Source organism: Phalacrocorax aristotelis, chromosome 10, assembly GCF_949628215.1.
Source record: "Phalacrocorax aristotelis chromosome 10, bGulAri2.1, whole genome shotgun sequence".
Taxonomy (NCBI): domain Eukaryota; kingdom Metazoa; phylum Chordata; class Aves; order Suliformes; family Phalacrocoracidae; genus Phalacrocorax; species Phalacrocorax aristotelis.
The window spans coordinates 8,064,517-8,296,923 of NC_134285.1; the positions used below are offsets into that span (position 1 = coordinate 8,064,517).

The 232,407-nt window shown below is 39.2% G+C and overlaps 2 protein-coding genes, 2 long non-coding RNA genes and 1 other non-coding gene across 11 annotated transcripts; 2 read left to right on the forward strand and 3 right to left on the reverse strand.

The window, feature by feature from the left end:
- Positions 1–28,368: 28,368 nt before the first annotated feature.
- TRRAP (transformation/transcription domain associated protein) lies at positions 28,369–130,176 on the reverse strand. 7 transcript variants are annotated; one of them, XM_075105013.1, is made up of 73 exons: positions 129,960–130,120; positions 129,732–129,820; positions 129,318–129,553; positions 128,992–129,142; positions 128,598–128,647; positions 123,228–123,338; positions 122,530–122,634; positions 121,767–121,850; positions 120,988–121,044; positions 120,313–120,438; positions 119,906–119,983; positions 119,589–119,677; positions 118,578–118,674; positions 118,071–118,209; positions 114,392–114,470; positions 113,182–113,416; positions 111,059–111,386; positions 110,839–110,936; positions 110,011–110,205; positions 109,325–109,516; positions 107,473–107,638; positions 105,981–106,237; positions 104,915–105,115; positions 102,358–102,536; positions 101,082–101,281; positions 100,089–100,306; positions 99,758–99,955; positions 98,822–99,082; positions 97,680–97,841; positions 96,350–96,446; positions 95,778–95,899; positions 94,190–94,360; positions 93,365–93,433; positions 89,475–89,594; positions 89,042–89,161; positions 88,530–88,694; positions 88,014–88,195; positions 87,538–87,736; positions 87,007–87,135; positions 86,109–86,375; positions 85,319–85,525; positions 84,281–84,439; positions 84,062–84,196; positions 83,763–83,873; positions 82,333–82,479; positions 80,058–80,271; positions 79,250–79,375; positions 77,223–77,369; positions 75,946–76,148; positions 75,151–75,272; positions 74,010–74,223; positions 73,045–73,224; positions 72,539–72,685; positions 71,723–71,842; positions 71,134–71,421; positions 69,615–69,752; positions 69,117–69,229; positions 68,484–68,619; positions 62,415–62,606; positions 57,986–58,214; positions 57,500–57,765; positions 56,666–56,766; positions 53,705–53,906; positions 52,372–52,536; positions 49,772–49,862; positions 47,986–48,185; positions 46,927–47,188; positions 39,185–39,410; positions 38,545–38,762; positions 34,991–35,175; positions 33,092–33,295; positions 31,972–32,166; positions 28,369–29,779 (listed from the first exon to the last, which is right to left on the reverse strand). In XM_075105013.1, exons 4-73 carry the CDS (start codon positions 129,089–129,091, stop codon positions 29,495–29,497), a joined length of 11,574 nt encoding a protein of 3,857 aa, XP_074961114.1. In that variant the 5' UTR covers positions 129,092–129,142; positions 129,318–129,553; positions 129,732–129,820; positions 129,960–130,120; the 3' UTR covers positions 28,369–29,494. The 7 variants fall into 7 exon arrangements, with proteins under 7 accessions (XP_074961114.1, XP_074961113.1, XP_074961119.1 ...); XM_075105012.1 differs by having other exon boundaries at positions 129,487–129,553; positions 129,960–130,099; XM_075105018.1 differs by lacking the exon at positions 129,318–129,553 and having other exon boundaries at positions 58,019–58,214; positions 102,385–102,536; positions 129,960–130,176.
- Positions 128,725–128,867, reverse strand: LOC142062980 (small nucleolar RNA ZL1). Its single transcript, XR_012662601.1, has one exon. It is a non-coding gene; the product is annotated as a small nucleolar RNA ZL1 (small nucleolar RNA).
- A 420-nt stretch (positions 130,177–130,596) lies between the features above and the next one.
- TMEM130 (transmembrane protein 130) lies at positions 130,597–144,023 on the forward strand. Its single transcript, XM_075105020.1, has 8 exons — positions 130,597–131,184; positions 134,182–134,472; positions 136,274–136,442; positions 137,632–137,801; positions 138,454–138,538; positions 140,493–140,695; positions 142,568–142,680; positions 143,432–144,023. The coding sequence occupies exons 1-8, from the start codon at positions 131,103–131,105 to the stop codon at positions 143,606–143,608; spliced, it is 1,290 nt and encodes a 429-aa protein (XP_074961121.1). The 5' UTR covers positions 130,597–131,102; the 3' UTR covers positions 143,609–144,023.
- A 30,369-nt stretch (positions 144,024–174,392) lies between these two features.
- Positions 174,393–179,604, reverse strand: LOC142062967 (uncharacterized). The gene is made up of 4 exons (XR_012662596.1): positions 179,514–179,604; positions 178,594–178,694; positions 175,488–175,552; positions 174,393–174,851 (listed from the first exon to the last, which is right to left on the reverse strand). It is a non-coding gene; the product is annotated as an uncharacterized LOC142062967 (long non-coding RNA).
- A 37,962-nt stretch (positions 179,605–217,566) lies between these two features.
- On the forward strand, positions 217,567–224,247 carry LOC142062517 (uncharacterized). The gene is made up of 2 exons (XR_012662468.1): positions 217,567–217,876; positions 218,296–224,247. It is a non-coding gene; the product is annotated as an uncharacterized LOC142062517 (long non-coding RNA).
- The last annotated feature ends 8,160 nt before the right edge of the window (positions 224,248–232,407 follow it).

Genomic DNA, 232,407 nt, shown 5'->3' on the forward strand with positions numbered 1-232,407 from the left:
AGGCGCTATATCATAAGGATAATTCTTTAATAAGGTTCAGTAAAAACTTTTAGTTGAAGGAGACAGATCAGCTTTGTTTCTACATGTGCATGTAGGACTGGGTGCAATAAACGCAGCTGGGTGGGCTGCAAAGTTCCTACTGTGTCACAAGAGCAAGAATTAATGTGGTGGTTAGAGCCTTTCTGCTGGGCTTGTTTGCAAATTCATGTGATCTAGCTACACGCTTCCACAGTGGTAAAGCAGAGATCTGTGCAAATGAAAGATCAGCTTCCAACAAAAGCCTGAGCAGAGCTAATGAGGGCTTTGATCCTACAATTGGATCCATGTGAACGTGCTCCATCCATGCCCAGAGGTCTGTTACGCACAAAAGCAGTTGAACTTTCACCACAGGCAACCACTACAAGAGCTTGGGCTTCATCCAAATGGCCATCAGGAATCTCTATGGGTGTATGCTAGGGAAACAGTGTTTCTCATCTTAATTGATACATTTAGGTTAGTTTTTCAAACTGGGCAGACCAGGCAGGAATCAAAAAAACAAATTTTCCAATCCCAGTAAAGAAGGGAATGTGTGCTACTGAAACCAACCTGGACAGAACTGGACCAAGGATGGAGACTCATTTTTTGTTGATTTCTCATAACTTTCTCTTATTTAGCTAAACCAATATTAAGTGTTGTACAGTTGCTATCCATTCCCTTCAAATTTGAAATTCAAATATTACAAGTAGTCAGGGCTCAAGAGATTTCAGAGGATCCTATTGGACATGGACATGTCAAATCGAAACAATTTAGAAAATAACTTTATCTGAACCCGCGCATCTTTGAATGTGAAGACTAAATTTCAAAAAACTTAAATCACAGGACAGAACTTTCTGGGACTATATGCAACTCAATCAAACACATGACAGCAGTAGAAATGGATGCAAAAAATACTGATGGGGCAAGGAAAATTACTTAAGCATCATTGTGGAATAATCGCTGGAGGTGACTTAGAAATTAAAGTTACATTTTTAGAAAAGGTACAGCAATGAAGAAGCTGTCAGGGTGAAGTGCAGCTGCTATGTGAGAAATCCATTCCACGGAAGTTCCCTAGTAACCATAGATGTCAGCAATTCCAGGAGAACTTGGCGTACTGACTCTAAGAGGAGCTGTCCAGAGGGTGGAGCGGTGTGGAGGCATCGCGGCTGGGCTCTGTCATAAATGGGAACTCGAGGTACCATGGAGCTGGTACGCTGCACATTTGCTACCCTGGGCCAACAGTCTGTCATGCTTTTGACAAAGTGCTGTCCTTTTGGTGAACTTTGCTCATTATATCATCATTATAATACCAGAACACACCTCCATCCCAAAAGTTACCTGCCTCTAAGGTGTGACCACCCCTCACTGGGCATGCGCTTTCAATTTCTTCTAGTCTATGCTTTTAAAAGCAAAGTGAGGAAATTTTACACCAATAATAATAAAGGTATGTAGGACTAGAGTCACTCAAGCTCCACCTGAAAGATTAAAAAAATAGTACAAAATGTGTGAAGAGAAAGAGGGTGTTGGGGAAGATACCACCATGTACCACTCTGACTTCTGGGACCAGTCAACGGGCTGAGCCTCTCTTCTCCCTCACTGGGATGCCTTTGGGTAAGATTGGAAAACTCTAGAGAGTCACTTTAAATCTCTAACATATTAGAGTTGCTTTGGTTCATATTAGAGTCACTTCATATTTGTTTAGCATACTTGTAACCTAGCAGTGTACTCATACCTTTGGTATTTATGTGTGTCTTGTAACCAGCAGTCTTATCACGGGTAATCCAAAGAACCTGTGTATCTGTTGCTTTAATAAATTGCACTATTTGTTAATCTAGCCGTGATCGTTCTCATTGAACGCGACCGGCCTGGGCATCTGCCAGAGTAGTTACTAACAACAAATACCCTGATTAGCGGTTACTTCTACAACCCTTAGAAAATAAACCGTTGACCAATTCTGAGACTAAGACTGGACTTAGCCACACCTAGACTCCTCTCGGAGAAGGAGTTTAGAAAGCGAGGGGGTCCTCTCTGAACCTCATGACTCAACGGCAGGGTCTCTCTCTAGCCACTCCTCAGACTCCTGCCATTAGCGCAACAACCATGTTTAAATTTCAGGAGCATCAATGGTATTATACCTATAAATAACATAATTGGGTTTCTTTAATGCTACTTTAGACCTGTCTGCAGTGTCTCTGGAACGTGAATGACACGATATAGTCAAAGCAAAACACTCAAATTTGTTCCCTGGTTAGTTGCTTTAGAAAACTCAGACCATAATGTATTTACCAGCAAAATGGACAGAGTAAACAGCTTAGTCTCATTTATCTTTTAATTAATTCTAGGAAAAAAGTAATTGTTTGCTGGTTTTCGTTTCAGTTATTAAGATTTTTGTTACTGTCAAAAAGTCCTTCTATACATATGCAAATATACCTGACCATTTTATCTAGTATATTGTTATAATACTCAGATAAGTAATAAAGTAAACATTACAATAAAAGCAAGATAACTTAGTACCTGGAAAACCTTATGCTTTGGTTTTGATAGAGTTAAACCAATGATGACAATTCATATTGTTTCTAATTTGCCTGACAATATTTCATATATTATCAAAGACCTAAAACAAGCCTTAGGAAAGGGAAGGAAAAACATGACCTGAATAGACCCTGCATTTAAAAATGCAGATAAACAACTGAAAACTTGAAGATATTTTTCTGAAGTAACAGACAAACTAAAACCCAGTTGTGCAAAGCAGAACATTGTTTATATTAAAAACAAACAAAACCCCAAAGCAACACCAAAAAAACCCCAATCAGAACCAAATAACAGAAAAATCAGCCCTGTTTCAAAGAGACTGGCTACAGCTTACAGTTTGATATCCAACACTTAAGTTTTTTAATCTCTACATTTACGAAATAATGGCAAAATAATTTTGATGATCAAGTCCATAAGACTAGCAAAGAGACATGGAGGTTTTCTCTGACCAAATCCCAGAAAGCAACAAATAACAAATGGACACTTTCAAAGGTCTATATAGAAATATCTATAAAATGAGTTAGCAGTTTTATTCCTGTTCCCCATTTAGAATTCTCTACATCATCAGTCATCCACTGTTACTGCATTAATTGGCACCTGTTTCAACAGAGGAGATGAGGATTGAAGAGTTCCAAGACCGAACAGTCCTCACTGTCCTTTTGAGTCGATTTTATTGTTTCTGAGCCAAGGCACATTGACAGCATCGCCAGCACCATTACCTGCTGTACCACATTCTGTGATTAAATAGAAAATACTAACATTTTCTTTATAACTCCTAGCTACAGAAAAGAAGGGAGAGCAAATGCAAGAAAGAGATTTTTCAAACTGGGTGACTCCGGGAATCTTGGTAGAAGGCTTACTAACAACCTGTGTCTCTGTGCTCAGTATCTCAACACTGCATGCTTTTTTTCCCCTCTGAAGGTCCTGCAGCAGCAATTAGCTCTCAAGCATTTCTGAGCCATACCAGCACCACTGCTAAAAAATGGAGAAACAAAAGATTGGACAGAAAAAGCTATGTATATTTTAAGTTCAACTAGATATCTGAGGAAGGTGTTTACCAAAAAACAAGAAGTACTCGGGGAAACATTTAATTTTAGGTGTATCAAAAGCATTTTATCAGCTAAGGGGAAGCTAGAAGTACATTCTAGCAACATCGTATAGATGCAGGACTTCACAGAGCTCTGTTTACTGAACACACTCTCTTATATAAGTACCCGACACAGTCTGAGACTGCTACATGATAAAAGCCTCTTATGCAAGATGCTGATGGTCTAAATAAATTATCCAGGTTAGAAGCTAAACTTTAGAATCCAGCGAGGTATCTCATGAGCTACTGGTTCCCTTGGTGACTGGGACACCAATGGGGAAAAAAGAACAAGAAGTCAGGAACCTAAGAGAAACCAGTACAAACCAGGAGTGAAAAGCCAAGAAAATACTTACAGAACCCTGAAACCACCTCTCCCTCACTAAAAGAACCATTTCTCATGGATACCTTGTAACAGCCATAATACAGTTGGAGGTTATTGGCACCACAGTAATAACTCTCTACCTACAGCTGTTATCTTCATTCCCAATGACTTAAAGCAGCTTCATTTATTACAGAATTTTCACAGAAATAAGAATAGATCCAAGCCCGCTGGAATCAATGGAAATACTTCCAAGTGCACAAGAGGGCTTTGAATCAGGCTCATATTTCACAGCAAGTACAGGCCTTTGCTTTATCGGAGTCACGAATACAGTTTCTGACTGACTCATAAAACATTCCTCTCGAGCAAACTGAAACTCACCTAAATTAAAAGACAATGAAACCTCAGCAAATAAAAAGAAGCTGTTCTGCTACAGCGTGCCATTTAGCCAGGGAAACACCACCGCAGGCACTGTACCTATGCTCCCAGGGAGAGGCTGCGCAGGGGCCCAGCACTGGCAGCCCGGCTGCCGCCCGCGGGCCGCTGCGGCAGCGCCGAGGCTGGCGCGGGCCGGAGGCTGGCGCAGGCGGGAGGCTGGCGCGGGCGGGAGGCTGGCGCAAGGTACCTCCCTGCCGCCACACGTCACGCACTCCAAAGGGCGCTGCCATGCTGACAGCTGCACTTGCAGTCTCATGAGCCGGGGTGCAAAAGCCTGGTGTTGGGACCTCCCTTGGCCATACAGACACGGCCACTGAGGTAAGAATTTATATTAAAGACTTAAAGTGTGCATATTACTATTTAAAAAACCTTTTATGGTTCTAGATAGGAGAAAAAAAATGGGGTTTGTTCACTGGAAAGAATCACTTACCAAACTCTAGAATAAGGATTGAGCACTTAGACATGTAAAAGAATTTTCCCCAGAATTTATTCGTACAGGATAACCACAAATCTGTTTCTTCCATATCCCATTGCCACACCAGATAATGCTCACTACAGAGTAACCTCCTGCTTTGCTTACAGCTCAAAAGGGAAGTAAAAACAAACAAACAAAAACCATCAACACACAAGAACAACAGGCTTCTTTTGGTACACTGCAAACACAAACCTGTGCTTGGGAAACAGCAGTTCTCATCCTTCTAAGTTTGCACAGCTGTATTTGTTTTCACTGTTTTTCTCTATGAAATGGAATTTTTTTCTTTTTACAACAATAAAACACACTAGCCTTCCAACCCAAGAAACACAAGAATGAACACAACTCTTGTTTCCAAAGACAGGAGGTTACCAAAGTCAGCATCCTGGTTGTCATTTTGGGTGCTATCTTTTGCATTTCATAATTATGCAGCAAACAAACTTCTGTTGAACTTAAATGACCTGTTTTAAATCACTCCAATATGTAGGACTAAAGAGCATAATCTCCTATTAGTATGCAGACATGTCTGATGCTTTTAAGAGGAAGATCCCTCTCAAACTGAATTACAGAAAAATGTTTACCCAAAACAAGCACGTGGTATAATTCAGATACCAATATCCCTGTACTTACTTAAGAAAAACAATCCTTTACAACATCAGTAATAAGCTCAGTGGCTCACTGGGCAGTGACCTTATTTCTTCCTAGTCAATACAATCAACATAAAATTCTGTGTGCAAGAATAATGCAAGGCGGACAAGCATTTGAGCTCCAAAGTTGTACGTTGTAGCAGCAATCCTACAGTTTGTTGGAAGAAGTTCTGTGTACAACCATATTTTCTTTCTTATTACCCAAAAGCTATTATGGCACTTTCTTACACACCCTATATGTATCAATACACAGCACAGGCAGAGTGATTGACCTTGCCAAAGTGCAGAAAAAGCTACAGGAAAAGAAAAAAAATATGCTGTGATCTGCAGAAAGTCTTTTCATAGCCCCAGTGCCAAACTTAGCTAGTAACTATTACCAACAGACTCTTCTGGAGGAGTGTATTCTTCCCTTTCCCTTGCATTACAGGAGAAATATTTCTCTGATGGCATTAGTGATAATGAAATGCCAGCCTGATGCTTCATACTGGGTGAGAAGAATAGGCCAGCTTTTGTGGGGGCTGACACAATATTGCCGAATGTTCTGGGGCAACTTCGAAGACTGGCCAGTTGGGGCTAACTTAAATGTATTCAGAAAACAAAACTTTATTATCAGTTTGTATCCTTTTGTCTCGAATGTCTTCATTCAATGCTTGGCTTCAAACACCAGCAGTGCAGGGCAGGACTGCATGAAGAAGGAATTTATAAACCAAAACTTATTAGAAGTGATAACCAAGGGGTACAACTTTATGCTGCACAGGGCTGTGCAAATTGTATTATAAAGGACTTCTTTAAGAGGTTAGAGACAAGTCTTGGCTCTCCTTCTCTTACTGCCTGGGCGGATGGTATCTGGAGACCACCAAGGACTTTTAGATCTCTCTGGTTTATACAAACAACCTTTTTTTTTTTTTTTTTAAATAACCTTTAATATTTCTGAAAGCAAATTAGCTTTTTCCAACAGACTGAAATGCCTTGTGCCTTCTAGGATCTGGAAGCACAGTGAAGAGCAAAGAGCTAGATGGAAACAGCAGGCAGCTGAAGAAACTAAGGGATCTCACCCTTTCTGCACTCCAGAAATAAGTTCTATTGTGCACAGCTCTTCCTAGTTCCCTGCTGCTCTGTGTGTTGTCTCCCTCCAAGAATGACAACCTTACAACCACATGAGCAGCAGACAGATGGCTTGTCCAGTTAGGTTCTCATCTCCACTCACAAGAATTCCCCCAACACAGACTAAGGGTTATGTTCAACATTCATTCGCATCAGTGAAACTCCATTTATTTTGGGTGAGTGGAGAAATTTGTTCATGTAACAACCACACACCCAAGATCAAGACAACTATAAATAGACTGCCTTGGTATCTGATTAATGGTAGGCACCATCTGATCTTAATTAAGAGTCAATCTGTTAACTCTGTGTATTGAGAAGCTCACCTCCTTCCCTGGGCTTGACATATGCACCATATGGTTCATTTTCCAACTGGGAAGCCTGCTCTATAAACCAATAGCACTTCTCCCAGGTGAAATACTGTTTACAGTTCTATGACATAACACAGCTAAATTACTTACATGATCGAACACTGAATATGGAGAAAGCTTTCCATCTATTTTTCAGGTATGCAAAGCCTATTTTATCAATTTCACATTATCTTTTTCAGCAGGCATTTGAAACTGTTAACCTGCGCACCAATGTTGATCAACAGAGACAGAGTAAGAAGTTTCCCCATCCCCCTCCTTTCTAAATACTAAAACATAGGTAAACAAGCTCAGGATTGAATTAAGTCTTGAAACTCATTGTATTGCAAAGTTCTCATTGCTGCTTAGATGAAAGCAGGTGGTTTAAAAAACGTCCCCATCATTTTTCTTGCTGAATACAAAGCACTGTCTCATTTTAGGCATCCATATTTGGTGTGTCTCTGTCAGCACAGAAGACAGGTTGTTTCCTCTAAAGGATAGCGTGGAACTAATCTCTATCCATTCACTTTACAGTACTGAAATTAAATGGCTGAAGTCAGATCACTACCTGAGTCACTCCTCCTCTTGCTTACCAAATAAATTATATATGTGTGAACACTCTGTATGTTTCTTTAATAACTGAGCTTATTTAAAAGAACAATTTTTTTCCAAAGGTATAAAAATTGCTGAAGTAGCTGTTCAGTGATCTAAAATGTCAGTGCCACCCCAAACAGGAATCCAGCCTGGCTTTTTGGTTAGAGCTGCTCAATGTTTGAAATCCAAAATGTCAACACAATTTCTGAACTTCAAAAAGTTTACAAAATGACAAAAGTCCCTTACTGTCCCCTCATTAAAAACTGTGTATTTGTTATACCTATATGAAAGAATGAGCATTTTTTAACATATTTCAGCACTATGAATCCTACACACTGAAAGGAGAAACGGAAACATTGCTTTCAGACCAATGCACTTGTTTGTCTTTCTGATCACTGCTACCACGACTCCTACACTAGAAATATCCATTCTGGCTAGGACAGAAATAAGTTCCGTCTTCATCTCTACACTAATACTGTTACCAAGACTTAATTAGTGAATAATTTGCAATATGGGTGTTTCTCTCCAGAGACTGCATGGAAACAATAAAACATTTAACTCAAGCTAATGAGCACTTGTCAGAGTACAATGATGTTGGCTACTTACAGAATTATTACTACTTAGTGTAAGGAAAAGCAGCGGCATCTCTCTCTAAAGCATCCACCCCTTCACATAGACTAAAATGTTAAACCTCAAAGTGAATTTGTCAAGCGGGCTGGAAGGGGTTAGAACTGGCATTCCTGAATACCATACAGATATTTAGTATGTTTAAGGACCTCCTATCTCACATGACAGAGACAAATTATCAGCACACCCCTCTCCCCGTCTAGCACGGAGGCAGAGAGACTGCAGCCAGCATTTGCCAGATGAACTGTGTTATTTTACATTACTGAGGGGTTTTGTGTTCAAATGATAAACTGTGCTCAGTGACATCTTCTGTCATGGTCTTTGCACTACACTGAGCTCTGAAGAAATCAGCTCAGCAGTAGCAGTTGGAAGAGAGTAAGTTGCACAAAGAATGAAGACACAAATTGCAGCTAAAAAGCTTTTATCTGTAAGTACCCATCTACATCTGCGAAGCTGCAGAAAAGTTGACCAAGAGCAGCAAGAACTCTTTCAACAGCTGCCTCAAAAGAGGAGGTACCAGCATGTCTTACCTATAAACTACAGTATTATGGGGGGGCGTAAATAAGGGAGTACTGAGAGAGGAGAAAAAAGTATTTTCAAAGTTCTGCCTTTAGTACAAGCTCCCTGCACTACCTGTAGGTTTATCACGTGTGTTTTTCTAACCAACTTTCAGTGATATTCCTTAATTACACAGCGCAGTAATGAAATACACTCAAAATCAGTTGGAAATCTGCAAAGCAAATAGACTCTGTACAGCACATGGGGAGAAGGGAATCGGCTCAGCTCACACTATTCAAACAAAAACCCATGCATTTCCAAGAGTTCTACCACTGCCAGGCTGCAGCATGGCAAGGTTTTCAAGCTAAATCATTGCATAATACGATGGTAATGAGTTTCTCAGCAATCATTATGTCTCTGTCAGATGGTAATAAAATGGAGTATTTGTCTCTGTTCTTGGTGTGCTCAGAGAATATGCAGATATGCCAGTCCTCATTACTTCTTGAAAGAAACAAAACCCATTAGTACAGGTGCTATACGTTTTAATGAGGGAGACATGTAGAAGCTAATCCAGGTCACTTATAATGAAATGGTTACACCTAGCTGAAACTGATAAAAATCTAATTATGTCCATATCAATGGACTGTTTCATAGATGCATGGTGTTGATCTGCTCACAGTGGGAGTGTATAATGGTCTTTCAACTAAATGACTCTAGGTAACTGGTAGGTAAGGAATGATGTTTGTATGGTAGGTGCTGTTTTCCAAGTGTGTATCAATACATAATAGAAAATTAATCCACTGGGGAAAAAATATTTTTAAACTCTTTTGTTTCTTACAGTCAAAAAGGAGAGGCTTCCAAGAAAAAGCCAGATCTTATTCTGTTGATAATGGAAACAGTTCGCAGCTTTATATGTGTCATTGATCCTTAAAGGCAAAAGTCATAACCGAAATCATAATTACAATTTTCAGGACTAGATCAGAAAAACCTAGAGATACACAGACATCAACGTATTCACTTTTCCCAACTGTATTATAAATAATTTAGCAAGTGGCCATATTTGGCCTATTGTTTCGGACTACCCTGCCACATCAAGCATACCCAGGGCTTGTCTATCCCAAGCCACATTTGGGACAGAGTGGAGGGTGGTTAGCTGTTAAATACAAGATACAGAAAAGCGTGCTCACCCCAGGCAGGGAGGATACAGGACAACATGTTCCTAAACTAGCATCAAGCCATTCATGGCATTCACCATGTGGTCAGGAACCCCAAATTTAAACTTTCAAGAGATTCAGCCTGCCCTCAGTAGACATCACTGTCATTAGCATGAGGCTTGCCTGGCTGTATTTTCATAGCTCTTCTTTAGCAAGCCCTGCAATCTGCTGAAGTCATCATCTGCCTAAGACTACAAGGCTGGGAGGAAAAATGTCTCCAGGCTAAGCAATGGTCTGCTTGATGTTAGCCTCCATGAGCAGTAATCAGAATATGTTTTGTCTTGAATAGGCCATGTGAAGGGGTGAAATGGCTGCCTATTTTTTTCCTTTTTTACAACTTACATCCTGAAAGGAAATACAAGCTCTGCTATGAGACTGCTCCAAATGAACTCCAGATGAAACCTCCAACTGGCCCAAATTCCTACTGACTTCAGTGGATGCTTTGAACAGGCACAAAGAATGAGAGCCTGATAGCTCTAAGCTTGAAAACGTATTTACATATGGCTGCCCCATTTGTTCCTAACTCACTGAAAGCAATGGAATTGCTTCCATGTTATACATGTGTGTAAGCATTTTTCCAGATCACAGCCATAAAGCACTAGATAAAAATAGTTGTAGAGCCTCATATCTTTGACAGTTGTCTGTACTAGATGATTCACAGAACTACTTTCCCTCAGCCATCCATTTATGAACTTCCTTTACCTGCTTCAATCCTTCTTTGCTTCCTCTTGCCTGAAGTTGCTTTAAGTCTGCATTTTCAGCTTTTACCTGCTATGCTTCAGAGATATACAATGTTAAAAAAATATTTACTCTTTCCATTTATCCTACAAACCTATGCCTGATACCAAATGGCACCAGATTTATTTTTGCCATTTGTATAGCATCTAAATATACCCCCTTTCCTTCTGTGGCATACCTGGCAGTTTACTAAGAGGGTCTTCAGGTTTCTCCAGGCACACAATGTACTATTTCCTTAAAGTATAATGACAGGGAAAAGAATTGCAACCAAGTTTAGCTATTTCTTTGGAATTGGGTTACTTCAAATTCAAATTCATGTTAAATAATAATAACTGTTGAAGTAATAAAAATTCTCTTTTGCATAAGGGAATGTTGTAGTTTAACTCCAGCTAGCAACTAAGCAATACCCAGCCACTCGCTCACTCCTCCCCAGGGGGATGGGGAAATGAATCGGAAGAGTAAAAGTGAGGTAACTCGTGGGTTGAGATAAAGACAGTTTAATAAGTAAAGCAAAAGCCACACACGCAAGCAAAGCAAAGCAAGGAATTAATTCACTACTTCCCACAGGCAGGCAGGTGTTCAGCCGTCTCCAGGAAAGCAGGGCTCCATCAAGCATAATGGTTACTTGGGAAGACAAATGGCATCACTCTGAACGTCCCCCCCCTTCCTCCTTCTTTCCGCAGCTCTATACACTGAGCATGATGTTGTATGGTGTGGGATATCTCTTGGGTCAGTTGGGGTCAGCTGTTCCGGCTGTGCCCCCTCCCAAATTCTTGTGCACCTGGCAGAGCATGAGTAGCTGAGAAGTTCTTGACTTAGTGTAAGCACTACTTAGCAACAACTAAAACATCTCTGTATTAGTAACACTGTTTTCAGCACAAATCCAAAACAGAGGCTCATTCTAGCTTTTCTGAATAAACTTAACACTCTCCCAGCCAAAATCAGCACAGGAAATTTGCTGCACAGGGATTTAAAACTCATTTTTCAATGTGGCTACAAATAAGAGTTTCAGGGAAATGTGTGTATTTTCTCATGTACTAGGATTCTTGTTTTCTCACACTGAAATCTTACAGCTTGTTTTTTGAAAACCTGTCTTTATCTCAGAAGACCTGTCCTCTTTTTGCCCAGCAGGTGTGCTCACAACTTAGTGTGGGACCAACCTAAAGGTACCCAAAGTGGCTCTATGTCTGCTGCGCAGCCAAACAGAGCAGTGAGCCAGAAGTATCACATCCAGAATAGGAAGCAGCCTGGGCACATCATGTTTAACCCTTTCCATCATTATGACTGCAAGTCTCACTTCAGACGGCTATGCTGTTCTGAAGCCTAATTCATTCAGCACTAACACGTCATCCTGTATGTGCTTTACTTCATGTTCAAGAAGACAAAGTTATTGGGAAGGATATGGAGGCTTTAGCTGCACGCATTTCACAGTCCCCTGGTACATTCCCAGCAATTTGCAGATTCTCAGCAGTCAAGTTGGCCTCAGTGCATCAAATGCTCAGGGGAGCTGAGCTGCTGCAGCAGGGAATCTACCCTGAGCCTTTTCGCATGATGCAACAAGAGACCAAGAACAGTAGAGTAGAAAGATTGAGGGGAATAACCATAGGGATGCAGATATGTCCTACACTACCGAGTGATTCAATAGCAGAGCCAGCATGTAAATGGTTGCTCTATTTGCAACCAAAGACAAAGTTCAGGCGTTCCCCAGACCACAGGGAGTTCTAATCCCACTCTCATAGAAACCAACTGTTTGACCAAGAACTTGCCATATAGCATCTCTGACCCAGATTCTTCTTACTTTCAAGTGCTACACAGGGGCAACAGAGCAATTCAATCTTAGTTGTGCTGAACATGAACATGTTGTCATTTGGGTGTCCATCGACCAACGTCATATGTCAGCAGAAAATGATGAAAATCACAATATACGTTAGACAAATTCCTCTCTCTCCTCTGAAATACTAACCTTCATTTGCTCAGTAGTAATCACAGTAGTAACAATCCTCTTTCAGTGTCTTTGTCTTTCAAGCTCCTAACGCTGCCAGAAAAAGACAAAAGCAGGCTTTTTGCATCAGTTGAAAGGGTAGCCAAATTCCTGCCATAAATATGAATATGAAAAAAATTGTTGTGTAAGACTTTTTGTTGTGAACAGCAGAGAGTGCTACTGGTGAGACAAAAATGAAGCCATGCTTGCTGCTTATTATGTATCTTCTGTTTGCCACTTGTATATTCTCTCAAATTAACAAGAGATAATCTGCAGATGGTCTACTGTCAATTATATTGGTTTGCAATTTAAAATCAGATCTAGGGCTTTGCATGTCACTGACTGAGATTAGATCACGTCATTACATTATACCTGATAGCCTTTGTAGAGCTGGATCTGTAGTGGCAAGCTTAGCACATCACTGATAAATAAATCATTTCTAGATTTCAACAATCAGTAAATAGCCTTACAGATTTACTGAATGCCTTGTTTTCTCCAGTCCAGTCAACCTATATATAAATTACGAGAGGCTCTTGTCTTTCTCACTATTATTATTTATTTTAAAAGAGCTTATTTAGAAGTTATCAAGAATCCATACACACTTATTCACCAGTGTAATTGCCTGGAAACTTTTCAGCCTTTCTGGTGTGACATTTCTCACCTTGAAAGGGACATTTGCATTGAGAGTTGAAAACAATTTTAAAACTCAAGGCTGAGAACACCTAGGATTGCTATTACTCATCTTTACCAAGTACTGACAGTTTTAAACCTCACGAGTACTGAGATAGCAATGTAATTTCCTGAGGGAGTCAACTATTGTGCGACACCATTGTTTTCACGTGATAGCACTTTCAAACCATTAGTCCACAGAATTCTATACATGTCTGTAAACAGGTATGATTTATAGCTTGTAGAATGGAAAATCACGCTTAAAATATTACACTTTAACAAAAAAAAAAACATTGTACGAAAGAGCCCCTCTGGATTTGTGAGGAAAAGGCATCATCACTTTACTATTTACATTGCGATAACACAGAGGAGGGATGAGTAAAAACCCCACTGTGGAAGGCAGTATATAAATACAGAAAATGACAGTTCTTTCACAAAGAGCTTAAGCTCTACACTTAAAAATATATCTGAGATATCACAAGGGACTGATAATGCAAAAATCAAAGTATAATGAATTATTATATAAAAATAAAATTGGATCCACCACCTTTCCTTTATTTTCTTTAAAGAAAATAAATTGAAATAATCTGCTCTACTACATTTCAAGAAAAAGGATGTTACAAACTTAGAATTTAAATAATCTCCCTATAGCTGAGGCCGGATCCACGTGTGATTTGGGATAATATTTTCCAAACTTCGGAAAAGGATGACAGGTTTGGGGTGCAAAACCAAGAAAGAAAGAAATCAGGCACAGGCTTTAAACAATAAAAATAGTTTTAAGGGGCCCAATAGCCTTTCTAATAAAGTAGGCTAAAACAAATCAAGAATAAATACGAGACTTCAGAACTGCATCTGTGTAATTAATCAGGTGTAACTAACAAACAGAAGTTCTCAACGAGCCACACTGCAAGCATAAAACAGAGATGCCAAGAGGTAATTATGAAGGACAAACTAAGCTCAACACCCCCTAAATCCTGCCAATATTTACTCAGGAGATATTCAAAGGCCTGCCCCATTTAGATCTTAATTAATTTCACTAGATTATTATAATCCATCCTGCTTAAATTCTCCTTCACTTTTAAACCATCAGTTTTATCCCCAGAGTTTTCAAAGGCCCAATCCTGCACGGCACCCAGTGGAAGGCAGCTCTGCCATAGGAAGTCCAGGTAGAGTTACCATTGGTAATCAATAGCAAGTACTAAGAAGCTTAGAATGAAGCATCACAGCTCTCCTCATCTTTTTATAGACGTACCCCACAAATATCTGCATCACGTACAAATACAACTAACTTAGTTAATGCTACTTTGTCTACTTAACACTGCACTCAGTATGTGTAAGGATTCATCATTTTTGGATTAATCTTTTCAAATTCTATCTGCCCTTGCTAAATGCATCTCAGTCTGAAAATACCTTTTTATCTACAGCAAATCCGTACTCTTCAGAATAACTATCTTTAATCACAGTGATCTCTTACCCCATCGTTGTAGCAGAATCACAATTATTTTAATTGGGTAGCCCCAAGGCAATGCAACCTCAAAGCATAATGTAGCCCAGTGGCATGCAGTAACAACCTGAGGTTCCTTAAAATATCAGCTGCACATCAGCTTCAAATATAAAGCAACAATAGCACAGTTATGAAAAAGCTTTTCTATTTGCTTGCCATTTTTAAAAATAAAAATATATAGTTTGGTATTAAGTTGACGTGAAATGAAATGCCTCTATAGTTGAGAGCTTCTCAACTGCACCCCACCAAAAAAGCTGGAATTGACTTTGTTTCTGGTTGAACTAAAAAAAATAAAAATAAAATTAATTTTTACTATTTTTAAAGTTTGAAAATAAAAATAATTAATTCTAAAACATGAAATGCATTTAATTTCAAAACAACAGCCATTATATTGTTTTCTGAAAACAAAACAATTTCATAAAATTTGAATGAAATATCCCCAAATATTTTAACATGTACCATAAATACATGGAATGGGTGAACTCTGACTTCATACAGGATACGGTGGTGGTGTGATACCACACCTGAAGCCTGACTGAGCCAAGTACTGAAATGTACAGGATCAGGACCTTGCAGTTATCAAGTGGACTTTCACAGACCACTTTAAAGAGCAGAGCTTCCGAAAAATACTACATCATGCCATATCAATAACACAACTCTTGTGGAAGATTACTTATCATACTCCAGAGATTGGTGATAAGAAACTGCGCCATGGCATGTCCTGCTAATAACAGTGCCCTTATCCAAAGATTAGCTTGTCTAAAGGACAGGAAGAAAGTACATCCATAAGGCTTAATCTGTCAAACCTCCATCAGCCTTCTTCCTATTTATCCTGCATAACGCAGCAGAAAAAAAAAATTATTCCCCTCTGCTGGTGTAATCAAAGTGATTGTGCTTCACATCAAAAACATTTATTTACTTCATGGATTAAAGGATTAAATTGTATAGGAGTACTTTGTCCCACATTTTGTGCTTGGGCTAGAATTCAGCTACCCTTTATCTCCAGGCCATTGACACAGTATATTGATAAAATGGTTTTCCTGTTATGGCTTGTTAGTGATGTATACAGAATTAAAGTAATCAAAATAAGATTCTTAGGTTGTTTTCTCCAATTAGGTTAACGCCTCAGCCAGCTTTATTAACGTGCCATGTATCTTCTGCCCAAGAACTGCTCCTTCCTTGCAGAGAAGAAAATGGGAAGGCATTCCTATTGAATGTGTATGTTTGTACGACACCTAAAGGTGGTCATATAAAAGAGAGGAACAAGGGCTATGCCTGTTCCCACCTGTGGTACAGTGAAGTGAAACAAAGCCATTAATGACTTGACCAGCAATCTATAGCTAAATCAACTCTCTGTGTGTTTCTTCTCTGCCATTTTGAGACGTTCAGCGAGACCGAGGGGTGTTTGTAGGGCACGGTGGAAACCCTCGCGCACTAGCTGCAATCACACGCCACAGGGAAGCCATAGCTGTGTTAATGCACCCACATATCTCAGAGCAGGGCCACGTGGCGATACCAGCTTATGTTCTGAAAGCATTACGGCCAAATCACCCTGTTGCTTTGCCTCAGCTGATAAGCTCTACCCTTCGTCAGGTTGAATTATGCTGGGCAGATCATCCAGTTGAAAATGTTACACTGCTTCTGAGTCTGGAGGTGGCTCAGGGATCTCATACTGTGTTGTTCAGGGCAAAACAGATGTGCTGTAGTTTCTAGGCAGCAAGATGGTTCATCTAGGTATGAATGGCAGTTATCTAGAAGCCTAGCGTAAAAGGTGTGAACCATCAAAATCACTGATTAAAGAGCAAAAAGCCACCAGGAAACAAACTGTGCCGCAACAAAACCCAAAATGTCTCCTTACCTAGGCCAGTGGCCACAGACCAAGATATACTGCTTCTAACCTCCTGCAAGAGACTCACTTTTCTGCCACACCTATGGACACACTAAAGCTCTGCACTCTCACAACTAAACATCTATTCTGCTTTCTGTATTTGGCTTCAAGGCAGGCTAATTCTTAGAAATGTACCTAAAAAGGAAAAAGATTAGAGATATCCACTCATAGGCAAGAAGAATTAATTTAATTTCCATTGTTCACTGACTACAAAATAAATCCTCCTTTCAGGTTGTTCAGGAATCCATTTCTGAATGGAGCTTGAGTGAAACGCATCTACACTGGGAGTCAGTAAACTACGTCCAGAGTACTAATACTGATCAACAAGCCTACTGTGACAATTTCCATGAGATCATGACACTTTCTAAGCTAAATGACCAGATGTTCTCTGTGCAATGGGATCCAGGCACATCCCATGCAATGACCTATTATTCCTGCAGCCCATCCTATATTAAAAATAAAGGCAACTATAACTAAATATATTTTATTCTCTGTTAGTGAAAGTACTGCTCCTTTGTTGGAAAAAGCTTGTGCATAGCCATGACAGGTTTTAGAAGAGCGTTTCAAAATTTAAGCTGAGCTGAGCTGCCCTTGGGGAAGGCACAAGACTCCACCATTGTGTGGAACTTCCTTGTTTCCCATCTCTCATAATAAGCCCTGGGACATATCCCACTTGTGGGAAATGCAAACACAGTTTCAGTATTATCAACCCTCCATTATCACTACGCTCATTACCCCCAACACACATCCATGCATCTCTGTTCACAACAAAATCTACAGCCTGGATAAACTGTCCAAGGATGACAAGAATCGACTGCATGACTCCTGCTGTTCTTTCATAAACAGGGTCACAGTTCACAATGCTGATACCTTAAAAAACAAAAATCCATGACTGACCTTCGTGTAAGCAACCATTTACAGAAGATGAAGCACTTTTTACCTCAGATCTATTGTTTCAGGCTTTCTGCAAATTCAGGCAGACATCACTGCATCGGGTTATGTCTATCGCACAGTGACAGCTGCCCTAAGAAACTACAGATAAAATTCCCTCCCTTTTTCTCCTCTAATAAGAGAAGGTACATCCACATATCTCCTTATGCCAATAACTTTCCAGTTCTCTCCAGTTTTTGTTGACTTAGTGGAGGCAAATATGGTAAGCTAATTTAGAATTATTGCCTAATGATCATGAAAGATGAAAATAAAGAAGTGTCCCAATCACTCTTTTAATCTTTTTATATTTTACAGGGCACAGGTTGGTGTGTTGCTGCTCTTGTTTAGGATTATGATGCCTTTAAGATTTATTTCATATCTTCAGGCTTCTGCTCTTTTATGATTAAATGCATAAAAGCAAGTGGAATAATAATTATGTAATTCATGTTCATACACTTCCTCCCACTGGCATGCTGCTTCTTGACTGAAATTGTATTTGATTCATGAACAGCTACCTATTAAAGATGGCGGGGACAGATACTGCAAATCCCTAAGAGCAATCATGAAACAATATTTCAGCTACACCGCTGATGTCAGGTCCATTTGCACATTTTTATCACTGATTCATGTTCTGTAATCTACCGCTTCAACTGACAGCATTTATTCCTGCTACTTTTGAATAATATTAAAAGCATGTAGAGGTGAATTATACAACTCAGCGTGCAGACCTTACCATTGATTCAGGCAAATAGGGATATAATTGTTAACCAAATCTACAAATACAGAGAGGAAGATTTTGCAACTAAGGCAACTAACTTGCGTATTTGTGTTGTCTTCCACTCTAGGAAAAGGGTAATACCTCAAAAATGCTAAACTAACATGTATAAATCAAATGGGAAGACTTCTGCTACAGGTAAAAGGGGCAACATTTCTTTTCCATGTCTGCATAGGTGAATAGCAACATACTATTTAATACAGCAAGGACACTGAAAGACAGGGTCCTGCATTGGGCCTCTCATTGTGCCAGGCACTGTTCAAGCTTTTTCCTTTATGAAAAAGGCAAAAGAGTGACAGGGAAATCAAAAGCAGACAGGAGTGAAACAACTTGACCAACATAACAGAGCGAGTCAATGGCAGAATAAGAAACAGAAAACAGATCTTGACATTTTCCAGCCTGTGCCCTAGCTAGCGGACATCAGAGTTTCTCTTGAGCCCTCAGATGTGGGCATCGTAAACTAAGTTACAACTCATTCAGCTGCATTCCTCTAGGAATGACCTGCAGTCGATGGGTAACACCAACTCTTCATCTACACTTCATAGAATTATAGAATGTCCTGAGTTGGAAAGGACCTGCAAGGATCACTTAGTCAACTCCTGTCCCTGCACAGGACAACCCCAAATTCACACCGTATCTCTCTGAGGGCGTTGTCCAAGTGCTTCTGGAATATCACCAAGCTTGGCGCCGTGGTACCTCCCTGGGGAGCCTGTTCCAGGGCTCCACCGCCCTCTGGGGGAAGAACCTTTTCCTAATATCCAGCCTAACCCTCCCCTGGCACATCTCCCTGCCATTCCCTTGGGTCCCATCGTTGGTCACCAGAGAGAACAGATCAGACCCTGACCCTCCTCCTCCCCTTGTGAGGAAGCTGCAGACCATGATGAGGGCTGCCCTCAGCCTCCCCTTCTCCAGGGTGAACAAACCAAGGGGCTTTAGCCACTCCTCATATGGCTTTGCCTCTAAACCCTTCATCAACTTTGTGGCCCTCCTCCACGTAATACTGCATAAATAAAAGGGAGATTTTTAAGGCTGCAATTTGACAAAGCGACTTTGTTCTTTAGCAAATTCATGACCATTCTTTGACTAAATGATATTTAAATGGGGGAGAAACACTGAGAAGTTGAAAGTAATATTTCTCATTGCAAAGGAAATATATTAGTGGAATCTGGAAATCCGGAATGAAGGGTTTTGTCATTAAGTTGTGTGTGAGTTGCTCTTAAAACCCCTGAAATCTGTAGTTCTCTTATTTTACAAAGACAGGACCGAAAATTGGTGAAGATCCTCTTCTCTAGTATTGCTTCTCATGCTGCAATAAATGCCAAGAGCTACACAAACACAACCTAGCCCAGTATCTAGTCTTATTCAGCAACAGCTTAAAAAGTTACAGAAAGTTTTCTAGAATAAAACTTTTAGTTTAAAAGTGGGGTTTTAGACACTAAATTGAGTTAAACCGACATTAAATCAGCCCCACTAAAGAACAACTACTCATCAATCTATGAACATATTTCATAAAGAAGGCACATCCGGGGTTAAAAACACACTTACCAAAGCTGAGATCTCGTTCTGGGTGGATTTGCAAAAGAGTGCAACAAAGGAAGCTGAGTGCCCTCATATGTAACTATTACTACAGCAAAGCACCATTTTAAGGACATCATTCAGGTCACAGAAAAGAAATTATGAACCACATAGTACACGTAATTCCTATAAAATATGTCCAAATGAAAGCTAAACTGGACTTACTAGATAACTTCCCCTGCATGAGGAATAGCCTGTTCTGAGAGCTGAACACAGAATTCGTATCTGGACTGAACCATCCCACAGCTCTACATCATCACATCTGTCACAAAAAGATTGAAACAAGCATTTTTGTGTTTGCAATAGTTACTTCATTCATAACATACCATCTTGGTGAAACAGCCAAAGCAGAGACAAGCAAGCCATCATTTCACCCCAAACTAACGTTTATCTTCTTGCAAAGCTGTGAAAGGCTCAGGGAGATTGAGTCTTTCTTTTTCCAAAATACCAGATCAAAACCAGGTAGCAGATGATCAGAGGTAGGGTCCCCACTATTCCAGTACCCTCGTGTCTCTGTTCAGTAAGTCTTTGGTTTTAGATCCATTTCCAGAATACAAGAGATCACAATGCATATTTTGACAGGCCTATTAAGATGTTTCACTGAAAGAACAGAACTGTCAGAGCTGTGGAAGACTGGACTGGCTGCATGACAATTCTTGTGCTATACTCAGCTATGCAGCTATAATTCACAGGTTAAGGAATAAATTATTGCCCCACTGCAGTCGGTTAAGTACCTCTCACAAGCACTACATAATGTCCTGAAGGTTTTCCATTTAGTATCTATAGCTACACTTCACAATTGCAGTTGGGTGGGTTTAACTATTGTCAGATTGGCTCCTCTAGAACTTGTCCAGTTCACCTGAATACCACGTAATTCTGAAGCAGGGCTGTGGGATTCTGTGTGTGAGTGAAGCTCTATGCCAACTGACACCCTAAAATTAGCTAGCTTGAATTGAAAGTGCCACCACAAGAGGAAGATGTGGTCCCTTAGAGGAGAATATTGATTCTGGGTGACATTCAAATTCAAGTTGAGAGCACTACAGATGAGATATTTGCATAAAGAAACAGGTAAATCCTTTACTAAGGTATCATTCATACCTTTCTCCATGCATTCCTGCCTACAGAGAAAACCACTGCAGCTACAAACCACACCCATATGTATTAACTGCTTTCTAGAAAGTCAGAATCCCATACACCCACCCAACGCTCCCACCAAGAGTTTATATGGAGATACTAAAAAATTACTATCTTCTCTCCAGAAACTTCCAAAGCCTAAAGCAAGAGCAAGGCATCTCACACAGGATGCATCTAGCCACACATCTGGAAACCAGATACAGCCTGCAAGGCAAATTCATCTGACCCCACTTACTTTTTTTAGTGGATCTTGCCATCTCCTATGTATCTGCATGTCCATACATCTGCTATCTGTTGCCAACCATGTGGGGTAAAAGGGGCTACGGGAGATAACAGACTTTTAGACACTGTCCCACAAAAGTGTCTCAAAACTCATTTAACCCAGCAAAATTGAGTTTGGACCACCCAGATTGCAGTACCTTAACAAGGGAGATAAGATGATTATTTTAACTGAAAGCAGCATTTTTCACCTATGGACTACAAAGCAAATATGTTTTACATCTTGTCCCCCCAAGAGTATCAAAAGTATCAAATCTCCCCTCCCACATACTTCATGCTGGAGAGTACGGATCACTCGCAGAGTTAGACAAGGAATCCTGAAGTCCTGACCCCCATCCTCTACAGAATCTCACAACGCCGATGCCAGAGAGTAGTCCCTTCATATGCTCAAGCTAAAAAAAAAAAAAACCAACACAAAAAAAGAAAAAAGAAAATTAAGAATAGCATAGAGTTTATTGCATGAGATGTTAAAAAACAGCATTTACAATACTGCATGCACTTAATTTACAGAATTTTAATATGGCATCTTTCTCTACCTGATAATTGCTATTTTTTATTACAGAAAGGAATGGGGACGGCTTTTACACAATGAAACATCTCAGTGACACCACCAGACCTCAATTAAAGTTCTGTGCCACTTGTATTGCTTCAAGGGATGGTTAAGCAATACTGACCCACTGTAAATGGTTTATGAATTGCTACTGATGAGAACTCTTGCTGAATAAGCAGAATAGATTCTTTAATGCCAATTTCTTACAAACAGCAGCAAGGAGTGGAGAGAGACAATAATTAATGTGTTAGTACCAAAAGAAAAAAAGAGCCTGCAAAGGTCTCTGTCCTTTCCCAGATAACAGACTGAGAAAGCTTCTTTAATATAGCTGGTACTGTAACAGTTCATGGAGTCTAGACTAAGGGTAAGCAGTGGTTGATTGATTAAGGTACAATTCTGACAGTATCTTAGAGCCTGGATGAATACCCTTCCCTATAAAAATTAAAGTTAGGCTGCAGGCAGCAAGTAACACCTACTATTTGGGTGTAGGGCACAGGAATTTTAAATGTGAAATCTAGCATCACTTCTAAATATAACAAATGTCCATACCATATTCAGGAACACAAGAATAAGGTGGATTGAAAAAGGGCTTTTATCAACGCTTCATTATGACAGCTGATTTCTGGGACAGTTAAGAGTTCTTTTCTGAGAAATCCAACCAGCACCGATTAAATGGCAAGATACACATTCATACAAAGTGCTGAAGAGGTTTGCATTGTTGAACACAGCAAGAAATAAACAGCTTCTGCCCTTGTAAATCCAAAAGACTACACTGCCAAAATACTGTACAAGGGAAAAAGCACCACACCAGGTATTGCTTCTCCCTTGGAAACACAGACATAGTAGAACGTCACGAAGCACCCGAAACTTTGCCATGACTGCAGGGTTTGTGCTTCATTTCTTACGAGAAGCAGGATGCAATCTTTCAGGACTAGTCAAGGTCAGGACAACTTTTATAGCTCACTCAACAAAGATTTTCTAAGAGCATATTAACCACATGTAGTGCTTCAGTGGGGTCAGAGAGAAAAGAATCACCTAATGGAGGGGAGGGAGAAAAAAAAAAAGTAACTGCTGCTTGTAGCACCAAGATCTCCCTTAACAGGCTACTATGACAATGTCTTCAAAGTCCTGGCTGTACAAGATCCAGCCATCAGAAGAGGTTACCACAGCTGAAAACATTTGCCAGGCTGCTTACTATCATCAGCGGAACAGTCTGGACGGGGGGAATGTCACTCAATTTAATTTATTGCCAATTAACATAAAACTTTAATTACTGACTCAGTTACTGAGGGGTGGGGAAGACACAAAGCATTAGGGAATCACCTGTCTTCCCATTTCACCAGGCTCAGCTTCAGTCCGCCACCTCTCCTCCCTGCTTCCTAGCCTCAGGTTCCCTCGCTTCCGCAGCGGGTTCCGCTCCCAATCCCTTGGGCAAGGGCATGGGCAGCACGTAATGGTGCTTCTCAGCCACTTCTTGCTTCTTTCTCGTCTCCACAAGGTCTTCACTTCTTTCTGCTCCTGTGCTCTGCATGGATCACCCGTAGCTGGGGTCCCTCGCGCTGCTGCTTTCCCTCAGGCAGAGGAGCTGTGGCCCCACGTGCTCCTTGAGCAGCCGAAGCTCCCACCGGTTTCCCAAACCGGCTGGAACCGGCGCAGGGCAGTTCAGAGCTTCCTCCCCACAGGACGCTGCTCCGGCACCCGCTACCCAGACCCTGGCATTTACAACCAGTCCAGTCAACATATGTGGTGTTTTCTGTGGGGTAACTGAAAGGAATAAAAGATTTCTTAAAGTAAAACATTAGATTGTAGCAGCAAAGGGAGAAGTTTGAAAGCAGAAAGGGGGCGCAACATGGCTGACACACAAATAGCATCTCTGCTCTTTTTTGAAACTCTCATGGAAAGCCAATGCTAATTTAGAGTAAATGAAAAGGCCACAGTCAAGATATGAAATTTTAAGGTAACCATTTCACAGACTTTTTTTTTTCCCCTGCATTTCAGCACCTTGAGTCCTCCTTTAAAAGAAATCCCATGTAGCACTACGATTTGACTAACGCCCTAGAGTGATCCGAGAGTGCCTGTGCATGTGGACGCCAAGGACCCCAACACATCCAATGAACGACGATAAATCTCATGTGAGACAGCAGTTGTTTCACACGTGCTCTCTTGAACCTCTTAAATGTAAAACGCACCCACACTGAGCTGATTAAAAGCTCCTCTGAGTTTGAATTCTTCTCCCTGAATAGGTTTCTACACCACAAAAGAACGTTTCATACATCATATTTGAAACAGATCGGAGCCTTAAAAGCAACTTTATTCTACTGCCATTACAAAACAGAGCTTTCATTGTCTGCTGCTGAAATGCTTTGAGTCATCTTCTTCCAGTAATAACTAATCTCTTGCTCGCTGTCTTTTTATCTGACAGTTCATGGACAGCCCAATTACAGGAGAGGAAAGCAGCACACCAGTTTCAGAGGGTGGACTCAAACACCCAAGTAATGTTAAATGATTTTGTCTTGGAGTATAATTCACTTAAGCAAATGAACTCCGATAATCTACTTTCAGAGCAGACTATAATAATAAATGGTCAAATTGCAGCAGCATCGTCTAATAAAGATAGAGCCAAACATCATTACAAAAATCAGGCGACTGAAATAATACAGTATCATTTGAGAAACTGACAACTATTTATTCTCCATGTAACATCCACAGCTCACATTGTTGACTACAGTTTTTCATGCCAAATCTGCTTTAGTAACTAGTATTTCTGTCATTCAAGCAACCTACCATAAAGCCCACTGTACACTAACACAGTATGGATGCAGAAGTCTACCAACATGTGTATCACTATGCATTTCATACAGACTTAAAATATGGCTGGCACAGCTTTGGTGTCACGGACTTGTCACTAGTTACCCTCATGAACACCCAGTCAAACCTGCCCAGGACTCTACAGGGGAAAAAAAACCCAAAAGACAACATGAGGAATTTCAAGAATGGCATAATGCCCATGCACGCAATTTCAGAGACAATTTAAAATTTGGTCTCTCTCAATTCTCAAGTGTTTGATTGTACAGAATAATAATATCAGCTTTTTTGTGTAATATCTAATCTGAGGGAAGAAACCTTAAAGGGAACACTTAGAGTGAATTGACAATTAATGTATTTCACTTTCAAGTATCTGCTCAGCAAGATGCGTATTGAGCATATCTCTGAAATAATGAGACAGAGGGAACCCTTATCTACGATCATAAAAAATTAAATGCAGCTAAGATACATGCCATGTGCTCTTGAAGATAATCAGGAACTTCATATACCATATTATGTCAAACCACTTACCTGCTAACAGACAGTTGCTGATCATACAAGATATGTCGGACCATTTCCTCAGGTATAACTAAAAGCTTTCAGGATTTACCTCCTTGGAGCCCGTGGTAAAACTCTGCATTAAGGCTGTGCAAACCATCTCAGAAAATAAGGTAAATCCACAGCATATATTCATGAAAGAAAAGAACCAAGTATTAAACATTTGTACATTAACACCATCAGGAACCTCACTGAAACAACTGTCTTTTCCCTATTAGCACTGCTCCCTCACACCCCAAGTTTTCTTTTAGGCATATATTTGAATAAACAAGAGACATGTCACAAATCTAAAACCAACAGTTTGTCTCTTTTAACTTTCATTCTCATTTTCCATTGGCTTCTATCGTGAACAGAAAAGTGGCTGAATTATCTGATTATTTCCTTTTGAGGAGTGCTGTCATCTCTCAGAGTTGGACATACTTATGACACGCAAAAGATGAAGGGAAAAATACCGCAACTCCTCTGATGCAACATGTGCTGTATCCCACAGCTACAAATGTTAGTCTTCAATAAAAGGAAGCCAGCAATTCCCTCCAAGTCATGAAAGCACTAAGCTTAGTTGTGAGTGACTGCACACAGAGTATGTTGTGACACATGCAGGAGGTGTTATGGTTTGTAAGAAGAAAGTTCACATTCTTCTTGCCAACATGATTTTGATAAGGAAGCAAGCCTTTGCCAAAAAAAAAAAAAAAGATATGTTTGTTTTCCAAGTCCTTCTATAGTCCTCACCACGCATGTATCTGAGCTTCCAGTTGTATACACTGGCATCCAGCATGGCTCAACATATCATCCTCTCATCGATATTTAAGGACCACACAAACTAAGTGGGGGAATAAAGGAGCCATGCTTTATTCATCATACAAGGAAACAGAACCACAGCCTAGAACTAAAAGTATCTGGAGAGGAGTAATAAAACTCTTCCAGCCAAATCTGGCAGCAAATCCTTTGATCCGTGTAAGAACTATGTTAAGCAGAAAGGCTTGATCTCCTTGCTCTAAATGCCTGCATCAAGTCCACAGCCAGACCTGCCTTACCTGTCATCACGTGGCTATGGCTGAGGGGCAACCAGTTGGCTACCATCCTTTTTTAAACTTTGGTGGGCTGAAAGCTTACCATCTGTTTCTGCTGGACCTTATCTGCTGCTGACTCTTCTGGACCCAGGGAAGAAGTAGGCAGGCACCTAGGAAAGTCACGACTTGCTTGATGAGAGTCCCTTTGCTCTTGCTAAGGTTCTCAAACCAACTAATGTGAAAGGCAGTAGTGATTCCACTGGGAAAAGCTCTGGGCCATCCCACCTAAGAAAGAATTGAAAAGAAACTTGCACAGGAAATCCTCTAAGCGAAATCATTTCAGAGAAACGTACAATTCAGTACTGCAATTGCAGTTTAAGATAGTGAACAAGTATTTCCAATTCACTTTTTATTCCAAAACTTCTAGGATTAGATTATTACAACTCCTACACAGAATAAGCTACATTTATATCCTTAATGTTGTGTTGTATTTTACAATGAAAATGGAACGTTCATTTATTTTCCAGGCTTTTTTCCTAAAAATAAGACATTTTTCTATAAATTCATTATTGTACATTTACTTTTCATTTACAAGAGCTAAGGGTAAAGCCTTCCTCTTCACATACGAGTCAATAGTATCTTAATTTCCATTTTCTAAATTGTATTTTATTTTTCCTGCTCTATTACAGTTATATCCCAATGGGACAAAAATGCACTTAAGTTGGAGTGCAAGGTATCTTCCTTTCTAATACTAGATGAGTTTGTTACTAGTCAAAAAGTAAAGAACAGGTGCAAATTCATAAATTAACCTAGCAAAACTATACATTATCCTATATATTATGCTTAGTTGGCACATACTGTAACATTTGTGGATAACTAACATAGACCAGAATATTCTGTACTGGCCACCAAAGGCTTCATGCCCAGTACACCACCAGAATAGCCCACCTGAAAGGTAACAAAGACTGAGCAAATAATTGATACCTGAGGCCTGTCTGACATGACAAAGTGATGCCTCCCAGCCAAACATACAGCAAAAACCTATTTAACGCTTAGCCTTCAAACAGGTTTAAATTCATCAACCTAACAATTGAGTTCATATTAGTCATGGATGCAAACTCTTGTCTGTGTGTGTATTTATATATACACTTGTGTACACGTAGCACTTTCTGTCCATCAGCCTCGCTTCTCTCTGCACAGGTTCAGTGCAGCTCATGGTGAGCAGAACTGTTGTAGAAGATGAACAGCAGAAAGGGACATGTACCCCTGCATAATGCTGACACTCAAGTCCGTATCAACTGACTGGTCCTGCTAATGGCTGCAAAGATGAAAGGAACAGGTCTTTCTGCAACTCTGAAAGAGACCCATAGAAAGTACATTGCTTTGTTTTTAAATAACAGCTTGGACTACAGCCATACCTACCGCAAGCCTTGACCTGCGGGTAACCAACCAGTTAGATGATGTTCATCTGTTAACTTGCAGGTGAGCTCACCCACCCAGGTCAGATTGGCTTTTAGAAATCCCCCTTGTCTCACAGACAGTACACTACTGAATGGTGGTGATTCATTTCAGTTATGCGTCTCATGTTATTCTGAAATCCCTAGAGAACCTGTTGACTGCTTATTTTAAAAAAACTAAACCAAAAAAAAAAACCAAACCCAGACCCATCCTTTGCTATAGAAATCAAGATCATCTTTGTTTCTGTGGGAATAGGAAAAAATTCCCTACCAGATTTCATCCGCAGATAGAATTTTGACCTCTGAACTTAAAAGCTTAATTTCTTGTAGACACGAAATAGACTCTTCTGTTTAAAGAAAGATGGTTAACACATTAATTGACTGGCCAGGAAGAGAGACCGTACACTGAATGAATTTGTTTACAGAAGAGCTGCAAATGGAGAGTACGTATATGACAAGAATTTCTTCAACACCATACATGAGAACATCACATCCACATCTCATTAATACAGCCATCACCCTTCAACAAACAGCCTGTTTTCATTTATTAAAACTGCTTTTGGGTCTTTTCTATGTAGCCCATAGTATACTATTAAAAATATTCTAAATAAAATTAATACCATAGAGAGTTTTACAAAATATTTATTTGGAAAAAATCAAGTCTGTACAAAGTTAACGTTCTCAACACCGAAGTTCGTAAAAATGCTAACACAAGAGAGAGACAAGTAATACATTAAACTGATCTTTTCTTAAATTACAAAGAAGTGGATCCATTCTAAAGAAGCTAATGTAACTCTAAACATTAAACAAAAGGGAGAACTTTGAAAGATTTTACTCTTTCATCTATTACAGCCAAATACTTGTAACAAAGGATGACTTTTTCCATCCTTTTCATAAATTCCCCCCGCAAACACTGTCCACAACTAAACTAAATACTCTAAATGGTTTACACTTTTACTGTACATAGCTTGTGCTCCAAGAAAAGCTAGCACAATTGGATCATCGTTTTCTCAGTGACTAACAAAAAGTCTCCTCTATACATTTGGTAAAAAACTGCACACAAAATTCTCTGTACAAACCAACTCTGCTCATGTAAATTTGAGGCAAACTTAAAGGAAAAGTACTTACTTGTGCCTTCAATTTGGCATAATGTAGGGACAGTGATAACACAGGGACAGCAATTAAGTAAAATTTCACAAAGAAAAATTCAGTAACTGGGAATACTGTCTTTTTTATATATAATTACTATTACTGTAGTAATTTTAGTGATTTTTTTTAAATTTTCGTGGTAATTTTAATAGTAATTTTTACTTGCAGTAGTTTTTCGTTTACTTACAGTAATTTTTAATTAATTTTATAGTCATTTTTATTATTACTGTAATAAAAAGATTTATATACTGGATGTTATTAGGAATGGCACACCCTAAATCTAACAGTGCTAGTTTTATAGTCCTCATCATAAAATAAGATTTTTCTGTACATTACTTAAGTTTCCTCTCTTCGTTTTAAGCTATTTGTGAAAGCTGTCGCTGCATATTAAACAACTTTTCTTAAACAGGAGGAAACGTCCCCTCGTGAAAATAAAAACAGTAAAATTTTCGTATTACTGTAAACACAATTAAAATGAAGACTGACAAAATGCAGTGTGACAGGTAAGCCATAGTCTGGAAAGCTTTTTTTCACATTTTCTTAACACAATATATGGCTCACACCACACACAGCAGCAAAAAAAGCAATTGAAAATTTCAAGTTACAGCCAGGGGTGCCAGGCAGGATCCATACGACAGAGATTATCCAAGCTATTTGCAGCTGCTACCAGAGTGTTGACTTTGCTTTCTCCTCCTTCAAACTGAGCAAGATTATGAAGCCGAGTCATGATAGCCGTAACAGCTTTCTGAACTAGTGAAACCAGCTGCTGGCTGTCCATATTTTCGGGTTGCCCAGCTGCTGAGAGTGGGGAGGAAGTATCCTCTTGTGTTTTTTTGTGCCATGCAATTATCTCATCCCGCAGGACAGTTTTTAGGATGCCATCAACCTATATGAAGGAGAAAAATCAGACTATTATATTTAATCCGAAGAACCATCAGGGATTATAGAATTATAACTTAGATTTTAGCGGCATTTTGACACTTTTGGTCCTGCATTACAATCTCAGTCTTCTCAAGATGAGTGTGGCTTCCAACTGTCTTTACTGTTTCCTCTCAAGGTGTTTCTTTTCATAAAAAGCTATCATTATGAAAACACAACACAATGACTCCTACAGAAATGAAAAAAACAATCACACAAACTGTAACATATATTAAGATCTTCATACACAAATAGAGTCATCTATATTCTATTTTTAAACGACCCCACTAAATTTACAACTTTTCCCACACACAAGCACACATACGCAGAAGTCTTCTGCAAAGATTAAGAGTACTTTGCAAAGCTGGGGTTTTTTGCACAATGATTACACTCTGAGGCAATATCGTTTTCTGCCAAACAGGGAAAGAATGCTGACTGCAATGTACATTGATATGTATATACATATATATTATATACCTAGCTATATACAGGCCGGTTCCATCCTTGGATGAAAAAGAAATGCCTGCAACAAACGGTTTCCTTTTTTCCTCATCACTGAGTTGAGTTACTGACATTAATCTGTCAACTCCAACAGTTCTGAGCTTCTAAAAGAAACTTTCAGGTATCCAGCCTGAGTCAAATTCACTGCTTGCATATAACAAATAAAACATTTCATAACCAATATAGGTATTAGGCCAGCATATACAAACACATATTAAACATATTTCATGGACATTTGTAAAAAAGATAAGATGCAGAAAATGTTAAAAGCATTCCTCTTAAATCCAAAAGATAGATAATCTAAAGCAATAATCACCACACGCCTGAACTGAGCTGGGCACCTGTTCTCTGATCTGCAAGAAATCAAAGAATATCTCAAATTGGAAGGGATCCATAAGGATCATCGAGCCCAACTCCCTGCTCCTCATAGGACAACCTACAACTAAACCATATGACTAAGTACCATCCAGATGCTCCTCGAACCCTGATAGGCTTGCTGCCATGACCACTTCCCTAGGGAGCCTGTTCCAGTGACCGACCACCTGCTCAGTGAAGAGCCTTTTCATAATGTCCAATCCGAACTTCCCCTGATGCAGCTTTACTCTGTTTCCTCATGTCCTGTACGCTGGTCACCAGAGAGAGGAGATCAGCACCTCTGCCTCCACTGCCCCCCTTAAAGAAGTTGTGGACTGTGATGCGGGCACCCCTCAGCCATCTCTTCTACCAGCTGGACAAACCAAGTGACCTCAGCCACTCCTCATAAGTCTTGCACTCGAGACCTTTCACCATCTTGGTCGCCCTCCTCTGCACACACTGTCATAGTTTGACATCCTCCTTATATTGAGGCACCCAAAACTGCACACAGTACTTGTGGCGGGGCTGCACCAAATTGATACGGCAAGTCTAATTGGGCGTACATCATTCACATGTTGAAATTACAGGCTGTCTGAAAATTCATTTGCATGGATAGACATGGCTTTGTAAGGTAAGACGATGAATTATTTAAAAAATATTCTAACACAGATATCTGTATTATAGATAAAGAAAAAAAATCACTTTAGGACATTTTCCATCTTTTAAAAAGTAACTAGCTCCCACCATAGCTACAGCACATTATGTTCAGTGTCTTTCTGGTGCAAATTGCTTGCCTAAGTGCAAGATGCCTCGTTTTTTGGAAAGCATTAGAATTTAAAAGGAAGTTCAACAATTTCTTTAGAAAACTACACCCTGCTAAGAGCTAAAATCCATCAAAGTAACAGTATACCTTTAGCATTCTATTCCACTAACAAAGGGCCAAGACACATTTCTATTCACAGCTTATTATGAAGATTCTAAATGGTGTTGCATTTGTCATTTTGCTATTTACCGCTGCCAGAATTTGTAAGGATTCATGAGGCTAAAGCACTGAAACAATCAGCCTGAATTAACATGTTTGGACAAAAAAATTAAATTAAGGGTAGAATTACAACTATCTTCCTCCTATTCCTTCCAAAAAGGCAAACTGCAAACATTTCAGCTGGCCTTTGTAATGACCTTAGGGTAAGATTTAAAAACAAATACGGACCATTCAGTTTCTACCTTAACCAAGAAAGTGCTGTTTAGTTTATAAATTGCCAAATATAACATGCCCACAGACAACCTTTCAAAAGGTATACAAACCTTAAAGTTTGGCTGTGCAAAGCAGCGAGCTACTGCAATCATAGATGCAGTCAGTGGACCAGATACCCCAATGGTGGTAAGAAATTCAGAAATGTTTGGTGTAAGCCGGAATGGAACTGGACGATTGGCATCCAAATCTCCAGTAGCATCATTAATGTCAAAGCGAAAGTAAGCTACATTTAGCTTGCCAGTGTCCTGGATTTAAAAGCAAGATACACAAAAGTAATTAAAGGAACAGATTTTCATTAATGAAACTAGAAGAAGTTGGATTTTTGTTTACTGTTAATAGAGTACAAATTCTACTCCAATACTTTTCACTCTTTCAGTCAAACAGTTTTTGAGCAAAAAAGTTAATATTAAAGGCATGCACAAAGTCAGGTATGTATTTATCTCAAAACATATGTCCAAAACCCCTTACTAAACACACGTTGTTGTAACGTCAAACTTAAGGAATAGATTCTTCTGTAGCATGGTCTATAAGGAGTCACGCAGATAGACAGATCCCTCTTCTCTATGCATTGTTCATTCTGGGTAAGCATCTGAATGCTTATCTAGAGGGATTAAAGAATATTAATTGCTATACAGAGTATAGCCCTCCATGCATTAAAATGGCATTAAGACTTTAATATATACCACCTTTGCCCTGCTAAGTTGGCAAGCCTCATTTTAAACGTTGGCTTAAAACAGAAAAATCACTATTAATATGAGTTGTAGTTTGCCATGATGGCAATGCTGAAATGGTATTCCCCTTTAAGAAAATGAAGCTCTAAATTTTGGGGTTTTTAAAATCTGTTTGACAGAGAGATATATTCAAAGCAATATATTTGAAGGAGGACTAAAAAGAGAGACTCATCAGTCATTTACAGGAACGGTTCCAATATCTAAGAACTATTTTACGAAGATCTACATTCTCACCACAGAAGGTAGAGTTGATGTCCACAGGGACCACAGTTTAAATTACTACCTACATGATGAGCAATCACATATAAATGAAAAGCCTACCAAAATGCACCGTTAATTATATATGTCGAATTACTGTTTTGACTCATTTCAAAAGTATAGTCCAAATTTCCATTTGATCAAAGATGACAGCATGCATCCAGAACAAACTAAAGCATACCTGGGCAATCTGCAGCATTTCAGGGTTGAGTCTATTTAAATGGAAGATGAATTCTGCAAAGCCAATTAGGGCTAACTGAATAGTGAACATCTTTCGAAAGGTCCAGTAATCCGTAGCATTGGGGAATGTATGCAAAGCCCACTCCTTAAGCATACTGCGTGGCACCATGTTACTCTGCACTTCTTTAAGTATATCTCTGAGAACCTACATATGAAAAATATTAATTGAAAGAGATAATTTTTAATACACTTCTTAGCAACAGGCAAATATGCCAGGAGCATCTACCAAACTGCTTCTCTCAACCGCTGGCTGTATCCCATTTTAGGAAAAACATCCCACATTGGGACGCTTTCAATCCAACACTGTTTCCTGACTTCTTTGTCAGAACACGAGTATTTTGTTAGCCCATCCTCTGCACAGCTAGAAAATATTCTTTATCTGAAAAGACTAGATTTTTAATAAAACCCTATAAGCATGCCAACTGCAAACAGGCACGTCAGAAAAGCTAAGACTGGAAAGTTATATAACCTGATTTGTACTATCTCCTGTTCAAGACTTTCAAGAAAATCAGAAGTGAGCTAAAGAGACTACACTCACAATGCTGCACTTCCTTATGGGAAACTAACAGAACATACTCCGCTCTCTTCTAGCTTCAGCGCAAGCTGGTTATGCATTTTGCAACAATAAAATAAAATCCTTTAAGCATAATGGCAAGATCTGAAATTATACATGGGACCTACAAAGCAGGCACTCTAAAGATGCCTCTCTGCATGGGTTCTTCATACACGGGGTAAAAGGTGAAAGGGTTTTTATTACACAAGATAAAGAAAGATACTGGGTAAAGTAATTTGTAACATATTATTACAGCAAAATTACCCCCAAAATAGAAAAAGATAAAAGCTGAAAGCTGTATTCAGCTGTTTCTCTAAGTGAACACAGTGCCACAGTTTTTTCCCTAGATGTAAATGCTTGCAATCTACCAAAATATTTAATTACTGTAGCATATACTAGCCTAATTAATTAGAAAAATAAATAAAGTCAGGATCTGTTCTATTACACCAGAAAGCATGATAGTTATACTGACTTCAATTAAATGGTTGTTAAAGAGTTTCATAACCTGAAGGAAAAATTCTCAAAATAGAAACAGATGTTACGTAACACTTATTTTATTTTGTAATAAAGAAAGCCTGAAAAGATAGCTTCTCTAAATGTATACCGCGGATTTTCTAACAGCTATATTTGAAATGGGACTGGCATTTTATGTAAGAAGTTGCATTAACCTTAAGATAAAAAAACATAAAATAACCTTATTAGTCACAACTAGATTTTGTTGGAGGTTACAGAGAGGGAGAGTATTGCTCTTCCTGAGTACTATCATTTATCAGGGTGAGACTACTCAACTGCTTCTGTTCGACTTAGATGAATCCACTGGCAATTTCAGGAGTTTCAAATTCAAATTCAGGAATTTCAATTTAGAAGAACATGGGGAAGCCTGCATCACATAGCTTGCTGCAACTGCTTACGTAAACTAGGAATGCTCTTTCCCATGTTATCCATTAATTATTTTCAAAGCACTAATGAAAGGGCCAAAAAGCAAGCAACACCTTGTCTATTTGCAGTTGCAGTTACCCAAAACAACCTAGAGCAAAACAAATACAGCTTTTTTTAAAGCTTTCCAAGATCATCTAAAATATTAAAGAGATGTAAGTGTTCCCAAGAATACATTAAGCAAAACCAAATTAAATCCCAAAAAATCAAAACACCACCTCTGCAAAAATATATCTGACTCACATCTAATGAGAGGTGAGGAGTCAGGACAGGGTGGGTGGGGTGGGGTCGGACATAGTATAGAGTCCGCAATAAAAGCCCTTGATTAAAATTCATTATATATTCTAATACCTGATGGCTAGCTTGAGTCCCCCGTGCTTGGACCGTTGCCAGTCTGTCATAGTAGCGAGAAATAGGGTTGTCGTGCTCAATGCCTTTCTTGGCACAGCGTTGCTTATAGATCTCCACCAGGGAAAGAGAAGAGGGATTGTCTTCAACCAAACGCATCTGCGGAGAAACTGCTACAACACGGGGGACTAGGAGTAAATTAAGAAGGGGGAGTGTGGGGGGTGGGGAGGGCAGGGAGAGCAAAAGAAAACAAAACGAAACAATTAATATATAACCCAAATACTAAGAGAAGAATTAGCATTCAAGTATCAGCCCCTAAAACACAACTGGATAATCAACTGAAGTGTATCAAAAGAAAATTTTTATTACTACACTCATAACTAATTCAGAAACTGTTAAAAAGAAAGTATGATAGCAGATTTTTTTTTATCTTAACATAAACATCAACTATATTAGCAAAAATAAATAGAGCACTCATTAGTCTTCCTACTCTTCTTTACCTGCAGAAAAGAGTGTTATATCTTGTTTAGGGGCAAAGGGGTTCGTAACATCTGATTACACAACACTTATGTTAATAAAAATTACTCTGAAGAACAAAACTACTAAACTCAATAGGGTATGTAAAGTGATCCAGAAAAACTGGAGGAAACATAGTTGAGGATTAGAAGTTTAAATGACACCATTTGGAAATAACATAGGGAAGGCACAGCAAAACATTCAATAATAAGAAAACTTAGGCCGCTGAGCTTTTCCTTGATGAACAGTAAATTTGCAAAAACCTATTTGCAGTTTCATGGTGCTCAACAGACGTATCATCCTACTGAGTCTTACGTGCACCCCCACCCACATCAAGACAGACGAGGCCTCTTCTGTAGCTAGCTTTTCCAGCAACTTTGTACTGTTTGACAGCGACCTCCAGATCGCTGTAATAATTAACCTCAGAAATATAGGGAAAAGTTGTTTAAATGCATTTAAATTGTTTGATGTAATTTCTTCAATCTTAAAGAAGAAAATGCATTCTGCAGAAGGGGTGTTAATGATCTATTTCTTCTGGCCTGCTCCCATTAACCTCTGGCAGCAGAGAAATGAATGTTCTTTAGGTTCTTTTGAATAGTATCAAACCACAAGGTGCAGGAGTATTTCCGAAACACTGTAGTTTAAACAGGAGCTCTTTGATGGAAAACATGTTACTTTACTAATCATGTTATATAGAGGATATATTTCTGTATCAGTGGCCTTGTTTATCATATCTTTCAAGGCTTTATCTACTGCATTTCTGGTATTCTGGCCTCTGAGTGATGTAAAATTGTCTTCACATACGTAGAGATACTATATTTACCTTTTGTTATAACAAATCCTTTGGCCTGTACATTGTGGTTTTTTTAAAGTCAGAACACAAATACGCATTTCTACCTCTGTAAAGTGCAACTTGCAACATCTGGCCACCTAAGCTCTTGACAGTAACTTCATATCAATAGATACTATTAGCCAAATAGGAGGACTGATAAAACTACACTTTTTTAAAATCAGATCTCAGCACTTCTTAAAAGGACAATAGCAAAGTAGCTGCTTTGTCATAGTATCTTTGATTAAAGTTTCCCTTATCCATAATATATTTTTGGCTCACCAACCAATGATTATTAGAATTGACTAACGTAATGTACAGAACTCATTTGTATAAAGTTAGTAAGTGATTCATTGACCTTCTGAAATAAAAAGTGTTTATACATTTATATGAAGTAGCTACGCAGCTGTAAGCTGGAGCCTGACAACAGCCTTAGTATCTGGAAAACACAAGAATTTAACTATTTTAAGGCACTTACATTAGTATTTGAATCATAAGCAGATGAAGTATGTTGCCAGGTAAGACCTTGATCCTCTGTTTCTCATTTCATGAATGAATTATATTTATAATCAACACATTGAAAAACCAAGATACAGAAGGAAAGAGAAAGAATTAAGACTGTGTGTTCAGCTTTCATTCACTGTTTCTGTTTTGAAATGCCTCATTATGTGACCTTTTTATTATGTGACTATTTTGGCAATTTATACACATAAATCATATTGGAACCCTCCCTAGCTCCCCCCCTTGAGGCCTCCCTACCATTATGTTTGTTAATTCTGTAACGTTTAAGCATTGCCAGGTGATGCTGTTGTCAAAGTGCACTCTCCAAACCACATAACCTTTTACAGGATCATAGAGGTACGCTCGACAAAAGTCCTGCATCCAACATCTAGATTATGAACGGATTTTATTTGGCAACAACTAACCAGTCAGTATATGTTCCTGAAAGTAAACATCACCATGGATACATGAAGTTACTTCAAAAATTACAAAGACAGGTTCTCATATCAGAGAATTCAGAAACTCCGTACCAAATGCAAAGCTCTACAAAAAAAGTCTTTCTTCTTCTGTGGAAGAGGTGGAAGAAATTCAATATCCATATATTGCAACTCGGGGAGAAAAAGTTTTGTTCTGTTCCTCCCCAATTGCCTCTAAATGCTTGTTCTAAAGTACATGGCAGCGTCGGTCAGCGGATGGTGAGTGGTTGTATCGTTCGTGTTTGTGCTTTTTTTTTTTGCCTTGTTTTTCTTTCCCTTCCTTTTCCATTTTATTATATTAACATTATTGTCATTATTATCACAATTGGAGTGGATACTGTCCTGGTTTCAGCTGGGATAGAGTTAAATTTCTTTTCAGTAGCCAGTATGAGGCTATGTTTTGGAGTTTTGCTGGAAACAGTGGTGATAATGTGGAGATGTTTTAGTTGTTGCTAAGTAGCGCTTACACTGGTCAAGGCCTTCTTCAGCTCCCTGTGCTCTGCCGGGTGCACAAGAAGCTGGGAGGGGGCACAGTTGGGACAGCTGACCCAAATTGACCAAAGGGATATTCCATCCCATATGACATCATGCTCAGTATATAAAGCTGGGGAAGAAGAAGGAAGGGGGGACATTGGGAGTAATGGTGTTTGTCTTCCCAAGTAACCATTAGGCGTGATGGAGCCCTGCTTTCCTGGGGATGGCTGAGCACCTGCCTGCCCGTGGGAAGTGGTGAATGAATTCCTTGTTTTGCTTTGCTTCTGCGCGCAGTTTTTGCTTTACTTATTAAACTGTCTTTACCTCAACCCATGAGTTGCCCCACTTTTACTCTTCCGATTCTCTCCCCCATCCCACCAAGGGGGAGTGAGCGAGTGGCTGCGTGGTGCTTGGTTGCTGACTGGGGCTAAACCACGACACTATTTCCATAGCAACAGACTCAATGGGCATGCCTCTGCCTTACGTATGTTATTCACAACTGAACTTTATACCGTAAATGCTGTGTGTACGCCCTTCTAAGAACACCCTAGATCACACGCAATCAACCTCACTTCTTCAGAGGGGAGCTACAATGCCAGCAAAGACTAAACACCTAGATGGATGTGCATTTACCTTCTGAATATTCAGAAACTTCAGTATCAGTGATTAGTAGCTGTCAAAACCTTTAGCAATTCTAATCTTTGAGTATAACATATATTTAAACATATTTAAAAAGAACATAAAATCTCTGTTTTCTGTACCTGTAAAAAACAAATGCCTTTTTGTGGTTTCCTTCCTTTTCTCTAAGCAGGGGTTCAAAAGGCGAAGAAGTTGTAACACCCGCTCCTCTCTACGAGACTCTGTCAAGCAAGCATCATTCATTACCAGATATGGGTAAATCTTTCCATTATGGCCTCGGATATAAAGTCTTCTAGCTGCAGTATTGTGTTTCTGAACTATCTCCACTCTGGGCATAAACCTATCAGGAAGAAAGGGATATTAAATCAGCTGAGCTGATCTCCTCCGATATTAAATCATGATGTAGAAAAGAGAGAGAAGAAAAAAAAAAAATCAAACCCACACAGCAACAAAAAAAAAAAACCACCACAAAACCAAACAAAGTCAAAAAAAACCCAATAAAAATCCCCGCCAAATAAGTAAGGCAGTACAACTGTATTACAGGGTATAATTACATTATGCAGCTAGCCCATGGTTTCTGTTTTGTAGTCTGTTTGATTCCATTTATTTGTTTTTAGGAAAACAAAGTTCTTGAGCAAAATTACTCTTTAGATCAGACCTTTATCACTACTTTGAAGCATACTACCTCTATTGACTACAACAGAAGAATTAATCTCAACTTATATCTTTCAGAACTACAACTAAAGGGTATTTTTAGGTTACCTTGCTATTTTGATGTAGTAATGTGTTGGCTTTGGCATAAGGAATTCTCCAGGTATCTCTACTTCTGCAGTTTGAGCTGAAAAATTACTTAGAAAGCGACACTTTTCCTCTATGAGGAAAAACTTTGGAAGCTGTTTAGTTTTTGCCTCCAGAATTTTGATCCATTTCTTCAGTTTAGAGATAAGATTGTGAAGTTTCATTGACCCCGGCACACTGAAGTCAAAGTCTAAAAGGAAAAAAAATACATATATATATACACACACGCATCCTCAGTATTACAGCTTCTATATAGGGTATTTAATGTCTGAGGTTTGCATTTTCCAAAAGGTTCTTTCAGCCACATACCCTCAAACAAAATACTTTAAGGAGTCCCACATACTGCACACATACCTGTTATGTAGAAAAGCATCACACTGGTCTTGAATACTATAGTGAAATGTAAAGCTGCTACAATTAGCAACTCACACAAAAAAAGGAAAGCATACTACCAAGCAAGACCAGCAGAGAAACATGGGTACCTATAAACCCTAAACAAAAAGGAAAACTAGAGGGTTCAGGCAAATACAGAAGAGACATAAGAATCATTAAGGAAGAGTCAGAGCATAATTGGTATATGATCATACCACAGCAGGGACACAACAACAGTAGATGCCAGGGGAGAACAAATCAGACAATTCAATAATGCAAGCTGAACACACGCCTAGAGCTGTACAGCCTGTAAAAGGCAGGCTCTGCTCAATACTTCATCTCTACTGAAATCTTTTAGTAAAGTCCTGAAATTATATGCAACTTAAACCTGTCAGAATCTGTTACCTCTTTTCTATACACAGCTGTAAAATATTCTCTATTTAGTAAATAACGAACTTCCCAAGATTTTCCTGTTTTAGTCATGCAAACATTAGAAAAACATACTGTAAAAACTGTAAATACTATTACTGTATTTAACTGTCTATATACTGCAGACTGCATAGAAAGAAAGCAGTCATAAACCAATCGATTAGATTAGATTATATCAGATCATTTAGTGAAAGAGGAACAGTACTCTTATTTTACAGTCTAGCACTATAATTTTCTGCCTGTTTCATTAAAAGTGATTTATTTATTTAAAATCAATGGAGGCTTTTTACTTTTAAAAGGGATGAAAGAATCTCAACTGAGGATACAATGTAGAATCTGTGAGCAACTGCAGGACAAGTAGTAAAATTGCTATTACTGTTATTCTCCTATTCTGTGCTGCAAGAAAATTCTCTCTATTCTTTCCCGGCTTAGATAACAATTGCATGCCACCACAGGAAGAACAGATATGACAGCCTAAGCAAAAATGACAATATTATGCAAACAGCCTGCTCTTTCCTTTGCAACATAACAGTATTGCAGTGTCGAACTCTCTCCTCTAGCCCACATACAAGTAAAGTAAGAACTTCCTCAAGGTCAATACATGGTCTTCAATATGCCACGCAGATAATTCTGTAACAGAAATCACGGCAATATCAACCATTGTCCAGGCCAACACCAATGCCATCTTCTCAACACTGCTCTTACTACAGTTTCAGAACAGAACGATAGATAGATAGATAGATAGATAGATAGATAGATAGATAGATAGATAGATAGATAGAGTGAGTGAGTGAGTGAGTGAGTGAGTGAGTGAGTGAGTGAGTGAGTGAGTGAGTTTGAATTTCCCAAGAGAGAAAATGAATAAACCACATACACAAATGAAATTTTGGTCAAGCGCTTCAGTACAACAACAACAAGAGATTAAACACAATTGGATAAGAAGATAAACTGCTCTCTGTAAACCTCATTAGTTATGGCATCCCAAATTGTGCAAGTTAAGTAACAGACTTGAATTCTTAAAAAGCTTTTCTGTAACAGAGTCTAAAAGATGCCATTTTAAATTCCACAGGTTACAAGTGAAAAAGCAACAGCAAGAAAGAAGCAGAGGATGTCAATTCAGTATTTCTAAGATTTACAGCTAAAGCAGAACAAACAGAATCTTCATTATGGTTCAATACAAGAGAATTAGTTTGAACTTTATTGCAGAATCTATGTTTCAGTATGTTATCTACAAGCAATATTTTCCTAAGCTGATGAAAAACAAAACCGAAAATAAAACAATCATGAGTGCGGCTCAGAGGACAACTTAATTTGACCACATAAATGTTCTGCAAGCATCTACCTGCAAGTATGCTAATAGTAAATTAAGTATATGTGCACAGCATATAAAAGTTATTCTCAACCACAATTAAAACCACCAAAACCTCTGATTATCCACAAAACTTACTCCTACAAACAAGGTTAGAATATTTGTTTTTTAGCCAGAAGAGTTCACATAATTCAATACATACACTCTTGTTCTCAAAGTTCTCTTCTTTACATGTGCAGAATACTATTACCAAACAAAATAATGCAACCTCGGATTCCTGTCATTTTGCTATTCTGTTACTTAAACAAAATATCAGAGAACACATAACTCAACATACCGTGTTGTGTATCCACAGTATACTGATATGCTAAAAGCTTTCAGTGAAAGTCTTAAGTCTACTGGCCCAAAACAGAGCAAAAAAACAGTACATACAAAATCCTTTCCACTTCTACAAGAAAAGTCTATAATGAAAAATACAGTTTAATATTTATGGATGTTATAAATTAGTATAACTCTGTAATATTCCCTTTTCTTTTTCTACCTGGTATGGTCAGTGCATCTATTGCAATATCACTGTAAGACACTCTTATTATAATTCCAAGCCTACCCTCTAGTGAGCAGTGGGAGAAAATCATTTCATGAAAAATGACAAAAAATTATTGAATCATTTGTCTCCTGAATCCCTGACATACAGGAAAGTATCCCCAAATTGCAACTAGGTTTTGTGCTAATGTGAAGCACTAAAGTAGTAAAAATATGCATCAATATATATGCCTTACAAAAAAAAAAAGTCATTCAGTTCACCACAAGAATATCTCTAGTTTGTTGAAATGTCTATTTTAGGATTTTTCTTGCTTTGTTTCCCAGCAGCAGATGGGAAAAACAATTCAATTAGTCTTTTTGCTCATGTCACAGAGAGCCCAACTGAGAAGAAAAATCACTTCAGCTGGAAGAAAGGGAAATACAAGACCAGATATTATTTGTGTACAAAGTCCCTCTGTTTCACAGACATCTTAATCTATATAGATAGTAATTTTGTTTCAAACAAATCCACTTTTGCAGTACTTACTCCTGGAGAACATCTTTCTCAAGCTAACACATGCTGGTCTAAAATACCTTACTACTTACACCATCTTCTCCTAAACGGAATAGGTTTATCCCCTCATCTTCAATGTAGATATTCACAGAATACCATGATAGAGTGCAACTGAAGAAGCTTACTCTCTGTTTTCAATGCTGCTAAAGATTTTACAGTGCGATATATGTATTTCAAGCAAATAAGTTTATTGAAAGTCTTGAATGCCTCAAAAATTGCTACCTGAATCCATCCAACCCAGCATAACTGGCAAGTTCTTCCCACTCTCAATAAAAGGACAAACAGAGAGCACAATCTTCCTGCCAGTGAGAGAGACCTAAAAAATTCTGATGGTTCTCAACACTACTGGACAAAGCTTAATACTTTTTGAATGAGGGCTGTACCATCACTTCTCATGAAGCAACACACACAAAAAATGTGCTGGAGTTAACAAAATTAGAGTCCCAAATCCCCTGTACACCCAAACCCCTTGACCTACAGAATATTAACACAGCATTAAAAAAAAAAAAACAACAAAGAAAACACCTGGAAACTAAGATCTAACAACTAAAGAAAATCCCTTCTGCTACACTGGCAGAAAAGAGTTCTAATCAGTTAAAAATAACAGACAATTAATGCTTTTAGAGCAAGTAATAGTTCATTTGCCCATTTTAAAAGATTATTCTGACCACAGTCAAAGCCTCATCACACTTGAAGTCATGACCCAAGGATCTTCAACTAAACAGCCAGGACACCCATCATGTAAGATGCCACTTAGGACTGAAGCGTAAGCTTAGTTTCACAGAGCAGTTCAGATCCTTCACACATATGGTACTGAAGAAGATCCAACTGTTCTCTGAGAGAAAAGAGCTGTCTTGCTTCTGAAGTTATTGTTCATACATCCATATACTCTGTATTTTCCCAAAGGTTCTTTTTAAACTCACAAGAACTTTTGGAAAGCACCAACATGAAAAATCTTAGTGACAGGTAAGCAGAAATACGTAGCAGGACTTCTGGTTTATCACTCAGCTCCAGAAAACCAAAACTTCAAAGACGAGACCAAGGTCAAATATGATGCTAACTCCTATCTCTTGGTCTGGACTTTCTGGATAACATCCTGTTATCTAAAACTTCGAATGGACATAAAGACAGAGCTACCCAAGTAATACTATGCTCAGTCTTGAGACAAGGGGAAAAAAAAAATCATCCTTAAAAAAAGCTGAAAATTAATAACAGAGCTCTTCCCCCTGCCCTCTCCCCACACTTCAGAGGAAGAGTAGGACTTCAAGGAGCTTCCTTCTGATTACAGTTTCCATTTGCAGTAGAGAATTAATTGTGCTGGATGCCAAAACTCTCAAGAAAATTATCTTGCCCTTTAAGGGTATATTTTGGAATTTTCCATTCGTATTCAGCTTCAGTGGAGAGATGGTTGCAGAACGAAGCAGGATCCAAACTCTAAACTATCATCTGCGCACAAAAGAACAATTGAGGCAGTTTTTCTCCTCCTTTCACTGCTGAGGGAGCTCTCAAAGGGAGCATTTCTCAGCATTCGCCTGTTCTTTGATGTCAAAGGTTTAGCAAAAAAGCAGAGAGGGAACAAAGAACAGATGGTCAAAGAACTATGCATTTGAAGTTCCAGGGGAAAAAAAAATTCAAAGAAAAACTTGGTTTTAAAATATTATACGTTAGGTCATCTTTTTCCATCCTATCAAAGCTCCAATGGTCCAGACAACTGCAGACAAAGTATTTAGAATGTAAGAAACTGTGAGACAGTCACCAATGGCTCCAAACAGGAATCAAGATGCAACTCAGACATTGGTGGAAGAGATTATGCAACCAAACATAGTTGAAAGTGTCTATAAAATACAGCTGTCAACATTAATCTGGAAATAACTGAAGAAAACTGTTTACTCCAAGACAGCTCCCCGGGTTGGATACTTCTGAAATGGAACACAACCACTGTAATTATCTGTCCATCATCTAAATGCAACTGGTACTAAGAATCAGAAAAACAAACAAACATTCTAGTGTGACAAAAGGACACAGCAGGCACGACTTACAAATGGTTTCACATAACGCTAGAACAGCCTTTGCTATCTTCAGTACAGTAATCACAATCCTATTAATTTATTTATATACATTCTATTGTTTTTGCAAAATTCATTAAAAAACCCTTATTTTCATTTTCTGCATAATGAATTAGATTACAAAAATATGTAATTATATCAGTTTAATTTCTTCTGCTTTTCCCACACTTCATCTGTGAATTAAAAGTGAATACATTAGATTAAAATAAAATCTAGTACTAAGAAAAATAGTTATTTCAATCCTGTAGATATTCATGTCTAACCATACTTGAAAAATAAAACAAACTCTTCAACAAAAAAAAAAAAAACAGAAAGTAATTACTTCTTATTAAACTGAAGTTTACTATGAAACACTGCATTGTATGACTTTACGTGATTTTTATGTCCAGGCCTATGTTGCTGTCCTTTGTTTCATATATGATACGATATAATTAGATAGCAAGCCTGAAAACCTTAAATGCCATTTATATGTCATAAAGACATGCAAATAATACACAATGGCATATAAAAACTGAACACCCTCTCAATTTTTTATTTTAACTAAAAACTGTAACTGAAATGTAATTAAACTTTCTTAATTTTTTCTCTAGAAATTTGCTGAAACAGTAGTTCAGATTTTGTAGACTTGAGCCTGGTGTTGTATTTAGTTTTCAGTTACTCCTTTTGAAACCCCAGCACTCTCTAACACTCAAAGGAAACAAACTAAGAGGTACTATGACTGTCCAAAAATAACCCAAAACGAATAAAAACTCAGCATATCAACACTTATAGCAATAAAAAAGGTGAATATAGTACTATCCAAACGCAAAGACATATAAACCATCATTAAAAATTAAAAACAAGTCTAAACTTTTATTAACTGTATATTTTCCTCTCTAAGCTTCCATCAAAGACACATAAAATGTTTCTACTTCTATTTCCCTCCCTAGTACCCCATATCTATTAAAAATTTAATCATATGTTTCAGGACTTTCATTGCCTGCTGTCATGCAACTGTTGTGCCCCAAAATCGCCGTCATGCAATACATAGCATGCACAAGATATATAGGCCATATCTACAACTGAGTTACTTGCACAAGATTACCATCAGTTCACTTATCAGTTACTTGCCCAGGATTCCTATCAGTTCAATCATTTTCACAACATTATCTGTAAAGTGCTTGAAAAAACAGCACAAGTCTACTTGTCAAGCTCTGTAAATGCTCAGTAGCTGTGTTGACCTCAAACAATTTTAAGTTAAGGTAACTTTACATATCTTAGAATTCTAAAAAGAGTAACTCTTCAATGCAAGATTCGCTTTTGCAGAGGAACCAGCCTGATATGGAAAGGGGGTGGTTTTTAAGTCTTTATCAAATCTAAGACAATAGAGTTTTAACTCATATCAGAATCAGAAGTCAGAGTGCCAGGAGGGTAAAGAGAAAAGTAGATTCAGAAAAAGATGAAAACCCAGGTCTTCACAAAAACTCTCTTTCCAGTTTTGAACAGCTAGTAAGTTTGAATTGGTTTTAAAAAAAAACAAAACAAAACAAAAAACACCCCCCAAACCCACTACCTATACTTAACTACTCATTTTCATCTAATTCTACAGTTATCTTTAAGGAAAAGATGATGTAGTTTAGATAGGAATTTACGCAAACTCAAAATCCTGGCAATCCAATCCAAAACACTAATGCCAATCAATGTCACCTTCTGTCATATATAGCTTCATGCCCTTAATACTTTTCACCAAATATATCAAAACCACATCCTAATGTACACAAGCTTTTCTTAGAATTTTGAATCAACATCACATACTCAAACATGTAACTCCTCTGATAAAGAGAAAACGAATGAAGCAAAAAAGCTACTTCCCTGAAGTACCTTTTTTATTAGATCTGATTAAAATTATTGATTCAATTTACCCAACAATAATGTAAATTTGTGTAATAGGATTTTTATAATCTAGTTATCCAAAACACTAAAGTAATCTTATTCATCAGAAGTAGGCTGTTTTGAAAGACTTCACACAATATTGCCTGTTCGGAGTTCTAGGGTGAAAATTTCATTAAATTCTGGCATCACTGTAAAATAGAGATCGTTATTGTCCCTCATCTATAGCAGGCAGTTCTATGCAAACTGCAAAAATATTACAGTGAAGTAACCTAATTTAACTTTAAACACATATATGATTTCACCACAGTTTTGGTAACAAAAACACAACAATATTCTCTATGTTAACTTCTGTTTTTAACTTGAATTATTTTTATTACTCCACAGAAGACTGGAACAAACTATTTCAGTTTTTTTGAATGATAGAACATGCTGTTTTCCGTATTTTCTCTCAGGAAATATACTTGAATAATAAAAAAAGCAAAATGCCTTCACAATTCAACTTGGGGGAGGGACCTCCCTGGGGATTAGAAGTAACATTTAAAAAAACATTTTCAATATTTACCTGTTGTAAATTGCCCTTTTAACTTCTGGAACACAGGATCTTGGGCTGTTGCCTGTGCTCTCCTAGCTAGTGACTCTGAGGCTGCACTAGAAAACATGGTGGACACGTTAGAGACGTTCTCAAGTCCTACTCCAAAAGTGCTGACTAACTTCTTGACAAAATTTAGTGTATGAGGAGTGATTTTGGCATCTGAAACGGCTCCACTTTTCTCAAAGGCAACTGAATAACATTTCGCCAAGCCCTGCTGCAGTTGTCTAAGAACCTAAGGATTAAAAAAAAAAAAAAAAAGACACACACACACACACAAAATAGTCAGGAAGATTAGGCCTTCTGATTTGACACCAAGTATTTATTTCCACACTGCATTATATATAGTAAAGTTATTCTCTTAAACCTTTATTTAAACTAATTTTTAAACTATTTAAATTCTATTTTTAAATTGCATCAGAGGGTCAATCTGAACAACAGCACTGATTCTTATTAGCACTGCAAAGGAACAAACTGAGCAGTGGAAATGTGGCATCACAAAGTACACCTTGCTCTTTCAAGAACAGCTAAGTTTTGGATTTCATATTTTGCAATATATTAGAAAATCATGTGATACGAAGAATCCTTCTTCAAACACACACTGTGCTAGGTAGTCAGAATAGAACTGCCTGTCACTTTGAGAGGCAAATGAAAATGGAGTGGCATGTCCATCTGCTCTCCGTTATAATTCAAACTTAGGACAATTATCACCACCACAGAACACCAGATCAAGAAGGAAACTGGTATCTGTGAAACTTAATGTAAGAATATAAATTTTCAGTTAGTACAAGCAACAGCTTAAATCCTAGAGGGATTCATCAAGTTAATAATTTTGGGAAACCTCTGCACTGCTTCCAGAAATAACCAAACTCCTTAAAACTCTGATCAGAACAATCACTTCTACAAATATATCAGTTTACTAATCAAAAGAAACAGGGTTTATTAATGTTTAAAAATAATTGTAGATAAATATTTGCAGCTAACTTTTCCTTAGATGCTACATACATATGAAAGTGTATTAAAGCCAAATACCTCTTCGTGCCAATTCTCTCTGAACCAGACCATCTGATCTACAATGCCTTCCAGAGAAGACAAAAGTGTTGGATGTAATTCTCGCTGCATGTGCATAATTCTGCTGCATCGCCACATTGGTGCAGTGGCTCTGATTGGCCCAGGATCTGAGGCAGAGTGGGACTGATTCCCAACTGAGCTTGGCTGCTGCTGCCCAGAATCTGCAAAGTGGAAAATTAAAAAAAAATAATAATTTACTTTTCATAAACTTGATACAAACCTGCATGAAATAAATTGTTCCAAGAATATACTTTAGATTTGCATTAAGTATTGATCTTGTATTACCTACTGCACTTCAGAAAATTTTAGTTTTAGAAATAATTTTTTTTTTTTTTAAGAAAGAGAACTCTGCTCCAAATGCTGTTCAGTGGTACAAACTTCCCAAACCCAGAGCGATATAAACACTCTTCAAAAACACACAGGAGGTGTAGCCTTAGCTACCAAACCATGGTCTTGAAATAACTGACATTGTTTCATATAGAATCAAATTATTTAAATTATGTGGGTTTTGCTCCCCTCCCTTTTGGGGAGATCTCTCACACTTAACTGAAGAATAAACATGCTGGTGTCAACTACATACAAATTGTCATAGAGTGTATCTTTTAGTACAACTGATCTCTTGCACTATAACTATATCAGAAAGCGATTAAAGAGAGAGTGTTGCTTTATCAGATGACCCCCTACTCTTCCACACTACCCACTAACAGAGCAGTTGTTTGTGGCATAACCTATAGAAAAATATTGTACTGGTTATCACTGAATAAGCACGTGGCAATACAAAGAATTTGGCACAGAAACCTCTGTCACTGGATATGAATATAGTGAAGAGTTATGGTAGGTGGGCACCTCCTCCTCCAATGGAGCACCCAAAAAAAAAGAAGAAAAAAGATGACACTATTTAATCAGCGCCCTTCAAAGTTTTATGCAGAAATTTAGTGAACCGATTCCCAAGTGAAAAAATCAATTAAATAAACAATGCACTTTGTAACAAAGAATACAGAACAGAAGGAAGGGTTCTTCAAGCATGAGACAAAAGAATAATTAAATTACATGGAGTCGTTTGACGTAACAAGTCTAAATAGGATTTACTCTTAAAAAAAAAAAAGTGTAGTGCAAGTTGCTTCATGTTTTCCCCACCTCCCAAACAGTCTTCAAAGCTAAAATTGATTTTGGGTAAACTTAGATGCTCATTTTACTTGGAAGTTCACAAGAAGTTATTATGGAGATGTTGAAGTACAGATTATTCAATGAAAGCAGTTTACCTCACTTGAGTTACATGAATTGATATTTTGTTAAATTATTTTTAAAAGTTTGACTCATTTGAAGAGAAACTGAATGTTGCGTGGTTCATGCTTCCAAACAAAATTAGGCTAGAACATCTCAGAAAATCATGACGCACTTATCTATTTGTAATCCAAGAATTTTCTACCTCTCCACCCATTTTTAAAGATAAAAATCCAGCAAAGAACATACAATTCTCAATAATTAAGGTGACATGAGAATGAAGGAGATTTCACCAAGAAGGGTTTATATTTTAGTCAAGAAAATTCAAGACAGCTCAGGCCATCTGTAGATTTAACTTCACAGAAACAAATGAACAAAGGCAAAGTTATCAAGAATTTCCTTCCTTAGCCTTGATAAATTGGTATGTTTTCTAGAGAATCTATTTTCCCAGTAAAATCAGGTGAAACTCAAAGTAATAGCTAGGTTACAAAGAGACAAAACAATTCGATCATTTCAAGCTCACCGCTTTTGTAGCGCTCTCGTTGTTCGATCTTCAAGGTCAAATACAGGGTCCTGATAGGGAAGTAGACAGCTTGGGGATATACTCTTCCCACCTATTTGGAGATACAAATATACATATTTCTGACAATAGGACATAATACATACAGATTCTCTTTGTAAATTAGTGCAATTCAGTAATAATCAGCTCCTTGTTTTAAATAACAGCTTATGGAAAACTACGAAATTAAAGATTCTTTCAGTAACAGACACCCTAAGAGGATGAAACAGTAACTCCCTACACACACTGTTAAGGAAGGTATTACCTAATTAGGGCTTCCAGATCATATTCCATAGGAAACCTGAAAACAGCATAATGCCAGAGTATCAGCCGGGCCAGTTCAAAGATCTTACTCACGTACATAACAGAAGAAAATTAGACATAATGACAGCGGTTAGTCTTTAAATTAGGCCACAACTCCCAGTGAGCCACATGATACTTGATAAGAAGGCCCATTAGAGAGTAACTTTACTCAACCTAATTGTGGCACTTAATGTAAGGGGACACCAATTTCACCCAAAAATAAAGAACATTTTATGGCTTCCATTAAAAAAAAAAAAAAACCACAACACACCAAAAAAAACCACCTGAAGAGCTATTAACATTCAGCATCCCCTTTAAAATCTGTAAATCTCAGTACTTATTAAAGGAAAGAACTGATGTGTCTAAGTACTACCCACAACAGAGCACATCTTAAGACATGATTAGAGGCTTCTCCAGTCACAATTTTACTAAATCATGGATTTTTCCTCTATCCAAATGGGTATGGCAAGTGGTAGAAAATTTGCAACGGTATTTAACTGTTCAGCAATGTTTATGGCAGATTACTAACTTGACACACACATGCTTCATGCTGTAATTCAAGAGTAAATTATTTTAAGAGAATTGTGAAGTTTCTGCACACTTCTGCAAACCTAGAGTTTTAAATTATCAACACAGAAAAATTGGTATTTTTTATTTTGTATTCCTTCTATGAAGTTTAAAGGCAAGATAAACAAAAATATTTGTGATATTTATGAGCCTAAGCTCCAGCTACATTAGGACTTCCAAGTAGGCAGTCACTTCTAAAAATTTTATAAGATCTTAACAAATAAAACACATCTACAACTCCTTGAATTAAGTTTTTTCTGTCTTCCTTCAGAAGACAGCTGAGCACGCTGGTGTTGCAAGACAATACCAGCTTTCTTAAGCTGTTTTGGTGCATGGTGTCTTCAAAGTTTCATTTTAATTTTATGGAGAGAGAAGAAACAAAACATAAGCATACATACACACACACCCCTAGATTTATGTACACAAGTATCAGTGCACATGCAAACACACATGGACATATTTTCTCGCTATAAAAATACACATTTTCAGAGCTTTGAGAGAGCAAAGATAAGGGATAGTATAAAAGTAGCTGGATATCATAAAATCATAGAATATCCTGAGTTGGAAAGGACCCACACAGATCATCAAGTCCATATCTCAAAAATCAAGAGTGGAGGGAAGGAAAGAAAAAGAATACTCTGAGGAACTCAGCATATCGGCTGTCCTTCGCCAGTTTTCAGCAAACAGTGGAGCACTGCAGAGAGAAGTGGCCTGGGGTATAGGCTAACGCGAGAGCTTCATAAATTCACCGATACATTAATAGGACTTCACAACTGTTTTACATTAACCTGAATGAACAAACACCAAAATGCTTCCAAGATTGTGTGCATGCTAAAGAGCTGGAGTTAGACCATGCACAGTTAACATCTCTGAAAACACGATGTTTGAACGTTGTTTGCACTAAGCCATAACAAAACAGTATCTAAAAACACATTAACAGAAAGAAGGCAGCACTTATTCTCCCTTAGTCTACCAACTTGCTTAAACTAATATTTTTACTACTAAAACCACTTTATACTAAGACACAGTATACATGTTCTGTTCTTAGACTCTACTCCAGAGCAGACAGCAATAGGATGTAAAATCTTAAAATCCCAAAGCAAGATTAATCAAAACTCATATCTAGAGGTACAAATCCAAGAAGCCAGTTTTTCCATCTAACTCCCTAAACCTTATCCTTATTTGTCTCATGATTTGTCATGCTAAACTTCAAGTGAAAATTTACACGGCCCTGGAAAAGACTTCTGATGGTGACAGACAGAGCCTTGGTTTTTTAAAATTAAGTCTAATAAAAAACAAAGCACTAATGAAATAGTTTGTCTTTTAGTCACTAAAGCTAACACTTCTTCATCCCTACTCCTACATTACAAGCATTTAACTATATATTTCTAAATGTGTTCTATAATGGCCACAAAAATGTAATAAATAGAATCCCAGAGGGAACGCTATAATGCCTTATGCACATATGGCACACAATTTCACCGGATTTAATCTCATTAAGTAACACTCGCTTTGAAATCTAAAATATTCTACTTAAAGAGAGAAATAAGCATTCTTTAATTCATCAAAAGTTGCAAACAATAAAATTTTTAAAGCGTAGCATTTTCTTAATTGGCTTTGAAAAATATTTGTACCACACCTTGAATACAAGGATTACAGACAATAAAGAAATAGTGATCATCATCTGTGCCTACCTGACTAATGAGGTTCAGAAGGAGTTTGCCCTCTGAGCCAACCAGGCATGTCAACAGCTGTGGAATCCAGGCCAACCACTGAATGGGTGGGACACCGATACAGTACTTGTCTACAGCATCTGCTAAAGTGTTCTTATCATCATCAAAACTCAGCAGCCAAAGAACCTAGAAGAGAATGTCAAGAGGACATCTCAGGGCTTAAATTCAAGACTTGTCAATCATATGATGCAGAAAAAACACCCACAGATATTTTACTAATATGATAGTGGAGTCCTTGTAAGTGTCAAAGCCTCCTTGGACACAAGAACTTACATTCATTATGCCTGCCCAATGTAATTTTTTCCCCTAGAAATAAGATTTAAAGGATGTAAAAAATAAATATAAGTGTACTACTTGCTATGAAACAAGACAGAAAAAATCCAATGAACGTGACAGCATTCCACAAATTCTTTGGGTTTTTGGTTGGAGTGGGTGGAAAATGAGGCATGTTTATAGAACCTAAAATACGCTATTCAGATAAATTAACTTTGAAGCAAGAGCTTAAGTATTTCTTTGGGTGTTTTTCATTACTTTAACTGTCCACCCCTAATGATACTTTTTCTACAATTTAATTTAAATGCAAATATATTAAGCACTGACTAAAAAAAATCACTAGCAGTTATGCAATCAGACAGGGAGAATAAACTCCAGAGTGCTATGGAGACCATCTTCAATCTAAAAAACCAAAATATTTTCTGTGTTTGTTTCATGTTCAAAATATATTGCCCTTCACACTCTGCTACCATTTTTGAAATTTTCTTCAAAAGAGAGACTAAAGCAAATATCCCCAAAACTGATAAATACGTAAGGCAAAGAACTTTGGCTGAAATTGTTGTATTAGAGTAAAAATTTAAAGAAAAAGCCATCTGGAATAAAATGCAATACTGAGGTAAAAGTTAATATGAACCATCCATAGTAATGATAAACGGACATTAAATTATGTTACTTTTTAAAGCATCGAAGAATGCCTTTCTGCAGATATTTCACTGCATTATAGATTAGAAATGCTGAATATGATTTGTCCCCTTTCTCTGACACAGAGGTTCCACACCTTTAAAAAAAAAAAAAACAATCCCACAAACCAACAACCCCAATATCCCAATGAAGTAAAAAAAAACAAAGGTGAGTTACACGCAATGACCTAACAGCAACCATATGTAGACTTTCCGTGTAAATTAAAGCTTTCCATCAGTAACCGATATTTCTCTAATTGGACAATCTGGGCATTGAACATTATCCCAGCCTTTTCTGAAGGGGTGGAGCTCCAATTCTTTTTTAAACATCTAGATCTTACCTTTGCTAAGTATTTTCTTGATTTGCTCTCATTCTGATGACGACATGCATGCAGATAGCAAGTAATAGCAGACACACCCAGGTGAAGCTGACGTTCTTTCACAAAGATATTCTCCAGGTAATCACCCCACATTGCCCATGCTTTTACTAGCACGTCATGCATTTGCACAGCTGCAGAAAAAGCTTTGTTTGCTTCTTCAGACCTGCATTGTGACAAGTAATAATATTAGTTTTATATTAACAAAATGTTACTAAATTATGTAAGAGTCAGATTTCTGATAGGGTACTCAATTACTTTCTTCATTGGAAAATAGCATTGAGTATTAAGTTCTCTAGTAAGGTCTTAGCTTTCCTTAAAGTTCAGCACCTATGAAAGTAAATGCTTCATAATGGAAACAATTATCTAGGTGTCCAAGATCTCCAGATACTCCCTGAAAAAAAAAAAAACAAACTTGCAGTGCACTGCAATTGCAACCCAAGCAATGATACTGGGAGAAAGAAGAACGAACGATAACACAAGAGCAGAAGCAAACACATTAGAAAGGGATTCTCTGCTGAGCAAAAAAGGGAGTACGGAAAAGCAATATTGAGAGGATGTTAAAATCGGTATCTTTTGGAGGACTATGTCTTACTTAACTGTTCTCCCACCCAAGTCATAAAAAAAAAATTTATAATCAACGTTATCTGAAAAAAAAAAATCAGTTCCTCATCCCCAAGGCTTTAAAAGTCTATTTTTCAACAGGAAAAGTGAAGGAGTATGAAGGTTAATCACACAGTTCTTGGTAACCAGAAGACTATTTGTTTGATACTTCTGAAGTCTTCTCCAGGTTTCCTCACGTGTTCCTAGTTAAAGATTCAGCATGATTCATCCCAATACATATATACCCATTGCATCTATGTAACTTTTCAGGCATAAAAATAAAGGATGAGAAAACCCACATACACATTACTGAAATAAAGAAACTTTGAATGCGTTCCAAGATTCCTTATTAGCAGAAAGTGCTCCACTTCTCCCTTGCAGAATAAGTATTGAAATAAACAGCAAAAAAGTAACATAATGCTTTTACAACTAGTATTTTAAAATTAACTGTGAAGCATTTTTATATAAAAATATTAGCTTGGAGGATTACAGTGATAAATTAAAATTACTAGCTATTGAGGCAAACAGATACAAAAAAAAGCGACTTTGTCTTTCAAAATATACATTAGTTTCTATGTTACACGAATATGTTACTTGCTTTCAGAGGCTTTCTGCACCCTACCTCGAGGTTTCAAAGCAAACTACCACAGCAGCAACCTGATAGATGACACTGAATCACTACTTCCCCTTTCTAAAAAGGAGACTTTTCAGTCAGTTTTCTTTTCTCCCTCTCTACAATCCATCACTCTTGACACCTGAGATGACTTTTAAAAAATGGTTTCTATCACCTTGCTCAGCAAATGGGGAGCACAGGGAGATGCAAGAGCAGAGGTGACCTTTAACATCCAGTTTAGTTGACACACAGGTAATCAGTAGCCACACGTTCTCAGGTTCAACACTCCCACTGTTTCTAACTGTAACCTTCCTAAATTCCCGACCTCAGCTGCAGTACTAAAAAAAAATGCCTTTATGTTTTCTGGCAAAATTAAGAAATTGTAAGTATATCAGAACCATGTTTACACAGAAACCTTTATCCATTCTCTCCTGGAAGAATGAATAGAGACAGTTTAGCTGCCTTTTACTTTATCTGCACAAGTTTTTAAAAAAATGTAAAATAGAAATTGAAAAAAATCCAATAGGGGAGGGACACTTCTCTTTACACCTCAAGTGAAACTAAGCTCACTTTGGCCATAAAAGAAGCCCATTGCGCTTTCCATCCAAGTAATTACATTCTCCTTATCTAATATTCTCTCCTGCATCCACAGAAGAAGATATTAATCATTTCCTGTCTTAAATCACTATGTGAGGTTGCAGTCTACAGCTTAAAACTTGATGGATTTCATTCCATAAGTGCCCACAATGTAGCAATAAAGGAATTATTCCACCCATATGTAACACGGTATTTAATGGCAGCATTGCTAATAAAAGCTGTTGGAAAATGAAGGGGTTTTTTGGCATCACCGAACAAAATTTGACTGCTGAGATATTTGTTTACTGAATTAAAGAAAGATCTTCCTCAAAATAGTAAGACACCTGTCAGCATAAATCAAAAATATTGCAAAAGTAGTTGCGTGAAGGCAACGTTTGCACCTAGGTGTTTAATTGCTACAATGCAAGATGTCTCCAACGCACACCATATTAGTCTTTTCAATTCAATTATCTGAAATGAACGTTACATTTCCACATTGCATGGCACACCAGACTTGTCTAGGCGCTCTGAACTATGATCCACACATTTTCTTATGCCTTGACCATTTGCAGCTATTAATGGGACATATACAACGAACAATGAAAAGAAAAGAGAGGAAAAAAAAGAGGTAGGCTAATTTTGTTTAAGTAGCTGTAAGCTTGTAGACTAGGCTATTTTTTTTCCCTTGGTTTTATTTGCAATATTTACATTGAGAACATAATTAAAGCAATCTCCTTTTGTCAACTACACTGAGCCATCAGTTTGTCTAAGTACTCAGGGAACTGGGGGCAGGGTGAAAAAAGGTTATCTTAAGCTGCAAAGCTTTGGCCAAACCTATTTTCCCTGCCTCTTCCCATCTCATCCCTTGAAATATAAAACTTTTTAAAAAAGTACTGGTACAATGCTTGTTTTAACTAGTTCTTTCATACGATACTTAGGAATATGACCAACCATTACATCTTCAAACTGCAAAGGTACTCTGATGTATTCTTTTACTTTCTTATACTGTAGTGACAAATCTTAGGCTGGTATAAACATATGGAACAACTTCCCTGCTCAAATACTGTGTTGAAATACTTCAGCTGCATTGTTCTCAGATGTGTGCTAGTGCCTCTTCCAGCCAGCATACTTACTTGTTTATCTGCGCCAAGAACATTCCCTTCAATGCATAAAACTCAGCAGTCATCTCCTTGGTGAAGTACTTCAGATTGGTTGATTCAATGACTTCAAGACCCTGTTAAATAAGCCTTAGTGAGAAAAGCCTTCTAAAATGGAAGGTTTTATTAAAATGAAAGTGCCATTAAAAAAACAGCCAAAATAGTCTCTTAAAATGTAAATGGCATCAGTTTCTAGATTTTAATTCACATTTTAAAAAGTCTGTACTAACAATTTTAAGCTTCCACTAACCTACACAAATCTATTAGATGCCATAGATGGCATTAATCAGGTGATGGGTTATCTTTTCCACCTTTTTCATGTTATTATTATTTATATTTTAATATTATTATAAGGTCCCAGTTTGCTGACCTTATAATCATGTCAGTGGGTTTTGCCTACAATCACGTTTTATCCTTTCCTTTTAACACATACAATTTCACCTCAGTATGCCAGCATCCATCATTCATAAGTCAGACAGAGCTTCAGTTAGTCTTGCAATAGTGTTGTTTCTTCCTACGGTAAATAGTATAATTTTCATAGCCCCTTCCATTTATCTATCTTGTAAGATTTTTTTAAAAAAGTTATCTCCACTTTTTTTTTTTTGCGCGCTAATTTTTAATATATTCACAGAATTCAGTTCAAAGAGGACAATGTCTGCTTTTGACTAACAGCATTACTTAAAACAACACCCTATGCATGGTATAACATGGCCAACAAAACTCAGACCCTGTTCTGTATACAGACAGTTTATTTAAATCCATGTATCTGATGGCCCTTGTAATTCAACAACAACTTTAAAGCTACCGTACCTGCATACATTCATTTTTGCCCATGACTCCAGCCAGCTGAAGATAACATTTAACTTGCTGGCGAATCTTCTGAAAGCAGTCCACAATGGGCACAGTTGGAATTGTATGAATGCGACTCAGTATATCCAGAGCTACGTTGACCAGCCCTTGTTTTCGAGCTATCTTTCCATACTGGATAATTGCTGATGCAGAAGCATGAACTCCCAACATAGCATTATTGGAACTAGGATCATGCTGAGAACTATTTTCATATGCAGTTACAATGGCTAGAAACAAAAAATGAAAAGTTTGTCACCACAAATTTAATTATATACATACAGCAATACACATGAAATGATGACTTAAGATATTGAAACAAATGGAAACTGAATAAAACACACACTTGACAAAATCAACAACAGTCTTGTATGTTTAAATTAAAAAAAAAAAAGAAAAGAAAGAAGAAGAAATAGCTTATTTCAAACAATGTGTTGTCTGGAAAATTACATGATGAATGCATGCTGGACCAGGCAGTTTTACCCTGGTAATGATGTTGTCTCCACATGAAAATGCTGCTCCAGTGGGATAAATCATCTGACACAATAGGTAACCTGTTCCTCCAAGTCTTTACAACAGTCTTCATATCATGTAAGCTGTTGTTCCTCCCCAGGTTAGTTGGTTGCAATCCTGCATTTATTTGGGCTGCTTCTTGAAGTTCAATTATTTGCTGTGCTGCCTGGAAAGCGTTAACAACATAAAGTATTGTAAAGGATAGTACAATAAGCTGGCCAACTTCCCTGTTGGAAAAAAATCTCTATGAATGATTAAATTAAATTTAAATTTAATTTACATTTAATTATTCAATTCTAGCATACTGGTTTGGACTTACTACACCAACCCTAAGTGTAGACAAGCAAAAGTAAATATATGTATATACAGTGTGCTAAATACAATAACGAAGTAAAAATACTGATCTGAAACAAAACTTTTAACAGAACTTATCAGTATAAATTCCCTGGTCATGATGTGACTTCTTAATAGAAACTTGAACATACAGAAACACTAGCCACGCGCTCCTGAAGGTGTTACTTTAAGATGTTCTGCAAAGACCTTAGCTTTAAAAAGTTACTGAAGTTAAGGATGGTTTTTCCCTGCCATCTACTATCCTCAAATTAATGAGAGGAACAAACAGAAGATGGCAGTCGTCTCCAACCTACTAAAGGCAGCAGACATTTTGTTAAAACTTCAACAACCTGAAGAAAAGGCCCAGAAACTTTAATGGAATTTAATTACCTGAGTACAATAAAACCAATGTAGTATTCTCTAAGCTACCTCTTGGCAGATAACAGTTGTATTCATTGTTAATCAGCCAAATAAAATAACTATTAAAAAGAGGCAGTCCAAATTTACAGCCTGAAAACTCTTGAAACAAAATAAATTAAACAAAGTAATATTTTCCTACAATCATCTCAGTATCAGCTCTCACAATAGCTTAACCTTCATCCTACACCTATTCATCATGTAAATTTAATTTTCTCACAGGTATTTAATCACATACTATCTGATATTAAAAAAAAAGTAATTACTGCAGTGCAAATTCACGGCTGCATTTTACCTCTGTCAGTCATTGATTAATTTATCACTTCTTCATGAGGAATATATATACATATTAGATTATTTTAAAAGCTTGTTTTAACTGATATCTGAAAGCATTTAAATACTTTATTTAGCAATACTAATCCTTTCATGCTGCAGATATTGCCAGTCTTAGTGGAGGAAAAACCTGAAATATCAGTGAAAACTTAGCAGGAAGGAATTAATTTCATCAAGAAGCCTTCTAGTTGTATTGTATCAGCTCAAACAAACGAAACGTACCTATTTACTTGACAACTTCCTCCCAATATGGAGAAGAATTCCATATTTATTCACTTTATCTGATGCATTGACTCATATTAAAGTACGGAGGTATGGGCTGCTGTGCAAGCTCTACCCACATATACACACATTTTAGTAGAGGTACCTTAGACCACGCAGATTTAGCTGCGCATGCATCACAACAGCCATGACACGCAGGGTGAAACTACAGGTCTTAAACAGAATTACAGAAGCCTCTATATCAAACAGAACTCACAAAGTGAGATCCTCTGCATTTCTACAGGTAAGGTTCATTCATAGTTCTCCTAGCCCTGGTCCATCAAGAAACGCATCCCTGTTATGAAAGTTCAGATTGTGTTACACAGATATATTCCAGAATTCCTCCCCTGGAGATGTAAGGCTCCCTCGACAGTAACAAGAGCTAATCTTCCTCAGGTGCGTGTTTATCAGGACACCTGAACAGGGACACAGTCAGCCTAAATGACAGATGAATGGCATGTTTTGTCCAGACCACATACTGTGTATATGTTGACATTTCATACATGTCAAAAGGAAACAGGAGTCCATTTTTGTTATGGTGAAATATGTGTAAAAGTTGCAAATGACACGAGCCATGCATTTTTCACCCTGCAATAGGTGTTATTTCTTCTCATGTAATAATTAAACTGCATATTCTATATTATCAGAGTTGTGCCATCTGCTTCACAAAATATATTTCTTGAGGTCTGAAAAAAAATGGTCCTAAGTTCTTACAAGCTTCGTACAAGTTCTTACAAGAAACAAGTACTTTTCCCTCATTTTCTAAGTGGGCCATTTGTGAGTAATACGTATGCCAAAGAGAAAGACTAAAAGCACAGTATTTAAACACATCTTGTCTTGAAATTGAATTGTCAATGTTGCATGAACAAAATAAAATATTTTGCAGAAGCAAAAATAAAGATGTACCTCGGTACAACATCTTAAAACCCATTTACGTTTAAATAAATTCTGGAAAAGAGTACATTCTTTGCCTTGTAATATTTTTTAATTATTTGAGGGCTACAATACAGTATACTTAAATAAGCATTAAGAAACTGCTTAGCAAGTATGAAAGAGTAATCTTTTACTTTCCTTATCCCAAGCACGCTTCTTTAGAGAAAGAGAAAATAGTGCACCCCCATTTGAGAGCAAAATGCTTTTATGACTCAGAAGCCAGCGAGCTCTACCTTATCCTACAAATGCATAACAGAGTTAAGAAAAAAGTAAATAAGTAGGAAAACAGCACAAAAAATTTTAGCTTTCCCCATCCTCTCTGTACACAGTTGGACAACCCAGTGCTCATCATTTGGAAGTCAAGGATTCAAGCACACATGAAAGAGTTTATTTGAACATCAGTGCTGTTAAAAGTTATCAGCAATATACTGCAGATTTTTTACAGGACCGTATGAAATTCAAGACTTCTTCCCCTGTTTTAAATATTCTTGACAAAGAATTAAGCTACTTAAGATTAGATAATACTCAACTTTTGGCAAGGTTTTTTAATTTGCTTTTTTGGGGGAGGTGTTGGGGTTTTTGTTTATTTGTTTGTTTTTAAAGCTCTTTTAACGCCAAATTCATTAGCTGTCCCTCTATTCTCTCTGGACAGGACAGCTCACTGCTTCATTGCCAGAATTCTGCCCCTACTTTAGAAGCAAGCTTCTCGCAAAACTTCATGCTTGCTTTGTCCATTTTTGTCCAGAAAGCATATAGATCTCTTTCAGACAACAAACTAGCAAGGCCACAGGGCTCCATCTACTTCTGAATCCAGCAGTCCTTTCCTTCTCAGTTCAGCAAAAGGCCCCTGACAGAAGTTACCACTCACTCAAAAATCTTCCAGCTGACCTACTCACATGAGTGCTCCAAACCAGACTGGAATTAAAATGAACCAATTAGTTGGCAGCAGTAACCTATTAAATCAGCACAACTAAATTTGGACGATGTGTACCCACATGTAGACAAGGAGCATTTCTGAAACATGGCCTTCCACCCAGACCAAAGAAATTTTCTTTCCTGTAGCTGGCAGCCTATGAAGCAATGTGATTCAACATGGACATTCTTTTTACAACATTACTACAAGATTTTAATGCAATGTTGAACAGAACCTGCCAAATGAGCTAGCTGGACAACTAATGAAGCTGAAGACCAATGCATGAAGCTTTGAGGTACACTCATCAGTTTATCTAATAGAATCCACTCTCCTTTTCAGTAGAACTTGTATTGGAACTCCCTGTCCAATGAGAAATATCATATACTTAAAAGACTAGACTCCTTCCTACTTCCTTCCCCTGATGCAAATCAGAACATTTAGTAATTTCATATAGAACTGACAAAGAAAAGGTAAAGCTCACACTGGCCAGAACCTACAGTAGTTTTCCTGAAGGTAGTAGCATTCACCTGAAAAGTCCCGCACTAAAAACAGACTTCTATAGGTTTTGGTTCTTTGATATTAATGCTTAAGCCATGGGGATGTCCAGAATTTGCTCAGCCTGTTCAGAACACTACTCCTCAAAGAAACACCAGCATTTCTAAATACACTTTTCCCGTACAGAGCATTAACAGTTAGGTCAGATTTTAAAAAAAAAAAAAAAAATTAAAATGAAAAAATACGGGATTATATTACAGTTGACAAAATTCCATACCACATTTAACTGAAAAGAACACTTAGGAGACTATTTCAACACTTCTGCAAATAACTTAATGCAATAATATACCCACTGAAAAAGGTCCTCACTTTAAAATCCACTGAATGTTAAAGATCTCCAAGTACTGCAGTGCAATATGCATTAGCCCACAAAAAAAACTAAGCCACCTGATCAATTTTTAAATAGCTACCTCTGTATGCCACAAACAGAACGGATTCAGGTAAACTATAAAAACTTTAAAAGAAATTCAAACCAAAATGCACTTTCTGCAACTTTTAACAAAAAAATACCATTACAAAAATCAGTCAGTACTATACAGTAAAATATTTTATGCTCACAATTACTAGAAGTCCTGAAACCTACTGCAAAGTAACTGGCAATAAAAAACTTTTCATTCTTACCTGGAGAAGGGGAGTATGAACATGCGAGACAACGTGAGGAAGCCTTCGCCATTCTCGAATAGCTAAACTACTCGCCATCTCTACCAGACGCTCAATGAAGTTAAGCTGTTGCTCTTCCGGATGGCAGATTGCTAAGTATCCTCTGTACATATTCACTTTCCATGCCATCTCCTTTGGACAACTCAACTCCACCTGATAATGGAATGGAAAAAAGTGTAGTAAAGATTACTCTCCCTCAAATGTAGACTTCTAGAAATTTTATTTTTTAAAAGCTTTCTTAAACAGTTTTATTTTTTATAAAAGTTAGCTCGATTCCTAAAAGTATCAGACTGAAGTATCAACATTTCTGTCATTAAAGGAGTTTCAGCTCTTAAAGTTATTGGCAAGGGCAGGCTAGCACATAAATTGCAAATTCAGCACAAGAGCAAAAGTGTCTGCGTACAACCTGCTGTTAGGGTATTTTTGTACTGACAACTGTAGTGTAGCTGCGAGACAGCTGAGCAAGCTGAAAGCAGTCTTGCAACAGGAGCATGAAGCTTACTGCAAACCAAGTCACCCTGTATAAAGAAAAAAATACGCCTCTCAGCAGATAACGCGTAATACCTCTGAAATGCTTCAGGTGCTCCAGAACAAGTAATGTCAACTTCTCACTTAAAAGGATCCCGTCCCTGTACTTCAGCACATTATGCCAGCATTATACTTCCTAACTGCCTGCTCTAGGACATTACTAAGTTTATGAGAATAAACGGTTAATAATTTAAGTCATCTACAACTAATCTTCCCATTTATATCAAAGTAAGTTCTGAGTACAGATGCAAAGTCAGGTCATAGTGCTAAATAGTTTTAAAACTTTTTCTTAAAATCCTGGAACAGTAGAAATATGGCAACAAAACACAACAAAGTACTTGAATTGTCTAGCAACTAAATTCTGTGAATATTTTACAGTAAACTTGCACTTAACCAGTGCTCACTAGCTGACACTGCGGGCCTTAAATCTACAACTTTTCACTCCTCTCTATTCCGCTTTACATCAAACCTTTTACGGATTGATATGCAACAGAGAAATCCCTCTGCATTATCCTCCTGTTGAAATACTGTACCTTAACCATTACAATTGTTATTTCTGTTATCCTCAACTGACTTTTACGCCTGAGCCAGCAAGGAAAAACTGCCAGGTAGCAACCTTACACTTACACACTGAAAATAATCTCTTTCTTTATTACATTATCTACTGGATCATTAAACACAATGGCAATGTGAGCAAATGGAAATGAGTCTTGGGTCCTATCAAAGGCTACTTGCTATTTTAATAGCTCAACTTTAACAGGTAGATCATTATAAGTGTTTCACAAAGATTTACGAAAACTGATACATATTTGCCATCTTTCCTGACTCCTCTCCTGAATCTACCACGGAACCTGGTAACAAACAGCCACACTAGAGAACATAAATAAAACTGGAGTAGTGAGTATAGCAGCAAAGAATCAATTACTCTTTCATATCCTAATATTTATGCAAACATGTGCTGACACTTTTATGAGAATCTGAGCCACAAAAGCTCCACCTATGGCTTCAGCAGCACCTTCTCTTTAGTCGTTTAGTAAATGTCTCATTACTGAAAATATTTAATATAACTGCAGCTAAAGCATATCAGCATTTACTCGTGTCACTTCCACTGAACTTGCAAATCTCCAAAACCAGAACCTGTCAGACATGATCTATTTCATTCTGTTGAAATTCAAGGTTTATAATATACTGTAGAATATGGTTCTTATATTAGGCTTTAAAGGTTTCTCAAATAATATTATTTCTATAATGAGCCAATGAAATCACATACTTAAATAGGACGCAAAATACCAATTGTTATAAGAATAAAAGTTAATTAAAATGTAAATATAACCTATAAGATCATTTTTGTAGCATATGCAGGTTGCTACTTACAGATTTGGCTTCACATGGGCTGCTAAATGATAAAATCCATCTTTAGAGACACCTATTTAGTTTGAACCATCAATACTGCAGATACTGAAAAATTCCATTTCAAAAATTGCAACGGTTGGACACCTTTAATTTAGGTTCCATCAAAAGACAACACCACCTTTAATTAATTAAACAACTTTTACCATTTTCATAATTAAGCCTTTAAAGCAAAACATACTGATTGTATCCACCTCTTTTCCCTTCTGACAAAAGAAAGCATTACAGAACAATAAACATACTACATTTAAAAATGTACTAGTCAGTCTGATTTTGACGAAAGTAAGAGAGACATACAACTCAGCATATTCATCACGCGAGACTAGGTTGTCACAATAAAGCACGCTGTTAGAGTATTTTGTATACAGGAACTTAATCCCACAAGATATTGGAATTCAAGGATGCTCAGCATTTTTCATAATCATGTTTCATCTTTTGCAAATATTACTAAACTAGACAGTCCACTGCCAATTTGGCATGTAATACTTCTAATCAGTAGGTATTGGTTCGAAACTTAAACAGCACTGATGAACTAGAAACCCCAGTTAACTGAGAGACTAATTCTTCTGGCTCTCTCACTGCAATATGAAAACACACTGCCTAAGGCTCTGCTCAGAGCTTTGTCAGTGAAATCATATTTTAAATATGCGATTCACCCCCTTATTCCAAACTCTGACATCTTTGGCAGAGTAATTCCAGTGTGACAGTAATGCCACACTATATAGGAACAGTGCAGTGAAGATCAGCAAGCTCCTTTCCACTTGTGATTCAATACAGTATTCTCACCTTTCAGACTTCAGTTCTACATCTATTTTATGTTTCCACACTAACTAATCACAGATGAACAACTCTACAAAGAAAAGAGGATATATTTCCTTCAAACAAGAAAAAAAAAGAACAACCCGCCCCCAGAAACAACCACCTTAAAAAAACCTTACATAGAACAGTGATACTACATAGAGTTAAAAAAAAAAAAAAAAAAACAACCCAGAAAAATCTACTGATTACTCCAATACAGAAGTCTGTCATTTGTCCCATGACGGCTGAGATGGCTGTATAACATGACATTCTATAACAACCTCAAGAACAATAACCACTAGCTTATTCACATGAGATGGTTCCTAAAAGAGTTGGGAAGAAGATGCCTAAGAGAGGATAAGGAGGAAGTTATCTAAATATGGCCTTTTATTTTTTTTTGCATGTGGAAGAATTCCTCAAGATTTGCTCTCAGATAAAAACACCTACCTATGTATTTTCTGTTGCACCTTTTCAGAAAATGAAGGGTCATTTTCAGCATGTTTCCCTAACCATTTAAACTTCATTCACACACACAAAAAGTGTATGAACACTTGGAAAGACAAAAAAACTCTTCCAGATTTAATCTTTAGAAATGTTATTTTCTGTATCTACTGTGCCCCCTGCCTTCAGACTGTTTGTAACAGCCAAAACTTTACAGAGCATTCATTCATCAAGCACATGGATAGCACAGAATACAGTCTCATGAGTGAAGCCCAGGAAAGGGCAAAGAGAAGGTTAAATGTTTTACAAGTGCATGTTGTTCAGCAAACTGAATTACAAGCAGAACACAATAATGAACTCCATAATGAATCAGGAAGGTCAACAGCAGGGAAGTACAAAAAATACATATTATCATTTTCATTTGGTAACGGATAATCTCCTCACTTGCCATACACAAGTTCCTTAGTTTCGAAAAAAGCAGCTAAGTACTGTGCACAACATATAGCATGCAGGTCACATCTACACTACTTCAGTTGAAGAATATGCCCAGAAAGGCTGTGGTATCTCAAATTCTTAAGAGATACTAAAACTCTACTAAACAAATCAACCTAATCTACTTGGGCCCTGCTCTGAATGGAGCATTGGACCAGATGACCTCCAGAAGTCCCTTCCATCTCAAAACTATTTTATGGTTCCGTAAACTTTACATTACGTTATAAAAATATAGTCATCAATGCATTAAGCTTCTGAGGAAGCCTTGGAACATTGGAAAACTCCAAACTCAAGTCCATAGAATATCAAATAAGGACCTTAAAGGAAACAAACACTACTAGCAGTGCAACTTCCGCTAGCAGTGCTATCTCGAAGCCTCAGCACTCTGTCGTGAGCATATGTACCTAGAAGTCTGTACAATCATTATATTTAATTGTAGCACAAAACTTATCACAAATTGTCACAATTTGAGACGAGAAAAAAACACTTTTTAGCTTTATTTCCTTTCTTCAATACAGACTGTAGATTTAAACAATGTCACTTCACAAAAGCCTACTCTTAAGTGGTCTCGGTATTTTTACTCGTATGCTTTCTAGTAGAAAAATTATACACAGAAAAAATTGTTTGGGGACACATTTGAAAGTCAGTCATCTAAAAGCTAAGTGTGCTCTTGTGCTTATACATTATGATTCTATTTATTTTATAAACCTACTTTTGCAGAATCGAAGTTTTTTTCCTCCCCCAAAGTAACCTATCCCTTACTGTAATCGCAGTGACCTTGTTCAAGTCCAATATCCATCTCTCTCCCTGTCAATTCAAACCCTGTCTCCTGAACCCAGTCTCATTGGTTCACCCTGCAACATTTAGTTCAATGCCTCTTCCCTCTCTACTAGCTTTACAAAAGTCCTTTATACTTTCTCAAAGGAAATCACATTCTTCAACTTCTTGCTTCAGTCTATTTATCCAGTTAACCCTGCCGCTCCTAGTCAAATTTGTACTCCTCCATTCTTCTCATTGCTTCCCAGTCTCAGGCTCATTGCCTGAGGTTCGTTACCTGGTCTTCCTGTTCCTCATCTCTCATTAGAACTCCACTTTCCAGTCTTGACTACACTGGCTCCAACTTCTGGTGCTCCCAAGGTATTTTAAAATTATATGTAATGGATACATTGCAAAAATCAAATGAACCTCACATTTAATGGAACTAAAGTAGACTCAAAGTGAGAATAAAGTTAGAAATCTAGCAGTTAATTTGCAGCAATAATGAAGTATTTGAGTACTTAAGAAGAAAGCAAAAGAGGACAGATACAGGAAGCAATCCACAGACAGACAGTACAGAAGAACATTGCTACTGAAAGAACAACAAACCTTCTGTCATGCTTCTGCTAAGCATGGGTATAAAATCCAAGAAACAAGAAAACCAGCATGTGCCAAGTAAGTAATCCCAATACATTTCCCACCACATAAAAACAACATCAAATTTGTGACTGTCTTCATTAAAACGTTAACTACTGGTATAATCTCCAGTGTACACCAGCCTCACCAACCAATCAACATTGAAACTGAGATTTCATGTATTGCTTTTTCAGGGTTTTTTTTAACAAGGATCCTGAAACACAGCCTTACATATATTCCTCGGACACACTAAGGTATTGAATGGAAACCAAATTTCCTGACCCTCACATTTGTATGCATGTCTTAATCCCCCTTCATGTGCTGCAGAGATGAACAGAATCAATTGCGTTTAGCAGTTATAAATTTGGACAGTAGAAGTTGAGAATGCTTTGGCTCTGCCTTTCAGGTGCTAGACCAAACAAAACCAGAGGCAATGGCCTTTTGCCCTTTTACATCTGGAAGCATAGTTACATTGCCCACAGACAGGGAGGTGATAATAGATGTATTTTCATAGTTTATTCCCTTTCACAAAATGAACATTTGCTCCTATAAAGGTGTAAAATACAAAAAAATGTTCCTCCTCAACACTGCATTATTTTAAATAATACCATATACTTGCAAAGGTCCAATTTTAAGTTTCTCCACATATCCCTGCTGGCGCACACTTCTGTGGCAAGCATTTGTTGCTTTTTAAATGATTCATTAGTATGCACCCTATCTTTCCCCTGCCATGGCTAAATTTCTTACACGGTACAGCTTTATAAACAGATATAAAAGAGAACTAAGTTCAACTGTTGAAATGACATGCTTCAATTGCCAAAATACCCAGCTGTGTGCCCAGACATCAAAGAAAACTTCCAAAGAACAGTTCACTGTGTCTGTGAAACCAACTGTAATGCTGACTTGTTAGAAATGTAATCAGGAAAATGAACAAAGAACCTAAACATAAGCATATAAGCCCTCACTCACCTGCACCAGAGCCTCCTTCATAGCAGTCCAGTTCGAGACCCTCCACGCACATTCCAGTACTAGGTAAGGATTTATATGACCTTTTGACTGGCCATATTCTGTCAAAGGTTCCCACTGGTTCAATTCTTTTGAGCAACTGAAAAAATCAAAATCATTGCTGATGCGGTTACAGAAAAAAATTAATTTTGTTTATTATAATAAAAGCAACTATAAATGTTGTGTATCAGATTATCTGCGTATTTGTCTATTAACAGCTTTGCAAGCCTGCAGAAGTTGCATCCAGATGGGAATATTATTATTTATTGCCAGTTATAATACAGAAATCTGAACTGGGAAGAGCTGCATTTTGTGTCTCCCAGAACCACCATTTTAAATAGGAAAAACAAATTTTCGTTTCAGCCTGTTTCCACCAACAGCAAATTACATTTTTACAACAGTTCAGGCATAACACTTCTGAGGGTTTGTTAAGGGAGTAAAAAATAGCTTTTTTTAAAAATTCTCTTAAGTTTCCCTTGTATCTGAGCTAAGTCCTGAGCTAAGTTTACTCTCATAACTAAGGCTTTCGACCAGCAGGGTATTTTACTTCTGCTGCAGGGTAAAAATACTTGTTCTACATCAGCTTGAAAGTCTTACCGAATCCAATGGTCTTCCCAGAGCTGATACTCAGGAAAGATTGAAGGGGAAGCATTGTTCCGTTCATGCTCTTTTTTAGCCTTTTCCATTGCTTTTTCATAAGTTTCTTGTGCCTAAATAAAATTCAAACATTTTATTTCTCCACCTGCTATATACACATTAACTCAACATTCTTTTCTTTTAGGGAAAAAAGTAATAAGAAAGCTTTTATAAATTCTAAATTTAAAAAAAGTGAAGCATGTGTTAACTCATTCCTGAATACAGTCACTATTTGGCAGCTTTACTAATGTCATGAAAAACTGAGGGATGTGCTCAAAAATCTCACTCTATCTAGGTATTACATAGCCTTAAACTACTACTTTTGCCAGTAGAGACGCTGTGGCACTTTATCTTTTAGAAGACTGTAGTGGTTTATTAACATTCAAAATATTTGCTTGCTGATCAGAATATTCATCCTGACAGCAGCACTACTCAAATAATTTCTAATATCAAGTGTACCTGTTCAAAAAAACCATGTTGTTCATAAGCAATAGCTGTTGCTGTCTCTGGGAATTTACAGCGTTTCTGCCACAGTCCAGCCCACATATCCTCTTCTTGTAACAAAGAGTAAAGCTCAGCAAGGGAATCCAGTATTTCCTAGAACATTAAGCACACACATTTCTTCACAGTCAAGCTGTCATTATAAAGCATAGTAGGTAGTAAAACCACATATTCTACGCTGAGGCAAATTCAGAAAGACATGGAAATAGAGAAGTGTTTATATAAACTCTTCTAAAACTCTAGAAGGCAAGTGATTAGTAACAACCAAGTACTGAGAAGAACAACACTGCATTACACGACAAAAAAAAACCCTATGGCTTGTACATTGATTCTTGCTTGTCCTGCCCAATATATCAGATCGATCATAGAAAAAAAAAATTGTTTAACAAACCAACAACTCAGTCTTTAATGTAAAAAGAATCTGTAATATTTCACTTCCTCAGCTGATCACAAACATGCCAAGGTAAAACATAACTACATGAAAAACTACTAAACACAACAGCACCTGTTTACAGGGAACGCAGTTTTGTTTAGCTAATCATTCTTTATGGGCATATACTAACAGGCTTGATTAGGAAAAGCATACTCCCTTTAAGGGAGACAGAGACAATACAGACTTCTACTCAAGATTTAAAATTAGGGGCAGAAATAGTTTTATCTCATTCCACAGTGCTGCAAAGAACTAGTGTCAAAAGCGGATAGAAAAGAATGAGAAACAGGGAGAAGTATGAAAATACCAATAACAGATGAAAGACAAGGATCAGAATTAGGTAAGACACAAAGTAGTCAGTGTTGTGTGTTTGTGAATTCAGACACTTGCAAGGACAGGAATTTCTTTGCTGAATTAAAAAAACCCCACAACACTACTTTAACAAGTTTCAAAATACAAAGATTTAGAAGTGATTGTCCCTTTGCATTCAGCACTGGTGAGGCCGTACCTCAAATACTGTGTTCAGTTTTGGGCGCCTCACCACAAGACAAACAAAAAAGGTGAAGGGTCTGGAGAACAAGTCTTACGAGGAAAAGTTGAGGGAACTGGGATTGTTTAGCCTGGAGAAGAGGAGGCTGAGGGGAGACCTTACCGCTCTCTACAACTACCTGAAAGGAGGTTGTAGTGAGGTGAGGGTTGGTCCCTCTTCCCAGGTAATGAGTGATAGGATGAGAGGGCACGACTTCATGGGGAGATTTAGATCATATACTAGGAAAAATTTCATCATAGAAAGGGTTGTCAGGCATTGGAACAGGCTGCCCAGGGAAGCGGTTGCATCGCCATCCCTGGAGGTATTTAAAAGTCGTGTAGATGTGCCACTTAGCAACATGGTTTAGTGGTAGACTTGGCAGTGTTAGGTTTACGGTTGGACTCAATGATCTTAAGGGTCTTTTTCAACCTAAATGATTCTATGATACTGTTGTACTGCACTGTCACTGTGTTTTTCTCTTCACATTTCATAAGGTATTTCAATTAATATAGCACTACCTGCTGAGGAGGAGTTATGCTCTCCTGCTCATAAAATTCTGTTGTCTGTTTAGGCTTTATTTGTAGACTCAGTCCTTTTTCAAAGGCTTGATGTTCCAGCATCAGTGTAGAACGAAACCAGAGATTGTGAGTTTTACCCAAGTATTTCAGGACACAAGGTCTGATGGGAATGGGAGGAACACACTGTGACATTGCTTCCACAAAGCAATTCAGTGCACTCGGCTGGCAATCTCGCTGTACTTGATGGCTACCACTGCACAAGAAAGGGCTTATTTCACCTGCCAGAGCCTAGAAGAAAAACATATAAAGGATAGTTATCTATTCATTCAGATTCTTCAATCAGAGAATTTAAATTAAAAATCTTGTTAATACAGGGAACCGTCATTCAATAAGTGTATTTCTCTCTTTAAATTGAAGGGCCCTGTTTATTTCAAAAGATGTACTGATAGAGGTAGACAGCATTCACTAGTCACAAAGAATGGCAAACTTCTCAGAGCAAGTGAGCAAGTCATTTATCACACAAATACATTTTCCTGAAACACCAGCCATTTACAAAGAGGAATTTGTAAGTGAGGAAAGAGATTCTCACATGTTGCTGTCTGTCAGACAAGATTTTCCAAAGTCGTGAAAAAAGCTGTATCCAAGTCTTCTCTGCTAATGGTATAGAAATATGACATAACTGAACAAAGGCACTCAGCAACACTCCAGTCTAGAAACAAAAAGGAGAAGATTTATATAAATGGGAAAAAAATTACAATTAATACTATGAAAAAGAGTTCACAGTTACACAGTTGCTTAAGCAGTAATGCAAATGCCTTTTCCAGCCAACATATCAAAAATGTTTCCTTTTGCAATACAGACTACTGTAACAGTAATTTCATCGCATTTTCCTGTTGATTGAGACTGATCCATTACTGAAACCATTTAAGAAGAAAAAAAAATTGAAGGAAAAAGGAAAGAAGTTGGTGACTTTGGTAACAGGAATGATCCAGTTAATTGGATAAAGCTGTTACTACAGCGAGAATTATTTCAACATTGCTTTCAGCTAAAATTAACTGCTTAGAAATAATTTAAACATAAGATGCCAACACACTTATTGATCCTATACCCTGATTTTGCCATCACTATTTGCTTAACTGAACAGTTAAAATACAGTTACAGGTAGAGGAGGATGAAATTTGTAGGAAAGAGATAAAGTAACAACTAGCAATTAAAGTGAAGGCTTAAGAGCTTTTTACCTTATGCAAATAAGAAATTACATCAGATTATAAAAGATGTCTACAAAAAAACATCAGCTAAAAAATCAGAAGTGTGAGATTAAAAATAAAAGAAACAAGTGTGTCAGGTCAGTTTGAAGATTTCAGTATTAAAATTGTTTGTCAGGAAACCAACAACCTGCACCAACCTTCACTTCTCGAAGAGAGTCAAGAAATTTGTCATGCCGGTTGGTCAACATGTGCAGCTGATTGCCAATGTCCTTCTCAGAAAGTTCCTTCGTTTTAGGTGTGCTGGTCTGATCTCCTGGAGCTAATTCAATGTCTATTTCAACATCCTATACAGAGGTAAACAGCAAAAAGTATGCAAATATTTTCTAAGTACTTTTGCTTTTTTTCCAAACAAATACAAAATACCCTTCCAATCAACTTCTTTCAGGTCTCTCAATTTTCTGCTAGTTCAAGTTCAGATATAGAATTGCTAGAGTGCTATAGCAAAGAAACGGCTAAATGAAGGATGGCAAGTTCAGAAAAACCCATTCATGGTTAAACTACAATGTATTAAACACAAGATACACTGAATAATTGGTACACAACATCTTCAAGACATATTCTCCAAACTTATTTCTTGAGAAACTAGGAAGAGCTATATTCCATCAGAAAGATTTCTTTTTCTACAGTATTTTTGGTAAGTTACCTCATCTTTGGATTCACTGTTTTCCCTTTCACGAGGCTCTTGTTTGACGTGGGTTACCATAGCAAATGCCGCTCTATCATGACTATCAGCAAGGTTGATAACGTTGGTGATAGAGGGCAGCATAGCACCCTGACAGCTTGTCCCAATTGTAGTATTTCTCTCACACACTGCCAACAGGAGCTAAGACATTAAAAAGCAAGGACAGATTTTTAAATATATATTTACTGTAGTATTTCAAGGGAAACATCACTATGGCTTAATATTTATCAACAAGCTAAAAGTTGCAATAATATGTTTAAAGCCTTTTTACCACCTTTATTCAATAAATACACTAATTCATTCTCATCTTAACCTGATCACATTTTGTCACGATTTTGAAGTTCATGACTATACTTTCAAGATTGTTTTTCAAGCCTCTCCCCATTAAAATGAAAGTCCTCGCAAAAACGATGTGGGAAAAAAAACCCACAATGCTGTTTTTTACATCTCTGGAAGGAGTTCTAATTCATCTTGTTCTGAATAAATCAGCCAAAAATGCAATTTCATTTCCATGCAATCCCGCCTAACAGTTGTCATACCACCAGAGCAGGCGCTCTAGCCTTAAGAGTTTTTCTTGCAGACAATTCTATTATTTCTATTATTTTTATAATCATCATTTACAAGAGATGGATTTTAAGAATAATTAACCTGATCATTAAGCATTTCACAGAGAAAATAGATTTTAAACGTTGATATTAAAGCTACTTCCCAAGCATCAGCATCTCAAGATTTAGACACTGAAATTATTTTTAAGCACCACTGCAAGTATCTGAGGCAGCAGACTTGCTATTTTTAGCCTTGATACAGATAATACATAATACAAGACACACATTGCATAAAGCTTTTACACACAGCCAAGAAAAAGGGGGAATAGAAACATGTTTCTCAAACTATAATTGTATTTCTGACACAAATAATTTCCCTACCTCAATGCACTGTTTTATCCAAAAGTGATTTCCCATGGCTTCCCAGTTTTGAGAACAGGTCACATAAAGTAGGCGCTCATAAACACGACGTTTCATAGAATTGTCGAAGACCTCAAAAAATTTGGCTCGTATGAGCGGCTGGGCACAACGCAAACCCGAAAGAAATGCTGGCTCAAGTTTAGCAGTAAGTTCACTACCAGAAAGATTCTCATCCCTAAAATGAATAAAGATAAAATGGCAGAGACATTAGAAAGAGAAGCCTTCTAGGTTTTGTATATAAAATACTAAAAAGCAAAAGAGGTGACATTCTGTAGAAGCCCACATGGTGTAGCATGCATCCAGGTGCAGCATTTTGAAAGAAACAGCAAAGAAAATATTGGTGCTTGTTAGAAAACTGCCCCAGAACTATCGTAAAGACTCTTCCAGGATAAAATCATATCATAATTGTGAGACAGTTTCAGCTATATCTGCATCTTGTTTGAAATGCCAAACAATATTAATTGATAGAAGACTTCTGACCACCATATCCACACCAGGGCTTTGCACAGTTAACCAGAAAACAGGACAGCACCAAAAAGTGACTCAAAATAATGTGAATCAACAGCACAAAATTAAATACCCAGCATTTTTGATAAGGTAAGTTTTTTTAATTACTTCATACGTTATAAAACCTGCCAGTTTAGCTAACAAAGTAAGTCTCCTGAAAGTGTAATTTACAATAAATTTCCAAGGGGTGGGGGTGGGGGGCAGGAAATCCTTATACCCTACAGATGTGAAAAGACAAGAGAGATTTGGGCCGTCACAACAGTGTTTAGAATACAACCAGCTACAAGGTATTTTGGGACAGGAAAAGGCTGGGGAAATGGAGATATTCTAGCGGAGCCGAAAAGAAAATTCTTTCTAAGGAACTTCTGTTTTCAAATTGTTTTCCATTAATATGTATTGTGGTCTCAGCAAAATGAATTTACTTTGCATTTCAGAAAAAAAACCAACACCAAAACACACAAAAAAACCGAAACAAAACAAAAGAGACGAAAAATCACTTCAGTCCTAAAAAAGATTGATGGCATGTTATAAAGGTCATATATGGTACAAATTATGAACCAATAATCTGCAATAAATGATTAATTGCTATAATTACCTATATACATAGTTAACAAGGTCTAAGAACTGGGCATTTAATTCAAGGTCTTCTGGAAAACGTTTTTCAATGTAAGTCATCATTTTCACTAGTAAAATGGACTTCTCCCGGAGAGTAGGTGTCTGTGTTAAAAAAAGACATGATTAATTTTGTCAATTCATCTTAAAACATGCAGAGAACTGGCGCATTCAAAGTACACCTCAGCCATCCTTTATATCACTCTCACTTCTAAACTACTGAAAAATTGCTTGGTAGAAGGTCATAGTTCTTAAAAAGAAAAATAACTCAAGCATTTATCCTTCTAATATATGCTAGAGAATTTTAAAATCATGACTAACAACAGTTTTAAGTTGTTCAATGATTACAAAAATCTAACGTATATTTTTTAAAGTGTAGGTCCTTTTATACAGCACTAGATTGTCAAGTACTCAGCTCTAACAGAAAATATGGCAAAGTGAGGAAGCCACAAATTATTACAGGAAGAACACAACTTAAACTGGCATTAGTCATCCTCCTCCTGAACAGCCTCTCTATCCAAGTTAATGTGAAACATATTTTAAAACTCTTACTTCACAACAAATCCTCAGCAAAACAGTATTTGAGATCAAGCACCTAGAAAATGCTAAGCATCTTTAACTCCAGCTACTTTCACAGGGGATGCAAAATACTCCAAGGGCATCTAAACATATATAACAGATCCTCACAAACCTCACTGTCAAAAACTAGTGAATTATAACGGTGGCTTAGAGTTATTTACTATTTGAGAGCAATACTGATCTTATCTTCTCAATTTACCTGATTAGCTGCCATTGGGGAATTGTTTTTCACCCACTCTTCCACTATTTTTACCACTGCACGAAGAATTTTGGCATCAGTAGATTTTTCAATGAGAGATGTTAGAATAGCTTGTATAAAATTTTTCCGCATTTCCATGCTCATCACAGCCAGGCGAGTTTTTACAAGATCCAGGCTTAGCATGACCAGTTCACTTGTACCTGCTACGGATGCAAAAAAAGGATTAGAGTTGCGTATGCACCTATAACATGCCTAGTAAAGAAATTTTCAAGATAAGCTACTGTAATTTTAAAAACCAGCAACAACAATATCTGTTACCTGGGAATATATCCCTAGAAATAATGTTTTCAAAATTACTACCTTCCATTCCTAAACAACTGAGACAGACTCCTTCCAAAAAAACTCAAATCCATTCAAAATCCTAAAGGCAAGCCTGGGTGGTTTCATTTCAGTAAATCTTTGGTAAAAAGTATTACAGAAGCCCAGTACTGAAAAACTGCAATTAAACTTGTGAAAGAAATACTATATGATGCAGCACATCTAGTCTGTTAATTTCCTGATTTGCTTATCTGTTAAGCTTAATAATTTTCCAGTTGTTTCTCAGCGTTAATAAAATTTGCACGGTTCTCATTTACCTAATTAAAAAAGGGATGGGAATCTAACAGCAGCAATTCTTTCTAAGTATTTTCTTCAGTAGCTTATTTATTAATAAATTATTGCTGTTCCCTAGTACTGAGTTTTCTTCTACAAGAACATCTGATTTTTTTCAGTGACTCATGACCTAATTCATTTGATGACAGAATTGTACAGACTGAAATAGATGCTATTTTAAGATAAAAACAAAAGCATCAGCTCCAACAAGTTAATTTTACAAACAGTTGTTCCAATATTATCAAATAGGAAGGAGTTAACAAAAAAAAGCGAAAGCACAGAACAATCAAAAAAAGATTCAGCCCCGCTCCCCTCACCACTAAAAACTCTTGAAGAATTTCAGTACTTCTATATAAGCTGTAGCTCAACAAATATTCACTAACCATTCACTGAAATGTTTGGGTTAATACTGATATCAATGTATCAAGCAGGTAACAGGAACTCCAAGTGTATTTTTATCCTTCAAGACTTCAAAAATATTTCTCACTAACGCTGAAGTATTTTTCAACATGTAATAATGGTACAGAAAACTCTACAAAATCATTTGAATCCCTTCAGGATGAAGATATTTGAATACTTTACAACACTTGTAATCATTAACATCCTTAAACTATATCATGTAATACCTGTATTTGCTTCTGCAGTTCCTGCTGTAGCCTGTGGGTTTAAGTGTTCCCTGACCATCTTCTGCAGAGATCGCATAAAAACTGAAATCAATCTGTCAATATAGCTGGGATTGTTACTGCATGCAGACTTCAGAATCATTAAAGTACCTATAGATAAAAACAATACTTAAGGAAATAAAACTTGTATTTAGCATGACCTGAGTGAGATACAGGTTTTCAATGTGGATGTTCTCGTTCTATGAAAGAACACAGGAAAATGTTCTAGCTGTATTTTGTCCTGCCATGAAAGAAGCATGGGACTACAAGTTACAAACACTAGAAATCTGGATAGATCTGAAGAAAAGTTTCAGTCTCAACTTCAGTCTTTAGTCTAAGACCAAAAAGTTACTTTTGCATTAATCAAAATATTTGAAAGTTCTGTATCTAAGTGTGTGACGGAGGGCAAGGGGGCAGAAAGGGTGGATAGAAAGAGAGGGGTGAAGTGCAGATACTTCTCCAAGTCCTTTGGGGGAAAAAAAAAATTATAGATATAGTCAACCACGCAAAAGGAAACTACTCCTGATGTTGCACATTTGTTTTGGTAGCAAAACATAGCAAAACTTTTACATGAATAGGCCTGGGTTTAGTAATTCAAAATAAAATTTTTTTTTAAATTATAGCTTAGTTTTCTAATCTAGAAACTTTATCAAGTTTCATAAATCAGTTACTATAGATTGAAAAGTCAAAAGCATTGAAACAGGTAATTTTGGCAGTTTATGAATGCACTATCCCTACAAGACCACAGTCCCTTCACATGCAAACCAATCCGTTCTAGAAATAGCTATGCTTTAAAATACTTAACACTTTAAAAAGTACACACATCCTGTCAAACCATACTCTCTAAGAAACCTACAGCTATCCCTTTCCTTACTGCAACTTCATAATTCAAGAAAAGCCTACAACAATATTTATAGAAGTGTGCTTTGTTCATTGAATGGGTGCTTCAAAAGTTTTTATTTCTTTTCCTGCTCAGATGGGGACAAGATTTGGCAAAGTTCAGCCTCTTAAACACAGAATTAATAAGATCTGCACCACCTGACAGTTAGACTGTAGTGCTGCTTGTGAGCGAGCTCTGGACACAGTGTAAGTTAGCTTGCTGGAGAGCATATCCCAACATCAACAAACAGGCAATTCCCAAAGCAGTATTACAACTATCTACGCAGATCACAGAGTAGCATAGAGAGGGACGTTTGCCATTTAAATCAGCAAGTTTTCCAAAATTGTGCAGTTTCAGGTCTGTATTGCCAACACAACCAGTTCTGGGCCAAACTAACTGTATTATTTCAATATATATTTGTAGTTGTAATATGTAGCTGAGCTCTCTACCAGTTAAGTAAGTAGAAAGAACACAAAAAGAAGAACATTTCAGCTCTTCAGAATGGTATATGCTAAAAATTCAGATTTGCTCACTCAAGAATATAATACTTTTGTAATTTCTTACTGAGAATCCAAGATCTATAAATACCTAAGTCTTCCTACACTATTTAAATCATGTGACAAATGAGGCTTTAAAAACAACTGAAAAAGAAAGTATAAGGCAGTAACATGTAAGAATGTTTACACAGATTCTCTGAAATATTCTATTGTACCTCAGAGTAGTACCCACAGGATTTTGGTTTTTCCATGGAACAAGTTTCCAGTTACTTTTACTTTGTATTTTGTTTAATCTGAATGCTGCGTTCTTTTTCCTGTGCACTTTGAATACAGAAGGTTTCTGTCTAGCACAGCTGCAGCTCCCCACTTTCAGTAATTGCTCCCAAGTCAGCTACCAGGAGCAGACAGAATGCAACGAACCCCCTAGTCCCTTTCTTCATGGATGACAGACATCCCAAGCTTGTCTCTCAAGTCAGCTCCAAACACTTCCCACAGCTTCCTCTGCATGATATCAGATTCCAATTTCCTTATGGAAAATAAAAGCCTGGGACAAAGATCATACTCATTAAGAAGAGGCACTCTACATACATCTACTAGAGATGTGGGAAACTTACCGAAGAGCTGAGAAGGATTAGCATTAGTGGCCTTTTCATAATTAGTAAGTCCTTCATAAATAACCTTTCCAACTGCAGCATAAAGGCACTCCAGCTCTTCATACTTTGAAGCTACACTTGAGGTACCTGCAGAATTTAGAGTTGTGTTTACTTTTGGTAATATCAGCCACAGAACAAGCAAGGAACAGTTACACTGCGAACATACAGTCATCCATACCATCATGGGAACTTTATAATAACTAAGGTAACAAGCAGATCCCTCATCTATATAAACCTTTTTATTATACAACTAATGTCTCTTCTATAACAGTGTACCACTACTTCTAAATAACTCATTTTGATGAGAAGCCTTAGATTACTGATTTTTTTTTTTTAAAGAAAAGATTATCTAAATTAGTTTATATTAAGACACGGCATATTACCTATCATCTTTCTTTTTTACACTCTATCTCCTTCCTTGTCTTGGCAAAACAGCAAAGCTTAACTAAAAAAATTGCACTTCTGAAGCTGAAAAATTATAACCGCACGAATACATTAAATTTATAGCATGCATTTCTGGAACCAAAGTTATGACAGCCACAGGTTATTAAGTTTTTATGTCAATGGATAATGATGTATTCCACATGATTACTTATTTCAGCTTCTCTTTTTTTAAACAGAGGTTGAAAGTGCAAGCTAAAATGGACCATTAAATGCAGGAATCATAAAACAGAATATTAGCACATTCCAAAGAGAGTCTTCACCCTGCCCTTAATTATTTAAGTCATGCAGCAATAAAGGATAAAAGGAGGAAGAAAATACAACATACTTGGTTCTGTAGGGAAAATACCCATCAAGCGAGAAAGCAAACTGTGCACTGCTCTCAAAACCTTGGTGTTTCCACAAGTCATACAAGCTGCTACGCCTCGTTGCAGAGGTTTGAAGCTGCTAAGGATAGCAGGGGGCTGCAGTACAGTTAACAGGAAACTTAAGACCTCCAAGCCAGTGCAAATGTTGGCAAAGTTGGCCTGATTGGGTTGTTCCTAAAGAGAATACATATGACAATGCAGTAAGCGAGGGAAATCGCACGGGTATGGCATAGATTAGTAAATCCAGATCAAATCTGTTGAAAACCTGTAATAAGTTGAGGTTTCTACACCAGCAATGTTTCATGTCAATCTTTTTGATAAGTCAAGCAATATAAAAGTGTAAAATACAAGGCACTATAAAATCTTTAACCATAAAAATGTTACTTAAGCATTTACAGTATGTTCCTTCTGATGTTTCTTGTGATTGTCAGTTTTGAAAGTTGCCTGCAACCTTTCTGGCTAGAAATGCTTTCAACAGAGGATAACGTTTTATCTTTTTGTCAACATCTTTCAGACCTACAACGGTATATTCTATGACAAGTTACAGCTTAAAGGTTAGTTCCGATTATCCGCTTTTCTAAAGAAAAATATAATAAAAATAAAATATTCTTAGACATATCCTTATAAGCCTACAAAATGATGATGAAGGTAGTAAATTAGTCTGCTACAGAAGCTTTATTATTTTTTCTGAACCTCCTGAATAACTGATGCCTCATAGCACAAAATTAAGATTTAAAATTCCTGTACCAGAAGGCTTATATCTCTGTATTAAGTAAACATCAACCACATTCACCCTCCTCAGGTCTGAGGGGTTGTATAGTGCGTTTATTTTGAGGTGGGGGAAGGAAAAGTGAAGTGGGCTGTTTCGATTTTGGCTCACTCTTAGATGCAGTGCACTTCATCCACCTTTCCCAGATTCATGAAAGGTTTGTCTGAAAGGCAGGGAAAAAAGAGACCAGCTCACGATCTGGAAGCATGTGAACTCTCTGAATTGCACTAAGTTAATTTTACACCTCCACCATCTTCCCGTTCCAGAAAGGGAGGACAATGATGGTCTGTACATAACAAGCAGCTCTTCTTCAGCAGTAAGCATGTAGATAGTCACAACTTGCTCTGTCTTCATCGCAGAGGAATCACTTGAAGTCATGACTTTTCAGAAGTCATACTGCTGTTACTGCACAGTCTCCATCACTTGGCAATTAAAGAGCTTTGCAGTTGTGCATTGTGTAAGCGAGGAAGATGAGTAGGAGGCAATCTTTGTGCTACAATGGTTGGAATTGACTGCAGTTCTTCCTGTTGCAGGCTACCAAATGCCAGCAACAGGAAAAAAATTATTAGTTTTAATGGCAATTTTCACTCACTCACTTGGGAAAAGATGCATAAAGCAACAAATATTAGCTCCCTGGAGCACTATCAATGCTTGTAAACCCAAAACAAATGGAGCCACATCAAAAATTCTTCCAACAGAAGGAGAGGAGGATGAAAACAGATACTTGCCCTTTCAAGGACTATCTCCATAAAGACAACAGCATCATGAAAGTATAGCAAGTACATTTAGATCAACATTTGGTAAAAATGGGTCACAGTGAATTTTCGTGTAATCTTAGGCATTTTAGAAGTTTCCAGAAGTAGGATATATTACTCCTTTATTCCAAGAAACAGAAAACTATCATCAAGAGAGCTCCTAAAAAGTTAACAGGGTAAGAGTTGCTAGTCTATTAAACAGTATAATAAAAATTACAATAGATGTAGAAAAAATTATTACATGGCAAAAAGCATACAAATAGCATACAGACGATAAACAAAATATGTTGTATCATCAAATATAGGAAGCTAGCCTTCAGTGAACTCCATATTATGATAATGTAGTCAGAAAACTAGAAACCAATACAATCAATTTGTAAACATTCATACTAGCAAAAAACCCAAACAAACAAAAAACCAACAACAACAACAAAAGACCCCAACCAGTAGGCCATGCAAACAAGCAAACTAGAACCTATTTCAAAATCAAATACAGGAAGTTAGTCCACCTGCTCCTAAGTCTATTTTAATATTTGTAAGTACTGCAGCTATACAAATTATAACCATCAATGCAATGCACATACTTAATATTTTATGTATTTCACTACAGAGAAGAAAAGACTGTAAAAATCAGTATCCACGTATTGTTAGTATTCAATCAAATACGTGCTAACGAAACCTAAAGACCTACAGGATTAGAATGTTACCTACCACAGTCATTAACAGCTTATCAAACCACTGCAACTTCAGTTCTGATTTTGGCCACATGTCTGGTCGTAAAGCTGTTTTCAGAAGGTTAACACAGCGTCGGGACAGCAATTCCCCAGGAGATCCAGCAGTGTTTGAGTTGTCATTTACCTAGCAATTAATCAGAGTTAAGAAAATGACACCCTTTTGTAACCAACTCATTAATTTACTACGCACTCCAAGCAAGCATATAATTTCTTATTTCTGAAATGGATGAGCTTAAGTAGTTTTATAGTACAGTCACAGAGTATTTAACTGCATAAAAAGCTGACAACTAATAGTAAACATCAGAACTGGTATATAAACTGCTAGCTAATTACCCCATATCACCCATCAAAGGTATATTAAAAAATGTAATCCCATACGTTATTACTACAACTCTGAACACACTCAAGATGGTAATCTTTTCTGTTTGCAAGGTATCCATAAACATACACAGCTCTTTACTCAGTTCATCTGTATACTTCAAGAGGACATTTATTCTGTGCAATGGGCTGTGGTGTATAAAATCCCATGTTATTTACCAGCTGAGTCTGCTGCAGAAGCTGAAGCCATAAAATTTGTCACCTCTGAACTACACCCACCCGACTGATTTTTCCCACTCCAGAGAAGCTAATTCTTAACAAAATTTGGTGAAAAGCTGTAGTTCTACATGCTGCATGGAAAGAATTCCATGTATCTGATCTTGAAAATACAATTACAATCATTATCCTTAAATATATAACTAACATAGTCTTTCCCAATTAAAAGCCTAGATATTCTTCAGTTTTGGGGTAAAACATTGTCGCCATTAAATCTAGGCAATAGAACAAGCATACTTTGCAGCATCAGGCAAATATATAAATGAATTTAAAAAAAAAAAAAGCACTTAAAGGAACTTTAAGTCTTTGCCTGACTCCAGACAAATTCTACTAGTCACATTTATTTCAGTCCTGTCACTTCTGATATAGTACTTGATTGAAAAGAGAAAGTAAAGAACAAACAAAATGCTAGAAGAAGGGATCAACAGCACAGTAGAGACTCTTTCAATTTCAGAATCTGGATTGGAACCATTCACATTTAAAGTTTGAATTTCAAAGTGCACACTCCCTGCATCAAGCTAGGAACGTACAACGCCAACAAGAAGCTAAAGCGTATCTCTCACGCATAATATCCATCATTTGTGAAACAAAAACATGCAGAAACTGGTTATCAAATTCAATTTCTTTCCTCCTTAAAATAAAAGCAGTTTACTTGTTGTACAATTTCACATTAAAGTTTCTAAACTTTCAGCAGAAGAACTTATACAAACACTAGAATAATCCAGCCATAAAAGGGCTCTTATGAAAAGATGGTTGTATGGTTTTAGCTACTAATGTCATATTGGTATTTGAGATTCAGAATAAACATACTACCTGGCAAGCAATTCTAATCAAGAAATTCACGACTGTATCTGTATGCTGCTTGTCAATTGGCTTGGAAAGAAGCGCATCAGCTCCCGGTAAGGACTGGCTACGTCCAAATACCTGCGTGTATACAAAACGCAAAAGCTGTAAGCAACACTAAAGAAGGATAACAACAAGCAGAACAGATTTAAAATATTTTCTAAAAGTATAATCTTCAATTCAGGGAGTTTTGAGTTATGTGGAAACAAGCAAACTAAATTGCAGGTTATAATTTCAGAGTCTCTGAACAAAATTTGAATTTTTCTTACAGCACTTATTGCTCCTGTAGCTGTCCTGAACCGTTTTACTTCTTGGCCAGAATCAACAGACAGTCCTCTTTTCACAGCAGATGAGGCAGAACTTGCTCCTTCTCCACTTGCACCTGAATCCATATCTGAATCTGGCTGAAATATCAGCAATGTGCATGTTAAAAAACCCACTTAATTGGATAACGGTTCAATCTTTAGCAGTTTATTTAGACTTCCTACCTGCTGGTCTTTAATTCTTTGCAATTCCCACTTAATAACTACTTCAGCGAGATCCACAGCTAATTTTCTTTGCTCTATCGTAACACTGGGAGTGAAGCCCAGTCTCTGCATGGCACTAACCATATGCTGAACCAAGTGATGTCTCACTGGATAATAAACCTGAAAAGATGGTTTCACAGTCATGTTAGCCATTAACCAATAAAATTCCACAAAAAAACTACAGAGCTGAGATAAAGCAAACTTTTCTATTAAAGGCTATTTTATGTTTGCTAAATCTGTACTATTCTCAAATTTTGCAATCCAGAAAAGTAACTGGTGCTTTGAAAATAAATTTGGCTACAATTTCCAGTAGTGACCACTGATATCATGTACCCAAATTAAGACGCTCTTCCGAAGATCAATGATTTTTCTCAAGGACCAACCATTCCAATTTTTGGCTGATCCTTTTAGAGAGCTACAACTCACATTTGAACATGCTCAGGTATTTTTTCAAAAAAGCATTGAGGCATCAATTCCTGAAAAGCGACTTAAGTGCATATTCACTAGCCGTCAATTGGGATCATATTTTAGTACGCGTTTTCAAAAATGCTCCTATATTGACATCCTGCAGCATTCCCCCATTTGTTTCATGTTTTCCAACATAGATCAGCTGGAGATAAAAAGTTACCTAGTTAACCCCACAGAACATATACAGTCAAACAAGGATTACTGGAGGATGGAAAGCAAAATGGTTCTGCACTTTTTAAATAGCTTTTAAAGAATCTTCACAGCTCTGATGAAGAGCACTGCTAATGCACATGCAATGAAATAACCTGGCAGACTTTCACCTAAGATTTTGAGTTCTAACTTCAATCATGATAAAGCTTAATAAGTGGCTTGCTCTTTAATTTTAATAGCTGTTTTCAGCTTCTTTGCAGACAGCTGATGCCTTTTGAAGCTAAGCCATATAAATCAGATTACATTATTTTCTAATCAAACTGCAGTTTACCTCCTTGATATCTGAGATAACTACCAGAATAACTGATACATGGTAAGTACCTTGAAATGTTGTACTATCAAGTGCAAAATATGTACTAGTTGGGGAACTGTATGACCCTCTTCCACAATGATTTTTCGTGTCCAGTGAGTCAGCATCTGATGTCCATCCTCCATTCGAGCGGGCACAGCTGGAGTCAGAATAGCCATCGCCTGCCTGACAATAGCTCGGGCCTCCATCGCGTGAGCTTTGAGAAGACTGTGAAAAACCTAAACAGCAAAGTTTATTTTTGTAAATACTGATAATATTAATGTTGATCAGAAAGTATTTATAACAGAAGAGAAATGACAACATATGTTGTCTAAACACATGATTTTTTCCTAAAGGCCCATAACTTGGTAGATGCATGATGATACTTCATCGCCAGAAGTATGAAGCATATACTTCTGTCTCTCCCTTAGGTTCCCTTTTTCTTCCTCCCTCTCCACGGTCCAATTTTAAATTTTGCTTTGGTCCCCACATTCTGTCTCAATGGAAATGCTTGTCCCTTCATTTAAGGGACACCAATTTGGTTAATTCAACCAAAAGGACTTTTCATTGTCCCATTTGCCCTCTCTGTTTTCACTTATCTTCAAGCTTCTTTCTATACTGTCCTAGCCCCAAATAATTTTATATTAATATTTGGCTTGCTGCTTCTGTATTTGTTTGTTGCATATGAATTTAACAGCTACTTATATACTAAGCATCCAAAACTCTGTGCACCATCTACTCTGCATTTTAAAATCAAAGAAAGCACTCTACAGAACTTACCAACATCCCTTAAATGTATGAATACAAGCCCATAGTCAATACCTGCAGAACTATCTTCTTATGTATGGCAAATTTTGCAATGATGTGTGCCAAAAGCAAATGTCCGCTGTATTTGCACGCTGGGTCCACACACGCCTTGGACAAGAGGCAAGGCCAAGCAAATGTCATTAGGCGTCGTAGTTTGCTGTTCCGGTTTTTGTTATTGTCATGAATGTGATGTGGAGCATGCTCAACCAGAAGTGTGGCAAATTGCAAGAGATATATCCTGAGAGAATCCAGCATATCAGCCTGTTTTTCCGGATCAAGTACCTAGTCCCAGGGATGATCAAAGAGGAGATGAGGAACGTGAGAAAAAACAAAACACAATATGAACCCCAACTTTATTATCTATAAAAGTGAAGTCCTAGTTTTTTGGTTTTCGAGTGGTTTTAAGAAGACTAATAACTACATTTTTTATTCAGTTTAATACCCACAACAAATCTTCCTGAGGTGAGAACTTTTAAATAATGAGCACATCTTGGAACTTCCAAAGTGCTAACCTGTTAAAAAAAAAAAACAAAAACACCCCAACCCTCATCTTCAACACCACCTATTCTATAACTGTCAACTGGTTCAATGATACCAAAGTGAATTACAAAGATACCAATATTAGTGTCATGGTAAGCTTTGCTTATGAAAAAGACTAGAAATGGGCTTTATATGGCTCTAATGCCAAAGACAGGCATTCAAGTCAAAGAGAGATCAAACTGAAAATTGTAGTCCAACCCTACTGATGACTGATGGATCTCACAACAGTTCAAAGTTATTATGTGATTCGATATAACTGATCATAACATTTAGAAATAGCACAACTACTTCAAATCAGGACTGAAAAGCCAAATGGGAGGAACAGTCTTCTGGTTTAATTTTTCAACACTTTAAAGTAAACAAGGATTGCTACCTTTGTTATAAAAACACTAGTGATGCTTTCTGGATTATCTCCTTCTGGGTTTGGGGGTCCCAACAGCTGTTCACCTTCTCCCTTTTCAAAACTGTACAAGAAAGCAGGATTCAGGATATGCTGCAGCACCTACAGAATATAAACAAAGTTATACGCAACTAGTGGAATCCTCTAATGACAGTCAGCTTTCAAGTAATTTCAAATGCAAGCCAGCATGTTAGACACACTTACTGCATTACAAAAGGAAGCTATAAATAAAGCCTTAAGAAACAGATACACACAGATTTCCCCACCCCCACCCAAGGGCAAAGATTCTTAGAAAGCACAAACTGAAGTAGTCAGCACTGAAAGCAAGATGAATTGCTGTCTCTGTTTATTATCGCTCTTCTTCAGGTATGATATTTTCACCTAAATGGCTCTGCCAATTATCAAACTCGTTGACATTTAAGTAAGCAAGTTTTGTTGCCCTAGTTTCTAAGAAGAAAATTAAACCTAAATACCAGGTTTCTTTGATTTAATTGCTTTAGTTACCTTGGCTTTAAGCTCATCTCCAAAGTTTGGGTCATTGAAGTCTACAAACCGGAAGAACAAAGCCCGTTTTTGGGGAATACTGTAGTTTTTGGGGATCTCTTCTTCCATATATTCCTTTAAGAAAGTCATATTGCAGAGAAATCGACCCGTAAAAGCCCGAAGCAACTGGAAGAGCAGCTCTATATCACCATAATTCCTTCTGTAAAAGCACATAACGTAAAAAGCTTCTGTGAAAGAGTACCCAACCAAACTACTATGCTGATGACTTGAAGAAACTCATCTGGGTTTTAAATGAGCAGAGAGGCAAGAGCAGGCAGTACCAGAGGCATGGTTTTAGAGCTAATGGCAGTATTATGAAATATATTAGACTTTCTCTTCAATAACTGCAAACCCCTTTCAGTACCCCCATATACCTTTACAACATTTTCAAAATTTAAAAAAGTACACAAGCATAGGAAATAAATGTTTTTACGTACTTGCAGTAATTCAGTAAGCAATATGCTAATAGCTTCGGTTCTTTCCAATTTGTTGCAGCCATATTCTCCTTACGGTGTCTCTCCTGAAAAGCTTCACTCACCCATACACGTTTCAGCTGATTCACCAAGGGATGTTGATTTGCTAACCAACATTCATCATTCTTAACAATAATACTTATGATCTGTCAAAAATAAAACAAGACAAATGCAGTCAACATGCAACTGATGTGTCAGTATAAACAATGGCATAAAAGCACTTCTTTAAGGCCAATTAAGGATTCTAAAATATTTTTAAATAAAATAAAAACTAGTTTAGATCAATTTTTAAAGGAATTCTGGTTTTTTTCTTAAAAAAAGTTTCTGTTGCCATGTTTTCCTCAAAACTTCACATTTCTATAAGCGTTTTTCTACAAGCTCTAATGCATACACACACACTTCGAAGCCTGTATGTAATAGGCCTGCAGCTAAAGAGGTTTTAACTATCTAGTGAAGAGACAAAAAAGAATGAGTTAATACCTTGATAGCCTGAAACTGAAGATCAAGACGCATTGTGGTAGTGCTTGGAGAACCAGGTCTAACAGCTGCTTGAGTACCAACAGGTAACAGCAGAGTGATAAATCGGTTAGGATTAACTGCCAGTACATCTCGTAGAGGTTTGGCATCTTTATGCTTTAAGAAACTCTGAAGAAGGGGAAGAAATAACTTTAATAACCTTTAAAAGCAAAAACACCAAAAGGCTATATCATCCTGTAGCTTTTATATTCCTCACTAAAGTTGCAGAGGTTGTGATATAAACATAGCCTCTACAACTTCAGTAATAATTCTACATGATCTGGAAAGGTATAAAATCAACATCTCAGGACAAACAAATACAAAACGGAGAACAGCTACCCTACAGTCAGAGTAAGACCACAAATAAGGACTATAAGGTCATGCAGGGAAAAAAAAGATGGAAAAAGATAAACTTTTCATTCATCAGCTTTGTGAAGGTGAGGGCTTCTTCCTGCTCCCCTCCCAACACAGCTTACCATAAACATTCTGCTCCACTGTGGATCATTTAAAGTGGCTTCCATCATGAACAGCTCCACAGTCTGTGATGGATGACGTGTCAAAAATTTTATCAGTGGTTCCCTGAATGGACTGCCAGCCTGAAAGATTCATAAAGCTTAAATTAAAAATGCAGAGTACAAACTATTTTACTAACTAGCACTCAGAAAAATATATTTGACTTAGCATTTATGCAGATACAAGATGTTCAGAACTTCTATGATGAGAATTTATTGACAATTTCAAAACTTCACTTCTAAGAGTCTAAGACAAATGTTAACACCTCCTAAAAGGCTTCAAAAGCATATTTATTTATTACATCAAATGCTCCCACATCATGTTTAAAATATTATGGTTATTATATACTGATGTTTAAAAATACTATAAAGCAAAAATGTCAACTTCCACTTTTACCTCAATTAACATTGCTCGTTCTGTTTTCATAACAACTTCCAGCAGAGGTTTAACCAAAGTCTGAGGGGCAGCTGGGATCAGATGGAATAAATTTATAATTGCTGAACAAATCTTCATTTCCTACAGGTTAAAAAAAATTATTAAATTAATATTACCAGCTAAATATATAAAAACATCCTACCTTTTTTTCTTCTCTCTATCAGCAACCAAATGCTAAGGGTTCACATATATACATCATCTACTTACCATGATATATGGAGAAAATTGCTCTTGTTTAAGTCTGCCCTCCTCCCCTTGTAATATGTTTAATTTTATTTTCTTTGTAAGTATATTAGTATTTTACAGGTCAGAGCTAAACATTGTGTAATGATAATGGTGATGGGGGAGTGTACTACATCAAATGGCTCATGCATCGAGATGCCAGACCTTCCTTTCTAAACAGTTTCTCATATACACCCCACAACCCCAGACTAGACATGAAGAAAAAGACAGACAGATTTCTCACAGCACTGTTCAGTATATCTTGCAAACAGCTGGTTACTTCAAAGAAAAGTCAGCTCTGTTCTCCCACTAGATATTAAATTCTTCTGAAGTCCAAAATAATTTTGTGGTTTTATTTCACTGTGTACTTCAAATGGGGACTATATTTCAGCTAACTAGAATGTGGATTTCCTTCAGTAAGAAAAGGGAAAGGGAAAAACAAACATCCACCCTTCACCATCCCTCTGGAACCAATTTCTAGTATGCAGTATACAAAAGAATATTATCAAGTGCATTGCATCTCCTCAACTGAATTGCAATACAAAGTATTAGGCCCCACTCCTTTAACATAATCTGCCTAGACAGACCCTCATAAGACTACTCTCATGGATTGAAGTGCAGGACCGAGAACACGTATAAAATCTTTTGAAAGTACTTATGCCTTCACAGAAGCTAAAAATCCTCCTCTTCCTAGTACAAACATGCTTAACATCCTTAACAGCAAGGTTATCAAAACAACTCTGCCACAGACAAACAGAAGACAATTCACAGCACTGCACTCAAAGGCACAATGCACTCTGCCCAAAACACAACAATAAAACTAACAAACCACAATTTGAAAGAAATAAAAAAAAAGTAAGAACAAACAAAAAAACACAACAACAAAGAACTTCCTGGTGCCTCCACTGAGTTTCTCACCTCTACCCCTTCCACGGCAGGCTGAACCAAAACAGAAGTCACAGCATGAAAAGAAAAAGCCCACAAAAATATCAAATAAATGAACAAATCAGTATATGCTATTCTTCAGGTTGCAGTCAGAAACTGACTTCAGTAGGGTTATTTTCTCATCTCAGACTGAAAGAATGGAGACAATGAGTCTCTCCCATACTCTGAATTGCTCTCCTAAGAATTCAGATGAAAAGCATCCTTTTCTTCTACTTGTACATCATTTAGACATGGCTTCTCAAATATTTGTACTGAACAAAAAGATATTAAAGATTATTACATCAGAGGAAACAATATTCTGGCATTTTCAAAGACAAATTTGTCCAGCATCAATTATGAAACCACTTTCAATACTTGAAGCTATAAAGTCCTGCAAATAGGCTGTAATGCAGAATTTCCACTGCGGTGCCTCTGTTCACAAGAGGGACAGTCGGAGGCAACCATCTGTTCAAAACTTGTTTTTTTCTGTTATCAGACATGACCTAAAAACCCATCCCTTTCCTTGGGGAGGCAGGGAGGATAGAAAGAAAGGATTTAAATCAAAGATTTCACTCATTGGGCCAATGAATTAGATCTTCATTGCTACTTAAAATGTTACGTTTTAATTTGTTCATTTATCTAAACAGCCAGGTCACAGTTCAGGAACACAGTAAGACTGTCATAAAATTATGTAGGTGAACAAAGGGCTTAGTGATTCTAGCATCAATGTGGATCTTTACAGTAGTTGCTTATTATTATGCAGCAATTTTAACTGAGATGTCTGAAGTTTTTAGTTTGTCTGGAATTGCCATTTACATATGAAAAGTCATTCCACAGACTTTTGGACTGTTTCATTAAGAAGCCTTGCTGACTATTTGCACTATCTGCACTATGCTGGAGAACTGCATGACAACACCAGCATCACCATTAAATGGCACCTTCATAAAGTGCTGCTGGAAAAAGATGAAAAACTCCTTAAGTCAAAAAAGTTACTGTAGCAGTGCTCTGTACCATTTCCACTAGCAACCATGAGGCTTTCCTGACCAAGTCCATCCTCCACCGCGTGTTTACCATCTCCTAGATCTAACCACTCAGTCTGCATGACGCAACCCACTTCAATAACACTCCCCAACATTGTTTTAAAGTTAATATCTCAGATTTTAGAATCTCACTATGGTCAAGAAGAAAATCAGAGTAAGAGAAAGGCCAGCTACAGTAACTCTGACCACCAGTTTCACCATCCTAATTTTTCCACATTTAGAAGATATAATTACAGCAACAGCACACTGTACATACGGACATTTGAAGACAGACTGTCATAGCAAGTGTATAAAGACCACACTGGCTGTGACCTCCTTCAGTTTCCTAGAGTTTTGATTTTTAAGGAAACTTTAAAGCAACAACTGGGTGGGAAAACAGGAGTATTTCAATCAGCTTTGCAGCCACACAATTCTATTTGAAAATGTTTCCAAGACTTCTCGCCTCCCTCAAGATGTGACAGTAGATTGCTTCTCAAGTGTCTGGTGTGCACCTCTCCCTCAACATACGTAGGTTTTAAACCAACACTAAAAAGAAAAGTTACAGGTTTAGGAGACTAAATACACAACTACATAGAGACATCAACAGAAGACATCAAAAGTAGAAGAATTCACATTTAAAGGTGACTGAGGGACAACTAAAAACTGTGCTAGAGGTGCCATGTTGTGGTTTGAAACACTAGGGCTACAAAAAGATCTGCAAGGTATCCGTAACCATCACATATGATGAAAAGTGAAGCCCAAAAGAAGAATATAATGGCCTTAGAACTACTCTGACCTGAATAAAATGTGTTTAACTGAAAAACCCACAGGTTTTAAGTTAAAACATAAAAACCTGAATTCTACTCCATTAGAAAACATCTAGGTCAAATACAAAGCAATGACTAAATTTAGATTTAAAAGCTCTCTTTGCAATGACAGGAAGAAGTAATGAAAAGCCATTAAGCCATTTCCATGTCTTGAGAGAAATCAAAAGCCAATCTATTTTCATTCTAATTTGAAAAACAAAGAAATTAATAAAATCCCCCAAATTTTTTCCTAGTTGACTAAATCTCAACATTTAATGTAAGTTATTAATGAAATCTTAATAGAACTATGGGACTTCTGGTAATCTACATGAAACAACACTGAAACAGGAATTCCCTTCAGTGCGGTATTGCTAAGAGCACACTGTTAGTCTGGATGGGAGAGAAATTTTAATGTGATTTCAACTGGTAGATATTGAACTTGTTTTTCATAAGTTATATTTGAAATTTACTAGGATTTCATTATCATTCTGTACAATTTTCAAAAGACTATGTTATGGACATCAAACATGTTAATGAAAAAAAGAGAGATTAGGCTGCTGAGTTCATCAGCCATTCCAATGATGAACAGATTTCTAAGCAGAAAATCATGCATAATAAAAAAAAAACAAAAAACCGTGAGCTGTTCCCACCCCAACCTGTAGAGAATACGCTTTAAAGTAACCACTGTCAGCAGATAAGAAGCTCCTCTGACTAAGATTTGCAACAAATATTCAATATACACATAAGTTCATTAGCTTGTAACAAAACATCAGTGTGTAATCAGTTATGGCAACATTTACAACTGAATGAGTTCTGTAATTCTGAAACATTAATACTATTTACTTCTTGTCTTCCCACATAAAAGCATTCATTAACTTACATTTCCATCACTCCGTTGTCCACCTTTGTGTGTAATAACTACAACTTCCATCCATTTGCGCAGGTGTTGCTATAAAGAGAGGATAATTAGCATTATTCTTCCAATTATACTGTTCCATTTTAGCAAGTGACAGCACATGCTACAAGAAAAGAAGTAGTAGAGGCAGAAATGATTGTCTGAAGGAAACAAAGGGAAAAATTATTAGTCATTTTTATTCCCTCAGATTGAAGAGTTTACTGTGGCAAAGAGTCCTCTCCATGTTCAAGAAAGCAGGGATTACAAGAGCACATACATTAAAAGGGACAAAAATCTGAAGTCGGATAGGCTTACACTTGTTTAATGATTTGCTTGCTATCTATGTATTTAAATATTTAAATATCCAGGGCAAAAGGATAAAGAATTCACATACACAGCTTGAAAACTGCAAATAAACAGGGCAATATCTTCCACCATTTTATAAAATGAAGAAAACACCAAAACAGACTTAGTCCACTGGGAAGTAAAACATATTTTTCAAGGGTTTCCTTAGTATATTATGCTGCTGGCACCTTGCTTAAAGATAAATTTGTCCAAGCAGACCTTAGCATAACTAGGTATGTCTTCACTGGAAAAGAATGCCTCTTAACCTTCTGGTTTAGTAGCTCTTTAGAAATTAACGCAAAATATTTCAAGATTTTTTTTTTCTATTAATTGTGATACAAAAGTCTTTTACTTCCAATATATACGTTGACTCACTACTGAATTTTCTTTGACTTTTCAACAATACGAATGTTAGCTAAAAGAAAATTTCTTCTGGAATGCTAAAGAAAACTTGAATTGCCTTACCATCATCTGATCACAGAATTTATCGTTAAAAGAGTTTGGAAAAAGTCTAGTGACAGATGTCAGACGATTCACAACATTCAGTGTCAGACTTCGATAGTCTCCCAACATCATAAGCAATGGTCTCATGTGTGTATGAATTTGATCAACTTCTATGGTAGCTCCTTCCAAGAACTGCAAGAGAGTACAGGATTAAGATACAGATGGAGAGGGGAGCAACTCTTGTGCAAGCATCTTTCTTAAAATAAATTCTGCTGACTTGATTTTTCTTCTTTTGTTTTGCACTTCCAGATACAATAGCTTAAACAGTATTTATTGCTGAAAGTATATATAGTGACAAGATGGATTTGGGAAGCACTTAAGTATTTCCAACACACCGTAGGATATCCCATAAAATAATCAAGTATGAGATCTTAATTACAGATGGATTGAAAAACTGCCACAGCTATAAATTAAATATACAGCTATGGACAAACTACTTAGACACTGCTCTGTTAAGAGCTGCCTGTGAATCTGGCCAAAGGCAATAGAGCAAATCTCTGTGTTACAATCTGCATGCATTCTGAGTAACATAAAAGGTCAAGAGAATCTGGCTACAAGCAGCCAGGGAGAATATTTCCTGTCAAACCAAACATCCTGTGGGCATGGATTTATCACAGGAAAAAAAACAATCAGAAAAATCTTATACCGAATGCGTAGGTCAGAACAACCCTTATTTGCTCCCCCTTACTTCTCAACACAACTGAATTGTCAGCTAGCCATAAATAGTAAGTACATTCCCTTTCATGACCAGAGTGACGCATAAAGACGATGTCTTACCTCTAATCAGTCAATGTATAGTATTACTATAGTTATATTTTCTGTTACATGCCAGCCAACCTATACATCATTACAAAGACACTACAAGTATTTTTATTATCATTTTCTAGATTTAGAACAACAGTATTAAAATATTGCTGAATCAGAATTAGGCATATCCACTGGGCAACAAATCATGGCATGAGAATATCGTTTTTCCCATCCTTCCAGTTTTTTTACACTACAACCTAGCATCCACAGTACAGACAGTGTAGTGTAGCACCACGTCAGGATTCTAATTCTGACCTTAAACAGTACAGCCACAGTCCTGTTCCATAACGTAACTGCCATACTCTGACACAGACTAATTCTGCTGTATTGCCTACTTTTCCAAAACCAACTACAGGGCCTCTACCACTTCTTTTCAGGACAAAGCAGAAACATGGGAAAAGCTTTTACAATAAAGCCAGATACATACATTTGCAAAATGGCTGGGAAGGACTTACGCTGTTTATTTAGAAAAGAAGATACATTTACAAAGACCAGACAAACAGAAAGACCAGACAGACAGACTGAAATACTTACCATGGTCCTTGTCAAACAGTTTATAATGCTAAGTTCAAACCCCAAAAAAACACATCTGACAGAAACACAATTATATTGGTAACACTAACAAGAACTTAACAAAGCAGCCATTATTTCCTGTAGGGAACTTTCCCAAGAAGCTTTGTAACAAGGAAGTAAAGCAGAGAAAACAATGGCCTTAAAAGCAACATTGTTTTAATACACTAACCTTTCTCATGCATGCTTCTCCTGCCTCCTGCAGTTCATTATTTGTCGAATTAAGTGCCTTGAAAAGTGCAGCAATGATTTTCTCTCTCGACTGAGGCAAGTAATTGCAGGCAGCTAGAGCATCTGCAAATATCAAAGTAAATTTGTTCTTTTTGTTAACTCAATTTCAAAATGCGGGGGGGGGGGGAACCCAAATTCTACATTTCTTCTCTTCAAGGTCCTTTTATTTAATCTTAAATTACAGACAGCTAAAGCATAGCATGCTTTGCCAAAAGCAACAGGCATCATAAAATAGTAAAAGAATGGATATTATATTAAGAGTGTTCTGAAGTTTTCCTAATGCTATATAACATAACTAGTCTAAAAATAACTTTGGGTATATTTCAGAGACTAAATGCTTGTCATTAAGAAAGCAGCAATACTTTCCCATTTTTCTCCAATAAACTGTGACCTCTAAAGAGCAGTCATCAGTCTTCAAGCACCCCAGTTTTCTGCTGATCTTGGGAAGAAGACTGCTCGTTGCTCACAACGATACTTATCTACATCAAATTTTGTTTAGGAAGTTTTACTTACTTAAGGCTGCAATCCGAAGAGGTACAAGCGATGGAAGACTTTTGTAACATGGTAGTTTCATTAAGGCAGCATCTTCAGCCTCACACAAATTCAGTAACTAGGAAAAAAAATAAGCAATCGTTTTAGCACAGCATTCTGAATCATGTTTGAAACAGTATTATCAGCTACCTTTTCAGCCTTGCTTCCTCAAAAGAGGCAAGGTTATGCAAACACACTAACCAACCTCCAGATCTCACCAACAGGCAAAAATTCTACTCAAAATTAGGGTATAAGCTGCCATGAAAACTTGTACTTAGCCAGAGGCAAGTGAGCCCATTAACACTGCCTCCAGAGAAAAGTCAGGCAGAAGTTAGCCATTTTGCATTTTGTTGGCCAAAACCTAGCCGGTCAATTTGCAAACAGGCTGCTCATATGACAAAAGAAACAGAAAAGCTTGCCTCCTGAATGGCAGTAATAGTATTGAAAATACTGAGGAAAGGGGTAAGAGAACTAGGAGATTAAGAAGGAAAAAGTGCTGAGAACATCTTCAGTAATTCCAATGGTCAAGCGTCACTCCCCAGAAGGACAATTCCTTCCTACAGAGCTCTCCTCTTTGCAGGTGAGTGTTTTCAATATACATATGTGGGTTTTGTTATAAAACACTAAGTGGGTTGAAGCTAAGTTATGCAGGTTATCAATGTCCAGGTTGCACCTAAATCCAAGAACACTGTTAAGATTCAGACCTTCACAATACCAATATATCACTCACCTTTACAGATGTTTTTTGCTCTACAGCAGTTTGGTTTTGTCTTAAGGAAAAAACAGAGGATCCTCTGCATGGGCAACTATACCCCATACCTGCCTTGCTAACTGCAATTGCTGTTGGTATCAAAGACCTTCAGAACTTATGTTTGGACAAGACAGCTAGGAAACTAAGGAACTAGAAAGTTTCTCTAAGTTAAATCTACACAGTAGTTTTATATCTGATTTTATTCAAACTGTTAGGCACTCAAAAACCTTAACAAACAATATCCGTGTTTTGATGGTACAACAATTTAATAGATATACTAGGCATAAAATAAGACCTAAACATGAAAGTTAGCGTTACTAGACTAGAAGTATAACACCAAAGTTCATTTAGTATATTTCACACACATCAGAATACTCTGCTTAGCCCAGGGATATTGTAGGTAAAAGGCAGACCTCAGTTCACGTTTCAAAAGATAAATTCTTTGATTTCGGTGAAAGTTTGAAATGCACACAGAAAATACATATTTTTAACAATGAAAGTTCTAATATCATCACTACTGAAGTATCTACGTTCAAATATGAGAACTTAAAGAGAAAGTACCTCTGTGTAGAAAACCTTGTGTTCCACAACATTTAGATCCATTGTAAACAGACGGGGTTGCAAGGTTGTGCAAAATGTATTTCCCTCCATCAGGCCAATCTGGGCATTCGCAGGTTGATGCCTAAGTAAATGCTTTTTAGGAGGAACCATGTCTTGGAGAACCTACACAGGATAATACAGAATACTGAATTAACAGCCTATTCAAGTAACCCCACAGATTTAGCTACTAAGGAGATATCGTTAGTAACGGCACTGTGTTTCTATCCATTTGCTACTGTGGCTCCAGATGTACCTCTTTAGAAATCACTAAGCAGGAAGAAAAGTATTTCTCTGAACTAATTTAATTCAGATAGCAAAACAACTCAGTACCTGTAATTATTACATATTCTCTGTGAACAGATCAATTATATTTTGTAACTTCACATAACATTATGAACAAAAGAAATTCAGAGATTTAAGCATTTCTAATGTTCAAGTCAAGAAACAAGAGTATTTTAAGCTAAAACATCAGAAAAACAAATACATTTACATAAATGCTTTCCATTACACCAACTTGTCACTCTCCTCCACAAATACAGTTAGCAAAGATATCAATTAGGGGGCTTCTCTGTCTCTTTTCAAAGGACAATAACGACTCCACAATTTCATATGTCGTAGTGGCCCTTAGGGCTTATGTTTCTTGTCTTTCAAGAGAATGAATGCTATTAGCTAATTAGCTAGTAGCAAAAAGTTATTTCAACCAGCTTTAATCTTTATAGTCTCTTTCTGGATAGGGAACGGCATAGCAATATGCCTCATATTTAGAGAATAACACAAAATTGAGGTTCAAAATGCAGTATCTACCTTCCCTAGCCTATGTCTGATTGGCAGTAGGACAAGCAGCCCATAATTTCAGGAAGTAAATCAACCTGAAGACACTATAAATACTGGCTAAGTAGTCAGGCACAGCTTGTATGAATCTCCATAGCACTCCAGCCACAGCATATTTTAGAACGGTGAAACTTAGCAAAAGACAAACATATGCTAACAAAAGCCCTATGAACTTAAGTCGCTAATGTGGGAAAATGTGCACAGAAAAGCATTCTTCAAATCCAAACTGCTAAACAACTTTAAACTCACTTTCAGTAAGTATTTCTGTTTACCTCTTTATGTGGCTCCATGATCACTGTGACACTCTTTCCAGTGACCTGTGCAAGTACCTGCAATGAATGCATGGCCTGTTTTCTCACAGTAGAGTTTGGAGAGGTTACTTCTCGAACAAGGTCATGTGTTACATGATGGAAAGACTTTTCCTGTGCTGCTAAGATTTCTTCTGTTTTTTCTTCATCTTTTAATGGAGTTGCACATCTAATCAAAAGCTGTTCTAATGTGGTCTTTGCCATAGCAACTGCTCCATTGGAAACCTAAAGTATCATAGATCACTTTTATTAAATAAGTACAGAACAAAGATCACAAATCTACACACTACTCATCAACGAGCTTCATATTTGATTTTGACAAATCCTTTGCAAATGGCTAACAACATATAAAGCTTAAACAGAACACACATTCAAATAGTCTTCCCACCACTCATTCCAAAACTGTGAGTTTCAATGCAACGCAATTTTATAAACCGACTCAAGCGCTGGAACCCTTAGCAATGTTGTCACCATATGATTCACAATGGAGAAAAGGCCAAGCGGCCAATTCTCTAGGTATCTATAACTATATACAGCTTTTTGATAAGATTAATACCTTTCAAACTAAACATAGAAAGAAATTAAAAAACCAGTGTTTTTCTCACTTGTGTGAATCTAGTTTTCTTTCACCCACCTGAATGCAACCTGTACGTTTCTACTCTGAAAGCAGCAAGTGTAATTCCAACAACTTTGACAAAGTTATGTGGAAAAAAACAGACCTCATTCCTAACTTCAGGTCTTGGTTTAAGTTAAAATGACTAAATTCACTCTTAACTATTGCAGATACAATACATTCTGGAGTTAAGTAAAATCAAGATTAGCAAGAGTTCAATCTGTGTGAATTTAAGAACAAAAGCTTGTTTCCTCCATGCTGCTTGATACCATTCATTCATTAAATACCTCTCCAGTTAGGTCCATCATAACAAAGAGAAGTGCCTTCAGGAACGTCTGCTGGTTCTGGAGAAGCCAAATTAGTGGCTGTCGTTCCATAAGAAATTTAATTGACACAACACCTCCTAGTTTAGCATACCAAGCTTGTTCGTAACAGCAAGCACATAAACGTTCCACAATGTATGAAACCAAGGGAAGCTGACAAGCCTGGAAACAAACAAACAAAAAAATATCAGTTTGCTTTATCAGCTCACTGGCAGCCTCCAAAATTTTACAAGCAAAATTGCATTGGCTGAAGCTAAATCATTTAAATATATTTTTAAAAGAATATATATATTACCCTTTCCTTTGAACCCAGGATAATGCTCGCAACATCAAATATCACTGCTAGAGCCACCTCTCCTATTTTGCAGAGTTCCTTCTCCTCATATGCCATGCAGATTGCTATGGCATCAATAAGCACCAAGGGATCCATGCCTTTTGACCCATTTTCTTCACTATGAAACATGGCTGTGCTTGGCTGGCTTCCAACCTGATAGCACTGCAGCAAAAAAGGACCTGAAATACGTACAGGGGAAGAAAAGAGAGAGAGAAAAAAAAGATAAAACAATGGGTATTTCAATATGAATAGTCTTTCAATTAGATTTTACTACTCCTCTGACTAGCTGATGGCAAAACCAGTAAGCACTGTGTCTATTTGCATATAAATGGATTGTAAGGCATTCTTCACTCTTAGAAGAAAAAAAGATTACATCTACTTGAATATTTTCTTCTACGCACTAGACTATGCACTGCAAGAAGTTTTAATTAAAATGAAGAATCATAAAAATTCAAGTTACATTAATGTGACAATGAAGAGTGATATGCCTATAGTAGGTCTTTTCCCAAATTACTTGTCATACAGTCCAACTCCAAACAAAAAAGTTTTCTTCATAGATACAAGACACTGCAGTGCTCTAACATTTACTTAGTTCCTCTGACAGTCCTTCAAAACCACAAATGGAAACAACACAAAGATCATCCATAAACACACCTGTGTATACCAAGTTACCCAAATGCCCTGGAAGATAAACTGTTCCAAACTGTAATTATTTCATTGGCTGTAGCATTTTTAAAGAATTACTAGGTGATTGTTTTTTAAAACTTGCTTAGTTAGTAATTTTTCACTGCTCAAAAGAATTAAAACATAATTCAGCCATCAAAAAAACCCAACATCTCTATGCAGAAGCTACTTCAATACCTTGACTTCCTTAAACCAAATTACTATTAGAAGTAGTATAAACTCCTCCACCCCTCATGACAGTCCACACGATCTCTATTCCACTTTACTTACCACATTGCTGAGCAACTGCCACCATTGTGTAATGGCGGATTAAGCTGGCCACGAAAGGCAGAGCACTAGGCCTCAGATCTTTGATGACTGCTGACATGAATGCCCCTGTCAATGCCTGTTCAAACGTTTTACGAGCTGGAGTATCCTGAGCTTTGTACCGATGAGAAATAATCACACTGGGTATGGACTTCTCAGTAAAGCTGAAAGACAAAGTTACGTTCATTATAATCCTAAACTGCAGTACCGCTGGCTCAATCATGAGCCCTGTCAAGTACTTGACTTAAAGTTTGCTCTCAGTGTCTAACTCCTCCTCCACCTCCCGCTGTCCCCTCATTTTGATAGAGCTAGACCAGTTCACACAGTCCGTATTAATTTTGTCAACAACGGGTCTCAAACATGATGGATAGCTCAATTTCAACAGAACATTTAAAGCCAGTGGTTCAGAAGAAGGCACGTATATTACAAATAATAGCTATACAGGCATCACACTGTAACTCAATTACAGAATGTCATTTTCAATATTTTGATGTTTTTTCCCTTTTTTAAAATGACATTTGATTTTAACCTTGAAAGATTGAAACATTATTTATCAAATCATTGCCCAGCAAAACCTATTCATTGCAAAGCTACATTTATGTCAAGTCTAACAAATGCAAATTATAAAAGCTACTATACTCTTCAGTTACATCTACTACACTGCAAAAGCCAAAGTCAGCACACGCTTTGTGGGCAAAGATGTCAAAGTTCTCTAAAAGCAATAAACTCATTAAGTATCAATGACTAAAATTTTAAAAGATGTAAAAAAAAAATTCAACAATAGCCCCCACACTAAAGCAAACATAGGTTACATGTGTGACTATGCTCTGGTTTGGCCACTAAATGAAACTGACTTTTGTATCTCTTTCACTTCATTAAAGAGTTAGATGTACACAACAACGTCACAATCTAAGTGAATCTTTAAAATGCAATTAAGCACCGGAATATTCCAATTATTTAAATATATTAAGCTAAAATTAATTTTTAAAAAGTCTCATCATATATAACAGATTATACATTGGACTGTGATTAGGGGAAGAAAATTAAAATATGAAACATTAACACATGTCACTGGCATTAAATAATATGCTGACAAAATTCCTCTTACTGGAAAGTCCTGCATTGATTTAAAAGGAAGCAGGATAAACCAGTAGGTAAAAATCCCACAAAGAATACTCTGCCTAGACTACCCATTGTCTCCAAATTAGGTTGTTCTAAAGACACTATAAATTTTACATACACATTTATGTTTAAAGAATTGTCATACTTGGGATGTGCAAGAAGTTGGTATAATGCATGTTTATTATCATCCAGGCTCATCATAGCTACTAAAAAACACTTGATTACTTCCCACGCTTGCCTCCGATAATACGGTTCTGTGTTAGCACTCTTCAAACAGTCTAGAGCAGTCTCAATTGCCTATAATGAAAGGAGATACATAGTAACAAAACACTTCTTGTTCTCAATATTTACAATAAGGTGATTAATTGAGGGAACGGTCCCTTTAATATATATTAAAAGTAACTTTAAAAGTATATACAATTTGGACGGCCTAAACTAAGAATTGCAGAGAATGCCTGAGACAGAGGAGTTGAAACTATTATGGCATTTGCTGTGCTTTTATAAATGCAAAGTTTCATGGCAGATACATTTATTTCCACAGTCAGAAAGCATCTGAAGTCATCAGTGAAGTACACCTTCACTCTCTCTCTCTCCACCCTCAATAAAATTTTGCTCACCTTCCCTTCAGCAATAACTGCTGTTCCTAATCCCTATATACCATAGGTATACAATGCATTTATACACGTATATAAATGGTACCACAAAATGTTCTATCTTACAAATTACTTTGTCATATTTTCCATGCAAATCAAGAACTACATCATACATGATGAAATGTCCCTGTAAGCAACTTCTAAATACCGTTTACTTAATGGAAATATTAAATTTTCTTGCAAAGGAAAAGTATTATATTTGAGAATAATTGAAATAATCTCTTAGAACATGAAAGTGTTGAAAAGGAGGGTACATTCTTTCTGGAAAATTTCTATTTTGCATATATATATAAACACAGCCAGATACTTTCTGTCCTTCCCCAAAAAATGAAAGGAAGAAATTAAAATCAAATGAGACAGGCATTAAGTAAGAAAAGCACATAAAAATTGTTTTGGAGTGGACGAAATATGGAATTTTGATACCTGATCAATTGTAAATAAAATCTAACCATCCACGCTTAAACAGGATTATGCAGAAAAAGGCTCTGCTACAAAGCAGCAGACATTTTCCTTCTTTGAAAGGAAAACCATCTTTCCACTTACTGACTTAACTAGCTGTCATCCCATCTCTGTTTGAATAACCTTATCAGCGTCTCAATGAAAAGAACAATGAGTTTTGCACAGTCCAGGGAACACTACCAAAGCGCTAAAACAAAACACATATTTCTCATTTTCAACGTATTCCACTTCTTCCTTTTAATATGACATTTCCTTTCAAAGGTACAAAGTACTCAGCAGATAACATTGTTTCCTGGTCAACACCAAGAAGCTGAAGATCATTCCATCTCAGGAACCAACATGTTAGATGCATAAATACTCTGGAAAACGTAGTTTGGATTAAACCTAGCAGGATAGGAAAATGTCAGCAATTACAGTATTTATATGCGTTCAACTCATCAGTTTCAGTACAGAAGAGAAACCAGTAAAGCTATCATTTTTCCAAGCTATTTTTAAGCCTGTTGCCTGTATGGAGCCAAAGAGTCAGCTGCCTGTGAAGAAAATTATTACATTCAGATCATACCTACTCATGAAAGTGTAATTGAAAAGGTAAGTACTGAAACTCTACAGGCCAAATTAACTCAGAACCCAGCTTCGCTCTCAGATCCCTAGACAGACACTGATTATATTGCTGTAGGTAGTGAGAACTACACATTTGTGATACATGGAGACTGTCGGATGAAAACCAGTACAAGTATAAAGTGGTTTTGCAGCTGTAAGAAGTACTATACCCAACCTAGAGACAACAAACAAAACCAAATCACTGGAGTAATCGTCACTGATTAATTTTGACAGTAAGTTTTTGGTACACTTCAAAAAGAAAATAGGAAGGTTCTGGAGCAGATTCCTGCTCGTAATCTAACCAGTACACCAAAAGTTAGGAAGGGGGGAAAAAAAGTGCCCAGAAAACATTAGTTATGCCAGTTTAGCTCCCTACCCTATCACTTTGTAAAAGCAGAACAGCATGTTTAAGTCTTATATGTCACCTCCAAAATAATAAACAGATTAAAGGGAAAAATAAAGAACAGGTTGGCAATCTTCTGCTAATTTTGCATGTCAAAAAGAAGCAAGAAGTCAGTGTAGGTCTACCTGCCTTATATGGAGACTCTCAAATGATCACTACATAGTAAAAAAGCAAAAAGCTCTTTCCAGTGTTTTCTGAAACAATGTTTTGTCCTTTACCTGCCAAGTCTGGCAACTCAAAAATGACTTGAAAGAAGAAAAAAGCCCAGAGAAACTCTAAGTGGGTTTAGATTCTATTTCTTCATTACAACATACATTAATTAGAAATCTCTTCGTTGAAGTGGAGGGATATTAAAATAAAAATCAGGTATGCAAGAGATCCCAAAACCTATTTTTAATTATGTAAATATTATCACGTTAGATATTTATTAATTTCTATCTGGAACTAGCAGACATACCACATATTTTATCAAGGTTTTACAAGCAAACTTCCAAAAATCTGTAATAAAGGAAAATCGAGTAAGACTGTTTCTCAGCACACAAAATACCTTAAGCCCTTACCTTTTCCATTGGAAGCTGAATGGATGCTTTACAGTCTGAAAATTCAATTGTAATACTGGGTCCTTGGATTTCTGTGACTACATATTGTAGTTTCTGTGATTCCTTTAACATCTTCCTGTTACTTCCACCAAATTTACCAAGTACGCGATAAGCCACATGAGAAATGCTGTCTGCAGGATTGCGCAGTGTACGCCACAAAGCCTGTAAAGTATTTCAAATGTTACATCGTCAGACCAGTCTCACTTCAAGATTTTTCAAGTTGTAACGTAAAAAAAAAAGGTGCCAAGGAAAACGCTTATACTTGTATCTGGGTAATTGATCCTGCATAACTTCCAGAAAATGCTTATCTAAATTGAATAAAAGCAGTCTCAGTTCACAGCAGTTCAAGTGCTTTGTAACAAGGCTGTCCTAAATGCAGTTTTAGATTAGATGACTGTGATCAGCTACAAAATCTTTGCCACGCTGAAATGTAATTTCATGTTTATGACTGACATTAGATAAACAACATTATGAATGTATATATAAAAAAAGCAGGCCAGTTAAAGCTGAAGTGAATTAACCTCAAAGAGCTAGTTTTGAAATATAAAAACCAAATAAAGTAAATATGATATTAAAAGGATAAAGTATACGCAAGCACGGTATTAGGGGAAATAGCCACATTAGAAACATTGTTCTGAATCTCACCCACATCATCTTCACAAGACTTTATATAGCTGTCAATCACTATATGCTGAAGGTAATTAGCTTTTATCGTTTTTTGAAGAACTAACAAATTTTAATCATTTTCTGTACAAATTCATCTTAAACATAGTAATAATCTTGCTATTTAGTCCCAGGGTTTAACTTTAACCTCTTAAGAAGGGATACAGAAGAAATTATTAATTCACTTTTACATTTTTCAGGGTTTCGAGTTTAGCAGCACAACAACTGGTCTTTTACATAGCAATCATACTGGTATGGTTCTCATGACAGATTCTTCAAGTTTTTATAACCAAAGGTTCACAACATTTTCTTATATTTAGCGAATCAATGACCTCTTGTGGTCTAACAGGAAATGGCATGTTACCTGCATTAGCTCAGCTCGAACTGGCTGAATGTGATCATACAGGAAGTCTGGCTGCAAGTTATCCACACACAATTCAAGAGTCCTTAAGCCTTGGCTAACCAGGGTCTGAGATCCATTGAGAGCTGACACCAAGGGATCCATCAACATTGGCAGATAAGGCAGTAATGAGCTCAAACGAACCGGCACAGTGAGGCAGAGCTCTACAAACAAGTCTTTCATGTGTTGTTTATGAAGGCCACTTTGCAACATATTAAGTCCTGAAAATCATTGATAAGTTATACACTCAAAGGAAAAAGACAGTCCACAGTTTATTGTTAAAAACTGGTATTTCTTAGATTCAGAATAACCTGACATTTTTTCATTCTGTAAGGCTTATAGCTCTGTAAATAACATGTTTACAAAATATTATACCATTCATAATCATAGCTTTCATCTAAGAATTTTATGCAGTAATGTTTTTGTAGGTACAGGCATATACAAACAAAACAATATCTATGCATATTCTAAAATTTAATATTAGACTCGTTAAATTTGCATTTGAATACAGTGGATGAAAACCAGAAAAAGATAATTTGACTCAAACCCTCAGCCTTGTATCAACAAAAAAAACCAAATCCACACAGAACAAAGTTTTAAAAATACCTGGACTCCTGAAAAGAAACATTAAATGAATTCAAGTACATGCACTATCCCACACAGACTAAACACATTCCCCAAATTATTTTTCTCCCCATCAAGATTTCACATATTCCATAAACCTAGCTAGCGCTTCTATACTGACATGTATTTTACATAATGATTTATAGACAACATATATATTTGCTAACTACAATAAAAATTGCCCCTACAGCTGTAGACGGGAACCACAGGATTTTACATTGCTGGAATTGTTCAGATTAGCTTGTCCTTTAAAAGTTTAATTAGTTCTCCACATCTCCTTGTTCATCCTCAGTATCTCTGGAACACAGCCCTCGCAACCACAAATGCTCAGTTAATCAAACTAATTGTTATTTCCATTTCTTTTTGCAAACTGACCCTACTTACATTTACATTTATCATGCAGGTGCACCCACCCACATGCCCTCAACTGCAAAAGAACGAGAGCTTCTCTGTTACATTCTTCCCACAAGACCAGGCAACATTTCTTCTCCTACTACTCTTATCCCTCAATGCTTTATACTAACAAAGTTATCCATAGCAAAAAAAGGAATGAAAGAAACAAGAAAACCCCAACAGCCCCAAAATGGAAAGCAGAAAAACAAGCGGCAGAAATTGTGAAGCAGCCAAAACTATGGAGCCTGAAGCAGCTGATAGTAAATGAAAATAAGCCACATTCAAGATATTTAATCAACTGCTAAGCTCAAAATCAGAAGCTACATAGCAGGGTTAGGGCTTTAGTTTTGTTTTTTTTTAATTACGTAACATAACTTTATTACTACTATTTACATAAAAAGATCAGAAACTGGGGTGGGGAAAGAAGGTATTGTTCTACCTTGCAGTAAGTTTGGTAACAGCGGCAAGAATTCTTGATATAACAGATCATGACTGCCTCCTCCAATAGATCTGAACAGTGCTCTGAGCAGCAGGAAATAGTTATAGGGCTCTTTGGCAGTCTGTGCAAGTTCCATAGAGCTGTTCACAATCTTGTGCAAATGTGGCTATAAAAAAATAAAGCTTGAAGATTAATAATTATCCATTTTATCATCATTGTACTGTACAAGAGTTTAACATGAGACAAGTTTTTCAGATCAAAAACCTTCAGCTATTCCAAATACCATGCTAACTTTATACCACTGTTGAAGAACTGTTAAAAAGCAAATCTGTATTTGAACAGCATCAAGAACTCAGAGCATTCTTTAATTAGTTAAACCCTGCTCTCATACTAGCCAAACAATCAAGTCTGCTTGCTACTCCAAGCAGTAACTGTATTAAAACAAAAAAACCTTCTGCAAATCTGACACAATGCAAAATTTTTGCTCCACAGAACCTAAGGATGTGCAGCAGAAATCAGAAGTGTCAGAATAACAAGACAAGACATTTCACAACACCAGTTTACTCCTGATCTAACTCATCACTAATTGTTAATTTTTGTGAATGCTAAAATTGCACTTTGAAAGCAAACTTTTACAAGTTAAAAAAAATGGTTATGGAACTGGTAGCCTTTCTAGAGCAGAGGACATTAACAGTTTGCAGGAATCATTAAGAAGAGTTGATAAATACAAGGATTCACAGAGATCAGGGACAATGGTGATTTTATTAACATCTAAAAGCTTTCTACATTGCTATGCAAATGCTGCAAATAGCCTTCATCATTCAATTAAATTGTCTACCCAAGGCCCATGTCATCAATCCTGCTGAAACAAAAAAAAAACCCACCACCTAACAGAAGCGTGAAACTGTGAAGGTAGTAAATCACACTCTTTAAATTGGATCTCCAACTTATAAAATCCAAATGACCTTGATTCTGATGACAAATGAGAAGAATTTAAGTATGATTATATGGATATTGCTGCATATTACTTTTATCTTTCAAAGAATCTGGAAAATTAGTCCCTAGTCTATTTTACCCCGAAAACTGAACTAATCCGGCTGCAACAAATCATTAAGCACAGAAACCATTATCGCACAGTTACCTGTATAAGAAATTTTGTTTATTCTAAGGCAGAAGGAAGAGAAACGGAGAGAAATCATGAAAGGAGACGCATTCAATTAATATCTTAATGTTTTTTCTGGATATAGGCAGCTGTTACTTTTATGAGAAAAGCACACTGAATAATGAGCTGATCTCATCAGCATAAATACATCCTTGGAATACATAGGCAGTATGTTGTCAATAGAAAAAACGGCATTCTTTAATCCAGACTTTTCAAGAGCACAGAAATATCTAACTCAAAAGGTACAAGTCATTGAATACAACATGAATGAACAAGATTCACCAACACACAAAAATGTTACTCCAGTCTAGTCTAAGCAAAAGTCTTAAATTAGTATGGAAACAAAGGGGGAAAAATATGCAGGAAGATATGGGTATCCTGACCATGAAGTCACACGGGTTTATGGCAATCCTCATTGGACCACAAGCTCATCTCCATCATTTATAGTCAGAATTAGCACATTGTTTTATAGTTTCAAATATGAAGCAAACATTCACAGAAACCATCTCTTATAAATAAGGCAAGGTAATTGGCATTTGGGAAAAATAGAGATGTATCACTAATAGTGGTTCACACATTAAAAGACTATCAAATGTTAGACAGCGTACAACTCTAAGTTTCTTCAGACGTCTGAAGAATGTATTAAGAGAAAAACAAAAAAATCTGTTTTGAAACACAAATGACCTTTACCTTCAGCATTTGTTCATTTTCAGCTGCAAACAGTGAAACTGAGCCAAAGACTAACTTGAACAGCTTGAGATACAGATTGGAGAGTTCCACATTAGAGCCCATTTCTGGCAGCCGATCCAGAAGATACTCAACCAAAATCGTTGCAAAGAGGGCAGAGGTAGTAGGGTTTGCCAAGAAGGAATTGGCAACAATCTACATAAGGAAACCACAAAGGAGTTATTGTTGCTGTAATGAAAAGAACAGATGGATAAAAGCACTACACATTTAAAACAAAAAACTAAGACAAATTTCTTTCCCCATTTCCACTGCCACTCAAGTGATTCAGGTAATCCTCAGTGGAGAACAACCACGAATATAACTTAAGTATTCAAGTCTGACGTTTAATTTTAAATGTATATTGTAAGACTTGTGTCCTGTAAAACAGTAGGTCAGAACATTAACACAACAACCTCAACAAAACAAGAACTCCATAATGTTCAGTACCGTTCAAGAATGAAGTCCACTCATATCTTGTAAACCAAAGTACTCATGTTTGTATTGTACTACTTTGCCTGGAAAGCTTTTGAAAAATCCACCTTTACAAAGGAATTTGGTAGACTGCTTCAAATCTTATGTACTTCAAGGCATAAGCTATTTTCTACAGGCTGTTTATTATCAATTGAAAAAAGTAAACAAAAACATAATACCTGAAGGGCATAGTTTTTTGAGATTCTCTCCACCATATAAGGAACAGTAGTTTGAAAGATTTCTTTGAAAGTTAAAGGGTTCATCATTGTGAACACTCCAGCAAAATGCTCCAGAACTTCCTTTTCCTCTTTCATTCTGACTGTCTGACAGTTTGGTACTCGAACATATGTCTGCCCATTTCCTGCTATTTGGACCTACGGCAATTTAGAAAAACGCATCTATTGGTTACAGAATTTGAGTCACTTTTCCCCCACTATTCTTAAAATTCTTAAAAAAAAAAACACACAAACCACCACTGAGATTTCACATGCAAGCCCCATACAATTACAAGTTGGGCACAAGAGCCAACAGTGACAATAAAACTATGAGAGTGTTTCCAGCATAGATTTTAAAACCATGAAGTCAGGAGTGGAAAAAGACAACAGAAGGAGATATCATAACATATTTGTAAACTTACTAATTCCAAATCATGTACATTTACTACTTTGTGTAATTACAGAAGATATTCGTAGCCATGTGAATGCTTCAACTGCTAGCTAAACTGTCTCTTTGAAGGAGTTATTTACTCCACTACAGGAAAGACAATTATTTTTAGTCTGACCTGCCTGCATAAATACAGACAATAACAGCTGTTAAGAAAATAATTGTTCTTTGCAAGCAGTAAGTACTTTGAAATTAATAAAATTTCCCAATTGCTGTGGTCCTGAAATTAGAGACTTAGTGAAAATACCATACATGTAAAATTTGTCTTTTAGCTGACAAATCCTCCCTAAAGACGACACGCAGTAACTGTATAAATAAAAGTGCTATGCGGCCAAGTTACGTACCTGATAAATATCTAAAGCTTGCATTGCATATTTCACCAGTTTTATATAGATTTGGGTCTCCTTAGGTTGCAACTGCTTATTGGGAATGAATTGTGCTTCTGAAAGAAGATAAAGAATGAGACAGTAGTTAACCATTAAAAATCCTATTTGCTTTCATGCTAGAGAGTTCTAATTGTAGAATTACAAAAGATAAATGTAATTAGATATTATGCAGTTTTACCACCAGGAGCTTTGCATGATGTTATGCCCCATGTGATTGTCTTGACACCACAGACCAAAGTTTTCACTAAACTTCGGCAATCTGTGACCTGAAACGTCTGTTTATCTTCTTTTTCTTTCTCGCCTTGTTTTTCAAATACAGGTACTGGTGCAGGGGCCACTGGAGTGGCTGGGGCAGGAGATGGAACAGGAACAGGTGCTGCATTTGCTGCTGTTGGTACTCCAGGCAATGCGGCTTCAGCAGCCCCAAGTTCAGACTGTGGCTTGCATTTTTTAAATATTACAGAGAGCTGGTACCGTGCTATAGTGTGAAATTTCAGAACGAAAACCTAAGGCACAAAGCGAAAAGACAAATGAAAGAGCAGGGAGAGAGAAGAAAAAAGAAAATAAGTTTCTTCTTCAAAAATCATTCTAAATATAATAATATTAATACTCTAAAGTCAGCATAGTAAGATGAATAAAATAAACAACTAAGTTACTCAAATGACAGCAAAAATTTGAGTGTACCAACAAAGCAGTTTGCTTACTTCTAACAAGTTCCAAAAGTGAAAATATTTGCTGAAAACTAGTGAAACGATAAACTAAAAAATGATCTGTCTACAATCCTACTTAATTCAAAATTAAAGCTATTTGAATTCCTTTTTTAAAATAAGTCTTAATATTTCAGTCCATAAAGATTTACTATTAAGCATAAAAAGCTCCAATTTTTCAGATACATAATGTACATCAGAGGTATTAAAAGACGTATACGTTTTAGTTTTATGCAGCACACCAGATTTAGAAAGCAATAATCAATGCTGCAGAACAGTGGTCCCCAACATTCCTGCCTCTTGGCTGATACATAACAAGGGACATGTTGCACAAAATTTTCTGTACATCCCAGGTTTTAAAGTCTTGATCTACATGGCTTGCTCAGGTATCTCCCCACTACCACCACAGTTCCATATGCTCCCTTCTTCCCTAGATGTATCATCTCTGAATTCACATATTATTACAAATTTTAATTTGATAAAGAAATGACCAAACAACTGTGCTACTTTACAGATTTTTTTTTGAAGTAGAAGAAAAGTGGTTTCACTTGCACTATCACTTGTATTTCGTATTTAGGATGAAAGCTATTCCCTGAATTACTGCTACCTTAAGGAAAAAAATAAAGTTCAAGGGTAATACTGAATAACCTGGAGATAACTAAAATGACTGCATCTCTTCCCCGGTGCATTCAGAACCATGACAGTCTCTCAGGGACAGAGAAGTGTCAAAGAAAGAGGGAATCCACTACATTGAGAATTTCTAGATCTCCCTTTCCAAAACGAGTAGCCATACAGCTTCCTCAGTTATCTTGAGGTGTTAACAGCAGTTTGATTTAGATTTCCAGATGTGCTGTCACAGCCCAAAATTAGATGATTAAACCAGCATTTACCCTAGAAGTGTTTTACTCTGCAACTGAGTGCATCTTCATGTTGCGGCAGGAGAAACACTAGGCAACCTTTTTCCATTAACAACTTGGCTGTAACAAGCAAGTACTATTTCACTTGTATTACAACACCAATGACAGCTTTTAGGATGCATCCCTGATTTTTAAAAATAACGAAACATTAAAAAAATCCTCCCTATAAAGCAGATGCTTAAAAAAGATCAGTAGGTCTTGAAAGTGCATATATTTCACATTTTACAGATTCTACTGGGCTATGCCAAGGACCTGCAAGCTAATCTTCTTCCAGGATTTAAAAAAAAAAAAAAACAAAAAAAACCACCACACAGACAGCATTAAAAAATGCCATTCTTACATCCTTACAGTGAGGAAAAGAAGAGATTACAACCAAAATGGAAAAAAAAAAATTAAAAAATAACAACAGTTAAGCTACCCTCAGCAACACAGACATTCAGTTTCCTGCTTTGAAAAAAGATACTGAATTAATAAGTGGGCAAAGCATCTCCACTATACTGGAGATATTATCCCTGTTGCATGGCATTTTAAAAAGCCCTCTCTGAAGTATTGAAAAGAAATACAGTATGCAGACTGTTTCTACATTTCTGAAGAAAGGAGAAAGTAAAATGTGATTGCCAACATAATATAAAATAGGCTATGCAACTTATTATCAAATGGTTTAAACGAATCAATACCTCCAGCATTCTCATAAGAATATCTCTACCGTTTCCATTCTCCTGTTCACTCTTAGACCGGATACAGTCTACCAAATTTAGCAGAAGCTTGCAAGACATTGTCTGGATACTGCTAGGCAACGACTCGTCATCAATGTTCTTGGCAAATAACTGGACAGCAAGGGAGAGATCGTTGAGCGGTAAATGCTGACGGACATGATGTACCAGGTCTGCCAGTGTACTATATGCAAGTGGTCTATCAGTAAAAACAAGAAATGAGGAAAACACATTGAGGACAATTATAATTGCTGTTAATTGGACTTAACCAATAATTACTGCCTGGAGCTATTTCCAAGATTCTAAACTCAAGTCTTCTATTTTTATATGCAAATCCAGAGTTCATAGGCTTTTTCAATTACATAAGGGAATTATAACCCGTATAGTCTAACCAAAGCTGCATTAATCTATCCCACAACACTATTACCTCTCTGATCTGTCTTCCCCCATTGTTGAACATCCCCAGCACATGTTTTCATCTACATACAGTTAAGAGCAAGTTAGCATGTTTTAAGCCACATTTTAAGCAGCGTTGGTAAGCTTTCCCAATGAATCACTGACGATTCATAATTTAAAAAGTAGTTACAAAAACTGATGTATTTTTAAAATCATTTCTTCTCAAATACCAGATTTAGGTACATGATAAACAAGAGGAAGTAATTCTTCTATCTCACATATTTTAATTTGGTCAGCAAAGCACCTAAAAACTAGTAGACTATTGAAGACACAGAAAGTAAGTATTCCCTCCATTTACTTTTTTCAGTTGCGAATGAATAAATGTTAAGGTACTTATTAACAAAACAGTTTAAATCTCATTCAGATTTTACACTGAACACAAAATTTATTCTGTTTCATTAAATACTGGGAAGGTACTGAGTCAATTTCACTGTAACCACTGGTTTGGTTGTGCTCTGCAATTAAAAAATGAAGTAGTTTTCATTCAGCCATCTATCTCATTTTGCCCTACTCTCACACTACCATCCCATGCCATCAAAGTGTTAAACAACCACTCTTTACAGCAGCAGAAGCCCTTCCAATATTAGACTCTAATAAAATTCATTATTTGGAGCAAAGATTTAGGACCCTATACAGACGTCGTTGTAATTATTAATAAACCTTGAAAGAAACCAGCCCTGCAGGCACTCAGATAGGTATTCCAAACTTTCTGTCATACCTCAGTGTCTCTCGGGCAGTGTATCCAGAGCCAATTAGTATAGATTCATCAAATAGCTTGTCCATACATGGAATAAATTCTATAATTAAAAAAGCGAGAGAGAAAAAAAAAAATGAAAGAAGAAGCTATACATAACGATTGGCAAAGGAAATAATCAAAATAAGATAGTTAAGCATTAAACCACTTAGGTGTTTAAACCTAAGTCAGAAAGAGGTTTTATTATAAAATTCATTCCTGAAGTTTACAAAAAGTAGTGTAATTTACATGGAAACTTTCAAGTAACCTCTTATGACTATAAACTCCACTGACACTTGCCCTTTGAGTAAAAGTTACAGTACACAGTCAGAGCCACAGCACTGATACACCAAAAATAATTACAGCTGCAAAGAGAAAAAAAAATGGGGTTTTTTCAACTTTACACAACTTTTTAAATGTAACTAATGAGTTACTGGGAAGGGCAAGTCTGGGTGACATACTACAACACAACTCTATTTTGCCTGGAATTTTATCATACATCTCTATCGCAAAATATAATGAGGAATACATGCAACCAAATTAAGATTTCAGTAAGAAAATCAAGTGACAAAGCAAGATCAGAGAAGCATTTTGTTTTATAATATAGAAATCAACAAGTTTATAGAATTTATTAGGTCACTCCACCCTAAAGACAGATGATGGAAATGGCAAGAAGGATTAACTGCTCCCACCCCCAAATAATGCAACAAGCTAAAATTTATTAACAAATAATCAAAAAGCCAAATAAAAAGAGAAAGAGGAGCATCCAGCAACCTTCAATCTCCACAGATTTCCAACCAATATTAAAGACAAAAATCCAGCATTCTGCATTTTCTGCATGAAATCTGAAATGAACAAGGAATTAGTGAGGTCCACTTAAAATGAAAGGGACAACATGGTAGCTGTCTTTGCTTTTAAGAGAATGTTACATTCTGCAAAAAAAATCAGAGGAAGAGAAAAGGAGAGCATCGGCACTATTTTTTTGAGAGGGTTAGAGGTCTGGAGGACTTACAGTGGAAAAAGGCAAATAAAGAATGAATAAAGATTTTATATGCAAAGATAATCCATTATTTTACAAGTCAACCACCACAGCAGTTGTGACATGAGAATAAACTCAGTCATAGCCAACAAATAATACTGTGGAGAAAAAAGCTGAGTCAAAAAGATGGTTGGAAAGGAACTTCCTTTGATCAAACCACTGTTTGAAAGAAGGAATTAGTCTTAGATGCACCAGTGTTAGCAGAGATATTAAGACACAAATCCTGACAATGAAAAAAAGCGAAGAAAATGCAAATTGAAAAAAACAGTAATGAGGTTTTGTGCATTGAACACATTTAACATTAATAGTCCTGTGTTGTGCTGTTACTCTTAATGTGAACTACTAAGAGAAATAAAAGCAAAGCAAGCAATAATAAAACTTTTTACACGGGACCACTGATTGAACTCTCATTGTTCAACTTTGTAACGTAACAATATTTGACATTAAGAAATGTTCAAAATGTTCAGTCATTAGAATTTCAGAAACACTATACAAACTATTCTGGCTTTTTGAAATGGACATCTCAGTTAAAGTCCTCAAAAGAAATGGCTCAATAGGCATGAAAATAGCTAAGTTTCTAAATTCAATTTTAATTCTATCTTCCAAGCCACATTTTAAAACCTTCATCTAGTATTTATGGGCACACCACATTTTGCTTATATGAAATATTCTTAGACAGAGGCCATCTTCACAGTGATAGCAGTGGAGAGAGTGAGCAGTTTCACCTCCACCTCTTTTAGGAATCAGAAACGAAGTTCCACACAGACAAAATGCATCGCAATAAAATATATGGCATTATTCATCAACTCTCAATCGACACAGTTTGAAGAATTATTTCACTGAGAATGATAATACCCATGGCAAGACCCACAAACATGAAACACTTCCCTCAACAGTCATTTTTCCAAGTAAGTGAACTGCACTATGAGAATGGCCAAAGCCTTAGCTTCTATAGATCTCCACACACTTTATTTCCCACTTCTCTTCCTCACACTCCTTATTCCCTCTTCTACTTAACATTTCTAAGAATTTCCTCCTCTACGTCTACCTGGGGGCTGCCAGATAGCCAAGAGCAGGGCTGGAGGGAGCAATTAGCAACACGTACACTAAAACACCAGCCAGCTGACTAAGGGCAATGAATTGCTAAGCTCACACTGCTGTTTATTCCTCCAATGGAGACACTACCTGGGGTTTTTCCTGCTACCCAAACACTAAAGTTCACAAAGGATGCAGAACATCATATCTGTAAGACCTCACTCCTCTGCTCAATTTTATTAAAACTGGTCGAGTTGAGCAGTTATTAAAGGAGAGCTTGAGAAATGTAGAACAACTAAGCTAACTTCTTGCGAAAAACAGCCAAAGAAACAGCTTTGCACATGACCACAACACTAAATTCTAGAACTAGGAAACATGATTATTTTTAGTGAGCTAACAATACATATAAGACATCACACTGCCTGTCATGGTTTTAGCTGGGATAGAGTTAATTTTCTTCACTCTAGCTGGCCCAGTGCTGTGCTTTGAACTTAGCATGGAAAAAAATGTTGAGATAACACACAGATGTTTTGGCTGTTGCTGGCTAGTGCTTGTACTAGTCAAGGACTCTTCTAGCTTCCCATGCTCTGCTGGGTGCACAAGAAGCCGGGACAGGAGGGGGCACAGCCAAGAGAGCAGATTCAAACTGACCAAAGGGATATTCCATATCATGTAACATCATGCCCAGTATGTGACCTGGGAGGGGCTGGCCAGGGGAGGGAGGCAGCAATCACAGCTCAGGGACGGGCAGCGTCAGTCGGCGGGTGGTGAGCGGTTGTATCGTTCATGTTTCTGTGGGGTTTTTTCTTTTTTTTTTCCTTTCCCTTCCTTTTCCATTTTATTATATTAACATTACTGTCATTTTTATCATAATTAGTATTATTATTTTACTGTAATTATTAAACTGTGCTTATCTCAGCCCACAAGTTCTTTTGCTCGTCCGATTCTCTTCCCCATCCCACAGGGGTGGGGGGGAGTGAGCGAGCAGCTGCATGGTGTTTAGCTGCCAGCTGAGGCTGAACCACGACACTGCCCCATAATTTTTGTTAGCAGAAGGAAAAGAAAGGGGACCACACAATGAAGACAAAAATATAGAAGTTAATATCTTATAAAGTACACTCACCTCCAGTTTTGCAATTCTGCCAAAGCAGAACTTATCTACCAAACCTAGTTAAGTCAGGAAGACCAAAAATAGCTTTCCACTGCTAGAGGCAAATTATGTGAGCTGAATCAAACATGGTACCAGGTTTTGACAGGACTACTTCTGCTCACATTAACAGACTAATATTTTAAAGTATCCATACAGCTGTAGGCACAGTTACAAACCAACACAGTTGTCTATCATCAAATGGTAATTACTTGGAACAATAGATATTTGGAAAGCTTGAAAACCCACTTGTTCAGTATGCCATCTTATTCAGGTGATTTTATTGAAATAAAAAGAAATACAGCAAAGCAAAAATCACACTGCTCCCAAAATAATCAGATGTAATAGCCCAAACCAAATAGTAAGCAATATTCCTCTTAAATACACAGAAATAGCTGAAATCTTTCCAGTTTATAGACACATTTTTAAGAAGTACTACATACGGCTCCTCAAGTCTGTTGTCAAGATGTGCTTAGCAGCAATCAGAAGCTCCTTCCGAAGGTGTGCGGTTTCGGCTGGACAATTGGAGAGCAACTGCAACATTCCTTTTACCATTTGCTGAGAATATTTAGCCACTAACTCCTATAACAAAAAATAACATGAATACAATTATTATGACATTCTGTTTTAAAGCTTTGCTTTACATTTGCAAAATAACATTCAAATCAAATTTACTCATCTCTCTTTAAGAAGTCTACTTGTAAAAAAAAAACAAACAATAGCCATTCCATAAATGCCTGTGGCAGGGAGAACAGCACCTTTTTCACTTTGCATTCACATGAGAATACCTCTGAAAGGACAACCAAACACAGCCCTATCTCCAGATTTGCTACACAAATACTCTTCTCTGCAATCCCTGATGCACTGCAGTCATGCTGGGTATTTGCCTGCAATAAAGTAACTATAGATCTGTTGCAGTAAGAGTAACGAAGTAAGAAAAAATTACCTACCTGGTAAATTCTTATGATGTAGGCCAAAAAAGACAACGTTTTAATTTGAGCAGCAATAAAATCAGCATACAATTCCTTGTTATAAAGTTTGTGTTGCCTGAAATTAAATTGAAGAGTGGTCATGATTTTGTTCCTCCTCTTTAATGCCTTCATTCAGAAAATTCACAGAAGTTTCAAATTACATCATCTTGTAGTCAGGTTCTTGCTTCGTAAGGGAATAAAATCATAGGAGAGCCCATTTTCAACTAGCTCTCTGCCATTCAAATTCCCAGCATCTTACGCTCTAAGCAGAAACACACAGCCCTGAGGTAGCCATACAACTTTCAACTTTCTGCAGAAAGCCACGCCAATACATTAGTATCAAACATTTGGCTCTGTCCCCCTAACTGGGGAAACTTTTTTCTCCAAGCAAGACTCCCTCCTACAGACTTGTCTGTCCCTCTCACGCTTCAGCCACTTATTCAGATCACCCGGGCAGATAGGGAAAGACAGAGACCTTACTCCTGCTGCCCTGCTCAGCACCACTTTTGCTGCTCCTTAGAAAAATCTCTCTCTGAAGCAGGAAGCAGCACCTGTACCTGTAGCATCACAAGGCTTCACCTAAGCTATACCTTGGAAGAGCAAAAAAATGTATCACTGGTGGTACAGTAAAGATTAAACAGCAAGTGTCATAGCTAACATGGTCTCCATCACATACTCCCTGTGGTAATATGAATTTGTCAGAAACTCTACTTAAAAAAAATACCTTATCAAATAATAAATTTGGATCTATTGCACAACTACAGATTCTATCAGTGGCACGTAATGGAAATATTCAGATTTGCCAAAAACTTCACTTAAACTTTGACAATTTTAAGTCAAATAAGCACTGCTACTAGTGAGATTAAAAGCAGTAAGACTAGAAACAAAAAGGAAAAAAAAGACAGGATATAAGACAAAAATATTTGGGGTGATACTGAATAGGTTTAAGTAGTGTATCCCCATGTCATCAAAATATTAAAATGCTCTTACCTTGCTTGAGCAGAAACCTGTATTATAATAGTGTTCATAATCAAGGGCACAAATTCAGCTACTACATTATGAATGTTCAGCTTGTAGAGCTAAAAAAAAAAAAGTATTATTAGAGAAATTTACAAGTTACACTTGCAGTCAAGTTATCTGAGAGCTAATCAGAAAAAATGAAGAAATCTCAGCAGCTTATTTTTAGACCATATTTTAATCTCAAAAATGTATTACATTCATTTTTACTAATATGTTAGCAAGCAGAAGTTACACAAGCCATTCAGTTATAAGAAGTATTTACATGCAAAATACTGGAGTACACTAACCTGATACATAAGAACAACAATAATAGGTAGCTCAGCCAAAACCTTTAGAGATAAAGATCCTCTGGGAATTATAGAATGCTGGAAGAAAGAACACGTTTTATAAACAGTTTAATTATTAATTCAAAAACGTATTTGAAAAACATTTTTAAAGATACTGCTCTTTTTAATAGCACTATATTCAGAGAGAATAATATTTTAAAAGCACAAAACCATCTAGTATTATATTAAATAAAGATCCTTAATTACCACTGCATAGAAAATGTCTGAAAAGTTTCAATCAGATTCTACAAATAAATCTTGATACATTAAACAAGCAAAAAGAAAGCCTGTTACCTTTACCTGCCCTTACCATTTGGAGTATTATGATACAGACAGTCTCGTAGTTAAAGAGCAGTTAGAATACTCACTGTTCTCGTTTCACTATCATCCCGCTCAGGGTTTACTTTCACCACAATCGTTGTAATCATGCCAACCATTTCAGGAGTAGGAACAGTGTTCTCTGGAATCACCTGAGGATTCTCAAAATACCGATTCTACAAGCAAAGAGTAGAATAAAAATACAATAATGCTAGTAATAGTCAAAAGGCCATTCATCTCAGTAGCATTCCTCCATGTAATTTTTCTCCACAACTTATTGCACATGGTTTTTTATTCTCTGCACACGAGGTTTACAATGCAGTATCTACCAGGACTACACACGTATCTACAATCTTTCACTCCCACTACAGCAAAAAGCAGAAAAGCATCCCCAACCAAGGTGGTTCTTTTGCTACAGAAGAACATCCAAACAATACTCTGCATCAGTGAGGAAGAGCAGGCAATGGCCTCTACAGAGGTCAAACACACTGAAGAACTTTTATCTGCTGGAAAGTACATCACCTTACCCTTCCCTCTTATACACTTATACAAGTTTACCTCAGTCTTCTCATGCTAGAAACGGAAGGTTTTCTAATTCAAAGTTTAAATTTCCCCATTTTTAGACTTTTTTTGTTACATATTTTTATTAAAACTATATTTACTTTGTATCACTACGAAAAAAAGTAATTATGTTAATATATTTTAGAGAGAAATAAAAAGCTTACCACTACTTTTGGAAGTTCCTTGTAAATCTGTTTCACAAAGTCCAAAAAATGATGGATCTAGGAAGGAAGAAGTTGGTTTACCATAAAGAAAAAAAATTTACAATTTTAGAACCTCTGTATTGACAGTACAATTACATAAAATCTTTAGTCACCCCTACAGTATAATTTTCATGATATTGAAAAAGAATCTGAAAGCATTCTATTTCCTTCTGTTCTGCCAAAATTAATTCAAATTGAACTTGGAAAGAATCCAATTTACCTATCATCTCAACATAGTTCCAATACAGTGTTATTAGAAATAATTACTATAAACCAACTAAGCCTTCCTAGGAGAAAATCAAGGGCGGAAGCAATAGAATAAAAATGCAAACTTTCAAATACTCCTTCATGAGTCACAGGAGAGAAGCAAGGCATGGGGGGAAAGACAATCATGATATTCCTTTTCCAGGATTTTCCCTTCACTGGCTAAAAAGGCACCAATTCTCTTCCTTCTGCGGGAATTTTATTCCTCAGTCTAATCCTATTGCCCATAAACATTTAAAGAAAAAACAATTAGGCTTTAGCAGTTTGTTTTTTCCCAGGGGTGCTAGCACAACACAATCCTCTTTTAACAATTACTTCAAGGTAAAAAAAAAAAATTAAATATACAGTTACCACAACAGGTCAGCTAACATAAGGACAGCAGGAAAAAACAAGGAAATCAACGCACTTGAATGAAATAACAATTCTGAAGAGCATGGCAGTGATGCCTATGCCATATGACAACATCTATGACTTACTTCTTGCGTGATTGCTGGTCGGAACTGTTTGTGCAATTCAATTATTATTCTTAAGCAAATAAGTACATTTTCTTCATTCTCCGTCTGCAAAAAAAGAGAATCTTTAGTGAGCCTGCTGCTACATTGCTTCAGCTGCTCCATAAGTACCTCAAAACCCTATAAAATTGTACTCATCTCAGCAACCTACAAGTGCTCCATTAATTCGAATTTGCATGAGCAAGAGATTTCTTTTGATATAACTTTACCTTGCAGCCTTAGAGTATGGATAAAATTTAATTCACCTCTACTGGAACAAAAGCAGAAGTTTCAACCCCTCCATACCACCAGCCCTCTTTCTAATGCCCTGCAGACAGACACACGCAGGAGCTATTCACACAGTGAGACACCTCCACATAGAGCAAGTTATCTTCTGTGGTCTTAAATGACAGTGTTTTCAATTCCAAGAAACAAAACAAAATCTCTGGAATAAGGTATCTGTACTTTTATAAGCCAAAAAAGTGTTCATGAATTAAGTCTTATCTAGCATGAGAACAGTTCCTTGCATTTATAAAATCCAAGCTTCTAAAGGGCAGAAGACAACATGCAGAAAACCTGTAAGCAGAAAGATATCACACTGGAGAAGCCTAAACAGAATGCCCTTCCACTCTTGCTCCAGAAGCACCGCTATTTAAAACCCTACCCCCAGCAATTTTTGGAGATAAAGAAAGAAGAAGAAAATCCTTCCAAAACTTTGAAACCGTTTTAAAGAGGGGGAAAAAAATACCTCTAGAAATCTAAACATCACAGACAGGATATTTTTGGTATGAAGACGAAGATGTTCATTTGTTGGTATTCTGTGAATTATTTCAAGCACTAGCTTTCGGAGTTGCTGTAAAAAAAAAAAAAAAAGAAGAAAAAGGAATAAAATAAAGACACGATAAAACTTTTTGAAAGCCCACAAAAACAGTTGGTTGCAACACCTTATCAGTTTAATACTTCTGCATGCTTAAAAAGAAAAAAAACATTTTACTTCATGCAGACATACGCTTATATACAACCACGTAATGCTTCCTATACCCACACAAGGCAAATTTAACAAGTTTACAGCTGAAAAATGCAAGTTATCTGATTTATTTTTTTTAAGGAACTCAATTTTAAGAATTTAATGACATAGATTCAACTTTTCCCTTTCATTCCACAGTAGAGTCAGTAACTTGTAAAGATGTGTCACTTTTCAGTGAGAAAGCCAATTAGGTGCAACGGATTTTTTTTTTCCTCATTTTTCATAGAGGCACAGATTTGCAAAGCTTCTGAGTAACTTATTTAGAAACTGAAATTTTTCAATTTCTCTCCAAATAACAGATCTATTTTTAACAATAAAGTCCATATGTAAATAAATTCATTAGGTTAATCAAGTACTTCACTGAACGAGTAGTCTGCTGCACACGTTGCAAGAACAGTAAGATGCTCCACACAGTTTACCTGTGCTGGTTTCTCCTGCAGAAACTGTACTTCTCCATCCTGTAGAAAGGTAAGAAACCGAGGGATGATGTGTTCCAGAAACGTAGAATATTGAGGGGATGATGTCACATTCTAATTAAAAACAAAACAAAAAAAAAAATGGGGAGACAGATACAATAGACGTTACACAGATAAAAGTTATATTCAAAGCCACTATTAAACATTGTGACTTTCTGACTTTTTAATATTCAGTGATTACACATCTGCTGACACACTACAGAGCACCACTAGTGAAACAAATGTAAGTGAATATAAATTGATCTCTTTCTTCCAATCCCAGAACATAATATGATCTTTTTTCTATTTTAACACTGTCAACTCACATAGAAAATAAAATTGGCAAAACATACAGCTATTTTAAATGGGAAAAAAACCCTAACACTGTAGATGTTCTTGAACAAACAAGATTGGCCAGCATACTCATATTTCATTGTCCTAGGATTCCCAACATTTTTCAGCCACTATTAAATTGAGGTTTTAGTTATTTCTGCAAACATGTGTACATGCATACATCACCTAAACTGATCATTACTTTCCACTGTGAAAACAATTCTGCACTACTGGCCACTTGTGAAGCCAGAAGGAATATTAGATAAGCAAGCTTCCTCCATCTAAAACTGCCGCATCAGCCTAAACAAAACACACACAAAAAAAAAAAAATCTAACTTGGCCACTGTGAGGTTTATTTGGAAACTCAGCTGAGGTTTATGTGTGTGCTGTTAGGCAATTCTTTGAAGTATCTGAGAGACAGAAGCTAATGTACCTACAAAGGTACAGATAAGAATGCAGCATTCTTTTGAAATATCTATATAGGTATTGCAGGGGCCTATTCACATTATTCCTTAAATAACACACAAGTTATATAAAGGACCCCCTTTTATAGCTTTCCACTACTATTCTCTACTTTGCAGTAAGATTTCAAAACACTCAACCATAAATCATGTTACACTAGGCACCATGCAAACAGTTTTATTTTTATCTCAAGGGCTTTCAAGAAAGCAGACATATCACAACAAGGGCACAAGACTATTTTTAATGCACATACTGGTTTTGGCTGGGGTAGAGTTAATGTTCTTCATAGTAGTAGCTAGTAAGGGGCTATGTTTTGGATTTGTGCTGATAACACAGGAATGTTTTCCTTACTGCAGAGCAGGGCTTACAGAGAGTCAAGGCCTTTTCTGCTCCTCACCCCACCACACCAGTGAGTGGGCTGGGGGTGCACAAGGAGTTGGGCAGGGGCACAGCCAGAACAGCTGACCCCAACTGACCCAGGAGATATCCCACACCATACAACATCATGCTCAGTGTATAGAGCTGGGGGAAGGAGGAGGAAGGGGGGGGGACGTTCAGAGTGATGCCGTTTGTCTTCCCAAGTAACCATTATGCTTGATGGAGCCCTGCTTTCCTGGAGATGGCTGAACACCTGCCTGCTGACCAGAAGCAGTGAATTAATTCCTCGTTTTGCTTTGCTTGTATGTGTGGCTTTTGCTTTACTTATTAAACTGTCTTTATCTCAACCCATGAGTTTTTTCCACTTTTTACTCTTCTGATTCTCTCCCTCATCCAATGCAGGGCAGTGAGCAAGCAGCTGGGTGGGGCTTAGTTGCTGGCTGGGGCTAAACCACAACAATGCAAGACAGGATATTATCAACAGTAGATTAGCCCACATCTTCTCTTCACCTCAGAGGTCTTCGAAAGAAAGTGTGTTTGTATCTTGTCCTCTTCCACCTCCCCTATAGTCTTTCCAATTTTGAAAGACTCCCAACCTCCCCAACTCTGCCATGAGAATGGTCCTACTTTGGAGGAAGAAAGGAAGGAAAGTTTCCAACAAGAAATGAAACAGCTATTGCCACATTCTTGGAAAGTGGCTCACAAATCCATTCAAGGAAAAGTATATCCTCATAAAGCCAGCTTAAATGTCTGAATATGGCTTCCCAGTATCTTTGCTAGGCAAACTTCAGAAAATTAGCAGCACCCTTGATACCTCTGAGCTTTCTGAACCACACAAGAAACTAAAACCCCAACTACTTTAACAAAATTCAGAATTAAGCTGCTGGCACAGCAATGGAGATTGTGCAATGGCACACAGCACAAGAGAGATTGATTCTGGAAGCTCTTTCTCTTCCAAACAGAGACTGGAAAGACAATGAATACACCCCTCTCTCCCCATTTGGAGTACAGAATCTCTATGAAGAAATGGAGAAGGAAAAAATTCCCCCTCAGACAAATAATTTCTGAGAAACAACATTCAAAACTATCAAATGTTTCCATCCAGAAATTAGTTTAGAAGAATAATACCCTCTGCTAACCCAGAGGAACACCCTAACAACTAGCCCAACAGCTAGCACTATCAAGTGGATAACGTTAGAGTGAACTACCTCAGTTTTAAACCTCACTTCAACAAGTCCTCCATAATCATCGATCCACATTCAGTTCTACCCCTATATTGGGTTTCCACGGCAAGGTTTTGGTAGCAGGGGGCTACAGGGGTGGCTTCTGTAAGAAAGTGCTAGAGGCTTCTCCTATGTCCAATACAGCAAGTTCCAGCCAGCTCCAAGACAGACCCACCACTGGCCAAGGTCAAGCCCATCAGCAATGGTGGTAGCGCCTCTGGGATAACATATTTAAGAAGGGGGAAAAAAAACATACACAACAGCAACTGCAACTGAGTAGAGGAGTGAGAATATGTGAGAGAAACAACCCTGCACACACCAAGGTCAGTGAAGGAGGGGAGGCAGTACTCCAGGTGCTGGAGCAGAGATTCCCCTGCAGCCCATGGTGAAGACCATGGTGAGCCAGGCTGTGCCCCTGCAGCCCATGGAGGTTAACGATGGAGCAGATATCCACCTGCAGCCCGTGCAGGAGCCCATGACAGAGCAGGTGGGTGCCCAAAGGAGGCTGCGACTCCTTGGGAAGCCCACAGGAAGCTTCCGGCAGGACCTGTGGACCCATGGAGACAGAGGAGCCCACACTGGAGCAGGTTTGCTGGCAGGACTTGTGACCCCGCAGGGGGCCCACGCTAGAGCAGTCTGTTCCTGAAGGACTGCACCCGGTGGGGGGGACCCACGCAGGAGCAGTTCAGGAAGAACTGCAGCCTGTGGGAAGGACTCACATTGGAGAAGTTCATGGAGAACTGTCTCCCGTGGGAGGGACCCCAAACTGGAGCAGCAGAAGAGTGTGAGGAGTCCTCCCCCTGGGGAGGAAGGAACGACAGAGATAACGTGAGGTGAACTGACCACAACCCCCACTCCCCGTCCCCTTGCACTCCTGGAGGGGAGGAGGTAGAGAAAATCAGGAGTAAAACTTAGCCTGGGAAGAAGGGAAGGTGTTTCAAGATTTAGTTTTTATTTTCTCATTACCTTACTCTGATTTGATTGGTAATAAATTAAAATAATTTCCCCAATTTGAGTCTGTTTTGCCTGTGATGGCAATCAGTGAGTGATCTCTCCCTGTCCATATCTCAACCCTTGAGCCTTTCGTTATATTTTCTCCCCCCTGTCCAGTTGAGGAAGGGAGTGATAGAGCAGCTTTGGTGGGCACCTGGCATCCAGCCAGGGTAAACCCAGCACAACGCCTAACTGGATAGGCATCCAGATCAATAATGCAGCCAACAGAATCTGAATGCTGTAGCTTTCAACAAACAATTAATTAGTGGGGAAAAAAAATTTTTCACTTGAATAAGTGAAAAATAATACCTGCTGAACTTTATAGCTATTGGAACCTGAAGTAGGCAACAGAGAAAAGTTAAAAAGGGACTACGGAAACAGAAGATTAAGAGAAACCATCTAGCAAAAGAACATGCAACAATACTGTCCACAATCTCCAAAGGAAAAAAGGAAACTAGAACTGTATTAGTGGTTCCTCTTACTCCCTCAAGTATTTTCTAACACATAGAACGGTACCTCAGCATAAGTCAATTCATCGTCTCTTTAAGCAGGATCATGCTACAGAACCAAGTGAGTTCCAAGAGAAGAAAGCTACTCCATCAATGTTATCAAACAAATACATTATCGAAACAAATATTGAACAAGTCCTTCCCTACTGAAGACAAGAGCAAAGAGTATCAACTAAGCCTTCAGATTCTAAACAGATCACTTGGCTAAGCTGTTAAAACTATTCTTTTACTCAGATAACATTGTTTCAGAGATGGCAGGTCACCTTAAACAGGTACAAACCTCCACAAAGGTATTTTTAGAGAGTCACTTATGGTGATATAAAGCTCTGCTCATCCTGTGCACATAAAGATGCGGGACAGCCACGGACATCTACTTATTTGCTTACACACACTAAGCAAGGATTAAGCCTTTTAACTTGTTTTTAATTATTATTATTATTATAAAGTTACACCAGCTCTAGAATTTATTATGCCATTATATTACGTTGAACTAAACAAAAATAATTCACTGGACAGGAAATTCCACCGGTAACTCAGAAACAACTAAAACTGGCACAGCTTTCAACATCCAGCACCTGCTGGATGTAACTTTGCATAAGGCTTACTTAAAAATATTCAGAGACATTAAACAAGACTAGAATGTGTATTTATGTTTCCCTATCACGGACTACGCCAGATGACTTCAAACAAACAGGTACAGGCAGAATATGTTACAGTGGTAGCACTTTTTGGTTTTAATCACAACATGACTAAAACCTAGATACAGAGAGAATTACAGCGGTTCTAAGATCTTGAACTTATTCTACAAAATAACAAGTTCTCTATAATTTCAAAACAAACACATAAAAGCTAAGTGTTCAACTAAAGCATAATTTCTGCTAACACAGGGTTGGTTTAACTTGTGTCTCACTTTTATTCTGCTGCTCATTTAAACTTGATGGTCCATCACTACGCAAAAGATATCACTGGAGCCATCTCCACTCCTGATGTCAGATGCAGAATCTGACAACTCCTCCCTCATTTCTATACTATGGAAGTACTTAATGGAATCAGATGGACATCTGCTTCATGAGGGCACAATATATACTCGAACTAAATAAAATAAAGCTTTAAATACATAAATTCCATATTATTCAACACAATGGAAGAAAAAGCTATTAATTCACCTTTATTTAAATACTTAATAAATAAAGATCAGAGAATGAAAGAGCTCCCTAACTCCAAACATTTTCATTCTTCAATAACTTGGCTAATTCCTAAATACAAACCTGAAATCATGACTTATATTGTTTGAAGTCATTAAGTCACAAAATACTAATACTAATACTTTAACCACATAACATCAGAAATCAAAGCAACATATATTAAGCACATGAAAGACTGCCATTTCAGAAAGCTGGGGTTTTTTGGTGGGGTTTGGGGTTTTTTTTATTTACCTCAAAATTCTCACTGACTTCTTGCATCATTTTCAGTTTGGTTTCATCAGCTGAAAATGGAAATCCAAGCAAAAAAATTAAATTTAAAGCTACCTCGTGCAGGAAAACATCAGACCCATAGATCAAAGAAGCAATCAGATCTTATCAGTTTAGCTATCACCGCCTAATTATAAGGCACGCAACTCTCTCAAACACCCGTCACACAACTGCACACACACAGAGCTCACTCACTTTGGCTCATGCAAGTATTACTCATCACTTTGCTTCTTCAAAAATCAAAACTCAAAATTCAAAGTGAATTGAACACACATTTATCAACTGTCTAAACAATACAATGTTTGTGAAACAGACTATTGAAGAACCGTAACTTTCAGTAGAAAAAAAAGTATCTTACGTGTATTGACATCTGTAAGAGCAGCCACAAACTGAAGGTATTTCTTCATCAAGGTGGTTTGGTCCACCACCGTAGGCCCTTGTGCTGAAACGAATGCCATCTTGGAGGAGGAAGAATTAGCTCTCAGTACATAAAATCAAGACCAACACACCTACAAAAAATAAAAATATTTGTTAGTGTATATGCCCGGTTAACAGCAGTTACCACTTCACCTACATCCATTCTCTGACATATTGAAAACCACAACTGTCACACTTAGTTCGGCTTACGAATATAATGCCGAGTATGTGCAGCACTTAATATCGCAGGAACACGCTTCTACATACAAGTAGCTACTGGGCTCTTCACACCCCAGCATAAACCTTCACACAAGGTGTTTGGTTCCATTTCTCCCAGAAGCAGCAGCAGGGTCAGGGATGCTCCTGGCACCGCACACCCGTTATCTTGTCTTCTGACCCGGCCGGATCCCAAACTTGCAGCTACCCTTGGACGCACCCCTGTACGACTCGGTGCCAGACGTTGTCCCGCCGCCACGAGCTGCCTTTCTCCCTCGTAAATAAACCTGAAATCAAATTCAGCTTGAAAGGCCGGCGACCTCTCTCCGCAACTCGGCGCTTTCCTGTCAGTTCTCCTACACAGCCCGCTTCAGACGGGCCGCCCCTCACGGCCCCCGCCGCCCCCCCGGCAGCTGCGGCTGCCCTCACACCCCACCCACCCGCAGGGCCCCGCGTCCCCCCTACCTTCCCCGCCGCAGGGCTGGCCGCCGCCGGGTCGCTCGCCGCTGCCAGAGCACCATCACGCCGACCCCATCCCCGCCGAGGCGACCACCCTGCGAACACAGGGGCCCGTCAGCAGCGCAGCAAGACTTCCCCCCGTCCCTCGGCCCCCGCCACCCCCCGGCCTCAGCCCCAGGCCTCCGAGCGCCGCGCTGGCGGGGCTCCGGCCCCTTCCTCCTCCCCGCCGCGCACCGGTTCCGCCCCACAGGCTAGGCTACGCCGCGCCGGATCGGGCCTCCCGCCGCTCCGCTTCAGGCCGCGCCCAGGCCTGCGCCCCACCGAGGCGCTACCGCCGCCGCCGCCGGCGCTCCTTGCCCCGCGGCTCACTGGGCTTGGCCAGCCTTGGCCCCCCCGCTCCCTCCTTTGTTGCTCCCCGAGGCCGGCGGCAGCGCATGGGCGCAACGGAAGCGCCCGAGCCCAGTTCCGGCCGCCTCCTCCCGCTACCCGCCTCCCGCGCATCTCCCCGGGCGGAGGCGGGCGCTCAGGCCCGCGGCACCGCCCGCTCCTCTCACCGCGCGCCGGCCAGGGGGAGCCGCCGCGCCCGGCCGCCCCCCGCGCCGCCCCGCCCCGCCGCCTGAGGCGAGGCCGGCCGCCCCGTGCCGCCCCTCAGCCCCGGGGTCTCCGCTCACGCAGGGGCCGCGGCACCGCTCACAGCGGGCGAGGAGTTACTGTGGTCAGGAGCCGCCGCTGCCGGTCCCGCCGCCGGGCCGGGGGACCGGGAGCAAAGCCGGTAGAGGCGGGCTGAGCGGTGCAAAAACAAACAAACAAAAAAATGCAGCCAGGAGTAAGAAGGGGCTTCGAAAAAGTGCTTGAAAAATAACAAACCCCTGCGTTGCGCTTGCGAGAGCCGCTCTTGCAGCTCCCCGCAGAAGCTGCCATTGCACGCCTTGCGCTGCAGACTCCTCACGAAGAGCCGCCAGCCCGGACGCTGAGCGCCCGGGTAACCGCAGCCCCGCGGCTGAGGCGCCCGAGCACCGCCAGAGCCTGAAAAACACTTCATCTTTGCCGTGTCAGCCACCAAACCGAAATACAAACTCTTTCCCAAGCGGTCACCCGCTCGGAGCTGTGCCCACCCTCACCGCAGACGGGCAGCATTTGTGGTTTTGGTTTTTTTTTTTTTCTGAAAAAAAAAAAAAATCGGCGGTTTTGCAGCAGCGCGTTCCGCTGGCAACACAACCCCGCAGGAGCCCCCCCCCCCGGGAGAGGCTGGTTGGGCGCTGCCGCGGGGGAGCGGCCCGGGGGCGCGGACGGAGGTGCCGCAGTACCGCGGGAGGCCTCGGGGGCAGCGCCCGGCACCAGCGCGGCGACACCGGCCCCGGCCTCGGCCTGGCGGCGATGCCCACGGCCCCCGCCGCCCCCAGCATGCTGCGGGTGACCTGCGTGCTGCTGCTGCTCGGCCGCGCCGCCCCGGCGGCAGGTAAGGGGCCGCCGGTCTGCGCTGGCATCGCCGCCGCGGAGCGGTTCCCGGGAAGAGGGCGAGGGGGGTGAGGGGAGCTGCGGCGGCGGGGCGAGTGGGGGCAGAGCTCAGGCGTGAGCTGCTTTACTTGGATGGTGGTGGTTCCCTGCCCGGGCTTGCTGGCTGTGACAGGGGATGGAGGCAGCTCCGGGCACCCTCTGGTCTCCCCAGACTTTATTCTCAGGCGCTGCGACCTTGGCGCTTGCAGAGAAGCTGGGGCATCCCGGGGAGCCGCGGGTCTGCTTTGCACTTCCTAACCCAGCGGCCGCACTTCTGTTCCTCCGCTGACCCAGCGCAGTGGCTCACAAGGTACCTGGGCAGCCTCTCTCCCCCGCTGTGGTAGCCTCGCTGTGCTGCCTTCTGCAAAGAGGTCGGAAAGGTAGAAGAAGTGCCACAATTTGATGAGATGTCTTGCTTTGCCCGTGTCTCACTGGGTGACCTTGGGTTAGCCACTTAATCTCCAACTGCTGCAGCTGTTGGGCTTCAGTGTGGCCCTGGTTTGTAAATCACCGAGATAACGTCCAAGGAGAAGCGCTAGATAAGCGTGAGGTAGGTGGCTATTTTTTTCTGAGATCTGCTACAACAAAGCAGAGGAGGACAGCCTGAATCTAGAGACCTGAAACCTTGCTGTCCCAGATTTCACCAAATCACAGGCATTTCTCTATTAACTCAAAAATCTGAACTCGGAGCCATTCCTTGTGCTGTGAAATAGGAACAGCAGAGTTCTCATCCAGGCAGTAATGTTAGTTATTTCTTACAGTCCTTTTGCATCCAGATTTGCTCAGCATCTGTGATCTGTGAAATGAAATGCAGGCAGTAAGTAGATGCTTTGAGTTCTCCTTCCACGCCATCCCAAGCTGGTGGGTACAGGAAAGGCAACGCACTGGTTAGCTGACCCCAGTGCTCCCTCCACATTACAGGTCATGGATGAGCGAGAGGTGCAGCTGCTGAAGCTCACAGATTCAGGTCCCTGTTAGCAATCTGGTGGCTGCTGAAAGAGAGGAGGAGAAAAGTCGCCAGCATGAGAACCCCAGAGCTCTGCTGCTCTGCCCAGCATTGCCCCATTGCTCACCAGTGAGAGGACAGCCATGTGGAGCGCTGATGCAGGGAGGGAACATGCTTCATGTTGGAGGCAAACAAGAGATCCTGTTCCCAGCTCTGCCCCAATTCATAGCTTTCCATCGTTTTTGCCTTTCTTTTTGTTTTGAGGTTTTGGGGTTAGGGTTTTTTTGGATTTTGTTTTTGGGTTTTTTAGTTTTATTTTTAACAGATGCATTTCATTTAATCTTGCTGCTGTGCTATTTTTTGGAAAAATTGAATGTATCTTTTCCATAAAACCCAATCTCACTCACACTCTGCCTATTGCAGTAGTTTTAAGAGCTGCAGTAAGTAGCTGTGTAAAACTGGCAGAGAAGAAGATAACGGCGAGTGATCCAGAGCAGCAGGGATGGTTCAGTATCACAGGTCCAGCACTTCTCACACCTTGCTGTTTCATAGAACATAGAGTAGTTTGGGTTGGAAGGGGCCTTTAAAGGTCATCTAGTCCAACCCCCCTCCAGTGAGCAGGGACATCTTCAACTAGGTCAGGTTGCTCAGAGCCCCGTCCAACCTGGCCTTAAATGCTTCCAGAGATGAGGCATCTACCACCTCTCTGGGCAACCTGTGCCAGTGTTTCACCACCATCATTGTAAAAAATTTCTTCCATATATGTTGTCTGAATTTATCCTCTTCTAGTTTAAAGCCATTACTCCTTGTCCTATTGCTACAGGCCCTACTAAAAAGTCTGTCCTCATCTTTTCTCGTAAGCCCCCTTTAAGCATTGAAAGGCTGCAATAAGGTCTCCCCGCAGCCTTCTTTTCTCCAGGCTGAACAAGCCCAACTCTTTCAGCCTGTCCTCATAGGAGAGGTGCTCCAGCCCTCAGATCATTTTTTTGTTGCCTCCTCTGGACCCGCTCCAACAGGTCCATGTCTTTCCTGTGCTGAGGGCTCCAGAGCTGGCTGCAGTACTCCAGGTGGGGTCTCACCAGAGCAGAGTAAAGGGGCAGAATCACCTCCCCTGACCTGCTGGCCACGCTGCTTTTGATGCAGCCCAGGATATGGTTCGCTTTCTGGCTGCAAGCACCCATTGCCAGCTCATCTCCAGCTTTTCATCCACCAGTTCCCCCAAGTCCTTCTCTGCAGGGCTGCTCTTCACCCCTTCATCCCCACTCTGTACTGCTACTGGGGGTTGCCCTGACCCAGGCACAGGACCCTGCACTTGACATTGTTGAACTCATAAGGTTCCCATGGCCCTGCTTCTCAAGCTTGTCCAGGTCCCTCTGGATGGCAACTGATCTGGCACTAGGCCATGGCATAGGTTTCATTTACATTGGGATTTTTCATCCTTTCCTGGATAAAGGAAGTCAGTGGTGGGCCGTAGAGAAGAAAGAGCTGGTACTGAGGTTTTTTTGTTCAGTTAGGAGGAAAGTGGGGGAGACTTGCACGCCAACAGAGCTGATGAAGGAATCTATTGGATGAGATCTTACCTGAGTTTGAAAGTTCATTTTTTTAGGACAGAGGTTGTTGCTGAGCTTGGGGTTCTTCCAGTAGCTGGAAGTTTAGTGACCATGGTAGATCATTAGTGACACTGAACCTACAGCCAGCGCCCAGCTCTGCCTATAAAATCTCATCAAAGTTTTTGTGATGTTCTAGTCTGAAGCTCTCTTCTACTATTAATATTTCTAGGACACAGTCTAACATGTTGTTTAATGCTACTTGTTTGAGTTCATATATAGATGTAACAGTTTCTGTTCCAGGTTTTTAAATGGTTAAAAAAAAAGTGGTAAAGTCTTTGCTGAGATGAGTGTCATTGTTAGTCACATAACTACAGCTAACTAGTGAAAATGTGTAAATAAATAAATAAAATAAAAAAATGCAATACAACAAGATTTGGGGGTTTTTTCCTTCTGATTTCTACAGAGGAGTATGGTCTGGAAATAACCAACAATGGCCCCATCACAACAGGAGCTCAAGCTACCATTCGCGCCAGCCTAAGTATGAACAACAACAGTGTCGCATCAAACTTCTATCACTTTAACTGGATTTATGCTCCTCTGATTCTGATAGAGAAATCTGAGCAGCGATTTAACTCCGTAATTAATGTGACTGGTGAATTTCCTGGGACTTTTCCTGTATCTGTCTGGGTGACTCATAGAAACTGTTGGTTATGTCGGCCGGTTGCTAGAAACGTCACCATGCTTCAGATTACAGGTAAAATGGCTTTACAACTTCTTCAGGAAGTCAGTTTACATCAGGATGCTTGCTGCCTTTGCTAGCATCAGAAAAATGAAAGTCAGGCATAAATAACGGCTTCTGCCAACAGAGTTTGATTTGTGTAGCCCTTTGATTGAAGGCGGTTTTGGATGGCACTGTACTAACTGGGCCATGCTGTAATCTACCTACAACGAGGAAGCAAGTGTGATCCTGCCTATGTTTTCCTGCATCTACCGCTTAGAGAAACTGAACTAGAAACCAGATGCCTCAGTAGCTGCAGTTCATACATCAGCATTGTTCAATGATATCCAGACTCCTAAAACAATGCTTCCTGCACTGCTTCACAGCATTTCTAGTCCTAAAATTAAGCTGGGCAGCAGCAATGACAATCTACTGATTTTCCCTGTTGCATGACATAGCAAAACCTTAGGTCATCAGCACAACAGAGCCACTGCATTTTCTTTTAAAGTTCTAGCTGAGTGTACTGAAATTGGATGTGAAGTCATGGCTGCATTTCCAAATACTGCTAAGGGCAATTTCAGCTTACTGGGAATGTTCATAACCATAAATATGCATTTTTTGACAAATTGACCAATGGTACAGTATGGTTAACCTAATCTCTGATACAGGGATTGACATGAAATATCATCTCACAGCTTCCCACAATCCCTTCCTTCAAAGACTTAACGACATGTCCCAGCACTCTACTTACATGCTAAAAAAATAGACCCAGCTCCCAGCTGAAGATAAGAACATGCATGAGGACAAAAGAGCTAACCACAGGGCATAGCTGACATTTTGGGGAATAGCTGTTGAGATTTTTTTTTTGAGAAACACCAAGCTTTGTAAAAGTATACACGACATCTTTTCTGTCTTAAGAACTGCTGCCTTGCCGAATATCTACTTATGCTTTTCTTGCTTTGCACTCTTATATTCTCAAGCCACAAGCAAAAGGGATAGAAGCTTTCAATAGCTGTGAAAGGTAAGAGCCCATTGTACCTTTCTGCCTTCTCCAAGCAAGAGAAACCAGCCTCATTCTGAAGCAGTAATTGTAATTCTTATTTGTGCATCATCAAGGGAACAGTTAACCAGATTTAATGAACTGTTAACAAGTTAAGAGTCTGTTACTGGTAATTAATATCCCATTAATTTTATAATGAGCTGATAAGTGTATCATCATAATACCTCTTTATTTATAGGTTAGAGAGGTTTTTTTAGATTAGCCTTTGCCAGTCCTTGTGAACAAACCTGAGCGTAGGATCTCTCGCAGGCATCAAAATCAAAATTTCATCCCTTCTGTAGTCACAACATATAGCACATCTGTTATTCACAGCAGTCAAATTTCCATTTGAGTAGAGGTAGCTGAAACTAGAAAACAATAAACAGCAACATAAAAAATCCACAAACCAATAAAGCAAAAATCACCACCCCAAACATGAAGGGCATGAATACTGGCTTGATCTGAATCCCTTGATCTAGACACTTGATGTTAATCCCAGTTCTTTTTAAATCGGTAGTAAAAATGTATATTGACTTCAGTCAGTCCAGGATTATTTCTCTTGGTTCTATAGAAGCTTTATCATGGCCCACTTATAACCCTAAATAAGTAATTTGATCTCTCTGCCTCACTAACATGTGTAACAACACTTACTAATAGATATAAAATACACTTAACCCCTTGGACTAGGGCACAGCAAGACTTACACAGTACATTTTAAATTACGTTTTGATGCTCACACACAACATGCTATGAAAGTGATATATGCTGTCGTTCTTTCTCCACCTTATTATTCCACAGAATTTATAACAGGGAATCTTACCATCGCCCAGATAGAAGACAGTAGATTTATCACGCGTGGTTCTAGTTCTTCCATGGGTGCCATGACCCGGATTTCTTTCTGGCTTCATGACCCAAGTCATTACTTCAAGTCAGCATCATTTGTCTACAACTGGGATTTTGGAGATGGGTAGGTGTGGTTATTTTGTTTGCTTTAATGAGTATTCACGGTGGCTCTGATTCAGATGTTTGTCTAGAGAAAAATCCTGATTAAATCATAGGACAAAGTGTACATTCTTAGCATGTGAAACAGGTGAATTACGAAAACTTTTGCACAGAAACCACTGCATCCTCACAGAAAGGTGATGTTTTAAAGACCTACATTTCTTGTTCAAATATATGATTGGGTGTATTACTGTGTGTGCAATGAGACAAACTGAACTGAATGAGCTGGAAGAAGTAACTTATTGTAAATTGTTATTTTAAAACATCATTACACCTGCAGATCTCCATTAGCAGGTTGTTGTTGTTGAATATGTGAATAATTTGTGCACTTAAGGAAACTAAACTGGAAGCAGTGTACTGTCTTGTGGTTAGGCAGTAAGTAGCTGTTACTATGACCAGCTACCCATAAATATACCACAGCTTGGGTGAGGAGATTTTGAAAGTGTGTAGGTCTCTGAGATAATATGGAGGGGCTCATTAACACACACCTAATGCTTACCTAATAACAAAATGGAGGGGGAGAAACCAACATAGCTCATAACCTTCAGAAATAAAACCATGGGTATTATCTAGCCCTTAAGCCAATCTGCAGTAGGGAAGAAAAAAGACATTCACTTATTTTCCTTCACTGAGGACAAATATATGTCCAATACAAATAAGCATTTGCAAATAGAAATGTAAGCTTTAGTCTTTCAATACTAAAGTCTGTCTTTCTCTCTTTCTTTCTTTCTTTGCCCCCCCACCTTAGTGCTTCAGTTAGCTTATAGTCCACCTGCTATAAAGGTAGTTTTCATAATTTACTGACTATTCCAATTCGATTTTGTGAATTCTTCTAGCATTATCTTCAGTTTCTTTGATTAAAAATTTATAAATATACTCTGGGTTTCATACCGATTGTAGTTTTATTGGAAATGCCACAGACATTGGCATTGTCCTCATTGATATGGACATAAAGTAGAATTAGAATCACAGCTGACTAGCATTGTCTATAAAGAAAATACATTTGAGCTTACTGCTTTTTAAATCAGAAATATGCAAGGACTTGGTAAAGGGCAATTTTGATTCTAAATTTTTTTCTAAATCTTTTTATGTTACACATAAATATGTTACACATAATCTTTCTATGTTACACATAAACTCTATGTTACACATAGAGTTTATCAGGTTACTAAGGAACCCTTTGTCTACTATAACGGCTCTACCATGGGGAACCGCACGGTGCATCTGAAAGTCATAGCTGAATGGGAGCAAATTGGAAGCATCGTACATGAAAGAGAAATGGTGCAGAAAACTGGTGATTTTACCACTGCTCTGGAGCTGTTAGGTAATTATAAAATATTTTGCATACTCAAAACAGAACTTGCTATATATGTACAGATACAATCTAGCTTTAATGCGATAATATAACTTCAGTGTTGTTTCATGTGCAAGAACTGGTCACCATTAGTCAATGAAGAGTTTCTACTGCAAAACAGACTTTGCGCTGTTCTAGTACAGAAAAAGTGGGGTGAAACTTACAAAATCTTCTGTTTCTTTTTAATTTAGCAAAAGTTTCACTGTCTTTTGTAAAATTCTCACATACACTTACAACTTACAACAAAAGATTTACTATAACTTGTGGAAGATTTGTTTGTTTAATTTATGTCAGCTATCCCTAAAAATGAAATTAGTTAAAATAATCACTAGGAAAGTCACATTGATTTGATCAGCTTCTGGAGTAAAGACACACATAAGTAAAAGTATACAGGATTATAAAGTAATTGATTATATATATTAAAAAGAAATCACAAAACATTCAGAAAACTTACAATGACTCTACAGCTAGGTTTCCTTTTTAGGTGTGAGGCAAGTATTATTATTTGTGTGACTGATGCAGCTAAAATCTGCAAAGTCTATGAAAACAAACCTTCACTGGAAAACCAGTGAATTTCAAGTTTACATGTGGAGTGTGATGTGCTTTTTTTTGTTCCTCTCAGATGCTGTTAAAAGTATTAACATAGTGGGCTCCAGAGAGACTCACGTAATGGAAAACTTGAGTTTATCTCTTCATATCAATGGCACGTAAGTAGCAAACACAAATTCTTTCCCCCAAAAGCCTTGTCGTTGAAGTGTTTCTCCCCACTGCTTCCTTAAAATAGTCAGTTGCACCCCACAGAACTGTTTCTTAAAACAGAAATTTCTTTTGAACAAAATACTGTTGAGTATTGCTTTTTCCTGACTTGAAATACCATGAACTCTGAGAGCCTGAAAGAACCTGCATCTTTATAGAAAAGTAGAATCCTTCTACATAAAGCAAATGTTATTTTTATATCTTTGTAAAGAGAATGTGAAAAGAGAATTAGCCAAAGAAAGATAGTGGGAAAAATTACATTTTAAAAATTCTTTTTGAATTTTTCTCCTTGACCAATTTCCCCAACATTAAATTAAACTATATTCAGAGTCCTCTTGCATAGCAGAGATCCTCGACTGGCACATGGGATTAACGGACTTGGGGAATAATTTTGGCAAAGTTAAGGTTGCCACAAGATGAACAAGACAGAGAGGCTCCATGCAGTGAGGACTGCAGGAGTATGAGAGAGTCACGAACACCTCGATCCCAGCACAAGCTCTCTCAAGCTGCAGAACACATCAGAGGGTTTTTTTTTTCTTGATGGTTGGATCTTAGAGGTCTTTTCCAACCTTAATGACTCTATGATTTTTGTATGGCAGAAGCATTTTGAATACCATTGAAACACTCAGGAAAGCTCCTTCACCATCAAAACTCCATGGCCACAGAAGTTGTTTATTCTCCAGAAGAATGACACTTCTACATTCTGCTACTAGGAGCTGTTTAGGCTAATCCTGGGTTTAAAAAAAAGAAGGAAAGAAAAAAAGAAACAAGAAGAGCATGCCTGTTAGGGATGTAGGATAGAGTGAGCAACACCCAACGCAGAGTCATTTACCAAAGGCTTAAATAGCCCCAGTAGACAAAGCAGCACAGTTTGCATTCAGAAAGTGAATGGCACATTGGTAGGAGTGGAAACTGGGGATGGCAATACAAGTAAATATAAACAGCCAAAAGCCATTACAGGCAAACCTGAAATCCCTAAAAGCAGGCTTGGTTTTAGGATGGACATTGTTTGCCAGACCTAACCTCCTAGCCACAGGACTGGGACTAATGCAATAGTTTATGATAGAGAAACAATGACAAAGGCTTGAGAAATGGGTTATCAAACACAGAGCTAGAAATTTACCTAAACATATAAACATGCTGCATTCTTTAGCAGAGAACATTCTAAAGAGATAAGGAACAAAATGCTAATAAGATAGGGTAAAGAAAAGCTCTGTTGTCAGAATCAAAGTCCATAGTGCATAAGGTGAGTCCAAGCAGAATCAGTTGGAACAAGGATCTGAAAGTGCAAATAAAAGGCATCAGCTAGACATGGTGAAAAGACAAATGGCTATAAAGTACCTAGATTACTTGATAGCAAATAGACACCTTTTTGTTATTGTAAGGGAGTACTGTGATCCTTGCAATTTATTTACCTTTTCCAGCTATTAGTCCATTGTACAGAGCTCATCTTACATTCTTTCCAGTTTTCATTGTGGTTTTTTTTAATCGGAAAAGTCTCGGGTGTACTTCAGTAGCACAGACAGTGATCACCACTGTGTGAAAAGGACAAAGGAAAACAACCTATACTCCCTTGGAAGGGCAGGAAAAAAAAATTTGTTTTATCTTTACTGGAGAAGAGCTGTAGGGTTTTCTACACACAATGGCCAGCCTATGACCCACGCAGGTATTCAGCTCTTAGCTGAAAGGCTTGCTCTTATAGAAGTATCACAAAGAACTTTTTCAATTGACAAAGTATATCAACCAAACAATTGTGCAATTAATTACTTCTGTATTTGTATGTAGATTAACTTCATTATTTTAAAAATTATTATGCTATTATAACCAAGTGATTCATCAGTTCTTAGCAGAAATTTTTGTGAAGTTTTCACCTTTCTTTTTTTTCTTTTGGTTTTGTCATTTCAGCCCACCCCTGGCATTATGCTGGCTTATAAAGTCCGAGTGTGTTCCACTTGAAGGTGAAAAATGCCATCTGGTGGTGATTAATGGCTCCTGCTACAATCTCAGCCACACCTTCAGTGACGCTGGACAGTATTGTCTCAGCATCAGAGTGGAGAATGGCGTGACGATGCTGCAGACATACCATGAAATAAAAGTGTGGCCAACAGGTGAGGAGTGACTAGTCTGAGCAGCACAGAGGTTCCTACCTGTCAGGAAATCGAGAGTTTCAACCATGTCAAGGACAATTACCAGCCTACAGATGAGGTGTCTGGAAACTGGTATAGATCCCTATAAGCGTAGGAAGCAAGAAGAGAAAAAGGCCTAAAATGGCCCAACTGTAATTGCTCTGAGCTTCTTGCATCCTGCTGAACCCTTAGGCTCAAGAGCATCTTGAAGCTAATGAGTTTCCTGGGAAGGCTGAGTTCCTTAAATTACATATTTTTCAATTTAGATAGTCTGACTCTTGTAGCTAGAGAGGATAACTAGGAAAACATAGGCATCTAACACTCCCTTTATTAAGCAGTTTCAATACTTCTTTTTGATTAGTTTAGTTATGGGTTTTTTTAAGGGTAGATTTTTCTAGCCCCCCATTTCATTACAGTTTCTGTCCCTGCAGCCAGCAATCCCTGCTGGCTCCCCCACGCATGCTCACACGTGCCCCTTACGGGTCCCTGAATTATCTGAGAAAGTGGTTTGGTGGCCAAGTGAAGACAACCTGACCAGGGGACAGCCAGGCTGTGATACAGAACGGTTATACCATCTCACTGTGGGACAGCACTTGTATAGAAACATAGAACCATTAAGGTTGGAAAAGATCTCTAAGATCATCAAGTCCAGCCATCAACCCAACACCACCAGGCCTCCTAAACCATGTCCCCCCACTAAAGTGCCATGTCTACATGTTTTTTGAACACCTCTAGGGATGGTGACTGCACCACCTCTCTGGGCAGCCTGTGCCAAGGCCTGAACACTCTTTCAGTGAAGACATTTTCCTAATATCCAATTTAAACCTCCCCTGACACAGCTTGAAGCCATTTCTTCTCATTCTATCGCTAGTGACCTGAGGGAAGAGACCAACCCCCACCTCACCACAACCTCCTTTCAGGTAGTTGTAGGGAGTGATAAGGTCTCCCCTCAGCCTCCTCTTCTCCAGGCTAAACACCCCCAGCTCCCTCAGCTGCTCCTCGTAAGACTTCTTCTCCAGACCCTTCACCAGCTTTGTTGCCCTTCTCTGGACACGCTCCAGCACCTCCATGTCCTTCTTGTCCTGAGGGGCCCAAAACTGAACACGGTACTCAAGGTGCGGCCTCAGAAGTGCCAAGCACAGGGGCACAATCACTGCCCTGCTCCTGCTGGCCACACTATCCCTGATACAAGCCAGGATGCTGGCGGCCTCCTTGGCCACCTGGGCACTGCTGGCTAATGCTCTCTGTCAACCAGCAGCCCCAGGTCCTTCTCCGCTGGGCAGCTTTCCAGCCGCTCTTCCCCAAGCCTGTAGCATTGCATGGGGTTGTTGTGACCAAAGTGCAGGACCCAGCACTTCCCCTGTATACAGACAGCGCAGCTCACTCCAGAAGGCACTGGTGTGCATTCGGGGCTAAGTGTGCAAATCCTCTCTGCTGGAAGCTGCTAGCTGCCACAAAGATTAGGTTCCTTCCTATCCTCTTGGGGTACCACAGAAGTACAAACACCCTAGGCAGTTAGGGCTAACATGTAACTGGGTGGGGTTTTGTAGGCTGTTCAGAGGAAAAGAGGAGTAAAAAAGGTAAGAACCTTAAAACCTCGTAACCCCGCATTCCCACTTCCAAGATTTCAGAAAGATCTGAAGCAATCTGGGCTGAAAAATTTATTCCCTGTTACACATTTGTTCTAAAAATACAGAACACATTTTAGAACAAATACGAAACACATTTTTAGAACAAATATACATTTGTTCTAAAAATATGAAAACTTTTCCTAGAACATAATTTCTTTCTCACTGTTGCCTCTTCTCAGTGTATTGTACCACTCCAGGAATGTGCCCTTGTGCTCTTTCCTAGGGATCCACCCGGCTTTCTTTGTCCTGCTCTGCATCGCTTTGGTTTCAGCAATGCTAGGACTGGTGCTGTATACGACCTTTCGAAGTAATACACAACAAAAAGATCTTGTGGAGGTATTCAGTTACTCTTATTTTAAGGTGGGATGGTAATTAGATACCTTTCAGCCATATCCCCTCTTTAATCCCCAGACAAACAGGACAGGAGGAAGCATTTCCCTGGTGTGTCTGACCTGTTCCGTGGAAAAATCTGAACAGTGTTGGCAAAAACTTTAAGCAACAGGCATGCTTCTAGCTTGTTGTGGAGAACTGTAACTGTAATTCAAGCAGCCAGGGCTATCATGGGAAGTTTGTTAATATTCCCGAGCAGGTGCTTGCATTGAAGGATCGGTTTTGGAGGATCTGCATCAGAGTGGTTACACGACAGAAAGCAGGGGGATAGTGAGAGAGGATACAGGACAGTAAAAAAGGGTTGGTATGTTACCTAAAGTGGCACTAAATTGTCAGCTGACCGTAGTACATGATCTTTATCTTCCCTGCTCCCTTCTTTCTCTGGTATAGCTTTCATTTGCTACATTATTGTATTTGTAATAAGCATGAGCTCCTAAATAAAAAGTAGCTTTCATGGCTCTTTGGAAAGTACCTAATACACTTTACTTCATGCCACAATATGAATAATATACCTCTAGAGGCACTGCCTTGGAGCCAGGTGTGCAGCAGGTTTAAATCAGAAGTCTGTCTGAAGTTGGTGACTGACTGAAACTAGTTGAGGACCAAGTGCCATTTCTGGTCCAAAGTATTCTTTCTAGACTCACTTGAGCCAATAGGACCCAAATTAAAAATTATCTCTTTGATGTTCCTTTTCCAGGTAGCTGACTTTGACTTTTCTCCACTGTCTGATGAAAACCTGTCTTCCCATTCAGAGTCAGGCTGTGGCCAAATATGTTGCAGATCATGTTTTCTTCGGTCATCTCAAGAAGCTGCCAGGGAGAGTCATGAACTTCTACATTCTTTCTACAAGCCACTCAAAACATACACAGTGTGAAGAACACAACTGCACTTTGGTTACACTAACTGCCAAGTTTAACTTTCTCACTTATGATGAGTTAAAAGCCCAGTGCCACGTGAATGGTTTGGTTTTGCCAATGCAATGAGGTTAACCACTTTAAGTCCAGCACTTGAACATTTCATTCTCTGAACTAAAAAAGAACAAGCGGTGAAACACAGTAAAAGTATCTCTGTATTTTTAAATTACACGGGTGTATACATCAACAGCTGTAAATGCAGCATTTTATTCTGATGAAAGATTGTTTTATGTGCAGGTTTGCTAAACTCACTACCTCTTGTAACTTCTCTGTTCCCTCTGCTGTCTGTTTCAAAGAAGAAAATGCTTAAGACAAACATACCTTTCTTTCGTATGTCACAACAATATTACTGGAAATGGAAGTCACTCAAACTGCTGTCGAATGTGTATTTGGACAAGTCAGTTCCTTTGTAGAACATGTTGAGAATGGGTTCAGTGCTTCTGATGAACCAGACTACCTAATTATGTTGCCTTTTTTCCTCCTGTGTTAAAAGACCCCTTTTTTAAGTTAATGGGCTTTGCGGGACTATAGTGGCTGGTGACCTGCTCATGCAGAGCTAGCTGCTAGCAGTATTTTCGTGGGATTGCAGCACGTGCTGTAGAAGACTCCACATCTGCAACACTTTGTGAAGTAGTACACCACTCTAATCTGTATGAGTACCTTTTTTTTTTTCCAGGCTGTTCATTCTTCTGTTCTTTCTTATATTACTACCCAGCTAGTCACCAAAGATCCTCTTCCAAAAAATGCAACAACCAGTAGCTCAAAGCTGCTCAGCAACACATTCAATTCAGATTCATAGTCAATATTCAAGGCTGTATAAACTCCATGCCTGTTACAGACTACCTTCTACTATCAGCTTCCTGCTCATCCAGGCATTGCTCCCTGCTATGAGGCACTTCACAGTACCCTGGAGGCTTTTGAACAAAAATGCCTTTCTGGCTATTTCTTTGATTAAACGTGACACACCTTGCCCACCTCTGATTTAAAAACGATGGGTGTCCTGGGCTTGGGGTTTTTCAAGTATGTCATAAGTTCTCAAATGCACTGATTAGGAGATAACTGTGTGAATGCGAGGGGATTTACTGTGAGGTTTTCTGGGTGGTCATCTCACACGTTCAACTTCTGTTTCCCCTGAGAAGCCCAGAACTTCAGTTCCTCTGTGAGTAACATTACATGACCTCAGAAGGGTTTTGTTAATTAACTTGATACATTAAAAATAGAATAGGATCATCTAATAAACAAAGGATCCAGTAAAACTTAAGGTTTTTTTCAAAAAGTACTTTCCAAGGCAGAACTACATTTGGCTTTTTTTCTAAAGATAAATTCTATTTAGAAGCAAGCTTGTTGATCAGGAGTGGTGTCCTTTGTACTCCTCCTCAGCGCCCTGGTGCCAGAATCTTATCTTAGTCATATTCAGTCACTGTTAAAAATGAGCCTCTCCTTAGCAAAGAAGCTATTGTTCTCAAGAGCCTTATTCAGTTTTATGGCTTTTTCTTGAGATCCCAGCCATCTGTGCCACTGCCGAAGGTACGTGACTTGTTCTGGGATGTCAGTGTGTTCTGTACATGGCTACATGGTCCTCAGGCACTGGGACTAACATATTTCTGACATGCAAAATGCAGCTCAGAGAGACATTGGCCCTAGACAGACTGCACAGTGGCTCTCTGCAGCCAGAAGTTTAGTTTGGGCTTCTTTTATTGCATTGGTGGCAGATATGTGACCCTTGCTGCTATAACACACCTAAAGGCAACCCCTTGGCACACTAATGAATCTGTAAAAAGCCCTTTCTTCTCCATATTGCACTCCTAGCAAAGACAATAACTAGGAGAGAGGAGACTCAGTTGTAGGTACCTGAAATGGGTCATTTGGGTTGGAGGAACACCACATCAAAGGAATAAGACCTATGCTCTGCTCTATTTTCCATTAACACCCAGCTGATGCAAAGGGTATCATGGGGTGTTAGGCCACAAACATTGCAGCTTTGGTTTTGTGCCTCCCTGCTCTCCCCAGTATGTCCAAGCTGAGATACGACTGATAATGCTAAACCTGGCTGAAGTGGCTATCAATCCCCAGCCAAAGAAAAGAAGGACATGGAGTTAGCAATATGAAAGACAGGCCTAAGAAAATCCCCAATTTCCTATTGAGGAAAAAACAAAGCAAGTGTCCTTCAGAAGAACATTGGCTTTTATTCTCTTCCCAAAATGAACAAAGGATGACAAAGGAGTCGAACGATTCAGAAAGGTAGAAAAGATAAAGTGCTGCAAAGTGGAAAGTCAACACTATCATATAGTGGAAGATATTATTCAAGAGCAGATGGAAAAGAGTAGAGGTTAGAAAGACATCTCTTGCAAAAAGTAAGCAGTGGAAAAAGCACACTTAACAGGGCATGTCAAGAAGCAAATTAGCCAAGAAAATTTAAACCACCTTAACAAATTGAGGTGTAAGTATGAGAAATATTCACACAAACGTGTTCCTGAATCCAATATGAAACTGCTTCCTGCACAAAAAAAACTAATCTGTGGGTTCAATAAATGCCTCTGAGATGGAAGACAAAAGGTAATTGAGCAGTTCAGGATATAGCAAGGAGATTAGTGGGACGTAACAGAGATCAGCAGGAGGATTCATTTTGTTAACCTTAGAAATCAATGACCTGGAAAAAGGAATGTTCAGCAAAACGGTGAAACTCACTGATTCAAAACGAGAGTGCAGTGAGTGCAAAGCCAAAGAGTGATTAAATTCAGGTGATAAGCAAGGGTGTGAGCAGATAAGAAGTTTATGCAATGAGAACTATTTATAAAGTGTCCTGGTTTTAGTAGGAAATGCATTTGAAGACAAAAATGTTCTGGAAAGGCATAGTATAAAAACACACAGTAAAGCAGAAGAACTTCTGTTATTCTGTAATTGGTCGTGTAAACAATGGTGCCAGTTTGTGCAGTAGATGTGGGGACAAATTAGCCCTTTATCTTAACAGCAGAGCATAAGGCTCAGTGGATGAACGGGTCAAGGCTGAATTCTGTCTTTCATCTCTGGAAAGTAGATTACACAGCCCAAGATGTGAAAACAGTTTCAATTCGCAAGACCTCTATTGCGTTTGCTGGATGCTGTAGGAATTGAAATTGTTTCAGCAAGAGGAAGGTGAGGAACTTCATATTTAAACGTTCAGCATTATTATTAGATAATCAGCCAACACTTCACCTTGATTTTGGAGAGCCAGTGCCAGTTTCCGTGGAAACCGAAGTGCTAACCTGCAGCTGTCACAAAATTGTTTAAATCCTGTAGATCTCAGCTTTGACAGCCCATCAAGCACTACAAATGTGGATTTTTAAATTGCAAGCACCAATGTGGGGAAGACAGAAGTTCCAGAAACTTCTTGGGCCTCATGTTTCAGAGCTTGGTATGCTCATCTCCAGCATATGTCATTCCTACAGCGGCGCATGTAAGGAGAGCAGTCGCAGTACATAGCGGGTTTTGTACGAAATACCACAGTTGCGCAACAACTGACACAACTGCAAGAGCAGGCTATACTAGAGCACTAGTGAAAGACTTCTCTGGTCCCACAACTACCCCAGCCAAATAAATTTCTAATGCATTTACGCACAGCAGTCCCAGGAGGCAGGGAAGTGATATTATCACTCTTCACAAGAGGCAAAAGGGAGCCATACAGAGATACGGGGCTTGCTTGTGCAGAGGCAGGTGTACATGCCTGCATAAAATTCAGGATTAAAAAGGTTAAGGAACCATGCAGACCATCTACCTAATCTTCGCTCTTTTTACAGTCCACGGAGTGAGTTGAGCACCACATTCAGGCTGCCTTTTACAGACACCAGCTTAGAAATCCCGTGTGCGTGCCATAGCTGTAACGAGGAGCCTGGGCACAGCACACGCCGCGTGGAGTTGCGATTTGTGGACTGCACAGCAGGTGTCTCCCAATGCACAAGAATATTTCAACTATATTCACACCCCCACGATGGCAGGCGTGAGCCGCTGATAACACTTTCAGTGAATATTTTTATGCACGCCTCGCGGTGGCATGTAAGCCAAATGCACAACCAGATTCCATAAAAGGTGCATATTATTCACAATACGAGTACCGAAGTTTTGGGCACCACCCCAAGCAGCTATAAGAAGTGACTCAACATTGATCACTATGCACTTGCCCCGCATCTCTCACTGGAAGGCGATGGGTGGACAGAGTGAGCAAGTTTTGCAGGCAGTAATGCTCCTGGGAGAGAGCTTTCTGTATTTTAATCAATGCACTTGACACAACAACACCCTGTTCCACAGTCCCTTACGTCAGTGGGACACACGCTGCGTAATTAGAAACTGGTGGGACTGGACCATTCCTGTGAATGAAAGCAGTATCATTTCCCTAAAGGAGAGTAACTGTGAGGTTTCAATCTACAATGACTTATCTTAAATTAAGGAAAATGAAGAAGAAAGCAGCCCACAGTATAAAACACAGCTGAGTGTAAACATTTCTTGAAGCCACCTGGAGCTCCCCATTGCTTCAGTGGGAGGTCTCAGAAACAGGGAAGCAGAACCAGCAACAGACACATTCTGGTTTAATAGCTCTACAATAAATAATACAATAATTACAATAATACAATACTAAATTAGGACTCTGTCATTTAAAGCTTCTTTTCAGCTACAATTTAGATACAAAATGAAAACAGACCACAGCAATAAGAGCTCTCTTATCTGATCCACAGCATGTACTTAATAGCAAAAAGTAATTATGCTATAGGTTTTTAATGTCTTTTCAGTTTCCAGTCCTTAATCTATTCTTCTTTCATTATATGCAAAGTACTTTTAATATTTTGAATTAAAGAAAAAAGGGAAAAATAATCTAAAAAACCCAAATGCACTCACTAATTGAATAGCAATACCCTTACTTTCATTCATGTAATCTTGATAAATTACAGGCTTCCCGTACTAATTAACTTTAAGTTTAGTGGATTTCTCTCACCACCCCAAGCTATGTAACAAAACACAGCATGCTCAATTTAACAAAAACAAGCCAATATTGAAACTGGCCGGTTTGATTCTGCTTCAGCAAAGCACTCAAACACGTGCTTAAGTGCAAACACAGGAGCAGACTTGGAGGAGCAGCTCCTCAGGGTGGTGGAAAGGGTCCGACGGAGAGGTAAGCAGCCTTGCTTCTGTGGGAGAGCCCGGTTCTCAGGACCATATCAAATGGCCTACAGCGAGCACCTGCATCTGGAGAGCTGGTGTCTAATGCAAAACCCATTTCTTAGCCCATTATTGGATTCTTTCCACATGCAAATAATTCACTTGCAATTCACACTTGCAAAGGATCCAGAGTATTTTCATGGGTTGGAGGAGACAAACAGGACTGGTGTAGGACGGGCAGCACGGCCTGGCCTCTGCTGCCCAGGTGCGCGCCCTGTGCAGGAGCGCTGCAGCCATGAGGGCAGATCTGTGTTTCTGAACTATCCCCAACAACACCAAGAGCAGTTTCCGGGAAGGTCTGTGTTTGCATGTTGAAGTGTTTTATTGTATTTTATTAGACCTTAAAGTCAGGTATTTCTGTTATTAAATAATCTATATGCTTGTGGAGCTGATCAAGGTTATAAGAAAGTAAATTTGAGTGAAAACATTGTGGGAAAATAGGAGAGCTGTTACCCAAGGCAGTATCAGAAAGTGAACGGCAGCCCCTGATCCTGGGGGAGAGAGATGGGTTAATATGGTCCCCCTGAGCCACCAGGAAAAGCTTGGATTTTTGTTACAGCTTGAGTTTTGTATCTGAAATTATTCCAGGTAGATCTAGTTGTGATATTTTGAGTTCTTTCTTGTGATTTTTTCCTCCCTCTAACAGCAGTAGGATAGTAATGCTCTACCCTGTCAAACAACTGCAAGATTTCACTTATGGATAAAATTATTCATACTCGGTGAGTGTTTCATATCACGGGTCCACCTCCGCAGGAGGAGTGAGGCATCCATTTCCCACAGATATCTCACCGCAGATAGGAGTTGCATTCTGAAATGTCCTTAAGACCAATTCAGGCCACACAGCTTGGATGGCGGGGGGGTGGAATTTTCAGAGGCAAGTGGATTTGCAAATAGACATTATTTTATTTAGGTTTTATTCTCTTTTCTGTTTTGTTCTTTCCTTCCCTTTGGCTTGGTAATAAGTAGTGGGGAAAACCTGCTTGCAGACAGGAAGACACCGTATAATTAAAGGTAAAGTATTCTATTTAGTTCTTTAGGAACAACATCCTTTTTTGTAATACAGTATGTGAAAAATCAGGTAAGCAGGGCATACATTTTTTATGAACAGGAGGGCCCTCAACTATTACTAATGAAGTACAGAAAGAAAAGACAGGACTCTCAGTAGGGAAATACCATCCATTAAATGCCTCCATGGGGATCAAATGACACTTACAATTGAGAGACACTAACTGCCTCCTACATTTCAATTGGTACCAGCAGGATGCCTATTTGTAAAGATTTGTGCTGCCTGTACTCTGTTAGTGTAAGATGCCACATAAATATTTTCTGACCTTTGCAGTAGATATTACCCTTTTTTTTTTCCCCACAGACCAGCAGACTGATTTTACTTTTTAAGACCATTGGTCCTGCTGAAGAATGAGCACAAGAGCAAACATGTGAGTGTGCATAGGCCCACTGAAGTCAATGGACCTGCTGAACACATGTTCTGAATGTTTTCTGATCAGGGATTTAAATACATCACCCTTTACAACAAGACTTCCATGGTTCTTTTTGTGAAAGCGTACCTGCCTTTTACTAAATACCTATCACCAAAGATCAAAAGGCCTTTGAAATATGTCCCCTAAGAAAAGCAAAAAATGAGAACTTAGAAATACATTCATTTCAAAACTGATTAATCGAATGCAGGTCTTTGATCAGTAAAGAAAGTCCTCAATTTCAAAACAATGAGCACTTTAATAGGGAATGGTTACAGCTTTCCAGGTGCATCATCCTTGAGGCACATATTGGGCTCTCATGGGTGTCACCACCAGGGCTCCCCAGGACTCTGAGGCACATCTACTTTTTGCTATTATACTACTTGAAAACTCAACAGCTCCATCCCATGTACTAACTGCTGCCTCCATTTGGTTTTCTGGAGTATGCGATAATGTTTGCACTAGAGCTGCCTGTGTTTTTATTTTTTATATACTCGCACACAGAGACATATACATGTATTTGTGCCATATCCACTGCCATTAAAATGAGAAGTGCACAGCAATTCCTTCCTGCAGTGGATTTTACATGACTCCTATTAAAAAAAAAAAAAAAAAAACCAAACAAAAAACCAACAAAAACTCTAGACACAAATAGCAGAGATTAAACACCAATATCAAGGTCTGAGAGGAGAGATTACAGAACCCATATCCGCAGATGTTTGCAGCTGCTGACAAGCCCTGTGATTTAAAGAGCAATTCTCTCATGACATTACAGACAGGCAAATGTCTGCCACAAATAATCATCAACAGATCCTACCTTCCCCCAGAGACCTTAGTTTGGATCAAACGGAGCCTGTTCAAAACTTGCCAAGCCCATTACAGAGGTGGCCACGGTTCAGCGACGGGTGAACTAGAACTCTCCTCCAGTGTCAAGAACTCATTGGGGTCCAAGAAACAATGAGGACACTTAATAGCCACGCTAAACCAGCAGGAGTTCACCCTTTGTGCACTGCTCATTTTGAGTTGCTAAAAGATGACGAATTGTCAAGGACTTTGGGAGGGTCATAGTGGCAAGAGGAAAGCAACGGATATATGGTTGTCGTTATTACCAGCCAGCATTCTGCTAGTTTTCACACCACAGACAGAACACAGACGTGCAAATTAGGTAAAAACAAAATAATTCCTGGGGACTGACTGTCCTGGAAGGAGAAACAACTCCAAAGCAAGCTTTTAAATTAAAAAAAGAAAAAAACATCAGCAATATCAAGACATTACAAAGGGACTTTCTGTCCAGAAAGAGACAGAAAAAGGCATAGCATCCTTTGGGGAAATATCAAAGGGAAGCAAAAAGCATAAAAAGTATGAGGCAATTCTATGGTTTTGGAATTTTCTGGGTAACATCTGTGCTTCTGTAAAACATACTCCTGAGAGCCAAGGAGAAAGTCAACGGTGATTATGGTAATCAAAGTCTGTGTACAACATTACAGGGAGTTTTCAGAAAAGGTGGGTATCGTCATTCTCTAGCAGTGACACACAGCGATCTAATCCTCCTCAAAGCAAGAAAGCTAATGCACAGGCAGTGAGAGGGGTGTGAATTCCCAGCTCATTAGTTCCTCTGCACTTGTTTTTCAGGTAGATGCTCTCCCATGCAAGGTGCCATTTGCCTCAGAGGCCTGCCCTCCTCCCGCTCCAGCTGTGCCATGGAAACACTCACTAGGACTTGTCCACCTCCCTGCACTGGATCTGCCACATTGAGCACACCATGGGAGTTTCCTAATTCACATCAGTAAAATCTCTGGGGCCAGCTCACACCAACCACTTGGCCAGTTCTCACCAGCCCTACTGATGCTGCCTGAACAAAAGGCGTACACTCTCATGCAAATCCCTTCTGCCAGCAAATAGGAATGGGCAGCAACCTCTGGCAGAGAAGCAGAGGAGCATCTGGATCAATAGTATCTTCCGTTGGCTCAGCTGGGCCTGCAAAAGGGCATCTGTCCAGGGCCTCGCTGTGCTGAGTAAAATAAGCTGCTTCACACAAAGGAATTAGGGCGTTAGCTGATGTGCTGTCAGTTCACAGCCTGGTTTACTTGCTACTAATTGTTTACACAACCTTTGAGCCAACCTTCCTGTTTTCTTCCCCCTCTTCCCTGAACAGCAACTTTACTATCAGTAATTCAGGCAATATAGTGTCTCCTGGGTACAATGAACATACAGAAGTCCCCTTGCAAACCCCACATATGTGGCCGCTGTTCTGCTCATTGACAGCAACATGTTGCAGTGTTCGAGCCAGCAGAGAAACTTGAAGGAAAACAGAGCTGAGCAGCTCTGTTAGACGCAGTTAACAAATGTACAGCAGGTTTGTCATTTTACAGAGCAGCACCTCTCTTCTGCTCTATCCTGGACTCTTTGGGAGACCTGAAATACCAAATACTAATACATGCTGGTCTGCGCTGTGGTCAACTCTGGTTTACACCACCCATGAGTCTAAAAAAATGTGCAACCCAAAAATGTTAAACTCTTAGAGGATCCCAGAATCGCAGGATAAATCAGGATGAAGGGGAGCCCAGGAGGTCTCTAGTCCAACCTGCTACTCAGAGTGTCAGCCTGAGGTCAGACCAGGCAGCTCAGACCTCTGTCCAGTTGGGTCCTGAAAACCTCCAAGGGTAGAAACTGGGCAGCTTTCCTGGGCAGCCTGCTCCACTGCTGAGAGTCCCTATGGGGAAAATGGGTTTCCTTATACTCAGTATGAACCTCTCTTATGACTATGCCTGCTGTCTCTTAGCCTCCCACCACACATCCCAGTGAAAAGTCTGGCTCTGTCTTCTGGAGCCTTTATTGTCAAAATGCTTTTTCTTCCCAGGTGCAAGACTTTGTATTTGTCTTTATTGAATTTCGTATGGTTCCCACTGGCCGTTCAGCCTATCAACATCCCTCTGAATGGCAGGTCTGCCCTCAAGCAACAGAGAGGTAGCACCCAGAATTTGGCATCACCTGCAAGCTTGACAAAAACATTCTCCATCACCTACTCCAGGCCCCTGGTAAAGGTCATAAACTGGACAGGCTCCAGGACAGACTCTGGAGTACTGCACTTGTTAGATGCCTTTGAGGGTGACCAGGACTGATGAGCCAATCATTTTTCTAATCCACTGGGTCGTCTCTCCATCCAGAATGTAATGTCTCACTCTATATAGAGGAGTATTCTGGGAGACTGTTGAAAGCCTTGCTGAAGTCAAGGTGAATGACACACACTGCTCCACCCTCATCCACAAATCCTGCTGTTTTACCATTGAAGGCAATCGGATCGGTCAGGCATGTTTACTCTTGGTCAACCTGTCCTGACTGCTCCCAACCCTTCTCCTCCCTGTGCTTGCAAGTGTGTCCCAAGAGGAACTGTTACTTGATGCAAAGGCTATGGAATATTCAGACATCATCAGATATGCCCGTTCAGCAGCACCAACCACAACCAAGTTTAGAAGCATCTACAGCCAAAGCATCTCTGTTTAAAAGATATGTATTATGCAGCAGATGTCTGGTGCCATAGTGAGCCCTCTCCTAGCTGAGCAGGACCTACCAACTAATACAGTTCAGTCATAAGATTTGATGAAAAACTTTCATCAGAAAATCAAACTTGAAAATAGTTCATGATCAGTGCTAAAAACAGTAGATTAGGCAATGAGTGCATTTAACCAACTGCTTCAAGTCAAGAGACATACAAAATAACTTTTTAGAAACCTTCCTGTTACTGTAGAAGTTGCTGTTTCTTATATAACATCCCAAATTTTGATGTATACTGGGGCACGTTCTTAGTGCTGTATAATTTTAAAAACAGATGGGTCTTGTTTAGTTCCAAAGCTCTTGAGTATGTCATTTTTAAATACAAATCTGGAAAATTTCCACCTAATTTATGCCTCAAAGTTAGCATGATTTCACAGCAGCTGGATCTGCTGCGATAATTCGTACACTCGGCAAACACAGGCTGTACCTACATACTCACATCTGTCTTCAGGAGGGATACAGACCCACGGAATGCAAATGTTTCATCAACGTGCACATGGGACAGCATTACTACTTGCATTAAATTTTACTTGGGGTTTTAAGACAGACTATGCCATTACAGATTCACATTCAATTCCTTATCTATGCTGCACATGCCACGCTTCTGGAAAACTGCTGTAGAATTTTTTCAGAATTTACTTTCTTATTTTAAGCAAGACCATTCTTTATATTCCTTTAGCATTATAACCAAGTGCCTTAGTACCATCTGTCGAATTACTCACATGGAGCCATAAAAACATACTAAAATAATCTAATATGCCTTTTATTTGCTGGTGAATGCCACAATTTAAAATATTTCTAATTCAGATTTGACATGGCTACTAATCAGCACTCAATATCAGAAGACAAATAAGTATTTTCTCTTTCTAATGATATGCAGCACTGTAACTTTTCAAAAACTGCAATGTATATGTTATCAGCTCAGCACTGAATCTCACAAGTCAAAGTTTTAGAGCGTGACATTGCATTGTTCAGATGTGGGAGACCCTGCAGAGCCACATCCACAACATTTTAAATGTGATATATTTTTTAGCCTAGAAATACTGGAGATATATGTGGCTATATATTTTTAAAAGTTGTTTCCTTTCTCCTGAAAGGGAAGAAAGATTGTTAAGTGGTTTTATTGTGGCACAGAGGGAATCATATTGGCTCTGAAAGGAAATAACATTGCAATCAAAACGCCTTCAGGAGTGCATTGAGGATCCAGTAAGCTGCACTGAAACTATTCCTCAGCTTTCCTCCACAAATTCGAAGAGGATGAGCTCTGGTGCTCTGGAGGAGTCAGAGACACCACAAGAGGAGAGAGGAAAACAAGGGTCCTCACGTGTCAACACCTTAAAGTCAGTTCACCTGCAAATCCACAAAACATTCTGCAAGCTAAAGCACTGATAACTACACTTTACATTACTCTCCTCCCTCTAATACCTTTGTATAGCATTTAACACTAGGTTCACTGTCACAGCTTAAAAGACGACTGCCACACAGACAACCTGACAAGAAAACAAATATGTGGCTTTATTTTAGGTGACTTAAGAGGAAAATGAACATAATATAACATTTCTAGCTTTTCTCATAAAATTGTGCCAATAGTGCCTGGACGTTTTCAGAAGCCCAGAGAGCAAGCAAGGCCATGGGTGCTACTGAAAGCCAGTGAAGCTCGAGGGGTCCTGCAAGGAAGAATCCTAGCTCTGCTTTTCAAAGTTGTCTTTGCAAGTTGCCACTTATCAAGATGGCTTTAACGAAGTGAGTAACCCAGGACTGCATCACTGCCAGAATTTCACTTCTCGGTAACGCACCTTGGCAGTCCTTTGTCCTTGCTAGGGCTTTTATAATGACTCTGTTATTAAAAAAGGCTGCCAGAATACCATGTTAGTTGTATCCTTTCAGGCTATCACGAATATCATGACATCCATGTCATTTACGTGGTATCATCCAGTATCATTTGGGAGCACTACAGGTCTGCCAGTAACTCAGGGCAGGTAGTACAGATGCTCTTAGATCACAGAGCTCTACAGACAGACAGTAAACATACATGTGCATCCAAACATTTATAAGCATATGATAAAGTGCATGTTCCACCTATCTCTACCTACTCCATGTACACCACAGATGAACCCTCCCAGCCTCTGTTCTAATATTCAAAGGAACAGAGGTTTTTCTGCAATACTGTAAATGATAAGGACCTCTAAGGGAGAATATGAATTTCCAGCTTGTTACACACTCTGTGCAAAGTCTCCATTAAAAGCAGTCACATTGGGTCCCTCTCTCTTGTCCCTGGTTAACTCAGCTATGCTACTACCTCAAAAACCTGTAGAGGCATACGATGGATCCAGACATCGCAGATGGAAATGGCAGCTAAGTAAATCACTTCATTTCAAACCTACCTCATCGCACAGGGAACTCCTGTGTAGACAATCCTTAGTCATCATTGTTTAAGGCCAAGTCAGGGATTTTCATACACTTCCTCCTCACTCCTTTATATGTACTTTCATTCAAAGCCCAAAACAGAAAGCATTCGCAGGTTTGACACATCATTGTAGTCACATAATTTCTAAATAGTCTTGTGTAGTTCAGACAAAATTGGATTTTTCAGAACTTACACTGATGTCAAAGGACTCAAAAGAGAGGAGGAGGCTGGTGGTCAGCAAGGTAAACTAGGGTGGCAAAGAGGATAATCTGGTATTCTGAATAGCAAGCTGCTGGGCTGGTGGTGGGCCACAGCAAGGAACCATGTCACCTTGAGAGGCACATGTGTCAACAAGAAGTAGTGGTCTCTAACCCCTGGTTCCCTTATCTGTTGTCTCATGTGAGCCAGGAACTGCAACTTGCTGCCGATGACAGTGAGCTGGGCTGTGTTAACCTGTTTTACACTAGACAGGGTATTTCATAAGCAAGATGAACATTGAGTAAATAGGGACAGGCTGCAAAGCCCTCCCCTGTTTGTTATCTAGAGGCTTCCCACACTCCATACATTAAACAAAGATCAGATTTTGCATTGTTTGAAACCACTCACAAAGGTGGTCCTCCACCCTAGATCTCTACCTCTTTCCAGTACACCACCACCTTCTGTTTTTAATCTTGAAATGGCGTGAGTTTTATGTGCCTTTGCAGTTCTGTTCTCCAGTGGGAATCTAAGAAGTTGAAATAGTGCCGAGAAGCGTGCCTTCACAGGGGTTTCAGCCCAGGTTTGAAGACTTGTGACATTCAAATGGATGAAAGAAACTTTAGAGAAGTGTCTGAACTTCAGGTTACTCTTCTGAACTGCACTCAGTCGCCAGCCCCTAGGGAGTTCACCCATCATTTTTAGAACCTTATTAACTAGACCTTAAAGGAAATAGCTATAGATTTTATTCAGCAGGGGCATTCTGCCATGTGGAGCAACGCTCTCTGCATTCATTTCCTTTTCTGCAGTGTTCCAGTATTGCACATTATTTAGGCATCAGATCTGAACACAAATAATTGTATAATAAAAAACAGTGACTCAACAGGTTATTGCCACAATAACTCCTACATCTCCACTGCGTACAGTTAGCTTGGTAGCTTACCCCACTTAGGAAGCAGATGTAGGCAGTACCATTCCTAGTCACTGTGCACTGTTTACCATCCACTAGACAGAAGTGCACGTCGCTCAGTCAATGTGTTATTGAGACCATAGGGCATGCTCCAAACTGAAGGAGGGGAGAGGGAAAGCAGGCCTCTGCTTATAACTATTGGTAAATTCTTCATACACCTCTCTCTAATGTTGCTTCTCCCGCTCTTTATTTTGCAGTTAAATGCAGAGCTTATGCAGGGGAGGTAAAGCAGGTGCAAGCACTTCCATCCCATCACACTCTTCACTGTTGTGTGTTCTCCTTCAACACCCTCTTCCATTTGACACCATATCCCACAGCCAGAGGCATGGGGCCATCATTTCCTAGTCTTCCTTACTAATTTCTGGAAGGTTCATGAAATGACACATGAGGAAAGGAAGAAGGAAACCATGGATTCATTGATATAAACACTCACGTTACACCTACAAGTTTGCCACAATTCACGTGGGAGAACACAGACTCCCAACTCCACAAAGAGATTGTGCTTTTAAAAGTTTGCATAATTACAGAGCCTAACAACGCTGCTAAATTCATGCAACGTGATGGAAAATCCCATATCTCTGCATTCCAGCTTCAGCTATAGTTACAGCAGACTGGAAAAGTCTGCTCTAAGACTAGCAAATAACCTAACAGTTTTTCAGTATAGTCACCTAACTCTCCTCTTCTGTTACAGTATCAAAGTCTCTGCAGTCTACATTTCAAAGAAAAAGAAGGAAAAAACTAACAGTGAGCTAGGGAGGTGGCCAGCATGCAGAGCAAACCTATGTGTTGCGGCGATTCTCCCTCTCTCTCCGGACACCTCAGAGGTCCTTACAAAGCCCCAGGGAATTACACAGCCATGAAAAGGAGCAGGACTGAACGCACCATGTGTACAGGCAGCACAGGCACCCCTGAAATCACTCTTCACACAGCCATTTCTGTTCGTTTGACTTTTTAGCACTTGTGAGTCCTCTTACCGGAACTCATTACAGCTCATTGCAACAGCAGCCGCTCACCCTGTCACATCTCATCGCGCCAGAGGAGGCTGCCCTTTCATCTCTCTGGTTTTTTAAGCTAAGCTTTAGCACATCAGGGGGAACATCTTTGAAATCCTCACTGATTCCCACTGGAAACGGTGCTAAGCGAAAGAATCATTTCCCACAGACATTTTCTTTCCCCAGGGCCACAAGCAGACTCAGCTCAGCCCTGCTCACAATGTCATCTAGAAACAAAACAAGCCCAAACCCCAGGTCTCCTCCTTTTCCAGCAATATTTTCTGGGTCTGTGCAGAGCAGAAAACCCTCCCGTCCCAGCCACAGCTGAAGGCACAGTGATGGTAGAGGGCAGCAGCAGAACTACCCAGGCAGCTCTGACAGCTTTCTGAAGCTCACTTAGCCTCAACTTGGACATTTTAGCTCAAATTCTGTGCCAGAGTTGGGCATGAGATGTTTATGGTTTGGTACTGTGGGCTGGAGCATCCCTGGAGTAGGGTGCCCCCAGATATAGGCTCTGTGCTCTGTTAGTTCCTGGGACGGGCCAGGCCCTGGTGATGAAGCAAGTCTTCCCTTCGCCTGTCATCTCAGTACTTTCCATTCTGAATTAGCATTGAGAAGAAATATTTAGCTACAGCAAGGAGCCTTGTCTCATTATCTGTGTGGCCTTTTTGATGAATTATAAAGAGCTCATGCTGCTTGCTAAGCATGTTACAGATGCCATGCCACAGGCAGAATGTTTTTGTATTTTTGTTTTAAGTGAAAGAAATATTTTCCAGAGGTTTTCTGTAAATCACAGAATGATCTTTGTGCAATGTGGAGACTGGGTACTTCTGCCAGCTTGAGAACACTGGTACAACACTCATGCCAAGCATGTACTGCAGATTTTGTTTTAGGGAATATGTGATCGTTCTCTCTATCATGTCTACACAGCCTCATAGTCAAACCTTTTATTTTTTTCACAATATTTAATTTGTCCTCAAAGCACCCCTGTGAGACAAGGCATTTTGTGATGCCCCTTTTTAAAAGGAAAACTTTAAGATTTGTATGGATCACAAAGAGATTTAGGTCCTTAAGCAGAAAGTGGAAGCCTAAATCCCACTGAAATGAACCAGAGATAAGCCCTCAACAGGACTGAAATGCTTTAATACTTCACTAGATTTCTGCCTGAGTGATTTGCCCAAGGTCATGCAGGACATTTGGAAAAACAGATCCAAACTCCACAGTTTGCTCAACAATTACCCTCCCTGTAAAGGATGGAAATTTAGTAATTTTGCAAGGTCATTTGGGAAAACAAGACACACCTATTACGTTAGCTAGCCCCAATGGGCAGCGGGTATCTTTGGCTGGACATAACATATCAACGCAACTTTTCTGCTTCCCAGTTTGTTTGGAGGTGTCCTGGAAATCTCAGCACAGGACTGCATTGTACCCGGCTGATGTCACCTAGAGCAGGGCAGAGATTTGAGCCAAAATCCCATGAGTTCCACCCAGTTCCTTAACCACAAGGGCAGTCCTCCACACGTCATCTCTCTTCCCTCTAGGGAGGTCAGGATGAATAAGCGGTGCCTTTTCAAACACCACAGAGAGTGCTTGATGTGGTGGGGCCTGAACTGACTCTTTCAGAGTCCTTGAACCCCTTCCATCTTCATAGAAAAATAAAAATCTTCATATTTTTTTGTTTTAAATTCAGATCTAGTTACTGCTGAGCTCCAGAAGCAGCATGTACACACAGGAAGCTTTATGCATCCCTGACTGGTGTCAGGCAGAAAGTAAATTATTTATGAAAGCGCTCCATGTGATATTTTATCTTGGATTTAAAGAGGCAGGAGTGATGGGAAGGATAGTTTAAAAAAAAAAAAAAAGGTAAAAATGCACTCAAACCTGAGTCTTTTAGTTTTGCTCAAGATCCACTCCCTGCTAAGACTGGTTGCACAGAAGCATACGTATGATCTAATCTCTATTCACATGGATAATTCCATTCACTCCAGTGGAGTTGCTCCTAATTGCCACTGATTTATACAGGATAAGAAGCAGGATTTGTCAAAAAGTGTTTGGTGCTAGCACTTTGGGGCTGAGGGGGTGTTTGCAAATGCAAACCTACTTTTCCTCTCACCGTCTGATCCACTTGTAGCTTTTCATTTTCCATGCACAAATTTCCTCAATCCATTTCTTAAATTAGTAGTAGCCAGACAGCCCCAACCAGCCATTGCTACCCAAAATAAAATTACCTCAAATACTGTGCTGCTGCAGAAGGATTAAGATCACAGTGGAATAAAACTGACAGCAACAGCCCAAGGTTTGCTAGGTGTCATTTCAAATCAAATATTTCTAAGTGATTATGGCTTAGAACAAAGCCCATCACCTTAACCGTCACCAAAGGTTTAACCTCCAAAAGTACACTAAAGGCAGGTTTTTGAAAAGGACAGGTAAGAAGTCATTCCTTGAGATCAAGCCTCCTTCCCCTATGGTACCTACATATATAGTAAGTCTGGCTGGAATTTCACAGAGAAGTTAAATGATAAAACACCTAAACAGCTTTTTAGCATGTCAGGGTCAGGCCACTGAAGCCAAGGCACAAGCATGAGCCTCACGTGATACATGATATGCATCAACTTGCTCACAATTTCAGGAGACCACTCCAGGGACCAGATTCCAGTTTCCTTCTCTTCCCATTGACATGATAAATCCATATTTCAAACCTGGGTTTAGATCTTTAAACCATGTGCTTTTGCAGGGTTCTCCCCCAAGTCCATGGTTAAGCAATAGGACTGTGCTCACACTGACTGCAGAGTTATAGCTGCCCTCAGTTCTCATGAGATTATTGTGTCTCCAATAACATCTCCTCCTCTTTCATTGTCTAATCCAAAAGTATTATTAAAAAGTAAGGAAAGAAAAGAAGTTGAACTGTATGTCATTATACATTCTGCTACACATGGCAGGCTTTACACACACACAGCAGCAGTGCAAGTAATACACCACCTGGAGACACAAAGTGTTTCATCTGGTCCCAAATCCAAGATCGATAACACCTGAATAAAGGCTCCTGGGTTGGCATCACATGCAATGTCTGGACTGGCCCCAACTTTGGGTTTTAAACGTCAGAGTCTGTGACGTTTTACCTTGTTCAGACACATGGTTTTGTTTCAAGGCTTTCTCGCAACACAATTGATATATAATTATTTAAGTGTCCTGGGGGAAACCTAAGAGTCTGGTATGCTCTTTTGGTCATGAGCACCAGCATCAGCAATCACTGTGCTAAAAAAAAAGCTCCTGCCCTTGACTTGGTTTCAACTTTCATTTCAGAATGAGTGGCACAAACCATTGTGCAGAGCTTGCAATGTACCCAACAAAGTTATTTCTTTTATTACAAAGCTGCTCCAATCTCATATGGAAAAACATCTCTGTATTTCTCAAACTGCTTTGATAACTGAGCTGGTGCTGAATTTTTCACAAGTCAAGAGTACGTACACAGGTTCAGACTCTGCCTCACAGCAGATAAATGAACTATTGGTCTGGCAAGGGCCTTTTCAACCCTACAATAAGATGAGCTACCCGGGCTGGAGTATCTATCCATGATGGACAATTCAGCTGGATTCTGAGGACATGGACAAAAAAGCCATACTTCCTGCCCATTTACTTCTTTGGGTCCACCTATACTGTCAACCACCAGTGTCTCTTCAGTGTCCTGACCATTTATACCCTAGAACTGCACAAGAAAACTCTTTCGTCCTCCTTAAGAGAGGCTACAATAAACTGTTATTAACTTTAATTTTGAATTTCCACACTTTCACATCCTTTAGTGTCCGCTGTGATAACTAAACTAAGACTTCTACACTCAGAGGCCCAGAGCTTACTTTCCTGCTCTGTTTTGTGCAGTCATGCAGCCATTTACACTTTTGTGTAATAAATTTAGGGCCATTTATCCCATCAAGGTGGATATGACACTTTGTTCCAAATCAACCCCAGGGTGGGCAGGCAGAGCATTCAGCTCTTCCTTCTCTACAACTTACCAAGCTACCATAAGGCAGATTTGAGCATGCTGGCAGAAATATGAAATTTCTGCTGTAAAGACAATTTTTTGTATCTCATTAGCAGCTCATAACTGTAGAATTGTGATATAAATCCAGTAAGAAACAATATTTTAGTTTTAAAAATCACTAGCATCTAAAACAAGATTCTGCCAGTTGATGTGCATAGATTTTTCTTCCTAGTTTCTTAATTTATTTCAGTAAGATAGTGTTTATTTCTGTTGCTGTACTCAGATCCTGAATATGAAGATTTTGATGTGCTTGCTCCTTTCTCTTTTTTAAAGCTGCATAACGAATGTTACTGCCACGTTCATGACACCGTCTCAGCAATAAGGCCACATGGTTTCATGTCAGCATAAAAACAAAAAAAGGAAAACAAGATAAACTTTTCTGTAACATTTTCAGCAGCTGTTACCATAGTAATAATTGATTTCACCAAGCCACCAAACATCATTTCAAGCATTGTTCCAAATGCCTATAGAAGTAGCAGCCATCAATAACCTTTTTCTGTAAAGCCTCCCAAAATTGTCACAGACCTGTCTCTTATGTTATTTGCTGAAAGCAGAAACAAAACAATGAGGGCTAGAAATAGCTTCTCTGTTAAGATGGATGGATGCAAGGAGAGGTAGACATAAAAAAAAAAACAACCAAAAAGTGCTGCATCTTTGTGTGCCCAGGGCCTAAGCTTCCCAAACAGTCAATGATGCTGATTGTCAACTCGAGATATGTCAGCACTGAGGCATCCAGGATCCTAAATAGGAAAAGCTTTATAGACCAAAGCCAGCTTTTTAATTGTCTGAAACGTGTCACCTACGGGGCAGTATTTTGTAAAACCAAGCAACATAATAAAATAATAGCATTTTTCACTGCTGGAAGTTTCTGGGCAGGTTTCGGGGGATGTAGTTAAGCAGAGCATAGGGTAGAGATCTACCACTCACCTTGTTTTCTAGTACTGCAGAGGCACAGGAGTAACTGCAAATAGAAACATAGTCCTGGTGGCAGGACAGAAATCTAGTTATGCTGTTCACCTGCAGCCACAGAAAACTGAACCATCTACCTGATGGTTTGTTTTTTTTTCTAAGTTCACTGGGATTGCAGGGTTAGAGAAACAGTGGGGTGGGCAGCAGGCAGATCCACAGCACCTGACAATACTTGGGGAAAGGAAAAATTCCTTCCCAATTCTGAAGGTGGAGATTGCTTTAACTTTGTATATCTTCAAAAATGACCATAGTTTACCAATCTGCCTTTCCAGCACACCAAGAACCATCACTGAAGTCCCAGCATCTAAGTCTTGATTTCTTAAACCCCTGTAATATGGTTTCTGGAAGCTCCTCCTGCGACAAAGAACTACAAAGGGGAGTTGCACCTCCTCAGTTTAAAAAGAATGCCACACATGCACACTCATTCTCAAGTATTATTTTTGTAATGTTCAGAAAAGCTGTTTTCCCATAAAAGTTTACTTCATGCGAATTCCAGGGCAGAGATATGTAGAGTTAAGTACACTTCTAATACATTCCTCAAATACAAAGCGCTCTCATTTTTCTCTTATGTTCAAACACCATCAGCACAATAGATCCTGGACTACAAGTGGAGTACCTAGCAACTAGCAAGATACAAATAATAAATAGAAATATTCAGCAAAGCTCTGACTGTAGCAAGAACTTAAAAACACTTAGAGAAAAACACTGCTGAATCCAGCCATGCTCAGAACCAATATCCTTCTGACTGTTGTCAGAAAGTTGGGGTTTTTTAGCACTCCTGATACCACAAGAGGTTGTATTCTGGAACTTGCAGCACTAGTCATTTTTCTACATCATTTGAGTTACAGCTTACAGCAAGCTGTCTCACTGATCTTCATCTGACTGTCCGAGTGTCCTTTTTCATCACTTCAGACTCACCCTTCTGAAAGTGTGGGAGTGCAGTGGCTTGCAGTTGCTGAGATCGTGCACGCAGAGAAGGTCAGCAGTGCGAGCAAATGGCTAATTCCACCATATGTGCCTGGAGTTACCTGCTGGGAATGAGCAATCCCGGAAACCGAATGCACAATTAGACCTCCTGTTGCATGTCAGCCTCTGCTGAAAATCTATAATTAAACTGATACAATGATAATGAATAGGAGATTTAAAAAGCACATTCAGGAGCTGCAGAGACATAGGGATGTGCTTAATTACATGAGTTTTCCCACTGGGTAATACAAAGCAGCTTCCACTGACTTTGTCTAAAATGACAGCAAGTGAGAAGGCTTCCAAATCTGCACGGTGGGGGGCTCTTCCTGGCCACAACCCAGCCTTGTCGTATGGGACCAGGCTCTGCTGCCTTCCTACCCTCTGCCTTGCTCTGTACAGAAAGGAAAAACAGGCTCCTGTGGCCTGCACGGGAGCCTGCACAGCCATAAGAAACCCTAAGTTTGGGCATAACTTTCTGCAGTGTCGGGGTTTTCCTGTTTTCTGTATCCTCACAGTGGGCTGCCTGCATGGTCAAAAACTGAGCATTAAAAGGGGTCATGAAAACAGTTAATGAAACAGAAAAATAGTCAATTTTGGTTTAGTTAGACTAAATATTTGTGCAACTGATAGTAAAATATTCTTTTTGCATATTTTATGCAGGTTTTACAAAGTGAACTCAATGCACTCTTGTGAAAATGTAAAAGGAAACATCATTTCAAAGCCGGAAATAAAAGTGTTTCACATAAGAACACGTCAAAAATACTCAGTTCTCAGGCAGTGGATAGAAGGCTGAATTTGTTTCAAATAAGTTTTCAATCAACCCAAAACTTAATTTTTCTGTAAAAAAAAAATTAGCAAAAATAATTATTGCCCAGATAATTAATCTCTGGCAAAAGTCTCTAAAAGTATGAGCATAAGAAGCAACAACCAGGCTGTGCCACTGCAGGCTGGAAAAGACTCATGATCTCTGCAGAAAAACGCAGATAGGAAACCTAAAATCCATTTCAAGCAGTGGGTCACACACATACATCCAGCACTAAATCAAGTGCAGATTAATTATTCACAGTGTCCATATAGCATTAATGCTGTGAGATATCACTGATTTTGTGTTACTTTAAAGATATTACATTAGACAGCAAAAAATAGTATTTCTAAACTTCAAGGCAGCTTGTACACAATACTGTTCTGTCAAAAGGTCTTTTTCCATGTCAATCATACAGCTTCAGGATAACAGATAAGTAAGTTTTTTACATATTCATTCATTAGTGCTTAGCTTTATTTGAAAAATGCATCCTTCACAATGTGTCATGTTAATAAGCCACAGCATTTTGAACATTATTGGTTTTATGCTTATTAGGCATATCCCACTAGAAGAAAGCATTTTAAATTAGATTAAATCTTATACATGTTTAATGCGGTGTTCTCACAATTTAAAATGCTACTCCATTAAAATAGTAGAGAGAGAAACTGACTCACAGAATAAGAATGTGAAAAGAATAGATCATGAGTGAAATGAATAATAGATTAACTGAATAATCATATTACTTCCTATATGAAGAGTATAAATCACAGCAATCTAATGCTGTCACAGCAGAAAAAAAGGAGAGCAAGCTTTCCAGTACATAACTATGTTCATTATCCAATATAAAAAGTAAGAGGTAAGTGTGATTTGCGTTAATAAGAGGCCATTTCATTGCAGCTGATGCCAGGTATCAATCCCAAAGCACATTGGACAAGAACACTCTTCCGAAGATCTCCTTTCCTATCTGTGGAAAGTCATTCCACCCTCACCCATCCTTAAACAGTCATGACTCTGCCCCTCAGCAAGACTGAAAGAACAACCTCACGCACCTTACTGCATCACTAACAGATGTTAACTCTCAGTGCCGTCATTCAGACAGAGCATCCACCAGGACCTGACAGCCCTGAACTGTTCATAGGAAGACATACTCCATATAACTTTCAGTAATGAAGACAAATCATTAAGAAGCCAAACCAAAGCCTACCAACAGTAATGGAAAGATTCCCGATGATACAAAAGGGATTTGATTCAAACTGAAAGTCTCCATGTACATCTTCACAATACAATCTTAAATCACCATATTTATATATTTATATATATATTTGATTCATTCACTTATATAATTGCTGAGTGCATATTTGAATCCACACCTGCAGCACTAGGTTAGAGACCAGTGATAATTAGATGCGAAAAGCCAATGCTCCAGTCATGAGAATGCAAGGCTCTTACTTCAGCCTATTATCCAAACCCAATACACCAGGGAGTTCATTTTCCTTACTGTGCAGGATACTCAACTTTACGATACTTAGCTGAGTTACAGTCCCTAGCAAACTTCAGTGGCCCTTAGCCAATGGAGGAGTAGTGGAGGATGCTGAAGGAGCAGTGTAAGAAAACTGGAATTAAAGGACCTGGAACCAGGACCCCTCCACATGGAAGAGGTTTCCCTTCAACAGCACAGCTCTGTGGACCAGCTGCAACCTGTTCATGATGCTCTCCATCCATCCATCCATCCCCTGACGTCCCCTGTTCTGCCACCTCATCCCTTGCTCCTCAAAAAGCAAGATATTAAAAAATAAAATATTTTTTTGAATTGCTATAAAAAATGTAAAGAGCTAAACAACATGTGCAGAGAGACCTGCTGGCTCTAATGCCATTCACCGCTCTGGCATTACCAGCTATTCAAATACAAAGCTTTCAGAAGAGAGAGCTGATTAAAACGGCAACTGGCATATACAAAACAGGAGCTGCCACCCAACAGGCTGTCTGTTAATGAAAAAGTAACATTTGTTAGAAGTTTCTGAACTTGACCTTGTCAACATCAGATTGAAGGAAGAGGATACAAAACAGGAATAGCTGCTGGCATTAGGAGCTGATTGTCAGCTGAATTCAGCATCAGAAGGGCTCGCAGTCAATCTGCTCTGTGCTCACTGAGCACTCTTTGTAGGATGTGTTTAGATATCTAGGCACATGCGTTTTGAGAGAGGGAAGAAAGCAGGGAAAGATATGGCACAAATGCCAAGTAGAAGACAATTTCAGCACAGACAAGTAGGGCCAGATTCTGCCTTTCCAGCTGTGGCTCCACAGTAGGAAAGGGGGAGAAGAGAAGCTCAGTGGCAGCACACCTTAAACAGGGATGCTCATCAAGTCTGGGGCCCTAAGAAATTTTCTATGGAGGTAAGAGGTCACTCAGGCATTGGAAACACAACTCTGAATGCTCTGCCAGCCTGAGCTGGCTGTTGTCACTCTCACAGGTACAGACCGTTTGTGCTTCAGGATCCCTTGTGGGTTAGGTTTATACCTCATGCAAAAGAACATGATGATCTCGCTCATATCTTGTGACCTACCAGATGTCCTCTGCCATGTGAAAACTCATGGTGCCCTCTCAAATTCCAGATAAAATGCTCAAGAGAGATATTCTGGGGGCGGGGGAGGGCTGGAGGAAATTATGATCTTGGTGCCCCATCTGGTGATGCTCAGCCACTAGAGACTAAAGAATCCTTTATGGTGCATGGCCAGGTGCAGTATGGAGGAAGTAAGGTTGTCTGTTGACTTGAGGAACTTTCCCAGTCAGTCACCTGGAGTCCAGGATCACTCACCAGGCCCCTGCACAAGGCCTGACACCTGTTGCATAAAAAAGTGTTTCCATCAGTTAAGTGTCAGTGATTCAGAGCCATGACAATGCAAAGTAACTCAGTGAGGGACTGATCAGGAATGCAAACTCAAACTGCCATGTTTTTGCAAAACAGTGTATTTTTAGCTTTACAGCTTGCTGCATAGCTCACAGGACACCCATGTCGTAAGAACAAGATTGTTCTGGCAGCCTGAGCTGCCAAATACTATCCAAAACTGCTGCCACAGCAGAAGCAAATTACTTCATAGCAACTGGTGCAGCAGTGGCTTTGGATGCAGATCTAGGAGCATCTGCTGGTTTTATGCCAGCTCTCAGCATCTCACAGGAATGGGTCTCATAACTCAGCACCCCAAACAAGAAGTTTTATCCCTGTGATAGTTTCTTCCACATATAAAATTACCATTGCGGAAGCCAGGAGACCTTGTTTAGTGTAGTCTCCTAAGCAGGAGTGCAGCTGTAGGAATCTAAGGATGCAAGCAAGGTTTGTAGAAGGAGGGATACCCTTTATTATGCCAATTAATTTATGTAGAAAAAGACCCACAGATATAGCCCGAAAAACCTGGATACTTCTTCAGGGCTGAAATGGAAGCAACAAACTGAGACCAAACTGCTTAGAGTTCAACTTCATTGCATTAATTGAGAAAAGGATAGAACAGAAAACAGTCTCCACAGAGCCTCTGGACCACAGAGATATAGGACATGATATAGGACATGATTTTACAAGCGCTGTTCAAAGATATTGGTAAGACTGTTACTGATGCAGACATAGCAGTTTTATATCATACTATGCAAAACATAACAGAAAAAGATACTAAAAAATGAGGATGTATGTAATTTTATACCTGAGGTTTTAAAAGGACCGTTGCCCAAAAACTCAAGAACATGAAAAGCCCAAAAACTGACCAAAAAGAAAGAGTAGACAGGATGAGAATTGGGAGTTCTTGGGGAAAAATTGATGGGATGGCCAAGAGCCGCAATAGCACAATTAAGAAAAAGAACAAGTTTGGCTAAAAGCACATTATCATTTAGTGCAAAGTGAAGGAGGAAATTAGGAACAAAAAGCCAATATAAAACGACTGACAAGAATTAAATCAATAGGAATTACTGTAAACAAAGTTAGAAAAGATGAAATATTTATTAGGAAAGCTAAAAAGAACAGAGAAAAAGCCATTGCAGGCCTGGCTGAGGACAAAGAGTTTAAACAGAGCAAAAGAACCTCAGCAGCACAGCAGCTACACAGCTGGCAAAGTTTTCAATAATAATGCAGAAGAGGTAAAGTTGTTCAATACATAGTTCCATACATGAAAAGGGCAATAGGAAAATTAAATGTCTTCCAGTCCTTGAGTAACTAAAGACAATGTTAAAGATCTAGGAATAAACATTTTATGGCAGATAAGGACAGCCTGCACAGAGGAGCTGGAGCAGAGTTAGATGAGATCTTTTTAATTTTTAATAAAACTTGACATCTCAGGGAAATCCATTCATTTTCACCAGGCTCATTTAAAGCTAAATTTGTGGTTATATATCTAGGAACAAGAAGTGTACCTAGGCACAGCTACAGGATAAGGAACTATAACCTAGAAAATGATCCTTAGCTGTATAAACAAGTAAACAACAGATAGGGAGGAAAATTTACTTCCATTCGCAGCACTTGTGAGACTGATGATAGAATAGCCTATAATACCCTAGTACCCCAATTTTAAAAAATAACGTTGAAAACCAGGAAAAAGTGCAAAACCACAAGATTTCTTAAAGGATCAGAGAACATGCCTGGTTTTGTAAGACAAAGAGCTCAAATCAGAGACCAAGAGTTCCCTGGTTTACAATGCATGGAGACCTTGGGTAGGAGAGAGAAAGGCAGAAGGGGAACAGTTGTTAATAAAAGGTTCCTTTATCTACATGAGACTAGGCAAATTCAAAACAGTGCCCTGCAAGACATATAATACAGAGGATGATTAAATGTTTGAGCAAACACCTGGGAAGCAGTAGGTTGTCTCAGGGTGATACAATCTCCCTCCTTCACATGACGGGGAGGTACTGAAGGCACCAGGTGTCAATCAGAAGGCAGCACAAATCCTGCAGCTGCTCCCTACGGCCATGTGTGGCAAAGGAGGAGACAAGCCCTGCAGGGCTAAAATGAAACGGGCTGCTGGTCTACTGTCATAAAGGTTGACCAACTATGGCAAAGCCTTTGGGCAGCCCTTTTCTGATTCAACAGGGCCTCGTTTTGACAGTTAAGAAGATTTTGTCAAGGGCAGTACTGAAGTACGATGAAGTCCATCAATACCTTTGTACCTGCAGTCAGCGACATGTCCCTAAAGAAAATGAAGCCTGGAAACTCCCTGACCCCAAGTTTGGTTTGGTATTTGCAGAACAGGGAATCCTGGCCTATTGAAGTGCCATTACTATCACAAATGCCCAAACCAAAAACTGAAGGGACAGGAATTACAGATGCTCTTTAGAAGATGATGAGCCATGAATCCATTTGCGTGTCTCTGTTGAACTCAACCTGAGAAAGCAGCTGGAGGCAGATGATTTGAATAACGGAAAATTAATCAAAATGGTTCCAAGCCACAGAAATATCAATTTGCTATCTCCTGAACAATAACTTAGCAGAGCAGGACACCAACTACTCTTCCCCAAGTGCTAGTGCAGTGGTGTGCTGCTCATTTATTCATTTCCTGGCACTGAGGCCTCAGCCCCCAGTGTAGGTCTCTGCCTCCTGAAGCATCTCTTGCTTCTCACCAGCACTGGGCCATAATATTGCTTTCTCCCAGCTGTGTCACATTGAAGCAACTGCATTAAGTCTAGAGTTGTCTTCTGTGAGACAGAGACAATAAAAAGCCACCGGAGTTACACAAGCTTAACAACATGTGTAATTGGTTACAGGAAGGCAAAGGACCCCAGTCGTTTGCCCTTACAAATGGGAAAACAACTAGGCTTGACTGAGTTTCTCAGGTTAGCATGTAAGCACTTGATTCAGCGAAGAGAATACACAGCCTGATAGTGTAATGGTTGAGCCCAGGCAGCACGACTGAGTATTGGGCTGCCTGTGATGAAACAATAAAAAGCAAGGAGAAAGCATGTCCTTTGTGCATTGAAAATTATATTTCACGTTTCATTATTTATAGCAAAACTTTCTCACATCCTGACAAATCTGCAGGGCATTTCTTAGTGCAATTTTTTGCATGAGTTGGCAGGGTTCTGCTGTATTAACATTGATACAATTACCCTTACATGGACATCTCCCCAACAAACTTGGTCCAAGGATGAAAGACACAGCAGCTTTCAAAAGCTCTACCTTGTAAAATTAAACTTATTAGAAAATGTAATCACCCTCTATCTAGTCTATGTCTACTGGATATATTTACACTCCCAAGAGGGGTTAAAACAACATTTTTAGCAGCTGCCTCAAAATGCAAATCAAATCTTTGTGAGATGCTACATTGATTTGCATATTATTAAGCACGATCCTTCCCCTCCACTGCAGTTTTGCTTCATAGTTTTGTTCCTGCATGAAGGTTGCCACTAGCTGCACGTGTGACACTTTCCCCTGTGGCTGCCTATCGCTAGCAGAAACTACGACGGCGCCATGCTAATGAGTCCCAGGGAGACAGTAATGTAGCTAGAGTTGCCATTTTAGCTTTGGCAGAAAGGGAAAGCATTGAAATGCTTCTGGCAACTTTTGGATCTGCTAAAATTTAGTCAGTTGGAGAGTGTTTACACAGTGTTAACATTGAACTGGGCAATTTCTGGCCCCAACATGTTATATTTTTATTTAATCAGTTTTGCAGCATACAGTGTCTGACAAAGGAACACAGCAGGCCAGGCTTTATGCATTTGCTAAGTAGGGCACTGGGCACTTTGTCTACCTCCTCCTCACTCCCACCCTTTTGCAAAGACATCCTACAGTATTCACCTGTAAGGTTCAGATGGCTCTAACTAACGCCTGGTATAACCCTTGGACATCAGATTGCAGCTTGGAGGTGGGCTGTCAGAGCATTCACCCTTAGGAGGAGAGGCTCTGGACAAGGACATGTGACAGCAAAGGGTTTCAGCTACCAGCCAGGAACATTTTTTCCTCCTGCTAGGAACCTAAGAACACTGAAGGGAGAACATGAAGGGCTGACAGGCTGTACACAGACTGCTAACGATTCACCAACGTGTGAATGAAATGAAGGCTCATGCCAGACCAGAGGGCATGCAGCTGCTGCTCAGCAAGCTTTGCAGAGAGCAAGCCCACTTAACGTGGCATTGCTGCAGCTGAGTTACAAGGTCACACTTCTGGAACGAGTAAAAGCTTCATGTTAAGTGAGAACAAGAGGAGCAATCAAAAGCCAGATTCTAGTTTCATTTGGGGGGAAATCCAAAATTTCCTGTCTGCCCTGGCAGACAGGGCATCGTGCTATTCCAGTCTATGGAGCATTTCTATTACCATAGTTTTCCTGCCGTAATAGCAGCAGAGGTCCCAGCTGTGATGTAGGTCCCAATTTGCTAGCATAAAAGGTCACACAGAAATTGAAGACTAGGTCTCCCAAGAACAACTCTGGCCCCAGACACTGGGCTACCCACCCAACAGGTCCCCTCTCACACCCTGATACACTTCCACAGGAGAGGTAGACCTGTGCCTTAGCTGATATGTCTGTTAATAGTATTTACCTACCTTACAAAGCTGTTGTAAAGCTTAATTATCATTTGTACTGCAAAATGCTTCAGGACTGTCAGATGCCAGTCACCACACAAAGCAGAGTGTTCCTGTCGCAGACAGCAGGGCTTAGCTTTGGCAAGCGGCACTGCTGCAGACTGAACATTGACTAGTACAATTTTGTTGCAGGTAGGAACAATGAGATAAGTAGTTTATATGCACATATTACAGGACTATAAACTCAATTTTCTTTGCTGCTTGCCGGCTGGTGCCCTGTCCTTCGTACATCTGCAAGTACTTTTATGATTTGGCTTCCTAAATAATGACTATCAATCCCTGCACTACCTGGCATAAAGCCCTGAGCCTGTTGAATGGTGTGTAGCTGGAGCCTTCTGCTGCCTGTAACTCCCAAGACTGTAATGGCAACAGAAGTCCAAAGCTGCTTAATGGAGACTGGACAGTCACAAAATTGACTCAGAATGGAAAATTATATGGTTCACCCACTCCAATACTGCAGAGGATGGCATCAACTGTTGAAGAGTATCTCTAGATGTCATTTAAGTGGCCAGTATAAACCTCCATGGAAATAATCTCTCAGAAAACAGAAATGGAGACTTCACATAGATTTCTCTATTTTCCCATGAAACTAGCAAAGGGAAGCACTTTCGGCAGGAGTCCCTTCTACACAATCACATTTTACCTGAGAAAAGTAAGTACTAGCATAGGCCCAAACCTGGAATCTCTACAGTGTCTGACACATTTAAAATTCAAACAAAAAGCCAGCTTAAAAACACAGAGATGGATTCCAGTGAATCATCCATCTGTACACAGCACTGATGTGTAAAGTTGAACTTTTTTTCATGTTGGAGCTTTTTATCATCTTTTTTTTCCTATCAGTCTTTTGAGGGGAAAAATGACGAGCTGAGAGAGAGAAATGTGATTCATTTTTACTAGAGTGAAGCAATAAAGCTCTTGTAATATGTGGTCACCCCTGTGCGCCATTTCAGTAACAGCAATAATATCTAACCTGCTGCTCCTGCTGCCAAGCTCTTACTCTTCACATGCTAAGCTCCTTGTTTTTAATCACAGGCTCCTTTTGCATTTATAAGGCAACGGGAATTGTATTTTTCTCTTCCTTTTCTTTTTTTTTTTTGATCATTTGCTATCATAAAGTGACAAGCATTCAGTGAGTCACTGATAGATCATCCTCTCTTCCATATGCAATTGGAAGCTGCCGCTGGGAAATGCACCCCTGCAGGAACGGCAGTCTGTCAATTGTGCTTTGGAAAGCCTATTTCACGATTCTCTTTTTCCTATCAGCTTCTCATTTGCAGTACATAAAAAGGAAGCAATATAACAATGCAATCACTAGATAAGTCAGCAATAACGTTTCAGTGTTGCAGGTTACATACAGCAGTGATAAATAACTGCAGTATGCGACTGCACCAGGCTCCATCCTGCCTTACGTACAAACAAGTCCATGTCCTGATCCAGCCACCAAACAAAAGTCAAATAAATCAAGGGCTCGGATCCTGGGCTCACTGCAGGGCAGCCCTTTTTGGCAGGGGTCCCTGGAGGAATGGCATGTCTCTCCCCACCACAGCCAAGCTCCTATAGACCACTTTCACAACGAGGTTTAGCCATGTCTCATCCCAAAAGAGCTGACAGGCACAAGGTGTAGGCTCAGAGAGTCTTTTAATCGCTGCATCTGCTCCACCTACACACATTACAAATGGAAACTGGCCGTAGCAAACCCGAATCACTCTAGATTGCCACCAGCAACTAGCTATACAGCTTTGTTATCCTTGCTAGAAATCACATACACCAAGTTCAATCTCAGCAGCATTGCTGAAACTAGGAGAAAGCTGGAATGCTGAGAACCCACTGATGGAAACCGGTTTTACCCTTTCTCTTTTCCTTCCTCCCCAGCACGTCAGGCAAAGACATCACTTCTGTTTCCAGAGCTGTTTATCGAAGTGTCTGAAGTATTTCTGAGGTTAACACTGACGTTCCAAGGTGATATATTCATCCCCTGTAAAATCCCTTTCTCAGCATTGCTCAAGCTCATACAGTCGGGCACTACACAATTTGTCAGCAGCATTGTGCAAAAGTATTAATCCTCGAGGTGATTCGCTTTGAGCAAGTGCCTGAAAGAAAGTCAGTGATTATGGGAAGGAAAGCTGAGTTTCATGTTTAGAAAGCAGCTGTTTTTCAAGCCACAGGGCATCAACCAACCATTCTCTATTTGTGGTTTCTAGGCCACTGTACTTCTGTTTCAATTCCTCATATGACTTTTCATATTTCTCTTATCTATTTTGTTTTTAAGCTCTCTAGAGACAAATATTTATAGCATGAAAAAAATCTCAGTATTGTGAAAAGTTTCAATTACGTCTTGTTTTATGAGCATTAAATGACAACGATAATATGATCTGATTTCTGGTAATAAATGTTAACTTTTGAAAGTTAATTACCATGGCTTTTTATCAGTGTCTACTTTGTTTTTGTTGAATCACTACATTGCTTTACAAGCCTCAGAACTCAGTAGTTCACATTCTCCTTTGGCAAAACCAGTGGATCCTCAAAGTAAACAGAGTCCATCTACCCTTCTTAAATTTATTTTCCCACTATTCTCTCACAGCCTGTATCTTATTGGGAAAAATATCTTCACTGCCTCAGCTATGGTATACAGACTTTACCATAGTACACATGCTATAGACTTATCTCAGACTCCCTCTTGTGTTAATGTATGCTACAGTAACTCAGACTTCTTGGCAGGTTCTCACCTAGCAGAGGGTCCATATTCGAGCTTTCTCCCTTGCTGAGCGCAGGACTTTGTACTCTTGGAAACCTGGGGAGAAGTTAAAAAAAATTATTGCTCACCAAGTGCATTTCTTTTAACCTTGAACTCTGAATTTCTTCTATTGCTACCCAAAGATTTGTCTTGCGAGATGGAGAGAGATTCAATCATTTCTATGCAAACAGGAACACACGTATCCATAACCAAAAAGGTCACGAAACTCCTCTAATGCCTCCCACCACAAATACTCTCCTTTTTTTTTTTTTGCACTGTGTTGAGTTTCATTAGTCGGGAGATGTTCAGTAGCAGTCGTGGGAGACCACGAGGGGTTAGACTCACACTTATAGGGATTCTTCAAGAATACACAGAAGAGAAAGTATCTTTCTTATTCCTGATAGTTTACATTATATTGCAATTTCTTCTTTTTTTTTTTTCAATCTTAGCTAATCAATTTCTTACATAACTGATATTTATGCATTTTTCAACCAGCTCTAGTTCTGTGTATCCTGCTAGCAATTCTGCGCAATCCTGAAGAGATTTTCTCCCCACTGCCACCACCACCTGTCCCCTCCAATTAGTGTCAATTGCAGTGAAAAATCTTTGTGATATTGAAACTATATTAAGACATATGTACATCTGTTTAGAAAGGCAGATTTTCTTTCGGCAGGAAAAGCTGCCATTTCAAAATCTGTTTTTATTTTGAAATGGAACATAAAGTAAAAATTCTTTTTTACCTGCAGAATGAGAATTCTGATTAAATAATTTGTTACCAACTGGAAGGATTTCAAAAGTGTCAAAACTTTATAAAACAACACTACTATTATTAAAGGTTCAAAGTATATCTTACATTATTAATATAAATTGGGACAAAATGTATGAAACCAAGAAAATAAAAAATTGGTTTTAATTTATTTGGTTTTTTCCTTATCAGAATTCTTGGTCAAGTAACATCATCATCTAATTAATATTTAATCTCCATCCCCACCCCTCAAGCTATATTTTTTAGAGAAAAACTGTTCCACTAAAGCTTTTCCAACTAGCTCTAGTTTGGGTTTCCTCTTATCGGGCCCTCATGTTCTCCACTCTCCCCAATACGACCTATTACATAGACAAGCTATATTTACTATCTTTCAGAAAAATTACTAGAACTAAAGTGTAAAATACAAAAATGAAGACATTAATTAGGTGCTAGTTATTGGCCAGTGTGAGTTAGACCCTGGCTCTTCGGACAGCCGTGAGCTAATAATTACTTGACTATATCCAGAGTTTTTTCTTTTGTGAAGAACAGCTGAACCATAGTCAATTGCTTATGAGTCTGCTTGATGAGACTTTCTCATCAGTGGGTGGTTTCTTCAATACTAAAAGGTTCACTAACCATTGGGATAAGAATACTTGTTTTTCATTTTATCCCCTCTGAAACGTTCCTTTTTTCAAACCAGTAATGAAGCTGCTACACATATCTGAAAGCAGAAACAATGGAATTACTGACTTTGACAGAACTAGAATAGAAAAAGAGGCAGTTAAGATTGTACTTAAATAGGGTATGAAACATCTGTTTGATAGATGTGTTGAAATAGTCACTACAGATTCTACGCAGTTCCATTCACCTACAGTCCTCTACAACATCTATAGGTGCTCCAAGCACTTGAATACATATACAACATATAGTAATACCTATAGCATCTCTTAATAACCTATCAATTGTTACGTAACTTATATGAAATGTTAATTAAAAACATGATGTAATGATCTTCAAGTAAATTTTTGACTGCTGCCATATTAGGTTCGATTCCACTGATCAGGAATTAATTTGTTTCCTCAAGGTCTGAACTGTCAAGTTACTTGATGGTGACCTAAGGAATAGCCACCACAGTATTTTTGATTATAAGAAATGTTTTGTATTTCAGTCTTCTAAAGAGGAAGATCAAGTAGGAATTCCGCACATCACACTGTGCATCATCCATCTTCCTAATCACAAATAACTTGCATAAGAAACAGAGTGGCCATTAATATTTCATCCACTGCATATTGCTTTCTGGATTTTCTACAGATTTTTTAGCACCCAAAAATTCAGGTGAATGCATTCCTGTCTGTTGAGGTTTATTCCTTCACTAAGAAATTAAAGTAATATAATTAGAGAATGTGAGAAAGCTTCTTTAAACATGGTTAATTGAAAAGCTGGTTACCACCACAATGGATTTCCTAATTAAAATATTATCACACATGGAACTAAGGAAATCAGTTCATGCCAGCCTACAAAAATACTTTCATCTTTGATAGCTATTCCTGCTGAGAAGAAGGAAGAGGCTGCCACTATTATCAATGTGACATGAGAAGTATAAATCTCTTTTCAAAAGCAGGAAGCCTGGGGAAGTCTTGTTCTCATACAAAAATTCCTACCCATAGCTCCCCAGTTAATATTTAGACTGCGTCCATATTCTGTCAGTTTCCTTCATCTGCATAAACAACTAATTTAAGGTATTCTTTTCAGTAATGCGTTTCTTAAGGGCCCTGCAATGAACCAGTTACTCAGTAATGGGAAATCTAATAAACAGGCTACTTCAGAAATATTTGCAAACCATGCAAATTAATGTAATGTGAAATCTCTTGGTTTGCTTAGTGGTACCAGGGGACACTCACATCCTACCAATGTTTTTGAGGTCTTTTTTTTTTTTTCCTTCTAAGAATCAGAACGGTCACAGGAGTAATTCTAGTAATTCTCTCAGAAAGAGAACTGAAACACTTTTTTCTGTCTTTAAAATTTTCGTGCTTGCTCAGATTTTAAAACCTCATGTTTCAGAAAGAAGTGTTTTAAATGCTTGCCACTCAATTTAAGCTTCCTACTAAAGCTCAAAAAACTTCTGTTTAGGAAAATGGGAGGACATAAATACTACTTTATGGTTAATTTGTTCCTTTTATTTAAACCAGATGTTATTCATACACAGAGCAAGAAGTGGTCCAGAGGTGGTTAACTAGAAGATGTATCTATTCATAAGTGCATATCAAAGCAGAAAATTACTAAAATATTCTGCCAGATACTATATGTGTCATACAATTAGCTGTTTTCAGCCCCCTGTTCTTCTGTACCAAACCTGAGCAAGGGTTACAGCTGTTGCCATGACTGATGTACTCAGCAAACTTCTTTTCCACCACCAAAACCACTTTGAAGTCTTGACGAGTGTTTCAAAGAACACTGGAAAAAGAAAAGTATTATCTGTATTACCCACAAGGAAATTTGTAAAAAAAGGAGAAAAAACCCATAAACTACAAAAAAAAAAAAAAAAAAAAAAAGAGAAGTGCAGAGCGTTCAGATGCAGCCAGTTGTTTAAGTCTCACCATCAAAGGAATCTCAAGCAAAGAAACCATGTCAGTAAGTCAGCTTGCAATTAAACATGTTAAATGCTACAGCAGTCATGGTTTGATTTGCTCTAGTCTGGGTTAATTTTTTGTATGCATCTGCCCTGTGATTTTCACTGTTGGCGGTTAATGCTTATTCTTACAGACACTCTGCCTGGGGAAGAATAGATCCATGACAGCTTTATATCTTTTTTTCTGGATTTTTATAGTCAGAATTACCAGGTTAGTTAAGCTGCCTAAATTGTACCACTGAAATCATTGCTTTCAGCAGCTGTGCTTCTCAGCCACAGAGCTCCTGGTCAGGGGTTGAACTTGGCCTGGGGCAGCTCCAAGTGATTCCAGCGAACAGCCAGGGTCTCTCCCTCCCGCTGATGGCTCCTCAAGTAACATTTACTTTGCTTTGGTTATTAATTGGGTTTTTCTAAGCTTGGACACATCATCAAACTAAACTGCTTGTAAATTACGAAGCATCCCTCTTCTGAACTCTTCCACTGATTTTTTCAAGGTGGTAGAAAATCCAAGAAGAGAAGAATTAGGTACAAGCAGTGCAGAAAGGGGGACACACACAGACCACACAACTACAATTAAACAGCAAAGCATGTATTTTGCAAAGAATAAATAGGAAACAATGGAAATACAAAGCAGAAGATAATACCTTGCTTAAAGGAGAATAATTCTGCAGCGGAATAATCCTTAGAACTTCATCTCATTATAGACCTCATGAAAAAAGATCAGAGTGAAAAGGAGAAAAAGCCTTTATGCCGCAACACAGCAGAGACTTGCATCTGCAGAGGAGCTTGTAAATGAATAACAGGAACCATCAGCTGGTCTTGGCCTTCCAGTGCAAACAGGTGCGTTGCTACTTGAAAAGCTTCACTACACTGTACCTCAAACACAGATCACATTTTTCACATTAAAGATCACCAGCCCTTCAGCACCCAGAGATTCCAATTATCACCTAGCGTTCTAGCACACAGCAATATGACAGAAGGAAATGACTGACCCCTCTATTCTGAAGTGACAGAAAATACTTATTCTCAGTGCTGATGACTGCAGACCTGCTGTGCAAACTGGTGTAGTGTCCATATTATTCTTGCACTAGCCAAGAAGTCAACATCTCAGCTGTTACGTGAATCTCTGCCAAGTACTTCATCCAATCTCCTATAGTAATTCATGAATATGCAGCAGCCAAATCTCTTTTCCTTTTGACATTATGAGGCAACAGCAAAGGAAAACAAGGTTTTGCTCTTATCATAAGACTCTTCACAGAAAAATAGAGCAAAACTAGAGACGTTCCTGGACAGCGTTGAAAATTTCATGAAATCCCATTTCTATTACAATTCAGTTACTACTAAATGAAAAATAAATGAAAAAAGAAGTCCCACTTCTGTTAAAATGGAAATTAAAAATATTCTAGTGTGATGTGTGCAAAGACATACAGAAAAAGAATGATCTTATGGTGAAGGCACTAGACTGTATCTGCAGAAAGCAGAATTAATTCCCTGCCCTGTAGAATACTACTTATATCATGCTGAGTCTGATCCAGAAACCTTTGAGAATAGAAGGAGCCTACATATCTAGCAAGAAAGAACATAACTTTGGATTTTACCATTTCTCTTCTTGCCCTGGTGCAAGTTCTTTCATTAGGAGGAAATCAAAGCATTAAAATGTTAGGAAAAATACAGTACAAATAAAATTATGCTCTTTTTTTCCTGAGTAATTCTCAGTAAATGATGAGATCATTCTCACTTGCTAATTGGTTTTTAAAAAAAAAAAAATCTAATTACAATGGACCCTCACTAATTCACATAATGTTCAGGATAACCATTACAAATTACTTGCTAATTTGCAAAATCCAGCAACGAAACTAACAGAAAAAAGCATCAGAAAATGTACTTGCTTCATTTAGATTGTCAACTGTAGTTTATGGTTTCTTCAATTATTTACAGTGTGAGAATACTTCCTATTATACAAACTAATGTATCGCATTACATTTTGCAAGAATAATGAAATCTTAATTTAGTAAGAAATTTCTGCTAGAAAGGCACTGTTAATAGGTTAAGAAAAAAAAAGAATTGTGTGTCTTTCACAGAGTTTATGGGTGGATATCATGTAGCACATCTTCAAATGGGAACCGGGAGAGCAAACTCAGACCCCAGCACAGCAGCCAAATTTCCAGGTATCCTTATGCTGAAGAGAAGTCATCAGCCTTCTTGTACAGGCTTATTTTCCCTACATGAAAGAAGTAACTAAATGCCAGTAAAAATTATGAGATCCAACAAAGAGGAACTTCAGGTCATAGTCTGAAGTTCAAAGATAATCTTATTTATGTTGAGGATTTTTAGGAAGTTTTTGAAAGTGGAATGTATTTGTAGGTTCTCATCATCCAAGACACAACATTAAATCTGTCTTGAACCTCGAAAATTGAATTATTGGAACAAAAGAAAAGCACAAGACTCGAGAGAGAGACGTTAACTTATTAATCGACTCTGGCTGAGAGGCAGGTGGGAACATTTTCTTTTCCCCCCACTGTATTCTTCTAACACACAAAAAAACCTGCAAATACTTTTTGAAAGGACCCAGTGGAGGCCGAAGTTGTTTGTACTCAAGTTGCTTAGAAACTTCATTCATCCTGAGAACAAATTATACAAGTATAGTTGAACCCTCAAGGCAAATTAAATCTCTGAAGGGTGATGGACGTATTCCCTTTATAATACCACCAAAAAACTAGCCAGAGCAAACCCAAGATAAACAGATGATTAGTCTTCAGTTACAGAAATATCTGTTTATTTCAGCTGTTCCACTGTTCTCACACATATTTCATTGGAGACATTTCTTTTACAACTAACTCCTTGCACCTCTAATCACTTGTTTACCCAGAAGGAAATAAAACCAGCATTTTGAAATACCAAAAGAAAACATTTAGACTTTTCCTCTCTTTTTGTCTAGCAAAAACTATTTCCAAATAACTTCAGTAACCCAGATCCTGTATTTTGCAGGAAAAACAATATTGGTAGCTGACATTTTACCAAAAAGGCACCTAAAGTTATTCAATAGTCACCTCCTCTGCTAACATTGTGAAGGCAATGAAGATAAGAAATCCAGGCACTTACCCACCACAGTGGTACAGTGATGGTACAACAACGTAAAGAGAAAATGTCACCCAACTTTGCTGTTCTTACAAGGTTTAGGACATAAAAATGAAAATTATGCAAAACAGCAGAACTATATTTCCTTCATTTTTCAAACGTTGATTTGCATTAAGTGATGGCAGCTTGAGAAATGCACACAGCGAATATCTGACTAACTGCATTTAACCAGTGAGCAACAGTGAGATGGCTCAGTAAGAAAAGACTTAACTAAAAGTTATGGCATAGTAGAATTGTCATTTGCCTCCCTGGAGTAAGAACAGAGAATTTCAGATCCATAATATTGGAATAAAAATAACAGACCAGACAGAAACACAGTTACAGCTGATTTACTGACAAAAATAGTGCTGTAACAACACGACTGGTTTGACTCTCCTATTACTCCAATGCAATCCAAAATACAGACAGTTATTCTGGAAAAATGAGTGGTTAGCTTTTAATTTGTATCAGTAAAAACATAATATTAGTTAAACCTGAATATTAAACCTTTGCTCAGAAAAAATATATATGCAACTTGCATGAAAACAACAGCAGAAAACCCTCTGAAACTGTTTTGGTGCAAACATGTCTGGTCACAAGTGTTGGAGGATTGCGCTGAACCAGAAAGGCACAGCAGCCTGCAGAGGGAAGCACAGAAACAGAGATTTGTAGTGGAACATCACGTCAAATGAATGAGTCTCCTGATGGTCAAGAGCAGATCTGTCCAGCTAAATGCAGTTTCAGCACAGCCAAGACCAATTCCTAAAGGTTAGCACTGTATCTCCCCTCTGGGAGCTTCCTCCCTCACCAAGGACCCTCCTCAGGTCACAGCATTTACAGAGCCCTTGGGACAAGGAGTAAACCCATCCCTGGCGACCCCATCTGCTGACAGGGGATTGGGGGGTGGGGAGCGGAATCAGCCAGACCTCTCTAGATTAGAATTCAGCTGTGGTGCCCGGACCATGAGCCAAACCCATTCCTAATGATGAGAAAAGTAGAGACCATTCTCTCTTGTTCACAGCCAGAGCATCTGATTTTGTAGCTTTAGCAACAGAGTTGGGGAGCAACGCAGCACTCTGGCAGTGTGTGTGTTAATGAGGGGTGGCAGCACTTCACGTGGAAGGCTTGGTAGAGAGGCAGAAAAAGGTTTATCTCACTCCAGTTGGCTTTTCATTCTACTGCTCCTTCCTGATAAGGCTTATTCATTTTTACCAATTCCAGGCAGCAGCTGGAACAAGAGCTGATGCTGCACAATTGACAACGGCTGGCACATGTGGACAGCAGCAGCCTGCTGAGTCACTCTAGAGATGCTCCATCCCTACAGGCACAAAGCGAAGGCACACGCCTGCCCGAGAGTCTTCTATCTATGGCTGCTTTCTTCTGGAAAAGTAACCACAGCTGAGAAATTGAAAGGTAAAGGTTAGCAGAGGTTGCTTAGATACCCATTTAAAGAAGAGAGGGCAAAGGGTTCATCTATAAGTACCTCTCATTTGATTTCTGTCCCCATTTCTTTCAATATTGTCATTTTCTTTTGACGTAAATGCTTCATAAAAGATTAAATAACCTATATAAGGGCCAAATTAAGGGCAGGCTGTTCACAGAAGTCTGGAGTACTCACATAAAGTAACTGTACAGAGTACTTCCTACAAGACATTTCTACCTACAAGTCCTGCTGCGCCTATGTCCTCAACCCATCACAACAATCTTACCATGGAAGCACCTACCTACCTACAAATCTCCCCTTATTATAGCAACTTATCACCTAGCACTTATTCATCATCACAGATGCTTATGAGAGACAAGAAGAACTATTCCTACCTTTAAGAGCTAAGACAGACCAAACCTCAGATGCTTAAGTACTTATACAAACGTGGTTCTTCGTAAATTAAAAAGTAGAAAAGTTTCAGAGGTGTACACAAGCGGCCGCGTAGGAACCTCGCCTCTGGCGGTACGACTCCCAGCTCCACATTACACGGACACTCACACAATGACTGAACCATGCACTGCATCCAGGTAAAAAGATCAAGCACCTCTATAGGGCTTCCACATGGTGGCTGCGAATGCTTCTTCATTGCCAGTCATCTTCCCATTTTTGTTTCTTTGTTACTGTTGGGGGAGGGGGGTCAGGTCCACACACCTACCCCCCCAACGCTTTTGTAGAGTTGAGTAAAAACAGCGTTCACTGTCATTAAACTTTTTTTTATTTTCAGGCACTTCACTGTTGCAAGTTTGCAATGTGTTTCCTACTTTCTTTTTTCTCTCATATAAATCTTTCAGAAACAGAAGATGACTGTTGAGAGTGTGACAAATATTACTTTCCATTCCCTTTGTTCTTTGTGGATTTTTTTTATCACTTATTTCATTTTGCTGCAAACAGCACCTTTGTACCTTGGACAAATTCAATAACCATGACTCAATCTACAACCCATACTGAGCTGTCTTCTGTTTCATCTTGCCTATTAAAATCAGCACATAGCATTTGATGAGTGGAGAGAGGCCTGATACCAGCTACAGAAACTCTAACCAAGTGGAAGGGCGCGCAAGAGCCTTGAAAGAGCCGCTGTGTCACATAGGGCTGCACACGTCAGTCTGCGTGCCTTTCAACACAAGCACTTTCTTTGACACTCTTTCCACCCCTGATCTCTGAGAAGCCTCTTTCCATAATTACGTATCCCCTTTTAACTTTTCTTTCATCAGCTGGGAAGGATGACTCTTACTGCCTGGTGCTTTCACAGCCTGCTGTCCGCCGGCGCCAGTCATGTCACTTGCCTAAGTGACAGGAGTGATATTTCACTACGGCACAGGTCCTGTTCTATGCATTAAATGTCAGCAGTGGGGTGGCAACAGGAGGGGGGAAAAGAGCACTATGGTTTTCATTACCCAAAGCCATCATCCTTTCAACATCAGTCAAAGGGGTACCTAAAGCCTCTCATTTTCATAGAGGTGATTATTTCTGCTAGATTCAGCCCTAGATCCTTTTTTTTTCCCCCCAGGGGTCAAATCCCGCAGCCCAAACCGTGCAGGTGCTGGAGAGAAGCCCTCCCGACAGAGCTGTACGGGTGCTTGCAAGGGGAGCTGTAGGCAATAATGCCACATACTCAGGCTCAGCAAATAACACCAGCTCTTTCCAAAAGCAATTCTTTGAAGACACTCCTTTTTTGCATTTTAGCATTTTTAACCATACGAATACTAGCAGGTCTTACGGTGGTTTCCAAAACCTTCCCCTCAGTTCCTGTTTCTCATCTTAGAGTCCCAGGAGGCTGCAGGGAGGATCATACGACCACAGGGCTAACAGACACTGCTCAACATTTACCACTCAGCCATATGCTCACACACATAGTGCCATGGAAGGAGACCACTTGAGAGCCGAGTCCTTGGTGGAAGAGGTGCAGCAGCCCCAATCCAGTGCCCACAACACGCACGTTTACAGCTACACACTGCATACCGCCACACACAGAGCGCTGCTGGAGCCAACCCCCAAGGTTCAGCAGCAATTACACAGTCACGTACCTCATATCTTAGGCTGATGCCAATACAGCTAATTTAAATTGGTTAGTCATCCTTCCTGTTTAAATAGCACAATTTAGTCTCCAGTATTTACAAAGGCTAACCACGCACTTACAGGAAAAAAAAAATAGATGTTATTTTGGTTCTTGTATAATGATAATAGAGCAAGTTGAAACTTCACGTCAGTTCCATCTTCAACTAACACCTCTACACTTAAAAAGCCCACAGAAGATTTAAATATGAAAATATGTGGTGTTGGAGCACCATAGAGAAGCTGAAAGCATACTGTTGAAGGAACCTTCATTTAAATAAACACCAGCATTTTAAGTACTGATAACTTTACTAAAAACTTGCCATCTAAAGGACCGACGACACATAGTAGCAAATAAATACTGGATGAGTTCAGGTGTTTGGAGTCCCTGTCTGGGCAGGAAGAGGTGAGTAAAGTCTTCAAAACCTGAATCAGAAATGAGTAAATATCATTTCATTATACCCTTGTCAATATTTCTGCTTAGGGGGAAGATATTTTCATTATCACATAGAGTATCAGAGTTGTTTCAGAAGGATTTGGGCACTAACTCCTAATACCACTTTTGACTTTCAATGGCCATATAAATGGTTCATTCAGCTTTAGAAAACAATTATTATCAGTAGTGAAAATCTGACAGTTTATAACTCGCAACATCTTTGGTTTGGGCAAGAGAAAGGTAAAGCAGTGGCAGCTAGAAGCACGCACTGTGGCATGCCAGTCCCTCTGAAATCACAGGTGACACAAGATCCTCAGTGTCTCTCTGAGCCCCAGTTAAGCTACCACTACCTTCAGGGAAAGTATTTTTAATATTTCTATGTATACAGTATCAATTACTTCTGTTGTATTAACATTGTAGCTTTGTGCCTTTACAATGCTTATTATAAAAACAAAATAATTGTGGAGGACATTTGAAGAAGTATTTTGAAGAACAGCACTAATGAAAGAATAAAGAAAGGATAAAAATTAGAACACACACACTCCCCGCCCCCCCCAAAAAAATCAGTGTTTTAAAAAATCTCCAAATCAGTGAAATCTATTAAAAAAAAAAAAAAAAGAAAAGGTCTACTAGCTAGGATATTTTTAGGTAAGCCTAATATATATTCAGATATAATAGGTATCTCTCTTTAATTATAAATACTGTTTAGAAATCCAAGAAAGGGTATGTTCTTTAGTGGCCTAGCAAGTTATTGTTATGGTACCCTAAAGATTACAGTTAATATTCCACAAAACTCTAATCAAATACTATTAGATCCTCTGATTATTATTCCTTCTAAATGTCAATGCGTAAGATTTTATGGCAGACTACGGCTAAAGCTGCAGCCTGGAGTATTTCTAGAGTTCTGCAAAGACTTTGACTCCTTTCAAGAGGCATCAGAAAACACACAATTTATTCATCTAATCTCAAAGAGTGTGTCCAAAAACTGCTGCAGCCTGTAAAGAAGAAGGGGGTGTGGGGGGGAAACACACATACAAAAAAACCCAAAGGCGCAGCTAACAAGGCACAAAACGAAACAAGGAAACAGACTATATTAGTAGGAAGGGGAAGGTCAAAGAAAGTCAGTCAGCCAGTCTGCTACTCAACAGGAAAGAATGTCTCAATAAATGATGCTGAGCAGACCAAAGCATTTACTCCCTCTTCTGCCTCAGCCCTCACTAAAAAGGTAAATTGTGATCAGATGGATAACAAAATTGATGCTGGCTCAGAGAGATGAGTGTATGAACTATGACAAAAATCAGAAGAGATCGAAGAACACTTGGCTAAGTTAGAAGCTTTCATATACATTGGTCAGGAAAAAAAAATAATCAAAGGACTATTGAGGGAACAGGTTGTACAGGTTTCGGAGCAGAAGTTGAGACAGGAGAGAATCCGGATTGCTAGAAAACAGGCAAGGGAGGGTCCAGGGATTTATACGTCATTCAGTATGCAGAGAAATACTGAAATAAATAACCTGTAGGAAACCAGATGATGACGTGAAGATGAGTAATAGCCAACATGGATTTGTGAAGAACAAACACATCAAGATAATGTAATTTCCCTTCCTCCTACATTTCTTAATGTTGTGTTACTTGACAGTTCATTAGCAACCCTGGGAAACATAGAGTCCAGATACACCTACTGTAGCCCAGTCAAGAAAACATACCATGAACAAGATACAATTGAACTGGAAGGATGAACTACTCTTTAGCAGATGCTGCCATTCAGAGCTTTTGTTGGAGCAAGAAATACTTCCCAACATAGATTCCTTGTCAGCACTCGATAACTCAGGAACACTTCGTTAACTGGTAAATGTGCTTTCAGATTAATTGTCTGTCTTAGTTGAGTTGCTTGGCTTCTCTCAAGACCTGCATTTATGTCTTTGTTTGTGAGTTTATTAGACGCACAGGGAAGAGTTACAGGGAGATCTCTCAGTACAAAAGGCTCCAGTTCATACAGGGAGATAACGTTCATCATCTTTAAAAAACATGCACTGTTTCAAAGTCACGTGCATGAATGTTTTCAAACATGTGATGTCACGTGATGTAATCTGTTTTGATGTCTGTTTCCTAACTGCAGTCAGTAGGGAATGCAGAGCAGGCAATGAAATTCAGAAAGCTATCACAGAAGTCTGCCACGCAGTCACTTGTCCAAAACAAATTCATCTGCGATCCTCCTGACACATTCTCTGGGATTGTTGAGCACCCTCGGTTTCTATCAAATTTTGTACCAGTTTAGGACACTCGGCAGCTCCCACACCTCAGGGTATGTGACTCATAAGACACAGTGAATGAGTTTTCCAGTTCAGCAACTGCATTAATACTTCATGCGGTGTTGCTGAGTTACCTGTAAAGTGTATCATCCTATTTGAAACAGAATATGTAAAAAATGAGACAGAACATGCCATGACTTGATGTGATTGATTGTATTTTATAAAATACGTTCACTTGAAGGCCTGTGTTCACAGCCAAGTTGCCATGTGGGCTTGCCCCTCCGGAGGATGCAGACCTGCTCCCGGCACTGGTAACACCTTTTTCCATTAAAAAAAAAAAAATTCTATAAGTGAGGAGACAGCGTTGCAACTCTCCTAAAACCCTGCTCTTCGAGATCTCTGCAGGCTGCTCTCTGGCTTCCTCTGGAAACACTGGTTAAAAGCCCTTTTGAATATTAAGCTCCACTTACTTTTCTATTGAAGTATTTAGGATTACCAACGTCTTACAGGCTTTTGAAAAATCTCATCCTCTAGATGTACTTTTCACGGTGGAAACTGCTCATCTCTGAGGGTTGGCTATTTTTGTTACTGGTTTGGTGGGTTTTGGTTTCGGTTGGTTTTTTGTGGGGTTTTTTTGGTTGGTTGGTTTGGGGTTTTTTTAATCCAGTTTAGGTGAAATACTATTTCCTCCATTGGGAAAATTAATTTAGCATATATTCCCATAAGTTAGCCACCCTTTAGACCTACTCTAGAAAGTTTTTCTATTCACTATGTAATATTTTACAGCCCTTCGTACATTTTCTATTGTTATACTGGTGGGTTTTTTCCCCTTCAGATGGAAAATGATAACTCAGGGTGCCTTTTAATCACTTCACTGTGGCTTTTTAGGCTAAATGCACTGAATTCTTTCAGTCTGTATATGTGAATTCTAGCCCTCACCATGTTCTTCCAGATTGATGCAATTGCTCTTCCTGAACATTTGAAGGACAATTCTATCTGTCCTCAAAGTCTCAGATTCCTTTTCTTTTTCACAGGTTTTCACATAAAATGACTCAGAAACATGGAACGAACAGAACTTCCAGGTTTCATTACAACACCTTACAAAATCTGAACAGGTTGCCTCCAAAACATTACTAGGAGTAGAGAATCAAATAAAGACTGTAAGGCAAAGGAAGATTTATGGCTGGCAAAAGTAGACTATAATGGTTACCAAGCAGTTTGAGAGTAAAACTATTTTCAAAACATATAAAAAAAAATTCAAATATGTTTCTGAATACTGATATCTTTCATTTGTAGTAAGACATGCAGAAACCATTTCTATTTTATTACACAGCAAGGATTTTCACATAATCAGATTAGCTTTTTTCTGTATTCAAACTTCCTACTAATTGGTGGTGTTGGCTATTCCTAAATGAATAGCATCAATTTTCTTTATATTTTTCAGGACACGATCATATGTTTTTTGCTGGGAACATGCCTTTTGCAAAATAAATTAAGTCCCAGGCACAGCTTAATGGAAGCTTCGCCACTGACTTCAAAGGAACCAGAATTTTACCCACAGATCTAGTGCAAAATCCTCAGAGGTTAATGAGAGTCTTTCCACTGACATCAGTGTGGTTTGAACAAGGGTAAGAGTTGCTCTAATTCACTACTTTAGACCCTGGTGAAAACACTTAAACATTCCTCTGAGCGCTGAGCGTAAGCTTCAATGCTTTCCTAATTTGGTCCGTATTTGTCAGTGATAGGGAAGGGAACCAGATATTTCCTTTAAACCACCTTTACTTTGCTCTATGGGCTGAATATGAGAATAGATTGTGGTCACATTGTATTTTTGTAAGGTTAGTTAGAAAGACATTTAGGAACTTTCATTCACATGTGCTTTAATTTATATGAAATTCCTCTCAACTTAGTTATCTAGTTTCTAAAACCATAATTCCTGGAATGCATCATTATATATGCTAAAATAATAACTTATCCCTTGATTATTTCCTTTAGAAGGAAATCTTGCAGAACTGTCAAGGCCATGTAAGAATTAACATTAATTACCCTGAGGCATTTCAGACCAACACTTGTTAAGCAGATCTATTAAAACCAATGATGAGTTTTGAGTAAAACCTATGAGACTTATACATGATCCATTAAGTACAAAAGTTTTAAATTCTTCTTCCTCCCCCTCCCACCCAGTCCCCAATGAATATAGTGTTTTCAAGATTCAAGTAGGACAGTACTGACTAGGAAACATTATCCTGCTTAATGACTAGCATACAAAAAATAGAACTGAACTCCAAAATGTTTTCTTACAAAAATTACGTTCAGGATCTCATCATAGCCATGCAAGTGAAACTGTCAGCCTGTTACTTATTTGAAGGACAATAGCAAGCAGAAGACCCAGTCATGACTTGGAAATCTGCATTACCAGGTATTTACATGCATAAATCATCATTTATGGCCTACATAGACCAGATAAAGGACCATTATCTATTTTCTACAAAGTAAATCAAGGCATAGAGAGATCAAGTGACCCTCTGCATAGGAAGACCCTGTCCAAATGAGAACGCAAATCTTCAAGCCCAGTCCTAAATTTTCTTAATCAAAAAGTGTCCATCTTCAAGCATTTTACTCCCAAAAGCTTGCAAAAATAAGCCCACCCAGTAGCTGTAAAAGACCAAATATTTTAAATACTGCTGAAGGAGCAGAGCCAAATCATGGAACCTGGGAAGAATGGTGCCACTCACTCTCCAGGGTAGCAGCAGCAGTGTTTGCTCTGATGGTAGGCTCAACCTTTTCCTATAATTTCTATTTCTTTATAAGTCTCCAATGATCTAGGTATCCTTTACAAGCACATTGTTTGGACACTCCAGATCACTGATACATTTTGATTAAACAACATAGGAGTGGGGAGCTTTGCAAAGGCAGTATGGCACACAATGTTTATTCTTTCCCAAATTGAGGCAATAAGTGCACTGGGAGAATCTCAGTAGGGCCTGAAGATGTAGCTTCTGTGAATGAAAAGCCTCCATTCAGCCAGGTGATGTTATTTTGTCCCAACACAGGCAACAACTCCCAGCTCCAGCTGAGTTCAGAAACTAGCTAAGGCAGTGCCTTTCCCAAGGCAACAAGGCCTTGTTTCTGCCCTGCTATTCAAACCCTTCCCACATGCCGTCTGCCAGCTGTTGCTGAACCCTGACATATTTTTCTGCTGATGGTACAGTGGTGTCATTTCAATTGTCCTTTTAATTCCCAGCAACAAAACGATTTAAATGGCAGTAGTGACAATCTCTATCTAGAGTATTCCTCAAGCATAGGAGACTTCTTAAGGCAAGATTAGAGCAAAGAAATGTCTGTAAAGAAAAAAAAAAAATGCAAAAATTTTACCGTAAACATCATCCTTGCCATCTCTGGTTCTGCCATTCAATGTGGCCGACAAATCACTGGCAGCCGTTGGAAGAATTTCACTAATAGAGAAGATAAGAGACCTCCATCCCAGGCAACAACACCACGAACTGAAAACTCATCGTTGAATTTGAAGAAGAGCTGTAATGACCGGTCTCCACCGTACAGGGTCATGTCTCATCACGTGCACTGAGACATCAGACCTTTGATGGGAGCTTCTAGACATGCCTGAACCGCAGAGACAGAACTGCAAGTCACAGTCAGCAACTGCACAACACAGTGAAGTCAATGAAGCGACTACTCCACCGGCATCTTATAAGTCACTTGGGTTATATTGCATTAGTCACGCTCCTGAGTGTAAGCTGGTTTTTGTTTTAATTTAGAAAAAACTATCACACTTACTCCGTCGAGCAAGAGGGGGAAGCGTTTCTGCCCTACTCTAACCTTATATAGTGATAGGCAAAAAACAAAGCCATATGTCTGGGGGAGGCAGTTGGTAGCATGTGGGCTGTGCCGAGTGAGTACTTTACTGGATTTGTGAAGTCCTCAGGACACTAGGCTCTTTGAGCCCATTCCAGTAAAAAAATAATTGGAGAACCACCCAAGCGCAGATCAGAAACTATTTTTTTTGAGCTTCGGTGGTAAAGAAGTGATGTTTGGGGATTTTTATTCATTTTCCAGGTCTTTCCAGGGATCTGTGCAATATTCCAAAGGACTTGAAGACAAACAGTTCAAAATGCTAGAACATGACAACCCAGTTTCTAAATATAATGCCAATTATGATAAATGTAGCAACATTTGGAACAGAGACATGGTCACAGAATTATTTTCCAGAAGCTGGAGAAAATACAAGTTTCAGAATAATTATATTTATCTCTGTACAAACAAAAAGAATGTTTTGCATTTACTGGCCTCCAGCTAGAAATTAGATACTTTTGAGTACCTGGGCCTCAGCCCCGGCTAAATGAAGCCTAGAGTAAGGTGGTGCAGGGTTTACCACGTATGCCACCACAGGGACTGCTGCACCAGCCTCTTTGAATGGCACCTTAAGAGCCACGTGCACCGTGTGAGGTGCTGCTGCACACGCTGCCATTGGCAGTTCCCAAGCAAACCAAGCTGGAACGCCCAGATGTGGGAAGTCAAACACTGGGTACTCCACTCACTGGCAGAAGAGAGCTACTAAGCGTGCCAATAAACACATTTCCATTTTGAACCACTGGGATTTTTTGCCTTGCAAGCACAGATTACACATATGGGGAAAGCATTATTCTTCTGTTCAAAGTTATTTCTCAATAATTAATGAATAAAGCTAAATTCTCTGTGTATAATGAGATGGAAGTGTCATTTAAGCAGACAGCTAATTGTTTTATGGTGTCACTAGCCAGCTCTTCTTTGTGCCCATTGCATTTTGATTTCAGGTATATTTTCTGGTCAGTACATTTATTTATTTTTCTGATAATACAGGTCTGCAAAGATTTACATAATAGCATGAATGTTTGCTGGTAACATAAGCCCTGTGTTTCACTGCAATACCTCAAGCAATTTGCTGACAATATTTTTCTGCAAAATTAGATATGGAATTTGGAGCAAAAAGCTGCTGCCTTGACAGACACAAATTCCCTTGTTACTGAACAAAGGGTTCCTCTTTATTTCATGGCAATAATGAACAAAGAAGTTTTAAGGGAGGGAAATAACATTGGAAGATTAATGATGATGGACCAATTTGGAAAAACTCCAGCAGAATCGAAGCTTCTCCCCCCCCCCCCCCCCCGCCCCCAACATCTTCCAGTATTATTAATGTGAAACAAAATGAAAAAAACACCTACGGAAAAAGGCTAAGAACTCCCCCAGGAAGACCTGAAACAATGAGACCAAAACAGAGGATGTGAGGACGCACAGCTCCAAGCAGGAGGAAAATGCCCAGGTGGGTTTCAAGGCTGAACGTGATCTTCAGACAGCAGAAGAGAATGTTTTAAGCAGATGAGGCAGAGACCTCGGTTGGAAGAGCTCAGTGTGCCACAAAGTGCCTTTGCTTCCTATAGAAGATCCAGAGGATCTGTGCAAAGGTGGTGGAGCCAGGCAGGGACAGAGGAGCCCAGCCCAGCTCTCTGGAGTATTGGAGCTGCTACTTACAAAAAGGAAAATGGGACTTGGGAGAGAAAAAAAAACAAACACAAACACAAACACAAAACCAACCAACCAACACCCCACAACACAACCACAAAAAAAAAAAACCACCACATGCCACAAAGACACAACAACAACAAAAATCTGGTCATTATTATCCTACTGAAGCTAAAATATGCCAGCACAGTTTTGAATTTACATTCACTGTAAAAATGCAAAGCTGATTTTTTTTTTTAATTGGGTACAAAGTTACCTGTATGTACTTAATACCTACTTTTATAGAAACACATACAAGATACACAGAAACATAACTGCCACAGGTGAGAGTGATGCTACTGCATCAAAATCGGAAGAGGAGGGATGGCAGAACAGAGCCAGGGCTGGGAAAATAAATGACAGACCTGTGCACATCCCACAGGAAAAAAAAAAGCTGGCATGAAGAGGATTGCTACTAGAGAAACCATAGCAGAACTTTCTTCTATTTTTCCACCACAGCATACACTTTTCTGTGAATTACAGTTTTCCTTTTGCCCCTTCCCCCCTGCCCCCGCCATCTCTCCCACAGCCTGCTGATCCCTCTATCTTCCTCTCAGCAAAGCCAGCTCCTCTTGATAGACCCTCTGACTGCATCATGCAGTTTCACAATTAATCCTTTCTTCTTATCTGTGGCAACCAATCTGGGGCCCATTTTCCTCCTCAGAGGTGCCTTTTAACAGAACTCAGAGCTATCTTGTATCTTCAGGACAAAAAGCAGGCTGAACTCTTCAAGTCAGAATTCAATGCTATTTCAAAGCAAGTAAGTTCTGTTTGGATAATTTTCTCCCCTCAGGAAAATATGTCAGAATAGTTAAACCCGTGAAGAAATCCCCACAACTTGGGTTTTGATGAAACAGTGTTTTTCCAGTCAGCTCTGCTGCCAAGACTACACTTCGATCACATGCTCCTAATAATAAAACAACTGAGCCTTCTGGAATAGACACTTTTATTCCACATGAAATCTCAGCTCAGACCTTTTAAACACACTCTGTTCTAATCTGCCCTCCAAAGCTCCTCTCCTTACACCTGTAAAATCTTCAGACGGAGTTTTCCTAGGTAGGGGGGGAAACAGAAATGACAAGGTCAGACAGGTTTGAATACAGGCTACACTTGGATAGGGACAAAATTTAATCCAAGGTGCTTGTCCGTCAGTGCCCTCTCTCATTCATACCACACCTCTCACCAGAACAAACAAAAGCTGGAATAATTATTCCTTCATTTAGCAATACTCCTAGCAAGGCTCATACATTTTTACAGGCTTTCCAAATTATACATACTACTCAAAAAGCAATAACTGTTTGCATCTGGGGATGCTTTGGGATGCCTTCAAAGGAAACGGGAGATAGAGGATAGAGGGGATACAAAGAGCAAGTATAACCATTTTACGATGTCTCCACAGACTGTCATTACAGTCTCATTCTTCCAATGCCAGAATCATACGTTTGCTTTTCCAACTGCTGTTTCTATACATGGTGGTACCTGAAGAAATTATGTCCTAATATTGGAGACGGCTACTGCATCACCCGAGAACACTCCTGCTATTTTTGGTTTCACCATGATCACTTATTTATGCTGTGACTTCAGCAAACGTACCTACCTTGCATGAGGATATTAAAAACGTGTGAAGCATGATAACGGAACAGTTTCTGTGACCAGAGATTTTCTCCTGAACATATGTTATAAATTGCAAGTACTTATTTCATTTTATGTAAAACGCATTAGCTGAAAAGAACAGATAGACCAATTATTACACAAAATTTTCACGTAAAATCACCTGCTATGCTATTAATATTAGCGATGCCAAATTGTTCTGTGTAATTCCAAGATCCTTCCACCTACAGAGGTAATACCCTAATACTCTCATTTAACTACTTGTTACTGTGCTCATGGTCATGGATATTTAAACAAGTTTATTTAATTACATGGGTATATTCCCTTTTATTAATTGTGACCAGACACGTATTACGGACACCAAGATACATAGCCAACCAGACAAAGTCTAATTAAACACTTGCTATCTAATCACGTAACTGTTGTGGAATAAGAAGCTGAATACTGCAGAGCATTTTGATGAGCACAGAATTGAAAGCAAAAGCTACATAAACATGAAAAACACAGGATAAATCAGCAAATTAAAATTACAGAGGATCGCATGAATCTATCACATATATGTGTGTAGAATTCAGTAAAATGCCCTGGCCAATTTCTTGCTTAAAAACAATGATAAAAACAAGAAAGCGAGGTAAATGAGGACCTGTCCCAAGTACGCAGAAACTCAGAAAGAGCATCTGAAAAGAGAGGGCAATTTTCTGTGCTCATCTGTCTTTGCCATTCCTCATTTCAGAGTCCTGCTTCCTTCTGCACGGTTCAGAGGATCAGGGAAATAAAAGAAAAGAAAAGAAAACATGCGGTGACAGAGATATCACAAGATACACCAACTCATCTGTTTGGGTTATCAAGGAAGTCTCAAAACAATAGCAGAGGAGGATTAAGACAGGGAAAGGCTTGGCATAAGCCACAGCTAATTAGAAACATGGCAGGGAGAGCTGGTCATACATAATTAACTTGCTGAAATTCATAGTGCCAGAGTGTTATGAGCCAGGAGTCATAGTCGTACAAGCTCCTCAATTTACCCCAATCAAAGTGAGAGGGCATGATCCTACTACAGTTACTTTCTCTCTTTGCAGGAGAGCACTGCAAAAAGTCAAGCTGAATCAGATCTTTCAAGAGACACTAAAACAAGTAACTAGAAGTCTTCTGGCATGCAGGGTAAAAGGTGAAAAAGAAAAAAAAAACAAAACCTGCCATCACTGATGAAGTTTATCTCAGGAACAACACATTCTGTGCAAGGTTACCAGCCCAAGAACAGCCCTCTGAGTGGTGTTACCCACACAAATTAACAACCGAAGCTGGAAGAGCTCCTGTAAAAAGGGTTGACTTATTTGAGAGGCATCAAGGTAGCAAAATATTTTGAATTGTGACAATTTGGGGCAAAGACAGGGATGAATGAAAATTGTACTCTTAAGTTATAGCTCTCAGCAGGTGAATTTCTGCTCATCCCCCACTTTTCCCCAGACAGTCTAGAAAGTTCAGCTTGAGCTTTTAGACTTCGCTCTTGGCCCAACTGCTAGTGAGTTCTTCAGATTAAGAGAGCACTTACAAGTTCCTTACTGAATAATCATATTTAAAAAGAAAAAGCATTTCAGAAATTACTGCATACAGTGAATGGGAAAGAGAGAATCAACCAAAGCTAATGTCATCTTATAGGAGGCCAAGAAGTGTAGAGAAACACAAGAGAATTGCAGAAAGTCAAGCTGAATCAGATCTTGCAGGAGACTTTAAAATGAGTAACTAGAAGTCTCCTGGCAAGCAGGTTAAAAGATTAAAATAAAAAATTAATTTAAAAGAAAAAAAAATCCAAGAACACACACCAAGAAACCCTCAAGGATGTTAGGCAGCAAAGGCAGAAATGGGAGATAATCCACTCATAGACACTCGGTTCCTCCTCCTGCCTGGCCTGGCTGCTGAGGAGGCACATGGACGGCTGCATTGCTTTGCCCGGCCCAAGCAACTGCAATGCACTGCTGGGCTCAGGAAGGGGCCACGCTCCCCTGACCTGTCCCATGCTGGGCTGAACTGGAGTAACTCCCACTGCGAATTCTCTGGAAAATGAGAAACAACTCAGATTTGAGGGCAACTTAGACAAATGTAGGGTAAACAGTATGGTTGCTTGCATGAGCAGCATGCCCAGCTCATTTACCCAGGATTCCTTTCCAGCCTTGAGCTCCCAACCTTGAGAAGTAATGCCTAAAGTAAAGGGAAAGAAACTGAACCTCTGGACAGCTGAATTTTACCTATACACAACATTACTGGTGTGCTTTATTTATTTATTTAATGCAGATATCAGTCTACCACGTGTAAGGAGACATATTGAACACGACAAATCCTCCCCCAAACTGCAGTTAAAAGCTTTTCATGCCTATAGGGGTAGAGGATGTGCTGGTATTGACCATTCACATCTCAGTGCAGTTCATGGACTTGCACTGCACAGACTACATAATGCCAGAATAAAAGTCTCTTGAGTCTTGCATGTAAAAAAGAGCTTCTAAACTACCCCTGGCTACGAGCAGGGCAATAGCAATTTCAGATTCTCTGTTATGTGCTGTCTTTAATTCTAGTCCTTCAGCAAATTTTCTTTAGTCGCATCCACTATAAAATGCATGGCATGTTCCTGAGAGTCTTTCAGCTCAGCTGTGCCAGCTCCTACTGCATCAAAAATAGAACCTGAAGTAACAGAACCTAAAAAGATATAAACCTCCTTTATTGTGTCTACTTGACTATATTAGCAGATGGCCATGCCTGAGATTATAAAATGCATAACAAATATTCTCTTTTCAAGGAGGAGGAGTGCCTTTCAAGATCCACAGCATTAAAACAAATCGCTTCAGTGTACCACCAGCACCAACACCTTTGGTAGGAAGATTATTTCAGAGAGCTTTGAAGTGACCAACTTCCCCATGCTCCCCTCCCACCCCAGCCCACAGCATCTGCAGGCTCAGCTATATCCTAGAGCACCATTTAACTTGTTACAGAAGAAACTAGTTCTCCTGTGCAGGCACACACATGAGCTGCACACACATGCGAGGAAGGAGACACATGGCTCTCTTTGCCTGTGAAAGGTGTGCATCCCTGCCTTGCATATATATACACTCAGCTGGCAGCTAAGCCACAGCAGGAGGAAGGGGACGTCTCTGGGACTCAAGCTGGGAGTTTGCTTTCAACTGCTGTTCAGTTTATTACCAGCTCTCACTGCTGCTGTGCAGGGTATGCCCCTGAAGGAAAAAGGGGCAGCTGACTGTGCACGGAAGCATGTTCCAAATCAGAAACAAAGTAAGCATTTATAAAAATCGTACAGACCTCATCTAGCTCACACCAGGCAGAGGCAGGATCCTCTTGGGACAGGCTTCAGTTTCAATGCCCACAGCATCACATCTCTAGGTGATACTGGTAGCAGGTACAAAATTTGAAACCATTGTAATGAATGAGATGCTTTGTCAGCAAAGGCCAAAGCAGGGGTGGGCACCACTGGCAGCAGCGGAGTGGACAGGGAGAGTGAGGAAAGCAGCACAGCTTGGAAATAATTCACCTTTCTTAGTAATGGCTTAGTGTGAGATGAGCGTAAATTGGGTTCCTCTTTCCCCAGCTACATACAGAGCACCGCTGAGAACCCTCTGTTTCATCTACAGTGGCCACACAATTATTTTGGCTATCAGAAGTAAATTAATTTAGAAATACCAGTACTGCATTTAGTTGCTGTGCTTAGGGTAGAATTAATGAATTAAGCGCAAAGTGCCATGTTCATGTCTCTGACTACACCTCCCACAGTCCATCCCTTTTCCATCAGCTGGAGAGAGAGCGTGCAAAGGAAGCACAAGGAGTGGGGCAGGGCAGTTAAAAACAAAGAAAAAAATGTCCAAGCTGGAAGTCCTCAGAGGGATTTCAGGGTTTTGCTGAAGTATTTTGGGAGTTAGAATATCTCCTGTCAGAAGGGACCCGTAAGGATCATCAAGTCCAGCTCCCTGGTCCTTGCAGGACTACCTGAAACTAAACCATATGCCTAAGAGGGTTGTCCAGATGGCTTCTTGAACTCTGACAGGCTCTGACAGAGGTCTGTGAGCTTTGATTTTAAAAAAATAAATTTATTCATTCAAATTGAAACACAAAAGCAGCTTTTTTTTGGGGGGGGGGGCGGCGGGGGGAGGCAGAAGGGGGTGGGAGGTGGGGAGAAAGCATTTCTAAAAACTAAGCAAACCCATTTCTGGGAAAAAACTACAATAATTACCTGATCCTACAGACACCAGGAGAGACAAGACCAGACCTTCTCAACCCCTCAAAGCAGGCAATCCACCAGTAAGCTTTTCTCTACAAGGTTCTTCAGCACCAGGTTTATTTTGCTATCCAAAACACAAATACCAGCTTTGATGGATTATTTCAAACAGATATTAATGCCTAGATACCTCTCTATATATTGGCACTTTGCAAGAGCACAGCTGAGCAAGCCCTCAGGGCTATTATATTATGACTTGACCTTTGAGTGCCATGAGAAATGTTACCGTCATTCTTTTCAGGGGTGTTTGTTTTTTTCCAGGATGGACACGGGAGGGAGAAAAATCCGTTCTGAAGCAGTAAGCTGTTTTCACAATATAAATGCATCTTGATGAATGGAATTTTCATTACAAATGTGTCTGACCTTTAGTAAATAGACCTACTCCTTTAAAAGCCTGCTGTGATATCTATTAAAGACAAGGGAAAGACTTGCAGAGATTTCAGCTGTAGATGCATTAGACACAAAAAAAACCCCCACACTAGATAGTGTTGGCTCTTCAGCTTGCTATTTAAGACATTTTCATTAAATTTTAATATATTCTTAAACTTTAATATTATACAATCAGTATGTAGTAATTCAATGTCTTTGAAAAAATTAAATGTCAATAAAACCTACAGTAGGCAGATAATTTTCCAGATTAATTTCATTCTTCTCTTTTTCGACTTCATTAAACTGTATTCCTCTCTTTTTGTTAGCTATTTTTATGGTAAGTGATGCAAAAGAGAGCAGAGATACAAATCAATTCTTGCAACTCTTGCCATGCTGCAGATCCAAAATTTCTGCAGAAACACTTTCTTTTTTATCCGAGGTGTTTGCATGCAAAATGGATTTATGCATGCAAATGCACTGGGCAGCTGTCAGTCAGTAGGAAGGAAATGAAATCTTTTGCAAAGGCATTTGTAATTGTAATTGCTGGATTTGGCAAATGAGGGAAGTTGAGTATTGTTAGATCTCCACGTTATATATGATCTGGTTTTTATTCAATTTGCACGCACAAGTTCTGTCTCTTTAGCTGGCATTAAATGCATGCATTGAAGAAACACTAAAGCCCTAAATGCTTAATCTCAATAACCAGATATTCTCAAATGATGTGCCAATTTTCCAGACAAATTCTTTGTCACTACTAAAGTATCATTAACTAACACATTTACCTCCCTCCCAAAGCACAGATTTGGCGAATGAGTAATTCTACGACTTTACGGCATCCACAGATTTTGTTCAAAACATTGACAGCTTTCACATAGTCGTTCCCACTGAATTGCAATGTATTGCTCTTTAAACAGCATTTCCTTACCACTGAGAAATATTCACGAAGATATGCTACCTACATAAATATTTAAGTTGGTATTTTATACCTCCATTCCTGTATTACCCAATACAAAAAGGCTGTTCATAAATTACAACTGTAAGTAGCACTAAAAGTACCTGAAATCCTGGACCAACCTGCTATTGCTGACAATCAACCTCTACTTATAAAGGGGCAAGGTGTTGGCATCACTTTTCATTATAAATCCCAAAACAGCAGAAGTAAACAAGTAGCTAATATATATTATGTGTAGGGATAACAAACCACAGACAGCAGAAAGTTTCTGATGAGGCTTTTCACCTCCATTAAACATGTCAACTTGCTAAACTTTTCAGTAGTACTGACTGCAGTTTTCATAACTCTCCATTAGGAAATATTTATTTCATCCTGGATGAGTCAGTAATTCAAGTGGGATGGTGAAGTCTGAGCAACCAACAGTGCAACAACAAACAGGCTTGAATGTCAGAGTCAGGCAAGGCACAAACTTGAACCAGGGTGTCTGAGCCTCACACCTGTATTTTCCTGCTTGGCTATGTCTCACCCTTCTTCCACTGCCCTCTAGTGCTCCCCACTGCTCCCAGAAAAGCCTTTTAAGAGGTCTAATCAAAGAAGGATATTGGGAGAGGAGTGGGAATCACAATGAGTTTTTGGGACAGGAAAACCCTTTCCTACTCAGCTCCGTATTAAGCTCTTAAAATTAAGCACTGCATCCAATAAGCTGTCCCATAGGTGGTAATAATGATGCTATTTTAGACCAAATTATTCTGCCAACTACCCTGGAGCAAATCCAAATTAATTCCACTAAACTCAGCTTGAGTTGTTGCAGATCTACGACAGTGCAGTGAGAGTTTCACAGACCACATGGTACCAGCAGACCACGTACCAAGCACAACAGACCCAAGACTGAGATTCAGCAGGTGGGGCATCTGCCCTCAAAGGGCAGAGCAGCCCTTGGAGCAACATGTACTCTCTCAGCCTTGCCACGTTTCTGGGGTAATAGGGGGTACAATATTAAAAAAAGAAAAAAAAAAAGGCAGGAAAACAAAAAAAGAAAACCCACAGATTTTCCTTACCAACTGTCAGATCTGCCTCTTAACCTCTGCACAATTATTTTGCTGCACACTGGGACTGGGAACCATCCGTCCTTTGAGAGAAGGACACCTTGCCAGTCCTTCTCTACCTCCTATTTCCCAAGTCTCCAGATGGGGCATATGGGGAACAGGACTGCAGGGGAGCCTGGTTTCAAAATTGGCTCATCCGAGGAGCAACCACCTATTTATTATTAACCTGTTACATGACACCCAAGAGAAGCATTTCACCTTGGAGACTGCAATTGCTCTCCTTGTGCAAGCCAATCAGCTCATCTTCTTAATGCCCATGCTGCCAAAGGAAGAGGAAAAATACCTCAACTCTCCTGCCAGAGCTGAAACTGCATCAGTGCAAAAGCCATTGGGAAATTCTCCAAGCCCTTAAAACTTTATCTTGGTCTCCAACAATATATTTTCCTTTTGAGTATTTTCTGACTTGCCTGCTCCAGTCAAGCACCCACACAGAATGATAATAAGGGAGCACAAAGAGGAGAGTGCAGAACCAGGGCAAGTCTGCCCCAGCCCAGGAGGAGTGAGGAATGAACCTGTAAGCTGGTGTCAAGCTGGATGTCACAGACACAGCTTCCCTCTTAACTTGTTTCCCCAGACTGTGGTTCATCACACAAGATGAGAAACTCTCACACCAAACCCCCTTCCCAGTCACGAATATCCAGTGAAGATACCAGAGACTCTCTGTGCTAGTGGATATAATGCAGAGATTCCTTTGTCAAACAGGGAGTTGTTTTCTGTGCAAACTGAAGTGTAGTGTATCATGGAAACAGCTCAGATATTTTTAGATGTGAAAATGCATCAATACAGTAAACTGGGACACAGAAAAGAAAACTAATCCAGCGTCCAGCAGCATTGCATTTTGAATGCACTTATTAAGGAACTATATTAACTGAAGTGCCATTAACTCTGCTCTAGCTGACATTGGTAGATATATTCCTGACAAGGCTCATCCTCTTTACAATGGCTCGGTGGTTTTACTATGTATCAGCCAGCTGCCTCAGGGAAGGCAGCCTAGCTTAATTCAAATAAAAGGCAAAACTCTCAAACAATATTGCCTATAAAAGTTGATTTTACCTCAGAGCAAAATCTACACCGCTTGAGTGTCAAACCAGACCAGGGTCACCCTCAGAATGGCACAGCAGAGGACAGCCATCAATCAGCAAAGCACTTTTATTTTTAAAGCATATTTTTAGGGTGTCTAGGAGAAAAGTAAAGTCCATGTTTATTGCACCGATTTTAACCAAACTTACTGCTGTATAGGACAGCACTGTTATTTATTTGGATACAGTTAAGTTTTGGCAAAGGACTGTTAAATACTTTATAAATTTCACTAAGGACAATCCAGCAGATGTTACAAACTGTACTGCAGGCATGAGGACCTCATTCAGCTCCTACAAAACTCAGTGTAATGGGACTTGGAGCCCAGTGGGACAAGGGTTGTAAAGAAACAAACAAACACACACTCCAGAAAGACAAGAAAATACCTGAAACTCAGTTTTCCAAGATACTCAGTACTCACTACTCTAGTGTCAGCTCCTGCTGACACAACTGAGGTCAGTCAGAGCTGCCAGTATCAATAATCAGAGGTTTAACTGGTGAGCAAGATGTCAACGGGCTCAGGACTCCTTCTTTCAAGGGATCTCCATGGCCTATAAGTTATCAACAATTTAGGGGAAAGCAGAATGCTGATGGGATCAACAGTTGCCAGTGTAGCTTTCCCCTGGTGAAGTTAAAAATGCTGGGCCACGGAACTCCATGAGAACCCTGGTTTGATTTTAACACTGACAAGATTTTACCTACGGGCTACTGAGCAAGTGCATTTGGCTACAGATAACTAGACAGACAGGAGATTCCCAGGGTACAAGTAATACAAAGATACCTACATAGCTCATTTTAATTATGCTGAGTACAGCATGAACAGAGCATAAAGAAACAAACACAGTACTATGCTATTAAAATATACAAAGGATGGACAAATAGAGAAAATGGAAGAGGAACAGTAGTGAAACAACCCAAACATCAGCCTTTTTGAGAAAACATATTTTTAGAGCTCTCTAAATTAAAAGGTGTAAAAGGAAACAAAGACCTTTTCCCCTCTCAGTGTCACTTGCACTACGGTAACCGTGAAATCTCACCTCAGATAGAACTGGTATTTCTACTAAAAATAAGAGACTATAAACTGTAATACAAGCGCCTTGTTCCTGGGTGATCAATATCTTCTGTTCATTTTCCAAACGCACTAATTCTGCTCCCCAACTCATTCTTTTCAGCCATTAAAACAAGAAACCTTACGATACAGTATTTGGATGACAGTTCATTTTCTAATAGTTTTTAATGCAATAAAACCTTTAAAAAGATCAGAATCCCTTTGACAGTAAATGCTCTCCTCTAAATTCACAGAATCACAGAACGGTTGGAAGGGACCTCTGGAGATCATCTCGTCCAACCCCCCTGCTGGAGCAGGCACACCCAGAGCAGGGGGCACAGGGCCGCGTCCAGGCAGGGTTTGAATGTCTCTAGGGAAGGGACCCCACAGCCTCTCTGGGCAGCCTGTGCCCCTGCTCCGGCACCCTCACAGTCCACCAACTGTCCTCTAGTCTTGAAACATCCTTGGGTCACTTGGGGATAGACCAATTTGACAATTATTTCATTGCCTGTGACAGTGATTTCACCAAGGAATTGTAGCAATTGAGATATCCCTAATAAAGGGCAGGAAATAGAGCTGAGGAGATGGCCTTGCCTCGTCCTGGTCTCTTTTCTGTACTTTGCTGTAGCTGTTGGGAGTGGGACCAGCAGAAACCACTGTGGCACAGCCCTGGCTGCTGAGCTCCTGCCAGGCAAGGACACCAGTTTGCTCTGGAAAACATCCGTGCAATGCTACTCAAATTAAAAGCTGTGCAATTTCCTCCACAAAGTGTCATTCAGGTCTGTGGCTTTCAACCCCATTTCAGACACACACAAACTGAAACGTGAAATTTCACTGAAATAAAACCTGGGGAGTTGGCCAGGCTTATCTAGGAGTATTGTAGGCAGCTAGGATGTCCTTGAAGCCCAGCAGCTCATTTTTGTCTGGAAGCTCAGGAATAAGCACACCAGATGCTCCAAGCAGTATCTCTGGATTTCTTTAGGGCCAACACAAACTCAGATGTTTAGAATTAACAAGCAATTACTTTACCCAGATTACCAGCAATGCAGGGTTCAGATACCTCCTTACAATGCTTTCTGCTGCATACACAGGGCAGGCTCTCCTGGGTGCAGCCACGTCCCCTTGACCCCAACTGTGGTCCCCAGCCCTAATGCAAGTGCAGTGGTGCAAAAGCTGCAGCAGCTGCTTACAGGGGATCTCCACAGGCAGCACCAGCTGCCTTCCTTGGCATGCTCCCACCCACACCTCTCCAGTGGAAATCAGAGGCTGGACAATACCCATTTCATATAAAAACATCTCTAACATACAGTAAAAACTACAGAGCTTCCTATCTGTATTCTCATGTAGCCCATGCCTAGAATCTATTCAAGCTGAATTTGAGTTTAAACTCTGCTATATCTATAAATATCTGCTGGAGGCAGGCAAAGACAACTACTTTTATGTTCTTACAGCCTTTTTTTCCTCTAGTTTGGTTCATGTAGAATATCATTTCAGATGTTGCTGTTTCTTTTTTTCCCAACTGTAAATATTTGGTTCCATTTTCATTGCATCTTGTACCTTATCTTTAATATCATATAAATAGAAACCTGCACAGTTTCTCCATTTACAAATACATCAAGATTCATTTGCGTGCTAAAAGCTTAAATCAAATATTTTAAACCGGACATGGATAAAACAGTAATCCACTGCTGGGCTGAATTCCAAACAAATAAAAAAAATAGATTTCATATCAAAGCAATAAACAATAGCAATGCCAATTACTCATTAGAATTCCTGTTCTGCAAACATGACTAACAAATACTTTCTAAAATCAATGAAAATAACAAAGTAAATCTCAAGCCCCCAAACTATCATCACTCTTCAAACTTTCCTCCTCGGCTAGACTATGTTGGTGTGCGTTTCTGAAATACTTGGATCTTCGAAGCACTTAGAGTTCATTTAAATGCTGAAGTCTGCCTATGCGATGGGAAGGAATCAAAGCATTTCCACTTAATTTCTAATTCACCTGTAAGCAAAATACCATGGCTCATTCTTTTTCTGAGCCATCAACAGTATTCCCTTTAAACTTGTATCTGTATCTGCTGCCAATATCCACCTTTCTGTGGGGATGGACCATGAGATTTAAGAGCTGCCCTAAGAAAGCTATTACCAACCCAAGAGTCACTGTGACTCACACACATCCCCATGTCTGAGTCACAGCTCCTCCTCTGCTCTACTACTGCCTTCCAAGATCCGAGGGAGGCAATTCACTCTCTAACAGTAATTACACCCGCCCGGAAAACAGAGAGGCTTGGTATTGCCAATCTGTAGTATTCAGATATTATGAGTCAGCCCCCGGCCCGAAATCATGTGGCTGGCTTAAAAAGTCATGTAGTTTTAAAAATATTAAGACTGTGGGAATTTTTTTTATTCACTTTCTGATCATTATTTTTAGCTGGTTGAAAGCGTGCTTTTCTCTCCCACCTCCTCTCTTCTCTGCTCTCCTGCAAAGTGAAAGGCGAGATTCTCACATATTGACTTGATTTCATGCTTCAGAAAAGACACTTCATAACACACCAGGCAGATTCAGACCACATGAGGTGGCACCACCACAGGCGGAGGGCCACCTTCCATGGTCCAACAGACACAGTTCAAGCTAGGACATCAAAGATTCACTCCAAATCTAACATCTTTTGTTCTTCACCCCTCTCAGTGCTCTGCTGAAGGAATAGCATGTAGCTGTAATAGCAGGGAGCACCGCTATCTGTATCAAGGTTTTGTGGAGGATGGGAGAATTTGTTTCAAGCCCCCAGAAGCAGGAATACATACTAAGCAACAACTGTTACCTGTGAAATCTCACTCAAATCTTACAGCTTGCACAGGTACAATTTAACTTTTCAGCAACAGTTTCTCCCCACGTGCTTTCTGCTTGGGATGGCCACCGCACAGCCAAAATGCATTAAAACAGGTTGACCCCAGAAGCCTTACAGCCTCCCGCACGGTCACTTACACCACCGAGAAATGCTGTTAAACTGCAGCTACCCAAGCAGAGATCAGGATCTGCTCCACTTCCATGTAAAACACAACCAGCCTGCAGATCCTCACGATCAGCCTTGCCAGCTCCTCGCTGCAGCCCAGCGAGGGCCGAGTGGCCAGATGGGATTTTTGGCCTACAGCCTCAACTTTGCCTCCAGTGTACTGAAGTCAGACCTAAATATTATATATTGGCGGGGTTTTTGCAGATTTATATGTACGAGGGAAATGAGTACCCAAAAGAGCATCTCTGCAGCAGGTGACTGCCTTTTTGAGTGCCTGCCTTTAGGGCTTTTCTTCTTGAAGGCACGCATAAAGCTTCTTATAGCCTGGTAATCAAAATCCCCTCTCTTGCTGCTCTGTAATATCTCCCTACGTGGCAGAACTCAAAGCAAACCAGCACTGCCCGGGGCTTCATGAATACTGTACCCTTGATCTCTTCATAGGTCAATGCTTGTGTCAGAGAGGCTGCATTGCTAGTGGGAGGATCCACACCTACTGCCTGCAGGACTGGGGCACACGTGCTGGCTGTAGGTTTCAGGGAACGGAGCTGTGACATGACTTCATAAAGAAAATATGGGCAAATGCAAGTACAGAAAGGGAGGCAAGACATGCTGATGTTGTTTCCATTAAAAAGGAAGAAATCCAATATTCTCTTGCAGTAGCATTTGTTTGCTTTTCAAACAAAGCCAGCACCTACAAAATCACTGCTCTTTTTGTGTCTTCTAGTTCGTACCAATATCCTGAATCACTTTGTCCTGAAATCCTGTTGTGGAGGTGGATTGAAACCTTTGGTCAGGTTAACTTTCAGCATTTAAACAAACAGGGACATACAAGGGCTACACAAGCTGCTTAGCAGCAGGTTCTTTTCCTTTCCATTCACAAGAAGGGTACAAAGAAGTACACAAGGAGGTTGTTCTATTCTACACCCCCTTCTCCTAGGAAAGGGGCAGTGCCTTTGAGTATAACACCATTTTCCTTGTCCTAAATAAAAATCTTTTACCAGTTGCCAGATGAAAGCAGCTCCTTCTCGGTTTCACTATTGGAATCACAAGACAACATATTCTTCCAAGAGTTTTACCCCCAGGTTTAGGCATCTCTGGCTTGTTCATCCTAAAGTTTTGGAGTCCTTCCACTACTAGTGGAAGAGAAATCATATGAAGAGAAAGTGATATAGATAGACACCACAAGAAATAATACAAATATAAAGGAAAATGTTGCCATAGTGCTCCATATACCAATATACTGTCACAGCTGGACTGAGCATGCATATGTGGTGATACAACTAATACACCAGTGGTCAAACAGACCACTCTATAGAAAAAGGAAAATATTATACAATTCTAAACAACAATTTTCCCCACCAATTATGTTTTTGAAGGAACAAACAAGAACAGCCTAACACTCACAAGTGCTTAACACTTCATAACAATGACTCCTATAAAAATATTAAAAATACTGTTGCAACTCGAACATCAATAGATACAGCCACCAGCTCTTCCAACTGGGCTTTTGTAGTCATTGTACCAGAACACATCTGTGACTAAGTTGTAGTGAACAAGATGTTCTCAAATCCATGAGTAAAGAAGAAAACCTTACAATAGGGTAAACATTAAACCTATTTGGTGGGCAGTGATGTGTTGCTGTCTGAAAATGAATACTGTTCTCCTGTATTTAATCCCTGATGACTCACACACTCCAGTATTCTTTAACAAAGAGTATGCTGGGCAATTTTTAGCCCACCTCCCCAAGGCATTGTCTTGTCAGGAGGTTACCATAAATCCCAGGCGTCCAACTTGCTCTCATCAATGTCAGAAAGAGTCCTTTGAGACTTTTTTCCCCCTGCAGGAAATGCTTTGCATCCTCATCCTAGAAACCCTTGCATCTATTCTTCATCAGTGTCAATAAAATAACATTGAAATGCTGTAGTACATCATTTTTAATGCATACCAAGTCCTACACGAATCAAGCCAGTGCCTACAGTTCGGCTCCACTCAGAGTGCATCAGCATTGCTTGTAACTACTGTAAATCGTCTAAAAAAGTAGGTTTGTCTGTAGGACTTTAAATCCAACCATAAACACCTTCACTTTCAATGATCCCTCCTGGTTCCCACCATGCCTAACACCGAAGCGTGGTCTAGGTTGCAACATGTGGAAATATAAAGAAAAAAAAAAGAATTTCGCAGTTCAGTGTTGTGTTGCTTCCTTTTCTCTCCAGAGGGTTGCACGAGGAGGGGGGAGGTCTAGCTAGCACAGTTGCTTCCCAATGGGAAGAAAACAAGCTGAGACGAATCAAGTGTTTCTCTGGTGCAGTCCTGCGTATTTGCAGAAAAAAAGAGATACACAACACTTCTTTCTCAACACACAAGAAAAAAAAAAAAACAGGAATCTGTTTTCTGTTCAGAAATTGAAGACTGCCTTCCCAGCGAGTGCTTGCCCATTAGGACCTCTCGCTCTTGGCTTTCTCCCAGGCTAAGCACTACCTCTCTCCCTTTCTGCAGTGTTTTTCCTTAATTTTTACTTCTCAAAAATATGGAAAGATATAGCATCACCCAGTCAAAACAGAGTTTGCAATTAATCTGCAGGAGAACTCTTGTCCATGCAAGCTCAGTTGCTCATTAGTTTTGTGCAGCTCATTGCCTTGGGTACCAACTTGCTGTTGTTTCATCTATCACCACACAAAGGAGCACTTAATTGCTCTTTCTATTTACTGTGAATGAAAGAGGTTAGTATATCCATCAACCAGTATAACCAGCGTCGCAAATGAACAAAAAATACACCCTACACAACAGTGGCCATTAATACCTTCAAGCAAAACAATATTAAGCCCTTTTTCATTGCTTTGAAAGCGTTAAAAACACAATCACTAACTAATTTTTAGTTATTAATGTTTTAGTCCCACAAGACTGTCCCACAGGGGCATAAGGTTTTACAGCAGTTATGCATACCTGTAAGATCTTTGAGGGATCTGAATACAGTACACCAGAATACCAGAATTTTTATGCTGCACAGCATTTCATAATTATAATCCAAATGTCAGTTAACTTCTTGACTTTGTATATGACACTTCTAAAAGACTAAATATTCAGGAACGTGTAATTTGTTTTTCTGGGAAAATATGCCACAAAATCTGCACATGATAGTTTCAAGGATTTTGTTGTTATGCTTAAATGAATAAAGTTTTCCAATAAATACATACAAAATAAATCATTGTGGCTGTGTAGTTTATACAGGCAATAAAATATACACTGCTTAGCATTAGGGACAACAATATATGATAAGAAAGCAATACAAGTACCATAGAAACTCAGACTCATAGCATATAAATCATAAAGAAATCTAATGGTTTGGAACATGCAAACAACCCTAAACTCAGAAAAGTTCCTCAGATACCATGGATGGAAATGTGGCCCTGCGAAGATTTTTGCCATTATTGCCAGTTTTTCTTGTCCTTTTAAGCATGTAAGAATGTAATGTAATGAAAGTAATTTCCTTTATTTGGATGTCTAAAGGAAAGTATAACCAAGTTTGCATATTCTGGACTCTTCTGGTAAAGTCCTAGCCGAAGATAAATTGCCATCAGCCACTTCTCTGTTTGCAGACCCCTGGCACTTGGCCAGTCCGTTTGCTCCCATGCAGCTAGCAAAAGCAAAGCTTGATTTTTCAGGACAAACATTCACCAATTGTAGCCTTACCATAAGCAAATGCTCCATCTCTTCTCTAAGAAGAAACTCAAAATAGTAAAGCACTCACCTAGTTTTCAGGACACAATATGTACAACAGCAATGAATGACTTGATCTTCTGTCCAAACAACGTACAGTAAGTCAGGTTTGAAGTGTCTTGAAAGGCTGGTGGCAAAATTTAGCTCAGTTCAAATTTTGGTCCCAGTCAGACTTGGAACATGTATGGGACTACAGGAGGGAAACAGTGGAGTAACACAGACCAGAGCCCGGTCTGATGCCAGCTTGTTTCTCCATTACATTGAGCTGCATGATCTCACTTATCTTAGTGAAATATGGATGCAAAATGTCACCATGCTGGAATTTTACCCTCTCAGTGTAAAATTAGCAAGCAAAGAAAAATTCCAGCATTTAAAATCTCTCACTTTCCCAAATACATCACTTTCTATTTTCCCTTTTCTCTTTTTAAAAAAGAAAGAAAATACATTTTAAAAAAAACCTGCAATATAATCGAAAAACAAAGCAGCTGGAAAAATCAGAGCAATAATAGGATCCCCTTGGAATAAACCAGGTAAGATCTCAAAATCCACATGAACAGGGTCAATTTTTTAAATCCTTAACAGAACTAAGCTTAATCTGCCATCCCTCCCCCTCTGACCTCAGTCCCTCGTTACTCGCAGCGGCAGCCACTGCAAGAAGTGTCACGAAGATAGAGAACATGAACCTACTTTGGTTTTTTTCTCCCAATACCAAGAGTACTCTTTCCGGGAAAAGACACAGAAACACACAAGTAACACCAATGATAGGTTATCCAGAATCTAAATAAGAGATATCAAAACTGAAGGCCAGATCTTCAGCTGTTAAAAATGAAAGCCAACACATCCATGCTGGTTTGCAGCAGCCATCAGTCTAGCCTATGCAATTAGTCCCAGCAGGGTCTTCACAAATATTGGTTTTTAACTGAGTAGGCCTATAATTTGTATTCCAGCTTCAGACAGACACATACATATACCTTGGAATATTTTTTCTTTAACTGTTCCGACTTTTCCTAAATGGAGTCCTTATAAATATTGCATACAAAATATTTTTTATTGAGGATAAATTTGAAAGTCAAAGCTTCACTTGGATTCATTTGTCAATGCAAAATAAAAATAAAACAAAGCTCAGCTATCATGGCAGTAGTCATTTCAAGAAAGCCTCCTTTTAGCTTCAGGTTATAGTCCTTCTTTAATGCTTGTGGCACAGGAAAGTTGTCAGTTAAATTACTGGCCTCCATATTGCCTTTTCTAAATTTTGTATGACTTTATAGCCCATTTCCTGAGTAGCAGTAAGTCCCGCTTCCAACACAAGAAGAGAAATCTGGTGTTTTGCTTTATCGTGCATATAATTCACAGTTTCTTTTTCTTCATTCAGTAGATTACTTTAGGAAAAAAAAAAAAAACCACAACTTCGAGAATGCCTTTTCAGGGAAGACAATTTCTACAAACGCCTCTTCAGTTTTTCTTCTACAAGAGACATTAGAACTATGTCATACTTAACTAAGCACTTTGTAAGCATTCATTAATCATGTAGTGCCCCTGAGAGGCACATTATGTAATGTTTAATCTGCTCAGCTGAGGCTGTAATACAAGAAACCTCTCAAAATTTTATCAGCTTTACAATAAGAAGAGATGTATTTTAAGTATGACCAGTGCAAGCAGGCAAGCAGTCACTCTCTGTCCTCAGATGGAGCCACCACACTCAGGTCCCTCCATCAACAGTAAATTTCCCCCGTTGATTGTAACAGAGCCATGTTTAAGTTCACAGAAAAGATGCACTTTTTCCTTCCAAAAGCCACTGCAAATTTTTTATGTGCAACTTCTGGATGCCCCAGGGTTGATTTGCAAAGATACTGACAGCTTTCCTTATCAGCCATGTACTTCCTAACACCACAACACACAGATGGGTTGAAGATGAGCCCCCAAACAGCAAAGTCCTCCCTGCAGCCAGCTCAAAAATCACCAGCTCAGCATAGGTGTTGCTCTGTATTCCCTTTTGTGGGTATTTAATGAGAAATAAGACCTCTGTACAGAAAAGGAACACAAGCCAGGGGTAGCCATCAGTAGCTCATCCATGACCTGCCTCTTTCCACACTGCCAGTAGGAAACATCTCTTACAACTAAACTCCCCTAAACTCCGCAGCAACCCTCTTATTCCCCACTTATGTTTATGCAGGATCAGCCAGTCCTGACTCTTTCCACCAATGTCAGTGCAAGCTTTAGAGAAAATCCATCCCCACAAAATATTAATGGGAAAAAGTGGCAGCCATGAGCTTCAGAGGCTTTCCATTGTCTGTGTCATATAGGGTCCAACAGAGACATTGCATTAATTAATATTTTGCTTTAAAGGATTTTTACTTAATATTCATACATAGTGACTGAAACAGTAAAGGCAGAGGAACAGAATTCACTGAACAACTCATAGGAAGGGTCTCCTTTGTATTTTTTTTCTTTTATATCTTTCTTTTAAATCTGCATTATGAGACAGAAAAAATTTTACACAACAGTATAAAAGCCTCCATAAACAGTGATGATTTGGGCATGAAAACATTTTTCTTTTTTCCCCTTATGAACAGCAGAAAAATTCTAAGTTCACAAAATCCTTGCTGCTATCACAACCAAAAGACACTTTGAAAGGACCCTCACAGAGGAATACAAATTATATTTGTGTAGGAATTTGAGGGAAGTCAGTCTTTGACAACACACCTGGAGATGAGTCATTTGTGTCGTCGTGGTCACCTGCATCCAATAGTCTAAGACACACAGAGCTGTTATCAGTCTCATTCAGATGTGGCCCTTCTCTTCCCAAGATGAATGCAGTAAATAAACAAATAAATAAAGATCACCTTTGTAACTCACAGAGTCACAGAATGGTAGGGGTTGGAAGGGACCGCTGGAGATCATCTCGTCCAACCCCCCTGCTTGAGCAGGCACACCCAGAGCAGGGGGCACAGGAACGCGTCCAGGCAGGGTTTGAATGTCTTCAGGCAAGGGACTCCACAGCCATTCTGGGCAGCCTAAAAATATTAGCATTTTCTAGTGCATAGGCCAGCTCTAACCAGTTTCATCAGCACATACCAATGAATGAGGGCTCAGCTCCAAGTCCACGTTAAATCCAGTGAACCTATTCCACATCAAGCTGGTATCTGGCTGGATTTTCTTCAAGAACCAGCTTAAGCAAAAGTTTGCTCGATGGTGTCCCTCAGTACGTGTTCATTCCCCAGCAGCCACCAGGAATGAACAGAAGCAGCAGCTGAGGGAGGAAGGTGAAAGTGAAGCATGGAAGTAGGCTGGGACATGTTCAGCAGTACTGGAAACGGAGCTGCAAGGAACAGGGCAATTCATTCATGGGGACATGCCAGAAAAACCAAAGGGCTCAGTAAATTGTCAGTGCTCCCTGCAAAGGTCCCAGGGAACAAGCAGGTCCCACCATGGGCAAGAGTAGGGAAGGACCCTGGATCAGGCCAGACACCGCCAGGGTTGAGTGTCAAAGCAGCAGAGCTGCTCTCAGGGGCTCATGGAGATGAAAGAGGAGAGAACTGCAGCAGCATCTGCAGCAGGGACAGGACTACAACAGGGCGAGGAGCACTAAGGGGAAGTTATAGCCAGTTCCCTCCACCTTCCATACGCTTAGCTATTGTTCCCTGCCAAAAAAAACAACAGAGACCCTGGCTCAAAAGAGCTGTTTCCTAATACATATGCATGTGTTTCAGGATCAGGGGGTCCTTTAAATTATTATACTTTTCCATTTATTAATGGAGAGATACTGATCTGCCTTTTGATACAAACAGGTCAAATTTAAATCATTCCTGATTTACAAGTGGACTGCCCTCATTCTGTAGCACATACAGCTTTCTGGAAAAGAAATTACCATTTCTAGACTTTCTCTTCATTTCTTGTATTCCCCTCCCATCTCCCAGTTATCAATATTTCAGTTTCACTACATGAAAATCTTCTTTGCCACTTCTTTCCTCTATTGCCATGGATCCCTATGCAGTCTTTAAAACTTCCATTTTAATCAGTTCTCTATTTCAAAATGTCTTGCTTTGTAGAGTACAAAGCTTTTTTAAACATTCGTTTTGTAGGTATGGACCTGCTTCCTTGTCATTATTACCTACTACATTCAGGTAAAAGCTGAACAATAGAATTTAGCTATCAAGACAACAGAGCTGTATATTTAAAGCATGCTACCTGTCCTACCAGGCCAAAAAAAAAAAAAAAAGCAAGCAGCAGGTTCACACTTGTGATCTAGTTATAAGGGTTTCTGCAGCTCTCCTCCTTGAAAGGATCTATTTAAATGTTGTATGACATCTATTTTCTCTCTGGGAAAATCTTTGTAGTGTTTCATCTTTCTTTGCCATCAAAAAAAGAGCTGGCTACACTGCAGCCCACTGGAGATTGCATATTCTCAGGCTCCCTGGCAGCGGCTGGCTGGTTTCACATTTCCTGACATCACTGAATCCAGCACCTCTTTTTTACCATTATTCAACGAAAAGTTCAGGGAGATAGCTTAGGTTTTGCTAGGCTTCTTGAATTCTTATTTTTCATCCACCACTGCACAAATGTGTCCCAGCATGCACACAACATCAGGGAGTTGCTGGCAATTAGTAAGAGCAGGTAATGAGGACACCTAAACTCTAATCTCAGCCCTGACACTGGCACACAGTAGTGGCACATTCTTTGGGGCAGGTCTGGGAAGTGTTTCTACAGTGCCAAAGAACTAGTTAATAATTTTGTTTAAAAGGAAAAGAAAAACCCAGAGGGGGAAATTGCTTTAAAAACTACACAGGAGCACTGACAAAACATGAGTCTAGAATATCCTCTTTTCAGAGCATGTCATGTGAGGTCCTTGGGACCAGACATATCACAATGCTGACTCACAACTATGCCACCTTTTCAGAGAAAAAAAAAAAAAGTAGCACCGTACATAAATATCTCTGTAAATTCTAGAGGATGCACGACTGGCATCTATTCCTTTAGCATAAACAGCATTTGCCCACATTACTTCAAGCTGCCTTCTTGTTTAGGTAATTTATAATAAGCCCGTAACACAGGATGACTTGGGGAATGGAGGTTAACCCAAGTTAAAGCAAGATGTGATTCTTTAATGCTGGATAGTGGAGAAGTGGAGTACTTATGCCCAAATGCATAATACCAGATCACAGGGGCACAGCTATAGACACCCAGTTTGGTATCACCGAGCAAGTTCTGCATGGGTGGAAGAACACGTCTACAGGGGTTGCAGGATTATACTGTAGAAGGCAGCTACTGCCCTTTTTCCTCCTGCTCTTTTTCTGTGTTCAGCTGGACACAGCTGCAGAGAGGAAGACTACACCCCAGGGAAGCATCTCTGAAGCTGCACAGCCTGAAGCCTGCACCCACCAGCTCACGATGACTGGCACTCTCACCCTGCTCCAAGTTCAGTCCCATTCCCTACACATGTACACCATCGTGAATCAGAAACACAACCCGCTTGAAGCCTAAGGCGTAGCGCTAGCTTGAGCATGGCGTGGCAGGAGAGCACGCCGCGCAGGAGGGGAAGAAGAGGCTGCTCCTCTGCCCTGCAGGCAGCCCCCACAGTGCCTGCAGCTGCACTGCCCAGCGGGACAAGCCCCAGGGCTCCCACACGGCTGGGCAAGGCTGGACCCCACTTGAGATACTGGTGTCAGAGAGCCCCAACAGTGGCATCAGCCAGTCATTCCCACAATCACTGGGGTTTTTTGTTTGAGAAACACTTTTTCTTCAAAGCACTACACAGCAAGATTTTATAAATTGGAGCTCTGGGACCAGGGGATCTCTTTGTTCATGGTAGCAGTGACAGAATACAAATGTGTCAGCTTCCCTGAGAACAATTCAGGTACCAGCAAAGGAAAATTTCTGCTGGTGTGTCTGCTTATTTATTCCCCTTACCCCTTCCTTTTTTTGTGTTGTTTGCACAACATAACAGTGTTGTTCAACAGAATTATATTATGTGATATAACATGCTACACTAAGCAGTCTGCAAAGAAAAGAATCTTTGGTTTAAAAGATCACTTCCAAATTATGTAAGATGTAGCACTGGATGTACAGGAGCAGATTATCCACTGGGAGAGAAAACCAACCCACTTTGCCTATCTCAAATTACAAATATACCTTTCATCATTTCACCTGATGTTTGCACATACACAAACAAAAACCTCACAGTAAACTGGCATGCAAAACCCTCTGTTAAATATACCAGCACTCAGAAAATAATATTTCAGGCCATGGAACAAAGGAGGAATAATTATCAACTAGAATGAGGAGAAACAAGCCCAATTTCCTAAAGCCTGCCTCATTTCAGTGTTCCCCAAGAGCAGCAGGGACAGACTCCCAACTCCTGCCCTGGGAACCTGCAGGGCTGTTACGAGGACACCACTGCCCTGACTTGGGCGATATCAGTCACAGAAAACAGTCAAATGCTGTCACGGACACTACAATCAGGTTGGTCTGCAACAGCCAAGGGAAAACGTCCCATTACCAGCTGTCCCAATTAAAGCGGAGCTTGCCAGAAGTGGACAACCAGTTCCCAGTTGTACAAGATACCAAAAAAGGGGGTAAAGTTCAGTGAGGCTGAACTGCAAACACAGAGTGGACTCTGCAGAGTTTGTGGGTCTGCTCTGGGACAGCACTAGGGATTTGTTGTTTGTGCTTACCCTGAATTTCTCACCCCACCCCAAGAGAGTCGGCTCTTACACTATGAATTAGGGATACGTCAAAACTCTGTGCGTGTGCTGAAGGCAACCAGGCCTCCAGATAATTGACAGAGAGGTGGACTGGCTGTCCTTGGAATTAATGCAGCTGAACAAAGGCTTTGGTGAAATGAGAAAGTCTAGAAGAGGTTTGCTGAGATCAAGATTTAAGCTTTGTCAGACCTGTTCACCATGGCTCGGAGCTGCCCAGACAAATTGCAGTCAGCAGGTAACTGTGGTGATTAGAGGGGGGGGGTGGGGGGGGGGGGTGCGGGGAAACAAGGAAACAAAAAACCAAACAGGAGTTCGAAAGTGACAGCCTCACGCTGACAGCGTATTTGTACTGAGTGGCTGTGTCACACAGCGCAGGGCGCAAGTCCCCGCTTTGCCCAGCCAGACCCACCAAGGGCCCCTTCTGCCAGGCCTCAGTGGCAGAGCCGCCAAGACACTGCCAAAGCAAGAGGAGGATGTATGGACTTCACCCACAGCCATCTCTGGTTGCAGGTGTCACCTTTCTACCAGCCAGAAAAGGGGTTCAGTGACCCAGCTTTGCAACATTAACTGCATTTCCAGGGTATATCTTCTGTCTCAAGCGAGGGTGGGTTTTAGCTTCACATCAAAAATACTACGACTGTCTATTTCCCACAGCTAAGCTGAGGTCCAGAGAAAGAACACCCTTGAACACAGGAAAACCCTACCACCGATCCCATGACTTTGTCCAAGTTACTTTTAGGAAATTGCTTTTCTTTGGTCTACACGCAACAGCACTCAATTTATAGCACTGATGGGACTGGTAGAGATCCACAGCCCCGCTCCTGCTGAAGCCATTGCAGAGGATCCAGGCTGGAGGTCCCACCAGATTTCTCCATCCTGAGGTTCATTTCAGCCACTTCCGAGTTTGCTTCTTCCCCCACCCTCCTGGTCTGAGCGGGCAGCAGAAATTCCCAACAGGGCAGGGAAGCGACAGAGACATGCAGCAGTCACTCCGCTACCCACAGGTAGGCTGAGGCATCCCTCCCTTGCAGGACAACAAGCAGAACAGGAGGGGATGCCTCATTTGCCTCTGCAATATTTCAACTCTCTCATTGTGATCAACTACTCGCCCACCAGCCCCCCAAACCCCCGGCTTGGGAGCCCAGACACTGCCTTGCACAATGAGGCACCCACCTGCCAGCTTGAAGAGGGCCCCTCCTAATTAACAATGCTGGGCATGGAGCACGCCATACCTGTAATGGCTTAAACCTCACAAGACTATGTTTTAATTATGGCTATGTTACAACAGAATCAGTTGCCTAATCAAGCTTAAATGAAATGCATATTTAGCAATTTTCATGCTAGCATTTCCAGAAATGTGATACTTGCACAATGAATTATTTATTTTGTATACATCTCAAGTATTTTTTAAGAACAAAACCAGCAAACCAATACTCCAGGAAGGTAGGTAAATAAATTAACAACACTTTTCTGAATTACCATCTTCCCTACTGTCTTGGCTGCCATGCACTTAGAGCTCTCACAGTAAAATGAATAAAGAGCATTCAAAACCTGTCAACCAAATTACAGTGCGCATTTCCCGTGTAAACATGTATGGAAGAACTCTTTTATTAACAACAACCTACAGTTAATATTTACTTTGTTTGCAAGCTTGGAGCTCCAGAGGCATCCTTGCTGCAGCAGCTGCAATAGGTATTCCAAAAATAGGTATTTCCCTATTAGTAGGCGAGTCTAAAGCTCATAAAAGCTGCTGTCTAAAACGACAGAATGACAACAGTAGTAGCCAGGTATTCTGCTCAGTGCACTGTAAGCTGCTTTCAAGGACATGCCCTCATCTGTGCACTGATCAGTGTCACTGTCCAGAAAAACAGTTAACCTGGAGCCCGACTATAAGCAGGTATATAAATCCCATTGATTTCTAGTGAATTTTAGGAAGGATCATCTGAAAGGTAATCAAGTTGACTATGAACTTAGGTAACATAGGCCCAGACTCTGGCAAAATATCTACTGACCAGGGCTAGAATTAAGCAAGTATTTCAGGTTATGCATATAGATAGTGCTTTGCAAGACAGTATTTTCTGTGATTTTACAACTCTGCGCAAATCTCTGCTTGTCTTTGCTCCAGCTTACCTGTTTAACAAGACAGTATGATAGCACTTACTGGGCTGTTATGAAGCATGCATAATATTGTTTAACACTTCAGATCCCACAATAAAAAGTGATGTGAGCACGAAGTATTGCTATAACAACATGGCATTATACTATCAAAGGAGTAAGTGTCATTAGAGTTATAGAGAGGAATTTTATTTTAATACTGTGCAGTTCTCTAGGGAGTCCGTTAATGATCAGCCATTATAGTAACAATAAATTACCTTTTACAGTACTTAAGTTTTCTATGTTATAAGCAGTAGTCAAAATTTAAAGAAGCAACAGATTGAATTCCCAGTGACACCTGAATTTTGTACATTGGCTGCTTTTGACAAACAGCAGCACAGAAAAGAAGAAATCAATATAGTAAAGCTTTCACTGGAAATAGAATTATCTTATTTCAGTTATCCATCATAATCCCCACTGAAATCATTAAGATTGAAGGGAACAGAGAAATCTGTAACAGGATCTTGGCAAAGGCAGAGGGGGATACTTTCTCTAAACCCTTAAACCTATACAGTTCTTGCTAAAGCTTGATAAGGTATGTTCTAATCCTTAATGTGTATGCCAATCAAATTCCATTGTCTGTGATTGAAATCTAGGTCCAAAGCTATATTTTCCCCTAATATTCCAAACCATTAGTCAAAGTCCACTGCTGAAATTTTGTTAATGTTTTGAGTTGGTCTCAGATAAGAATGATTCAGATTTTTAAGATCTTCACTTAAACAAAACCCACATATGTACATGACAGATGGTGTTAGACACGTAACACATAGCCTATAGTAGTGTAGCTATATATACATCTTATCTTTGCATAGTTTTATAGATAAGAATAGGTAGCATCACTTGTACAGTTAGTCACAAGTCTGGCAGGGGACCTGAAAGCTACAGAAAACTTGGACAAACAGCTCACAAGCATCTGGTGTCAGGAGATTCCCAGGCACCAGAGGTTTGCATCTGGCTTGCTCCCTTTATATCCCAAGCTTTTGGAAGGTGGTGTCAACTAAGACACAATGATAATTCATTGTTATAATGCCACTGCCAGCTGACAGTCTCCAAGCAGAATGGTGCAATCTGGGCTACTGCTAGAGAAGAACTGGGATAGTGGCCTGGTTTCAGTGCCTCACTTAGATCATCCTAAAGCCCTAAACATGCAATCTCCTGATCAACACTTATCCTTAGTTTTTCCTTGAGAGCCTCCAGGTCACATACTGACTAAGCCCAGTACCTGAGACCACAGCCTCAAGGGAGGTATGAGGCAGAGAAAATGGAACATGAATTTGGATAACAGAGCAAAGATCCCATGCTCCTAGTAAATGGAATCAGCTGAAATCACATCTTGACTCGTTGTCACTGTCAGTAATTAAATCATGCACATTTTTGAAGACTACCGCGCATGTTTGCCTTTCAGCTTTGTCATATGTCTGAAAAAAAATCAGTAATACTAAAAGACATTGTTTTACAGAGCAGAAAGTTAGGCTATACCACCTTCCATGTGAATTTGGTTCTTTGTAATTGGGTAAGCTTGGCCTGCTTTTAAAAATCTGCTTTAAGGTTTGCAGATTCCTTAAAGGTTGTTCAGAAAAGAAAAACCTTCAAAGACAAATATGCTAGTCCTGGGTAAGTGCAGCACTGGAGACAGGGGTACACGACAGTTGACTCTGTTATTCACAAACTAAGAGAGGTAGAAAACTACTTGTGAAAAAGGGACTAATTCACTAATTTAATGAACCTAATCTTCTGGACAATTGCTAAACACCTAAAGGAAATTTGAAATTTAATATTAAGTAAGACTGCTATTCCCAGAGTAAATAACAGATAAGTCTCTTAATGCACTGGGAAATCCATTCCAATCTTTTGCAGCTGTGTCCTTTGATATGGGCAAACAACAAATACATTGGGACATATCTCTCCCAGTGCACCTCTACTGGCATCAGAGATCAATGTGACCTATAGTATTTAAGTGGGGTTTACCCTAATACGAACTCACTCATAAGCCTGATTCCAATCCATTTTTAAGGAATGCAGAGGCTGAAGCAGATGTCACCGACATTAGCATCAGGCTCGGTAACTGAGTCATTACATTTGATACAGGATCTACTTATATCCCAGCTAAGATTAACTAGAACATGTGGTTACCTGTCAGACAGATCTTGTTACACAAATAACTGTCATGCCTTCCAAACCACAGCAATGAGATATGCCACCTCCATCATCTGTAGAAGTCAGACTGGCAGCTGCAGCGTTAGAACTAGCATTAAAATCAGCATTAAATGAAAGAAGTTTAAAATGCACCTTCTTTATGCTGGAAAATGAACTCCTCTACTTGTCCTCTAACCAAAGTCTGTGCACAGCAGTATTTGAGAGATATCTGCCATTTGTGTTCCAAAGTGGGTTCATTTTAGGGCTAGTGGTACACTGCTATATTGCTGTACACTAGAGGTGCTTCATACTAGGAGAACAGAGATTTCTATTGATTTATTAGTTAAAATTGAAGTTACTCCCCTAATCAGCATGTTTTCCCCTGCAAATATTGAGAGCAGCCCACTCTATTACTTTGTTTCTTGTGGTTTTCCTTTTTTTGAATCATCTCAACTCCTGCAGCTTGTACAGGTTGATTCAGTAAGCAAGTTCCAGAATCCCTGACCAACACAGCTGCACCAGCTAAAGCCAGTACACCAAAAATCATCTGTGCATTGTCTTCAAGTGAATTCAATGTGCAGCTCTGCAGGCATAGAGCCACTCTGGGAACATGGTTGGAATAGTAGAGAAACATTCCCATTTTGGTGAAGTACTCCTACATACACATGCCTTGCAATACAAAAATACTTAGAAGGAAAACTGTTGCTAGATATAATGAAGCTTCAGGGGATTAAATTTAAATATTTAAAAAAACAGTTGGAATATCAGACTGAAATATCTAGAAGGTAGTAGGGTAGGCTCACGATTGAGACTTCCTTTAGTAAACCTGCACGTGTCTGTCAGATACATACATTATCGAGCAACCATGCACAGAAATTACCATGAATATTCACCAGTATTTGTCTGGACTAAAGGATCAGACCTTATCCATAAAATGCAATCACACTCTTCAAATATTGGAAAAGTAGAAAAGTTTCTAGAGGCGTTAAAACAAGGCTGGATAGGATGTTGCTAAATACATGGAGCTATTCTACAACCAGCTCAAGTCAGAACACAGCTTCCACTCCTACACAGTATTTTGCTGGACGGATTAGCTGTCAGTGGCCTGCACTAGAGCTTTGCTCCACCCTGCATGTCCATACATCTTAGCAAGATCCTTATGAAAGGCTCTTTCAACTTTACCTACGCAAGGCTGTTCATTATGTACCTGCATCCCCATGAAACCACACTGTGCTGGTGAATCATTCTGTTGGACTGCTAAGACCCAGGCAGTCACATCCCATGACAGAGGGTGATGCAAGTCACTTGGCAATGAACCTAATCTCCTTACTGCTGAGGGGATGGAGGGAGTAAAGCACTGAAGCTTTCGAAATGTAATTAAAAACATGTGTTATCTTCCAAATGACTGCATGATCTTAGAATGGTTCTGGGAGCATTTAAAGTAAACTGTGCCCCATAAAACAAGACCACAGACTACAACAAACTTGAAAAATATTAATAAGGTACTGTCTAATTAAAGTTAATTTGTCTGGATTAATTAGTGGACTTTTGGGAACTTGTTTGTAGAGCTTCGTAGATATGAGACATCTTCAGTACTGACTACAGGTCATTCAGTTACTACCAAGACTAATCCCAAAATGCTTGAGATCAACAGGCACATGTGGATACATAAAAATCTCCTTCTAAATATCCTTTAAAAAAACCCTAATTTCTAGCTGGGAAGAGGACTCAGATAATGGCCAAATGCTAAGAAATCTGAAGGAAGAAATCCTGTAAAATCCCTATGTATGTAACATGCAGATTTGCATTTTAAATGCAATTTCTGATTTCCTTAGAGTACCTAATGCTGAGAACAAAAATTTTTACACAATCCAAAAGCACTAAAAAATTTTAATGGCTTTCTCAACACGTACTGAAAGATGTTGCTGAAGGATGCATGGCAGGACCACAGACCACTGGACAGATTGTTTTGCTTTGTATATGGCTTCTCTCATACAGCACTTTGGATTAGATATTAGCATAAGGACCATCGAAAGGGACTGTCATACATTAGAACCCACACAAAAAGCAATATCGTATCTCTCTGTAAATCTGATTATCTGACTGGGCTTCCCAAAGAGGAGTCCAACTTTTATTGCATTAAAGAAAAGGCACGATTGCCACCACTGCCGCTATTGCAATGCTATTTTTGAGCAGATAGGCATGACATGGAGATCACCCCTGAATACTGTCATTCTCATTGCTTTAGTCCAGGCTGTTTCAATAACATCAGAAAATGTTTTATTCATATTCATAATAAAGCTTCAGAAGAATGCACATTTCACTTGTGTTACTGGCTAAACGACTGTATTAAGTATCCTAGTTGTCAATGACAGCCTAATTGGTAGACCCTGAATTTGAGGAAACAAGCTCAAAAGGGTTTCCCACCAAAGGACTCAGGTTTTACAAGGGAACAACCTCCATCAATATAGTCATGAAAGAACCCAAGTCAAGAGTAAGACAACAGAGGGGCTGAATTTGATCCCAGTGAAGCAACTTCCCAACACAAGAGGCAAAAAAGCAACTGTAATTCTCTGCCTTGAAACTCCCTAAGCGCAGGACTACTCTCACAGCACAGAGGAAGAAGAATCTACTTTAGGTGCTGCTGTGTTTCACAAGTGCCAGAGCTGCTACAACAGCCTCTCTGGCTGTTTCCACAGGGAAAAGAGATCAACACTTCATTATTCTTCTGGATTACATTGACACTTGGCAGGCTAAAAACTTACAGAAGTCAGTCCAAACTGTTCTGTGCAAAAATAGTAACCAAAGATTTGATATTCTAATTGAATGAGTGAGCGTGAGTGGATGGTTACATCCTACCCTATGGGCAACAATTCAGACTATCCAACATGCTTTTCAGATTTTAAGGTTGTGAAATACATACAAAAACACTTGGAAACTGATGCTAACATCCCCAGTGCATTTGTAAAAGGCACCACAAGGTATTCACAACAACAGAGACTGGCCACAAAGAACTTTTTTCCCTCATCATATAGTCCTATGGGAGAGTGCTTAATTTCTTCTATAAATCAGATGAACCTGAGTAGAAGACCAGGTCCCAGGGATATGCCCAGCAGAACAAGGAGGAATTAAGTTCGAAAGATCTGCTCTACATAGCTCATCAACAGAACATCACTAGTCTAGGAGGAAAATCCAGACAGGATTCTAGGTTAGGTACCTCTGATCTGGTTCAACATGTGCAATTAAAATATACACTACAATATCTCTAGTTTTCCTAATCTTACAGATACTGTCTCCATTCTGGTCACCATTCTGAGGGTCAAATTTGGTCTTCCAAGGAAATAAGTGTACCTACTGTACAGGAATATGGACCATGCTGGAAAGATTACTCCCACCTCCTGTACCCCTGGGCACTGAAGGGAGAAATCCCAAACTCTCTGCTTCCCGGTCATTTGTTGTTTTTCATCCCAAGAAAGGCATAAGCATAGCAATTCATCATATTAGCGTGCTTACAGACTGTAGCTTTCCTTTCAATAGCATTTAATGCTAAATTCTTCAAAGGTTTCTAGGAAAAGAAGCTGTCAACATCCTATCAGATGTTTAGAGCCACACACTCTTTACCCTGAATAGTCATCTTTTGCTCATTCAGGTTTTCTCTATCAGTTCCAACTGAAGTCTTACAAACTTTGAAAACAGTTCCTTTAGCCCAGGAGAGCTTGTCAGGCTCCTGTCCATTCCTTGAGAGGTATTTGTAAAAAGGACCGTCTTGGGCACAAAGTAACACACCATCTACCTACACTTAGATTCTCCACCCAGCTCCCAAGAAGTTCCTGTACACCATCCCCTGCCTTCCCATCATTTCAACAAGCCCTTTTATTTTATTTTCAGAGAGAAGCTGGGACATGAGCTAAGCAATGTTATGCTCAAGGTAAAAGGTAGAAGTGTCAGAGACCTAATCTATATAACCTACTGAAAACAGCATGGACACTTCCCAACATTGATGGCAGTGAGCTCTTTGGATTTCTCATGAGAGTAGTTGAGGTTAAAAAACAAACAACAACAAAAAAACCTTTAACATTAAGGCTGTCTCCCATAAGAAAACCATCTCTGAACATGAAGCTTGGCCATCAGCTAATGAAAAGGCTTGTGTCACCAAGGTGACAGAGGGTGCTATAGGCTGTCCTGCAATGGACAACTCTTCCAGGAAAGTTCAAGCACTGCTGAGGTAGAAAACATCTTCTCCACGTTTCCTCCATTAGTTTTAAACCAGCAACAGCTGGAAATCCCATAATAGCCTGTCATGGCATAAGGTTGATAACCTACTGTAACCTTCAACATGTCTTTAAAGCAGTGTTCACAATTTCCCAAAATAGAGCGTGTGAGCAGATGTTTGAGAGAAAAGAAAGCAAACATCTGTCCTGCTAGAAATGCAAATCCTCCATACCCACCCCCTGCCACTCTGCAGCTTGGCACCAACCCACCCTCAACTCCTGCAGCACGTGGGCGGACAAAGAGAACAGCCCAATCCCCGCATCGCAGCAATCAGCTCCACACTGGATTTCAAGTAATGCATAGCATTAGGCACAGCCCAAGATCATTAATGCAAATCCAGGCTGGCATCCATCGTATAGGATCTAAGCAAGCAGGCTTGGGGTTAGCTGGATGTCCTAGCTGTGTTTACCAAAAGGAGTTTTGCAAGTAAAAGGAGATGAACTGCTTGATTGTCTGATGCCATGTGCACATGTGAACCATGTGTGTGCTTATGCTTCTGCTCAGTTGCTTGCCACATGCAATAAAGCTGAACTAGTGCAAGAATCATTGGAGCGCCAGAAGGAAAACCCTAGCTGGTACTTTAATTGAAAGAGTGCTTGTTTGCAGTGTTCTCTGCTGGCAGCACGAGCATTTTAAATAAAACATGATCAGTAATTTATTTAGCAAGGAAGTCTTTGAAAACTTCTTTTGCACAGCTCTTACTAATTTATGCCACACAAGATTAACCCGCCTTTCGCTCCACATGTCTACATGCTTGAGGTGGCTCAGGGCAAGATCCACATTAATATTGCTCTAAAATATTACATTTGGGCACCTTTCTACGTCTGTACTAGCCACTCCCCTGCCTCAGAGAACTTAGAAAAAATAAAATCTAGTCAAGGATTCACTCCCTTGTTCCGAAGATTCAGTTTGATTCTTATCCAAGTCAGTGCTTTTTCTTCAGGAATATATATTATTCATTCTACACATCATGGTGCTGATCAAGTGACTGTAGTGCACAGACACCTTTACGCAATCAGTACAGCTCCAGCTGTACATCTGAAATAAGGTGAAAGATTTTATGCTGTAGATGTGAAGTATTTACATGTGCACTGACACAAAGTACATGCCAGTATCGGATAACCCACCATACTAAGGGACGAAGAACTAAAGTACCTGTGATTACTTGGAAACATTCCTGTGAAGTTTAGCCACAGCTCTGTGGGTGGGTTTGCACTGCCAGAGTGGTTTAAAGTAGATATTGAATCTTGGTTCCCGTCGTTCCCTCTTCCCACACATGTGGGGAAGCATGTGCATATTTGTGTGAACACAATTTTACACGTGTGATACATACGTGTACATATGTATAAAATGTATTCATATGAGTATACACACGCACAATGCTTGTATACACATAAAAGTTCTTTTCCCTGAAAAAAAAAGTGAGGAATAAATTTAAAAATTTTTTAAAAGCACACCATTTTGTAAGTCCAAAGCGATCAGTTTATCTTTCCTCAAAATGGCACCAACTTCCAAGATAATGACCACAATTGATCAACAATTTCTTTGGCACTTATAGCCTGGCTCATCTTCCATTTTTATTTTCTATCCTGCCTATATTATTATCTAAATATATCCAGCCTCTTTTGTGATGAGGAGGAACCTTAATATTTTGACAAATTTACTATAATTATATGCAATAATAGGCTTCAGTCATTACAACTTAAAATTACTGGGCTTAAGAGATGTACACTTTATTTGTGTACCCTCAAGCCTTGGTATAACAGCAATTGTTGTTTACAGTTTCAGAAAGTTAATTTTAATCACAGCAGTTTTTCGACTATTTAGTAGACCTTCAGGAATCTCATGCTTTCTTTGATCAAAGTCTGAAGTTTGGTCAGCTACAAGTGTCAAAGGGACAATAAAAATGTATATGTATATATGCATGTGTACACAACATATGTATACATTTTATATACTATAAAATACTATATTTGTTTATATAGTTATTATACAGCAGTATTTATAAATTGTGTCTCAGTTTTGTAGCATTTCTTTTCAGATCATATTTTGGGAATGTATAAGAGCCAGTTGTTTGAATTTGCATTTGTTCTAGCATATTTAATAGAAAACTTAGGAACAGGTTGTAAATAAATTGAAAATAGCAATTTATAAAATTATAAACAATAATATGGTTCAAAGTTAGAACTGCCACTGAGAAGAGCTCTCTAATATTTGGACTCACTTCCCAGCTCTTAGGTCAGTGCAGACTTCAGTATTTATGTCATGAAAAGCAACCTTCTAAATACATTTTAGGCAAACTTCAAATTGAGTGGAGAATTGTAAAGACTTGAACAAAAAGAAATCTATTGAGCCCTAAGTCTTATTGCAAGTAGACCATCTCTCATATAGAACTTCCTATTTTGTTGGGAAAAGTCAATTTGTTTAAGCCAACTTCAAAGCAGTATTTATCTCACTGAAATGCTTTTTCTTCTATAAACACTCTAAACTTTTCAAGTTTCATGTAAAAGGTGCATAGTTATGAACACTGCATTTATTCTTAGCCACGCTCTTTCAGATACTTCTCTTGTATGAGGAGAGAGTCAGTTTGTGTACAAATACAGCACAGCCAATTGCTGCTACAGGTCATTTCACTATAAGGTAGTTTAACTGGCAGAAAGTCAGTTCTGGGGATGTCCAAGCAAACCATCAAATCCAGAAAGACCAGCTGGTGAGAACAGCACATGAATGTTTTCTTGAACATTATCGGTGCTTAAAATTATCATTAATAAATTAATTATATTTTTAAAACGTTTTGATACCTGAATTTTGATATGGGTTTTCAGAATCATGTAAATGAAGATCCCACTCAAATCAAGTCTTGATGAAACCAAGAGCAGATTTTATGACCTAAGAGGAAGCGGAAGACCAAGCGGAAGCTTAGTTCTCACTGCAGGGATGCCTTTGAGTTTCCCGCTGCACAAATAAAGGCTGTACAGCCTCCTAGCTGAGAATGCATAACACAGGTCAGCTTTTCACAAACAGGAGCTGCTAACAAGCCAGCTCAGACAGGTGTTTAACTACCAAAAGCACGACAACAGCTTCATCTGAATTAAGCCGGTTCTTGGAAAGCTTTGCTCAGCACCTTCCATATGAGGAGGCATTAAGCCCCTCTCACTCTGCAGCACTCACTGGACAGCGTCTACATGTGTCCGATAGCTCACTAGCTCTGACCACACTCCCAGTTCTCGCATTTTCAGTCTGTATTACATCATTTCCAAACAGGATAGGCAGCACTGAGCCATGGTGAAATACATTTTCAGCCAGCTGCACTTGATTATTAGCCTAGGTGTCAGTGTGAAACATTATTTCTCCTGAAAATCTTTATTAGCAAATACAAACATGCTAAATATTTAAGGCACAGTTACATGATCTATTGCTTAATGTAAGTGCAAAGAGAAAGCAGTACACTAATCTGTTGAACATACAGCTTGGTTCAACTTAAAGGATCACTGAGTAACAAGCAAGATAGAGCAGTGCTGGGCACTGGTTTTCTCAAAGCACAGCAGAGATCATATTTAACAATAATGAAACAACAAGGAGGCCCATCATTTTTGTGGCTTCAATTTTATTGTCTTCAATAGCTATTTATGGGGTAGTGGCTAGAGAGAACTGGGTTCAGCAAAGCCTGGTTTAAGGAAAGATTAAATCTCATTGTAATCTCCCCAGCCTAGCCAGGTGCAACTCCACTGAAGTCTCCATGGCTGTGTAGCATAAAACTAGCACAGACATCAGCAGTAAGGACCACATTTAGAAATTATGATGGAAAGAGGAGGTAAGAAAAACATCATCCATCTCTTCTGAAGAATCTGTTTGTAAAATCAGATGGTTTTTACACTGTAAAACAAGTAGTTATCATCTCAAAACGCTATATTTAAAATGTCGTGTTATTTTAGACATACTTTGTTTATTAAATTGGTGCAGATGGAATAAGGAGGGAGAAATTCTTGGATCTGTACCTCCCCCAGACACTTGAGAGCCCAAAATATACACCACTTTCCATTATTTAATTCCACGGCAGCAGTTCTTCCTTTTCCACAGCTACTGCGTCCATGGGCAGCAAGATCCCTTGGTTCCCTCCAAGCATCCAGCCCCCGCCCTTGTACTGCTGATACCCAGAAAATAAGCCTACTTCATTGTGCCCATATTGATTTTGTAGAGCTAGAACATCTTTGGGAAACAGAGTCTACAACTCGAATAAAGATGATCTGATTAACTCTGCAATTGTACTTATTGCTACTAGACCCCTTGTTTCTTCTTAACAGGATTATTGATTTAGAGTTTATACCAACTTAAAAGTAACAACAAGTCATGCTGTGCACAGAGATAAAGCAAAGAAAGAAATAATCACTTTTAACAAGGAGGACAAAATACTACTTCTCTGAGCATATAAATTAAAACAGCACAGCTGTTAAAGTAATTGATTTGTCTGGTATCTTCCTGTAAAACCCAGGGATGCATATACTTCGTGGTGGTCCCAGGGATAGACAGTAGCTTTCACCTGACACAGCAGCACCTCCCTCCCTGAACATGCCTTTGTCTTCCCCAAGATGGGTGGCTAGTCCTGGTTAGATGCAACCATGCAGAGAGGCCTGACAGGGAGGAAGGATGCAAGAACTGCCTGTGGAATAAGGGTGAAGGCCTTAGTTTGGACAGCAGAGTTGCCCCGATTTACACCAGCACAGGGAAAACAGGCCAGTCACCTTCCCTACCTCATAAATGACATTTGTAGAAAATCTGAGACAAATCAATGCATATATAAGAAAAACATTCTCATGTTTAACAGTCAGCATTATTATTGTTGACCCCTGAATTTTTATTTTTTCAATAAACACACACAATAGCCCTTTTAGCACAACTACTTCTGGAGTAAGGGACAGCAACCAGGTAGTATATATTGTGGGGCAGGAAATGCAACAAAAACCCACAAGTTATCCTCCTCGGTGGAGATACGCTGCAGGATAGTTATTCTGTGTAGAACCTGCATTGTTTTGCAGAACAAAAATCCAGGCTGGTCTTTCAAGGGAAAAAAAATGGATCACTGCTGTGATTCATGGAGGGTGTTTAAAGAAAAAAAAACACACACACAAACAAACCCCAAAACACAATACCAAAAAAACCACCAAACACCACTACCACCCAACTTAGAAATTATGCATTTACCCTAACAAAATACAAGTCTCCACTCCAATTCTACAGTTACGGACATGCTGAAGTGTTTCCCTGAATTTGGCTGGGACTATTTACTGCGGGTGCAAAGCGATCCTTCTGTTTCAACTCCTATGAAAGACAAAGTTAACATGTACATCACGAGGGTTTAAAAAAATGGATAGAAAAGTTCAGAGACATATTAAAGAGGAATTCAATGCTGAAACCTGAGCTTACTGCAGAAGTCTCAACAGAATGTTAATGTCAAGAACTACCTATTTGTAGGGAAACAGTATAAGCTCTATTGAACAGTTTAAGAGATCCAATCCCTAAATAAAAGAGAAAAAATAAAAGAAAGTAAAAGTGAACAGGTATTGATCATCTCTAGGGGAAAGTGCTGGGAGGAAAGACTACACACACAAATTAGGCAGCTGAAGACTACTGGATTTCAATTTTAAGATAATTATTTTACTACTTTGTAGTTTCAATTAAAGTCCATGTTAAATGAATTAATAGCAGAGGAAGTAACAGATCTCCAAAAGTAGATGTCTACAGGGAATGATCAGCAAATGACAGTATGTTCCATGTTCCACATGGACTCATACCAGGCCTGGCAAACTCACCACTGCCATCTATGATATTAAAATAAATATATATTCTACTAGCAGTGAAATTACAGGTCGCACAAAAGGACAACACAGTGATAAATAAGGATGAAAAGGCAAAGAGAGTGGCCAGGACAGCTTAATATATTGGGCTTTTTCCAACAGAAGAGGTTTCAGTAGAGCCAAGACACAAAGGTATACGTCTAGGAACAAGCAGCATTCAGCATGAGAAACTGCATCCTAGAAAGCAGACTGAATAAAGGATTTGGACAACATAAAGAACAAGCAATTTGTTAGGCATTCCCAGTGGCAAAGCTATCTAATATCATCCCTGAATATATGAATATATGAATCCCAAGAACAGCATCTGGGAGCAGAGCTGATATTTGATTTCTCTACAGGGCATTGGCAA

Excerpts from the sequence above, each read along its gene's own strand:
- TMEM130 (XM_075105020.1), top strand. The coding sequence starts at position 131,103 with ATGCCCACGGCCCCCGCCGCCCCCAGCATGCTGCGGGTGACCTGCGTG. Across the intron at positions 137,802-138,453 it reads CACTGCTCTGGAGCTGTTAG|ATGCTGTTAAAAGTATTAAC; the intron begins GTAATTATAAAA and ends TGTTCCTCTCAG. Across the intron at positions 140,696-142,567 it reads AATAAAAGTGTGGCCAACAG|GGATCCACCCGGCTTTCTTT; the intron begins GTGAGGAGTGAC and ends GCTCTTTCCTAG.
- TRRAP (XM_075105011.1), bottom strand. The coding sequence starts at position 129,091 with ATGGCATTCGTTTCAGCACAAGGGCCTACGGTGGTGGACCAAACCACC. Across the intron at positions 110,937-111,058 it reads ATCATGCAAAGCTCCTGGTG|AAGCACAATTCATTCCCAAT; the intron begins GTAAAACTGCAT and ends ATCTTCTTTCAG. Across the intron at positions 95,900-96,349 it reads TCTTCGGATTGCAGCCTTAA|ATGCTCTAGCTGCCTGCAAT; the intron begins GTAAGTAAAACT and ends TGATATTTGCAG.